Source organism: Chiloscyllium punctatum, chromosome 29 (assembly GCF_047496795.1).
Source record: "Chiloscyllium punctatum isolate Juve2018m chromosome 29, sChiPun1.3, whole genome shotgun sequence".
Taxonomy (NCBI): Eukaryota; Metazoa; Chordata; class Chondrichthyes; order Orectolobiformes; family Hemiscylliidae; genus Chiloscyllium; species Chiloscyllium punctatum.
In genome coordinates, this window is record NC_092767.1 from 71,786,844 (window position 1) to 72,075,201 (window position 288,358).

The window sequence follows — 288,358 nt, forward strand, 5'->3', positions numbered from 1 at the left end:
CAAATATAGGCTGCGGGATTGGGTCTGATTGGGTTACTCTTCGGAGGGTCGGTGTGGACTTGTTGGGCTAAAGAGCCTGTTTCCACTCTGTAGGGATTCTGCTTTTTGAATCTGGGTCAAGGCAGCATTTGTAAGACATTTTTTGTTTGATGAGGATGTCCTTCCGATCACAACCTCCAAACCCCTAGTATATAAGATGATGGCAAGGGCAGACACCAGCATAATGATCTTTCCACATAATTCAATGATATCTGAGCTTGCAAATGATCAATGAACACCTAAGTGGGAATGACTAGGACTAGGAGGAGGAAAATCTGCCAGTGTCAGTGCTCATGATCAGTGCTGAGTAAATGATACTGAAATTTGTGAAATGTATTAATATCAGATGAGGGAGGATCAAGGTTGACGTGTCCTGTATGATTTAATTGCTCGAAGCTGCATTCATAACACTAATGTTGACACCTCTTGTAGATTTCCATCTGTTTTGGAGTAACATGTGCGACTTTGCCTTATCTCTTGACAAAATTGGCCCCACTGTTTGCAGCCCATGCTATACGTTACCCTAGCCTCTGCATAATTTATTCATTTTCTTAACATCTGCCTTCCAGATCCCCATATCATTTGGGTTGAAGCTAGTATCTGCAATTTGAGATCAATGCAGATTGTTGTTTCTGCCCGTTGGAATGGAGGTGAGTCTAACAAATGCACATTATTAGTGAGCTGACTGCATGCTGCTACCTTTTTAAAATAAGAACATTAGAAATCTGAGCAGGAGCAGATCATTGAACCTGCTGTACCATTCAGTAAGGTCATGGCTGATTCATCTCAACTTAATTTCCTTTAATACTCTTGGTAGCTACCAATCTTATTGGTCTCTGTCTTAAATATACTCAACTGAGAGTCCACAGTTGTCTGTGTGGCAAATTCTAAGCATTTGTAATTTTTAACAGAAATGATTAAATACAAAACAGTGTGCAGTGGAGCCAATTGGGTAGTCTGAAATTGGAGTCAGATGTTATTCAGACCGCAGCTGGGAGTCAGGTTTCTTGCCCTAGAGGACGACTGTAAATCAGTTAGGACTTTCCAATGTAAATTCAATTCTGGTGTCAACCCACAGTTTTATTAAATTTGATCCCGCCACTGGCCACAGTGGGATTTGAGATTGCCAGTGAATAACACAGTCATTGCATTGTTGTGCACTTCCATGTCTGTGCAGCATGAGACTGGTAAGTAGTTCTAGGCAATCATGAATACAAAAGAACCTTAAATCACAAAGCTGCTCCTGTGCACTGAAATATACATAACATTTTCATGCTCCACAATATTACAGGTGCAAGCCGGTATTTACATTTTGTGGTTATGACTTCATATATACCACATTTTCTGCTTGGTCGCTCATTTGTGAAGCAGTGTGAAAAAAATAGATTTACTTCTGTTTATTACTGTTTGTTTGATTATGTGAAACTAGCTGCTTGGATTGTCCCAGGGTGGGGGGACATAGCCTGAAACTTAGAGCCAGGTCTTTCAAGAGTGAAATTAGACAGCATTTTGTGGTAGAAGTTTGAAGTTATCTTCCACAAATAGCAATTGATGATGAATAAAATGTTCGATTTAAAATCTAAGATTGAATAGATTTTTGTTAACCAAAGATGTCTAAGGATATGGAGCAAAGGAAGGTATGTGAGGTTAGGTGGAAGATCAGAGCTGAAAATGTGGTGCTGGAAAAACGCAGCAGGTCAGGCAGCATCCAAGGAACAGGAGAATTGACGTTTCGGGCATAAGCCCTTCTTCAGGCCCGAAATGTCGATTCTCCTGCTCCTTGGGTGCTGCCTGACCTGCTGCGCTTTTCCAGCAACACATTTTCAGCCCTGGTCTCCAGCATCTGCAGTCCTCACTTTCTCCTCCTAGGTGGAAGATCAGTCATTATCTCATTAAATGGCAAAGTTAGCTTGATCTCTTGTTCCTCTGGTCCTAGCATAGGTCTATAAGCGAGTATTTTGAACTGAGCTCACAAAATAAACGTGTATGGGTCTCTTCAGGCCGCGAGTGATTTTGTATAGATCCTCTAATGTAGAGTATCTGCCTTTCTCATCTAACTGGAAGTCTTGTTGGGTAACCTATCTGAGGTTTACTGCATTATTGCAACTATATACAGACCATGTGATCATGGCTTCTAGCAATCTCTATAGCACACTAATCCTAGGGCTGTCTCGTACAAGCTCCTTCTTTGCTCTCCACAGGAGCGATTGAGTACTCAAGGCCTGCACTCACTAGAGATTAGAAGAATGAGAGGAGATTTAATCGAGCTACATAATAGGCTAAAAGGGACTGACAAAGGAGACACTGAGGATGTTTCCCCTTATGAGACAATCCCAAGGTCAATTTCAGACACGTGGAGGAATTCTCGAAGGGTCAAGAATCTATGGAATTCAATACCCCATAGTATAGCGAATACTGAATTTAAGGTGGAGACGGATGTTTTTAATTAGTAATAGGTTACAGGGTGATGAGGAGCAGGCAGCAAAGTGGAATGGAAGCTGAGTTGAATTTGACTATGATAGTATTTAATTATAGAGTAGGCTCGAGGGGCTGAATGGCCAACTCCTGTTCCTAGTTCATATCACAGGGACTTGGACAGATCATATTACAATGGGTGGTACTTACTGCATGTCATGAAATATGAATTATTTCAGACCCATGTATGACATATGTTTCCATGAAGTTACATATGCTGCAAATGTCACTTAAATTTTGCATCACGTAATTAATAGCACAGAAGGTGAGTATTCAACCCAACCATAATTGTTCGGTGCCAAATTACATATTTGCACATCTTTCCAGGACTTTTAAAAAATTCCTTGTTAGACTCACTAGTAACACTAATATTTATAGCCTTTAATTTTGTACTTGAGATTTGTGGCGAATGAAGTACTCTGCCACAAATCATTCAAATCCAAAGTCCTAATTAAATTCAACCAGGCCAAGTTCAGTGAGTAAAGATTCAGAAAAGGCAGCAGACGTGTGAACAACACCACCAGCTGCAAGTTCCCCTTCAAATGGCACACCATCCTGACTTGGAAATACATGGGCCGTTTCTTTCACTGTCAGTGTTGAAATCTTGATACCCCCTTCACAGCAGTCCTATGGCTGGACCTACTCCATGTGAGGCTGCAGCAGTTCACAAGAATTCAGCTGGCCACCAGCTACTGAAGGGTAATTCAGGATGTGCTGCTACTCTTCCTCATTCGGGCCTGGGTGTCCCTGGAGAAGGAACACGCGGTATCCAACAACACCCTCGAGATTTTCAGGGAGAGGTGGGCACCACGGAGTTTTATTTCCCCCTCTGCCTCTAATTTTATTTAATCCCTGCCCTCCCTATCGCTTATTTTGATCACCCAGCATTGCCCTTGTTGAGAAGGGCACTGGCCACTCAGGTGTTTCCTTTCTTCCTGCTGGTGGAATATAAATAAAGATTTCTGCACTCGACTGTGTCCTTAAAAAAAAATGCTGGCCCTTGCCTTTCAAAACAAAATGCATAAGCATGTCTGGCAACAATTGTATCTTATGATCATTCATGCGTGGTTCCTGTTTTATAAACTTTACGAGAAAAGTCCACATCCTCAGGCCAGAAGAGGGTGCTGTTTTCTATTAGGAGAAAGTGAGGACTGCAGATGCTGGAGATCAGAGCTGAAAAATGTGTGGCTGGAAAAGCGCAGCCGGTCAGGCATCAAAGGAGCAGGAGAATCGACGTTTCGGGCCCTGAAGAAGGGCTTATGCCCGAAACGTCGATTCTCCTGCTCCTTTGCTGCCTGACCTGCTGTGCTTTTCCAGCAACACGTTTTTCAACTGTTTTCTATTGTCAGATATAAAAACACATACTTGACAAACAATCTTTAGTATTCCATCCTGAAAGTAAAAGTTCATTGCTGTGCAGTTTTGTAGTACTTCAGCATTATGTTGGAAGCATCTGTGGTGATCAGCCACATTTGCTTTCCTAGACAGCATTCTCAAATTTGAGTTTCTCCTAAACTTGCTCCAAGTTCCATTTACCACTAAAGCCTTATGCTTGCTGATCTAAAGTGAATCCTGGTAAAGCAACATCACAATTTGTTTGTTAATACAATGTTCATTTGAGTTCAATCAAAGAACTTTGTTGCCACAGAGGAGATCCTGACTTCAGGATGCAGTATATCTGCTATGGTTAGGCAGTGGTAAGAGTAAAAAGCTTGGTAAAAAAGCTTCTCATCTCTGTCCCTTAATTTTCCTGACTTTCTGCCGCAGTTGAGGAATTGATGCTAGAGGGCTCAGTATATAGTCATAGAGATGTACAGCATGGAAACAGACCCTTTGGTCCAACCCGTCCATGCCGACCAGATATCCCAACCCAATCTAGTCCCACCTGCCAGCACCCAGCCCATATCCCGCCAAACCTTTCCTATTCATATACTCATCCAAGTGCCTAACTTCGCCCAAGCAGGTTCCTCCAAGATTAGTTGTGAATTTCACTGTTAATTTTCCCAGACACATTCCAATGTCCAGCGATATATGAATTCAAACAGCAAAGGCAGTAACAGTGCAGGTTCTCTCTCTCTCTCTCTCTCTCTCTCTCTCTCTCTCTCTCCTGCACTGTCCTCACCATGTGCTTCCTTTGTCTGTTCTTCACCCTTTTAAAACTGCTGTTGTTTTGACTTTTTTTCCCCAAAGTTCCAAAACAATGCAACAGCGTGTAAGACAGTAATTGCTGCTCGTGGAATTTGAGGAAATCACCTCCAGCACCTAAAATACCTCAAAAAAGGAGCAGCTGTTACAGCCAGAAATTTTTCTCGTCCTCCGTTTTGGGATACCCGGAATCCTTTGCCTGAATACTCCTCCACATCCTACAACATCTTCCCTCAACGCTGCCTTTCCACATCTTGTTTCTATTATCTCTGAAGAGTAAATTACTGCAGATGCTGGAATAAAAAAACACTGGAGTTCACAGCAGGTCAGGCAGCATCCATGGAGAGAAAGCAAGCTGACATTTCGAGTTTAGATAACTATTCATCAGGGCTGAAGCAAAGTGTGCAGTAATGTCCTCCTGGCTGTCTCCAGATATGTAGTTAAACAAGTAGTTTAAGTGCCTACCTGCTGGGTTTAAGTAAGTGTTGGTAGATATGAGAGGAGGAGATAAGGTTCCCCTCCTACACAGTAGCAATCAGTTATAAATCACACACCAGGTTATAGTCCAACAGGTTTATTTGGAAGCACTAGCTTTCGGAGTGCTGCTCCTTCATCAGCTGGTTGCTTGTCCTGAAGTCCACCTTGGATGATGGTCACCTGAAGATCCGAAGCCAAATGTCCAGCATTGCTGGAGTGTTCCCCAACAGTCATGCCTGGTGATTGTTGAGAGGTGTCTATTCATCCGTTGTCGTAGCATCTGATCGGTCTCACCAATTAAGCAACAACGCAGAGTGGCCAAGCAGAAGCTGATAGCCAAGCTTGGTACCCATGGGAATGGCCTCAACGGGGACCTTGGGTTCATGTCACACTACAGGTGACCCCACTGTAGTATACACTCTCTCTCTCTCTCTCTCTCACACACACACACACAGACTCTGTGTCATTCACAAGCTCTCTCTCATACTCAACGTACTTACATGCCCCACTCTCACCCGTGCATACACCCTCTTACAGGCATATATCCCATCACACACACTTAACCAAGCTTGTGCACACGCATATGCATTCACACTCACACACATGCACACACTCATTCTGTCTCTCCTACATGTGCACGTGTATAAGTTTATGGGGTGAATTTGTTTTTGCAGAATTACATTTTATTTTGTTCAAAAACTGCATGAATCCACGTAGGACTCTAACTCCCACTTTAAAAATAGGACCAGTTTAACTCAAGACTGGAACACAGACAGACCTCACACCTTAACGCATTGTCTGAGCTGAGATGGCACCTATTGTTAGAAAATTTTTCAATGTATAATTTCAGTTACATCACACTGTAAATTTTTCCTATAAATTCTGTGTTACGATTGAGCCCTCCACTATCACCTGCTGAAGGAGCATCGCTCCGAAAGCTAGTGTGCTTCCAATTAAACCTGTTGGACTATAACCTGGTGTTGTGTGATTTTTAACATTGTTAGAAAAGCTAGAGATATCTTGAAAATGTAATTTAAAAGAAGTTCTGGAATTTACATATCAAAAACAGAAACCAACACATCCCAATCTAAAAGATGAAAAACTGATTCTAAAATTGTTTAGTTTCATTACACTTCCATGACACTGTGTCTATAAATTCTGTGCCTTATGGCCTTATTCTCCACAACCACCTGATGAAGGAGCAGCGTTTCGAAAGCTAGTGCTTCCAAATAAACCTGTTGGACTATAACCTGGTGTTGTGTGATTTTTAACTTTGTCTATCCCAGTCCAAAACCAGCACCTCCAAGTCAGTAGCAATCAGGACAGTTTTAAGTGAGCTGTCTATGCAAACCTCTTATCATTTCAACTTTCAGCTTTCCAACTGAACTCAGCTTATAAAAATGGATTTGCATTGATGTTTTCATCATGTCTGGAAATGTTAAATATTTCACATTAGTGACCATACTTCAAAAGGAATGTAGGAAATGGTACTTGCAAATCTGTGCACAAGCATAAATCCAAATAACTGTTGGTTATGAGTGCTGATTACAAAAATTGGAATAACTCTCCAACTCTTCTCTGATTTAAAAAAAAATTCCTGACTATCTGAGCTGGAATGCTTTTAACATCTCATCTAAAAGCCATCTCCAACAGTGCTGCACTCCCTTGGCACCTGACTGAGAGTGTCAGTCTAGATTTTGTGTTCAGTTCTCTGGGGTGGTACTTGAACCCACAACCTTTCAACTCTGAGTTAAGAGTGCCACTCAGTATGTCGATCTGTAGTCCCTCGGAACCAACTTTGACCTTCTGCGTGAAATAGCTGGGCTTAGTGGCCTTACAGTGCCAGAGACTTGAGTTCAATTCCACCATCAGATGATATGTAGGTTTCTTCCAGCTGCTCTGGTTTCCTCCCATAGTCTAACGATGTGCAGGTTAGGTAGATCGGCCTTACTAAATTGACCATTGTGTTCAGAGATGTGCAGGCTTGGTGGGTGAGCCATGGGAAATGCAAAGTTATGGGAATAGCATAGGGGGTTGGGTCAGGGTTGGATGCTCTTCAGGGGGTTGGTGTGGACTTGATAAACCGAATGGTCTGCTTCTACATTGTGGAGATTCTATGATTCTAGTGCAATAAAATATGCACTAGAAATACTACAGGATACAGCTCTCTCCACAGATGCTGCCAGACCTGCTGAGTTTCACCTGCATTTTCTGTGTTTGTTGCAGGGTTTAGCTTTAAGCCCTTTGATCTTTTGAACCAAAGGAATAATCCATGATGGTTAGTCAGCTGTAATCTAGGTTAAAGTACTGATCAAATTTATTGTCAGTAAGTAAATTTACAAAAGCAAAACAATTCATCATTTTTTAATTTAAAAAGTTAGCATTTAACTCTATGCTTTAAAATTTGACATTGAGCTGCAAAACATTAGGGCGGCTGACTCAAGATTTTTGTTGGAGAGTTGAGATTTTAAATAATTACGGATGATGCAATATAAGCAGAATAGCAACCCTACAGTTGCAGATAGGAGCCATTCAGCCCATCAAATCAGCACTGACCCTCCAAAAAGCTTCCCATCCTATTCCCATACTTAATCTGGTATACCACAGGGCAATTTAGCCTAGCATATCTTTGGACTGTGGGAGGAAACCGGAGCACACCCACACGGACAATGCAAACTCCGCACAGTCACCCGAGGCAGCAATCAAACCCACATTCCTGGTGCTGTGAGGCAGCAGTGCTAACCACTGAGCCACCCCTTAATGTTTGTCATTATCACAACATCTTTGCGTCAGAGCACACCATGCCAAACGTGCGTGTGGAAAATCCGCAGTCTTTTAAGGGACAGTGGGGTCTCAAAATTAGGTGCCGTGTAATTATTCCCTCAGGCTTCAAATACAATGCTTTTCCGTGGAGAGTTGCAGTTTGATTAAGTATGGCAAACTCAACACATAAAAAGGAGCCAGCTTGGGGCCACTTGAGTCTGCTCCAACATTCTAAATCATGGTTCCCTGGGACTACAGGTTGACACACTGAGTTACCTTGGAGTTGGAAATTTGAAAGACAAAATTTCTTATAGTGATAGTACATATGTCCTACAGATCATCTGGTTTAACTAAGAATGGGAGCAGACAAACCTGCTGTGCATTCTTTGTCATCCTGAGGGTAGCTGGTGTTTGCAAGTGACCATACTGGTCTTTCAGGAATAGCTGTTACATCTTTTGAATTTACTCAGCATAGCACTATAGAAAAAAACTTGGCGATTGATTCAACAACCTAATGTAAGTTATTGTTCTTGGGGGTTTTGATTACAACTGAGTTTGAGCAACTGGGTGGTGTCTCATTATTAGAATGAGAACCAGTCATTCTTGGAAGCTAGTTCTGAATCCTAGCCAAGATGGGATTGAAAGTCATTTTGGCTCCAGTGCGGGAGGAGGTGGCACTTGTACGAGAAAACATTGTCTTAAATCCAACCTTAAAGAGAACATATTCAACATTATTTGTTTTAAAAAAAGAACAATTATTACTCAGTGGTTCAATGCATCAGAATTGCGTGAATGTTTCTTCTCTTGAGACTGGATCTATTCCAGTGCTTTCCAGGTCAGCTTGTTACCTCTAAGTACCACTATTCTGAAATTCTACCACCTGTCCCTTATCCCGGACTATCCTTGTTAAATTACATTTCGCTTCATCCTCCAGCCTCTTAAGTTTTAAATTCTCAGCTTTGTGTTTGAAGTATCAAGTTGGTCATTCAACCCTTGTCCAGCCTGATTTGTCAATCAATTAATTTCTGTTCATATCACACTACAGGTGACCCCATTACACGATACACTCTCTCTCTCACACACATACACAAGCACACATACACACAACCTCTTACATACTCACACATTCACACAGACCCTCTCTCATACACATGCAGTAATTCTGGTCTCCTTCTTATCGGAAAGATGTTGTGAAACTTGAAAGGGTTCAGAAAAGATCGACAAGAATATTGCCAAGGTTGGAGGATTTGAGTTATAGGGAGAGGTTGAATAGGTTAGGGTTATTTTCCTTGGAGTGTTGGAGGCTGAGGGGTGACTCTACGACTCACAGATACACACACACACACACACACATACACCCCCCACACTTGCATCCACGCACGTACCCTCTCACAGGCTTATACTCCATCACACTCATGCACACACTCTACCAAGCATGGACACATGCAAACACACACTCTCCCACTCAAACACATGCAAACACTCACACTCTCCCTCACATACACCCACACACACGTATAAGTCTATGGGGTGAATTTGCATTTGCAGAATTGTACTTCCTATCTTGTTCAAAAAGAACACAATCTGCAGGCAATCAACACAAGCAGTTAATCCATGTAATATGTTATACATTCCTATTTTGGAAGCAGAACCAGTCTAGCTCAATATTGGGATACAAACAGACTCTAACCTCACACTTTAATTCACTGTATGAGCTGAGACGTCACCTTTCTTTATAAAACCTTAAGTTATCTTGGGAATGTGACTGGAAAGAAGTTTTGGGATTTACATATTCATGAACTGAAACCTGTAACCCATTCTAAAAGACGAAAGACAACCGCAGTCGAGGTTTGTTCAATGTATCATTTAAGTTGCATGACACTGAGATCTTTTCTGATAAATTCTGTGTCTTATATTCCTATTCCACAGCTACCTGATGAAGGAGCAGCGCTTTGTTACTTCCAAATAAACCTGTTGGACCATAACCTGGTGTTGTGTAATTTTTAACTGAAATCCTTCCATCTGCCTTTGATCCTTGATGCGCTGACCTTTTGTTTTCCCATTTCAGGTATTAAAAATTTTTAATTGACACTCTTTAAAGAGTGTGCCACACCGATACCACCTGTACCTGTTTCTTGTAGCTCTCCCAAGCAGCTCAGAATGCTGGGAAAGCAAACTGTTGAAGGTATTGAGTGGACTCACTAGTCATTAGATCCTGCTGTGGGTGGCATGATGGCTCAATGGTTACCACTGCTGCCTCATTAGTTCAATTCCATCCCCAGGTGACTATCTGTGTGGAGTTTGAACGTTCTCCCCACGTCTGTATGGGTTTCCTCCAGGTGCTCCGGTTTCCTTTCACAGTCCAAAGATGTGCAGGTTCAGGTGGATTGGCCATGGGAAATTGCCCATAGTGTGTAGAGATGTACAAGCTAGGTGGATTAGTCATGGAAAATGCAGGGTTACAGGGATAGGGTGGGGGCAGTGGTGGGTGTGGGTGGATTGCTCTTTGGAGGGTCAATGCAAACTCGATGGACAGAATGGCCTGTTTTCTAGGCATTCTATGAAAAGTAGGCGATTTGACCCATGACTCCACCTTTCAATGAGATTGTGGCTGACCTTAAAATCTTCAACTCCATTTTCCTGCCTTTGCCTCAGAACCTTTTACTTCCAAACATCTGTCTAACTCAGCCTTGAGTATCTTTACTAACACAGCCCCTACGCTCTTCTGTGCTGGAGAATTCTGTGCCCCAACCCTCATCAAGCCCCTGAATAATCTTGTAGTTTTCAATATTGTCACCTCTCGTTGCCGAATGAATATGAGCCCAGCGTCCTCAATTCCTCTTACAAGAAGATCCTCATTGGCTGGGATCAACCAAATGAACCTTCCCTGAGTCTAATGCTAGTCTATTATTTAAGCCAAGAAAAACTGCAGCACAAAAATACGTGGGAGAACTTGTTCACAAAACACAAACACAGGCGCAGCGAGTAATCAGGAAGGCTAATTGATGCCCGAAACGTCGATTTTCCTGCTTCTCGGATGCTGCCTGACCTTCAGTGCTTTTCCAGCACCACTCTCTAATCTTGACTCTTATCTCAAGCATCTGGGGTACCCACTTTCACTTAATGGAATATTGGCCTTTATTTCAAGCGGGTGAAGTATCCAGATAGGTAACTCTTACTGCAATTGTACAAGATGCTGGTGAGATCACCTCTGAAGGACTGTGAGCAGTTTTGGTCTCCTTATTTAAGGGAAGGTATTATTTCATTGGCCGTTCAGAGATGATTCACAGTACATCTCGATTATCTGAAGGACACGGGCAGGTTGGTCGAAGTCTGGATAATCAAATGCCACACTGGGACCTTGCAATCTTGCCGGATAATCTGATATTTGGATAATCCAAAGCCAGATAATTGAGGTTCCTCTGTATAGAGGGATTACTTTGTGAGCAAACCAAGGGAGGCAAAATTTGCTAACTAGAGATCAAACAGTCTAACATCAATTTTTGGAAGATTTGGAAAATCATAACCAAATCCAGCATGGCTTCATGAAAGGAAAACAATGTCGGACTAATATCTTAGTGCTCTTAAAGGAAGTTTCAACCAGTGTGGATAGAGGGGAACCAGTCGATGTACTGTATTTGGAGTTCCAGAAGGTGTTCAACAAGGTACCCCACAAAAGGTTAACTCATAAGATAAGCGACCATGGTGTTGGAGGTAGGATATTGGTAAGGATAGAGTATTAGCTCATGGGCAGGAAACAGCAAGTGGGGATAAACAGTTCTTTTTCAGCTTGGTGACTCTTGACCAGTGAGGTTTCTGGCCAGGGTCTGGGCCCTTGGGACCAGCCATCTCAGCCAAGCTCCCCTGAGCCAAGAGTAGAAGGCCTCCTAGGGGTCCCTTGGTTGTAGGGTCCTGATGTACACTTCTCCCCCCCCCCCCCCTGTCCTTGTCCTGGGCCCTGTAGCTGGAAGGAGAAATTATTTATTCATTCACGGGATGAGGGAGTCTTGGCTAGGCAGCATTTATTGCCCATCCCTAATTGCACCAGAGGCCAGTTAACAGTCAACCACATTGGTGTGGGTCTGGAGTCACATGTCAGCAAGACCAGGCAAGGATGGCAGTTTCCTTCCCTAAAGGGCATGAGCAGGCTTTTTTGACAATGGATTCATGGTCATCACTGGACTCTTAATGTCAGATTTTTTTTAATATTGAATCCAAATTTCACCATTGGCCCTGGCAGGATTTGAATCTGGGTCTCCAGAACATTATCTGGGTCTCTGGGTTAACAGTCCAGCGATAATACCACTGGGCCATTGCCTCCCCTTATGACCCTAAGATGCTGGGGAAGAGCTCCATCCACCAGTAACTGTTGAATACCTGACACTAAGAAATACTGGAAGCATTCAACAGGTCAGCCAGGATCTGCAGAGAGTTCAGCAAAGTTACCACTCCAGTTTTTGATTGGGATGGGGGATATTTTGGCCCCCACCGAAGTGAAAATGTCTCCCTGCTCATTGAATCCTCTTGTAGGATCTAACAGGTGACAACTCCCTCAGCTGCTTTCTTGTCACTCTTCATCTCTTGCTGTCTGTTTCTATCATTCTCTCTTGCTTCCTCCTCTCTCAATTTTCAGGAAGATAATCGATCAGCTTGCTGGGTAGTTCTTCGTGTGGGAGTTGAAACTGAGTATTCTCAAAATGGCCGTGAGCACCGCAAGCTTCCTCATTTCCCCTCCCCCCACACCCCACATTATACCAGTCCCAAACCTCCAAGTCGGCACTGCCCTCCGGACCCGTCCATCACTTACCCCCCCCCCGACCTATCACCCTCTCCCTCACCTTCATCCAACTATCGCTTTCCCAGCTACCTCCCTCCAACCCCACCCCTCTCCCATTTATCTCTCAGCACCCCCCCCCCACCCCAGTCCACAACCCTAATTCCTGATGAAGGACTTTTACCGGAAAAGTCGATTCTCCTGCTCCCTGGATGCTGCCTGACCTGCTGCGCTTTTCCAGCACCGCACTCACGACTCTGATCTCCAGCATCTGCCGTCCTCACTTTCTCCAAGGTATTAACTGGCCCATAGTCATTCACACACATGCCTGAAACTTGCTTTCAGCAGGGGTGTCTCTCGATGGTGAAGGGTCACAGGGATTGGCTTCAACCTTGGAACAGAACAGCTAACTGTTACCTCCAGCTGTGATCAGCTAACTCTGCATGTGTGCTTGGGATCGAGCCTGAAACACGCGCCACCTCATTTCGAATACCTGGGGGAGCACTGTAGTTTAAGTTGCATTTCCTGCCCAGCCTACAGCTCTCTCTCCTCCGCCTCACCAGATGAAGTGAACTTGCAATTCATCTGTCTCTAATCAAGAGATACCACTGTACTGACAGCACTTTCAGTTGCATAGGAAGACGTGTCCTTTCGGTCTTCAGCGAAATTGTGGGTGTTGAATTATGAAAGAAACGTGTGCAAATTACCCCAGATTGCAGGTGTGAAACAGCTTGTATCAGCGGGAGGACATTGTAAGAACATATAGAGGCTGAAATAGGGTGCGACCATTAAAAACGCCTCAATCATTTCCAGTTCATTTGAATCCCTGTTGGCCCACCATTATTATGGTTGCAATCTAACCCCATGATTGCGCTATGCAAATCAGAGTTCCCATCAAGCCATGAACAAAGACAGAAAGTGCTGGAGAAACCCAGCAGGTCTGGCGGCATCTGTGGAGAGAGAGGGGGAAAAAAAAGAGAGCATTTTGAGCCCAATATGACTCTTTTTTTTCAGAACTGAAGGGGGTTGGAAAGTTGTTGATTAAAAAGGGAGAGGAGGGGAAAATACAACAGAAAGTGAGGGTTCCTAGAGCACAAAGCTTAAGGGAAATTTTTTTGTAAGTATTTTTATTGAAAACCTTTTACAAAACATATATATATATATATATATATATATACACAAAAAAATACACCATCAAAACAGAAAAAAAAGGCAGTACATTAAATCCATAACACGGTACTATTGTTAATGAAAGATTTACTATTCTACCAGAACAAATATCTACTTAATTTAAACTAAACTACTTAAATAAATACTAAAGATATTCAAATAAATTAAATAATATCTCACTACTTTATTCTATCTCACTCATCACACCTTCACAGAGGCTCCCGTCCCTGGGAGCACCATCTACAGTACCCGTATTCATTTACCCCCCCAGTCCCCTCCTCCTGGGGCCCCACATTCACCCATACTGATTCCCACAGCTATACCACGGCCCTAATTAATATTGCTGATAAGTCAGCGTCGATATAATTTAAAAAGGGCCGCCACGTCTTGTAAAACTGCTCTGTTTTGTGGTGCACCATATTTGTGAGGTAATCTTGGGGGAGATGCACCATCACCAGCCTACAGCACCCCATAAGTCCTGGTGGGTTTTCTGACGTCCAATTCATTAAAATGTTCTTCCTCGCAAAGTGGATACGAATGTTACACAATCTCTTCCCGCGTTTCCCCAAATTTGGCAACCCCAAAAGAAGAATTACCGGATCCACGTTAATTTCAATCCCCAGGATGTCCTTTAGCTCCCTTACTATAACACTCCAGTATCTCTGCATCTTACAACATGACCAGTAGCAGCGTGTGAGAGTGCTTATACTGATGTTACATTGGGGACACCCTGATGACGCTCCTCTCTTGAACTTAGCTAGCCTCTCTGGCGCCATATGAACCCTGTATAAGATCTTTAATTGCATGGCCTGCGCTCTGTTCCATACTGAGATTTTTCCTTACATTCTCCCAGCTGTCTTCCCATACCTCTGATGAAATATCTTCTCCTAACTCTCCACATCCTATGGAGTGCTTAAGGGAATGTTAATGGAAGTGGAGGAAGGATAGTGCATAAAGAGTAGGTGTTAATAGCAGAAAATATTCAGTTCTGCTGAGAGCAAACCTTTGCAAATAGGACAGCCACCTTATGAAGGAGCAGCGCTCCGAAAGCTAGTGCTTCCAAGTAAAAGTGTTGGACTATACCCTGGTGTTGCATGATTTTTAACTTTGCAAACAAGATGCAGAGGTGGGAGTGAAGGGTTATAATTAAAATGGAGTGCAAAGTTCATGGTCTGAAGTTGTTGAACTCCAGTTTGCTTTGGGTTCTGCTGCAAATCTGTGGCAAGCCTTGGCTCTGAATGGACTGAAACGACAGCGTGGGAGCAAGATGGCGTATTGAAAGGGAGAGCTAATGAAAAATTAGGGTCATTCCACTGGACAGAGTTCTTTGGGCATCCACAATTTCTGTGCCACCCACTGGATATAAGTAATCTGTTGGAAGTCGAACTAGAATCCAGAACTGGCAAACCTTTCCACTCACTGGGACTGTGCAAAGCAGGATTCAAGTCCAGAAGTTGGAGCAAAGGGTCTGTTTCTGTGCTGTATGATGATATGATTGGGTGAGGAAGCCACTGCTGGATGAAATGTTCACTCTGTTCAGTTGTAAGTGTGTACCTCCAAGTATTATAATCTAATTGCAAACATCTAACAGCCAGTTTGTGAAGGAGGAGACCAGAAGTTAATTTTGACATGCTTTATTCACAAATGACATGTTTCAAGAGTACAGCTCCCAGCTCTACAGTCTTAGGTCAATAGATATCCCTTTATAATCTTTTAAGCTGATTAAACAAATTAACCAATAATCTACTTTTTAAGGACAACATTGCAAAAATAAAATAAAAACAGTAACTTACCAAATTAAAATGTTTATTACATTCATGAATAGCTAAACCAGCAAGCTGTTTGGACATGCCTGTCTGTGGGATATACAGACAAACTTGGCCTCACACCAGCACATTCCACATTACTGATTTGTACGATAGGCAGACTGTCTTCTGGTCTTGACAGCAGCATCCTGTTAGTGGCAAGCACCAGTCATGTTGCTACTGCACAGTAGCATCCTGAACCGGCCAGTTTCACTCGTTGCTCGAACGTTTGAGATATCTTACTCTTTCAGTGTGCAATGCCACAATGCAAATGTCTGTAGTTTCCTTCAGTGGCTAGGAGCATCAAAATAAGCGCACGGACACTGCATTGCTATTGACATGCAAGTCCTGTGTGGTCTTCAAAGCACTGTGTATGCGGAAAACAGACTGTAGCAATTATTTGGCAGTTCAAGTTATGCAGAACTTATTGTAGACCAGTTAAATAGGATGAAAGCTGTTTTGAGCAAGTTTTGCACAATACTTGCTCTATAAACTTGTATGTTCAAAGAATTAAAATTACTCCCAGTGATTTTCCACAATCAGCCCTCTATCTTGTAAGGTAAAGAGCACTGAAACTTGGCGTTCCTGGTTTCAAACATCTTATTTTTCAGAGTAAGAAGGCAGAGGTTCAATCCCACACCATGCGCTGTTCTCCGTCACCTCTGAGCTCACTCAACAACACTATCCCTTTGTATCTCCTACTGGTTTGGTCTGTCCCATTTCTTGGAAGATATGGAGAACCTGTGTGAAAGTGGCAGTGTTGCTGAGTCATAAAGGGTGTACGTGTGTATGTGTGTGTGTGTGTATGTACGTGTATGTGTGTGTGTACGTGTGTGTACGTGTATGTGTGTGTGTGTGCGTGTGTGTGTATGTACGTGTATGTGTGTGTGTACGTGTGTATGTGTGTATGTGTGTGTGTGCGTGTGTATGTGTGTGTGTGTGCATGTGTGTGTGTATGAAGTGTCTATTACAGTGTGTTTAATGTGAAACTGTTTTACAGACAGCCCTACGCAGGACAGCAAATGCCAAGTCAAGGTGGGAACAGGAGCGATAAAACTATCTAGTGGAAAATAGGGGTTTCTGAGAAGAGGTTTAAAAGATCGCAGGCGAATGGGAAGGTGAAGGGGTTTGAGAAGAGAATTGAAGAATGGCTGATACCTCAGTTGCTCATAAATGGTAAAGGGAGAGGCTGCACAAACTACCAGGAACTGGGGACTGGATGTCTGAGAATGTGGGGGTCATGAGTCTGGAAGAGGTTGCAAGTATAGAGTGAGAAAGTCTGAACGAGTACAGTCTTAAGGCTCTCCCATCCCTGGAAGTTTAGACTCTTTTCTGGAAATGGCAACATTGGACACAGTCAGCTTCTGACCTCTTACCCAACACTGGGTGACACCTCAGTTAGTCAAGACTGTGTGCTAATGATGAAGTTAAAAATCACGCATCACCAGGTTATAATCCACACATCATCAAGTAGCTGATGAAGGAGCAGCGCTCCAAACGCTAGTGCTTCCAACTAAACCTGTTGGACTATAACCCGGTGTTGTGTGATTTTTAACTTTGTCCACCCCAGTCCCAAAACCGGCTCCTCCACATCTGTGCGAACGATGGCATTCTCCTGAAAGTGGCTGGTTCATTCCTCACATGTAAGGTCCACTGAATTAATGTTGGCCCTCACCAGCATTGGAAGGGCATCCTCGAGCTCATTCAATATCATTGCATTCCTTTTCTAGTATGGGTGAATGGGTATGATCTGGGCATGATTCCCCCTGCCTTCCCTACTCCCCTCCACCCACTGTATTTTTGCTGCACGTATAATCCTGCTATTATTGGCTCAAAGAGTAGAGTGCAGAGACGGCGTTTTCTGTGGGCTGGATTGTTTGCTGTGAATCCTATTGTAAAATATGCCTCATATCCAAATCGAAAATGGAGTCGGCTTTTTGGGTATTGGAGTAAAAGAGCAGCAGCCCCACAGTGTTTTACACCACACTCTCAACAGCATGTTCCCCTCTCTACATATGGGACTGGTCAAAGTCTTACAGTACAATAATGCCCCCCTCCAATCCACTGCTGCCATATTCCATCTCCTTCCCAGTAGCTGGTTTCACTAACGTAGTTGCTGCTGAGCTTGTAACAATCAGAGTGCTCTCTCATCTGTCCAGTCCCCAATTCCTGGTAGTTTGTGCAGCCTCTCCCTTTACTATTTATGAGCAACTGAGGTATCATGGAGCTGTATGGTGCATGGAGCTGCACTATTTCTCCTATTATGTTGGTTTTGTCAACTGTAGCACTGTAACACAGAGCACTTGTCTCTGGGTTTAAAGATTCTATCTTTTGGGGTGGCACGGTGGCCCAGTGGTTAGCACTGCTGCCTCACAGCGCCAGGGACCTGGGTTCAATTCCTGCCTCGGGTGACTGTCTGTGTGGAGTTTGCACGTTCTCCCCGTGTCTGTGTGGGTTTGCTCCGGTTTCCTCCCACAATCCGAAGATGTGCAGGTCAGGTGAATTGGCCATGCTAACTTGTCCATGCATTAGTCAGGGGTAAATATAGGGTAGGGGAATGGGTCTGGGTGGATTACTCTTCAGAGGGTCAGTGTGGGCCGAAGGGCCTATTTCTGCACAGTAGGTAATCTAATTTAATCATGTACGAATCTCACTCCAGGATGTGGATACATAAAACAAGGCTGACGCTCCATTGGGTGCGGTAGTGAGGGAATGCTGTACTGTTGGGGGTCCCATCTTTTGGAGCAGATGTTAAATTGAGGCCTTGGTCTGCCCTCTCAGGTTGTTGTAAAAGATCCCAATGTTCTATATGAAAGAATGTAGACAGGGTGGTTAAAAAGGCACTTAGCTCACTTGCCTTCATTGCTCAGTCCTTTGAGTATAGGAGTTGGGATGTCATGTTGAGATTGTACAGGATGTTGGTGAGGGTTCCTCTGGAATACTGTGTCCAGTTCTGGTCGCCCTGATATGGGAAGGATATCATTAAGCTAAAGAGGGTTCAGGTGAGATTTACCAGGAGGTTGCCGTGTATGGAAGGTTTGAGTTATAAAGAAAAACTGGGTAGGCTGGGGCTTTTTTTGCTGGAGAGTAGGAGATTGATAGGTGACCTGATAGAGGCCGATAAAATCATGAGGGGTATAAACAGGGTCTTTTCCCCTAGGATGGGGGATTTCAAGACGAGGGGCCACATTGTTAAGGTGAGAGGAGAGAGAGTTTAAAAAGACATGAGGGACAACGTTTTTACACAGAAGGTGGTTCGTGTGTGGAATGAACTTCCAGAGGAAGTGTTGGATGCGGGTACAGTTACAACATTTAAAAGACACTTAGATAAGGCCATGAATAGGAAAGGTTTGGGGGGATATGGTGCAACCAGGTGGGACTAGTTTAGATTGGGATTATGTCTAGCACGGACTGGTCGGTCTGTTTTCATGCTGTAAGCCCTATAACTCCATAAGAGCTGGGAGCTTCCTCCAGCGTGCAGTCAATATTTATTCTTCGATTAACATTGCAGAAAAATATTTATCTGTTCATTCTCGCATTACTGTTTGTGAGAACTTGCTGTGAAAAAGCTGGCTGATCTACTCCCTACAATGACTGCACTTCAAGAAATTACCTTAATTGTCTGTAAAACACTGAAGTGTCTGGTAGTTGTGAAATGTGCTCCATAAACACACACCTTTTTATTAAGCATTGCCCTTGCTGTTTTTGGGAGCTTGCTGCCTACAAATGAAGCGCTGTGTTTCCAACATTACAATGTGCATTTTGTTTCGAAAAGTGACATAACTGACTGTCAGGCACTTGGAGGCATCTGGTGATCTCTGGGCTCTTTACAAAATGCATGTCTCTGTAAAGCATCTTGAAGTACCTGAAGGATTCTATATAAATGCAGACCTTTCTTGTTGCAACTGTCAGAAAATATTCTCGCATGAGCTTCCAAGAAGGCAGTTCCAGCTGCCTGCAGATCATCTCTGGTTGACATTTACCTGGAATGTAACTTAGCCAGTTCGTAAGGGTGAGAAACAGGAACTAGTTTGAGATAGCAAAGAATTGAGGATGTAATTGCGCCCAGAAATTCTGGTTTCTTGTGATGTTTTGCATCGAGAGACATCATTATTGCGTGTTTCTGAAGTGATGGGCTATGGTAGGAAATGCTTGTGAAAATCAAAAATTGTTACTCCCTTTTTTATTGTACTTCAAAGTAAATTTTCACCTCAACCATCCCTCTGGTTTATCCTCCTTACTGAGTATTGTACCTCAAATGGCTATCTCACCACCACCGCCACAGGGTAATTAGGGAAAGGCAATGAAAGCTGGCCAATAGCCAAAGATGTCCACATCTGAACTATTAAAGAGTTAAAAACAAAATACAAAAGGGACACATTCTGTATATGATCTGACAAGTTGAGTATTAGCAGGGAATTCATGATTGTTTCACATTATGCTTGATACTGTCCATATTCTGCATATATCCACCCACACTTTTGATAAGTGTTATCAGTCAATACAGACGATGGGGAATTCAATGTTGAAATTCTCTTGCCAAAGCCACAGGGACTAAATAGTGTTCCAATGCTCCATCTCGCCTGTTGGGTTAAGATAGCTTTCTCTAGGATGGGTGATGTAAGCCAGTGACTTCCTGTTCTACATGAGAGCTGGGGCTATTTTTCCTGGAGTGTCCAGAGAGTGAGGTGTGACCCTATGAAGCTTTCTAAAATCATCAGGGACATGGATAGGGTGAATAGTCAAGGTCTTTTCCCCAGGGTAGGGGAGTCCAAAACTAGAGGATATAGGTTTAAGGTGAGGGGAAAGATTTAAAAGGAGCAACTGTTTCACACAGAGGGCGGTGCATGTATGGAATGAGCTGCCAAAGGAAGTGGTGGAGGCTGGTACAATTACAGCATTTAAAAGGGATCTGGATGGGTATATGAATAGGAAGGGTTTGGAGGGATATGGACCAAGTGCTGGCAAATTGGACCAGATTAATTCAGGATATCTGGTCGGCATGGACGAGTTGGACCGAGGTGTTTCCTTGCTGTACACCTCTATGAGGACCTAATGGTATTATTGCTAGACTATTAATTCAGAGACCCAGTTAATGTCCTGGGGACCTTGGTTCAAATTGTGCCACGGTAGATGGTTTGGTTTGATTTATTAACGTCACATGTATAGTGAAAAGTGTTGTCTTACGTGCTGCGGGATTGTGTTCAAGTAACGACCGAAATTCGTGAGTGGCGAAAATACCCTCTTTATCCAGCAATCACAGTGCAAGGTCGAGACAGCAACAGAATCCCGAAATACAGTTCTTAGAAGAGCCCCTATATACAGAGCCCTTACATGTATTAAAATTCCATTACAATGGTGTATCTATAGTGCAGAAAGGTTTGAAGGACTTCTGTCCTGGGGGACAGGAGATGGGTTAAAACGTGCTAAATGATGGCTACCACCTACTGTGGGATTAAGATGTCTGTCTGGTCTGCTTGCACGATGAGGAGGTGTTAGGCCTTATGTATTTTAGATTGGTAAATGTTAGTAAAAATACTCAGCCTATATGCTCTAAAGAAGTGAGAATTTGTACCTGTACTTAATAAAAGAATAATGGATGTTAAACTGATTACTGCAGCTGGGTCGGGATATTTATTCACTACTTGGCAGAAGATGAGGCATTCTTCCTCCAGGTGTCGGGTAGTTAGGATTTAGCAATGGAGGAGGCCCAGGACATGCATGTCCTTGGCGGTGTGGGAGGGGGAGTTAGAGTGTTCGGCCACGGGGCGGTGGGGTTGTTTCATGTATGTGTTCCAAAGATTGATCACACTCTCAGCTATCTTTTCCCCCAGCCCCACCAAAGGGCAAATTGGTAGATTTTGAATTTGATAAAAATCTGGAATAAAGAGCCTAACAATGACCATGAGCCCATTGTCAATTGTTGGGAAAAAGCCATCTGATTCACACGTGTCCTTTAGGGAAGGAAACTGTCATCCTTACCCGGTCTGGCCTACATGTGACTCCAGACCCACAGCGATGTGGTTGACCCTTAAACTGCCACCTGGACAATTCAGGATGGCCCAGTCAGAAGTGCCCTGATCCCATGAACAAATAAGAAAATCAGTATGTGTCCAAGGCAACTCTATACGATACTTTACATGGGGACTATACAGCAAGGCATGTTGGGAACCTTGACCAATAAGACCACCCAACCCCCATCAGCTCCCCAATCCAGGGACTTAAGTGAATAGTTTTGAAGATGCTTCATCGCAGTGTTGAGAGAGTGCAGCTTTGCCAGAAGTGTCACCTTTTGGATGTGTTTTGGACTATAAGTGCTAAATTCAAATTATCTTGTTGAGGCGAATGGTGAAGATTTTACAGTACTATTCAATGAATGGTGTGGGTGGCTTTGTGCGTGGGAAATCATGTCTCACAAACTTGATTGAGTTTTTTTGAAGTAACAAAGAGGATTGATAAGGGCAGAATGGTAGTTGTGATCTATATGGACTTCATTAAGACGTTCAACAAGGTTCCCCATGGGAGACTAGTTAGCAAGGTTAAATCTCCTGGAATACAGGGAGAACTAGCCATCTAGATACAGAACTGGCTCAAAGATAGAAGACAGAGGGTGGTGGAGGAGGGTTGTTTTTCAGACTGGACTCCTATGACCAGTGGAGTGCCGCAAGGATCAGTGCTGGGTCCACTACTTTTCATCATTTATATAAATAATTTGGATGTGAGCATAAGAGGTCCAGTTAGTAAGTTTGCAGATGACACCAAAATCAGAGGTGTATTGGACAGCGAAGAGAGTTACCCCAGATTACAACAGCAGCGTAGGTTCACGAGGTCAATTCCTGGAATGGCAGGATTGCCTTACACTGAAAGATTGAAGCGACTGGGCTTGTATACCCTTGAGTTTAGAAGACTGAGAGGGGATCTGATTGAAACGTATAGGATTATGAAAGGATTGGACACTCTGGCAGGAGGAAACATATTTCCGCTGATGGGGGAGTGCCGAACCAGAGGACACAACTTAAAAATACGGGGTAGACCATTTAGGACAGAGATGAGGAGAAACTAATTCACCCAGAGAGTGGTGGCTGTGTGGAATGCTCTGCCCCAGAGGGCAGTGGATGCCCAGTCTCTGGATTCATTTAAGAAAGAATTGGATAGAGCTCTTAAAGATAGTGGAGTCAAGGGTTATGGAGATAAGGCTGGAACAGGATACTGATTGGGAATGATCAGCCATGATCATATTGAATGGCGGTGCAGGCTCGAAGAGCTGAATGGCCTACTCCTGCATCTATTGTCTATTGTCTATTATCTGGACCAGATGGGCCAATGGGCTGAGAAGGGGCAGATGGAGTTTATTTCAGATAAATGTGAGGTGCTGCATTTTGGGAAAACAAATCTTAGCAGGAATTATACACTTAATGGTAAGGTCCTAGGGAGTGTTGCTGAATAAAGAGACCTTGGAGTGCAGGTTCATAGCTCCTTGAAAGTGGAGTCGCAGGTAGATAGGATAGTGAAGAAGGCATTTGTTATGCTTTCCTTTATTGGTCAGAGTATTGAGTACTGGAGTTGGGAGGTCATGTTGTGGCTGTACAGGACATTGGTTAGGCCACTGTTGGAATATTGCATGTAATTCTGGTCTCCTACCTATTGGAAGGAGGTTGTGAAACTTGAAAATGTTCAGAAAAGATTTACAAGGATGTTGCCATTGTTGGAGGATTTGAGCTATAGGGAGAGGCTGAACAGACTGGGGCTGTTTTCCCTGGAGTGTCGGAGGCTGAAGGGTGACTGTATAGAGGTTTATAAAATCATGAGGGGCGTGGATAGGATAAATAGACAAAGTCTTTTCCCTGGGGTGGGGGAGTCCAGAACTAGAGGGCATAGGTTTAGGGTGAGAGGGGAAAGATATAAAAGAGACCTAAGGGGCAACTTTTTCACACAGAGGGTGGTACGTGTATGGAATGAGCTGCCAGAGGAAATGGTGGAGGAGTACAATTGCAACATTTAAGAGGCATTTGGATGGGTATACGAATAGGAAGGGTTTGGAGAGATATGGACCAGGTGCTGGCAGGTGGGACTAGATTGGGTTGGGATATCTGGTCGGCACGGACGGGTTGGACCGAAGGGTCTGTTTCCATGCTGTACATCTCTATGACTCTTAGTCTTCCTCAAATATGTTTCCTTTTGGAAACACAGCCTTCAAACAAAAGTGTTATTCTGACCTATTAATTTTCAGCGCGTGGATGCCCAATGTAACAGAATGTAAATCTGATAATCATTTTTTCAGTCAGCTTGTGAGGCAGAGAGGAAATAGCAGTGATGCATTGCCCACACAGTCTCATATCTGACCACTCTCAAGCAAGCCCAAAACCTCAAGAGAAAGTTCCATTTTCCTACCAAATTGTCTGCTAAATCATTCTTTGTTAAATGTCACTGCCTTTGTTCAAGAAAAAGTTGCATTTACACAGCATCCTATTAGCTTGCAGCCAATAGAGTTGACCTCATCGTTGATGAGTCAGCTACAGTTTGGTTGGTTTGGTGTGTTCGCCTCTGAGTCAGATGTTCTGGGTTTTCAGTGTCACTACATAAGCTTACAGTGGAGAGACTGACACACCCAGTATTATTCAGGGAGAGCCACACTCTCAGGCATGCTGCCTCTTTGGACGAGAAATTAGAAAGAGACTTTATTCACTGTCCCCGGTGGATGTAGAAGATTCCTTGGCAATTGGAGTCACACAGCCACGGAAACAGACCCTTGGGAACATGCCAACCAGGTTTCCCAAACTAAGCTAGTTCCCCTTACCTGCATTTGGCCTATACCCCTTTCCTATCCATGTACCTGTCCAAATATTTTTTTAAATGTTGCATCTGTCCTTGTAACTACCCCTTCCTCTGGCTGCTCATTCCATACACACGCCACCCTCTGCGTGAAAATGTTGCCCCTTAGGTCCCTTTTATATCTTTCCCCTCTCACTCTAAGCCTATGCCCTCTAGTTCTGGGCTACCCCATCCCAGGGAAAAGAGATTTGCTATTTACCTTACATAAGCCCCTCATGATTTTATAAACCTCGATAAGCTCACCTCTCAACCTCCAATGCTCAAGGGAGAAAGGTCCCAACCTATCCGGCCTCTCCTTATAACTCAAACCCTCTGGTCTTACCAGCTGTAAGCAGATGTCTAGCACCTTATGTCAGCACTGACTTTTCAAAAGAGGCCCTCACATCCTGGCTTTCCTCTCATAAACTGGCATATAGTTACTTTCAGGTAAATAACAACTTGCCTTTTTGAAAGCTTGTACAGAATTGAATTCCATTCACGCGGTGTGTTCTAACTTCAAACAACCATTTGTATGAAACAGATCCTCCTCAATTCCCTCTCACGCTTTCTTTATGAAGAGGTGGTCTGGTTAGCTGGATGGCTGATTTACAAAGCAGAGTGATGCCAACAGCGTGGGTTCAAATCCCACATCAGCTGAGGTCACCATGAAGGACTTTCCTTCTCAACATTGCCTGAGGCATGGTGACCCTCAGGGGAAACCACGATGAGTCTTTTTTTTCTCTTTCTCCCCCTCCCCCAGTGAGAGAGCAGTCCTATGGCCCACTTGGTCTATACTTCACAAACAGAGTTGCCAACTTTGACTAAATGGAGGAGTGTGGTCACACAACCTGCTACAAGAGCATGTGGCATTAACACAGTATTTAACAATCAATAATGAGATCGGAGTCATGAGTTGGAGATGTCGGTGTTGGACTGGGGTGAACAAAGTTAAACATCACACAACACCCGGTTGTAGTACAACAGGTTTAATTGGAAGCACTAGCTTTCGGAGTGCCGCTCCTTCATCAGGTGGTAGTGCTTCCAATTAAACCTGTTGGACTATAACCTAGTGTCATGTGATGTTTAATAATAAGATCAGTTGACATCTTGCCACACTTGCTTGTTGAAAAATGGATCGAGGCAATCTCAACATTGATTTGGGCCTTCTGTTTATTCATTCAAGGGATGAGGGCATTGATAGTCAGGCCAGCATTTTTTTGCCCATCCCTAATTGCCCAGGGGGCAGTTAAGATACAACCCCATTGCTGTGGGTCTGGAGTCTACATGTAGGCAGACCAGGTAAGGATGGCAGTTTCCTTCCTTATAATCCCCACAGTGTGGAAGCAAGCCGTTTGGCCCATCAAGTCCACACTGACCTTCTGAAGAGCATCCCTCCCAAACCCACCCCATTCCTGTAACCCTGCATTTCTCATGGTTAAACCACACTAACCTGCGCATCTTTGGATGGTTAATGGAAACTCACGCAGAGAATGTGCAAACTCCACACAGTTGCCTGAGGTTGGAATTGAATCTGGGTTTCTGTTGCTGTGAGGCAGCAGTGCAAACCACTGAGCCACCCTAAAGGACATTAGTGAACCAACTGGGTTTTTCCTGACTATCAATGCATGGTCATCATCAGACTCTTATCTTTCAGATTTTTATTGAATTCACATTCTACCATATGCCATGGCAGGATTTGAACTCAGGAACCCAACATCACCTGGGTCTCTGGTTTAACAGTCCAGCAACAATACCACTAGACCATCACCTCTCTGACTGAAGTGAGGCTTTCAAACCGGGTTAAAATGATCCTCAATGATCCGGGTTAAAAAGCTGACAAAGTGCAAAGGCTACAAAGCAACTTTACAGCGGGCTTGGAAGTCACTTGGTTTGTTCCAGTAAACAATATCAGAAGGGTATCGCTAAAGCAACATCCTGTGGGGTTATTGGTGCTTAGCAACAACTTTGATCCTGAAAGTTGGTCCTGGACAGACAGTCAGCGCTAATGTTACTTCTAGAACTGAAAACAATGCATTTCATCAAGGCAAGGTATCCTCGGCTCCTGAGCTGATATTTATAGAGTCATGGAGTCATAGAGCTTTTACAGCACGGAAACAGACCCTTCGATCCACTTGTCCGTGCCCAACCCAACCCATCCCAACCCAACCTAGTCCCACTTGCAAGCACCCTTCAAACCCTTCCTATTCATATACCAACCCAGACGCCTTTTAATGTTGTAATTGTACCCACCAACTTCCAGCCTCCACCACTTCCTCTGGCAGCTCATTCCATACACGCACCACCCTCTGCAGGAAAAAGTTTCCCCTTAGGTCTCTTTTATATCTTTCCCCTCTCACCCTCAAACTATGCCCTCTACTTCTGGACTCCCCCACCCCAAGAAAAGACCTTGTCTATTTACCCTATCTATGTCTCTCATGATTTTATAAACCTCTATAAGGTCACCCCTCAGACTCCGACGCTCCAAGGAAAACAGCCCCAGTCTATTCTGGGGCAGCACGGTGGCACAGTGGTTAGCAGTGCTGCCTCACAGTGCCAGAGACCTGGGTTCAATTCCCACCTCAGGCGACTGTCTGTGTGGAGTTTGCACATTCTCCCCGTGTCTGCGTGGGTTTCCTCCGGGTGCTCCGGTTTCCTCCCACAGTCCAAAGATGTGCAGGTCAGGTGAATTGGCCAATCTAAATTGCCCGTAGTGTTAGGTAAGGGGTAAATGTAGGGGTATGGGTGGGTTGCGCTTCGGCGGGGCGGTGTGGACTTGTAAGGGCCTGTTTCCACTCTGTAAGTAATCTAATCTATTCAACCTCTCCCTATAGCTCAAACCCTCCAACCCTGGCAACATCCTCGCAAATCTTTTCTGGACCCTTTCAAGTTTTTGAACATCCTTCCGATAGGAAGGAGACCAGAAGACTTCTCTCCTCCTGTAACAGGAATGAATGGAGGCCAGTTTGGTTGGGAAAATGGCCTCCTCCATTTCTTAAGCAAGATGGTAATCGTGTGCTGTTGTTGTGATTCCCAAAATTCCAGTCCTTTTTAATAATATCAGTCCTGTTGTAAGCAATGCTGTGATGGGTTTGCAACGAGAATGGAATATAAATTGCTTGAACGAGTTTTGAAAAGATTTGTAGCACAGATTGAGGTTCTGGATGTAGGCTTGCTCGCTGAGCTGGAAGGTTCTTTTCAGACATTTCATCACCATACTAGGTAACATCTTCAGTGAGCCTCCGGACGGATCATTGCTGATGCTTCCTGCTTTCTCTTTATATGTTTGGGTTTCTTTGGGTTGGTGATGTCATTTAAAAAAAAATACCATGCAAGAACTGTAACAAACATTATATTGGACAAACAGGCAGAAAACTAGCCACCATGAAACACGAACATCAATTAGCCACAAAACGGCATGTCCCTCCCTCACTAATATCCTTACATACAGATGAGGAAGGACACCACTTTGACTAGGACAACACATCCATCCTAGGACACGCCAAATAGAGACACGTATGAGAATTCCTAGAAGTATTCCAACCGGAACTCTATCAACAAACACATTGACTTGGACCCAATTTACCACCCCCTGAGAAAAAGAACAGGAAATGACATCACCATAGGAAATAATATCACCACAGGAAATAACATCACCAACCCAAAGAAACCCAAACATATGGGCGGCACGGTGGCACAGTGGTTAGCACTGCTGCCTCACAGCACCAGAGACCTGGGTTCAATTCCCACCTCAGGCGACTGACTGTGTGGAGTTTGCACGTTCTCCCTGTGTCTGTGTGGGTTTCCTCCAGGTGCTCTGGTTTCCTCCCACAGTCCAAAGATGCTAAATTGCCCCTAGTGTTAGGTAAGGGGTAGATGTAGGGTTATGGGTGGGTTGCGCTTCGGCAGGTCAGTGTGGACTTGTTGGGCCAAAGGGCCTGTTTCCACACTGTGAGTAATCTAATCTAAAAAAAAATCTGTTTGTATAAATAGAAAGCAGGAATCATTAGCAATGCTTCATCCAGAGGCTCACTGAAGATGTTACCTAGTATATTCATGAATCATCTGAAAATGAACCTTCCAGCTCAGTGAGCAAACCTACATCCAGAACTGTTTGAACCTCAGCATTGTTGAAGGAATCTCCTGCTTTCCCAGTCAAGATGGCCTTCCCACTGGTGTAATGTAAAAGTTATTCGTTGCTTGAGTGAAAGACGTTGATCTTGATTGGTTTAAAGTGGTTAAGAAGGTATTTAAAACGCTTGCCTTCATTGCTCATATCATTGAGTATGGGAGTTGGGACGTCATGTTGCGGTTGTACAGGATGTTGGTGAGACCACTTTGGGAGTACTGTGGATATTACTAAATTGGAGAGGGTTCAGAAAAGGTTTACCCAGGATTGCCGGGACTGGAGGTTCGGAGATTAGGACCCAGGCAGATAAAGGTATGTCCACCAATGATGGAGCAATTAAAACTGGGGATAGAAGAGGCCAAAATTTGATTAGTGTCAAAAGTTTGGAAGGTTCTGGGAAAAGGGTACAGTGAGGGGCAAGGCCATTAAAGGATTTGAAACAAGGTTAAGAAGTTTAAAATTGAGACACTATTTAACTGGGAGACAATGTCTTATTATTACCAGATCTTTTCCCATTGCAACACATTCCAGTTGATCTACTTCATTTCCCAGAACTAGATCCAGCACTGCCTTTCTGCTTTTTGGAGTCTATATTAGGCTAAACAAAATCTCCTCCAATTACTGCTGTGTTATTTTAACATTCCTCTGAAATGTTCAGATGGATTTGCTCTTTCATCTCTTTTTCATTACATGGTACACTGGTCCAACCCGTCCAAGCTGAACATAATCCCAAACTAAACTAGTCCCACCTGCCTGCTCTTGGCCCACATCCCTCCAAATCGTTCCGATTCATGTACCTATCCAAATGTCCTTTTAAACATTGTAACTGTACTCACATCCACCACTTCCTCTGGAAGTTCATTCCACACACAAACCTCTCTCTCTGTGTAAAAAGGTTGTCCTTTAAGTCCTTTGTAAATCTTTCTCCTCTGACCTTAAAAATATGCCCCCTAGTCTTGAAAAATCCCCCACCCTATGGCAAAGACACCCACCATTCACCCTATCCATGCCCCTCATGATTTTATAAATTTCTATAAGGTCACCCTTCAGCCTCCTATTCACCAGTGGAAAAAAAAAGGTCCCGGCCTATCCAGCCTATCCCTACCCTTTCCTAATAACTCCCATCTCCCATTCCTAGCAACATCCTGGTGAATTGTTTCTGAACCCTTTCCAGCCTAATAATATCCTTTCTAAAACATGGCGACCTTCTCGATATTTTTAAGTGACCTATTTAGATGTGGTTGGACCATGTAGGACTTGAACCTAGATCTGTCTAGGCTCAGAGGAAGGGGCACTACAACTGTGTCACAAGAACTCTTGATTTTGTTCTGTGTAGTCTGGTCAACCTTATTCCTCAATCAACATTACTGAAAAAAACCCACTAGATTGTCAGGCCAGGATGACTTGCTGTTCACAGACTGGTCGTCCTGTTTTCTGTGTTGCAACAGTGAGTGCCTCCCTGGAGAATTTAGAATCATAGCATCCTTACAGTGTTGAAAGAGGCAACTTGGCCCATCAAGTGACCTTCTGGAGGGTATCCTACCCAGCTCCACACCCTATCCCCATATTCCCAAGGCCAATCTGCCCCCTGGACACTTCAGACAACTTAACATGGCCAATCCATCCTAACCTACACATCCCTGGGCACTATAGGGCAATTTAGCATGGCCAATCCACCCTAACTTGCACATCCCTGGGCACTATGGGCAATTTAGCATGGCCAATCCACCCTAACCTGCACATCCCTGGGCTCTATGGGGCAATTTAGCATGGCCAATCCACCCTAACCTGCACATCCCTGGGCTCTATGGGGCAATTTAGCATGGCCAATCCACCCTAACCTGCACATCCCTGGGCTCTATGGGGCAATTTAGCATGGCCAATCCACCCTAACTTGCACATCCCTGGACACTATGGGGCAATTTAGCATGGCCAATCCACCCTAACCTGCACATCCCTGGGCACTATGGGGCAATTTAGCATGGCCAATCCACCCTAACCTGCACATCCCTGGGCACTATGGGGCAATTTAGCATGTCCAATCCACCCTAACCTACACATCCCTGGGCTCTATGGGGCAATTTAGCATGGCCAATCCACCCTAACTTGCACATCCCTGGACACTATGGGGCAATTTAGCATGGCCAATCCACCCTAACCTGCACATCCATGGGCACTATGGGGCAATTTAGCATGGCCAATCCACCCTAACCTGCACACCCCTGAACACTATGGGCAATTTAGTATGGCCAATTCACCCTAACCTACACATCCCTGGGCTCTATGGGGCAATTTAGCATGGCCAATCCACCCTAACCTGCACATCCATGGGCAATATGGAGCAATTTAGCACGGCCAATCCACCCTAACCTGCACACCCCTGAACACTATGGGCAATTTAGTATGGCCAATCCACCCTAACCTGCACATCCCTGGACACTGGGGCAACTTAGCATGGCCAATCCACCCTAACTTGCACATCCCTGAACACTATGGGACAATTTAGCATGGCCAATCCACCCTAACTTGCACATCCCTGAACACTATGGGACAATTTAGCATGGCCAATCCACCCTAACTTGCACATCCCTGAACACTAGGGGACAATTTAGCATGGCCAATTCATTCTAACCTGCACATCTTTGGATTGTGGGAGGAAACTGGAGCACCTGGTGGAAACCCACACAGGCACAGGGAGAATGTGCAAACGCCACAAAGGCAGTAGTCTGAGGTTGGAATCAAACCTGGGTCCCTGGCGCTGTGAGGCAGCAGTGCTAACCACTGAGCCATCATGCCGCCTGAGTAGGGCCACATGAGAAGGCAAATGGTTTAATGATTGACCTGAAGTATGGCACACCTGCTCCAATTGGAGGGCCCAGGCTAGCTCCTTCTCCTCAGATCTGAGGAGTCAGTCTTGGGGTTCTAACTTTCCAACTCAGAGGTGAGAGTGCTCCTGGCAGAGGCAGTGCTATGACTGGAATGGTCTAAATGCTTGGGGACAGGGATCACGGACTTGGAGAGAAACTTGGATTGAAGCAATGGAAAACTTTTGTTCAACGTGGGGTATCCTCCTGAACTCCACATTCAGGGATCTATATGTATTCAGTTCTTGGCATGGGCAAAGGGTAAAATGGGACAAATATATAGATTTTATAGAAGTTCAGAGTGTTCCAATATACTTTACAGTCAATTAAATTATGACCAGCATGGTGGCTCAGTGGTTAGCACTGCTGCCTCACAGCACCAGGGAGCCTGGTTGAATTTCTCTTCTCAGCTGACTGTCCATGTAGAGTTTGCACGTTCTCGCTGTGTCTGTGTAGGTTTCCTCTGGGTGTTCCAGTATCATAGAACATAGAACATAGAAGAATACAGCGCAGTACAGGCCCTTTGGCCCTCGATGTTGCATCGATCCAAGCCCACCTAACCTACGCTAGCCCACTATCCTCCATATGCCTATCTAATGCCCGTTTAAATGCCCATAAAGAGGGAGAGTCCACCACTGCTACTGGCAGGGCATTCCATGAACTCACGACTCGCTGAGTAAAGATCCTCCCAGGGATCCTCCCACAATCCAAAGTTGTGCAGGTTAGGGTGGATTGGCCATGCTAAATTACCCCATAGTGCCCAGGGATGTGCAGGTTAGGGTGGATTGGTCATGCTAAATTGCCCCTTAGTGTCTAGGGATGTGCAGGTTTAGGGTGGACTGGCCACACTAAATTGCCCATAATATTCAGGGCTGTGTGGGTTAGGTGCATTAGTCAGGGGTAAATGTAGAGTAGTAGGAGAATGGGTCTGGATAGGTTATTCTTTAGAGGGTCAGTGTGGACTTATTGGTCCGAAAGGCCTGTTTCCACACTGTAGGGATTCTATCACTCTATTCCATTCTCTACTTTATGGATTTGCGGAGGGGTTAGCTCTGGTTTTCTGGCCAATACGTGAAAATCAACATCAGAATAACACAATATCCAGCCATTACCACTTTGCTGGTTCAGGGAGCTTGCTGTGGACAAATTAGCTGCCACGTCTCCTGCATTTCTTACAGTAATATATTTCAAGAGTCCTGACATTGGCTGTGAAGCACTTTGGAGCGAGCTGTGATCGTAAAAGATGCAACCTAAAACATTTAAATTTAGAGACAAGAATGCTCTAACCCTCAGCCACCGCTAATACGAATCGACCGTTCACAAAGCTGGCGGGAAAACGAGCAGTTGTTGATCCTGCTTGGGACCAGCCTTATCAAAAGCAATTTGCATAAAAGGTCTGGATGCTTGAGGATGTTGGGTATTGCTGTCAATATCAGTAATGAAAGCTCAGCCAGTCAACCCTTTTACACCATTCAGTTTAAAAGAAATTATTCGACTGAGAAGTATTCACTGAAGTGTGTTAGCGAAGACTTCTCTCAGCACCCACCCGAAAAGGAAGTTGTACAATTTCATTTTTAACTTTAGTGCATCTCTTCTGTTCTTGTGTCCGTGCAAGTGTCATTGCGAGATTGTTTCAGTGCGAACAGCACACGCCGCTGGGACTCCACTAACCCTTTACCTTGCCTTTCACAGCTCAAGAAGTCACCGCATTCTTTTGGGGCTGTCTTGTTGTGAAAGCAACTTTCAGCCTGTTTGGCTGGCCCAGAAAAAGATTCGCCTTTCTCAGACGGGAAAATCGCGTCACTGCTTTTAAATATAAAACCTCGTTGCCACTGATCCTGGTCAACCCTCACTTTATTTCTGGTTGCAAATGGTGTCAAGTTAGCTTGGCTGACTGGGTGGCTGGTTTGTAATTTAAAGTGATGCCGACCGTGTGTTCAATTTTACAAAGAACCTTCCTTCCTGAGCTCAGCCCTTGCCTGAGGGACTCTTGTCTAATGGAGAGAGAGCAAGCTAATGTTTTGAGTCTCGATGACTCTTCATCAGAGCTCATATGAAGTCTGTTGTTTATTCATTACAAAAAGAACATTGCAGGTTGGACGGGATGGTGGTTCAGTGGTTAGCACTACTACGTTACAGCACTAGAGACCTTGGGTTTGATTCCACTCTCAGGCAGCTGTCTGTGTAGAGTTTGTACATTGTCTCTGTGTCTGTATGGGCTGCCTCCCATAGTTCAAGGATGTGTAGGTTAGGGTGGTTTGGTCATGCTAATTTGCCCTGTAGTGTCCAGGGATGTGTAGGTTAGGTGCATTAGTGAGGGGATGGATCTGGGTGGGATACTTTCTATAGGGTTGATTTGGGCTGAAGGACCTGTTTCCACACCCTAGAGAGTCTCTAAAGGGATAAAGGCTGTTTCAGAGACAGTAAATACATATATTTATTTATATTTACCTTGAATTATATCCTTGATTGTCTCAATGCAATCCTGGTGTCCTCTGCAAACTCTAGGTCATTCTCAACTCTGTTGCCTGTGTTGTAATTTGCCCTAAGTTCTGTTCACCCATCACCTCAGTGCTCACTGGAAGTAACTGTAATATAACACTCACAGGAGCCAATTCCAACACAGTAAGGTCCAGTGAATAGGGATTGTAACAATGACCAGAGTTTTATTGAACCTGTTATGGTTTTGAAGTAGCTGTTGGTCAGAACACTGGGGAGTCATAGAGTCATAGAATCATACACCATGGAAACAGACCCTTCAGTCCAACCCGTCCATGCCAACCAGATATCCCAACCCAATCTAGTCCCACCTGCCAGCACCCGGCCCATATCCCTCCAAACCATTCCTATTCATACACCCATGCCTCTTAAATGTTGCAATTGTACCAGCCTCCACCACATCCTCTGGCAGCGCATTCCATACACGTACCACCCTCTGCATGAAAACGTTGCCCCTTAGGTCTCTTTTATATCTTTCCCCTCTCACCCTAAACCTATGCCCTCTAGTTCTGGACTCCCCAACCCCAGGGAAAAGACTTTGCCTATTTATCCATCCATTCCCCTCATAATTTTGTAAACCTCTATAAGGTCACCCCTCAGCCTCCAAGGCTCCAGGGAAAACAGCCCCAGCCTGTTCAGCCTCTCCCCGTAGCTTAGATCCTCCAACATCCTTGTAAATCTTTTCTGAACCCTTTCAAGTTTCACACCATCTTTCTGATAAGAAGGAGACCAGAATTGCACGCAATATTCCAACAGAGGCCTAACCAATGTCCTGTACAGCCGCAACATGACCTCCCAACTCCTGTACTCAATACTCTGACCAATAAAGGAAAGCATACCAAACGTCTTCTTCACTATCCTATCTACCTGCGACTCCACTTTCAAGGAGCTATGAACCTGCACTCCAAGGTCTCTTTGTTCAGCATCACTCCATAGGACCTTACCATTAAGTATATACGTCATGCTAAGATTTGCTTTCACAAAATGCAGCACCTCGCATTAATCTGAATTAAACTCCATCTGCCACTTCTCAGCCCATTGGCCCATCTGGTCAAGATCCTGTTGAATCTGAGGTAACCCTCTTCGCTGTCCACAACACCTCCAATTTTGGTGTCATCTGCAAACTTACTTACTGTACCTCTTATGCTCGCATCCAAATCATTTATGTAAATGACAAAAAGTAGAGGGCCCAGCACCGATCCTTGTGGCACTCCACTGGTCACAGGCCTCCAGTCTGAAAAACAACCCTCCACCACCACCCTCTGTCCTCTACCTTTGAGCCAGTTCTGTATCCAAATGGCTAGTTCTCCCTGTATTCCATGAGATCTAACCTTGCTAATCAGTCTCCCATGGGGAACCTTGTCAAACTGAAGTCCATATAGATCACATCTACTGCTCTGCCCTCATCAATCCTCTTTATTACTTCATCAAAAAACTCAATCAAGTTTGTCAGACATGATTTCCCATGCACAAAGCCATCCCGAATCAGTTGACTATCCCAAATCAGTCCTTGCCTTTCCAAATACATGTACATCCTGTCCCTCAGGATTCCCTCCAACAACTTGCCCACCACCGAGGTCAGGCTCACTGGTCTATAGTTCCCTGGCTTGTCTTTACCACCCTTCTTAAACAGTGGCACCACGTTTGCCAACCTCCAGTCTTCCGGCACCTCACCTGTGACTATCGATGATACAAATATCTCAACAAGAGGCCCAGCAATCAGTTCTCTAGCTTCCCACAGAGTTCTCAGGTACACCTGATCAGGTCCTGGGGATTTATCCACCTTTAACCGTTTCAAAACATCCAGCACTTCCTCCTCTGTAATCTGGACATTTTGCAAGATGTCACCATCTATTTCCCTACAGTCTATATCTTCCATTCCTTTTCCACAGTAAATACTGATGCAAAATACTCTTTTAGTATCTCCCCCATTTTTTGTGGCTCCACACAAAGGCCGCCTTGCTGATCTTTGAGGGGTCCTATTCTCTTCCTAGTTACCCTTTTGTCCTTAATATATTTGTAAAAACCCTTTGGATGCTCCTTAATTCTATTTGCCAAAGCTATCTCATGTCCCCGTTTTGCCCTCCTGATTTCCCTCTTAAGTATACTCCTACTTTCTTTATACTCTTCTAAGGATTTACTCGATCTATCCTGTCTATACCTGACATATGCTTCCTTTTTTTTAACCAAACCCTCAATTTCTTTGGTCATCCAGCATTCCTTATACCTACCAGCCTTCCCTTTCACCCTGACAGGAATATACTTTCTCTGGATTCTTGTTATCTCATTTCTGAAGGCTTCCCATTTTCCAGCCATCCCTTTACCTGCGAACATCTGTCTCCAATCAGCTTTCGAAAGTTCTTGCTTAATACCGTCAAAATTGGCCTTTCTCCAATTTAGAACTTCAACTTTTAGATCTGGTCTATCCGTTTCCATCACTATTTTAAAACAAATAGAATTATGGTCGCTGGCCCCAAAGTGCTCCCCCACTGACACCTCAGTCACCTGCCCTGCCTTACTTCCCAAGAGTAGGTCAAGTTTTGCACCTTCTCTAGTAGGTACATACTGAACCAGAAAATTGTCTCGTACACACTTAAGAAATTCCTCTCCATCTAAACCTTTAACACCATGGCAGTCCCAGTTGATGTTTGGAAAGTTAAAATCCCCTACCATAACTACCCTATTATTCTTACAGATAGCTGAGATCTCCTTACAAGTTTGTTTCTCAATTTCCCTCTGACTATCAGGGGGTCTATAATACAATCCCAATAAGGTGATCAGCCCTTTCTTATTTCTCAGTTCCACCCAAATAACCCCTGGATGTATTTCCACGAATATCCTCCCTCAGCACATCTGTAATGCTATCCCTTATCAAAAATGCCACTCCCCCTCCTCTCTTTCTAGAGATTTCCTTTTTTAATTCAGTAGCACCATTCAATCCACTGACAGGGCAGGCAGGGTCTGAATTTGATGTCTCATTCATGAAAAAGAGTAATCATAAAATTATGTCGCTACAAGAGCAAGGAGAGGCTGGGAATTCTGTGACAAGTAACTCACCTGCACATTCCCCAAAACCTGTCCTTCATCTACAAGGCACAAGTCAGGAGTGTGATGGAATACTCCCTACTTGTCCTGGATGGGCGCAGCTCCAACAACACTCAAGAAGCTCGACACCATCCAGGACAAAGCAGGCCTCGCTTGATTGGCCCCACATCCACAAGCATCTATTCCCTTCACTGCCGATGCTCAGTAGCAGCAGTGTGTATCATCTACAAAATACACTGCAGCAACTCCCCAAGGCTTCTCTAACAGTGCCTTCCAAGCCCATGAGCACTTCCAACTAGAAGGACAAAGGCACAGATGCTTGGGAACACCAGTCATTGCAAGTTCCCATCCAAATCACTCACTATCTGGAATTGGAATGTCAGTTTTATACACTCATGGGATGTGAGTGTCACTGGCTGGGCCAGTATTTATTGGCTGTCTCTCGTTGTCCTTGAGATATTCGTGGTGAGCTGCCTTCTTGATCTGTTACAGTCTATGTGCTGTAGGTTGACCTTTGGGAGGGAGCTCCGGGACCATGAGCCAGTGATAGTGAAGGAACGGCAATATATTCCCAAGTTAGGGTGGTGAGTGGCTTGGAGGGGAACTTGCAGGGGGTGGTGTTCCATGTATCTGCTGCTCTTGTCCTTCTAGGTGGAAGTGGTCGTGGAATTGAAAGACACTGTCTGAGGATCTTTGGTGAAATGTTTGCAGTGCATTCGTAGATAGTGAGCTGCACCCATCCAGGCAAGTGGGGAGCATTCCACACTTTTGACTTGTGTCTTGTAGATGGTGGACAGGGTTTGGGGAGTCAGGAAGTGAGTTACTCGCTGCAGTATTCCTAGCCTCTGATCCAACTCTCATAGCCACTGTATTTATATAATGAGTGCAATTGAATTTTTGGTCAATGGTAACATTAAGGATTTTGAGAGTTGGGGATTTATCAGCAATGATAAAACCATTGAATATTAAGGGGCAGTGGTTAGAAGGTAGATGGTCACAGCCTGACAGTTTTGTGGTGTGAATGTTACTTGCCACTTGTCAGCCCAAGCCTGGATATTGTCCAGATCTTAGGCGAAAGTGAGGACTGCAGAGGCTGGAGATTAGAGTCGAGAGTGTGGCGCTGGAAAAGCACAGCAGGTCAGGCAGCATCCGAGGGGCAGGAACATCGATGTTTCGGGCAAAAGCCCTCCAGATCTTGTTGCGTTTGAACATGGGGTGCTTCAGTGTAGCCCGCTGTTCTCTCAGTGTCACTGGAACTGCCTCTCTCACAGCATTGTGGAGCTACCCCCAGCACACAGACTGTAGGGGATCAAGAAGGCAGCTCACCCCCCACCTTCTCCATGGGAAGTAGGGAATGGGCAACAGAACCAGTGATGCCCACAACCCCTGAATGAATTAAAATAAAAAGATGAGCACCAACGATCTGCCCTGTTCCACATTGACACTACGGCCAAGAAAGCACACCACTCCTTCCACATTCTCAGGAAGCAAAGGAAATTCAGCATGTCCACTAGGACTCTTACCAATTTTTACAGATGCACCATAGAAAGTATCCTATCGGGATGCATCATGGCCTGGTACGGCAACTGCTCTGTCCGGGGACAGTAAGAAACTCCAGAGAAACGTGAACACAGCCCAGTCCATCACCAGCCTCCCGTCCACTGACTCCGCCTACATTTCCCACTGCCTCAGGAAGGCAGCCAACATCATCATAGACCCCTCCCACCCCGGGTATACTCTCCTCCATCAGGCAGAAGAAATAAATGTTAGTGTACAAGTGCAAACAGATTCATGAACAGCTTCTGTTATCAGACTTTAGAATGTAGTACCTCCTCAGTGTTAATATGGATGTGTCTCTCTGCACTTTCTCGGAATCCTGCGCTCTGTTCTGTTACCCTGATGCACTTGTATGGTATGATCTGCCCGTAAACCATGTCAGACAACACTTTTCACTGTACCTCAGAACACGTGACAGTAATAGATCAAACCAAATCCAAAAGATGTCACTTTCAATTAGTGTTGATGCGGCATCTTTGTCTGAGTCAGGAGGTTGTGGCTTTAGGATGGCACGGTGGCACAGTGGTTAGCACTGCTGTCTCATAGCACCAGGGACCTGGTTTGATTCCACCCTCAGGCGACTGTCTGTATGGAGTTTGCACATTCTCCCTGTGCCTGTGTGGGTTTGCTCCAGTTTCCTCCCACAGTGCAAAGATGTGCAGGTTAATGTGGATTGCCCATAGTGTTCAGGCTAGGTGCATTAGTCACACAAAAGTGTAAGGGAATGGGTCTGGGTGGGTTTCTCTTTGGAGGGTCAGTCTGAACTTGTTGAGCTAAATGGCCTGTTTCCACACACTGTCGGGATACTATGAGGACGAAAATGTGACGCTCCCTCCCAATTTTCGTTCAAGCTCCGAGATCAGCACCAGCTTCCGGAAGCAAGAGCCAAAATATCAGCACACTCCATTCACAGAATTTCCCAGCAGCTTCATGACTGCACAGCTCAGCGGGAACGTTGCTCAAGTGCCATTCCAAAGGTTTCAGCATAAAATCAAGGTGGAGGAGCAGGTCTTGTGGGCGGCATGGTGGCACAGTGGTTAGCACTGCTGCCTCACAGCGCCAGAGACCAGGGTTCAATTCCTGCCTCAGGCGACTGACTGTGTGGAGTTTGTACATTCTCCCCGTGTCTGTGTGGGTTTCCTCCGGGTGCTCCGGTTTCCTCCCACACTCCAAAGATGTGCAGGTCAGGTGAATTGGCCATGCTAAATTGCCCGTAGTGTTAGGTAAGGGGTAGATGTAGGGGTATGGGTGGGTTGCGCTTTGGCGGGTCGGTGTGGACTTGTTGGGCCGAAGGGCCTGTTTCCACACTATAAGTAATCTGGTGTCACTACCTCTTGGCCAGAAGCTGGCCAACCAGGTTGAGTATCAATCCCTAAATCTCTCCAATACACTTGCTGTAGAATTATGGAATTGCTACAGTGAGGATAGAGGCCATTCAGCCCATCAGCTCAGCACTGAAACTTCGAAGAGCATCCTACCCCTGCACTATTACCATAACCCCACATTTACCTTGACTCACATCCCTGGACACTATGGGACAATTTAGCTTGGCCAATCTGTAATCTGCACATCTTTGGACTTATGGCAGGAGGTATGATTGGGAGACTTCCCCATTGACAGATTGTATTGTTGTGGAACGTATCAGCTTTGAAGTACATTTTCCCAGTGCCTCAGAAAGCTTTTGTTTGTTGAGATAAAAAAGGTATCTGAAATGTAGAGACTTATAATCCCTTGGGTGTAGGGGGATAAACCAAAGATTGAAAATTGAAAGGTGCAGCAGTGTGAACCGACTCATGCACAGTTCCAGCAGCTGGGTAAAGCCCGGGCCTCCACGCCTCTGGCAATTCACCCAGACTGTGCTGCTGTAGACAGGCAGGAGGCTGGGGGAACACAGCAAGGCAGGCAGCATCAGGAGGGACAGGCAGGAGGCTGGGGGAACACAGCAAGCCAGGCAGCATCAGGAGGGGGAGGAGTTGACATTTCAGGTGTAACCCTTCTTCAGTCATAGAGATGTACAGCGTGAAAACAGACCCTTCGGTCTAATTTGTCCGGGGCCACACCTGAAACGTGGACTTCTCCACTGTCTGATGCTGCCTGCCTTGCTGTGTTCTCCCAGCCTCCTGCCTGTCCCTCCTGATGCTGCCTGCCTTGCTGTGATCCCCCAACCTCCTGCCTGTCCCTCCTGATGCTGCCTGGCTTGCTGTGTTCCCCCAACCTCCTGCCTGTCCCTCCTGATGCTGCCTGCCTTGCTGTGTTCTCCAGCCTCCTGCCTGTCCCTCCTGATGCTGCCTGCCTTGCTGTGTTCTCCCAGCCTCCTACCTGTCCCTCCTGATGCTGCCTGCCTTGCTGTGTTCCCCCAGCCTCCTGCCCGTCCCTCCTGATGCTGCCTGCCTTGCTGTGTTCCCCCAGCCTCCTGCCTGTCCCTCCCGATGCTGCCTGGCTCGCTGTGTTCTTCCAGCCTCCCACTTGTCTACTTTGGATTCCAGCATCTGTAGCTTTTTTGTCTTAGACTATGCCCCTGGCAAGAACGTATGCTCGTCCCATCTAACCCACCAGCCAACTGCACTCCTGTGGTTCATTTCTTAACAATCCCGAGCCCCATACCTTGACAAAAAACCCAACTGGTTCCTTCTGGAGAGACCTCTTATTCCACCAGCTGTGTCAAACAAAAACTCCTCCAGCATTTCATTAGGTCATTAGAATGATACAGCGTAGAAGGAGGCCATTTGGCCCATTGTGACTCACCAGCTTTTTTTTATGCATTCACAAGATGAGGGTATCACTAGTTAGGCCAGCCCTAATTGCCTAAGGTGCAGTTAACTGCCAACCACATTGTTGTGGGTCTGGAGTCACATGTAGGCCAGACCAGGTAAGGATGGCAGTTTCATTCCCTCAAGAGTTCCCTCAGGATGGGATTTCCTGACAATCGACTCATGGTCATCATTAGACTCTTGAAGTCCAGATATTTATTGAATTCAAATTCCACCATAGTGGGATTTGAACCCAGGTTCCCAGAACGTTATCTGGGTCTCTGGATGAATAGTCCAGCAATAATACCATTAGTAGTCATTGCCTCCCCACATTTTGATTGAGCTATCGAATTAATTCTTTGTTCTTTCCCTGCAGCCCCTGCATTTTTCTTTTTCTTTACAGCATTGGGTTGGTTTATAACACAGCGTGATGCTAAGGGGGTGAGTTCAATTCTTGTATCTGCTGAGGTTACTTATCCAGAATCCTCAGGTGTAAACTGCTACCGATTGTCTCTCTGTAATGGGGGTTATGGTGACTTTCCTATCGTTTCAAAATTGAATTTGCATTTTTTTTTCTTGTTCCTTGATTCGTCACTCCCCCCTTTTGTGCTCAAATTCTGTGTACCACAGTGGACTGTAATGTGGATTAAATTTGTCCAAACATTTAATGATTTCAATGCCTCCATCTTCTTCCTCATACACCATCCAGTGATACACTGAAATCACGCTTGTAGCTGTCATAGAGTTATACAGCATGGAAACAGACCCCTTGGATGTATGTCTCCTCAATATGCTTCTTAAAATTGGCAATTTAAAACAGTGCGCGGTGCTTCCAATGTGATTTCAAACCTGGCGTGGACGTCTAAGTCAGAAGATAGCCTGTTCAACTCTCACTCCAGGGAGTAAGGAACAGTATCTAGGCTGGAATTCCATAGGACAGTACCCAGGGAATCATCTTCTGAATTAAATCAAAATTCCAAAGATCTGATGGAATTATTTTGAAAGCATGGAGGGGAGTTCTGCCTGGTCAATTCTATATCCCTCAACATGCAGTAAAATAACTGATCTGTTCATGATCATATTGCTGCTTGTGGGAACGTACTCTTGAGCAAACTGCCTACACTGTATACTACATTAAGGCAGTAACCACAGATTAGAAGTACTATTGGTTATGGAGCTCTTCAGAATGTCCTGAGATCATGACATTTACTGTTTCTTCTTTTCAGGCAGTGCCTCAGAATAGAGGATGACTCATTTCAGTGGGTTCTGAGATTGTAAATGAAGTTATTGCGCGACTGGAAGATTTGACCTCACATGGAGCAGGTGGAGTTGGAAGGGTTGGGTCAATGGTCGTTTGAAGGTTTGTGTGTTCCCTCCAGCATCTTGACTTCACCACTTGCGTGTCCCTGATGTGTCCTCAGTGCCTTCCCGAAAGGAAGCATAGATTCCCTACAGTGCGGAGGGAGGCTGTTCAGCTCACCGAGCAATAAGCCCAGACCCACCCTATCCTCTAACCCCACATTTCCCATGCCTAACTCACTGAGGCTGCCCATTCCTGGACACTATGGGGTAATTGAGCATCATCAGTCCACCCTGACCTGCACATCTTTGGACTGTGGGAGGAAACCGGAGCACACCCACGCAGTCACGGGGAGAATCTGCAAACTCCACACAGACAGTCACCCGAGGCTGGAATCGAACCCAGTTCCTTGGCGCTGTGAGGCAACAGTGCTGCCCTGTTCAGTTTCAGTCAGTTAGAAGCCAGGGTCTCCTCACCAAACGACAGGGATATCTGAACTCTTCAGGCAAGTTATGAGGAGACACCACTGTCCTCCTGGGAGTATCCAGGGATCTGGTTTCAGGCCAGTGGGTGACAGATCCCACCCAGCAGGACTGGTTTTGAATGGTTAATACCTCAATGCTGAGCCAATGGCTTGGGAACAGACTTAATGGTCCTTCTAATGGTTGGCCACACACAATCCATAGGACTCACTTTTATTTATGAATTAAAAGCACAATTAGTGACATCCAGGCTTCCTGTGTGGCTTCAAGTAACTTTTGTTTTCGCATAAACTGACCTACAATGAGGGCTCACGGTCAGTCCAAATTGATGATGAAAGCTGTTGAGGACAGCTAGTAATATTTTGATTTGATTTGATTTATTATTGTTGTGTCTATTTAGGTACAGCGAAAGGTTTTGTTTAGCATGCGGTATGGGCAGGTCATACCATACAAAGTGCATGACAGTGTTAGAACAGAGTGAGGAATACAATGGTACAGCTGCAGAGAAGGTGCACAAAGAGTGAGATCAACATTAAGTATAAAATTTGAGAGGTCCATTCAGAAATCTACTAACACCAGGGAAGAAGCTGTTCTTTAACCTGTCGGTACGTGTGTTTGAGCTTTTATACCTTTTGCCCAATGGAAGAGGGTGGAAGAGATTATAACCGGGGTGGGAGTTATCTTTGATGACTTTAGGAGAAGGTGAGGACTGCAGATGCTGGAGATCGGAGTTGAGAGTGTGCTGCTGGAAAAGCACAGCAGGTCGGGCAGCATCCGAGGAGCAGGAGAATCGACGTTTCGAGCATAAGCCCTTCATCAGCTCCACACTTTTGTCTTTGATGATGTTAGGTAACCTTCTGAGGCAACAAAAAGTCTAGATGGAGTCAACGGATGGAAGGCTGGCTTGTGTGATGGTCTGGGCTATGTTCACATCTCTCTGTAGTTTCTTACAGGTCCTGGGCAGAGCAGTTGCTGTACCACACTGTGACGCATCCAGATAGGATGCTTTCTATGGTGCGTCTATAAAAAATGGGAAGAGTCTTTATGGACACACCGAATTTCCTTAGCCTCCTGAGGAAGTAGAAGAGTTGTGCTTTCTTGACCTTCCCATCAACGTGGATGGACCAGAGCAGATTGCTGGTGATCACCACTCCTAGGAACTTGATGCTCTCCACCCTCTCCACCTCAGCACCATTGATGTAGACGGGGGCATGCCCTCTAGCTTGCTTCCTGAAGTCAATGACCAGCGCTATTACTGCTGAACTAGTCAATAGTGAGGTCAAGGGCTACAGTGCTGGGACCATGACTTCGAATCCCATCACTGCAGCGTGTGGAACTTACATTAACCATTCTGAAAGTAAAGGCTAGAGTTAGCAACTGTGACTGTGACAATAAGCATTCATTGTCGTTAAAAATTCCTCAAATATGAGGACATTACTGCGGATGAGGATCTGAAACAAAATTGCTGGAGAAACTCAGCAGGTCTGGCAGCATCTATGGAGCGAGAGTTAATGTTTGGAGTCCATTATGAAATGTCAGATGCTGCCAGCCCTGCTGGGTTTCTCCAGTTTCCTGAGTTAGAATATGGAACATTACAGCGCAGTACAGGCCCTTCGGCCCTCAATATTGCACCAACCTGTGGATCCAATCTGAAGCCCGTCTAACCTACACAATTCCATTATCATCCATACACTTATCCAATGACCATTTAAATGCCCTTAAAGTTGCCGAGTCTACTACTGTTGCAGGCAGGGCATTCCACACCCTTACTACTCTCTGAGTAAAGAACCTGCCTCTGACATCTGTCCTATATCTATCACCCCTCAGTTTAAAACAATGTCCCCTCTAGCTTTCTATGAATCACCATCAGTGGAAAAAGGCTCTCACTGTCCACCCTAATACAATCCTCTGATCATCTTATATGTCTCTATTAAGTAACCATTACGAAATTAAAAGCTATAGTTAGTTATGGTGACTGTGACAATAATCATTAATTGTTGTTAAAAAAAATCCTCAAATATAAGGAAATTACTGCTCTTCTCATGAAAACAGGCCCAAATCCCTCAGCCTTTCCTCATAAGGCCTTCTGTCCATACCTGGCAACATCCTGGTAAATCTCCTCTGCACCCTTTCCAATGCTTCCACATTCTTCCTTTAATGCGGTGACCAGAACTGCACTCAATACTCCAATTGCAGCCGCACCAGAGTTTTGTACAGCTGCAACATGACCTAGTGGCTCTGAAACTCAATCCCTCTACCAATCCCCAAACCAGAGTTTGGTTGTTTAAAAAAAAACGGTCTGGCTCAATAATACCCTCTAGAGAAGGAAATCCTTACTCAGTCTGGCCTACACGTGACTCCGGACCCACAGCAATGTGGTTGACCCTTAATTGCCCTGTCAAATGACCCCAAGTAGCCACTCAGTTCAGGGGACAATTAGGACTGAGTGACAATTGCTGGCTATGCCCCTATCCCAGGAAAGAACAAAAGGAAAAACACAATTAAAAACCGAAAGAAGTGCTGGAAATTAGTAACAAAACCAGAAATTGCTGGAAAAGCTCAGAATGTCTGGCAGCAAAGAAATCAGAGTGAACGTTTCAGGTCCATTGACCCCCCCTCCTCAGAAAGAAAATCAAAACCTACTCCCTGGTTTCTGCGGGAAAGGGGAGTTGCTTTGACACTAAAAGTTATCAAGTCAGAGGAACCATCCGCCGGATTAAAGACAGGTTTTGTTGTGTAGTTAGTTGGGAAAAGTCACAATCCCTGGTGTCTGAGGTCCGAGAGCTGAATGTTCACCCTCCAGCCCTCATTCGCGAGCAGAGTGTGTGGATCCTCCTCTTATTGGATACTAACAAAGTTTATGATTAGTTCCAGCGCTGCCTGTCAAACTCTGAGTCCCCTCCTTCTCCCTCCCTCGCCGCACAATAGACTAATAAGTTATTGAAGGAGTCAGCGAGGGTAGGGTGTTTCCTGTTTTTTTTGTATTTGACGCCATTTTGTGGGTTTAAACTATCAAAACAGAGTGAGTCTACTCATTGTTGGCATTGGAAGAAGTTTGTGTTGAGGCTACTGCTGGAGTTTTTGTTATTTTCGAAGGAATCTTTTGCTCTCTCTCTCTCTCCAGCACCACTTTCAATCTCTGTTGCCCCATCGCTCCCCTGCCTGTCTCCCTGAATCGCCTTGCACTGGAGGGGCAGGTGATGAGTTCTGTGTCTGTTGCCTGCCCCACTAGCCCAGCTCCTTGCCTGGGACAGGGGGTCGCTAGCCCTTGTCCGTCCGGCTGCGTGGGCACCTCGTTCATCATCCAGATAGGACTGACCCGGGAATCAGTCCTGCTCCCGACTAGTGGCGACAGCACCTTAGCGAGAGTCAAGGAACTTGCCTGTTCCATCGTGGACCAGAAGGTAAGAATCGAACGTGCAATTGCTACACATGAAACCAAACAGACCTCATCTAAGTGCAACTTTGGAAATTTACAAGAGAGATTTTGTTTTGTTTCATCTTGTGTGTGCCACTGACAATTTGAGTTTGATTACGGTTGTGGGATCTTGCTGTACCTCCGTCCAGTGTGGAAGCTGTCAACACGCCCCCCCCCCCCCCATCGTATTGTTTAGAAATATCTATCTGGTGATTTTCAATCGTTCGCTGTCTAGGAGCTAAACAAGCGTGTTACATTGAATACTTGTATCTCTTAATCGTTCCAAATATATTTTAAAGCAATATATTTTGCCCCCTGACTTGGTAGCTGGGTTTGATCATGTTTGTGCAAGTCTTTTGAGCGTGAAACAGGATTTGAGATGAGGTTGGGGGGGGATGTTTGTTCCAGCTGTTTCACGGTTGTGTATCTCGGTGAGAAACATCTGTCCTTAAGAAACCTGTTTATTCAGTTTATTTGGCCAATGCCTTTCACTCTCGGTTCGTCTCTTACATTTTCAGAGTGGGTTTTTGGATAGGAATGGCAGCTTTTTAAAAACCAAAATCAAAAACCTCTCGTTAAGTTAAATGTCGAGTTAAATGTCTGAATTGTCCGGAGGTGGGCCAGGTCAGAAGTAAGTGTTTTTTTTTGATGGATCCCCACCAGTTGAAGTCTGGAAGCTCAAGTTCCAGAGATGAAATTGATCAGTAGTCGGTTCCCGCCCATCTTGTAAAAACTCCAGCACACAGCCCTGTTCCTGGTACAGAAACTACACACTGAAACCCTGCTCTCAGAAAACTTCATGAACCAAAAAAAAAAGCAGAAAGGAAATGAGTTTTTCCACGCTGCCATTGATTAAACTCTGCCTGTGCAGACACGAGAAACGGATTCGTAGGAAATAGGAGCAGGTGAAGGTCATTCGGCCCCTCCAGCTTGCTTCCCCCCCCCATATAATATGATCATTGGCTGATCATCCAACTCAGCCCCCCTGCTCCCGCTTTCTCCCCCCCACCGCCCTTCAGCCCTCAGAACACTCCCTGTCCCCTTCTGGAAAACTTTCAATGTTCTGGTCTCAAACCCCTTCTGTGGTAGAGAATTACACAGGCTCCCCGGTCTATGGGTGGAGACACTTCTCCTCCCTCTCAGTCCCACTAACAGCTGCAAGGCAGATAGCCCGTTGATTATTTTTTGGTGCAGATGGTTTGAGGGGGAGGATTGATCTCTGGTTATAGAGAGAGAGCCAAAGAGAGGAAATTGGTGGTTTAACCTGAGGGTCCCCACACCTCCAAGGGGAGAGTTTGGAAGGAGACCTCATGGTGATGCAGGAATTGAACCCATGCTATTGGCATCACTTTGTGGTTAGAGTTAGCCAACTGAGCCAACCAACCCCCGGACCGTGCCTGGACATGGTGGTAGGGGGAGATCTTGGCCCCGTTCATAATTATCATCAGGAGTTTGAGGACAGTCACATGACAGAGCAGGTGAAGCCTCCTAAAAGCATCTTGTCTGAAACATGGCACATAGAGTCATAGAGATGTACAGCACGGAAACAGACCCTTCGGTCCAACCCGTCCTTGCCGACCAGACATCCCAACCCAATCTAGTCCCACCTGCCAGCACCTGGCCCATATCCCTCCCAACCCTTCCTATTCGTATGCCCATCCAAATGCCTCTTTAAATGTTGCAATTGTACCAGCCTCCACCACATTCTCTGGCAGCTCATTCTATACACGTACCACCCTCTGTGTGAAAAGGTTGCCCCTTAGGTCTGTTTTATATCTTTCCCCTCTCACCCTAAACCTATGCCCTCTAGTTCTGGACTCCCTGACCCCAGGGAAAAGAATTTGCCTATTTACACCTACTTTTTGTCATTTACATAAATGATTTGTATGCGAGCATAAGCGGTACAGTTAGTAAGTTTGCAGATGAAACCAAAATTGAGGTGTAGTGGACAGCGAAGAGGGTTACCTCCGATTACAACAGGATCTTGCCCAGATGGGCCAATGGGCTGAGAAGTGGCAGATGGAGTTTAATTCAGATAAATGCGAGGTGCTGCATTTTGGGAAAGCAAATCTTAGCAGGACTTATACACTTAATGGTAAGGTCCTGGGGAGTGTTGCTGAACAAAGAGACCTTGGAGGGCAGGTTCACAGCTCCTTGAAAGTGGAGTCGCAGGTAGATAGGATAGTGAAGAAGGCATTTGGTATGCTTTCCTTTATTGGTCAGAGTATTGAGCACAGGAGTTGGGGGGTCATGCTGTGGCTGTACAGGAAATTGGTTAGGCCACTGTTGGAATATTGCGTGCAATTCTGGTCTCCTTCCTATCGGAAAGATGGTGTGAAACTTGAAAGGGTTCAGAAAAGATTTACAAGGATGTTGCCAGGGTTGGAGGATCTGAGCTACGGGGAGAGGCTGAACAGGCTGGGGCTGTTTACCCTGGAGCATCAGTGCAGCACTCCTTCAGTATAGCACTCCAAGCTTTTTCTCGAGATTATATACTTGCAAAGTATTTGAGCCTCTAGAGTGGGGCTTGAACCGATGAACTTCTGACTGAGGCAAGTACACTCCTCATTGACCCATAGCTGGCACTCAAGGCTATCACAAGCACGAATCATAGAGCAGAATCCTTACAATTCAGAAAGGGGCTATTTGGCCCATCGAGCCTGCACTTATCCTCCAAAACGCATCCCACTGAGACCCAACCACCAGCCGCCCTCAACCTATCCCCACAACCCAACATTTCCCATGCCTAATCCACTGATCCTGCACACCGTTGGTCACAAAGGGGTAATTTAGCATGTCCAATCCACCCTAACCTGCACATCTTTGGACTGTGGGAGGAATTGGCTGGCCCTTAGAAGACAGATGGTGGTGGTAGATGGAAAGTATTCAGCTGGAGCTCGGTGACCAGTGGTGTTCGGTAGGGATTGGTTGTGGGACCTTTTGCTCTTTGACTTTTATAAATGACTTGGATGAGGAAGTGGATGGGTGAGTTAGTAAGTTTGCCAGTGACACAAAGGTGGTGGAGAGTGTGGAGAGCTGTTGTGGGTTGCAACGGGACATTGACAGGAGGCAGAGCTGGGCTGATAAGTGGCAGATGGAGTTCAACCTGGAAAAGTGTGAAGTGATTCACTTTGGAAGGTCGAATTTGAATGCAGAATACAAGGTTAAAGGCAGGATTCAGTGTGGAGGAACAGAGGGATCTTGGGGTCCGTGTCCATAGATCCCTCAAAGTTGTCACCCAAGTGGATAAGAAAGCGAAATATGTGTTGGCTTTCATTAGCAGGGGGATCGAATTGAGCTGCGAGGTTATGCTGCAGCCCTTGAGCTTTGGTTAGACCTCACTTGGAATACTGTGTTCAGTTCTGGTCGCCTCATTACAGAAAGGATGTGGAAGCTTTACAGAGGGTGCAGAGGAGGTTTACCAGGATACTGCCTGGATTGGAGGGCATGTCTTATGAAGGAAGGCTGAGGGAGCTAGGGTTTTTCTCATTGGAGTGAAGAAGGATGAGAGGTGACTTGATAGAGGTGTACAAGATGATGAGAAGCATAGATAGAGTGGATAGCCAGAGACTTTTTTCCAGGGCAGAAATGTCTATCCTGAGGGGACATAATTTTAAGGTGATTGGAGGAAGGTTTAGGGGAGATGTCAGAGGTTGGCTCTTTACACAGAGAGTGGTGTGTGTGTGGAATGCACTGCCAGTGGTGGGAGTAGAGTCAGAGACATTAGGGACGTTGAAGTGACTCTTGGATAGACACCTGGACGATAGTACAATGGAGGGTACGTAGGTTAGTCTGATCCGAGAGTAGGATAAAGGGTCGGCACAACATTGAAACTGGAACACCCTGGGAAAACATATGTGCAGACATGGGGAGAACATGGAATGTCCACACAGTCGGTGGCCCAAGGGTGGAATCGAACCCAGGTCCCTGGCACTGTGAGGGAGCATTGATAACCACTGAGCCATTGTGTTGGCCCTGTGTGTATCGTTATCCAACCTCAACTTCTTTTCTGTTAGTTCTCACACTGGATACCTATCAGGAGCATGGCCTGGGGGGAGCTAAAGATTGATTCTGCAGTGGCTGATCTTCCTGAACTTATCAGAGTTCTGATCTGGGACTTTCAGTCTGTTTCCGTTTCTTGAGTCATCCCTGCCAGGGAGGAAGACGAGAGCTTATTAAATGTGAGGTACGATAATTATAACCATCTCAGAGCTAGATTGTTGCTCAGGAGCAGCAATGCTCTGCTTTCACCGTCAGCTGTTAACCATTCTGTTCCATCTTTCAAACAAAGACGTGGTTCAAGTTCAAGAGGGTGTGGAGCAAGAAGAGGAGGGGGAATGAGCTCAAATCCCTCTACCAACCTGTCTGAGTCATCTGTAGTTGCAATTTTAAGATTTATTTTAAATGCCCCTTGAAATGATTTGGGGACGACAGTGGAGGAAGAGGAAAGTGGTTTTTTTTTGGAGTACTAGTGAAATTTGCATTGTGTTCTGGAAGATTTGTATCTTTATCCAGGTTATATGGTGCTGTGTAACCTTATGAAGTGGAGGTTGGACTGGGATGGACAAAGTTAAAAATCTCACAAAAGCAGATTATAGTCCAACAGGTTTATTTGGAAGCACTCACGTTCAGAGCGCTGCTTCTTCATCAGGGCAGTAGGGCAGGATCATATACTGAATGATTTAATTGCATGATGTTGAGAATTTATAGCAAAGGATCAGTATCATGCAATTAAATTGTTCAATGTATCGTTTTAACTGCATGACATTGTGAGGTTTTGCTATAAATTCTGTGTCTTGTGATCCTACTCCATGAGTTACCTGATGAAGGAGCAGCGCTCCGAAAGCTAGTGCTTCCAAATAAACCTGTTGGATTATAACCTGGGGTTGTGTGATTTTTAACTTTATCCTTTTATGAAGGAAGGAGAGCACAGCACTTGAATCAGTCTCACTGTTCCTAGAATTATTGGTAAACATGAAGAGATTTCATCAATTTATCGAAGGTTCCTCAGTTACCTGATTTCTAAACCCAGGTTAACAGAAAGTGCGCAGTAGGTTGCTGTAATTGACAATAAAACAGATATTTGTTGCAAATGGATAATTTGCAACAATTTGCAGAAAAGATGCACTAACTTAATTCTCTATAACCAAAACTCTACTTTGTAATTGGAAAAAAAACCCTATGTATAACACACCCATGAAGACAAGACAATATGCAAATACTCCAAGTGGGAAAAGAAGAAAAAAAGTCAGGTGGAGTAGAGTCCTGGCACCAGTTCCCGATTATTGGTGACAACGGCAATATTTTCCTGCGGTTCCCTCCCGGTTGTTGATTTGCTGGAGCACATGAAGTTGTAGAAGCATCAGTTCATTACGAGTTGAGGATTCATACTTTGTGCATCTGAAGATTTCTTTTTATTAGCTCTCACACCCTCTCACCTTTTGCAAATTCCCTTCTTAAAAGGACAATGAGGGAGTGTAACTTTCTGGGGGGGGGGTTCCACTCTCAAAAAGGAGGGAAACAGAGATGTTCTCTCCTTCATGGGTTGGATGTACCTGCTGTCATTTTCATATGCAGCAACGTAGCCTCTCACCCAGGAACCAATCAAGATGTTGTGCACAACGTCCGCACTAATATGATGGAGTCCTAAGACCAAAAGGTAAAGTAGCAGAATTAGGCCATTCAGACCATTGAGTCTGCTCCTCCATTTGATCGTGTGTTTCTCAACCCGGTTCTGCCTTCTCCCTGTAACCTTTGATCTGCTTACAAATCAAGAGCCTATCTATCTCTCTCTTCAATAGACTCAGTGACTTGGCCCCCACAGCCGTCTGCGGCAATAAGTTTCACAGATTCCCCATCCTCCGGCTGAAGAATTTCCTCCTCATCTCGGTTTGAAAGGGTCGTCCCTTCACTCTGAGGCTGTACCCTCTGGCCGTAATCTCCCCTACTGGTGAAAACTTCTTCCCCCTTGTCTGCTCTATCCAAGCCCCTCAGTATTCTGTAAGTTTCAATGAGGTCCCCTTTGTCCTTCTGAACTCCGTTGAGTTCAGACCCACTCTTCATATTGACAAGCCCTTCGTTGTTGGGATCGTTCTTGTAAACTTCTTCTGATTCCCCTCAACACTAGCATATCCCTTCTGTAGTTACGGGGCCCAAAACTGCTCACAATATTCCAAATGTAATCTGACCAAAGCCTTTTGCAGCCTCAGGTGTACATCTCTGCTCTTGTAATCTAACCTTGTTGAAATGATTGGTAACATTACATTTGCCTTCCTAACTGCCAACTGAACCTGCGTGTCAACTATGACTCCCAAGTCTCTTTGTGCTTCAGATTTCTGAAGTCTTACCCCATTTAGGATTTAGTCTAAGTTACTGCTTCCTAGGAAGGTGCATGTGCATAACCTCTCACCTACCCATGTTGTATTCCATTTCCTGCTACTTTGTCCACTCTCCTGGCCCCTCCAAGTCCTCCTGTAGCCTTCCTACGTCCTCAATGCTACCTGTCCCTCCACATATCTGCAAACACAGCAACAATGCCCTCAGTTCCTTCATGTAGATCATTAATGTCCCACATGAAGAGTTGTGGTCTCAACACTGATCTCTGTGGAACCCCATTAATCACAGGCTGCCATCCTGTTTATCCCTGTCTTCTGGCAGTCAGCCAATCCTCTATCCATGTCAGTACCTTGCTCCTAACACCATGGACTCTTCTCTTATTTAGCTGCCTCCTGTGCAGCTCCTTGGCAAAGGCCTTTTGGAAATGCAAATGGATTGCTTCCATTGGCTGTCTTTCATCTAACTTGTTATCACTTCAAAGGATTCTAACTGATTTGTCAGCCATGATCCTTGATGAAGCCGTGCTGACTCAACCCTATTTAACTTCCAAGTACTCTGCAATTTCATCCTTTTAAAATCTTCCCAACATCCGAGGGTCAGGCTAACCAGCCTACGGTTTCCTGTCTTCTGCCTCTCTCCTTTATTAAACAGGGGGGTTACATTAGCCATTTCCAGTCCTCTGGGACTCTCCCAGACTAGAGTGATTCCTGAAAATTCACCACCAATGACTCCTCATCTCTGTCTCGTGCTCTCTCGCCCCTGGGCTGTAGTCCATCCGGTTTGGGTAATTTATCCACCTTCAGACTTGTGACCTTCTCCTTAGTGGTGAGGCTCTGTCTTGGAGTTCTGGTATGCTGCTAGTGTCTTCCACTGTGAAAACTGATTCAAAGTACCTGTTCGTTTCCTCTGCCATCTCTTTGCTCCCCATTACTACATAGAATCATAGAGATGTACAGCATGGAAACAGACCCTTCGGTCCAACCCGTCCATGCCGACCAGATATCCCAACCCAATCTAGTCCCACCTGCCAGCACCTGGCCCATATCCCTCCAAACCCTTCCTATTCATATATACCCATCCAAGTGCCTCTTAAATGTTGCAATTGTACCAGCCTCCACCACATCCTCTGGCAGCTCATTCCATACACGTACCACCCTCTGCGTGAAAAAGTTGACCCTTTTATATCGTTGCCCTCTCACCCTAAACCGATGCCCTCTAGTTCTGGACTCCCCAACCCCAGGGAAAAGACTTTGCCTATTTATCTTATCCATGCCCCTCATAATTTTTGTAAACCTCTATAAAGTTACCCCTCAGCCTCTGACACTCCAGGGAAAACAGCCCCAGCCTGTTCAGCCTCTCCCTATAGCTCAAACTCTCTAACCCTGGCAACATCCTTGTAAATCTTTTCTGAACCCTTTCAAGTTTCACAACATCTTTCCGATAGGAAGGAGACCAGAATTGCACGCAATATTCCAACAGTGGGCCTGAACAATGTCCTGTACAGCAGCAACATGACCTCCCAACTCCTGTACTCAATACTCTGACCAATAAAAGAAAGAATACCAAATGCGGCCTTCACTATCCTATCTACCTGCAACTCCACTTTCAAGGAGCTATGAACCTGCACTCCAAGGTCTCTTTGTTCAGCAACACTCCCCAGGACCTTACCATTAAGTATATAGATCCATCTCCAGGCTCATTTTGCAATGCTGCAGTATGCACTCTTGTCCCTACCTTTTTTGTTAGATACATATCTAAAAGAATCTCTTGTAATAGTTTATATTGCTTGCTAGCTTCTACTCATATTTTATCCCCCCCTCCCCCCACTCCTTTATTGCTTTCTTTTGTTAGCCTCTGGTGGTTTTTAAAGGACTCCCACTAATCTTTACCATATTGTGTGCTTTTTCTCTTGCTTTTATGCTGTCCCTGACTTCTCTTGTCAGCCATGGTTGCCTCATGTTCCCCTTGATCCTGGTTGGAAAACCAATCGCAAGTCAAGTCACTGAGCAAAAGTGCACACCCGCCCACAGAGCAGAGGTGTCTAGCATCCTCCCACAATCACCACTTAAATGTGGGAACCTTGCAGAGTGTGACTTTACAACAAAGTCCTCGCCATACTTTTTTTTAAAAAAAAGACAAAAGCGCCACATCATCCTCTTTGATTGGAAGCTGTATGTTTTCCCATTTTTAAGCCTGTAACATAAAACTGGTCTGTGCAGAGCTCCCTCAACCTGCCTTAAAATATCTGTAAAACTTTCTGAAGTATTGTCAGCTTTTTGCAAAACGTTTCCTCATCGGGTGAAACTGGCTGGGCAAGACCGGGAATTTAAACTGAGAAACTCCCTGATCACAGCTGTAGCTCAGTTGGTAGTGCTCCTGCCTCTGGGTCAGGAGGCTACGAGACCGAGTTTCGTCCGAAGACTATTTAGCACATAATCTAGGCCAAAGCGGTACGGGCATAGAATGTGCTGTACTGTTGCCAATGCCAACTTTCTGATGAGATGTTGACCAGTCTTGTCAGAAAAACCAAAGAACTGTGGATACTGGAAATCAGAAACAAAGTTAGAAAAGCTCAACAGGTCGGGTGGCAGCTGTAGAGAGAGAAACAGAATTAATGTTTTGGGTCCAGTGACCCTTTGGACAGCATCCATGGAGAGAGAGAGCAAGCTAACCTTTTGAGTCTAGGTTAAAAATCACGCAACACCAGGTTCTAGTCCAACAGGTTTATTTGGAAGTACTAGCTTTTGGAGCGCCACTCCTTAATCAGGTAGCTAACTCTTTGTCAGAGCTGCAGTGAAGTGTGGAGGGAGCATTTCGGTTATAGTTTGGGGAGGTGGGGGTAGTGGGTGTAGGATGCCGTTGGAGAAAAGATGTTGATAGTTTAGATTAAGTGATTGGTGTGTGAGAATCCGAATTGTAAATGCTGTCCTTTGTTTTCAGTACAGACAGGGGCAGCACGGTGGCTCAGTGGTTAGCACTGCTGCCTCACAGCACCAGGGTCCCAGGTTCGATTCCAGCCTCGGGTGACTGTGTGGAGTTTGCATGTTCTCCCCATGTCTGCGTGGGTTTCATCCCACAGTCCAAAGATGTGCAGGCCAGGGTGGATTGACCGTGCTAAATTGCTCATCGTGTTAGATGCACTAGTTAGAGGGAAATGGGTCTGGGTGGGTTGCTCTTCAGAGGGTCAGTGTGGACTTGCTGGGCCGAAGGGCCTGTTTCCACACTGTAGGGAATCGAATCTAATCTAAGATCCTAGCATTTGCAGTAATTGGCTCCTCCTTCAGAGTGGTCTTGTCGGTCCCTTTGGATCTGTACAAGCAATCCCTGAATCTGTTTCTCTGGAATTCCCCAGCTGGGATTCATTAGCAACTGCCTTGTAATGACCCCACCTTGTCCCAACAACACCTTGCCCCACCCAACAAAAATGGAGAAACACCTTCTGCGCGTTGATCTGATTGAAGCCCCTGTCTGTAAGGGCATCTCTTGGCTGTTCAGAAGGCAATATTGGTCAGAGGGGGACCCTGCATACAGGTGCCCTTCCAGCCCTGAAAATTATTATCAATGTATTAAAACTGAAATTTTTAGCTCTTTTGGTGCTATTGGGTTTGATTGAAAATCACGAGTGCTAAGTAATGTCCATCCCCTCTCACTGCTACCAGTCTTTATGGGCATTTACACCTCAACCAGCATCACAGTGCCTTGTTGGATTCTTTTAACCCCAGGGAAGAGGAAGCTTGCTCATTGGGCGCCCAGGGGAGAGGAAGCTTGCTCATTGGGCGCCCATTGGATGTACCATGTTGATTGTGTGACTGAATCCAACTGAAACATAAATCCATCTTAAAGTAATTCCTCCATTGCTTAGTCCTTTTGAGTATAGGAGTTGGGCTGTCATATTGAGATTGAACAGGACATTGAGGGCTCTGCTAGAGCACTGTGTGTCCAGTTCTGGTCACCCTTTTACAAGAAGGACATTATTAAGCTGGAGAAGGTTCAGCAGAGATTTACCAGGATGTTGCAGGGGATGGAATGTTTGAGTTATAAAGAAAGGTTGGGTAGGCTGGGACTTTTTTGACTGGAGTGTAGGAGGTTGAGGGGTGACCTTTTATGGAGGTTTATAAAACCTTGAAGGGGTACGTACAGTGTAAGGTGAATGGCAGGTGTCTCTTTCCTAGGATGGGGGATTTCAAAACCAGGGGGCATATTTTTAAGGTGAGAGGAGAGAGATTTGAAAAAGACATGAGGGCCTTTTTTTTTTACGCACACGGGGTGGTTCACCTGTGGAATGAACTTCCTGAGGAAGTGTAGGGTGTGCGTGCAGTTCCAACATTGAAAAGATATTTAGATAAGTAAATGAATCGGAAAGATTTGGAGGGATATGGGCCAGGAGCAGGCAGGTGGGACTAGTTTAGTTTGGGATTATGGTCGGCATGGACTGGTTGGGCCAAAGGGGCTGTTTCTGTGCTGGATGACTTTATGACGATGACTCTTCCTAACTGAAAAGGTCAATATTGGGTCTGTTGGTTCACAATTGGCTTCTTTTACCAATTTCTATCTTGACAAGATAGCCTTGTCTGGCTATAACTGTAATATTTTGACTCAGTAGACCTGATCAATAACATCTAAACTCTTGCCTTAGACACTGCTAGGTGTCCACTCTGTCTCAGTGCGTAGCAGTGTTGCCTCTGAATGATAGCGGGTTCAAGTTTCGCACCAGACACTTAAGTGTACAATGTGGTCTTGGCGGTACCAGTGCAGTGTTAAGGGTGTGCTACACTGTCAGTCTCTCAGATGTAAAATTGCAAAAGAGGAAGCATTTGTTACTGCAACTTGCACAGCTCTATTTTGTAGGGTGTCAGGGAAGGTCCCTGAGATGTCATTTCTCAGCAAATATCATTAAAACATTTTATTCTTGCTGTAACACGTAAGGAAGCATGTCCTACCTGCACTGAGCCTATGATGTTACTGATGGTGATTTTCCAGGCAATTACTTGTATTAAACATAGAAAGTAAGAGCAGAAGTAGACCACTTGGCCCTTCAAGCCTGCTCCCCCATTTGTTGTAACCATGGGTGATCATCCGACTCAGTCCCCTGTGCCAGCTTCCTCCTATACCCTTTAACCCCAAGAACCATATTTATCTCTTTCTTAAATCATTCAGTGTTTTAAATTAAAGGCAGAAAAAAAACAACAATGTCCTGTCCTTTTTGATTTTGTTTTGAAGTGTGGTCGTTGTTGCAATGTGGAGAAGTATGAAGCCAACTTGCGCTCAGCAAGATCCCACAAACAGCAGTATGGTCATGACCAAATATTTCTGTTCTTTTGTGAATTTTGACAGAAGAGCAAACATTGACCGTGATACCATGCACCGAAACACGTTGTTGGGAAAGTTCCGAGGAAAGGTCACTCAACCTGAAATATCAACTTTGATTTCTCTCTACGGATGCTGTCAGACCTACTGAGCTTTTCCAGCAATTTGTGTTTTTGTTTCTGATTTACAGCATCTGCAGTTCTTTCCGTTTTTAACCAAAGAGAGCCAGAGTTATACAGCACGGAAACAGACCCTTTGGTCTAACTCATCCATGCCAACCAGATATCCTAACCTAATTGAGTCCCATTTGCCGTATCCCTTGGCCTATATCCCTCCAAACCCTTCCTGTTCATATACCCATCCAGATGCCTTTTAAATGTTGCAATTGTACCAGCCTCCACCACTTCCTCTGGCAGCTCATTCCATACACGCACCACCCTCTGTGTGAAAAAGTTGATTCTTGGGTCCCTTTTAAATCTTTCCCCTCTCTCCTTAAACCTATGCCCTCTACTTTTGGACTTCCCTACACGGTGCTATTTACCCTATCAGTGCCCCTCCATATGGTTTTATAAAGTCTTTGATGCTCCCGGGAAAACAGCCCCAGCCTATTCAGCCTCTCCCTATAGCTCAAACCCTCCAACCCTGGCAACATCCTTGTAAGTCTTTACTGAACCCTTTCAACTTTAATAACATCTTTTCTACAGCAAGGAGACCAGAATTGAACACGGTCTTCCAAACGCTCTTTAAGAGATCCCATGGCATTATGTCAGTCCAACTCAAAAGTGCAGCTGAGGCCCTGGTATCGGGGTACTGAAAGTACAGCATTCCATCAGGAATAGACTGAAAGGTCAGCATTGATGTCTATTGGTCAAGTCCTAAAGCAGAACTCGAACCTTAGAGATGAGGGTTCTTACCCACTGAGCCATAGTTAACTTGAGCTAAAGGTGCTTTGTAAATATAAGTCTTTGTTTTATTTATGGTTTTGTTTAGTGATGGTATGTTGATTTTAAAGCTGGGGTTTTAATGCTTTTCCCTTGCTCCTGTTGGTTTGCCAGCAGAAGTGAAGAGCAACACGTGGGAATAGTCACACAGGACTAATATCACCTCAGCGTAGACATCACACTCTCTCCTCTCAGTCAGAACTCTGTAGGTTCAAGTCTTTGAGTTCTTAATGTTGGATGGTGCTGGAGATCCTGGATGTTACATTGTTGCGAGTTTCAGTGGACCTCGAAGATTCTGATAACTCCCAAGTTTTACCAGTGTCTCCCCCGTGCTGTCACCCAGAACAGATCAATTCACTGGGATCTTGTTATGCAAAGACTTCACAGTCTTTCAAACCAATTGTGGCTGCAATTGATGAGTAATTTGGGGCCGAGAATCGAGAAGAAAAGAAGGTGATGTCTGTTTAGGACAGTGATGAGAGATCTCTTGTCTCAAACTTTTGGCTTTCTGTCCCTGAAAAGGGAAGCAAACATTGAGTCTAATGGAGACTGAGCTGGATCAAGGCTTGGACAAGAAAGGGAATGAAGGGGAAGCTGGGAAAACCGAGTTGAGACTTGTAGAGATGCCAGGCTACAGGAAAGAGTTCTGTTTGAAGTTTTCAAAGCTTGAATCGTTTGTGGTATGGTGTCTAGCTGCTTCTGAGCTAGGTCTCCGGGTTCAAGTCCCGCTCCAGGCCTGGATAGTTAAGGCAGCTGTGGTCATTATGCAGCCAATCTGAGGATTTCCTATCACATCGGATCTTTCCAGCACACGTCAGTAGCAGGCGGTAAAAGCGGGAGAGATTCCTAGCTGACCATGTGATGGAGACAACATTTGAGCTTCTCCCATCACCATCCCACGGCTCCAGCCTGCAACCTGATTGTAAAAACACACGCTACCATGGCAACCTGGGCTCCCTGATTGATCTGTAATGCAACACAATTGCTTCTGGTAACACCGGCTATAGAATTGGTGCAGAAGGGAACATTTCGGTCTATTGAGTCTGCACTGAAGAGCATCCTGTAACCCTGCATGACGTTTTTAAACCACGGCTAATCCTCCTAACCTGCGCATCACTGGACGCTACGGGGCAATGTTTAGCATAAGCTGCACATCTTTGGACGGCTGGAGGGAATTGGAGCACCCAGAGGAAACTCCTGCAGACGCAGGGAGAATGTGCAAACTCCACACAGACAGTTGCCTGAGGCTGGAATCGAACTTGGGTGCCTGGTGCTGTGAGGCAACTGTGCTACTAAAAGTGCAGTTGACCAAGGCATTAGCTGCACGTGTGGCTAATTGGGGGAAACCAGATGTTGATAACTGCATTCTTGGTTAGCAGATAAAGAAATGGGTGATGGACACCATCTTATCTCTAAAGAGTCTCCGTATTCTGCGAGTAGGCAGACATGAAAGATTTAATCACCACTTATGAGATTCTGCTCTGTGATTCTTGGTTGCACAGTGTATGCATGTGACCTTTAACCTCGTAGAATGTTTGTTGGTAAAATGATAAAACAAAGAAGGAGAGTGACTGATCATTCTGAGTGCTTTGCTGTTTTGATTAATGACTGGAGGTAAATGTTTGCAAAGTAAACATGGACGCGCAATTGTACTTTTACCTGTATTGTGTGTGTACGTAAACGCTTCTCGATTTAAAAAATTGGAACATGTGATTAAAATGGTGTGCCCGCAGAAGCCATTGATTTCTGTGGAACAGCACAGCCCTAATGTTACAAATATTTGTTAATCCTCATTCTGTTCAGAAATGTTGTAAAATGCGTCTGGAGCAGGTGGGACTTGGTGGTCAGAGTCATACAACATGAAAACAGACCCCTCTGTCCAACCAGTCCATGCCAACCATAATCTCAAACAAAATTAGTCCCATCTACCTGCTCCTGGCCCATATCCCTCCCAACATTTCTTCATTCAAGGACTTATTCAAATGTCTTTTTAAATAGTGTAATTGTTCCTGCATCTGTCACTTTCTCTGGAAGTTCATTCCGCACACAAACCACTCTGTGTGTAAAAAAAAAAAGTTGCCCTTCACGTGCTTCTTAAATCTTTCTTCTCTTACCTTTTAAAAATGTGCCCTGAGTCTTGAAGTCCCTTGCCTTTGGCAAAAGATATTTGCTGTTCACATTATCTATGCTCCTCTTGATGATGATATAAACCTCCTGACATCTCTCCTCTGCCTCCTACACTCCAGGGGAAAAAGGTCCCAGCTTATCTCCTCCAAACTTGAGCCCTCCGTTCCCAGCAGCATCCTGGTAAATCTCTTCTGAGCCCTCTCCAAATTAATAATATCCTTCCTATAACAACAGGGTGACTGGAGCTGGACACCGTATTCCATAAGAGGCCTCACCAATATCCTGTACAACCTCAATATGACATCCCAACTCCTAAACTCAAAAGTCAGGGCAATGAAAGCAAGTGTGCTAAATGCTGCCTAAACAACCCTATTTCTTTTTTTTGCAAACTTTGGTGGCCCAGTAGTTAGCACTGCTGCCTCACAGCGCAGGGATCCAGTTCAATCCCAGCCTCTGGCAACTGTCAGAAGGATATTATTAATTTGGAGAGGGTTCAGAAGAGATTTACTAGGATGCTGCCAGGAATGGAGGACTCAAGTCTGTCTGTGTGGAGTTTGCACATTCTCCCCGTGTCTGTGTGGGTTTCCTCCGGGTGCTCCGATTTCCTCCCACAGTCCAGAGATGTGCAGGTTAGGGTGAATTGGCCATAGCATTCAGGGATGTGTAGGTTAGATGCATGAGTAATGGGTTTGGGTGAGATACTCTTTGGAGGCTCGGTGCGGACTTGTTGGGCCGAAGGGCCTGTCTCCACACAGTAGGGATTCTAATGTGGAGCGGGAGAGACAGAGAAACAATCGCATTATTGTTAAAACAAACTGGTTCACCACTGCCGTTCAGGGAGGGAAATCTTACCCAATCCGGCCTATCTATGATTGCCTTCTGACGTGCCTTAGCAAGCCACTCACTTCCGGGGCAATTGGGGATGGGGGACAAGCACCACTCTTGCCCGGGATGCAGGAAGGAATCGACAAAAAAAAAACTCCCATGCCCTTGAAGATCAAGCTTTTTGTTAAAAACAAACCAGGGCTGGTGGGATGGCAGAAATTAGTTATGGATCTTTTTACAAAAGTGGTGCACCACAGAACAGACCATTTTTATAAGACATGGCAGCCCTACTTGAGTTATTTGGATATAGATTTGTCAGCTATCTTAATTAGCATGTTTGATTAACCAGGATGGTTAGGTTTGACGAGCCCTGGGCCTTGGAGGGGGGGTCTCCTGAGTCAATACGGGTATATATACAATGCACCCGTTCCTTTCTTTAGGAGCTTTGTACCGACCATAGCTGTTCTATATTCTGTGGGGTTTTTTTTTTTGCTTTTCTTTCTTTTTTTGATCTATTAGTGTTGCTTTGCACAGTGTTAGAGTTTGTTTTGTATTATAGGGTAGGTTGGTAGACAGTAGTTGTATTGTAACTTGTGTTTTTTATTTTACTGATATTTGTTATTGTATTTTTCAATAATTTTATATGTTTGTAAAGTTTAAAAAAAAATTGTTAATAAATATATTTAAAAAGAACAGACAAACAAGGGCAGAATTTGTACAATTAAAAGTAGGGCCATGGATAGTGTTGTAGAACAGAGACACCCAGGCATTCACATATGCAATTCTTCGAAGAGTGCATCACCTATAAGATAACGTGGTTTAGAGGGTGTAAAGCACATTTGCTTTCATTGCTCAGACCATTGTGTAGGTGTTGGGATATCATGTTGAGGTTGTACAGTGCATTGGTGAGGCCTCTTGTGGAGTACTGTGTCCAGTTCTGGTTGCCCTTCTACAGGAAAGATATTATTATTGAGCTAGGGAGGGTTCAGAAGAGATTTACCAGGGAATAGGGGAGCTTAAGTTCTAAGGAGAGGCTGGGTAGGCTGGGAATTTCCTCACTGGAGCGTAGGAGGTTGAGGGGTGAGCTTTTGTCAAGGTTTATAAAATCACGAGAAGTATAGGTATGGTGAATGGCGCAGGGGTGGGTGGGGGTACTGATGTGGCAACACACTCCTGTCGTCGGCTTCTGTTTTTTCCCGCCAGCAAGTCTCCAGGTGCTCCACGCCTTCCCAGATGCCCCTCCTCCACTGTGGATGGTCTCGGCACAGTGATTCCCAGGTGTCTGTGGGAAGGCCGCACTCGGCCCAGTGAGGCCTTGAAGGTATCCCTGAGGCGCTGGCCTGCGGTTTGGGAGCTGGGAGTAGAGCACCCACTCGGGGAGACTCGTGTCGGTCATGGGGACTTCTGACTAGTTCAGCATTCTCTCAGGTTACACAGCAGTTTTCATCTGGAAGTTATCTCGCCCTCTGAGCGGGATTTGAAATCACAGCCATCTGACTCGGGTCCATGTGCTACCAACTGTTATGACAATGTGTTGTTTAATTTGTATTTTTGCACAAGATCTCAAAGCTCTCCTTTTGACTTTGTCTTTGCGTTTTGGACGTGCATTCACCATTCTCTGTCTTGGTGCAAACTGTACTTTGAGACAGTGAGGTCTGCAGACGCTGGAGATCAGAGTTGAGAGTATGGTGCTGGAAAACACAGCAAGCCAGGCAGCATCCGAGGAGCAGGAAAATTGAAATTTCAGGCCGGAGTCCTTCATCAGGATTTCCTGGGCTGATTTTCCTGCAAACTGCACTTTGTTTAAATGCAAATACTCAAAATAAAAAAATCCTCACCAGATGCAAGCCGGACTTGTATATCCAAGCGAGAATTGCATTGTTGATGAAAGTGGGGTTTGAAGTGAATACTATTTGGAAAATTGCAAACCCAGCATTGTATTTGAATGATGTTGCATATACAGCATGGAATGTTTTAATTGGGAAATTTATCTCCCGTTACTAGGAAGACATTTAGAATCATAGAGATGTACAGCATGGAAACAGACCCTTCGGTCCAACCCTTCCATGCCGACCAGATATCCCAATTCAATCTAGTCCCACCTGCCAGCATCCGGCCCATATCCGTCCAAACCCTTCCTATTCACATACTCATCCAAATGCCTCTTTAAATGTTGCAATTGTACCAGCCTCCACCACATCCTCTGGCAGCTCATTCCATACACGTACCACCCTCTGAGTGAAAAAGTTGCCACTTAGGTCTCTTTTATATCTTTCCCCTCTCACCCTAAACCTATGCCCTCTAGTTCTGGACTCCCTGATCCCAGGGAAAAGACTTTGCCTATTTACCCTATCCATGCCCCTCATAATTTTATAAACCTCTATAATGTCACCCCTCAGCCTCCGACAGCTCCAGGGAAAACAGCCCCAGCCTGTTCAGCCTCTCCCTGTAGCTCAAACCCTCCAATGTTTGAGTGAAGATATTTGGATGTCGTTTGCTGTCCAAATAAGGAGGCAAAATGTTTCCCTGTGCCGAGCAGTTTATCTCCTGTTTCTGTTTGTTTTTTTTGAGGTTGTAGTATAGCTAGTCCAGATTGTTCTGCTATAACGCGACAGTGGTGTTCTTCTGTGAGATCACGCTGTAGGAGATTGCTATAAGTGTTCAGTAGAAAGTTCACTTTATCCAAACAACGTCCTCCACTCATCAATTGTGTTATAGCCAATTCAGAGCTGAAAAATGTGTTGCTGGAAAAGCGCAGCAAGTCAGGCAGCATCCAAGGAGCAGGAGAATCGACATTTTGGGCATAAGCAACACATTTTTCAGCTCTGATCTCCAGCATCTGCAGTTCTCACTTTCTCCTTATAGCCAATTCACACACATGAAGTGCATTATAGCAGAACACCCTTGCGACACTTGTTAGGGAGCAGATTAGACCCCTCAAAATATATTAAGGAGGGAGCATAGAGCCTAACCTTTCCTTATTTTAAAGATAAATGTCAGGTGCTGAGTTCCGGATGCAATTCAATTGGCCAAACTACTTGACGTTAGCAAAACCCAATTTATTCAAACACTGCAGTTAAAATGGAGCACAAGGAAGTGGAACTTGGAATAACTTAACTCTGTTGAAAAGCTTAGCGGCATAATAGATTATTCCCGCACAAAACAGTAACTGTTCCAATATAGAAATATCCCAGAAACACACCTGGGGCAAAAAGGCAAATTCGAGAACTGCAATGTGAGACAATCCAGGAGGAACAAACATCAAAAGACACTTCAGAGAGAAAACTCGGAGTGTAGCAGCCGGAAGGGATTCACTGCCTTCCAGCCCAGCAACAGCTGCTGAAAGCTAAACCCAAAATCCTTGGTTCAATAGGAGCTTGACCACACCTATTCAGGCTGCTTCTATTGTTGCAGCTTTGCAAAAAAATAAAAATCACTCTAGGCTTCACAAGTTGTTTATCTTCTCCTAGATTGCTCAGCACCAGTTCCCCTAATCTCATTCTCAAAGAAACCAGGCAAAACACATGTCTTACACCCATAGCATCATCACACACATCTTGGCTAAATCCCTGGGCACTGTTGAATTAGAATTTCAGAATTAGAATCCCCAGTGTGTTGGAAACAGGCCATTTGGCCCAACATGTCCACGCCAACCCTCCGAGTATCCCAACCAGACCTATTACTCTACATTTACATGGTCAATCCACCCCAACCTGCACATCTTTTGGATTATGGGAGAAAACCCACGCAGACACGGGGAGAACGTGCAAACTCCACACAAACAGACACCCGAGGCTGGCATCGAACCCTGGTCCCTGGCTCTGTGAGGCAGCAGAGCTAACCACTGAGCTACCGTGCCACCCACAGAGTAAGCCAATCCCAAAATCTCTTGAGACATGGTAGCAAGAAAAAGACTTTCAACCTGTCCCACCAGCTGCAATGTCCCATCACTGCTTTTTGGGATAAATATTGGTGAACAGAAGCACAGCAGCGATAGACTTCTCTGTTCCTTTTAGGGTTTTGCTTGACTGCCTTGGGTAATACTGAGGGAATACAGCACTGTCAGGATTAACAATTCCCAAATGGGTTGTTGAACCAAGACCCCATTGCCCTGTGTGGAGGTACAGGATCTCGTGTGCAATAGGAGGAGGTGTAGGGAAATTCCTCCCATTATCCTGCCATCAACAGCACTTTGTAAAATGACAGAGTCAATCTCTCCTTGCTGGGTAGGCTTACTCTGCCCATCGGCTTCTCTATGGCCACTAAAAATTCAAAAATGCTTTGGAAGGCTAGTGGTGCTGTATAAATGAAAAGTCTGCTTGCACGAGCAGATGTAAAGAAATTTGATGCCACTTGGGAGTCCAGTCTGTGGGAGGTTTTGGTTTTCAGACCTTTTTTTGTGTAGTTACAGAAATCTTAACTATCGATTGTTTGCTTGTTTTCAGAATGAGCTCCACCAGAAGGAATATGGTGGGGAACTAGTTTTATCGCTGTGGCTAAAAGTAAACGAACAAAGCCGAAGGTTGGCATGTAATTGCTGAGGAGAAAGTGATAACCGCAGATGCTGGAGATCAGAGTCGAGAGTGTGGTGCTGGAAAAACACAGCCGGTCAGGCAGCATCTGAGGAGCAGGAGAATCGACGTTTTGGGCATAAGGCCTTCATCAGGAAGCCTTTCCTGATGTAGAGCTTATGCCCAAAACGTTGATTCTCCTGCTCCTCGGATGCTGCCTGACTTGCTGTGCTTTTCCAACACCACACTCTCGACATATAGTTACTGAGACATTGTATGATCATCCTAGCTGTGGAGAGTTTACGGTCCAGTCTATCCTCTTGACATAGTTGCAACCTCTCCAATGCGTGTGTTCCTGTAGGGCTGACCCTGGATCCCCCAACTCCATCTACCTTGCCCTTATCCTCTGGTCCTGAACATATCCAGGGTCACCCAACCTCTCAGTGAGTGAACCACAGTCTCCTCTTTGCCCCATTGGTCAATTCTTTTCTTGTCTTGTCAGTCCACCTAACCGCTTCTCTTGTGGTTTCCAATATTTTTACAAATGGACTTGTTTCAAGAAAAATTCATAGAATCTCTAGAGTCACTCGGCCCATCGAGTCCATACTGACCCTCCTGAAGAGCATTCCCCCCCCCCCCCCCCCCCAAACCCTACATTTCCCATGGCTGACCCACATGGCCTGCCCATCTCTGTACACTACCACAGCCAATCCATTCTAACCTGTACATCTTTGGACTGTTGGAGGAAACCCACACAGACATGGGGGGAGAATGTTCAAAGTCCACACACATAGTTGCCTGAGGCTGGAATCGAACCTAGGTCCCTAACACTGTGAGGCATCAGTGTTAACCACTAAGCCACTTTTCTGCATTTAAGATTTTGTATTTTGTTGTAATCTCTGGATATTGCACTCACTCAGCAGTGACCTGCAGATGAAACTTCGATTTGTAGAATCTTGTAGCACAGAAGAGGCCCTTCAATCTATCAAGTCTGTACCAACACATTTTCGTTTGAGACTCCTGGCCAATCCTGGGGGTTCGTGGGGAGGGGGAATGCTAGTTGCAAATTTAATTGAGCGATTGGCGGTAGTTGCATGGAGAGAGGCAGTTGCCGTGGTCACTTTGTATTTTTGCCTCTGGCACGTACCTTTTTTAGTTTTGCCCTTTGGTTTTTTTTAAATTATGGAAAAACATGACCCAGAACTTGCCCTGGTATCCATTTCAGAGTAAATGTTCCGGATTTATTGTGTTCATTTAATTCCTCTTCCTGTTCGTTCCTTTTTTTAAAAATTTTTTGAATGCCTCTCTGCATTTCGAAATTCCTCTGATGAGGCTGTGGCAAGCCAGTGTTTACAAGGGAAGTGGAACATTATTGCAGGAGAAGATTTAAAAAAAAACAATTTCCAATGGTGGTAACCAAAGTGTATGGATTTAAAATGCGGGGCAGAGTATAGGAACCAGGAGAAGGCCATTCAGCCCCTTAAGCCTGCTGTAATGTTTAATATTATCAAGGTCCTAGGGAGTGTTGCTGAACAAACAGACCTTGGAGTGCAGGATTATAGCTCCTTGAAAGTGGAGTCGCAGGTAGATAGGATAGTGAAGAACGCGTTTGGTATGCTTTTGTTTATTGGTCAGAGTAGTGAGTACAGGAGTTGGGAGGTCATGGTGCGGCTGTACAGGACATTGGTTCGGCCACTGTTGGAATATTGCGTGCAATTCTGGTCTCCTTCCTATCGGAAAGATGGTGTGAAACTTGAAAGGGTTCAGAAAAGATTTACAAGGATGTTGCCAGGATTGCAGGGTTTGAGCTATAGGGAGAGGCTGAACAGGCTGGGGCTGTTTTCCCTGGAGCATCGGAGGCTGAGGGGTGACCTTATGGAAGTTTACAAAATTATGAGGGGCATGGATAGGATAAATAGGCAAAGTCTGTTCCCTGGTGGTGGGAAGTCCAGAACTAGAGGGCATAGGTTTTGGGTGAGAGGGGAAAGATATAAAAGAGACCTAAGGGGCAACTTTTTCACACAGAGGTTGGTACGTGTATGGAATGAGCTGCCAGACGAAGTGGTGGAGGCTGGTAGAATTACAACATTTTAAGAGGCATCTGGATGGGTATATGAATAGGAAGGGTTGGGAGGGATATGGGCCAAGTGCTGGCAGGTGGGACTAGATTGGGTTGGGATATCTGGTTGGCATGGACGGGTTGGACCGAAGGGTCTGTTTCCATGCTGTACATCTCTGACTCTGACTTGCCACAATTTCAACTCCACCTTCCTGCCCACTCCCCACAGCCCTTGAACTGTTACTAATTAAAAATCCTTCTCTTGTCCCTTTAAATTTAATTGGTGTCTTAGCATCCACCACTCTCTGTCTCTGTCTCTGGGGAAGTGAATTCCACAGATTTACAACTTTGAGAGAAGTAATCTCATTTAAATCCACGGCCTGTTATCCCAAAAATTTCCTCTCAATCTGGATATCCCCACAAGAGGGAACATCCTCTCTGCTAGGTGAAAGTGAGTACTGCAGATGCTGGAGTTCAGAGTCCAGATCGGTGTGGTGCTGGAAAAGCACAGCAGGTCAGGCAGCATCTGAGGAGCAGGAAAAATCGACATTGGGCAAAAGCCCTTCATCAGGAATGTGGGAGGTGGGCATCACTAGCCAGGCCTGTGTTTGTGCCAGTCCTTTTAATTGCCTAGCGGGGCAGTTAACCAGGAGACCTGGGTTCAAGTCTCACCTGCTCCAGAGGTGTGTAATAACAACTTTGGGCTAATTGATAAACAAAAGAAAAGGTAACCATTTCAGGGTGGCACGGTGGCTCAGTGGTTAGCCCTGCTGCTTCATGTCACCAGCAACTCTGGTTCGATCCCACCCTTGGGCGATTGTTTGTGTGGAGTTTGCATGTTCTCCCTGTGTCTGTGTGGGTTTCCTCCCACAGTCCAAGGATGTGCAGGGTAGGTAGATTAGCCATGGGAATGTGGGTTACTGGGATAGGTGAGGAAACGGTCTGGATGGGATGGTCTTTGGAGGGGTGGTTTGGACTCGATGGACTGAATGGCCTGCTTTCATGTTGTAGGATACAAATTCTACTTTAGACCATAAAGTCAACAGAAGGATAGGGAAGACCGATTCCTTTCCCTAAAGGACATTAGTGAATCAGATAGGTTTTCACAACAAGGTCCACACTAGGCTATTTTCTTTTAAATCCCAGAATTTGAATACAGGCTGTTTTGCTGTAACATGAGTTTTGTTAATGCGACTTTGCTCTAACATGTTTGGGGACAGTGTTTCTAAAGTGGAACTTTGAAAGCATGTATTGGTTATAACATTATTCTGGTCCCATTAGTTTAAATGGTGCTGCTATTACACCACTTTCTTATAACACGGGATTGCACGAGAATGTTATAGCAGAATTGACTGTTGAATTCAGAATTCATGATCGGCCATATTGGGATTTGAACCCATGACCCCAGAATATTAGCCTGGGATTCTGGCTTACTAATCGACATTACCCACTACACCCGCACCTCCTTTACAGACACACTGACCCTGGAGCAGGGCTTAAACTGGCAACTTTGAACAAAACTTACCTTCATCTCAGAAGTACCTCTGATTATGAGTGACTGCAAAGTTCCCCGACTCAATCTCTCGGCTGGGTCACTGATTCCCTAGAATGTTCAATTTGTCAAAGTCTCTTTGAAAATGGTAACTTTTGAAAGTGCCTTCATTGCTGGGGCTTTTTGTTGTATTCCATTTTAAGAGTGTAATTAAGACTGCTTGATGAGTTTTGGCTGCGCTCCCTTTACGTTCACATTATCCTCTTTGACAGGAGGTACTTATTATTTTATCGTTTGAAGCTAAAACACTTTGTTAAATGTTTAACTTCTGGGATTGCAAACATATACGTTCTATTCTTTTTGCTTTCTGCACCTGCCCCGAAAAAAAACCATGGCTGCTGAATTCAATTTCAACTTTTTATTTCAATCTATTTCCCCACTTGGCTTGTTCCCCAGCTATAAAGGCTCATTGTTAAGTTTACAGGTGTCAGGTGTATACACTTGTGGTACTCAGAATGCACACAATGGCAGCTATCACAGTTAGCCAGTTCCCATTGGCATGTGTTCCTGTAACCGTTTTGGTACTTGGAGTCAAAGAGCACCAAAACTAGCCCTTTGGCCCAACCCGTCCATGCTGACCAGGTTTCCTGGACTGAGCTAGTTCTATTCACCTGCCATTTTGATTTGATTTATTATACGCATATGTACCCAAGTACAGTGAAAAGCTTTGTTTTGCGAGCAGGCAGATCCTAGCCTTTAACCCATATCCCTCCAAACCTTTCCTATCCATATACAAATGTCTTTTTAAAATGTTGCAATTGTATCTATGGGGAAAAAGTCCATTACCCCCGCCTCCGAATACCTTTCGCACTCTCAGCTACCTCCCCCCACCCCACCCCCCTCTCATTTATCTCCCCAATCCCTTGGCTCACAAGCCTTATTCCTGATGAAGGGCTCTTGCCCAAAACGTCTATTCCCTGCTCTTCAGATGCTGCCTGACCAGCTGTGCTTTTCCAGCACCCCCCCCACTCTTAGCAATTGTCCTCATGTCTACCACTCCCTCTGGTGGCCCGTTCCATACACCCTCTGTGTGAAAACGTCCCTCAGATTCCTCTCACCATAAGTCTATGCCCTCTAGTTTTGGACTTCTCTACCCTGGGGAAAAGACATTGGCTATTCATCCATGTCCCTTGTGATTTTATAAATCTCTGCAAGGTCACCCCTCAGCCTCCGACGCTCCAGGCTATCCAGCCTTTCCCTTTGTAACTCAAACCTTCCAGTCTCCGTAACATCCTTGTAAATCCTTTTTGCACTCCAGTTCAACATCCTTCCTACAGCAGGGTGACTGGAATTGGACACTGTACTCCAAATGTGGCCATAGCAATGTCTTGTGCAGCTGTAGCTTGATGTCCAACTCCTATACTCAATGCTCTGTCCAATGAAGGCAAGTGTGCCAAATGCTGTCTTGTCTATCTGTGATGCCGTCTTCCAGGAACTATGTACATATACCCTAGTTCTTTCTGTTTGACAACCACTAACTGTGTAAGTCCTGCCCTGGTTTGTCTTCACAAAATCACTGTTAATCTCCATCTGCTATTCCTCAGCCCACTGGCCCTGTTGATCAAGACCTTTTGAGGGTATGGGAACAGATTAAACATCATTGGATCAATAGCCCACAGTGGAGAATGCTAACCTGGTGACGCATGTTCAGTTCCTGTTATGGGAATTTAAATTCAGTTAACTTAAACAAAACTGATAGTCAAACCATTGGCCATCCTGACATATCGTCATTCCTTCAGTGTCACTGGGTCAAAATCCTGGAATTCCCTCCCTAAAGGCATTTTGGGTCCAATTACAGCACACTGACTGTAGTGGATAAAAACAATGACTGCAGATGCTGGAAAACAAAGTCTCCAGATTAGAGTGGTGCTGGAAAAGCACAGCAGTTCAGGCAGCATCCGAGGAGCAGGAAAATTGACGCTTTGGGCAAAAGCCCTTCATCAGGAATACAGGCAATTCCTAATGAAGGGCTTTTGCCCGAAACGTCAATTTTCCTGCTCCTCGGATGCTGCCTGAACTGCTGTGCTTTTCCAGCACCACTCTAATCTAGACACTGACTGACTCTAGTGCGTCAAGAAGGCAGCTCACCCCCACTTTCTCAAGGGGCAGTTAGGGACGGACAATGAATGCTGGGCCCAGCCAGTGACACCCATGTCCCATGAATGAATTTTTGAAAAAAAGCAAGTTCTGACGAAGGGTCACTGGACTCAGAGTCATAGAGATGTACAGCACAGAAACAGACCCTTCGGTCCAGTTCGCCCATGCTGACCCGATATCCTAACCTAATCTAGTGCCATTTGCCAGCACCGGGCCCATATCCCTCTAAACCCTTCCATTCATATACCCATCCAGATGCTTTTTAAATGCTGTAGTTGTATCAGCCTCCACCACTTCCTCTGGCAGCTCATTCCACACTTGTACCACCCTCTTAGGTCACTTTTTATATCTTTCCCCTCTCACCCTAAACCTATGCCCTCTAGTTCTGGACTCCCCCACCCCAGGGAAAAGACCTTGTCCATTTACCCTTTTCATGCCCTTCATGATATTATAAACCTCTATAAGGTCACCCCTCAGCCTCCGACACTCCAAGGAAAACAGCCCCAGCCTGTTCGGCCTCTCCCTCTAGCTCAAACCTTCCAACCCTGGCAACATCCTTGTAAATGTTTTCTGATCCCTTTCAAGTTTCGCAACATCCTTCCGATAGGCGGGAGACCAGAATTGCACGCAATTTCCAAAAGAGGCTTAACCAATGTTCTTTTTATCTCTCTCCACCCCCGAGGCTCCCAGCTTCACTCCTGATGGAGGGCTCCTGTCCGAAACGTCGATTTTCCTGCTCTGTGGATGCTGCCTGACCTGCTGTGCTTTTCCAGCACCACTCTAATCTTGACTCAATGTCCTGTACAGCCGCAACATGTCCTCCCAACTCCTGTACTCCATGCTCAGACCAATAAAGGAAAGCATGCCAAATGCCGCCTTCACTATCCTATCTACCTGCGACTCCACTTTCAAGGAACTATGAATTATCAAGGTTAACTCTTTTTTTCTCTCTCTCTCTCTCTCTCTCTCCAGACCTGAGTTTCTACGACATTTTCTCCTTTTCATTTAGAGCAAGCACCATTTAAGGTTAACCATGAAGCTATCAGACTGTTTTTTTTTCCCCTGAAATGGATATGGGTTCCCTTTTTGGAAAAATAAATATGTTGTTCTTGCTGGTCTAACCAATCAGTAACTCCAGATCCACGTCAGTGTGGTTGACTCTCAGCTCCTTGTGAAGTGGCCTCAGGCATGTAACCCTGAATGATACTTGATAAATGATTAGTCTTACAAGTGGTGTTCATGTCCTGTGAATTTGGGTTTTTGCTCAGTCTCTTGAGAAACTGAAACAGCAGAGGCTTCGACAAGGAAGGCTATATTGGCCTGGAAGGGGAGTACAACATAGATTAACCAGAATAATGCCTGGACTTCAGACATTCCGTTATGAGGGGAGAGAATACAAATTTAGGCCTGTTTTCTCTAGAATTTAGAAGGTGATCTAATCTTCGATGTTAGCAGGAAAAGACAGGGTAGATAACGATACACTATTTCACTGCAGCCGAAACAAAGATTGTTGGAAAAGCTCAGCAGGTCTGGCAGCATCTGTGGAGAGAAATCAGAGTTAACCTTTCAGATCGAGTGACCCTTCCTCAGAACGTTAACTCTGATTTCTCTCCGCAGACACTGCCAGACCTGCTGAGCTTTTCCAGCAACTTCTGATTTTGTTTCCGATTTCCCTTTGGTTTTTATTCACTACGTCTGCTGATTGTCGAACGAGGGGACATAGTCCAAAACATAGGGCCTGACCATTCAAGAGAGATGTGAGGAAGCACGAAGAGTCGGAGAGGTTTGGAACTCACTTTCACATTGGTGAACGCTGGATCAGTTGTTAAATTTAAATTGATCTCTGATTTTAAAACTTTTTTGTGAAGCAAAAGCGTTTAAGGGATATGAGCCTTAGGCAGGTGTACGCAGTTAGGCCACAAATCAGCTATGATCTCATTGGAGGGCAGAATAGGCTTTAGGGGCTGAATGGCCTACACCTGTTCCTATAAAAGCATTAAAAGTGCAGCAGCTCTACAGCAGCACGGTGGCTTAGCGGTTAGCACTGCTGCCTCGCAGTGCCAGGGGCCCAGGTTCGATTCCAGCCTCAGGTGACTGTCTGTCTGTGTTGAGTTGTACATTCTCCCAGTGTCTGCATGGGTTTCCTCTGGGTGCTCCGGTTTCCTCCCACAGTTCAAAGATATGCAGGTTAGTGTGGACTGGCCATGCTAAATTGTCCCATGGTGTCCAGGGATGTATAGGTTGGGTGCATTGGCCAGGGGTAACTGTAGAGTAATAAGGTATGGGAATGGGTCTGGGTAAGTCCCTCTTTGGAGGGTCGGTGTGGACTTGTTGGGCTGAAGGGCCTGTTTCCAAACTGTAGGGGTTCTATCCTATTCTTTTTTAAAAAAAAAGCAAATGTTATGAAGTGGACGTGCAATTTCTATTAATGTCTCCTATGTGGCCTCAGCATGTCTCAGAATGCATTCGTTCTTAGAAGCTGGGGGTGGGTGTGGGAGGGGAAGAAAAATCCCATGGTGTAACCTCATTTTTTAAAAAAAGAAATGAGAGCTGTCCCTTTTTCATCCTGAACAGGGTGTCTCACCGCCCACATCATGAATGCTGATTATCTTGTCATTTTTATACCACTTCGGGGAGCATGGTGTTCCTTGCTTTGCAATAGTGATTACATTTTTCTTTTAAACGGGTAGATATTTTATAATCATCCTGTTCAGGCACCCCTCTGAAACAGGATGGATTTGAGCCCAGGCCTCCTGGTGCAGAGCTAGGGATACTACCACTGCACCATAAGAGCCCTGTTTTACGCAAGAGTACCTTTTGACTCAGGAGCTCTTTGTGATGTCCTAGAATCCCTAGTGTGGAAGAGCAGGCCATTTTGTCCATCGGGTCCACACCAACCCTCCGAACAACATCCCACCCGACCTCTAACTGCACACTTCGCTTGGCTAATCCACCCAGCCTGAACACTGTGGGCCAATTTGGCACAGCCAATCCACCCGAACCTGCACATATTGGGAAGGAAACCAGAGCACCCGGAGGAAACCCACGCAGACATGGGGAGAACATGCAAACTCCACACAGCCGCCCGAGGCTGGAATCGAACCTGGGTCCCTGGTGCTGTGAGGCAGCAGTGCTAACCACTGAGCCACTGTGCCGTCCAAGTGCATGGACCATCTTTTAAAACAAGTTGAAGAAAGGAAGATTTTTGTGAAAGGATATAGATACATTAAAGGTAGTTCAGAGAAGTTTCATTCGAGTGATCGCTGGAATGTGGGTTTAATTTTGTGTGGAAAATTTGGACAGGCTGGAGCTGAATTTAAAACATTGAGAGGTGATCTCACTGTGATGTACAAGATCTGGAGGGCACTTGACAGGATTAACTCCTAAGATGTTTCTCCTTGTGCGACCAACATTAATGGCACAGTCAGGGATGTATTGACTGAAGTTTCACAGAATGAGGGGGGTATATTGTAGAAACCTATAAAAGTCTCATGTCTAGGCAGGGTGACCACAGGATGAAGGTTCCTGATAACCAGGGCGTCTCTCTGTCTAAAGACACAGGGTAGGTCATTTAGGATTGAGGTGAGGCGAAATGTCTTCACCCAGAGAAAGCTGAAAATGTGTTGCTGGAAAAGCGCAGCAGGTCAGGCAGCATCCAAGGGGCAGGAGAATCGATGTTTCGGGCACAAGCCCTTCTTCAGGAATGAGGAGAGTGTGCCAAGCAGGCTAAGGTAAAAGGTAGGGAGGAGGGACTTGGGGAAGGGGCGTTGGTAATGCAATAGGTGGAAGGAGGTTAAGGTGATGGTGATAGGCTGGAGTGGGGGTGGGGGCGGAGAGGTCAGGAAGAAGATTGCAGGTTAGGAAGGTGGTGCTGAGTTCGAGGGTTGGGACTGAGACAAGGTGGGGGGGAGGGGAAATGAGGAAACTGGAGAAATCTGAATTCTTCCCTTGTGGTTGGAGGGTTCCTAGGCGGAAGTTGAGGCGCTCTTCCTCCAGCCGTCGTGTTGCTATGGTCAGGCAATGGAGGAGTCCAAGGACCTGCATGTCCTTAGTGGAGTGGGAGGGGGAGTTGAAATGTTGAACCACGGGGTGGTTGGGTTGGTTGGTCCGGGTGTCCCAGAGGTGTTCTTTGAAACGTTCTGCAAGTAGGTGGCCTGTCTCCCCAATATAGAGGAGGCCACATCGGATGCAGCGGATACAGTAAATGATGTGTGTGGAGGCGCAGGTGATTTTGTGGCGGATATGGAAGGATCCCTTGGTTCCTTGGAAGGAAGTAAGGGGGGAGGTATGGGCGCAGGTTTTGCATTTCTTGCAGTTGCAGGGGAAGGTGCTGGGAGTGGAGGTTGGGTTGGTGGGGGGTGTGGACCTGACAAGGGAGTCACGGAGGGAGTGGTCTTTTCGGAACGCTGATAGGGGAGGGGAGGGAAATATATCCCTGGTGGTGGGGTCCGTTTGGAGGTGGCGGAAATGACGACAGATGATATGATGTATGAGGAGGTTGGTGGGGTGGTAGGTGAGGACCAGTGGGGTTCTGTCCCGCCCCTCCAATTGCCACCAGGACAGAACCCCACTCCACCAAGGGCATGCAGATCCTTGGACTCCTCCATCGCCAGATCATAGCAACACGACGCCTGGAGGAAGAACGCCTCATCTTCCGCCTAGGAACCCTCCAACCACAAGGGATGAATGCAGGTTTCTCCAGTTTTCTCATTTCCCCTCCCCCCACCTTGTCTCAGTCCCAACCCTCGAACTCAGCACCACCTTCCTAACCTGCAATCTTCTTCCTGACCCCTCTGCCCCCACCCCACTCCGGCCTATCACCCTCACCTTAACCTCCTTCCACCTATCGCACTTCCAATGCCCCTCCCCCAAGTCCCTCCTCCCTACCTTTTATCTTAGCCTGCTTGGCACACTCTCCTCATTCCTGAAGAAGGGCTCATGCCCGAAACGTCGATTCTCCTGCTCCTTGGATGCTGCCTGACCTGCTGCGCTTTTCCAGCAACACATTTTCAGCTCTGATCTGCAGTCCTCACTTTCTTCTGGAAGATTTCACCTGGAGAGAGCCATGCAGCACGGAAACACACTTTTCATTTAACCCGCCTATGATAAACATAATCCCAAACTAATCCCACCTGCCTGCTCCCATTACAGCACTGAAACAGCTCGCCTGTGCTGACTGGCTATCCCAATTTGATCTAGTCCCATTGTCAACATTTGGCCCTGGAGCGCGGAGGCTGAGAGGTGACCTTACGGAGGTTTATAAAATCATGAGGGGGCATGGATAGGGTAAATAGTGTTTTGATTCTTGGTCAACGATGAGTAACATCCTGTCACTGTTCCCCCACTGTAAATTTTCTGTTTCATTACATTTCCAAATAAGTTCATCAAATTGTTTAAAAATCTGCTTCGCAGTCAGTACTGTGAGGGCTCCTCAAAGAGTGTTTGTCTTATTGGAAATGCACTCCAAATTGGAACAGAAATTGCTATGTTGTAGTTGTTGGCTGCTCCTGCCCCTCAATTTGGTGTTCCCTCTCTTTCTGACCTTAGTGTTCAAGTTAAAAAATCACACAACACCAAGTTATAGTGAAGGAGCGACGCTCCGAAAGCTAGTGTGCTTCCAATTAAAACTGTTGGACTATAACCTGGTGTTGTGATTTTTAACTTTGTACACCCCGTTCTGGATTAGTGGTGCTGGAAGAGCACAGCAGTTCAGGCAGCATCCAAGGAGCAGCGCAATCGACGTTTCGGGCAAAAGCCCTTCATCAGGAATAAAGGCAGCATCTGCAATCATTGTTTTTACTTCTTTGTACACCCCAGTCCAACACCGGCATCTCCAAATCACAAATTGGAACAGAAATTGCTATGTTGTAGTTCTTGGCTACTGCCCCTCAATTTGGTATCCCCTCTCTTTCTGACCTTGGATAGAGTTGTGCCTCAGCAAGTAGTGTTCACTGCTTCTGAATCAAAAGGTCAAGTGTTCAAGTCCCACTGCAAACACTCCAATACATGATGATACAAGGATGTTGCCAGGGGTTGGAGAATTTGAGCTACAGGGAAAGGTTGAATAGGCTGGGGCTGTTTTCCCTGGAGGCTGAGGGGTGACCTTATAAAGGTTTATAAAATCATGAGGGGGCATGAATAGGATAAATAGACCAGAATCTTTTCCCTGGGGTGGGGAGTCCAGAAGTAGAGGGCATTGGTTTAGGGTGAGAGGGGAAAGATATAAAAGAGACCTAAGGGGCACCTTTTTCACGCAGAGGGTAGTATGTGTATGGAATGAGCTGTCAGAGGAAGTGGTGGAGGCTGGTACAATTACAACATTTAAAAGGCATTTGGATGGGTATATGAATAGGAAGGGTTTGGAGGGAAATGGGCCAGGTGCTGGTAGGTGGGACGAGATTGGGTTGGGATATCTGGTCGGTATGGACAGGTTGGATCGAAGGGTCTGTTTCGGTGCTGTACATCTCTATGACTCTATTCATGTACCCATCCAGATGCACTGTACTCTGTGTGGAAAAGGTTGTACCTCAGGTCCCTTTATAAATCTTCTTCCCCTCTTTCCCCCCCCCCCCCCCCCCCCCCCCCCCCCCCACCACAAACACCACCTTAAACGTCTGCCCCAGTTTTGGGTTCCTCTAGCTTGCGGGAGGGGAGCCTGTAGGAATCTCTGCCACAGAAAGTGGTTGACACCAAAACGTGGAATATTTTTAAGGAGTTAGAGAGGAAGAGGTTCTGTAGGGCTAAAGGGATCAAAGGGTTTGGGGTGAAAGTGGGAATTAGATGACTCAGCCATAATTGGAGTGAATGGTGGGGCTGAATGGAAGGGCTCCAACTATTTTCTATGTTTCTCTGCCTAAAGTAAGGGGTCTCTCATTAAACGCGAGTATTTGGGTTCCTTAGCAAGTGCATCGTGTCTCGCTGTTGACGACCACAGTTGCATTCCTGAGACAGGACAGTGTTTATGGAGGTCATGTTCACAGAGGCTGTGTTTACAATAGGCTGCATTCCAGACTGGGTTGTTAACTCTCTCTTCAGAAAGCAGGAAAGTGAGCCAGGAATTTTCACTGGAATTACAAATGAGCTTTTATGAGAAACAGCTGAGATCCATGTTTTAATGGCTGAAGGGAGCAATTTTCAGTTTTTACTGCAAGCTTTTATTTCCCCTGCCGGCTTTAAATATGTAGCTTGCTCAGGAACTCCACTGTCTACTCCCATTGCTCGCAGATTTCTAACCAGATTTCTAACCATGTGGAGAACGGGCTGTTCTTGACTCTTCCCCCACTGAACTAGGAGAGCCCAGGCCCCAGCCTTCATGATAGCTGGCATCACCCTCACTACGCGCAGTCCTCCACTCCCTCCGCTCCAACCCCAACCTCACTATCAAATCGGCAGACAAAGGAGGCGCGGTGGTAGCTTGGCGTACCGATCTTTACATTGCTGAGGCTAAATGGCAGCTCGTGGACACCTCCTCCTACTACCCCTTGACCATGACCCCACCTCCCACCACCAAACCATCATCTCCCAGACCATCCATAACCCCATAACCTCATCACCTCAGGGGATCGCCGATCCACCACCACCAACCTCATAGTCCCACAACCCCGCACCGCCCGTTTCTACCTCCTGCCCAAAATCCACAAACCTGACTGCCCCGGTCGACCCATTGTCTCAGCCTGCTCCTGCCCCGTCGAACTCATCTCTGCATACCTCGACACGGTCCTGTTCCCCTTAGTCCAAAAACTCCCCACCTACGTTCGGGACACCACCCACGCCCTCCACCTCCTCCATGATTTTCGCTTCCCTGGCCCCCAACGCTTTATCTTCACCATGGACATCCAGTCCCTGTACACCTCCATCCCTCATCATGAAGGACTCAAAGCCCTCCGCTTCTTCCTTTCCCGCCAAACCAACCAGTACCCTTCCACCAACACCCTCCTTCGACTGACTGAACTGGTCCTCACTCTGAACAACTTCTCTTTCCAATCCTCCCACTTCCTCCAAACCAAAGGAGTAGCCATGGGCACCCCGCATGGGCCCCAGCTATGTCTGTCTCTTCATCGGATATGTGGAACAGTCCATCTTCTACAGCTACACTGGCACCACCCCCCACCTTTTCCTCCGCTACATCGATGACTGTATCGCCGCTGCCTCGTGCTCCCACGAGGAGGTTGAACAGTTCATCCACTTTACTAACACTTTCCACCCCAACCTCAAACTTACCTGGACTGTCTCAGACTCTTCCCTCCCCTTCCTAGACCTCTCCATTTCTGTCTCTGGCGACCGACTCAACACTGACGTTTGTTATAAACCGACCGACTCCCACAGCTACCTAGGCTACACCACCTCCCACCCTGCCCCCTGTCAAAACGCCATCCCATATTCCCAATTCCTTTGCCTCTGCTGTATCTGCTCCTAGGAGGACCAATTCCAATACCGAACAACTCAGATGGCCTCCTTCTTCAAAGACCGCAATTTCCCCTCAGATGTGGTTGAAGATGCCCTCCACCGCATCTCCTCCACTTCCCGCCCCTCCGCCCTTGAGCCCCGCCCCTCCAATCGCCACCAGGACAGAACCCCACTGGTTCTCACCTACCACCCCACCAACCTCCAGATACATCGTATCATCCTTCGTCATTTCCGCCACCTCCAAACGGACCCCACCACCAGGGATATATTTCCCTCCCCTTCCCTATCAGTGTTCCGGAAAGACCACTCCCTCCGTGACTCCCTTGTCAGGTCCACACCCCCCACCAACCCAACCTCCACTCCCGGCACCTTCCCCTGCAACCGCAAGAAATGCAAAACTTGCGCCCAAACCTGCCCCCCTCACTTCCCTCCAAGGCCTCATGGGATCCTTTCATATCCGTCACAAATTCACCTGCACCTCCACACACATCATTTACTGCACCCGATGTGGCCTCCTATACATCGGGGAGACAGGCCACCTAGTTGCGGAATGTTTCAGAGAACACCTCTGGGACACCCGGACCAACCAACCCAACCACCCTGTGGCTGAACACTTTAACTCCCCCTCCCACTCCGCCAAGGATACGCAGGTCCTTGGCCGCCTCCTTCGCCAGACCATAGCAGCACGACGGCCGGAGGAAGAGCGCCTCATCTTCCGCTTAGGAACCCTCCAACCACAAGGGATGAATGCAGATTTCTCCAGCTTTCTCATTTCCCCTCCCCACACCTTTTTTTCAGTCCCAACCCTCGGACTCAGCACCGCCTTCTTGACCTGCAATCATCTTCCCGACCTCTCTGCCCCCAACCCCTGTCCGGCCTATCGCCCTCACCTTAACCTCCGCATTCCCAACGCCCCTCCCCCAAGTCCCTCCTTCCCTACCTTTTATCTTAGCCTGCTTGGCACACCCTCTTCATTCCTGAAGAAGGGCTTATGCCCGAAACGTCGATTCTCCTGCTCCTTTGATGCTGCCTGACCTGCTGCGCTTTTCCAGCAACACATTTTTCAGCTCTTCATTGCAGATGCCACAATGGTTTCAGAGGCACGATTTGTCATGGGTTCCCATTTCCAATAGCGTGGCAAATGATGTGCTACTGAAATGAGGCTTTGAGAGGGGTTTGGCAGTGAGGGAGAGACTTGGTCGGGTGGCTGTGACACCCACTGTAGTCGCACAGGACTTCCACGGATGTTGAGGCTCACGACTGAGGAGTTTTTGGAAGTCTAAGAGTGTGGCGCTGGAAAAGCACAGCCGGTCAGGCAGCATCCGAGGAGCAGGAGACTCGACATTTCAGGCAAAAGCCCATTCCTGATGAAGAGCTTTTGCCCAAAACATCGACTCTCCTGCTCCCCAGATGACCTTTTCCAGCACCACACTCTTCGACTCTGATCTCCAGCATCTGCAGTCCTCACTTTCTCCGAGGAGCCTTTGGAAGGCCTTGCCCCAGGTTAACTATCCTTGACGATGGGTTGGAGAGAGGAAGAAATAAAGAATAAATTTGGGAGTGGCACAGTGGTTAGCACTGTTGCCTCATAGTTCCAGAGACCAGAATCCAGATCCCACCCTCGGGCGACTGTCTGTGTGGAGTTTGCGTGTTCTCCCCGTGTCAGCATGGGTTTCCTCCGGGTGCTCCGGTTTCCTCCCACAGATGTGCAGGTCAGGGTGATACATTGTCCATAGTGTTCAAGGATGTATAGGTTAGGTGCATGAGTCAGGGGTAAATGTAGGTCTGGCTGGGATACTGTTCGGAGGGTCGATGTGGCCTTGTTGGGCTGAAGGGCCTGTCTCCACACAGTAGGGAATTTTGAAGATGGGGGATAGGAGTAATTGGTTGACCTCTGATGATACTGTATATAAACTACAGGGTCTATTAAGGTAACATTCACTTCCTGACTGATCTCAGTAGAGATTTTACTGGTTGATGTCCTAAGGCAGTACAGCAAAAGGTGAAGTGGCCTTGTTACATTCTAAAACTTCCTGTTACAATCCCTGTGTCTGACTGTTACTCTGTTACTCAGTGGTAATTTTAGCTCTTCCTCAGCTATTCATCTGTGTGTATCGCTCTCGCTCTCTCGCTCTCCGTCTCTGTGTAAAATACTAATTTATTTGTTTTACCTTTGGCTGTGTTCCTGCCTGGGATGTGGTTTCTGTGGGAACCTCTCCCAAGTGCCTGTTGATGTTGGGACCAGTTCTTTTGGAACCCTGGTGGGAAGCTATTTGACTGTGGAAGGTGCCATTTATGGCCTGGGTTTATTTTCGGCCCCCATCAAAACAACTGTCCCTTCAGGCTTGTGTAGGGAGGCCTGAACTCTTCGACTAACATTGACAGAGTATTGAACCCCTATGTTCTGTCAGTGTGCGTGAGAGCTTTTCTGACTTCTGTTTTCGTACTGGGAATTTCTCAACTGATGTGGAGCACCTTTCAACTGAGCTTTACTTGTGAGCTCCTGGGTTAGGCAGGGTCTAGTTTCTGGTGTTGCCTGGAATGAGGCAGCTTTTCTGTTAACCTGTGTGATTAACCAGCGAGCGTCAACTATTATTTGAGAATTTCACTGAATCTAGACCATGGACATAAAAGATTCATGGGCAACTTGACAGGTTAGACGTAGAGAGGTTATTTCCTTTTATGGGAGAGTCCAGGATGGGTCAGAATAAGGACTTGCCTATTGAAGACCGAAATGAGGAAGAACATATACTAAAGCCACAGAGTTAAAACAACATGGGGACAGACCCTTCGATCCAACCATAATCCCAAACTAAACTAGTCCCATCTGCCTGCAGTTAGCCCGTATTCCTCCAAACATTTCCTATTCATCAACTTAAGCAAATGTCTTTTAAATGTTGTAGCTGTACCTGCATGGATCACTTTTTGTTTTGGCAATTTATTCCACACAAGAGCTGCTATGTGTTTTTTTTAGAAAATGCCCCTTGTGTTGTGAAGTCTTTCGCCTTTTTTTTGTCTTAAAAAAGAATGCTCCCTAGTTTTGAACCCTGGGCCCGCCCCAACCCCAACACAGGGTTGTTTAAATATATTCAAGATGTGGAGGTGCCGGTGTTGGACTAGGGTGGACAAAGTTAAAAATCACACAACACTAGGTTATAGTCCAACGGGTTTATTTGGAAGCACTAGCTTTTGAAGCGCTGCTCCTTCATCAGGTAACTAGTGGGGCAGGGTCATAAGACACAATTTACAGCAAAAGATCCCAGTGTCACGCCATTAAAACAATGTATTGAATGATTTAATTGCATGACACTGTGATCTTTTGCTATAAGTTCTGTATCTTATGATCCTGCTCCACAGCTACCTGATGAAGGAATAGTGCTCTGAAAGATAGTACTGCCAAATAAATTTGTTGGACTATAACCTGGTATTGTGATATTTAACTAAATATATTTCAGGTTGAGACAGATTTCTAATCATTCAGGCAATCAGGGGTTATGGGGAAATGAAAGGCAATGGAGTTGAGGATTATCAGCCATGATGGTTCGATGGGTTGAATGGCCTGATTCTGTTCCTCCAACTCATGGAGTCATTCCACTTGATCCAACCGTGGCACTATTTCATATGAGGCACCTCTGACTACAACTTCCCACCCTATCCCTTTTGATCCTCTCTCAACCTTGCTTTAACAACAACAACTTTGTCAAATATCCTGTGAACTCTTAGCACATGCTGTGTTTTCCCAAATAATTCAATCAAATTGCAGAGTCATGTGTTGTGTTGTGTTGTGGCTTTTGCAAGTTGGGTACAGTCATCGTCATAAGTTGTAAACAGCCAAGGGCTATTCAATGTGATCTGCCAGTCTTTGGGACATACAACCTGGCATCACACTGGCACTGAAATTCACAGATCACATTTCTCGGACTTTTGAGATATCTTACTACTGCCGGAGTGATCGGAGTTAGGCTGGGCATTTTTCAAGACCAAGACTACTATTTCAGCTCTGATTGACATCAGTATTAACACTTTTAGAGCCATGTGGTGCCTTTAATGCAGAAAATTGGTCTCCCCGATATAGGAAAGATGTTAAACTTGAAAGGGTTCAGAAAGGATTTACAAGGATGTTGCTTGGTTGGAGGGTTAGAAGGATGGAGAGGCTGAATAGGCTGGGGCTGTTTTCCCTGGAGCGTCAGAGGCTGAGGGGTGACCTTATAGAGGTTTATAAAATCATGAGGGGCATAGATAGGATAAATAGAGTCTTTTCCCTGAGGTGGGGGAGTCCAGAACTAGTGGACATAGGTTTAGGGTGAGAGGGGAAAGATTTAAAAGGGACCAAAGGGGCAACCTTTTCACACAGCGGGTAATATGTGTATGGAATGAGGAAGTATTGGAGCCTGGTACAATTACATTTTAAAAGGCATCTGGATGGATACATGAATAGGAAGGATTTAGAGGGACATAGGCCAAGTGCTGGCAAATGGGACTAGATTAGGTTAGGATAGCTGGTCGGCATTGGCGAGTTGGACCGAAGGGTCTGTATGTCTGTCTGACTCCAAGTTGTTTCACAATACTTAACAGGAGGGTGTTTGAGGAGGAAAGCATTGGGGCACTTGAGGAAGTGTTGGGACAGGTGACCAAGAATTTGCTCCAAGAGGTGGAGATTTTAATGAGTGGACAAGTTGGATTGAAGGGTCTGTTTCCATGCTGTACATCTCTATGACTCTATGACTCTGAGTGGAATTCCACTGCATAGAGCTCAGGCAGCTACTTCCAAAATATTGGATTTATGGAAATTGAGGATACGTGCGTGGCTATCATTTGGAGCAGTGTGTGGATTGAACAGTCTGGTTGATGTGTTCTAGTCCAGTGGAATAGAACACTTCAATACTGTGTGTTTCAAGCAAATTCAGCTTCTTGCCACTCCCTCAGTAATCATCTTATATTTAGGACCCCCTCACTTCAGTCTTGTCCATTAGCATCAATTGCCACATCCATTCATTTGCAACTCCTCAGATACTGAAGCAGTCCATGTTTAGGTAACAAGATCTGGGCAGTATCCAGCCTTGGACTGACAAGTGGCAATTTACATTCGCACCACACAAATGCCAGGCAATGACCAAGTCCAAAAAGATGCAATCTAACCACTACACTACTTGTTTTGACATTCTGTGGTTACTATCGCTGAATATCTCTCTATTAACATCATTGAGGTTACTGTTGACCAGAAACTCCTCTGGACTCTCCACACAAACACAGTGGCTCAAAGAGCAGGTCAGAGTTGAGGAGTACTGTGGTGAGTAACCCACCCCCTGACTCCCCAAAGCCTGTCCACCATCTACAAGGCACAAGTCAGGAGTGTGAGGGAATACTCCCCATTTGCCCTGAATGGAGGCAGCTCCAACAACACTCGAGAAGCTCGACACCATCCAGGACAAAGCAGCCCCCGCTTGATTGGCACCACATCCACTCCCTCCTTCACCAATGCTCTGTAGCAGCAGTGTGTACCATCTGCAGAAATTCACCAAAAATCCCTAGCCAGAAACTTTACAAACCCTTGGCCATTTCCACCTAAAAGGGGAAGCCGATACATGGGAACCTGCAGGTGATGGTCTTCCCCTGTGAAGCATGCTCTATACTGTTTTGGAAATATATCGTCGTTCCTTCAGTATCACTGGGTCAACATTCTGGCATTTCCTCCCCAAGGGTCAACACACAGCAAGTAGACTGTAGCGTTTCAAGAAGGCAGCTCACCCCACCTTCTCGAGGGCAATTAGGGACGGGCAATAAATATTGCCCCAGCCAGTGATGCCCATTTCCTGAGAGTGAATTTAAAAAAAACTCTTCTGTGATTTGTTAAGTTGCCATGGCAACATACATGTTTATGGTCTGGAACTAGGTATAGTGATGGCAGAGGTTTATGCCTGACCAGGAATCCTTCCTGTTCTTACTGCTCCTGGTGTGTGTTGGAAGGATTTGTAGATTAACCGACTTGTTTTGTTGTGAAAGTATCTTCCTTGGTCATCAAATCTAGAATGTGACTTGGACCAGCAGTTTCAAGCTCCGAGGCAGGGTTAATACCGACTGGCACTGGAGCCACCTATGTTGCCTCATTGTACCCCAACCTCTTCACTCAGAGACTGCTCGCTCTTCCCTGAATGTTGTATCCTCTCCGTTCTGAAGATGCATTGAGAAACCGCTTTGCTCTTATCATTCCGTATCCTCTTGTTGTAAGCCAATGCGAAATAGGAGCAGAATTGGACCATTCAGCCCAACAAGTCTGCTCTGACATTCATTCAAGGCTGATGCGTTCCTCAACCCCATTCTCCTGTCTTTTCCCCATAATCTTTGATTCCCATACTAATACAGGATCTCTGCCTTAAATAACTCAATGACTTTGCCACAGAGGGCTATGGAGGCCTTGAGTTCCACAGATTCCCAGCCCCCTGGCTTAAGAAATCCCTCCTCATCTCAGTTCTAAAGGGTCAACCCTTCACTCTGAGGCTGTGCCCTCAGGATCTTCTCCACATCCACGCTATCCACGCCTCTCTCTGTATTCTATAAGGTTCAATCAGAATTCTCCCTCCTCCTAACCTCCATTGAGTACGGACCCAGAGTCTTCAACCACTCCTCACGTGACAAGCCCTTCATCCCTGGGATTGTTCTCCTGTAGACCCCATCCAAGGCCAGCACATCCTTGCTTAGATACGGGGGACCTAGTATTCCAAATGCAGCCTGTAATGCATGGGCCAGGGTAGGGCTTTCTGTTCCAAGTAGGTTGCTCAAGCCGGAATTTTCCGTGGTGTCGTGAAGGATTAGTGAGCAAGTCTCAATATGGTGAAGAAAAATAGGTTTTGCTGCCTGGTCCTGGTTTTTCCCATTTGACTCTGTTTCTGCTGCATTTTCAGGACATAGGTGCACTCTCCTGACTCCAACTGAATGGTCATTCTCCACACGCTGCAGTCATAAAGGAGTAACAGGGCCCATCAACTAAGTGGGTCATTGCCCCAGAATCTGGTCCTGTTTTGGGGGGACAAAATGTCTTTGTGTTTTGTTTCTCATTTTACCCGTCCACTGCAAGGCTGTCCCTGCGCAGATCTATTTCTTTTCCTTTTCAATATTAGATTCCCTACAGTATGGAAACAGGCCATTTGGCCCAACACATCCACACCGACCCTCTGAAGAGTAACCCACCCAGCCCCATTCCCCTAACCTATACTTACCCCTGACTAATACACCTAACACTGTGGGGTAATTTAGCCTGGCCAGTTCATTTAACCTGCACTCCTTTGGACTGTGGGAGGAAACCGGAGCACCCGGAGGAAACCCACGCAGACACATGGAGAACATGCAAGCTCCACACAGTCGCCCAAGGCGGGAATCGAACCTGGGACTCTGGTGCTGTGAGGCAGCAGTGCTAACCACTGAGCCGCCCCTGTCTGTACTGAAGAAAAATGCTGGAGATTGCAGCAGGCTGAGCTACCGTGCCATCCCGATGTTTTGTGTCATAGTCCTGATGTTTTAGAATAGACAATAGACAATAGATGCAGGAGTAGGCCATTCAGCCCTTCGAGCCTGCACCGCCATTCAATATGATCATGGCTGATCATTCCTAATCATATCCTCTTCCTGCTTTATCTATGTAAATGATTACAGGTATCCTGCGCTTTTTGCAAGTTCGCTTTACGCCTCTTCGCTTTTACAAAAGACCTGCACTAACCAAAAGAAATCAGAAGAGGATTTTCGCTTTGACGAAAAATGGTAAAATTTTTCCCTTATCAATTAATGCTTCTTCCCTTTACGCCATCTTGGCTTATAAAGGGTTTCTTAGGAATGCTCTACTTGCAGATAGTGAAGGATATCTATGTTGTCAAAGCCTCAGGATTGGCAGAATCACTTGCGTTGTCAATTGGAATGGAACATTTCTTGTTGAACACCAAAAAAATGAACCCCGACTCATACATCGGCTAGTCCCAGCCCAGGGCAGACAGATTCTACAGATCCATCCCTGAGTCTTCTTTATATTATATCCAGAAGTGCTATCTCTCTTAACCAAACATTTTTTTTCCCTCGTCACCAAATCACCGTGACTTTTTTTTTTGTTTTTAACCTATAACCACCAGCAGTAAACCATCTGTGTGGCCAGTTGAATGAATATTTACGTGCAATTTCCTGTTAATGCAAACCATTAGCTGAGGGAGAGTGCGAAGGGACTAAATCAAAATGGAGTTGGAGGGGGAAATAAAGCACTGTTTCCCCCCCCCCCCGTGGTGTCCACATCTCCCTCACAGCATTGATAAACAATGCAATCTCCCTCTCCAAGGATATCCCGGCACAAACCTAACCGGGGAAGAGGGACAGACTGTTGGCAGAAATGAGTGGGTCTGCTTTATATTTCCTCTCCCTGTAATTACATATCTATTGGGCCACGGGGACTTTGAATAGCAATATTGCCAGCACACCACATGAGCCCTCTGGATCTGCTTTATTCCAATTTCTTTTTTTTTGAATTCAGATTCCATCATCTGTGTTGGTGGGATTTGAACCAGAATACTATCTGGGTCTCTGGATTAATAATCAAGTGATAATTCCACTACACTATCCCTGGGTCTGCTTTGTAATTCTAGCCTTGGATTCATTTGTAATAATCAATTTGGGGGGATAGTAAAGCCCCCCTTTTGTTAGTGCACTGAGAGTATAAGGTAAAAAAAATGACTGCAGATGCTGGAAACCAGATTCTGGATTAGTGGTGCTGGAAGAGCACAGCAGTTCAGGCAGCATCCAAGTAGCTTCGAAATCGACATTTCGGGCAAAAGCCCTTCATCAGGAATAAAGGCAGTGAGCCTGAAGCATGGAGAGATAAGCTAGAGGAGGGTGGAGGTGGGGAGAAAGTAGCATAGAGTACAATGGGTGAGTGAGGGAGGGGATGAAGGTGATAGGTCAAGGAGGAGAGGGTGGAGTGGATAGGTGGAAAAGAAGATAGGCAGGTAGGACAAGTCCGGGCAAGTCAAGGGGACAGTTACTGAGCTGGAAGTTTAGAACTAGGGTGAGGTGGGGGAAGGGGAAATGAGGAAACTGTTGAAGTCCACATTGATGCCCTGGGGTTGAAGTGTTCCGAGGCGGAAGATGAGGCGTTCTTCCTCCAGGCGTCTGGTGGTGAGGGAGCAGCGGTGAAGGAGGCCCACGACCTCCATGTCCTCAGCAGAATGGGAGGGGGAGTTGAAATGTTGGGCCACGGGGCGGTTTGGTTGATTGGTGCGGGTGTCCCAGAGATGTTCCCTAAAGCGCTCTGCTAGGAGGCGCCCAGTCTCCCCAATGTAGAGGAGACCGCATCGGGAGCAATGCACACTTCAGGAGCAATAGACACTTCAACCCCAGGGCATCAATGTGGACTTCAACAGTTTCCTCATTTCCCCTTCCCCCACCTCACCCTAGTTCTAAACTTCCAGCTCAGTAACTGTCCCCTTGACTTGTCCGGACTTGTCCTACCTGCCTATCTTCTTTTCCACCTATCCACTCCACCCTCTCCTCCTTGACCTATCACCTTCATCCCCTCCCCCACTCACCCACTGAGAGTATAAACCTAGATTGTGCATTTCAATCTTAAATGGGAATCGAACCCCTAACTATCTGATTTAGATTCTAGAGTGCTATGCACTGAGCCATAGCTAACAGTTGGCTATTTGAGTCTATCACTCTTGTAATGGAGAGGGGGGATCATTTACTGAATTACACTCAGGAAAGTAGGCCGTGGATTGTTAGTAGAGACCCCCACTGGCTTTGCTGAGGTGGAGGGTATTGAGAGAGGAATTTTGCAAAGCTAGCAACCAAATTCCCCACTTATTGCGAGGGCAAATGGAACGTTGACCTTCATCTGTGAAGAAGGGTCGCCTGACCCGAAATGTTAACTCCGCTTTCTCTCCATAGATGTTGCCAGACCTGCTGAGTTTTTTTTTAATCCCGCCCCCAGCAATTTCTGTTCTTGCTTTCTTTTCTGAGGGAATAGAGTATAAAAAGTAGGGAGGATTTTTATCAAACTGCAGCGCAATAGTCAGACCACACCTGGAATCTGAAGTATATTGCTCCCCTCATTTTTGTGGGAAAGATGTACTGACATTGGAGACAGTCCAGAGCAAGTTCACTAGGCTGATAGTGGGCATAGGGTACTGTCTCAGGAGGAGAGGTTGAGTAGATTTGAGCCTGGAGTGTAGAAGGGTGACAAGGTGTCCTTATTTAAACACACAAGATTCTTCGGACTTGACAGGGTGGAAGTGGAGTGATGGCTTCCTTTTTTTTATGGGAGAGTCTAGAACAAGAGGATGTAAACTCAAGGGTAAGGGGTTGCATTGGACAGAGGAATTTCATCTAGAATAGTAAAGCTGTGGAATTCTTTACCACAAAGGGCTATTAAGGCTTGGTCATTTAGGTGTGATCCAAGCTAAAGTAGACTTTTTTTTGACTAGTAAGAAAATCTAGGCTACTCTGGGGTGGGGGTGGGGGGGGGAAGGCAGGAAAGTGGAGTTGAGGATTATCAGATCAGCCATTGAATGGTGGGGCAGACTTGATGGGCTGAATGGCCTACTGCTGCTCTTACCAGAATCTTATGGACTCATTCGGCTGATTCCTGACAGAAACATTGGACATTAGAACATTACAGTGCAGTACAGGCCCTTCGGCTCTCACAGGTCAGCGCAACAATCTGAAGCCCGTTTAACCTACACTATTCTGTTATCATCCATAGGTTTATCCAATGACCATTTAAATGTCCTTAAAATTGGCGAGTCTACGACTGTTGCAGGCAGGGCGTTCCACACCCTTCTTTCTGAGTTTAAAAAAAAACTACCTCTGACATCTATCCTATATCTATCACCCCTCAGTTTAAAGCTATGTCCTCTCATGCTAGCCATCACCATCCAAGGAAAAAGGCTCTCACTGTCCACCCTATCTAATCCTCTGTGATCGTCTTGTATGCTTCTATTAAGTCTACTCTTACCTCCTCTCTAATGAAAACAGGCTCAAATCTCTCAGCCTTTCCTCATAAGAACCTTCCCTCCATACCAAGCAACATCGTAGTAAATCCCCTCTTAAACCTTTTCCAAAGCTTACACATCCTTCCTATAATACGGCGACCAGAATTGAATGCAATACTCTGAGAGCAGCCGCACCAGAGTTTTGTACAACTGCCACTTGACCTCATGGTTCCGAAACTCGATCCCTCTTCCAATAAAAGCTAACACACCATACACCACCTTAACCACCGTATTAACATGGGTGGCAACTTTCAGGGATCTATGCACACGGACACAAAGATCATCCAGACTACCAAGAATCTTACCATTAGCCCTCTGTATTCCTGTTACTTCTTCCAAAGTGAATCACCTCACACTTTTCCTCATTAAACTCCATTGGCCACCTCTCAGCCCAGCTCTGCACCTTTATCTATGTCCCTCTGTAATGAGGAAACATTGGGCCTACTCTCAGTGAACTTTGAGCAGTGATCTGTATTGAAACACACAAGATTCTGCTGAGCTTTGCCAGGGTAGACACTGACATGTAGTTTATTCTTGTGGATGTATCTAGAGCTAGGGGGCGCAATTTCAAAAATACAGTAAGGAGACTCCCAACTCAAGAATGAGATAAGGTATTTCTTTGGAGTGTCTTTGGAATTCTGTAACCCATTGAGTAGCAGAGTCCAGGCTTTTGAATGTATTCAAGGCCAACTTGAATAGATTTTTGATTAACAAGAGAGTCAAAGATTAAGGGAGGTGACGGGCAGGAAGTTGGAGTTGAGGGGCCACAGCCCAATCAACCCTGACTGAATGTGAATCTGACTCAATGACCTACTCCTACACCTATTTCTTAAATTCACCTTTGGTTCTGGGGGTACAAATCTGGCAAGTTTGAAACTGCTGAGATTGTTAATGGGCGGCACGGTGGCACAGTGGTTAGCACTGCTGCCTCACAGCGCCAGAGACCCGGGTTCAATTCCCGCCTCAGGCGACTGACTGTGTGGAGTTTTTGCACGTTCTCCCCATGTCTGCGTGGGCTTCCTCCGGGTGCTCCGGTTTCCTCCCACAGTCCAAAGATGTGCAGGTCAGGTGAATTGGACATGTTAAATTGCCCGAAGTGTTAGATAAGGGATAAATGTATGGGTGGGTTGCGGGTCGGTGTGGACTTGTTGGGCTGAAGGGCCTGTTTCCACACTGTAAGTAATCTAAATCTCACTACAAACACCAGTGTCTAGGCCAGGGATTCCAGTCCCAAAGAGGGTCCCATCAGAAAACCGCACCAGATTTGTGTGCAGCAAGTTCCCACAAAAATCCGTGAATTGGATGTGTCTTTTTTTAAAGGAATGTCTTGATCTTAATTTTCTCATTCTGAAGACTGAGTTGATGTGAATTCAGCTTCTCTTTCACCCATATTCCCTAACTCCCAAGCTTTCCCCATTTTTTTTAAACAAAAAGCTCTTAAAACTAGAACATGTAGGAGTAGAATTAGGCCATTCAGCCCATTAAATCTGCTCCGTCATTCAGTGATGGCTGATGTGTTTCTTGAGCCCATTCTCCTGCCTTCTCCCCATAATCCTTGATCCCTTTACTCGGCAAGGATCTATCTGTCTGTCTTAAATGTACTCAATGCCTTGGCCTTCCACGGCACTGAGTCCCACTGATTCACCACCCACTGGCTGACAGAATTCCCAAGAAATGTCCTATCTAGCCAGAAGTCTGCATTCAATGAGGCACGCCATGGTCTCCTAAGCCAAGGAAGTGGCTTTCGAAAGAAGATTGGAGAATTATGTAAGGAAAACTTTACATTTGCAATGGAGTGTGAGAACAGGCTTCTTGCAGGGGGTCAGTGGCACAGAAATGGCCACCTTCTGTGCTGTCAAGATTAGAATGGCGCTGGAAAAGCGCAGAAGGTCAGGCAGCATCCGAGGAGCAGGAAAATCGACATTTCAGGCAGGAGCCCATGATCCCTGATGAAGCTTTCCTGCACTAAACGTCGATTTTCCTGCTGCTCGGATGCTGCTTGACCTGCTGTGCTTTTCCAGCACCACTCTAATCTTGACTCTGATCTGCAGTCCCCACTTCTGCCTAGTTGATTTTAACCTTCTATGCTGTGTTCATTCTATGATTGTAACATCCAATGAACTGCATTTTCGTGAAACGCTGCGGAGAATGGGGAAGGAAGTTTTCCATGTACTCTGTGAACTGAACAACTCTGACTCCAAGTTTAAAAAGGACTCATCAGACATTAAGGAAACTCTCTAAAAGCTGTGCTTTATCTAACACAGAGAAGCACCCTCTGTTACTGTACATCTCTCTCTGCTTTTTGAGCTGCAAGTGTTTGTGCATCCCGCTGTTTACATTTAGCCCACCATTGATGCCTTTGCTGCCTTCATGTTGAGCTCTGGAATTCTCTGCATCTCTCTCTCTCTCTTTTTTTTTTCTCCCTCTTTTTTTTTCTCTTTTTTTTCTCTCTCTTGCTTTCTTGCTTTTTCTCTCTCTCACACACACACACGCGCACACACCATGCCCTTTTTAAGATGCTGTTTAAAATCTACTTTTGGAGTGTTTTGATTCTTGATCAACGATGAGTAACATCCTGTCACTGTTCCCCCACTGTAAATTTTCTGTTTCATTACATTTCCAAATATGTTCATCAAATTATTTAAAATTCTGCGCAGTCAGTACTGTGAGGGCTCCTCAGAGTGTTTGTCTTATTGGAAATGCACTCCAAATTGGAACAGAAATTGCTATGTTGCAGTTGTTGGCTGCCCCTGCGTCTCAATTTGGTATCCTCTCTCTTTCTGACTTAGATACAGTTGTGCCTCAGCTGGTAGTGCTCTCTGCTTCTGAATCCAATGGTCAAGGGTTCAAGTCCTACTGCAGACACTCCAATACATGATGATACAAGGGTGTTGCCAGGGTTGGAGGATTTGAGTTACACAGAGAGGCTGGATAAGCTGGGGCTGTTTTCCCTGGAGCGTCTGAGGCTGAGGGGTGACCTTATAGAGGTTTATAAAATCATGAGGGGCATGGATAGGGTCAATAGACAAAGTCTTTTCCCTGGGGTGGGAGAGTCCAGAATTAGAGAGCATAGGTTTAAGGTGAGAGGGGAAAGATATAAGAGAGATATAAGAGAGACCTAAGGGGCAACTTTTTCACGCAGAGCGTGGTACATTTATGGAATGAGCTGCCAGAGGAAGTGGTGGAGGCTGGTACAATTACAACATTTGAAAGGCATCTGGCTGGGTATATGAATAGAAAGAGTTTGGAGGGATATGGGCCAAGTGCTGGCAGGTGGGACTAGATTAGTTTGGGATATCTGGTTGGCATGGATGAGTTGGATTGAAGGGTCTGTTTCCGTGCTGTACAGCTCTATGACTGGGAAACCAAAACCTTTTGATGTGATTTATTGTAGCCACATGTACCTGAGTACAGTGAAAAGCTTTGTTTTGCAAGCAATACAGGCAGATCATAGCAACAAGGACATGCAGATCACAGGGTGCTTAGACAGAGTGAGGTGTCTAGATACTGGAAATCCGAAACGGAAACAGAAATTGCAGGAGAAACTCAGCAGATTTGGCAGTGTCTGTGGAGAGAAAGCAGAGTTAATGTTTCGGATCCAGTGACCCTTCTGAAGAGTCACATAATGAAAGGCAGCAATACTTGGTGTAATGGACAGCAGTGATGCTGTCGGATTAAACGGAAGCCCATTGGACGCAAAAGATCCCACTGAGCAGTATATTTGAAGCAGTGTAGAGGAGCATTTTTGTTTTGTTCATCAATAGGATGTGGATCAGGCCTCATTTATTGCCCATTGCCAATTTTCCACACTGATTCTGAAGCCACATGTGAGTCAGAGCAGGTTAGGATGACAGATTTCCATTCTGAAAGGACATTGGTGAACCAGATAGGCATTTTATTTTTCAGCAATTACTCATCGAGCACAGAAACAGATCCTTTGGCCCAACTCGTACATGCTGACCGCGTTTCCCAAACTAAACTAGTCCCATTTACCTACGTTCAGCTCATGTCCCTCCAAACCTTTCCTTTTCATACACCTGTCTAAATGGCTTTTAAATGTTGTAACTGTGCCTGCATTTACCACTTCCTCTGGCACTTCGTTCCACATAGGACCCACCCTCTGTGTGTGAAATAGGTTCCCCCTCATGTTCCTGTTTAAATCTTACACCTCAAGCCAAGGCCCTCCAGTTTTCCCTACCCTGGGGAAAACACTTTGGCTATTCACCCTATCCATGCCCTTCATGATTTTATAAACCTCTAAGGTCACCCCTCAACCTCCGATGTTCCAGGAAAAAAATGTTCCATCCTCTCCTTCTAACTCAAACCCTCCGTTACCAGCAACATCCTGGTAAATCCTTTCTGCACTTTTTTTTTCCAATTTAGATTACAACAGGATCTTGACCAGATGGGCCAATGGGCTGAGGAGTGGCAGATGGAGTTTAATTCAGATAAATACCCTTGAGTTTAGAAGACTGAGAGGGGATCTGATTGAAACGTATAGGATTATGAAAGGATTGGACACTCTGGCAGGAGGAAACATATTTCCGCTGATGTGGGAGTGCCAAACCAGAGGACACAACTTAAAAATACGGGGTAGACCATTTAGGACAGAGATGAGGAGAAACTAATTCACCCAGAGAGTGGTGGCTGTGTGGAATGCTCTGCCCCAGAGGGCAGTGGAGGCCCAGTCTCTGGATTCATTTAAGAAAGAATTGGATAGAGCTCTTAAAGATAGTGGAGTCAAGGGTTATGGAGATAAGGCTGGAACAGGATACTGATTGGGAATGATCAGCCATGATCATATTGAATGGCGGTGCAGGCTCGAAGGGCTGAATGGTCTACTCCTGCATCTATTGTCTATTGTCTATTGTCTAAATGCGAGGTGCTGCATTTTGGGAAAGCAAATCTTAGCAGGACTTGTACACCTTAATGGTAAGGTCCAAGGGAGTGTTGCTGAACAAAGAGACCTTGATGTGCAGGTTCATAGCTCCTTGAAAGTGGAGTCGCAGGTAGACAGGATAGTGAAGAAGGCATTTGATATGCTTTCCTTTATAGGTCAGAGTATTGAGTACAGGAGTTGGGAGGTCATGTTGCTGCTGTACAGGACATTGGTTAGGCCACTGTTGGAATATTGTTTGCAATTCTGGTCTCCTTCCTATTGGAAGGATGTTGTGAAACATGAAAGGATTCAGAAAAGATTTACAAGGATGTTGCCAGGGTTGGAGGATTTGAGCTATAGGAAGAGGTTGAATAGGCTGGGGCTGTTTTCCTTGGAGCGTCGGAGGCTGAGGGGTGACCTTATAGAGGTGTATGAAATCATCAGGGACGCGGATAGAATAAATAGACAGAGTCTTTTCCCTGGAGTCAGGGAGTCCAGAACTGGAGCATATAGGTTTAGGATGAGAGGGGAAAGATTTAAAAGGTACCTAAGGGGCACAGTACTCCAAATGTGAATAGTGGTTATATAGTTTTTATTTTAATCCAGATTTTTACTGAATTCCAGTTTCACAATTTACTGTGGTGGGATTCTAAATCATCTTGTTGGTGTTAAATTAACAACAATGTTGGCTGTTCTGTTTCTGAAAATTGTAGAACCCCATTACAGTATGGAAGCAGGCCATTTGGCCCATCGAATGCACCCCAACCCTCAGAGCATTCAGCTCCAGATCCAACCCCCAGCCCATCCCTGTAACCCTGTATCGCTCATGGCTAATCCACCTAGTCTGCAAATCCCTGGGCGCTATGGGGCAATTGAGCATGGCCAATCCACCCTAACCTGCACATCTTTACACTGTGTGTGGGAGGAAACCAGAGCAAACCCACGCAGACATAGGGAGAACAACGAAGAGTCACCTAGACTCAAAAGGTTAGCTTGCTCTCTCTTCGTGGATGCTGCCTGACCTGCTGTAGTCTCCAGCATTTGTTGTTTTCAGTACAGATTCCAGCATCTGCAGTAATTTGTTCCATACGGATGGTTGTCCGAGACTGGAATCAAACCCAGGTCCCTGGTGCCATTGTGTCACCCAAAGCAACACTTGCATAGGCCCCTCGTTTAAGTAAAACAAACTGAGTATGTGAAAGGCGCTATATAAATGCAAGCGTGGCTTCCTGCACATTGACTCAGCACACTGGCCAAAACCTCATGTTTCTAACCATCAGTCCTTCGGTCCTGGTCTGCTGTTCAATAACGACACACTGATCTGGATGTGGTCTGATCAGTGTCTGCAGTTTCCTTTTTGGAAACCATGTGAAGCCTTTAGAAAGGGCGCAGAAAAGATTCACCAGGATAATTTCCCAAAGGCCTGCCCCCTTTTTTTGGTTAGCCGGTCACAATGAAGAAGCTACAGGTGTTGTGCCCAGGACCAAGGTGGTCAGCGGTGTTGTAGGGTACGAGGAATTAGCAGAAAGCTGACCATCACATCTCACTGCAGTGTTAACTCATGCAGCCTCGTGGGTTTTGGGTTATCAGGGGGTTTGAGAGATTCTCTTGTTTTTTTCACTGTGCACCCGCACCAATGATGCATATCAATGGATTGTGAATGAGAGCAGGAAATCTGACTGACTGGTTTTAGTATCAGCTGAGTGGGCGCTGGGGGGGGGGGGGGTCTGTCTCTTCACACACCTCCACTTTCCTTTTTTCTTTCTCTCTCTCTGTCACACACTCACTCTCTCTCACACTCACTCTCATACTCTCTCCTACACACACTCTCACGCACTCTCTCTCTCACGCACTCTCTCTCTCACGCACGCACTCTCTCTCTCTCCACACTCTCTCTCTCTCTCTCACTCTCTCTCGCTCGCTCGCTCGCGCGCTCTCACTCACTCTCTCTCTCACACACACACTCCCACACACACTCCCTCTCTCCCACACTCTCCCTCTCTCCCTCCCACACACACACACTCTCTCTCTCTCTCTCTCTCTCTCGCGCACTCACTCTCTCTTCCCCCCCTCTCTCTCGCACTCTCTCTCTGCAACCTTCAACAGCTCCAAGTGCGACTCCTCTTTCCTCCCCCCCCCCCCCAAAAAAAAAGGGCTTTCTGATGCCCAGATTGAGCTGAGGGGGCACCTGCATGCTCAGATTTGTAGTCTGCAAGGAGCTGGAGCACATTTTAATCTCTCCTGACATTTTTCTTGGTAACAGCTAAGGTGTGGATGAACTGCAGCGGTTCAAGAATGCAACTCTGACTGACATTCTAGAGAGTGATTAAGGATATTGACCCAGCCAGAGACTCTCCTGTCTCACAGGCGATTGTTTTGGACAGATCCCGATGCCAGGGATTTGCCCCTTCGAGGTTAGGATGTTGTGCCGAGGTTGTACGGGACGTTGGCCAGGCCTCTTCGTGAATACTGACTCCAGTTCTGGTCATCCTGTTTATAGGGAGGATATTATTAAGCTGGAGATGGTCCAGAAGAGACTTAGCAGAATATTACCAGGAATGGAGGGTATGAGTTGTGGAGAGAGGCTGGGTAGGCTCAGACTTTGCTCACTGGAGCATAGGAGGTTGAAGGGTGACCTTTGTGGAAGTTTACAAAGTCATGAGGCGCATGGGTAGTGAATGACAGGTGTCATTTCCCACGGATGAGGAATCTCAAGATGAGGCAGCATAATTCTAAGGTGAGTGGAGGAAGATTTTAAAAAGACGTGAGCACTTTTGTTATTACTCAGTGATTCATGTGTGGAATGGATTTCCTGAGGAAGTGGTGAATGTGGGCCCAGTTACAACTTTGAAAAGCCATTTGGGTAGATACATGAAGAGGAAAGATTTGGAGGGATATGGGCCAGGAGCAGGCAAGTGGGACTCGTTTAGTTTGGGATTGTGATCGGCATGGGGTGGTTGGGCCGGAGCGTCTGTTCCCATGCTGGACAATTTACCGCACAGGTAAAGGGTTCCAGCTATCTGGGTGCGCCCAGTCTCTGATCATCCAGAGACTGGACAATTCAGGCATGGACTCCCTGAGTAGTGGACACAAACTCTCAACTGATGGAGGCTGACGCTGCGTCTGTGGGTGAGGGCTGTTAGCTGGGTGTTTGTGTTAACCACAGTCTCTCTCAAGTAGGCTGTCAGAGCACAGGAAGCACTTTTGTGTTGAGTCCTATTGTGCGTGGGTCTCTGAAGCAAAGACACCCTCCCACTCCAAGCTTTTCTGGCTTCCGGTTTAATTTCCCTAATGCCACGGTAATTTACTGCTTGGACTAGGGGCAATGATTGAGGGTGAGAGGGGAACGATATAAAAGGGACCTTAGGGGCAACTTTTCATGCAGAGGGTGGTGTGTGTATGGATTGAGCTGCCAGAGGAAGTAGTGGAGTCATAGTCATAGAACTGTACAGCATGGAAACAGATACTTCAGCCCAACTCGTCCATGCCAACCAGATATCCTAACCTAATCTGGTCCCATTTGCCAGCACTTGGCCCATATCCCCCTCAACCCTTCCTATTCGTATACCCATCCAGATGCATTTTAAATGCTGTAATTGTACCAGCCTCCACCACTTCCTCCAGCAGCTCATTCTATACACCACCCTCTGTGTGAAAAAGGTTGTCCCTTAGGTCTCTTTTATATCTTTCCTTTTTCACTTTGAACCTAAGGCATGTTTATGGGATGATGCGAGACTGGAACAGTTGGGAGAAAGTGAGGACTGCAGATGCTGAAGATCAGAGTCGGACTGCGCTAGAAAAGCACAGCGGGTTTGGCAGGAATGAGCTTATGCCCGAAATTACTTAGTGTGGAAACAGGCCCTTCGTCCCAACAAGTCCACACCGACCTCCCGAAGAGCAACCCACCCAGACCCATTCCCCTACATTTTACCCCTTCACCTAACACTATGGGCAATTTAGCATGGCCAATCCACCCCAACCTGCACATTTTTGGACTGTGGGAGGAAACTGGAGCACCCGGAGGAAACCCACGCAGACACTGGGAGAACGTGCAAACTCCAGACAGTCAGTCACCTGAGGTGGGAATTGAACCCAGGTCTCTGGCACTGTGAGGCAGCAGTGCTAACCACTGTGCCACCATGGTTTACTCTGATTCAATTACCCTCTGGGCAACTGGGGATGGCCAATGCACACTGGCCTAGCCAGTGATATCATGAATAATTATTTGAAAAACCCACAACATAAAACAGGAACAAATTGTTCCAATTGATATTGAGAATCCAGAGAAAGTATATTCCTGTCAGGGTGAGAGGAAAGGCAGGTAACTATAGGGAATGCTGGATGACTAAAGAAATTGAGGGTTTGGTTAAGAAAAAGAAGGAAGCATATGTCAGGTATAGACAGGATAGATCGAGTAAATCCTTAGAAGAGTATAAAGAAAGTAGGAGTATACTTAAGAGGGAAATCAGGAGGGCAAAAAGTGGACACAAGATAGCTTTGGCAAATAGAATTAAGGAGAATCCAAAGGGTTTTTACAAATATATTAAGGACCAAAGGGTAACTAGGGAGAGAATAGGGCCCCTCCAAAATCAGCAAGGTGGTCTTTGTGTGGAGCCGCAGAAAAGGGGGGAAGATACTAAATGAGTATTTTGCATCAGTATTTACTGTGTAAAAGGATATGGAAGATATAGACTGTAGGGAAACAGATGGTGACATCTTGCAAAATGTCCAGATTACAGAGGAGGAAGTGCTGGATGTCTTGAAACTGGTAAAGGTGATGATCAGGTGTACCCGAGAACTCTGTGGGAAGCTAGAGAAGTGATTGCTGGGCCTCTCGCTGAGATATTTGTATCATCGATAGTCACAGGTGAGGTGTTGGAAAACTGGAGGTTGGCAAACGTGGTGCCACTGTTTAAGAAGGGTGGTAAGGACAAGCCAGGGAACTATAGACCGGTGAGCCTGATCTCGGTGGTGGGCAAGCTGTTGGTGGGAATCCTGAGGGACAGGCTGTACATGTATTTGGAAAGGCAAGGACTGATTAGGGATAGTCAACATGGCTTTGTGTGTGGGAAATCATGTCTCACAAACTTGATTGAGTTTTTTGAAGTAGTAACAAAGAGGATTGATGAGGGCAGAGCAGTAGATGTGATCTATATGGACTTCAGTAAGATATTTGACAAGGTTCCCCATGGGAGACTGATTAGCCAGGTTAGATCTCATGGAATACAGGGAGAACTAGCCATTTGGATACAGAACTGGCTCAAAGGTAGAAGACAGAGGGTGGTGGTGGAGGGTTGTTTTTTGGACCTGAAGCCTGTGACCAGTGGAGTGTCACAAGCTTTGGTGCTGGGTCCTCTACTTTTTGTCATTTATATAAATGATTTGGATGCAAGCATAAGAGGTACAGTTAGTAAGTTTGCAGATTACATCAAAATTGGAGGTGTAGTGGACAGCGAAGAGGGTTACCTCAGATTACAACAGGATGTGGACCAGATGGGCCAATGGGCTGAGAAGTGGCAGATGGAGTTTAATTCAGATAAATGCGAGGTGCTGCATTTTGGGAAAGCAAATCTTAGCAGGACTTATACGCTTAATGGTAAGGTCCTAGGGAGTGATGCTGAACAAAGAGACCTTGGAGTGCAGGTTCATAGCTCCTTGAAAGTGGAGTCGCAGGTAGATAGGATAGTGAAGAAGGCGTTTGGTATGCTTTCCTTTATTGGTCAGAGTATTGAGTACAGGAGTCGGGAGGTCATGTTGTGGCTGAAAAGGACATTGGTTAGGCCACTGTTGGAATATTGCATGCAATTCAGGTCTCCTTCCTATTGGAAAGATGTTAGATTAGGTTATGTTTAAAGAGGTAATCTTTCATTAAATTAGATTACTTAGTGTGGAAACAGGCCCTTCTGTCCAACAAGTCCACACCGACCCTCCAAAGAGCAACCCACCCATTTACCCCTTCACCTAACACTAAGGGCAATTTGGCATGGCTAATTCACCTAACTTGCACATTTTTGGACTGTGGGAGGAAACCGGAGCACCCGGAGGAAACCCACGCAGACACGTGGAGAATGTGCAAACTCCACGCAGCAGTTGCCTGAGGTGGGAATTGAACCCGTGTCTCTGGTGCTGTGAGGCAGCAGTGCTAACCATTGTGCCACCGTGCCACCCATTGTTATGAAACTCGAAAGGGTTCAGAAAAGATTTACAAGGATGTTGCCGGGGTTGGAGGGTGTGAGCTGTAGGGAGAGGCTGAACAGGCTGGGGCTGTTTTCCCTGGAGCGTCGGAAGTTTACAAAATTGAGGGCTATGGATAGGGAATATAGGCAAAATCTTTTCCCTGGGATGGGAGAGTCCAGAACAAGAGCGCATAGGTTTAAAATGAGAGGGTAAAGATATAAAAGAGACCTAAGGGGCAACATTTTCATGCAGTGGCTGGTATGTGTATGGAATGAGCTTCCAGAGGAAGTGGTGGGAGGCTGGTACACTTACAACATTTAAGAGGCATTTGGATGGGTATATGAATAGGAAGGGTTCGGAGGGATATGGGCCGGGTGCTGGCAGGTGGGACTAGATTGGGTTGGGATATCTGGCCGGCATGGACAGGTTGGACCGAAGGGTCTGTTTCCATGCTGTACATCTCTAAGACTCTGTTTCTCCATACGAGATCTGGCGAGGAGGTCCCAAGAGTGTGCATAATTTTTATTTTTAATTCTTTCGTGGGCTGAGGGCCTCACTGACTAGGCCAGCCTTCATCACCTATGCCCAAGATAGTTATGAGTCAAATACATTGCTGTGGGTCTGGAGTCACGTGTAGGCCAGACCAGGTAAGGATAGCAGATTTCTTCCCCGACCATACATTTTGAGGAAGTGTCACTGGACCTGAAACTTTGTCTGATTTTTCTCTGCACGTGCAGCTAGACCTGCTGAGCTTTTCCAGCAATTTGTTTTGATTTTTGATTACCAGCATCCACGATTTTTTTTTTAAACAAATGGTCACCTTTTGATAATATTCAAGAGGAAAATTGACGACAGGTTTAGATTGAGGATCGGTGCAGGCTTGGAGGGCCGAAGGGCCTGCTCCTGTGCTGTAATGCTTTTTGTTCTTTAAGGATCTTCGTGAACCAGATGGGTTTTTCCAACAATCATCAATATTGACCTTTTCATTAAATGTTGCCTCTTTGACCAAACTTTAGCCCGAAGAGATAGACTTTATAAGGCGTGTCTTGAAGGTGGAAAGCTAAAGGTAGAACGTTTGGATCCTAATACCTTCCTGCTTTGGGACCCTTTACCTGGTCACTGGCGCCGTGTAAATGTAGGTGGTTTTTGAAACATGCAAGAAGTGGTTCACTGGGGCGGAGGCTTGTAATTTGGCATGGGTAAAGGGGACGTCACTGTGCACCTAATCTGCTCTGGAATCTAAACGGGGAGTACACGACCTTAACATTGAGCAAAAACCAGCTGTATCTTGGTTAATCTCAATTTAACACCAACTTCCTCTTGCTTTCTAGATCAGATTGACATGTGGAGCGCAAGCACTTGAACATGAACCTCCTGTTTATTCGGGGGGCGGGGGGAGGGGCACTGTGATTGTCAAAGGAACACTTTGCTGATGGAGCCATTTCTCAAAGAAAGTTTTTGCATGTCAGAGGGAGTTGCCACTCCCCAGTAATGCCAGTGCAACTTTCGATGTTACCACACCCATGGCTCCGGTCTGGCTCAACCTGAAGTCAATATTGATTCTTTACAGGTTCCTGAGCAGGTGCTGCTTGGTTCAGTGGGGAACTGAGGGATATGACAGGGGCACTTCGGACTGTGCTGAACTGGAGGCGTGGCTTAAAGAATTGGAAGGGCTTGCTTTTAATAGCACCCTTAGGGAGACCCCAGAGTGCTTCTGTACAACCTTCAAAAGTCTCGCAGTGTTGGAACGCTGACAGCCGAATGGAGCACAGCAAGATCCCGCAAACTGCAAACCAAAAAAAAGCCTGCCTTGCTGTATTGATGTCTGTTTTAGGGTCAATTGTTGGCTCAGTTTCCCACCCCCTGCCTCTGCTCCTATTTGGAATGTTGGGCACAGAGTCATACAGCACAGAAACAGACCCTTCAGTCCAACTCATCCATGCCGACCAGATATCCTAAACTAATAGAGTCCCATTTGCCAGCACTTGGCCCATATCCCTCAATCCCATCCTATTCATATACCCATCCAGATGCTTTTTAAATGTTGTAATTGTACCAGCCTCCAGCTCTTCCTCTGGCAGCTCATTCCATACACGCACAACCCTCTGTGTGAAAAAGTTGCCTCTTAGCTCCCTTTTAAATCCTTCCCCTCTCATGCTAAACCTGTGCCCTCTAGTTCTGGACTCCCCCCACCCCAGGGAAAAGACCTTGTCTATTTACCCTATCCATACCCCTCATGATTTTATAAACCTGTCAGGTCACTTATTTGTTCCTGCTTTGTTGTGGGTTTGTCAAAAAAATTTATTCATGATATCATTGGCTAGGTCAGTGTTTATTGGCCATTCCCAATTGTCTCCGCTCCAGGGAAAACAGCCCAAGTCTGTTCAGCCTCCAACACTGCCAACATCTTTTTATAAATAAAAGTTTGCGTACACGTACCAACAGGTTCAAGAACAGTTTCTTCCCTGCTGTTATTAGACTGGACCTTTCAAATTTTAAATTTAATGTTGATCTCACTTTGTGTGCACCTTCTCTGCAGCTGTCACATTGTATTCCTCGCCCTGTTCTGTTACCCTTTGTGTATGATCTGCCTGTACTGCACGCTGCACGAAATGTTTCACTGTACCTAGGTACGTGTGGCAATAATAAATCAAACCAAATCTTTTATGCACCCAGTTGGCTCAGAGTTTTCCACCTCTGCTCCTGTTTGGAATAGTTGACCACAGGGTCTTCTATCAAGTCCACCCCAAAAGGCAGCCGGTGCCTTGGTTTAACGTCCCCGAATCTCTGTCTAACCTGCACAGTTCCTCTCTTGTCTGTCGCAGTCAAGTGACGCTCAAACCCATCACCTCCTCACTCCGAGGGGATGTGCTGTCCTTTGAGACATGGCTGACCCTTTTCCCAGCAGGCCCTGGTCAGGAGCTTGGTTTGCCAGCCCTTCTCTTGGCATTGCCCACCCTGGCAGACACAACTTGGTGAACTTCAATCGATAATGTCTGTGCTGGCATTCTTGTCCCCTCATCAAAGTGGTAGTTCAGGTTACGATGCTCGAATTCTGTGGAGTATTTGGTGGAATGATTATTTTCCTCTGTGTTTTGGCATCTGGCTGGGAACTCCAAAGGCCACCATGTTTCCCAAAGGAATTTTTAACAACTACTTCACGGGATATGAGCATTACTGGCTGGACTCTTGAGGTTGGTGGTGAGACACTGCCTTGTAACTCCCAAACACTGTGGGATTTTGAGCCAGAGACCGGGAAGGAACTCTTACAGACATAGAATGCGACTAGGACATACCACAACCTAACTCTCACTTCTATAAAAGACATCTCCGAACTGACAGCCAGACTTCTCCGTGCACTGGGATTCATGACAGGCCATAAACCGACAGTTACGCTCAGACAACGGCTCACTAGACTAAAAGGCCCGATATCCATCGAGACTAATGTAATTTACAGGATTCCATGCAAAGACTGCATGAAACATTATATAAGAGCAAACAAGAAAGGGTGAGTGAGGGGATAGAAGGGAATTGGGGAATGGGAAGGGAGGTTATTTGAAATCTGAGAACTCCATGTTAAGTCCTCCGGGCTATAGGCTGCTGTGGAGCATTGAGTCCAGCAACACCCTGTATCCCATGAGTAAATGTTTGGGACAGCTGCACTGACCAACCCCACCGCCCTGTGGCTGAACACTTCAACTCCCCCTCCCACTCCACCAAGGACATGCTGGTCCTGGGTCTCCTCCATCACTAAACCCTAACCACCTGACGCCTGGAGGAAGAACACCTCATCTTCCACCTTGGGACCCTCCAACTACGCGGGATCAATGTGGATTTCACCAGTTTCCTAATTTCCCCTGCCCCCATCTTATCCCAGTCCCAAACTTCCAACTCGGCACCACCGTCTTGACCTGTGCGTCTTCCTTCCCACCTGTCTGCTCCACCTTCCCCACCAACCATTAACCCCCACCTTCATCTACCCATTGTATTTCCAGCTACCTTCCCCACCCGCCTCCCATTTATCTCTTAGCTCCCCTTCCTGGCCCACAAGCCTCATTCCTGACAAAGGGCATATGGCTCAAACGTCAATTCTCCTGTTCCTCTGTTGCCTGATCTGCTGTGCTTTTCCAGCAACATTTTTGACTCTGATTTCCAGCATCTGCAGTCCTCACATTCCCCCGTTGCAAAGATTAGCCAATTGGCTGAATTTTGTCAGCTGCAGGGGGTGGATTGGTAGTTGGCAGCTGGAGAATGGAAGAGTGTTTCTGCCCTTGGGTCAAGCCTCCTTTGTCTCAGGTAGAAACTTCCTCTTGCATTTCCGTCTCCAGAGATATTAGGTGCTTTTTGCATCTCAGGAACGTGAACTGCTTGATGATTTATTTGTACATCTAATGAATGAAACATTTTCTCCTTGTTTAAAAAGAAATCCACATTTTCTTTCTCTCTCTCTCTCTCTCTCTCTCTCTCTCTCTCTCTCTCTCTCTCTCTCTCTCTCTCTCTTCATGCGACAAGGTTTCTTAAGGATCTGTAGCCCAAGGGGTAGCATTGCCAACTCTGGGCTGATGAATAACCTCAGTAGGCGTGGTCTGATAAGACCAGCAGGTTAACGATCAATCCACGATGGCAGGCATTAAGAACACAGAGCTGTTCCTGGTCGCTCGAGCCCACATTAAGACTTTCTTGTCGACATGGTTGGCCACTTGTGACAAATGGTTTGTTAGTTCCATTCCCCTCCCCTGGCCCCCACTTCCTCCCCTCCCTCTTCCTCCCCCAAACACATGAACACACGTACACACATGAACACACGTACACACGCGCGAACACAAGATCACACTCTCAAAAACACACATGAAAACACACACGAAAATACACACGCACAAAAACACAAGTATTGATTCCCACTTTTAATCAGATTTCTTTTTCTGGAGATGTTGCTGTGCTGAAGATAAACTGCTATACTTTCAAGCCATTTAAATGAACATTAAGTCATTTCAAAAAGGTGAGATGACGTCTCCTTACACTTTCTTTCTCTCCATTCTCTTTCACTCTTTCTTTCTCTCTCTCACTTCCACACACTCATACTCTCTTTGTGTCTGTCTCTTGCTGTCTCTGTGTCTCACTTTCTCGCTTGCTCGCTTTCTCGCTCGCCTTTGCTTGCTCTCTCTTTGTCTTACGAAAAGAGAAAGTGCTGGAAAATCTCAGCAGGTCTGGCAGCATCTGTAAGGAGAGAAAAGAGCTGACATTTCGAGTCTCACTGACCCTTTGTCAAAGTTTTGACAAAGGGTCAGTGAGACTCGAAACGTCAGCTCTTTTCTCTCCTTACAGATGCTGCCAGACCTGCTGAGATTTTCCAGCATTTTCTCTCTTGGCTTCAGATTCCAGCATCCGCCGTAATTTGCTTTTATCTCTCTTTCTCTTGTTTGCTTGCTCTGCCTCGATCTCTCTTTTTCACTCGCGCTTATACCTCTTTAAAGCTATGTCTCTGGTTTTAGTGAGTGGAGCTCTTGTGAAAGAATTGTAATGCACTGGTAGTGTCCTTTTGCTCTGGGCCTGAAGAGACAGGTTCAAGTTTCTCCCGTCTCAGGTCTGTGCCTAGACCCCTGTCTGAGCGGGTTCATTTCGAAATTTAAAAGTAAAAGTTGCAGTCTTGTAAAAGTAGGTTCTGTTCTTTAAAAAGCATGCAAAATAATTTGATTTTTCTCCATTCTCTCCACCTGACTAATAGAGCTCAGCGAAGGAAATCTGCTACCCTTACCTGGTCTGGTTCTACATGTGACTCCAGACCCACAGCAATGTGGTTGACTCTTAACTGCCCTCTGGGGCAATTAGGGGTGGGCAATAAATGCTGGGCCCAGCCAGGGATGCTCACATTCCCGTGAGTGAATTTGGGGGAAAAAAGGGCTCAAATTTTCCTCCTGAAACAACCTCTAATCCCAGGGATCTGCTGAGTGAACTTAGAATTGTTTCCAAGGCAACTATAAACCATGTCCGCAATGGTCTAATCAGTAATGCTCACATCCCGTAGATTAGTAATTAATAGTCTGTGGTGAAGATAGTTTACAAGAATAGAAGAAAAAGGACCAGAATTAGGTTGTTCAGCCCATCAAGCCTGTTTTCCCCCCCATTGGCTCGAATCAAGGCTGGTTTGATTAGATCACTTAGTGTGGAAACAGGCCCTTCGGCCCAACAAATCCACACCGACCCACTGAAGCGCAACCCACCCAGACCCATTCCCCTACATTTACCCTTTCACCTAACACTACGGGCAATTTAGCATGGCCAATTCACCTAACCTGCACATTTTTGGATTGTGGGAGGAAACCGGAGCACCCGGAAGAAACCCCGGCAGACACGGGGAGAATGTGCAAACTCCACACAGACATTGCCCTGAGGTGGGAATTGAACCCGGGTCTCTGGCGCTGTGAGGCAGCAGTGCTACCCACTGAGCCACCGTGCCGCCCTTGATTGTGGCCTGAACTCAGTGTTTACTGGCTGCTAACCAACAATCCTCAAGTGGGTTTTTTTTCCACTGGAGATCAGAAGTGAGGGGGAGAATTTATTGAAGTATGTAAGGTCCTAAATAATCCTGGCAAGATGCACATGGAAAGGATATTTCCTCCTGCAGCTCAGTCTGCAGTTGGGCGGGACCAGTTTCACATTTGGGTTTAGGGGTGGAGGGGGGTCACTCGCAGTATAAAAAGATTTTTTTTTCAAAGGACTAGAACTCTCCACTTCAGAAGGAGCCAGAAGGAGGGTCATTGAATATTTGAAGGGGAGGCATGTAGATTTCTTGTTGGTCAAAGGAATCGAAGACTATTGGAGTGTTGGCATAAGGTTAACTATCTCTTCCCCGACATCAGCAAAATGAGAGGTGAATGTTGACTTCAGGAAGCAAGGTGGGGTGCACACCCCTATCGACATCAACGGTGGAGAGGGTCACTCCCAGGAACCTGACAATCACCAACTATCTGTCCCTGGTTCATCCACAAAGATCAAGAAAGCACAACTACATCTCTCAGGAGGCTAAGGAAATTCAGTGTGTCTGTAAAGACACTGAGCAATTTTTACAGATGCACCACAGAAAGCAACCTATCTGGATACATCACAGCTTGGTACGGCAGTTACTCTTCTCAATACTGTTAGAAACTACAGTAACGCAGTCGGTCTGTATTACTGCTGGGTGCACTCAGAGAAAACACTGCAGTGCTTCAGGTACACAACACAATCAGCTCCTAAACCTCTGTGTCCTTTTTCTGTAAAGATCTTTCAACAGGAGCTGATGTTTGAATGCGATTATGTGCTCAGGGAGTGGGACACAGATTAATCAAGTTCTTGGAATGAATTTAAGACTGAGCTGTGGAGGAATTTCTTCTGAGAGTTGAGTGTCTGTGGAACCCCTTGCCACAGAGAGCTGTGGGGGCAGAGTCCTTGTGTATATTTAAGGCTGAGAGAGATTCTCGATTGGTCGGGGAATCGAGGGTGAAGTGAAAGGGAAGGAAAGCGGACGTGAGTAATGTCAGATCGACCGTGATCCAATTTGAATGACAGAGCAGGCTGGAATGGGCCGAATGGCCTTCGCCTGTTCCTATTTCATATGGTCTTATAAAACGAGAATAACTTTAATACATATTTTAATTTTGAGTCCGGTTTTTGTGATGGAGTAACTTGTTCTCTTCCTCATGTTATTTACTTGAGTATCTCTTTTTTAAAAAAACTCCAGTTATGAACCGTAAATGAATTTCCCTGTGGAATGTTTAGTGTGGGTAATAAAAATAGTGAAAGGTCCATGTCTGCAAAGCCCCTTACCAATTTTACCATTGAAAAGATCCTATACATTTCAGCTTGGCATGGCAATCGCTCTGTGGCACGATGGCTCAGTGGTTAGCACTGCTGCCTCACAGCACCAGGGTCCCAGGTTTGATTCCTGCCTTGGGTGACTGTCATCTGTGTGGAGTTTGCACGTTCTCCCCGTGTCTGCATGGGTTTCCTCTAGGTGCTCCGGTTTCCTCCCACAGTCCAAAACTCTGCAGGTTAGGTGAATTGTACAGGCTAAATTATCCATAGTGTTGGATGGATCAGTCAGAGGGAAGTGGGTCTGGGTGGGTTACTCTTTAGAGGGTTGGTGTGGACTTGTTGGGCCGAAGGGCCTGTTTCCACACTGCAAAGAGCTGAATCCAACGCACAAACCAGCCTCCTATCCATTGAAACCATGAGAGAAAATGCTGGAAAATCTGAGCAGTTCTGGCAGCATCTGTAAGGAGAGAAAAGAGCTGACGTTTCGAGTCTAACTGATCCTTTGTCAAAGCTGTCAGTTAGACTCAAAATGTCAGCTCTTTTCTCTCTGTACAGATGCTGCAAGAGCTGCTGAGATTTTCCAGCATTTTCTCTTTTGGTTTCAGATTCCAGCATCCACAGTAATTTGCTTTCTCCCATCCATTGACTGTGTATACTTCCAGTCGCCTCAGGAAGGTACCCAACACTGTCCAAGACCCCTGCCACTCTAGTTATAATCTTCCAATATCGGGCAGAAGATACCAATGCTGAAACACATGTGCCAACAGATTCAAGAACAGCTCTTCCTCTGCTGTTGAATGGACCTCTCCAATTTTAAATTTAATGTTGAGCTCACTCTTTGCGCACCTTCTCTGCAGCTGAAACACTCTATACCCTGCCCTGTCCTATCGCCCAAACGCAAAACAGAATTTTTCACTGTACCTAGGTTCATGTGACAATAGTAAATCAAATGAAATCAAAAAGCTGGGATTGGAAATTGAAAAACAAACGCATGGTCTTACTGAATGGTGAAGCTGGGCCGAATGATCTTTGTCTGCTGCTATTTCAGATTAGACAAGCAGGAGGCTGAGAGAACTCAGCAAGGCAGGCAGCATCAGGAGGGAAAGGCAGGAGGCTGGGGGAACACAGCAAGGCAGGCAGCATCAGGGGGGACAGGCAGGAGGCTGGGGGAACATAGCAAGCCAGGCAGCATTAGGAGGGACAGGCAGGAGGCTGGGGGAACACAGCAAGGCAGGCAGCATCAGGGGGGACAGGCAGGAGGCTGGGGGAACATAGCAAGCCAGGCAGCATCAGGAGGGACAGGCAGGAGGCTGGGGGAACACAGCAAGCCAGGCAGCATCAGGAGGTGGAGAAGTCAATGTCTTGGGTTTCATGTGTCTGTCTGACTCTCCTGTGGACCTTAAATCTGTCTGGGTCAACCTTGGATGTGATCAAGGAGGCACCTTCCAAAAAAAACACTCTGGTGCAGGGAAGGGATCCTGTGATCTTGTGGATTTGTGGTTGTAAGATTTTAGACCATGAGACATTGCTCACCCGAAAAGTGGGGTCTAAGGGTTCAGAAAAAATAATTAGCAGGATGTTGCCGGAGTTGAAGGTTTTGCGTTATAAGGAGAGGCTGCATAGGCTGGGACTGTTTTCCCTGGAGCATGAGAGGCTGAGGGGTGACCTTACAGAGGTTTATAAAATCATGAGGGGCATGGATAGGGTGAATAGACAAGATCCTTTCCCTGGGGTGGGGGAATCCAGAGCTAGAGGGCATAGGTTTAGGGTGAGAGGGGAAAGATTTAAAAAGGACATAAGGGGCAACTTTTTCACCAAGGGTGGTGCGTGTATGGAATGAGCTGCCAGAGGGAAGTGGTGGAGGCTGGTACAATTACAATTAAAAGGCATCTGGATGGGTATATCAATAGGAAGGGTTTGGAGGGATTTGGGCTAAGTGCTGGCAAATGGGACTAGATTAATTTAGAATACCTGGCCTGCATAGACAAATAGGACCGAAGGGTACATCTCTGATTATGACTCTCAAGAATATTAGTAAACTAGATTGGCTGATTGCCTGAAACAACCTGCTATCGTTAGACTCTTGATTACAGATTTCTTTTTGTTAAAAATTGAACTCCAATTCCATCTGCTGTGGTGGGATTCAGACCTCACTCCCCAGACCATTAGTTGGGTTGGCAGATTAATAGTCCAGGAACAAAACCTCTATACCATGGTGATGCAGTGATGTTAGTGCAGAGGGGGCTATGCTCTGTACAGAACCCCCCTGAGTTCCTGAAAGTCTGATCTGTTGTGTCCTGGTTTCTGTCCAGTTCCCAGAATGCGGCTTCTATGGAATGTACGACAAAATCCTCCTCTTCAGACACAACCCGACCTCGGACAATATCCTGCAGCTGGTGAAATCTGGGCACGATATCCAGGAAGGAGACCTGATTGAAGTTGTGTTATCGGGTGAGAGCCAATGGCATCTGTGTCTCCGTCTCCGTCTGTGTGTGTGTGTGTGTGTGTGTGTGTGTGTGTGGGGCCCTCACTGTTTCCTCTTCCCTTCCCTTGTCCTCTCTCTCTCTCTTTTCTCTTTTCTCTTTTCTCTCTCTTTTCTCTTTTCTCTTTTTTCTCTCTTTTTCTCTCTCTTTTCTCTTTTCTCTTTTCTCTCTCTTTTCTCTCTCTTTTTCTCTTTTCTCTCTCTTTTTCTCTTTTCTCTCTCTTTTTCTCTTTTCTCTCTCTTTTCTCTTTTTTCTCTCTCTTCTCTTTTCTCTTTTCTCTCTCCTTTCTCTCCTCTCTCTCTTTTTTTCTCTCTCTCTCTCTCTCTCTCTCTTTTCTCTCTCTCTCTGCCTACCCTTCTCCACCCACCATTGTCCCCCTTCTCTCTCTTTCCCCAAATTTGCCCATCCTCGCTACTTTTCTCCCTCCTCTCCCCCCTTATCCCCCCTGTCCTCTCACTAGCCCATCTTTCCCTCTCCCATTATCCACTGCCCTGGCTCCTTGGAGTGTTTAATATCACTGGGTGTTTGAGATTGAGCTCATCAAGCCACTCCATCTAGAATGTTACCGCTGCGCTAAATCATTGCATTGTGTACCCAGGCATGACGTGTACACCTGGCAATTGCTGAAAACCGGGCTAATGCTCCAAATTAAATAAACCATGTTACCTCCCCTCAGTAATGGATTATCATTATTTATTGCTGTCATTCACATTATTCAAATAAATGGGGTAGCAGGGTGGCTTGGTGGTTAGCACTGGTGCCTCACAGCACCAGGAACCCAGGTTTGATTCCAGCCTTGGGTGACTGTCTGTGTGGAGTTTGCACATTCTCCCCCGTGTCTGCGTGGGTTTCCTCCGGGTGCTCCGGTTTCCTCCCACAGTCCAAAGCTGTGCAGGTCAGCTGATTTGGCCACGCTAAATTGCCCAAAGGGTTAGGTGCATTAGTTAAAGGGGAATGGGTCTGGGTGGGTTACTCTTCGGAGGGTTGACTTGTTGGGCCGAAGGGCCTGTTTCCACACTGTAGGAGATCTAAACCAATCTAATCTTAAAGCAGTCCTGCTCCGTCTCAATTATGCATCCCTCTACCAATGTCATGGTGATGGATGACCTCATTGCTGTTTGTGGCGTTCTGCTGTGGACAAACTGTCTACAGCAGTTCCGATGTTACAGCACTTCCTCATTGTTATCTGTATTGTTTATTGGGACGTCGAGATTCTGAAAGGAGCTGGTTCAAAAGTTGGTCGTGTTTGCGACGCATGAGCCTGGCTTTCATGTTATAGAACTCGAGATCCTTCGCTCGATAAGATTGTCTGATTGTGGCTGCTTTCCTGCTTTTACCTCTGCCCCTGATTACCCTTGCCACACTCCTGTCTCTATCAAAAAGAAACTCTGTCAATCAACCTTGAGTATTTTCAATGCTGCAGCCCCTGCTGCTCTCGGTGGGAGAGAATTGCAAATATTGATGATTCTTGGTAAGAAGGTTAACACTTCTTATGTTTGTCATAAACGAGTGGACCCTTGGATCTCCACCAACTATTTCTAGATTTCCTTTAAAAAAAGAAAGTGTTGTCTGCAACTTTTTGTCCGTTTGTAGAATCCCCACAGTGTGGAAACAAGCCCACACTCAAGAGTATCCCACCCAGACCCATTCCCATTACCCTATTTCTCTCCATTTACTCCTGACTAATGCACCTAACCTACACATCCCTGAACACTATGGGTAGTTCAGCCTAACCTGCACATCTTTGGACTGTGGGAGGAAACTGGAGCACCCGGAGGAAACCCACGCAGACACAGGGAGAACGTGAAAACGCCGCACAGACAGTCGCCTGAGGCTGGAATCGAACCCAGGTCCCTGGCACTGTGAGGCAGCAGGGCTAACCACTGAGCCACCATGCCGTCCCGTGTTGTTGAGCAAAAGCAGGCCCCTACGCAAATGTAGATTTTGTTTTTAATTGTGGACTGAAATCAGAAAAAAGCAGTTTTGCAAATCCAGCGTGACTGAACGATTGTATGTTTTGAAATAAGTAGTCTGGTGCTCATTGCAAGTGTTGCTTACACAGCTGCATGTTCGAGTAATAGTGGGTGTGTAGTTCCCAGTTTAGATCAGAGTGGTACTGGAAAAGCACAGCAGGTCAGGCAGCGTCTGAGGAGCAGGAAAATCAACGTTTCAGGCAAAAGCCCTTCATCAGGAATGGAAGCTGATGAAGGGCTTTTGCCCGAAATGTCAATTTTCCTGCTCAGATGCTGCCTGACCTGCTGTGCTTTTCCAGCACCACTGATCTAAACTCTGGTTTCCAGCATCTGCAGTCCTCACTTTTTGCCCAATGTAGTACCCAGGCAAACTGGAGTGGTTTTGTACAGATGGAGTCGTAGAGTTATGCAGTACGGCAACACTCTCTTTGGTCCAACTCAGCTCTGCCAACCAAATCTCTTAAATAAATCCAGTCCCATTTACCAGCACTTGGTACAAGAATCTTAGTAGATCTGGTGAACAGGAACCACAGAAATGTCTTCCTGGTCTTTACCTCCATCCATTTCTTTTCCCCAGTGGGGGAAATGTGTAAGAGAATTAAAGTTCTAATTAGCGAAGCTATATGCTGATGGTTCACAATGGTTTGCCTCTAATTAGAGTCTTTAACTACAAGAAACTTGCCCTTTCTGTCAACCGGGGCTGGAAAGCCAGCAAATTAGGGAATCCTTGCATGCTGTTTAAAGTCTGTCAGTTTTGTGATGATTCCAGAATACGTAAATTGTATCCTGGTTCTTATAGTTTTATTAGACCGGAATAGCTTTAATATATTATTTCAATTTCAAGTCAGGTTTCTGTGATGGAGTAACTTGTTCTTTCTCTCCTTATTTACTTGAGTATCTTTTTTTTTGAAAGAAAATAACCTCCAGATATGAACTATAAACGAATTTCCCTGTGGAATTTTTAGTGTGGGCAATAAAAATAGTGAAAAGTGCAAATGGGAAATGATTTGCAAGGATTAAGGCAGCATAGAGAGAGAGAGAGGGGACTGCAGAGATCAGAGTTGGAGTGTGGTGCTGGAAAAGCACAGCAGGTCAGGCAGCATCCGAGGAGCAGGAGAGTCAATATTTCAGGCATAAGCCCTTCACCAGGAATTCCTGGTGAAGAGAGAGAGAGAGAGAGAGAGATGGGCCAAGGCTTTGTCTGGAACATCTCCTGCATTCCCTGTTTGGGATACAAGAAGAGATTTACCTGGGGTGGTGATGGTTAGCACGAGGGGACATAGCTTTAAATTGAGGGGTGATAGATATAGGGCAGATCTCGGAGGTAAGTTCTTTACACAGAGAGCAGTAGGGACGTGGAACATACTGCTTGCAACAGTAGTAGAGTCGCCAACTTTAAATGGTCATTAGATAAACGTATGGATGATAATGGAACAGTGTAGGTTAGATGGGTTTCAGGTTGGTTCCACTGGTCAGTGCAACATTGAGAGCTGAAGCTGTGCTGTAATGCTCTGAGGGTGAAAATGGGTGCAGCAATTTGAGGTTAATGTAGACAGCTTCAAGTGAAAGTTTGATAGACACGAGGGAGACGGGGAGTGGAGGATGTGGTGTGGGAATTGTGGAGCAGATTGGCTTGTTCCTTCACCGTACGGTCTATTTAATTCTGACTGGGCTGGGAAGGGGGAGGTTTGTATTCAGCTGCAGATCGCTCGCTGTGCGGCAGGAAGTCGGTGCTTCCTCCACCTTGTGGTTTGTTTGCTGCTTACTCTGCAAGTTAGACTGCGCTCTTTCTGCTTAGGGCAATGCTCTGGGTGACAGCGGGGCTGTACACAGAGGAACTTGACGAAAAAGTCCCCCCCCACCCCCGGCCCAGAGCCACAGGATTGACCAACCGTGGCAGAGTAGGAAGGTACAGAAAAGTTTTACCAGGATGTTGCTGAGACTTGTGTTTGTGTTTGTGTTATAAGAAGATGCTGGGACTTTTTTCACTGGAGCGTCAGAGACCAAGGGGTGACCTTCTAGAGGTGAATACAATTATGAGGGGCATGGATAGGGTGAATAATCGATGTCTTTTCCCCAGGGTGGCGGAAGATTTAAAAGGGACCTGAGGGGCAACTTTTTCACGCAGAGGGTGGTGGGTGTGTGGAGCGAGCTACCAGGAGAAGTGGTGGAGGCTGCTACAATTACAATATTTAAAAGATATTTGCTCAGATACATGAATAAGAAAGGGTTAGAGGCCAAATGCAGGCAAATGGGACTAGTTCAGTTGGGAAATTTGGTCGGCATGGACAGGTTGGACCGAAGGGACTGTTACTGTGCTCTATGATCCTCTCGCCCAGTCTGGGCTATTTTAACTGGGTGGTGAAAGCAGTATTGTGGGCTATGCTGGAGTAAAACTGGGAGTAGGTGATGGAGAGGAGTAGGGATTGAAGGGGAATTCGGGCTAAAGCCCTTTTGAGTTCCAAAACACACCGATATCTTGCTGTCCAATATCATCGCTTTAAAGAATACTGGACTGACTGGGATCAGTGATGATGAAAAGTTTATATTTTACACTTTTCCAGACAAGAAAGCTCAGCTATCTTCCACCTGCTGTGGTCATGGCGTTGCTCAGGAATTAATCACAAAGATTTCTTTTTCAAAAAATATCTTTATGAAGTGGCAAGTCAGAAACTTGCATTTATATAGCAGCTTTTGCAACCTCTGAAAGGCTTTGTTCCAACACAGCCCTTTCTGATGCAGAGTTGCTGTGGTGATGCAGAAAATGCAGTAGCCAATTTTTTTGTTTTGACACACAGCTCCCTCCACTCAAAGCAATGTTATAAATTTCTTTTTGTTTGTTGAGCAATTTAGTGCTGGCTAAAACACAACCCTCCCTTGTTCCTTGTAGAACATCACTCCCACTCCTCCAAGGACTTGCAAATCCTGGGCCACATCCACCGCCAAATCCTAGCTACTCTGTAACTGGAGGAAGAACGCCTCATCTTCAACCTTGAGATACTCCAACCATACAGGATCAATGTCGATTTCACCTGTTGCCTCATTTTCCCAACACCCACCTCATCGAAGATCCAACTGTCCAACTCAGCGCTGCCCTCTTGAACGGTCTTACCTATCCATCTTCCTTCCCACCTATCCACTCCACCCTATCACCATCACACCCATCTTCATCAGTGCTAGCCACTGTGCTGCCCATCTCATTGCCTTCAACAATGTTACCTCGAAGTTGTTTGCGTGCTCTGTCTCTCGCGTTGTCTCTCTCTCATCACTTTAAAGACTCAAGGGAGTAAGAGGAACTGATCTCCGGTGATGTTTAAGCAGAGCCTGAACCTCTTGACGTGCTGGAGATGAATCCAATCACACTGGAGGGGAGAGCTGGCTGTGGCTTGTGCACGTCGTGGTGCTGCAAGTAGCAATGGAAATGTTCCTCCATCATCTTCCTATGGCAGCTAAGAGTGACATTTTAGTCAGAAAGTTCTTTTGAACTCTACTGTATCTAACCCTGTGCTGTCCCTGTCCTGGGAGTGTTTGATGGGGACAGTGTAGAGTGAGCTTTACTCTGTATCTAAGCCTGTGCTGTCCCTGTCCTGGGAGTGTTTGATGGGGGACAGTGTAGAGTGAGCTTTACTCTGTATCTAAGCCTGTGCTATACCTGTCCTGGAAGTGTTTGATGGGGACAGTGTAGAGGGAGCTTTACTCTGTATCTAAGCCTGTGCTGTATCTGTCCTGGGAGAGCTGCACAATAACAGTCTGTACTTGTGGAATAAAGAACCAGTTGTTCCATGTCCTCATGGAGTTAATTCAGAAACGATCTCTCTGTCTTTTGTCTGTGAGCTAATGACGCTGATTCCCAGATGGGCAGCACGTGCTAACTGCGCAGTGAGGAGCTCTGTTTACTCAGCGAGAGTTTGCAACAGACTGATGCCAAGTGGAATAAAAGAGCCTTTCTTCCTTTCACCTTCTCCTGTTCTCCTGCTGTGTCATTGCCAGGAGTGAGTTCATGTTCAGTGTTTTGTACTCATTGGGGTGATTTTTGGAATGCAGGCAATATCTCTCCAACCTCCTTCAACAGAGAGTTCACAAATCAATAAATGTTTCTTGTTCACACTGTCTGTCTGTCTGTCTCTGACTCCTTTTTATTATCCCCCTCACCCCTTCCAAAAAAAACCTTCAGTACCCTTTCTTTCCTCTCTCTCTTTTTTTTTGACATTTGTTCCTTAAAACATACTCTGACTGGGTGCCCCATGTAGAATGCTTTTATAAGTTTGGGTGCAGATGAGGAATAGTAGGAACAACAAGTTACCAATGGGAGTAGTTATGGGTCTCCAAATTGTTGCTTGGAGAAAGGTGGTCAAACAGCAGAGGAATAGGAAGATCCCAGGGAAGCCAATCTAACCTTACAGGCACTGGGCAAAGTAAGATTTCATACACTTGGACTAAATCTGTTTGCAACATTATTTACCCAGAATAGATGGGCCTAGGAATGACAGATGGAGTTTAATTTAGATAAGCTGCATTTGATGCTGCATTTTGGAGAGGCAAATCAGGGCAGGACTCACACACTTAATAGTAAGGTCTGGGGAGTGTTGCAGGACAAAGAGCTTGGAGTGCAGATTCATAGTTCCTCGAAGGTAGAGTCGCGCAGGTAGGTAGGACAGTAAAGAAAGCATTTGATCCACTTTATTGGTCAGTGCATTGAGTATGGGTCTTGGGAGGTCATGTTGCAGCTGTTCAGGACCTTGTTTAGACAACTTTTAGAATACTGTGTTCAGTTCTGGTCTCCTCACCATAGGGAGGATGTTAAACTTGAAAGGGTTCAGAAAAGGTTTACAAGGATGTTGTCAGGTTTGAGCTATAGGGAGAGGTTGAATAGGCTGGGGCTGTTTTCCCTGGAGTGTTGGAGATTGAGGGGTGACTTTATAGAGCTTTATAAAATCATGAGGGGTATGGGTAGGATGAATAGACAAGATCTTTTTTTTCTTCAAGGGTAGGGGAGTCCAAAACTAGAGGGCATAGGTTTAAGGTGAGAGGGGAAAGATTTTAAAGGGACCTGAGGGGCAACTATTTCACGCAGAGGGTGCATGTATGGAATGAGCTGCCAGAGGAAGTGGTGGAGGCTGGTACAATTGCAACACCTAAAGGACATCTGGATGGGTATATGAATAAGAGGGAATTAGAGGGATATGGGCCACATGCTGGCAAATGGGACTAGATTAACTTATGATATCTGGTCGGCATGGATGCATTGGACTGGAGTGTTTGTTTCTATGTTGAGATGTGTCTATATCTGATATTTTAAATTGTTACAAGTCCATGACTTTAAGTCATCCTGCCTGACTGCCAGTCTGTTAATGAGGTATAACTTATCCCACAAGATCGACCTGACCTGGGGTTCATTTACTCAGTTAGAACTTCTTAGGAGTGCGAGATTCCCCAGAATCCCCTTGCACATGTTTTGAGGTGTTGCCCATTTCTGAAGAACCACCGGGGCATTGCACAAAAGTAAGATCCCGGAAGATTTACTCGAGTGCATCTCGAGTTACAGATAAATCTTTTATGGATCTGAGGCTGTGGGGCAATAATGGAGCCCTGTGGAAACTGGTCATTTATGTTTAAGATAGACCAGGAAGTCACAGTTGTTAATACTGCGATCTGGTACAAAGACGACAAGAAGGCACTGGAGAGATCTCAAGAGGAAAACTATGAAAACCATGGACTTGAGATGACTCTATCTATAGGAAGCTCAGCGATCAAGTACTTCTGCTGAATGACCAGGGCCAGAGATGCATGGGGTTCAAATGAAATAACGGCTGTAAGAGCTTCCAAAAGGGTAGAAATCTTTGTTAAAGAGATGTCAAGATTTGTGTATTCCTGACATTGTTACAACTCAATTTTGAGTTTGAGATTCTTCTGTTAAGCAGGGATATTAAGGGATATATACCAAAGACAGGTATATGAAGTTAGGTCATAGATGATCTCATTGCATAGTAGGATCAGCCGCAAGGGGCCGAATGGCCTACTCCTGGTCCTATGTTCTTCAGCAACAGATGAAGTCTCAAATACTTGTTCAGCTTTTTGCTGGGGGGTGGCTGAATCTGAGGAGAAACTGAGGACTACAGATGCTGGAGAGTCAGAGTCAAGAGTGTGGTTGGGAGAAGCACAGCAGGTCAGGCAGCACCTGAGGAGCAGGAGAATCGACGTTTCGGGTATAAGCCATTCATCAGGAATGATGAACAGCTTATGTCCAGAACGTGGACTCTCCCGCTCCTCGGATGCTGCCTGACCTGCTGTGCTTTTCCAATGCCACACTCTTCGACTCTGATTGTATCCGAAGCCACCAGAATAAGACTTAAACGCAAAAGTGAGTCTTGGCATCGCAACATTTTATAAACTTTGTTTGCATAGCTTGGAGTTAATTGAGAAGTGTAGTTATGTTGTATTATTGTAGGCTGTTTTGATAATGTTATAAAACTTGAAAGGGTTCAGAAAAGATTTACAAGGATGTTGCTAGGGTTGGAGGATTTGAGCTAAAGGGAGAGGCTGAACAGGCTGGGGCTGTTTTCCCTGCAGTGCTGGAGGCTGAGGGGTGACCTTATCGAGGTTTACAAAATTATGAGGGGCATGGATAGGATAGATAGACAAAGTCTCTTCCCTGGGGTGGAGGAGTCCAGAACTAGACAGCATAGGTTTAGGGTGAGAGGGGAAAGATATAAAAGAGACCTAAGGGGCAACTTTTTCACACAGAGGGTGGTACGTGTATGGAATGAGCTGCCAGAGGAAGTGGTGGAGGCTGGTACAATTACAACATTTAAAAGGCATCTGGATGGGTATATGAATAGGAAGGGTTTGGAGGGATATGGGATATGTGCTGGCAGGTGGGACTAGTTTGGGTTGGGATATCTGGTCAGCGTAGACAAGTTTGACCAAAGGGTCTGTTTCCGTGCTGTACATCTCTATGACTCTATGTCTAGCATGTCAAAAGATGTAACTTTGGTAACACGTTCCCAGTTAACTAACCCAGTATGGCATCCAGTTGCATGATTGTCTGGCCCACAGTATCCAGTCTGGGTGTGTGGCAGAGTTACCAACTTGGTCAACAGTCTTCTGGTCCCAGGACAACATTGGCCTGAATAGAGGAAAGTGCAAACACCTACAGGCAGTGTCAAGACTCAGACGAGGGACTCACTTGCATGTGTTAAAATAGCCACAATGTAGGATAAAGTAGTCAAGAAGAAATCGATGCTTGTAGTGTGGAATCCAGCCATTTGGCCCATTGAATGCATGCCAACCCCCCCAAGAGCACCCTACTCCGCCCCATTCCCGTAGCCATGGCCAATCCACCCCAGCTTGTACATCATCAGACTGTGGGAGGAAACCGGAGCACTCGGAGGAATCTCCTGCAGACACTGGGCGAATGTGCAAACTCCACACAGTTGCCTGAGGCTGGAATCGAACCCGGATCCCTGGCACTTTGAGGCAGTAGTGCTAACCGCTGAGCCACCGTGCCACCCACATAGGAACAGCAATAATCTACATTAATAGAGGTGTATAAGATTGAGGAGCATAAGATTGAGGAGCATAGGCAGGCAGGATAGAAAACAGCTGTAAACCTTTGTTAAAGGTTTAATAATTGGGGGTGTAATTTTAAGGTGAAAGATAAGACTTTTAGAGGGTACTTAAGGAAATACTTCAACCAGAGGTGGGGGTCTGGAATGCACTGTCTGGAAACCCCACAACCTTTTAAAAAGTACTTGGAATGTCCTAACATCCAAGGCAGTGTGGGTTTAGTTATTTTTGACAGCGTTTAGAATGGGCCAAAGGGTAGATGGATTCTAGAGATGGGAGGTTGGCCTTTGTGATTGTCCGAGTTCACCAAACTCTGTCCTGCACCCTGATGTCTATACCAACACCAACCTTTTCCATTGTGAAGACTGACGCAAAGTACTTATTGGGGGACACACATTATCTCTATGGTTCCTAATGGAGCCTACATTTTTACCAACATACCTACCATGTACTTCTGCTGTATTCTCCTTCAGTACTTCTCATCCACAAGTTGGGTTTCATCTTTCCTCTTTTCACAGTGCCCCAGTAGATGTGATAATAATGAATCAAGTCAGATCAATGATTGGTTTGGATACAAAGAACAGCGTGGAGTGACCAAAGTTAATTAGGCAGGAAGAGTTAGATTCAAAGACATTCGCTAGGAGTGTAAATGGATAGCAAGGCATTTGAAAAGGCAAAGAGAAACTCCATGTTAGTCTACGAGAGAATGATTATAGGGAGTTAATAAGGAAGTAGGTGGATGAATAATCAACTATTTGCTTCCGCCTTCATTCTTGAGAATACAGAAGAATGCCAGAAATGGCCCTAAATCAAGAGTTGAAAGAGAGAGGGGAACTAAGTAAAATTTACAAGGGAAGTGGTGCTAACCAAACCAGATGTAGCTGGATTGACAAGCGTCTGGGTCTTAGTGGACTTCATCTGAGGGGTTTTGGAGAAAAAGAAGTGAGGTAATAGATGGTGTTAGTTTTCCAAAATTCCCCCGATTCAGGGAATGCTCTCATCGGACTGGGAAGAAGCAAACATGAGTCATCTACTCAAGAAGAGAGGGAGACAGACAAATACAATGGAGCAATTAGATTAACATCTGCTCGTGTGGAAGGTGTCAGATGTGTACTTTTTTTTTTGGAGATGTTGGAAGAGTCCACACATGGTTTTGCTAGAGGGGTATCGGGCTTAACCAATTTAATAGATCTCTTTGAATGAGGAGCAGAGGCTATGCATAAAGGGGAGTCTGTTGCCATGGTACACTCGAATTTTCAGAAGGTGTTCAATATGCTACCCCAGCGAAGGCTAATCCAAAAATCAAAGCTCATGGTGTAGGGGGTAATACATATTTGCAAGTCCTGAGGGATCTGTGCTGTAACATTGGAATTTTACAATTGACGTCAATGACTTGGAAGAGGGCAGTGAAGGGTATAGTAGCCAAATGCATAGATGACACCAAGAGAGATAGGAAAAAATGTTGTGAAGAAATCATGTGGACATTACTGACCAATACGAGAGGCTGAGTGAGCGAGCAGGGATACAGTGTGGGAAAATGTGAAGTTATCCATTTCATCAGGAAGAACAAAGTAGAGTATTACTTAAATGGAGAATGACTGTAGAATTCTGAGGTGCAAAGGGATTTAAGTGTTCTGGTGCCCAGATTATGAAAGGTTACTGTGCAAGAACATCGTGGGATGTTGTCCTTTATCACGAGAGGAGTTGAAAATAAATCGAAGCATGTTATGCAGGCGAGACCACGTCTTGAATATTCTGTGAGGTTTGTTGTCAAAGAGTTCCGACAGTGTGGGAACAGGCTGGAGCAGAGGATATTCAAAATGGAATAGGTGCATTCCTAATCGCAGTGAAGGTAGTTTGCAGAGTTCTGCCCTCCTAGGGTCCGCAGGTAGGTATTCTGACCTGGAATAGTCTGCAAAGCTGCTCTGCACTTGCCTTAGTGAATTAACGTTGATTTCCTCCTTTTGTCTTTTTAAGGTGCTGCAACTTTTGAGGATTTCCAGATTCGCCCACATGCCCTGAATGTGCACTCATACCGCGCACCAGCGTTCTGCGACCATTGTGGCGAGATGCTGTTCGGGCTGGTGAGACAGGGACTGAAGTGTGACGGTAAGAACACACTCGTTTCATTTCTGCAGCGCAGTTTCCTGACTTGCAGGCTAGGCTGAAGCTGTCCAATTGCGCTGGGTTTCTGCGTGTGCAGGTTAGGTGAATTGGCCATGCTAAATTGCCCATTGTGTGACAGGGTGAATGTAGGGGAATGGGTCTGGGTGGGTTGCTCTTCGGAGGGTCGGTGTGGACTTGTTGGGCCGAAGGGCCTGTTTCCACACTGCAAGTAATCTAATCTAATCTAATCTAAGCAAGCTTCTCAACTGGCTATTCAACAACGCTGGCATCATCCCTCTGATAGTTTCCTTCCACACAAATGGCACTTCCCTTCACCAGAACACAACATGCATGATCTAGGTTTAGAGACAGAGTAAAAATCCCTCTACACTGTCCCTGATAAAACACCCAGGAAAGGGATAGGGCATTGTTAGATACAGAGTAAAGCTCCCTCTGCACTGTCCTCCCATCAAACACTCCCAGGACAGGGACAGCACGGGGTTAGATACAGGGTAAAGCTCTCTCTACACTGTCCCCATCAAACACTCCCAGGACAGGGACAGCACGGGGTTAGATACAGGGTAAAGCTCACTCTACACTGTCCCCCATCAAACACTCCCAGGACAATGACAGCAAGGGGTTAGATGCAGAGTAAAGATCCCTCTACACTGTCCCCCATCAAACACTCCCAGGACAGGGACAGCACGTTTTTCTGTAATGTAGCTTTCTTTCTACAGAAGTTCAAACAATTGAAGGGGAAAGAGTTGGAAATCCTGAATATAGAGATGTACAGCACAGAAACAGACCCTTCGGTCCTACTCGTCTATGCTGGCCATATGTCCTAAATAAATCTCATCCATCTGCCGGCATTTGTCCCATATCCCTCTCAACCCTTCCTATTCACCTACCCATCCAGGTGCCCTTTAAATGTTGTAATTGTACCAGCCTCTACCACTTCCTCTGGCAGCTTGTGTTTTGGAGAACAAAGTTCATTGTTATCATTATGTGGAAACTTTGGTTCTGAAGTGAACAGGACTGCATATTTGATTTATTTCTATCCTCTGTGCTATGGAGGGAAGAGCAGTTTTACTTTCATTTTTGAGTTTTGAGTGTGGTACCATGTTGTGTGAGAATTTGTTGTCATGTAGCCTTTACGACCTATGAGGTCAATAGTTCTGTGCATTGAGTAACGAGTAGAGAAGATGAAAAATCTATTGCCATAATCTTAGGTAATATAATTATTTCTCGACCGGTCAGATCCCAGTCTGAAATCCAGCTGGACAGATCATGTTTTGAGTTAGTTTTAATGAGGTGGTCTCTCACTGGAACAAACTTATGCAATGTTACAGATTCTGTTTCAGCAATTAAATGAAAGTTTATAATCCAAAAAAAGATAAATTAGAATTACCTACAAGATTTTTTAAGTATAATCCCATTAATCCCAAAACATTTCCTTACAATTACCAAAAAAAACACCATTTGTACAGTACACTCACCAGAAGACAAACTAAATCACAGTAGCTCACAGCACCAGGGACCCAGGTTCAATTCCACCCATAGGCGACTGTACAAACTCCACGCAGACATTCTCCCTGTGTCTGTGTGGGTTTTCTCAGGGATGCTCCGGTTTCCTCCCACAATCCAAAGATGTGCAGGTTAGGGTGAAGTGGCCATGCTGAATTGCCCGTGGTGCATTAGTCAGGCATAAATGTAGAGTAACAGGGGAGAGGAATGGATCTGGATGAGTTCCTCTTCAGAGGGTCAGTGTGGACATGTTGGGCCAAAGGGCCTGTTTCCACACTGTAGGAATTCTATTCTATTAACATCTTGGTAATGATTTTAACTCCTAGATTGGGCATGCTGATAGCTCCTTCTGTGATCTAATGTACACCTGAACTTATTCAGCTTCAAGGCTTTATTCCCAACACTTCTGTTCGGGGGTTATCACCATTTCCTTACCCTGACAAAATCTTGTTTTATGATAATCCCCTCTTCTCAGGAGCACCACTCTATACAAGCAACACCCTCCAAGGCAAAGTAAACTTTAAAGAAAGTATCTCCCTCTGAACTGAATGTTTCCCCTAAGCTTTTTTTAAAAAAACACCCTAAATCTAGAAATATCTAACAAATTTAAAAGCAATGCAATTTACCTTGCTAAGTCATAAAACATCCTAAGGTCAGCAAAAGCCAATCAGTGCTCCCAAAGTGGATTTCAAACGACTTTAAAGTAAATCAACATGACTACAGATCTACTTACAAGTTAATCCAGTAAACTTTGTTTGAACTGACAATCTCGATAAACTGGCAAACAATATATACTCAAAGTACCAGAGGTTTACTGTTTTATTGCAATCTCTGCTATGTCAATGTGGTCAGTTGAGGGTGAACTTGAGAAGGCTTTCTGTTGGTAACTTTTATTTAAGGTAAAGTTGCATTATTATTAAAGTGATTTATGCTTTAAATAAAATCTAACAGCAATGTGTATACCCTCTCTATTATGTTTCCATTACTTAGTGTGTTTTTTACATTGATTAGCAGACCTTTTGATCAACCAGTGTACTCCTGGTCCCATAGGTGCTGGTTATTAAAACATTTGCTTTAATTAACTTCAAACACACACAACTCATAAGTCAGTAACCAAAACTTAAAACAAATCATATTAAAAATGCACTTGAATCTCACCGTTTACAGCACCATATTTCCATTGTGATATAAGATGCAGGGAAACAAAGACAGAGTCATCTAGAAGGTGAGGAGATGTATGCAAGCTCAGTCAGACCGCCAAAGTTCTGTTAGTTTGTAGTAACCTGCAAAACAGTCAGGATAGAAGCAATGATTTGGAGGTGATGGTGTTGGACTGGGGTGAACCGAGTTTAAAAGTTAATTTAATTAAGGGTAGAAGTAAAGAAGTCCTGAGTAGGAGAAAAGCTCTAGAAACAGATGACTATGGAAAAGGAGTTTCAGGAAGCTGTGGTAAGAAATAAGTGAGCGGTGTTAAAAGTTTCAGGATCTCCAGTAGAGGTGTTAACTAAAGAAATTGCATTATGTGATTGGAGGAGTTTGTTAAAGCAAACCAGTTACAGCCATATCCACTGAACAAGGAACCTTAATTTGTTCAATGACACTTGAGTATCTGTAAAGTCTTGCTGAGAGGAAAAGGGTTGAACCTTTATTTCTGATATTTGGAATAAGGTTATTTCATATAATTCTTGAATAGTGTAGTTCATGTTTCGTTTACTGTTGTGTGTAATTAATGTTGCGCTTTTGCCAAAAGTACATTGGTAGCCTCTTGTGAGTGTGCTCAGTGACTGACCGCCATAATAAACAAAGAGCAAACCAGGTTTGTCCAGTATTCCCACCAGCTGGGATTCCCTCTTCACTGTGTCCCATCAAAAACACTGAAGAGGTACTGCATGGATTCAGACACTGAGTGAAACTCCACGTTGTGTCTGATGGTAGAGGTTGTAGAAAAATGTTGCCAGGTTGGGATGGATCTTTTGAGAATGCTGGCGGCCTTTCTTTGGCAGTGGGCCCGGTCGATGGATTCTGTTGATAGTAGGTTGGCCTTTGGGATTGTCTGGGCTGAGTTGTTCACACTCTGTAACGGTCTCCAATCTTGAACAGTACAGTTGCCATACCAGGTAGTGACACATCCAGACAGAATGCTCTCGATGGCGCACCTATAAAAGTTGTTAAGGGTATTCGCCGTCATGCCAAATTTCCTCAGCTGCCTGAGGAAGAAGAGATGTTGGGCCTTTGTAACCAGTGCGGAGAAAGTGAGGACTGCAGATGCTGGAGATCAGAGCTGAAAAAGGGCTGATGCCTGAAAGGTCGATTCTCCTGCTCCTTTGATGCTGCCTGACCTGCTGCGCTTTTGTCCAGCAACACATTTTTCAGCTTTGTAACCAGTGCGTCCATATGAAGAGTCCAGGAATGTTTGTTGTGGATAACCACTCCCAGGAGCTTAACACTCCACTCATTCCACCTCTGTGCTGTTAATGTGTAGGGGGCATGAGTAACATCCCGCCGAAAGTCAAAAATGAGTTCCTTGGTTTTGCAGGCATTGAGAGCTAGGTTGTTCTCAGTGCACTATTTTTCCAGGTCTTCAACCTCCTGTCTGTAGTCTGTTTCGTCGCCATCTAAGATTCGACTGACTATGGTGGTGTTACCAGCGAACTTGTAAATGGCATTAGACTGGTATTTGGCAACGCAGTCACAGGTATACAGTGAGTACAGTAGGGGGCTGAGTATGCACCCCTGGGGGGCTCTAGTGCTGAGAGTTAGTGAGGATGAAATATTGTCCCCAATCTTCTCTGGTTGTGGCCTGTGGGTCAGGAAACTGAGTATCTGTGGGAGGATTACTTGCTTCGGAAGCAATTGAGAGATGGTTTGCTCAGCTGATTCCCAGGATGAAGGGTCAGGTCTTGAGGAAAGTTTGAGCGGGTTGGGCGCATGCGTGTCGGAGTTTGAAAGAATGTGAGGTGATTTAGCATTTAGAGTCGTACAGCACAGAAACAGACTCTTCGGTCCAACCAGCCCATGCCGAACATAATCCCAAACTAAACCAGTCCCATCTGCCCATCTTCCTCCAAACCTTTCCTGTTCATGTACTTCTCCAAATGTCTTTTAAATGACTTTTAAAGATTGCACAGCCACCTCATGAAGGAGCAGCGCTCAGAAAGCTAGTGCTTCCAAATAAACCTGTTGGACTATAACCTGGTGTCGTGTGATTTTTAACTTTGTCCATCCCCAGCCCAACACTAGCTCCCCCACATCATGAAGGTTCTAAGAGGCGTGGATGGGCGAGAGATTGGAAGGATGTTCCCTGTCATGAAGGAATCTAGAACTAGGGGGCATAGTTTCAAAATATGGGATCTCCCATTAAGAGGGCGATGAGGAAGAGTTTCTCGTGAGATGGTTGTGTTTGAAATTCTCTTTCCCTGAGAGTAGTGAGGGCTCCATCATCAGTTTATTCGATGGTTTATTGGATTATGATGTGGAAGAGCCGGTGTTGGACTGGGGTGGACAAAGTTAAAGGTCACACGACACCAGGTTATTGTCCAACAGCTTTATTTGGAAGCACTAGCTTTCGCAGCACCGCTCCTGCATTAGCTAGCTACCTGATGAAGGAGCAGCGCTCTGAAAGCTAGTGCTTCCAAATAAACTGCTCGACTGTAACCTGGTGTTGTGTGATTTTTTTTAACGTTGTATTGGATTCCACACAGTACGGTGGCTGAGTGGTTAGCACAGCTGACTCACAGCACTGGGGACCCAGGTTTGATTCCACCCTTAGGCAACTGTCTGTGTGGGGTCTGCACGTTCTCCCTGTGTCTGCGTGAGTTTCATCCCGCAATCCAAAGATGTGCAGGCTAGGATTGGCCAGGCTAAATTGGTCCATAGTGTCCAGGGATGTGCAGGTTAGGTAGGTTAGCCATGGGAAGTGCAGGGTTACGGAGATGGGGTAAAGGTGGGGAGGTGGATGGATCTGGATGGGGGGGTTGGTGTGGATTCGTTGGGCCGAATGTCCTCCTTCCACATTTTAGTGACTGTATGATAGTACACAGAATTTTGGTGTATAAGAGGGTCGGAGGTTATGGGGAGCAGGCAATACAGTGTTGTTAAGACCATGACCAGACTGCCATGGCAAGTCAGACTCAAGGGGCAGAATGGCCTACACATCCTCTCTGTAGTGATTTTATTTAGGTGACCTATCTGAATGCCTTCTGCCAGGCCAGTATCTGCTGGCTTGTACCATTGGATGATTCAACCTTGGTCTACCTTGCTTTCCCAGCCTTGTTTTATACATTTTATGCCATTCACTTGGACGATTGGGGTGGGGGTGTAGTGGTAATGTCACTGGACAAGCCCAGGTTAACCTTCTTGGAACGTGGGTTTGAATCAATCATGGCAGATGGTGAGACTTGAATTCAATAATAAGTTGGCCCAATGACAACCCAGTAACCACTATTGATTAATGTAAAAACCCATCGAGATCAGTAATATCCTTTGTGGAATATTGTATAAAGTTCTGATTGCCACAAGACCAGACGGATGTGGAGGCTTTGGAGACGGTGCAGAAACAGTTTAAGTTGCCTGGTATGGATTTTATTAGCTACGAGAGGAGTTTGGACAAACTCAGTTTGTTTTCCCTTAAATGTCGAAGGATGAAGGGTGACCTAATAGAAGCTTTCAAAAATAGATTCATAGAATCCCTGCAGTATGGATTCAGCAGGCCATTCAGCCCATCGAGTCCACACCAACCCATTGAAGAGCATCCCACCCTATTTCTACATTACTGAAAACTACAGGGCAATTTCCCAAGGCCAATGCACCCTAACCTGTACATCCCTGTACACTATGGGACAATTCCCCATGGTCCAATCCACCCTAACCTGCATATCGGTAGACTGAGGGAGGAAACACCCACAGACAATGTGCAAACTCCACACAAGACAGTCACCCAGGGGTGGAATTGGACCCAGATCCCCGGTGCCATGAGGCAGCAGTACTAACCACTGAGTCATCAATGGATAATTGGAGTCTTTTTTTCCAGGGTAGAAATTAATAGGAGACATAGGGTTAAGGTAAAAGGGGGTAAGTTTAAAGAAGATGTGAGAGGCAGTTTTTTTTTTCCCACACAGAAGGTGTTAAGTGCCTGTAATGCGCTGCCAGAGGACATCTTAGTGGAGGTAGGTGCAATAGCAATGTTTGAGAGGCATCTTGACAGATACATGAATGGGCAGGGAATAGAGGGATACAGACCATGTAGGGGCAAAAGGCTTTTAGTTTAGAAAGGCATCATGTGTTGGTACAGAAATGGATGGGCCAAAGGGCCTGTGCTGCACGTTCTCTGTTCTTTGGGAGGAAATTTATTTTTGCCTATATGTGACTCCAGACCCATAGCACTGGGATTGGCTCTTAACAAGGGCAATGAATGCTACCAGAGATGCCCACATTCTCACATGTGTGAATGTTTTTTAAAAACTCTCTCTTTTAAGTCTTTGCTGTTTAAAAAAAACCCCTCCCCATCACCTTGCCACTGATTAAAATTTGATTAGCAGTCTGTTCTTGAACCCCGAATTTGAATTCTCGCTCCCCCACCCCCGTACCCTGCCAAATCCATAAATGTAGGCCGCTCTCCTGTACCGGTTCCTCATAGCCCTCTTGGAATCTCAACTGGCCATTTTGGTTTTGTAATGCAGCCTTGGGCTCCACCTGTTGGCAGAGTGTTGTACAGCGGATTGATGAACTGAGTCAGAGTCGAGAGCGTGGTGCTGGAAAAGCGCAGCAGGTCAGGCAGCATCCGAGGAGCAGGAGAAATAACGTTTCAGGCAAAAGCCCTTCATCAGGAATGGGCTTTTGTCTGAAACATCGATTCTCCTGCTCCTCGGATGCTGCCGGACTGGCTGTGCTTTTCCATCACCACACTCTCGACTCTGATCTCCAGCATCAGCAGTCCTCACTTTCTCTGAGATGAACTGAGTCAGTCATTTCCCAGCACTACCTGGCACCTACCCCCAGCTTGCCCGATCCTGTCCTAACTTGTTTCTGCAGGATTCACCTTGTTTCCTTTTTGTGATTTTTCCCAGCCTCATCCTGGTTTCGTATCCTGTGCTGTCATCATTTAAGATGGAAAAGGCTTTTCTTGGCTTCCCTTTTTATTCCAAACTTGGAAAGAACAGGACAGAGGCCTCAGGACAACTGAATATTGGATAATTATCCGAGAAGGTTGGGGGGAGGTGGGGGAGAGGTGGCATTGGGTAACTATGGTAGAGGTATAGCACTGATGCAACAGGCCGAAAGGCCTCAGTGTCTTAACGATTCTATGATCTTTCTATAAGGCCTTGGTGTGACATTGCAAAGCACCGGCATTTACCTAATGCTTCCATGTCCCAGTAGTGCCGTGTATAATCTCTGCCCACATTCCCAAATTCCTGAGGCTTGGGATCTGTGCAGACAGATGTGGAACAAGCACAAAACAGCCAGGGCTCATTCCACTCGTGAACTCCTTTCCCATGCCACTAGATCAGAAGCCTTTCGCTCCATTCCAGAAGCTTGTGTGCAATATCTGGGCTGATGCTCCCGGTGTCAGGACTGCAGGAGTGCTGCCCCATTGGGAGACTCTCTCCTTTGGCTGAGATATTAATTAAAGACTCTGTTGGGTAAAGTATTCCATGGGACTATTTTGCTGAAGAGCTGGAGAATCCTTCCTGGTGCCAGGGAGTCATTTATGGCCCCAAGTAAGGCTATTTTTCCCGTCGAGTCTATGCTAACTCTCCATGGAGGTATCCCATCAGTCCCACTTGAACCTGCAGGTCATGACAACCCTTTGGTTCTCTTGCACCCCGCCCCCCACCCCCGTCACCCCCAGCTGTTTCAGTTTTGCCATGACCGGAACTTTGTGTCCAAACTCTGGTATTGTCAGCTGTGACTGGAATTGTGATCAGGAAATTTAAAACTGTGACAGACTCTTCCAGTGGCAGTCCCACCAGTGGGGTATCTGCCGGGGGAGATGGCTCAATGCATCTGCATTCACAACTTGGTCTCCTGGAAAGTATTCCAACATGTAATTATATGCATTTAGTATTTGAGCCCATCACTGAATTCGGCCTGAAGCTATGGGCCGCACTGCCTTGTCTTTAAGTAGACCTAGCAGGACTTTGTGGTCCATTAATATTACAAATTTGTATCCGTAAAGGTATTGGTGGAACTTCCTGACCCTAAATATGGCCGTAGACCCCATTTACCACCCCCTGAGAAAAAGAACAGGAAATGACATCACTAAATCAAAGGAACGCAAACATATAAATAGTAAGCAGGAATCAGCAACAGTGCTTCACCCAGAGGCCCACTGAAGATGTTTCCTAATAGGGTGACGAAACATCTGGAAAGGAACCTTCCAGCTCAGCGAGCAAACCTACATCGAAATATGACCCCCCCCCCCCCCCCCCAAACCTACCTTGTCTATCTGGGTGTATTTATGCACTGCGTTACCTAAACTCCTAAATGCTATTGGGCGTTCCTATCCCTTGGGCCACCTATGAGCTAATATTACCTCGATGCTGTGCAGGTAGGCATCGCATGTCAATACCAGATCTCGCTTCTCCAGCAGTGAAACATGGTTTACTGTTGGTTTAACAGGTGAACTGTCCCGTTAGGCTTCACAATCAGTACGCCCAGCGCTGCCCGTTCCACAAACTGGGCTGGCTTTGATGATTCCCTCACTTTCCAGCCTCCTGATTTAGAACATAGAACATTCCAGCACGGTACAAGCCCTTCGGCCCTCCGTGTTGGGCCAACCTGTGGAACCAATCTGAAGCCCATCTAGCCTACACTATTTCATTCTCATCCATATGTTTATCCAATGGCCATTTAAATGCCCTTAAAGTTGGCAAGTCTACTACTGTTGCAGGCAGTGCGTTCCAGACCCCTATTACTCTCTGAGTAAAGAATCTACCTCTGACGCCTGTCCTATATCTATCATCCCTCGATTTAAAGCTATGTCCCCTTGTGCTAGCCATCACCATCAGAGGAAAAAGGCTCTCACTGTCCACCCTATCTAACCCTCTGATTATCTTGCATGTCTCTATTAAGTCACCTCTCAACTTTCTTCTCTCCAACAAAAACAGTCTCAAGTCTCTCAGCCTTTCCTCATAAGACCCTCCCCTCCATACCAGCCAACATCCTAATAAATCTCCTCTGCATCCTTTCCAAAGCTTCCACATCCTTTCTATAATGCGGTGACCAGGACTGTATGCAATACTCCAGGTGGGGCCGCACCAGAGATTTGTAACAGCTACAGCATTTCTGCCCGTGAGGCAGGTGGCGCCGAGCAGGCCTTGCAGAATCGTGGAATTACTTCCTGGTCAACATGCCAGCTGACCTTGGCTCCTTTGATAGACCCTCGACCTTCCTGAAGAACCTTCCGGTATTTAATTAGGACGTCAATTAGGCAGCCATTCTCTAATCAAAAAAGGTCGAGCCAGTCAAAGTGAATCTTTCTCAACCAATTTCACCCCATCAAGCTTGGGCCCAAACCTTTTACCAGAATCAGTGGGAACTGAACCAGCTGTTTCTCATAAGAGACCGGAACCGAAGTTGTACCTTTTTAATCTGTAAATGTTCCTGGGTATAGGCTCTCAGTCTGACCGAGGTCTCGAGCAAACTAAAGGGTTGGAGTCCAGAGCGAATTTTGTTAAAGACTGGTTCTGCAATCACTGATAGAGCCGCACTGGTATCGTCCTCCATTAGAACCGGGTCACCATTTCATCAGAGGTTTATTTCGATTGGTTCAGATTTGGATGTTGCTCAGCAATGTAACTGTTCCAGACCAGATGTAGGTGGGCTTTCCAGGGTGTGCACTCTCCAGCCTATGAGCTCTCTTACTCAGTTGAGGTCTAGTTGGACTCTTTTGCTGTCTTAAGTCCACACACCGGCAGCAACTGCCCACCTGCACCCTGCAGGGAATTTGAACTGTTTGGTTTTGTTTTGGGGCTGACCTAGAGTCCCTCTGTCCAGGATAATGTCCTGAGTGAGGCTGTGCAATTGCCTTTCCCCCCAAGTGGTGTCCCCCAAGCTCAGTCATATTGGCGAGGGTGCCCACTTCCATCGGAATACCCTGCAACTCATACGCTCCACTTGCTGCATTTTCCAACGATAAAGCCAGGTGTAGTGCCTGGTTCAAGTCCAGTTGGGTTTCAGCTGGTAGACACTTTTGCAAGGTTACATCATTAATGCCACATCCCAAACCATCTCAGCATCTCATTAAGAGTTAAACCAAAGTCGCATGCCTCTGCCAGGTCACCTTAAGCTCATCAAAAATCCCAATGTGGATTCCCCTAGTTGTTGAATTACCGAGTAAAACCAATAGCGTCCCAGAATTAGAGGCTTGGGGTCATAATATTCCATAACTAAATCCATCAACACTTAGTCATAGAGATGTACAGCATGGAAACAGACCCTTCGGTCCAACCCATCCATGCCGACCAGCTATCCCAACCCAATCTAGTACCACCTGCCAGCACCCGGGCCATATCCCTCCAAACCCTTCCTATTCATATAACCATCCAGATGCCCCTTAAATGTTGCAATTGTACCAGCCTCCACCACTTCCTCTGGCAGCTCATTGAAAGGTTTTGGTATCTGGTGCCTCAGGGAACATTAGACTCCAAATAACTGAACTAGCTGTGGGTCCACAAGCTGCCAAGAGAACTACTCGTTGCTTGTCATTTGTAGAGAAAAAATAACATTCTTTCCCTGTACAAGGCCTTGTCTTTGGCAGGATCAAAGGAATCAAGCTTCCCAAATAACAGCATGATGCCAGAAATACCTATCAAACTCAAAAGACAACAGTTGCGTGTGAATTTCTTCAGGAATGTCTCATGGCCATTGCAATAACTCCACAGAGGCTGGTATCCCGTCTCCCTTCATTTACATGTGGAGACTTCTTGACGCTGATCCTGCTCCCTCAGAGCCAGCTCCCAGAGTGAACAGAACCCCTGACCCTCCTGTTTCTATCTGTCAGCCAGGGCTCCCTGATTGGACCAGGTTAACAGTCCCAGTCAGGGAACTCAGATTCTATGAGGACCACTTGACTGACCCCATTCTGGTCACTATATATCTCATCGCCCTTTTAAGATGCCTCTTAAAATCCACCTTGTTGAACAAACGTTTGGACAATCCACCCAGTAACTCATGATGTGAGTCTTCGAAGGTTGCGCTTTGTAAATTGCTCCAGTGAAGTGCCTGGGTTTGGAGGTGCAACAGCAATGCAAAGTATTAGTTATGGCCTTCTTGTACCAGGGTTGGCTGGAGGAGGTGGGAGTAGACTTGTGGGGGGGGACTGGGGGGGAAACCCTGTGTGTAATGTCCTCCATGTTCTGTTCTATTTTGGAAACAGGTTGCGGACTGAACTACCACAAGAGGTGTGCGTTTAGCATCCCGAATAACTGCAGTGGGGCCAGAAAGAGGCGACTGTCCAACACCTCGCTGACAGGATCCATCAGCTCGCGATTGTCAGTCTCTGAGCTGCTCCTCACTTCACCAAGTGACACCCAGGTGGTAAACTGCTGAGTTATTAACACCATCATATCAACCCTGATCCTGTTTAACAGCTTGTTCTCCAATCCCTGTTGTGTTGTGTTTTAATCCTGGGAAAACCCCAATGCAGTGCATTTTGATACAGTCACACAGCACAGTCACAGGCCCTTCAGCCCAACTCGTCCATGCTGACTCAATATCCAAAGTTAATCTAGTCCCACTTGCCAGCACTTGGCCCCTATCCCTCTAACCCCTTCCTATTCATATACCCACCCAGATGCCTTTTAAATGTTGTAATTGTACCAGCCTCCACCACTTCCTCTGGCAGCTCATTCCACACACGTACCACCCTCTGGGTGAAAAGGTTACCCCTTAGGTCTCTTTAAAATGGTTCCTGTCTCACCTCAAAACTTTGCCCTCTAGTTTTGGATTCCCATGCCCTGGGGTAAAGACCTTGGCTATTCATCTTAACCATGCCCCTCATGATTTTATAAACCTCTATAAATATATTGTGGGCGGCATGGTGGCACAGTGGTTAGCACTGCTGCCTCACAGCGTCAGAGACCCGGGTTCAGTTCCCGCCTCAGTCGACTGACTGTGTGGAGTTTGCACGTTCTCCCCGTGTCTGCATGGGTTTACCTCCGGGTGCTCCGGTTCCCTCCCACAGTCCAAAAGATGTGCAGGGTCAGGTGAATTGGCCATGCTAAATTGCCCGTAGTGTTAGGTAAGGGGTAAATGTAGGGGAATGGGTGGGCTGCGCTTCGGCGGGTCGGTGTAGACTTGTTGGGCCGAAGGGCCTGTTTCCACACTGTAAGTCTAATCTAAAAAATCTAATAACGTCACCCCTCCACTTCCTATGCTCTGGGAGAGAGAGTCCTCGCCTGTCATTAAAACTCAAACCCTCCAATCCCGGCAACAATCCTGACTGATTTGATTGTGCCTTCATCTCCACTTTCCATCCCTTTCCCCTATAAATGTCGATTCCCTGGTTGGGTAAACATCCATCTAACTCGGCTGTGAATGTATGCACTGTCCCTCTACCTCCAATGCTTTGGCGAATCACAAAGACTAATGTTCCTCTGATCAAACATTGAGCATAACTTGAACTTGGCCCCAAAGGAGGACCTCATGGCAGATTTGGAAATGATGTCCTTTAACCGTACTTAACATTTTTGGATAATTCATGGAATCCCTACAGCATGGAAAGAGGCCATTTGGCCCATTGAGTCTGTATCAACCCTCCAAAGGCTGTCTTGCATAGCCCCAGCCCCATACCCTCCAACACTGCGTTTTCCATGGCTAGCTCACCTAGTCTGCACATCCCTGGACACAATGGAGCCACATAGCATGTCCAGTCAACCCTAACTTGCACATCTTTGGACTGTGGGAGGAAACCGGAGCATCCGGAGGATATCCATGCAAACACAGGGAGAATGTGCAAACTCCACAAGACAGCCACCCAAGGGTGGGATCGAATCCGGGTCCCTCGCGCTGTGAGGCAACAGTGCTAAGCTACCCCAAACATTTCCCACAGACAGATTGCTTTGAAGACTGATTTTATATTAGAAAACACAGCTGTTTTATACACAGTAAGATCCCCTAAGGATGTCTGAACAGTTGGTTTCCACTCTCTTTAAGTGCTGCTTGTGAGGGTATTGACAAATTATTGGATGAGAGTCTTTGTTTGGTACCTTAATGAACAATTGTGATGTCCGAAAGTGTGTTCTAATGATTTGATGCATTTTGGAGTCTTGCATGGTCAGTATCAGCCGGTTTACACAAACCAAGGTGGGTCGAATGTCTACATGGTGTTTTTTTTTGGTGTTTGCTCGAGCTGCATATTTGCCAGGGGTTTGAGAAAAAACATCCTTCACCACATTTGCCTTTTTCATTCACGGGATAAGGGCATTGCTGGCTAGGCCAGCATTTATTGCCCACCCCTAATTACCCAGACGGGGTTAAGAGACAACAACGTTGCTGAGTCACGTGTAGGCCCAGACCAGGTAAGGATGGCAGTTTCCTTCCCTAAAGGGCATTAGTGAACCCGATGGGTTTTCCCAAAAATCGACAATGAATTCCTGGTCATCATGAGAGACTTAATTCCAGGTTTTTATTGAACTGAAATTGTACCATCTGCTGTGGCGGGATTTGAACCCAGGTCCCCAAACCTTACCTGGTTCTCTGCATGAGCAGTCCAGCGATAATACCACAAAGTTGTTGCTTCTCTTAAATTTTGGAGGCTTGAAATTTTGGATCTTTAATGTCTGACCTTTTAAAAACTTTTCTCTTCCCAATCTTTCTCTGTCCATCTCCCTCGCCCTCTCCCTCTGGCTCTGGCTTTCTTAAAGTACAGAAGAGCTTGGTGGAAACAGTGTCTCTGAAGGAAAAGCGTCTGAACCTGGGCATCTACACGGGACGGCCGATTGAGCTGGACAAAATCTTCCTGTCAAAGGTCAAGGTTCCCCACACGTTTGCTGTGCACTCCTACACCCGGCCCACAGTCTGCCAGTTCTGCAAGAAATTGCTGAAGGGGCTGTTCCGTCAGGGGCTACAGTGCAAAGGTCAGTGCGCATTTGGCAGCTGGGGGATGTCTTAGGGCTTGCAATTCAAACGTTCTCCAATGTACACCTGAGGAAAGACCACAGGAGGGGAAGAGATACTCAGGAGAGGTGCTGGAGGCGAGAGTGAGGTGAGAGACAGGGAGGAGAGGTTATTGGTGATGGAAGAGGAGGGAGAGAGAGAGAGAGAGAGCGCGCGCGCGCGCGCGCGAGTGTGACCACCACAAAAAAAAACCCAACGTTTTGTTACATCAACCATCCAAAAGGTGTAGAGTTTTGATGAAGAGTTCAAGTTAGTTTTTAGTCACTCACAGGATGAGGGGTCGCTACTAGGCCAGCATTTATTGCCCATTAGGTGAAAGTGGGTACTGCAGATGCTGGAGATTAGAGTTAAGATTAGTGGTACTAGAAAAGCACAGCAGGTCAGGCAGCCTCAGAGGAACAGGGAAAATTGACCTTTCAGGCAAAAGCCCTTCATCAGGAACCTGATGAAAGGCTTTTGCCTGAAACATCAATTTTCCTGCTCCTCGGGTGCTGCCTGACCTGCTGTATTTATTGCCCATTGCCCAGTTAAGAGTCAACCACGTTGCTGTGGGTCTGGAGTCACGTGTAGGCCCAGACCAGGTAACGATAGCAGTTTCCTTCCCTAAAGGGCATTAATGACCCTGATGGGTTTTTACAAGAATCGACAATGGATTCATGGTCGTCATTAGGTAGATTTTTGAAGAGTAAGGAATAGATAAAGTGAAATTAGAACCATTGCACATAACCTCAAAAATAAAAAGGCTGTTTCCACTAGGGGGATGAAACTAGAACTACGGGGCTTAGCCTCAAAATAAGGGGGAGTGGGTTTGGGACTGAGCTGAGGAGGAACTTCTTCCCCCAGAGGGTTGTGAATCTGTGGAATTCCCCGCCCAGGGAAGCAGCTGAGGCTTCCTTGTTGAATGATTTTAAGGCAGAGATAGATTTTTGAACAGTAAAGGGATTAAGGGTGATAGTGAGCGGGCGGGTAAGTGGAGCTGAGTCCATGATAAAGATCAGTCATGATCTTATTGAATGGTAGGACATGCTTGAGGGGCCAGAGGGCCTACTCCTGCTCCTGGTTCTTATGATCCTATGTTTCAAATTCCAGATTTTGTTTTAACTAAATTCAAATTCCATCATTTGGTGTGGGGATTCAAACCCAGAGTCCCCAGGCTATTATCTGGATTACCCGGCCAGCCACAGTTTAGTTTGGGATTATGGGTCGGCATGGCCTGGTTGGACCGAAGGGTCTGTTTCTGTGCTGTGTGACTCTATCACTCGGCTGTTGCCTCTCCATTTTAACAAAATGAAGTACAGTCCATGTGCGTGAGGGTTCTGTTTCTGAGAATCTCTGAGTGATGAAATTCGCGAGTGCGGAGCTCATTTGAAAATAGGTTACAAATCGCAGATATGTGAGTTTTGCCTGCAAGTGGTGAATTTTGCCAAGTTTTTTTTTGGGCCACTGATTGGCGAATTCACGAATCGTGAACTGGCGGGTACCGAGGATTTACTGCGCGGCCTCTTCGTTAGGGGGTTGTGGTCTGACCTTCCGTTTGTTGTGTTTTCTCCCCAACCCACAGACTGCAAGTTCAACTGCCACAAACGATGCTCCGAGAAAGTGCCCAACGACTGCTTAGGCGAATCAATCGTCAATGGGGGTGAGAAGTGACTGTACTCCGTGCTTTCTGTTTGACTGGCTTTATGTGTGGGAAATCGTGTCTCATGAACTTGACTGAGTTATTTGAAGAAGTAACGAAGAGGATTGATGAGGGCAAGGAGGTGGATGTGATCAATTTAGACTTTAGTCAGGCGTTTGACAAGGTTCCTCGTGGTAGACTGGTGAGCAAGGTTAGATCTTGTGGAATACAGGGAGGACTAGCCATTTGGATACAGACCTGACTCAAAGGCAGAAGACCGAGGGTGGTGGTGGTGGAGGGTTGCTTTTCAGACTGGAGGCCTGTGGCTGGTGGAATGCCATACGGTGCGTTATTGGGTTAATTGCTTTTTGTCATATAAATGATTTGGATGTGAACGTAGGAGGTATAATTAGTAAATTTGCAGATGACACCAAAATTGGAGATGTAGTGGACAGTGAAGAAGGTTACCTCAGATTACAATGGGATCTTGATCAGATGGGCCAGTGGATTGAGGAGTGGCAGATGGAGTTTAATTTAGATAAATGTGAGGTGCTGCATTTTGGAAAGGCAAATCAGAGCAGGACTAGATTAGATATCTGCTGACCAGATACCCTAATCTAGTCCCATTTACGAGCAATCCCTCTAAATCTTTCCTATTCATGTACCCATCCAGATGCCTTTTAAATGTTGTAATTATACCAGCTTCCACACTTCCTCTGGCAGCTCATTCCATACACGTACCACCCTCTGCGTGAAAAGGTTGCCCCTAAGGTCCATTTTAAATCTTTCCCCCTCACCCTAAATGTATGCCCTCTAGTTCTGGACTCCACCCCAGGGAAAAGACCTTTTCTTTTTATCCTATCCATGCCCCTCATGATTTTATAAACCTCTATATGGTCACCCCTCAGTCTCCGATTCTCCAGGGAAAACAGCTTCAGTCTATTCAGCCTCTCCCTGTACCTCAAATCCTCCAACCCTGGAAATAGCCATGCAAATCTTTTCTGAACCCTTTCAAGTTTAACAATATCTTTCCCACGGCAGAGAATTGAACACAGTATTCCAAACGTGGCCTCACCAATGTCCTGTACAGTCGCAACATGACCTCCCAACTCCTGTACTCCATGCACTGACCAATAAAGGAAAGCATACCAAACGCCGCCTTCACTATCCCATCTACCTGCGACTCCACTTTCAAGGAGCTATGAACCTGCACTCCAAGGTGTCTTTGTTCAGCAACACTCCCCAGGACCTTATCATTAAACGTATAAGTCCCACCCTGATTTTCCTTTCCAAAATATGGCTCACATTTATCTAAATTAAACTGCATCTGCCACTCCTCAGTACAACTGATCAAGGTCCCGTTGTACTCTGAGGTAAATGTCTTTGTTGTCCACAGCACCTCCAGGCACCATGGCCTGTTGGCCTTTCTCCTGAATGAGAATCCTGGTCCATTCAGATTTAAGTGGCTAATTGATTTGGAACTGTTGAGGAATTTTCTGCTTTGTGAGGTCCTGATTCTGACTCGGGCGGAAGTTTTGAATCTCCAGTCCCTTTCAGATGTGATGAGCCCTGGCATTGATGTGGACGTAAATATGGAGGATGTTACAGACGACGGCGACGGGGACAAAACCCTGACCATGGACGACTTTGACGAATCACCCACCACCCCCAGCCACCGCTCGGAGAACGGTTACCCCGGCGACGACGACAGCCCCAACAGAATGATGAGGTAAATTGGCCGATGTGCTTCAGACGGGAAAGGGTTGTGTTGCTGTGGCGCTTTTGGAGGACCATTGGTATCCCAAAATGCTGTAGTGCCGGTTTTTGAAGTTTAGCCAGGGCTGGGAGGTGCAGAGCAAGATCCCACCCAGCAACATGCGGCTGATTACAGGTGAAGTTTTTTTTGTATGATGTTGGTTCGGCCAAACAGTATTGGTTTGGACGTGAGAAGTAGCCCCGTTGTTGGAATAGTTTTATTTAATTGGCTCGCACGATGTGACACTGACTGGGCCTACCTTTATTGTTAATCCTTATTTGTCCCTGGATGCACGGGCTCTCTGGGCTGTTTCACAGGGCAATTAAAAGTGGGTCATGTTGCTGTGGGTCTAGAGTCACATGTAGGCTGCACCAGGCAAGGACAACAGATTCTTCTCCTGAAAGACATTAACCAACCAGATGGGTCTTTACAAGATCCAGCAGCAGTTTCACGGTCATCGTTAGACTTTTAATTCTAGTGTTTTTTTTCCCACTCAATTCAAATTCCACCATCTGACCTGATCCTTGGAATAGGATGTGGGTCTATGGATTACTTGGATGAGAGTCATACAGCTGGAAACAGGCCCCTTTAGTCTAGCTCATCCATACTGATAAAGTTTCCCAAACTGAACTAGTCCCACTTGCCTGCATTTGGTCCATAATCCTCTAAACCTTTCCTATCCATGTCCCTATCCAAATATCTTTTCAATGTTGTAACTGTACCTGAATCTATCACTTCCCTCTGGCAGTTCATTCCACATATGAGCCACCCTCTGTGTGAAAACATTGCCCCTCAGATACCTTTCTCCTCTCACATTGAGCCTATGCCCTCGAGGTTTGGTCTCCCCTACCCTAGATCTTTGCTATTCATGTGCCCCTCTTGATTTTATAAACCTCTGTATGGTCACCCTCAACTTCCTATGCTCCTGTGAAAGAAATCCCGGCCTATCCAGCCTGTCCCTATAACTCAAACCCTCTAGTCCCCAGTAACATCCTGGTAAATCTTTTCTGAACCCTCTCCAACTTAATAATATCCTTCCTATCGCTGGGCAACTGGAACAGCGCACAGTCCTTCAAAAGTGGCCTCCCCAACATCCAGTACAACTTCACGTCTCAACTCCTATACTCAATGCTGTGAAGGCAAGCGTGTTAAACACCTTCCACGTCCCTGTCTACCTGTGACGCACTCTTTCGAAGAATGGTTAGTGACAACAGCACAATACACTCCAAAACAGTGTGAAAATCCACCCAGACGGTTAGGTAGGGCCTCAGTGCAACGTAGACAGAAGTGGGGACTGCAGATGCTGGAAGTTAGAGGCAAGATTAGAGTGGTGCTGGAAAAGCACAGCAGGTCAGGCAGCATTCGAGGAGCAGGAGAATCGACATTTCAGGCAGGAGCCCTTCATCAGCCCTCAATATAATGTCACCTCCAACAGTGTGGCATCCTTCAGTGCCAGTCTCGATTATTGTATTCTCACCCTAAAGTGGGACTTGAGCTCCCCTTCTCTCCCCCCCCCCCCCCCCCCCCCCCACTGCCGCAGAACCTCTGGAATTCAGAAGCGAGTGTCTACTCAGTGAGTGAAGGAGGGTAGTCATGGCCTAGTAACAGAGTGTGTGTGTGTGTGTGTGTGTGTGTGTGTTTTGGGGGGGGAGGCGGTGGGAAATTTGAATTCGGTAAATCCGGTCACCTTTGAATGTTGCTGTGGGGTAAAGGCCATGGGAGCTGTTTCAAAACTCCGGCTGGATTGCTGTCAGCCCTACACGTGACTCCAGTCCCACACTGGGTAACTGACTGCTCACCAGCATCTCAAATGGCCTAGCAAGCCAGCCACTTGGGAAGATGGCCCTCACTACAGTGATTGGGCTACTCTGAATGGATCGCTCCCCTCTTTCCCCCCCATCTCCTTTGCAGAATTGGTTGCTTTAAAACGAGTACATCGATTCTTTCTCGTTTTGTTTGGGAGGTGACAGGAATGGGGAATCTCTCACCTCCGTGTCTTCTCTTCCAGTGATCCCATGGCCAGCAACATCCCCCTGATGCGTGTGGTACAGTCTGTCAAGCAGACCAAGCGGAAATCCAGCACCACCCTGAAAGAGGGTTGGGTGGTTCACTACAGTAACAGGGATGCGCTGGTAAAAGGAACCTAGTCTGTCATATCGCGACCCGCTTCCCCCCTCCCCGCACCTTTGCTGGTTTTTACGGGGGGTGGGGGGTTTCACCTCGCTTCCCTTGCGTATGCCCCCCCCTTCCTGCCATTGGCATTTCCAGTCCCTCCCATAACCTGTGGTCTGGGGCATCAGGGCCAGGTCCATTGGAATGTCATCCAAGGGGTGGGGTCATTGGAATTCTCCCCAATGTGGAGGCAGTGAATCCACTGGAATCATTTCCAATTGGAGCCAAGGGGGTGGGGTGGGGGGTGGGGTGTGAGTGTCTCTGTGGGCTCCCCACTGGGTTTTCCATGACGCTGGCCCCCTCTGCCCTTCCTCATTCAGGTGCCAGTCAATGCAGTTACATTGGACCTAGCCCTTGGCTCCAATTGGAAATGATTCCAGTGGATTCACTGCCTCCCCATTGGGTAGAATTCCAATGGCCCCACCCCTTCCCTTGGATGACCTTCCAATGGACCCGGCTCTTTCCTGTCAGACAGAATGCCAGAGGATCCACCTTCCCTTAGGTAGCATTTCATTGGAATACTTCCCAGTGGCTTCCCTTTTTCTTGCATGGCTTTCCAGTGGATCTGTTCCTTTTCCATTGGATGGAATTTTGGTGGATCCTCCATCCCTGAGATGGTATTCCAGTAGACCAATACCTTTCCCTTTGGATAGAAATTCCAGTGGTTTTCCCTTCCCTTGGGTGGCATTCCAGTGAATCCACCCATTTTCTGTTGGATGGGATTCCAGTGGATCCCCCATTCTTTGGATGGCATTCCAGTGGATCCATTCCTTTTCCATTGGATAAAAATTTGGTGGATCCTCCATTCCTGGGATCAAAATTCCAATGGGCCCACCCCATTTCCTACTTGACAGAATGGATCCACCCATTTTCCATTGGGATATTTTCTGTCGTTTCCTTGGATGATGTTCCAGTGGATCAATTCTGTTTCCATTGGACAGAATTCCAGTGGATCCTCTGTGCCTTGGATGGCATTCCAGTGTATCCACCCCTTTACGATTTGACAGACTTCCAGTGGATCCATCCCTCTTCCATTGGATAGAGGTTTCATGGATCCTCCATACCTTTGATGGCATTCCGGCCAATCTGCACCTTTTCTTCTCAAAGTCAGAGTCAAGTGGATCCACTCCCTTCCCAGGGGCCCATCCTTTTCTCAATGGGTATAACTGCAGTAAATCCACTCCCTGTTGGATGGAAGGATCCACCCCCTTCCCATTGGAACCGATCCGCATTGAGCAGACGTCCAATGGATCCTCTCCATTTTCTCCTGTTGAGTTTGAGTTTGATGGGTCATTCTGTCTGTTGTGTCTTGTCCAAGCGGCTATTGCTCAGTGACCCACAGTTGCCTTCTCTCCTGCCTTCTTGCAGCGGAAGCGGCATTACTGGAGACTGGACTGCAAGTGCATCACCCTGTTTCACAATGACACCGGGAATAAGTATTACAAGGTAAGGCTTTTGTGTGTGAACGACAGTCTGCTTCAGACATTATAGGCTGAGTACGCCCATCGAGATGCAACATCTTGACGCCACTGAAACCTGGAGGGTTTAAGCGAGATTTACTGGAGGGGTGGAATGTGGATGATTGTTTTGTTTGAATAGTACAAGAAATTCACCAAGGCTGCATCTTCCGAAACTACGACCACTTCCATCTAGAAGGACAAGGGCAGCAGATACATGGGAACGTGGAACAAGATGCCCCCCACTCCATCCTGACTTGGAAATATACTGTCTTTCCTTCAGTGGGGGAACTTTTTCATGCAGTGGGTGGTACGTGTATGGAATGAGCTGCCAGAGGAAGTGGTAGAGGCTGGTACGAGACATTTGGATGGGTATATGAATAGGAAGGGTTTGGAGGGATATGGGCTGGGTGCTGGCAGGTGGGACTAGATTGGCTTGGGATATCTGGTTGGCATGGACGAGTTGGACCGAAGGGTCTGTTTCTGTGCTGCACATCTCTGACTCTAATTCCCTCCATAAGGGCATTGTGGGTCAACCCACAGCAGGTGGACTGCAAGAACGCCGCTCCCAGCACGTTCTCCAGGGGCAACTAGGGATGGGGATAAATGTTGACCCGGCCGGTGATGCCCACATCCCACCAGTCTATTGAAGAGAAATTGGGGATGGGCAGGTAATGCTAACCTGGTCATTGACCACCCCCCCCCCCCCCCCCCCCCCCCCCGCCCCCAGCATTCCACCACTGATTTCACAGGACACTACAGCAACTCAGTGAGGCTCCTTGTGAAAGTAAGTTCCAGAGGGCGCCGGGTACAAGGTCTGAGCACATTTGCAAATTCGCCATCCAGGTCACGCACCGTTCTGACTCTGAAATGTCGTTTTCCCCGGTTAGATTAGATTACTTTACAGTGTGGAAACAGGCCCTTCGGCCCAACAAGTCCACACCGCACCCGCCGAAGTGCAACCCACCCATACCCCTTACTTAACACTACGGGCAATTTAGCATGGCCAATTCACCTGACCTGCACATCTTTGGAGTGTGGGAGGAAACCAGAGCACCCGGAGGAAACCCACGCAGACACGGGGAGAACGTGCAAACTCCACACAGTCAGTCACCTGAGACAGGAATTGAACCCGGATCTCTGGCGCTGTGAGGCAGCAGTGCTAACCACTGTGCCACCGTGCCGCCCATACTTGGACAAAATCCAGCCTTCAGGAAATTTGTCCACCATGCACATGATCCCAGAGGCTGACTCAGCCCCAAGTTGTTAAAGGGATGGTGGTGCTGGGGCAGGGGAAGGAAGTCAATCACATTGATGCAGGAGTGGCTGGCGCTCTGGGGTTAGAGCTGAGCCATTTGTAGGGATTAGGAGAGGGAGCTTTACCATCTCTAATCTGGGCTGTGTGTGTCCTGGGATGTTGGATAAGGATATTGTGGAGGCAACCTCACCGTCTGTTTCAGAGAGTAGAGGGAGCTTTACTCGGTTTCAGAGAATAGAGAGAGTTTTACCTATGTTGGTTTCAGAGTAGAGGGAGCTTAACGCTCTGGTTTCAGAAAGTAGAGGGAGCTTTACTGACGGTTTCGGAGAGTAGAGGGAGCTGTACACTGTGTCGGTTTCAGAAAGTAGGGGTTAGAGTCCAGACGTGTCTGATTTTGTTTTCTACTGTTTTCCCCCACGCCCTCTCTTCCCCCCCCCCCCCCCCCCCACGCCCTTCCCCCCCCCCCCCCCCCCCCCACGCCCTTCCCCCCCCCCCCCCCCCCCCCCCCCACATTGGTCCTCTCTGCCTGTCCAGGAGATCCCCCTCTCGGAGATCCTGGGGGTGGAACCTGCTGAGAACTCTGCGACCATCCCTCACTGCTTCGAGATCCGGACAGGCAACGTGGTGTACTTTGTGGGCGAGAATCCTGCCTCGCACCCACCTTCGGGATCCGGAGATCCGGGCAGCGTCTCCTGGGTGGAGGAGGCCAAGGCCTGGGAAGCGGCTATCCGGCAAGCACTGAAACCTGTCATCTTCCAGGACACTCAGGACCCCCAGGAGCAGACCCCACACAGTAAGAGCCTGAGCTTCTCCACCTTCCTGTTCACCGTCATGTCCTCTAGCTCTCTCTTGGCTTTCCAGAGGTTACTGTCAGAACAGCATTGGAGGAGGCCATTCAGCCCACTGTATATGTCCCCCCACTCTCTCTTGCCAGTGATCTGCAGAGTGACCCAGGGGACGCTAACTCACTCTTTCAGTTTCCTACTTCTCTTGCCTCTCCTTGTTTGATTTGATTGGGTCGCAAGTGCAAAATAGAGAGCACCTACTCCATTTTCCCCCCCCCCCCCTCTCTCGCTGCCTCCCCACATTGTCCCATGCTGGGGGGTAGTTGCAAATGGATACTTGAGGTTGGCTCTACAGCCACTCTGATGATCTTGATTTGTCAGGAATTCCATTTGCAGGCCTGCTAAGTAGCAGCACTGAGCTGATCACAAGAACTGGGAGTAGTAGTGGGCCATTCGGCCCATCCCAAGCCTGCTCCGCCATTTAATACAATCGTGGCTGTTCTCATCTCGGCCTCAACTCCACTTTCTGCCCACTCCCCATAACCCTTCACCAATTAAAAATCTGTCTATATCTCTTCCTTACATTTACTCAATGTCCCAGCATCCACCACACTCTGGGCTAGCAATTTCCACAGCTCTTACAACCCTTTGGAACCCAGTGTGGAAGCAGTCCATTCAGCCCATCGAGTCTGCCCTCACCCTCTGAAGAGCATCCCACCCAGATCCACTGCACACCCTATTCCTGCATTTTCCCACAGCTAACCCACCCAGCCTGCACACGTTAAAGATTAGATTCCCTACAATATGGAAACAAGCCCTTCGGCCCAACAAGTCCACACTAACCCTCCGAAGAGCAACCCGCCCAGACCTATTCCCCCACCCCACCCCACCCCACCCCACCCTACCCCACCCTTACCCCTGACTAATGCACTAATCACTATGGGTTATTTAGCACAACCAATCCACCCTAACCTGCACATCTTTGGATTGTGGGGGTAAACCGGAGCATCCAAAGGAAACCCACCCAGACACTGGGCGAATGTACAAACTCCACACAGTAGTCACCCAAGGCAGGGATTGAACCTGGTCCCCTGGCGCTGTGATGCAACAGTGCTAACCACTGAGCCACCATGCCGCCCCTGCAGGCAATTTCCTATGGCCTATCCACCGAACTGGCATACCTTTGGATTGTGGGAGGAAACCCATGCAGACACAGGAAGAACGTGCAAACTCCACACAGACAGTCACCTGAGGGTGGAATCGAACCCAGATCCCTAGTACTATGAGGTGACAGTGCTAACCACTGAGCCACCATGCTGCTCCCCCATATCCTATACCTACGACCTCTCAGATGAGAAAGCACCCTCTCCACATCTACTGTGTCAATCCCCTTTAGCATCTTCTATCCTTCACTTCGATCTCCTCTCATTTTTCTAAACTCTAGTGAGTATGGGCCTCTTAATTGCTCCATCTCTCCTCCAGGGATTAAGAATTTTGGCTCAGGAATACATCTAGTGAGCCCTCTGTATCCACATCAACGCTATCCTTTATCTCACGCGCTCTCTTTAAGTGATGGAAAAGGGTGCATTTACATAGCACCTTTTGCAATCGCATTACCCGGCAAAACCCCCACACGATCTGATCGCCGTTAATTAATCTGTTTTCGGTGATGGTTCCTGAGTGGCGAATATTGGCCAGGGTAGTGCTGTCCCTCGAGGACCCACAGTTGGTGGGGGCATCGACATGGGTGGGGAGCAGCAGTACCCTTGACGACGCGGCACTCCCTCAGGCGCTACACTTCGCCTAACGGGCTCAAGTGGGATTTGAACCCTCTATCCTCCGAACCGGAAGGCCAGCACCTTGCCCTTCAAAATGGGAGCTGACTCTATCGGCCTCGCCTTTGGCAGTGCCCAGGGTGGGTGTACCCCTGCCCACATGGCACACCAGTGGCCTGGTTCAGTACAGCTGACCCCTCACCCCATGGCCCCCACTCAAGGGGAGAGACGATGGGTTCCCTGCAGCGTCCCTGTAGATGACGCAAGTGGCCATTCCTGAATGGAGAGGTACTGGCAAACTGTTGGGCCCTGGGGGGATATCGCAGTCTTCCACTGTCTGTTGCCCCTGAATTGGTGGCTCAGGGACAAGAAGCCTGTTTACCCTCGGGTGTGGGAGGGGGCTATGGTTGCCTAAAGACAACTCTTACCCCCCCTGCCCAGATGGTAAGGCAGTGCCAATCTGAGCTCAGGCCAGCCGACCTGTCCCCGTGCCCATTCGCCGACTGTGTCACTGATCGGGATTTTTATTGCTTCACTTTGCAGGACAGGCCTCAGTCAATTTCTCCGTGCCCAACAGTCAGAGTCTGGAGAATGTGGTGAGTATCGCCACTGGGGAGCTGGGCAGACAACAGCACAAACTGCCAGAGGGGTGGCAGTGCCTCAGTCATGGGAGATCCAGTTTAATGTAGAAAACTCGGCGTAGAGGAAGCTTCACTTGGTATTTCACCCTATACTGTTACCTGCCTTAGGAGTGCTTGAGGTGGACAGTGTAGAGGAAGCTTTACTTTGTTTTCAGTTTTTAAAAAATGTAGAGGGAGCTTTACCCTGTAGCTAACTCCGTGCTGTCCCTGTCCTGGGACTATTTGATGGGCACAGTGTAGAGGGAGCTTTATTCTGTCTCTAACCCCGTGCCATCCCTGTCCTGGGAGTGTTTGATGGGGGACAGTGTAGAGGGAGCTTTACTCTGTATCTAACACTGTGCTGTCCCTGTCCCTGTCCCTGGGAGTGTTTGATGAGGGCAATGTAGAGGCAGTTTTACTCTGTACCTAACCTGTGCTGTCCCTGATTTGGAACAGTATAAAGTGATCTTTCTCCATCCCTGTCCTGCAGGGAAACTTCTGTAGAGTATCCCTCGGACTTCCCTCCCTGAGGTATTTGCATTCTGACTGCCTGTTCTCTCACTCTGCTTTCCTTCTACCAGGATATTGCGATTGTCTACCAGATCTTTGCAGACGAGGTGCTTGGATCAGGCCAGTTTGGGATTGTTTATGGAGGTGAGATTATCCAGACACTGTGGACTGGCATTAATGTGGCGCTATTTCCAGTCCTGGTTCTGTTCTTACACGTTGGCGTAGAGCAAAGCATCCAATCCCCCTCAGAACAATTCCCTTGTTCAACCGAGTGAGACAGTAGCATTGTGGCAGTGTCACTGTACTGGGACTCCAGATGCCCAAGTGAATGCTGTAAGACTCCATCCAGTGCCCTTTAGGAAGGGAAATCTACCCTCTGGACTACATGTGACTCCAGACCCACAGGGATGCGGTCAGCTCTTAGTGATAGGCAACAAATACTGGCCTAGCCATTAATGCCACGGCTGCATGAACAAATGTCAAACCCAACTCAGAGTTTGATGCCATATTTGCAGGCTTGCTCAGGGAGTAGGGGATGAGATACCAACTCCACCACAAGACCGTGGCTTTGGTACACACACACAGGTGGTCATGAAGATTGTTGACTTTGCAAAGATAGAAAATAAAGAAATTTAGTCCAGTTTTGTATTTAACAGGATCTGTAGCTTTTCTGTGTGCACGCGTGTGTGTGTGTCTGCGTGTCTGTCTATCTGACTGTCTGTGTGTGTGTGTGTGTGTGTGTGTGTGTGTGTGTATGTGTGTGTCTGTATGCGGGTCTGTCTGTTTGTGTGCGTCTGTTTGTCTCTCTGCGTGTGTGTCTTGTCAGCATGCCTGTCTGCGTGTGTTTCTGTCTGCGTGTGTGTGTGCGTTTGCGTGTGTGGGGCAGTGGGTTCATAGAGTCATACAGCATTGAAACAGACCCTTCAGCCCAACTCATTCTTGCTGACCAGGTTTCCTAAACTGAACCAATCCCATTTACTTCCATTTGACCCGTATCCCTCTCGACCTTTTCTATCCATGTACCTGTCCAAATCTCTTCAATGTTGGAATTGCACCCATCTCCACCACTTCTGCTAAAGAATACGTGTAGACAGAAACCTTGCACTCTGGGCCTGGTTTTTACCTGCCCTGGGCCTGGGTGGGGGGCATTGGATAAATATCTGGACAGGGAAAGCTCTAGAATTGACGCAACTCGGATTGGCGGCTGTTTCAAAGAGCTAGCATGGGTGCAGTGGGCTGATTGGCCTCCCCGCTGTGGTTCAAACACATTGACTGTTCCCTCGCACCCCTATCCCCTGCTCTTTGTTCCCAGGCAAGCACAGAGAGACCGGGCGGGACGTAGCAATCAAAGTCATTGACAAACTGCGCTTCCCAACCAAACAGGAGAGCCAGCTACGCAATGAGGTGGCCATCCTACAGGTAAGCTCGGGGCTGGGGGTGGTCACCCGTACGGCAGATTGGCCCCTGAATGGGAGGGGTTGCAGGGGGTGGTCTGTTTCTGCCCGTCTTTCCGGTGCTCTGTGGCATAGTGTTGATCTGACTGGCGAGAGGTTTCCTGCCAACTTTACTCCATTCAAACACTCAACTGAAGGCGACTGGGCCAGGAGGGATTCGGAGGACTGACCGACTTCCCAGAATTCACTGCCACCTTCCTGATGGACTTCCCAAGGAGCTGGATACTCCTGAACGGCTGACGTCTTTTATCTATCTTTTCCTGTATTGCCCCATTAAATGCCATCTCTGCTGCAGGTTGGCAGGACCTGTGTTTGCCCTCCCCCCCCACCCCGTTGCTGGGGTAACCACCTCCTGCCCTCATTCTCCCTCCTCTGTCCACAGGGCCTATCTCACCCTGGAGTGGTCAACCTGGAATGCATGTTCGAGACTCCCGAGAAGGTGTTTGTCGTCATGGAGAAGCTTCACAGCGACATGTTGGAAATGATCCTGTCCAGCGAGAGGGGCCGGCTACCGGAAAGGATCACCAAGTTCATGATCACACAGGTAACCGACTGGATCACACAGGTAACCAACTAGATCACACAGGTAACCGACTGGATCACATAGGTAACCAACTGCATTCCTTATCTGCTGCGTGTTCAGACTCAGGCAGCAGATAAGCATGCCATTTGGCCCATCGTATCTATTCCGATCAACAATCATCAAACAGCACTAATTCAATTCACTTGCACTTAAGGGTTGTATGATGGTTCAGTGGTTAGCACTGCTACCTCACAGCGCCAGGGTCCCAGGTTTGATTCCAGCCTCTGACAACTGTCTGTGTGGAGTTTGCACATTCTCCCCGTGTCTGTATTGGTTTCCTCCTACAGTCCAAAGATGTATTAGGATGAGTTGGCCATGTTAAGTTGACTCATAGTGTCCAGGGGATGTGCAGGCTAGATGGGTGGATGGGGGGGGAGTGGGAATGCTCTATGGAGGGTCAGTGTGGACTCTGGGCCAAATGGCCTTTTTCCACACTGTAGGGATTCAATTCTTTTGAGTCCCACAGGTCTACAGCGCAGAAAATGGCCCTTCAGCCCATCTAATCTGCTTTAGTCGAAAACAACCTTTTCAATCCCACTTTCCAACCCATAGCCCTGGTGTCACAAGTGCTCATCCAAATGCTTCCTAAATGTTTTAAGGGTTTCTAAAGAGTTTTTCCTGACATTCTCCTTTCAACTTCCTGCCCCTCACCTTAAACCCACCCCCCCACAACCCCCAGTCGTGATGGCTAAATGTTTCTTCAATGTCCCTCGTAATTAAATCCAACTCAGTCACATTGCCCCCTCAGTCTCCTCTACTCCTGTCCCATTTTCCCCAACTCCACCCCCCGCACCCCCCATTTGAACTGTTTCCATAATCTACAATTTCCACTCCCATCATTTGAAGGATTTGTATTTATATTTTAAAATAAATGAATCCATGGAGCAGCCAAATTAATTAGCTGCAGTATTGCTTTATCCCAGCAGGTGGTGCAGCTGAGACCTGTAGCTGTACATCGTCCCCAAGAGGAGCTTGGTTTTATTGCAACAGTTTGACTTCATTTAAAACAACTTTTAGATTTTGGTGACGCTGCTTGTGTATTCTCACAGAGAGAAGGGAGGGGAAAAGAGGCATTCAGCCCAACTAGTCTGTGCCAGTATTTATGCTCCACAGCATAATGGAGTGGCATTTATGGGTGGCACGGTGGCTCAGTGGTTAGCACTGCTGCCTCACCAGGGACCCAAGTTCGATTCCACCCTCGAGTGACTGTCTGTGTGGAGTTTGTACATTCTCCCCGTGTCTACGTGGGTTCCCTCCGGGTGCTCCGGTTTCCTCCCACGTTCCAAAGATGTGCAGGTTAGGATGAATTGGCCATGCTAAATTGCCCATAGTTAAGATGAGAGTGGTGCTGGAAAAGCACAGCAGGTCAGGCAGCATCCGAGGAGCAGGAAAATCGACGTTTCGGGCAAAAGCCCTTCAGTAGTCCTCACTTTTGCCTAAATTGCCCATTGCGTCCAGGGATGTGTAGGTTAGGTGCATTAGTCAGGGGTAAAAACAAAAGGGTAGGGGAGTAGGTTTTGGGTGTGTTACTCTTCGGAGGGTCGGTGTGGACTTGTTGGGCCGAAGGATCTGTTTCCACGCTGTAGGGATTCTAGTTCTAATTCAACACCATGAGTCATCAACACAATCCTTAGGGAACATCAGAGAGGAGGAGGGAGGGAATTATAGAGCTGAAACTGGAATCACCTGCACCATTAATGAAGTAAGGGTCTGCCAAAAAAAAACAGAATTGCAAGAGTGCAACGTTAAAACGTGGCGCACTGCAGCACAGGAACCGGCCCTTCGGCCCACTGTGTCTGTGCTAGCCACAATGCCATTTTAAACTAATCCCATCTATCTGCACCTGACCCGTATCCCTCTATTCCCAGCCTGTGTCTGTCTAAATGCCTCCTAAATGTGGCTGTTGTATCTCCCAGCTCCTCTGGCAGCATATTCCAGGGACCTACCACCCTCCATGTGAAAACAAGACTTGCTTCATTCATCTCCTTCAAATGTCTCCCCCTCTTGCCTCAAACCTGAGGCCCCTAGTTTTGACATTTCCACCGTGGGATAAGGTCTCCTGACTATCCGTGCCTCTCGTAGTTTTATAAACTTCTATCAGGTAGCTCCTTAGCCTCCGACGCTCGAGAAAAACCAATCCAAGTTTGTCCAGACTCTCTTCATAGCTCATACACTCCAATCCTGGCAAACCACACTTCTGCACCCTCTCCAAAGCCTCCACATCCTTCCTTATAGTGTGACACGCAATACTCCCAAGTGTGGCCTAACTAAAGTCTTGCCAACTTTTATATTCAGTGCCCTGACTGATGAAGGCAACTTATGCCGTATGCCGCCTTTACCATCTTATCCACTTGTGCTGCCACTTTCGGGGAACCATGATCCCAAGATCCCACCGTATATCAAAGCTGCTCAGGGTCCTGCCATTCATTGGACACTTCCCTCTTGCATTTAGAGTCATAGAGATGTACAGCATGGAAACAGACCCTTCAGTCCAACCCGTCCATGCTGACCAGATATCCCAACCTGCCAGCACCCGGCCCATATCCCTCCAAACCCTTCCTATTCATATACCCATCCAGATGCCTTTTAAATGTTGTAATTGTACCAGCCTCCACCACTTCCTCTGGCAGCTCATTCCATACACGTACCACCCTCTGTGTGAAAACGTTGCCCCTTAGGTCTCTTTTATATCTTTCCCCTCTCACCCTAAACCTATTCCCTCTAGTTCTGGACTCCCTGACCCCAGGGAGAAGACTTTGCCGATTTACCCACAATGCTCCACCTTGCCATTTCTTTGCCCAATCTTCCAATCTGTATCCCTTGACAATCCTCCTCATTTATCCACGGCTGCACCAATTTTCATGATGTTTGCAAACATACCCGTCTACACTTGCATCCAGATCTCAAGCGAGCTGGAGGGAATTGTTTTTATTCACTCCACTATATAGACCATTATTTATTGACCACCCCTAATTGCCAATGAGGGCAGTTAAGTTAGCCATATTGCTGTGGGTCTGGAGTCACATGTAGGCCCACACCAGGACAACAGTTTCCTTCCCTGAAGGATGGTGAACCAACTGGGTTTTTCCCAACAATTGGGGAAATTGGCAATGGTCACAATTAGATTCTTAATTCCAGATTTTGTTTGTTTAATTTAAGTTTGGGCAGGATTTCAACCTGCCTCCCCAGGGCATGGGCCCAGGTCTCTGGATTAACTATCCCATGATAATGCCACTAGGCCATTCCTGCCTCCTGTTACAACCTGAGCAAGAGACAGGGCCAGGGGGGAAACAGCACCAATCCACCACTGTTTTGGGGCACCAAATCCTGAATGGTCCAGGATAGAGTTTAGCTTTTCCACACTGCATTGTCTGCTGTATGTGGCTTTTCATTTGAGGCCAATCTTGCCCATTTGCATACAAATTGGAGAGTGATCAGAAAAAGGGGTGGGGGGGGACTGTGCCCTATTTGAATTAACATTCCAACCCCAGCCCCAGCCCATCCTTTAGTGTTTTTGAGTAAACCTGGATGTTGGAATATGGGTGTGTTATGTGTTAAATCTGAATGTCTAGGCCACAGTGGGACAGAAAGCAGTGATAAGCCACTTTGACTGACAAGATGGCACTGTTTATTGAGTTGTTTTCTTTCTGTTTCCATAGATCCTTGTTGCCCTCCGGCATCTACACTTCAAGAACATCGTGCACTGTGATCTCAAACCAGAAAATGTGCTGTTGGCGTCAGCTGAGCCCCTCCCTCAGGTGGGTGATCAAGATGGCCACCTTCCATCCCTGCATTCTCTGACCTTCTCAAGGTGGCTGCTTTCCATCCCCACGTTCTGTCCTGACCTTCCCAAGATGGTCACCTTTCATTCCCACATTTTCTCCTGACCTTCCCACGGTGCCTGCCTTCCACGCTCCCACGTTCCCCCTTGACCTTCCCAAAATGGCCACCTTGTATGATCCCTGCATTCGGTCCTTTCAAAACCACTCACACCTGTCTTGATCTGGAGCTGCCTCCTTTCCTGCACTCTGGGATTCCAGGGTTTGAGAATTTTGTCAAGGGGCAATTAGGCATGGCCAACATTTGCTGGCTGAACCTACGTTCCTACGTTCCGCTGAACAAATTGCAAGCACAGCAGGAGAACCCGAAGGAAGGGATTGGGCCTGACCTGGCCTGCACTTCTGGATTTGGCCATTGGGGGGGAGCACCCTGCCTTAACCCCCTCTGCTCAGTCCCAGGGTTACCTTGACTAATGGTGAACTGATAAGGGGAGGTGGTATTATTGCCGAGCTGTTAATCCAGCGACCCAGGTGGGTTCGAATCCCATCACAGCAGAATTCTAATTCAATTAAAAATCTGGGATTAAGAGTCTAATGATGACCATGAATCGATTGTTGGGGGAAAAAGCCATCTGGTTCACTAATACCCTTAAGGGAAGGAAACTGTTATCCTTACCTGGTCTGGCCTACACGTGACTCCAGGCCCACAGCGATGGGGTTGACTCTTAACTGCCCCATGGGCAGTAACTGCTGGGCTGGCCGTCGTGCCCTCAACCTGTGAATAAATTATTGTTTAAAAAGCCTCGTACCAGTTTGAGGGGGAAGAGCTGGATGCTATTCAAATGCCAAGTAAGACTTGGTTTGAATACAATTTTGAAATCGAGACGTCTCCAAGCGACGGGATATCTTCTGGGGATTGGGAAATAAAAGCAGGACCATGTGACTCCAGAAGAGGAGGTGTCAATAACTGTGGCCTGTTGTTGTAAACTCAGTCGATGAATAATCCATTCCTCTGAGCCCTGCCTTTGGCACCTTCTGTGACTCCCCTTTCTCCCCTTGATCCCAGGTGAAACTCTGTGACTTTGGCTTTGCCCGAATCATCGGCGAGAAATCCTTTCGCCGCTCGGTGGTGGGCACCCCGGCCTACCTGGCACCTGAGGTACTTCTGGACAAAGGCTACAACCGCTCCCTGGACATGTGGTCAGTGGGGGTGATCCTGTACGTCAGCCTCAGCGGCACCTTCCCCTTCAATGAGGACGAGGACATCAATGATCAGATCCAGAACGCTGCATTCATGTACCCACCCAATCCCTGGAAGGAGATCTCACAGGAAGGTGAGGCAGAAGATGGAAGGGGTTTGAGGGGTGGAGCTCTATATCTAACCCTGTGCTGTCCCTGACCTGGGAGTGTTTGATGGGGACAGTGTAGAGAGAGGTTTATTCTGTATCTAAACCCAGTGCTGTCCCTTCCTGGGAGTATTTGATGGGGAACAGTGTAGAGAGAGCTTTATTCTGTATCTAAACCCAGTGCTGTCCCTGTCCTGGGAGTATTTGATGGGGGGCTGTGCTGTATATATTGGATTGCAATCCAGTCTCTAACATCAGTTTGAGAACCCTCTAAGGAGGGGGGAGCGAATGATCAGCTGAAATCTCTCTCCTTTTAAAGGCATTGATCTGATCAACAACTTGCTCCAGGTGAAGATGAGGAAACGATACAGTGTGGACAAGTCTTTGAGTCACCCCTTCCTGCAGGTAACCTTTGGCTTCTGGGGGCTGGGGTTGGGGGTAGGTCGGTCAGTACCTCAGATTGTCCTGTGTTCGGCCCCAGTGCTGGAACTGATCTGGTGGCCCAGCACAGTACAGAGGGAGTGCCACACTGTCTGACAACCCCCCCACCCCAGGCCCCCTGCAGTTTGCTGCTTCAGTTTGGGGTTGAAGGTGCAACGTCACCTTTTCGGATGGGCTACAGGATCATCCCGAGGTGTCTTGGCTAAATCCCATCATGTTGCTAGCTACTTCGGCCATTTTGCATGGAATGAGACCATTAGGCCCATCTCTTCAGACGTGCCCAATGCCATTCTGTTCCAATTCTCCTCTCTGTGATTGCCGGATGAATCTTGGTGATGGTGACCGTGGGGCAACCATTGTCTTTTATCAAAACCTGTCTGGTTCACCGATGTCCTTCTGGAAATCTGTCCAGTCTTGCTTGGTCAGGCCTACATATGGCTCCTGACCCACAGCACTGGGGCTGTCTCTTCCATCTGAACTTACTGAACAAGCCACACTTTTCAAGCTGAATTAGGGATTGACCTTGCCAGCAATACCCATGTTTTGCCAAAGAATAAGTTGATGGAAACCTTCCTGTGAGATTGGTGCCATGCCAATGGCCCATCTGAGCCAGTTGGCGCAAGTGGCATTGTACACCAGAATCCCCCTTCCTTATTTCATTCCCGTGCCAAATAAAGGAAAGTGGGGGGAGGAGTGCAGAGGAACCTCGATTATCCGAACGAGATGGGCGGACACTATTTCGATCGGCTGGTTGATTATTTGGATAATCGATTTTACCTTAAACAAGGGAAGTCATGCTGATCTAACACTGGGAGAAAGCGAGGACTGCAGATGCTGGAGATCAGAGTCGAGAGTGCGGTGCTGGAAAAGCCCAGCAGGTCAGGCAGCATCCGAGGGGCAGGAGAATCGACATTTCGGGCATAAGCCCTTCATCGGGATCTAACGCTGTGCAGTAGCAGAGAATTTTTTAAAATCTATAATTTTAATGTATTGAGCACAAGAAGACACAGACTCCACAACAGGAACAAAATAAAGCAATGATAACATGAGAAAACTTTTTAAAAATGCAGCAGTAGTTAACATTCGGCATGCAGTGGCGAGGGGAGCATTTAACAAAGTCCTGAACGGCTTCAACGATCGCAAGAGCATTTCTCAGTTTGCGGGAGTTCAGTCTTGTGTTAGAAAGACAGAAGCACTGCCTCATGGATGGTTTTATGCTCTCTGCCTTTTTTTTTAATAAAATGAACGGCCCAGTAACATACTGTAAAACACTTCATTTTGCAAAGGGCTTTGCAGGACCTTGACATCATCTTCGGATCATCCGAAATTCGGATAATCGATATTCCTCTGCAGATCACAAAGGAGTAGGCCATTTGGTGCATCTAACTCTATCTGTACTATTCCCATATTCTTTAGTCTGGCCATGGATAGATTCTGGGGATAACTGTAGAAATTGGGGATGATTTGGGAAGGGGAGGTGTTTATTGAGGGTAACCTGGCTGTGGTGCACCAACTATCTGTTTCCCAACTGTGATGGTGACAGCCCTTTCAGTTTCACAAAGGAATAAGAGAACGGTCTTTTGAGTCCAATTTCTGACGACTCCACATTCCCTCCCCCCTATTCCCTCCCCCGATACAGGACCAGCAGACGTGGTTGGACCTGCGAGAGCTGGAATGCAAGATTGGAAAGCGGTACCTGACCCATGAGAGCGATGACCCACGCTGGGAGCAACGCAGCCAGGCACAACACCTACAGTACCTGCCCCACCTCACCAAACAGCCCCCTCCTGCTGCTAGCTCAGGCAGCAGAGATGTGCAGAGACTCAGCGAGAGAGTCAGCATCCTCTGAGCACACTCCTGGAGTTCAGGAAAGATGTCCATACCCCTTTAATACAAACTCAGTCTCCCACACACACTCTCACAACAGTCTTTCTCACTCTCTGTTTCTGTCTTTCTCTCGCATGTGCGCATATGTTCTTTCTCTCTGACTCTCTCTTGTGCTTTCATTTTCTCTCTCTGACTCTTACATGCTCTCTCTGTCTGATTCTCTCGCACATTGACTTTCACACACACTCTCTATCTGTTTCTCTCACACTGACTCTCTCGCGCACTTACTGTCTGTCTGACTCTCTCTCTCGCACAGTCTCTCTATCTGACTCTTCGCAAACTTTCAGTCTGACTCTTCACACACTCTGTTTCTCTCACTGACTTTCTCTCGCACACTCTATCTGACTGACTCTCTTGCACTCTCTCTCTCTCTCTCTGTCTGACTCTTTCTCACACATTCTGACTCACACACAGTCTGTCTGTTTCTCTCACACACTGACTTTCTGTCGCACACTCTGTCTCTCTCACACTCTCTGTCTGACTCTCTCACACAAACTTTCTTTCAGTCTTTCTATCTGTTTCTCTCTCACTGACCTTCGCACACACTCTCTGTCTGCCTGACTTTCTCTCACACACACACACACACACTCTCTTTCTCTCTCTCACTCTCAAACACTCAGTCTGTCTGTTTTTCTCTCACACTGCCTTTCTATCGCACACTCTCTCTCTGTCTCTCACACACTCACTCTGTCTGATTCTCTTGCACACACTCTGACTCGCAATCTCTGTCTGATTCTCTTGCACACTCTCTCTCTGTCTGTCTGTCTGTCTCTTGCACACTGTCTGACTTTCTGTCTCTCGCACACGCACACGCACACTCACACTCTCTCTCTCGCTCTCTCTCACACACACTGTCACGTATTAAAGGTTTCGGTTGGTGAGGGCTACATGGATTGAGACTTTAACCCCCTGACCGATCAGTCTTACTCCTGCAGTTTAAGAGGTCAGGATCTCACTCCGTGGGATGTGAGAATCTGGTTATTCATGGGGCTGCAGGAGAGGCTTGGTTCTGTACATTAAAAGCCTTCCAACCCAAACAGGGTACAGGGTGGTGGTACAGGAACATTCAGTCTGACTAACGAAGCTGCTGATCTGCCTGTTGATTAGGGTCAATATTTAGGAGGGGGGTAATTAAAAGGGGAAAGAAATTAATCCCCCCCCCTCTCAAAAAGAGGCAGTGAGCTATGGACATGTTTTAAGCGTATTTTATAATCACAGTACCTTTAGTATTTTTAAAGATAAGAACATTGTACTCCTTTAGCAATCCCTGCTCCTAAACTGGAATTCACCAGTTTGCTGACCCAGGGAATACCTTGTTTCCCAGATGAAGCCAGTGTTAACTATATTGCTACCTGCATTGGATTAGCCACATTGGTAGTACAGCGGCCAATATTCAAACTTTTCTTTCATCTACCTGTTCAGAGATGCTACTACACGCCCTCAGGAGCAGGAGGGACTTGAGCCCAGTCCTCCTGGCTCAGAGGCAGGGACACTGAGCCCTCGGGAGCTCAGGGAAATGGTGGGGAACGTTCCCAGTTGGGGCCGGTGACTCTGGGAGCACTGTCCAGGAATCGAGGCCTATAGAACCTCCCAGAGCCTGCCTCAAACTCCCAGCCTTGAGTCATTGAGGTGGGGAAGGGGCAGGAGGGAGTGGGGGCTGCCAGTTTGTATCAGTGTGGGACCCCCTACAGATAGGTCTGGGTGGAGGGGGGCTAAACCTTGCAAAAGGAGGTAAATCCTAGAAGGGTTCAGAAAGTTACAGCAAGGGAGCTCTCTTGCTTGAGTGAATGCTACCAGCATTCTCTGATGTGTTGTATGTTACTTATTTATATAAATATATATTGTACAGAAGCAGAGACTACAAACTGAGAACAAAAGTATATTAAGTATTCCCATGTCTCCGGGTTGTTGTGTGGTTGGGACTGTGGGTTTGTTTCTAATGTTACTCACTGCAACTGTCATTCCCTCTGCCCCTTGTGAACATCAGTGTGAGTTTGTGTGTTTTTTTTTAAAACTGTAGAAGGTTCCTGTAGTGCCTGAGATTATGTCTGTCTGTGTGTGTCTGTGTCTCTCCCACTCTTTTTTTTTGGTCTCTCCCAACTCTCAGCAAACCCATTCCCCCATTGTTGTGGTGTGTAATGTATATATTTTTAATAAAAATGTATTTCTCTGCACACTCTTCGGCTGTCGTTCAGTGGGATCAACGTGTTTGCCTCTGAGTCAGATGATTCCAGGTTCAAGTCCAACCCAGGAACCAAACTGAACATCTATAGGCTGGCATCCTTTACAGAGCTTGGAGTGCCGCACTGTGGGAGGGTCGGTGCTGAGGGAGTGCCGCACTGTGGGAGGGTCGGTGCTGAGGGAGTGCCGCACTGTGGGAGGGTCGGTGCTGAGGGAGTGCCGCACTGTGGGAGGGTCGGTGCTGAGGGAGTGCCGCACTGTGGGAGGGTCGGTGCTGAGGGAGTGCCGCACTGTGGGAGGGTCGGTGCTGAGGGAGTGCCGCACTGTGGGAGGGTCGGTGCTGAGGGAGTGCCGCACTGTGGGAGGGTCGGTGCTGAGGGAGCGCCGCACTGTGGGAGGGTCGGTGCTGAGGGAGCGCCGCACTGTGGGAGGGTCGGTGCTGAGGGAGCGCCGCACTGTCGGAGGGTCAGTGCTGTAGGAGCGCCGCACTGGCGGAGGGTCAGTGCTGTGGGAGAGCCGCACTGTCGGAGGGTCAGTGCTGTGGGAGCGCCGCACTATTGGAGGGTCAGTGCTGTGGGAGCGCCACACTGTGGGCGGGTCAGTGCTGAGGGAAGTGTTGTGGCGGCATGGTGGCACAGTGGTTAGCACTGCTGCCTCACAGCGCCAGAGACCCGGGTTCAATTCCCGTCTCAGGCGACTGACTGTGTGGAGTTTGCACGTTCTCCCCGTGTCTGCGTGGGTTTCCTCCGGGTGCTCCGGTTTCCTCCCACAGTCCAAAGATGTGCAGGTCAGGTGAATTGGCCATGCTAAATTGCCCGTAGTGTTAGGGGCAGGGGTAGATGTAGGTATGGGTGGGTTGCTCTTCGGGGCGGTATGGACTTGTTGGGCCGAAGGGCCTGTTTCCACACTGTAAGTAATCTAATCTAATCTAAAGTGTGTTGATTGATTGAACACAAATACCGCACCCTGGGAGGGTCAGTGCTGAGGCAGCATCGCACTGTTGGAGGGTTAGTGCTGAGAGAGTGGGGACTGTTGGAGGGCAGTGGATTCAAAACGGTAACTCTGTTTTTCTCTCTCTCTACATACCTGCTGAATATTTCCAACACTGCGTTTGTTTCAGATTTCCAGCATTTGCAGTTTTTTTGTTGTTGTTTGAGGCTTATCCATGCATCAGCCTCGTCAGTGAGGGTCACAAGCTATTCACCTATGGCAGGCATTGTAGTCTCTTGAGGTGATGCCGAGGATCGATGTCTGTGAGCATTCCACAATGCGATCACTCATGAGTGAGTGCGGCTGGTTTCTGCTGGGTCTTCAGCTGACTGATCACACTGGCCGCCTGTTCCTGGAAATATTCAGAGCCTAAAGTGGAGGTGGGAGGAGGGGAGTGAAGTTTGTCCACTTCAGTGGTAGCAATAAGATTGTGGTCTCACTATATTTAAAAATATTGCACAGAACGTTTGGTGTTTGTCCTTCATCTATGTGTGTGTTAGTCTGTCTGTGTGTCAGTGTCTGTCTCTCTGTGTGTGACTGTCTGACTCTGTGTCTGTATGTCTGCCTCTACCTCAGACTCTGTCTGAGTGCTTGTCTGTGTATGTGTGTCTTTGTGTCTGTGTGTGTGTGTGTGTCTGTCTGTCTGTGTCTGTATCTGTATGTGTGTGTATATAGGTTTATCTCTGCGTGTCAGTCTGTGTGTGTGTGTGTGTGTGTCTGTTTCTGTTTGTGTGTCTGTATCTGTGTGTGTGTACGTCTGCCTCTGTCTGTCTGTCTCTAAGTGTCTCTGTCTGTGCGTGTGTATGTGTTTGTCTGTCTCTGTTTATGCATGTTTGCGTATGTGTGCCACTCTGTGTGTCTGTGTGTGTGTGTGTGTGTGTGTGTGTCTTTTTGCCGTATGGCCGGTATCTACATATTTGACCTTTTTTTTTGTAGAAGAATTTATCAATTTGTTGTATAAAGACAATTAAACACCTATCCATCACTGTCGAGTGCTTTCTCTTCAGGAAAATCTCTAGTGTTCGATTCTGAGCTTAAACAAACCGACTGGGATTGCTGGATGGGATTGAGGGGATTGACCTCCCGATAGTTCATTTGTTCTCGCCAAAAGCATGCTGGCCTGTAATTCATTCAATCGGTGCTTGTGGGATCTTGCTATGTGTGAAATGGCTGTTGTCGTGGGCTGACTGAGCACCAGCATCATAGGTCAAAGGCCATTCAGATCCTTCAGACTGTTATAGAGTCATACAGTATGGAAACAGACCCTTCGGCCCAACCAGTCCATGCCGATCCATAATCCCAAATTAAACTAATCCCACCTGCCTGCTCCAGGTCATATCCCTCCAAACCTTTCCTATTCATGTACTTATCCAAAAGTCCTTTAAATATTGTAACTGTACTCACATCCACCACTTCCTCTGGAAGTTCATTCCACACAGTAATCACTTTGTGTAAAAAAACAAAAGTTTTCTCGTGTCCTTTTAAATGTAAACATGCCCCCTAGTCTCAAAATCCCCCACCCTAGAGAAACGATTCTTGTCACTCACCTTATCTATACCCTTTATGATTTTATAAACCTCTATAAGGTCACCCCTCAACATCCTACACTCCTGTGAAAAAAATTCCAAGTCTATCCAGTCTTTCTTTATAACTCAAACCTTCCATAATTGGCAAAATCTTGGCAAAAAATCTTCTGAACTTTCTCCAGCTTAATAATATCCTTCCTGTAACAGGGTGACCGGAACTGGACACTGTACTCCAGAAGAGGCCTCACCAATGTCCTGTACAACCTCAACATGACGTCCCAACTCCTATACTCAACAATGAAGGCAAGCGTGCTAAACGTCTTCTTTATTGCCCTGTCTTACTGTGACGCAAACTTCAAAGAATTATGTACCTGAACCCTGGGTCACTCTGTTCTACAACACTACTCAAGGCCCAATTTCTAATTGGCTAAGTCCTTTTTTTTATCAGAATGAAATACCTCACATTTATCCAAATTAAACTCCATCTGCCACTTCTCAGCCCAATGGCCCAATTGATCAAGGATCTCTTTATAATCTTAGATAGCCTTCTTCACTGTCCACTATACATACCCACCAACTTTGGCATCATTTTAGAGATGTTGTTATTCAGTATCTCCGTATCCCTTGATAATTTGACTCAAAACAAAGTGTGGCTCTTTACCTTGAAAGTTTTCAGTTGTAATCCTGTTGCCGTTTTGGACCAGGAGAGTTGCTCATTTATTTGTTCCATTTGTGTGGAGAATGTGAGTCCTGATTTCATTTAGAAACAGTCTAACTCTTAAAGATTAGGTGTGGGTTTGCTCGCTGAGCTAGAAGGTTCATTTTCAGATGTTTCGTCACCATAATAGGTAATATTTTCAGTGAGAGTCCGGATGAAGCCCGAAACTGCCCCTTTTGCTGTTCACTTGCCCCCACCAGAGGGATTAGAAAGCATCAAAAGTGTTCAATACTTTTGCACATCTCTGTTAAACCTCCGTTCTCTCAACTCTACAAAATGCAAGTTAAGTAGCTTCTCCTCACAATTTAATCCCTTTCAGCACTGCTCTCCTGAATCCAAGGTAGATAGGCAGGAGGCTGGAGGCATACAGTGGGACAGGCAGGAGGCTGGGGGAACACAGCAAGGCAGGCAGCATCAGGAGGGACAGGCAGGAGGCTGGGAGAACACAGCAAGGCAGGCAGCGTCAGGAGGGACAGGCAGGAGGCTGGGGGAACACAGCGAGGCAGGCAGCGTCAGGAGGGACAGGCAGGAGGCTGGGGGAACACAGCGAGGCAGGCAGCATCAGGAGGTGGAGAAGTCGACATTTTGGATGTAACCCTTCCTCAGGGCACATTGACTTGTCCTGATGGTGCCCAGTTTGCTGTGTCCTTCCAGCCTCCTGCTTGTCTACCTTGGATCCCAGCATCTGCAGGTTTTTTTTTCTGTCTCCTGAAACCATTAGCCCATGGGAGAGGGTCCCAAAAGCAGACTGTCTCCCCCTTCCCACCCAGCCCACTTTGTGAGGCCATTCCTAAATTCACTGACACTTGCATAGAATTTTTAGGTTATATTTCTGAAAATATATATTTGGGGTGGCACGGTGACTCAGCACTGCTGCCTCACAGCGCCAGAGACCCGGGTTCACTTCCCACCTCGGGCGACTGTCTGTGTGGAGTTTGCACATTCTCCCCGGGTCTGCGTGGGTTTCCTCCCACAGTCCAAAGATGTGCAGGTCAGGGTGGGTTGGCCATGGGAAATTGCCCCATAGTGTTAGGTGCATTAGTCAGAGGGAAATGAGGTTAGGGGAATGGGTCTGGCTGGGTTGCTCTTCGGAGGGCCGGCGTGGACTTGTTGGGCCGAAGGGCCTGTTTCCGCTCAGTAGGGATTCTAATCAATGATTCTTCTAATCGATATTTACGTTGGACACAGTTCCGAGAAAACTCACTCGGCTGATCCTTGAGGTCAGGCATTGTGTTATGAGGAAAACTTGAGTCTTGATTCTTTTATTTTCATTCATTTTCAAAATTCACTCACTGGGACGTGGGCATCTCTGGCAAACTAGCATTTGCTGCCCCTCCCATAATAGGTTGTGTTAAGGCTGTACAGGATACTTACGCAATTCCGTGTTCAGTTCTGGTCTCCCTGCTCTAGGACGGATGTTGTTAAACTTGAAAGGGTGTGGAAAAGAATTTACAAGGATGTTGCTGGGCCTTGAGGGTTTGAACTTTAGGGAGAAGCTGAACAGGCTGGGGCTGTTTTCCCTGGAACGTCGGAGGCTGAGGGGTGACCTTATAGAGGTTTATAAAATCACGAATGGATGGGGTGAATAGTCAAAGCTGGAGGGGCTAAAACAGAAATTGCTGGAAAAGCTCAGCGGGTCTGGCTGCATCTGTAGGGAGAAATCAGGGTTAACATTTCGGGGGCATAGATTTAAAGTGAGAGGGACCAGTTATAAGACGGACCCGAGAAGCAACTTCTTCACACAGAAGGTGATGCCCGTGTGGAATGAGCTGCCAAAGGAAGTGGTGGAGGCTGGTACAATTACAACATTTAAAAGGCATCTGGATGGGTATATGAATAGGAAGGGTTTGGAGGGATATGGGCCAAGCGCTGGCAAATGGGACTAGATTAGACTAGGATATCTGGTCAGCATGGACAAGTGGATAGAAGGGTCTGTTTCCATGCTCCACATCTCTATGACTCTATAACTCTAATAAAAAAGGCAGTTAAGGATCAACCACATCACTGTGGGTCTGGAGTCACATGTAGGCCAGACCAGGTAAGGATGGCAGATTTCCCTTCCTAAAGGGCATTAATGATCCAGATGGGGTTTTCCAACAACAGTTTCCACCAATTGAATTCAAATTTCATGGACATAAAAGATTTGGTGAGGGCTGAGATAGTGGATGAGGGAGTATTTGTCCCTTGTACTCAGGTGGTACAGATGAAATAGAAGGGGTCTCTCAGACTGAAATGAGGACAAGTTTAGTCCCAACAATTTTCTTTCATATTTTGCCTCATGATGGTGATTGTTTGAAGTGGGGAAGGGCAACACAGAATGAAATGTTATTGGGGGGTAGGTTAAAGTGTGGAGTCTAATGTTGGTCTGCAGATGCAGCAGGTAGTTAAAAAGGCAAATGGAATATTGTCCTTTGTTGGGAGAGGGATGGAATTTAAAAACAGGGAGGTTAGGCTGTAGCTGTACAGGGTGTTGGTAAGGCCACACCTGGAGTACTGTGTACAGTTTTGGTCTCCTTACTTGAGAAAGGATGTACTGGTCTTGGAGGGGCTGCAGAGGAGATATTGAGTAGGCTGGAACTATACTCATTGGAATTTAAAAGAATGAGAGGGAATCTGATTAAAACATTAAAATTATGGAGGGAATAGATAAGATAGAAGCAGGGAGGCTGTTTCCACAGGCAGATGAAACTAGAACCAGGGGGCATCGCCTCAAAATTGGGGGGAGCAGGTTTAAGACTAAGCTGAGGGGGAGCTTCTTCCCCCTAGAGGGTTGTGAATCTGTGGAATTCCCCGCCCAGGGAAGCAACTGAGGCTTCCTCATTGAATGTTTTTAGGGCAGAGAGATTTTTGAACAGTGAAGAGGTTAAGGGTTATGGTGAGCGGTCGGGTAAGTGGAGCTGAGTCCATGATAAAGATCAGCCATGATCAAGATCAGCCATGATCTTAATGGCAGAACAGGCTCGAGGGGTGAACTGAATTTTGTCTGGGGGGTCTTTAGTAGTTTGGCATTCTTTTCTACCCCCACAGTGAGCGGTGAGGGCGGAGTCACTGAATATATCCAGGGCTGACTGAGACCGTTTTCTTCAGATTGATGAGAGTCCGCGGTTGTGGGAGAGCAGGTATTGAGGTTGAACTCAGATCAGCCGTAGCATTAAGCGATGGCAGAGGAGGCTTGAGGGGCTGAATGGCCTGCTTCTCATAACCTCGCGAGATTGTCATGGCCAAACCGTTCCAGCACCTGGACACTGTCACCCCTCCAACTGGAGGCTGTGGTGTGATGGTAGAATGGAACCCAGAGTGATTATCAAACACACCCCTCTACCCCCAGGTCATCGCAGGTCAGAGATCACATGTGGGTTTGTCTTTTTATTCTGTTTGGTGTAATTTGCTGATCTACTGTGGGAACCCTCAATCTCAAGGGGCCTTTGGTAAATAGAGTAACAATGGGTTTGATGGATACGCACCAGAGGGCAGCAGAGTCTTTCCCTTAGAACAATCGTTTTGTGGCTGGGAATCATTTTGTAGCGTAGTTCGTTCCGTGGGACTGTGTGGTGTACGGGCTGTATCCTGGGACGTACACTGAGGCAAACATTGACTGCACCTGGAGGACCTTCAACTCAGTGAAAGATGCTCTTTGCTCTGCCTGAAACTTGCTGGTCTTCCAGAGCAAGGAGTTGACCCTGACCGAGTGTTGCAGACTGGCACATTCGAAGGTCCAGGACTAGGTGATGAAGGATGCACTGAAGCCTGGGGCAGCTGCCGCCCAGGGGCAGTGGGGAAAGACCACCGTCTGAGGTCTTCCTGCTGCAGTACAATGAGGGTTCACACAATTGATAGACCCACTTGCTGCCTCCAAATGAACCAAATGTGTCTTGCACAACTAGACATGTTCTTTTTGTTTTACAACTGTAGAGAATGACTGAGAAATATCAAAATTTCAACTTTTTTTGTTTATTTTCTCTCTGCAAAGATTGGATCGAGCTGATTTGGAACCTGTATACATATTTATAGATCATAAAATCATAGAACAGCCTACAATGTGGAAACAGGCCCTTCGGCCTAACAAGTTCACACCAACCCTCCAGAGAGTAAACTACCCAGACCCATTCCCCTCCCCTATTATCCTATACTGATCCCTGACTAATGCACCTAACCTACACATCCCTGAACACTATGGGCAATTTAGCATGGCCAAATCACCTAACATTTTTATGAATAAAGTATATGTTTAGAATTAAAAGCAAATTGTGCAGTTGAGAGTGTGATTTATGCCACACTGAAGACTGAATTTAAAGTATTGGGAAAGGTGTGTGCCAATATAATAGTTGCATTGTTTGTGCCATTTTGAATGTGTGAATAGAGTGAGAGGTCTCTGTTAACATTCGGGATCAAAATAAATCCAATGTCGATGCAGCAATGCCCAGCAGAGGGCACACTCAGTCAGAAAATGAATGGTTTCGGTCCCACTCTCAGCAAGTAATCCATGACCCTGCCAGTCCTGGGGGAAGAGCTGCATAGTCTGAGGAGCACAATCTTGATGGAGAATGGGGATGTCTCCCTGATGGAATGATGGTCCGTATGCAATGATTGGGAGATGCTGGTGTTGGACTGGGGTGTACAAAGTTGAAAATCTCTCAACACCAGGTTATAGTCCAACAGGTTTAGATTAGATTACTTACAGTGTGGAACAGGCCCTTCGGCCTGACAAGTCCACATTGGCCCTCTGAAGAGCATTTCCCCTACATCTACCCCTTCACCTAACACTACGGACAATCTAGCATGGCCAGTTCAACTAACCTGCGCATTTTTGGACTGTGGGAGGAAACCGGAGCACCCAGAGGAAACCCACGCAGACACGGGGAGAATGTGGAAGCTCCAGACAGACAGTTGCCTGAGGTGGGAGTTGAACCCAGGTCTCTGGCGCTATGAGGCAGTAGTGCTAACCACTGTGCCTATTTGGAAGCACTAGCTTTCAGAGCGCTGCTCCTTCCTCAGGTGGTTGTGGAGAATAAGATTGTAAGATACAGAATTTATAGCAAAAGTTTACAGTGTGATGTAATTGAAATTATAACAAACAATCCAGGTCGTTTTCAATATATAATTTCAGTTACATCACACTGTAAACTTTTGCTATAAATTCTGTATCTTACAATCTTATACTCCACAACCACCTGATGAAGGAACGGTACTCCGAAAGCTAGTGCTTCCAAATAAACCTTTTGGACTATAACCTGGTGTTGTGTGATTTTTCACTTTGATTGGGAGAGAATCTGTCATTACTGGCACAGCTCTCTGTCAGAACTTGCAGTACGCAAAAACGACTTCATTTCCCTTTTCAAAACAGTCACCACATTCCAATGATGCTTCAGCAGTAGCCAAAATTCCTATTTAAGTGTAAGTTTGTTTTAATGAGGAAGGAGCTTGGAGTTTTAAACAAAAAAGAGATTACATTGGGGCAGCACAGTGGGTCAGTGGTTAGTTCTGCTGCCTCACGGTAAGAAATGCTTCCAAATTACTCAACACAACTCAATCTTAATCAAAACCCATACAATACACCCCACAATAGAGTTGAAACCAGCCTGGTGGCTCAGTGGTTAGCACTGCTGCTTCTCATTGCCAGGAGCCTGGGTTTGATTCCCACCTCCAGTGATTGTCTGCGCGGCGTTTGCATGGTCTCCCTGTGTCTTGCGTGGGTTTCGTCTGGGTACCCTGTTTACTCCCAAAGCTTTGGGGAGGCAGGGTTATAGGTGGGTTGGGAGAAAGTGATGACTGTGGATGCTGGAGAGTCAGAGTTGAAAAGTGTGGCGCTGGAAAAGCACAGCATCCGAGTTGCGGGGAGGCGGTGTTTCGGGGATAAACCCTTCTCCGGGGTGGGGTGGGGGGGTTGGTGGATTGGCCATGGGTGGGAAATGCTGGGTTACAGGCAGTGGGTGCAATGCTGTTTAGAGGTTTGGTGTGGACTCGATGGGCCGAATAGCCTACGTCCACCTTGTAGGGATTCTAAATTCTCCTGCAAGAGGAAATATCCTCACCACGTGCAGCCTGTCAATAATCTTCAGGGACTTATATGTTTTAAGCCTCTTGCTTTTCTAAGCCCCCAGTGAGTCTATCCACCCTCGCCCCTAAAGCAGTGCACCCATTCCAGCTGAGAGTCTGGGAAAGCTACTCTCTAACTGTTTCTGATATATTTATAACCCTCCTTACAGCAGGATACTAAGAGCACACGAAATAGATTTACTAAAATATCACCAAAAAAATGAGGACCTGGATTGTTCTCCATTGAACAAGGGCGGTCACAAAACAATCAATAAAGGTGATGGCCTAGCGCTAGACTCTTAATTTACAGGCCCTTATTCATTGAAGTCTCAATATTGGATCACTCTGGATCAAGGAGGGGCCATGGCCCAGTGGTGATATCACTGGGCTATCCATCTGGAGAACCTTGTTATGCTCTGCGGACTCAAGTTCAAATCCTACTGATGTTGGTATTGTAGTGAAGAGTGTCGTTCTGGAAAAGCATGGCATCGAGGAGCAGGAGAGTTGACATTTTGGGCATAAGCTCTTTATCAGGAACCTAAAGGATTCCTAAAGGATTCGACTTTTGCTCGAAACGTCGACTCTCCTGCTCCTCGAATGCTGCCTGACCTGCTGTGTTTTTCCAGCACCACGCTCTTCAACATATACATGACTCCAGGCCCATAGCCCATGTGGTTGACTCTGGGCCAATGGGATGGGCAATAAATCAGGCTGAGCCATGTTCCACATCCTGTGAATAAATAATCTCAAAAGAGTCAATAATAAATAATGATGAGGGGTTCGAACAAAATAATCAGAGAGATGATTACCATTTCTCCCATGACAGCTGGCAGGTCTCTGGGTGCTGTTCCGGATTGGCCATGACAATTCCCCGATCGTGATAAGTAGGCCTTTCAGCCCATCGAATCTGCTATGCCATTGGACCCATTCTGTGGAGGTGTTGGTGTTAGATTGGGGTGGACAAAGTTAAAAATCACACAATACCAGGTTATAGTCCAACAGGAAGCACTAGCTTTCGGAGCGACACTCCACAACCACCTGATGAAGAAAGCTTCCACATAAACCTGTCGGACTATAACCTGGTTTTTCTGTGATTTTTAACCAAATAAACCTGTTGGACTAATTTGTGTGATTTTTAATATTCAATTCTTTATTCATTCACACAATGTTGGCATCACAGGCTAGGCCCAGCATTTATTTTATTGCCCCTCCCAGAGGGCAGTTAAGAGTCAACCACATTGCTGTGGGTCTGGAGTCATGTGTAGGCCAGAGCAGATAATGTCCTCAAGGGTATTAGTGAACCAGATGGGTTCCTCTATAGCAGAAAGTGGGGACTGCACGTGTGATGCTGGAAAAGCACACTAGGTCAGGCTGCATTCGAGGAGCAGGAGAGTCGACGTTTCGGGCAAGAGCCCTTCATCAGCAGTTCTTCGTCAGAAGGGTTCTTCCCCCAACTATCAATTCATTAGACTCATAAACCCAGATTGTTATTGAATTCAAATTCCAACATCTGCCCTGGTGAGATTCGAACCCAGGCCCCGAGAGAACATTACCTGCGCCTCTGTACTCTCTTGTCAATCGAAACAAAAACTATGTAACTCTGCCCTGAATATATTCACTGACCCAGCCTTCACTGCTCACTTGGGGAGGGGGGGTCAGTAACCAGAGGGACAAATACCTGGATTGAAAAAGAGAACGAGAGGGGAAAATTACAGTTTTATTTTAAATGACGGTGAGTCAGGCCCTGGGGTGCTGTGCCTGAGAGTTGCTGGTGAAAGCATGTTACAACACGGTGACTTTGTCTCACCTCGGTGAGTGGAGAGAAGCTAGTGGTGTTCATCAGGAAGTGAAAAAGTGCATTTGTGTTTGAACTTCAAGGATGTGGGTGTTGTATTACAGAACCCACACACGGCTTTAATTTGTCAGGATTTACAGGAAACCAGTAATACGACAATTATTATTAATTCAAGAGAAAACAGGGGAGCTGGGATAGATAAGAGGCAGATAAAGGATTGCACAACACCCAGGCAATAGTCAGTAACTGGCAGCTTCTATGTCAATAGTTTCTTGCAACACTATCTTGCCCTCTGCTACCCAAACCGGAGGGAACCTCAGTTACATATCGATCCAGTGGCACGTCTCTGTCCCAGATTGGCTTTCAGCGATTGTCTTTTCTTTCCCTTCCCCCCTCCCCTCACGTTTGCCTTTCCTGAGGTGGGAATGACAGACTGTCCCTGGCATGTGGCCTCTGTGAGCTGTGCCAAAAGCAAGGCGGTCCACAACCAATCACTTTCACGCGCGCACTCCAATGTCTATCACTGACACACTCGCTGTAAGCCACACAGTCGCTCGGACACACACACACAGATTCCCAGCCTCATTATAGAATGGTGACAGTGTGCAAAAGGTGGCCATTTGGTCCTTCATTCCGTTCCGGCCCTCTCAGGCCAAGGCCAGTGCCGAAAGAGGCCATTCAGCCTATCAAATCTGCACCAATCCTCTGAAGAGCATCCCACATGATCCCCATACCCCTGCAATAACCCACCTAACCTGCATGCTACAGATAATTTGCCATGACCAGTCCACCCTAACCTGCACATCTTTGGACTGTGGGAGGAAACCGGAGCACCCGGAGGAAACCCACGCAGACCCAGGGGAGAATGTGCTAGCCTGAGGCCGTGCTAACCACTGAGCCACTGTTTAACGTTGCACATTCCTTCTTTTTCAGGTAATGATCCAATTTACTCTCGAAAGCCTCGATTGAACCTGTGTCCACTATCCTCTCTGCTAGCACAGTCCCGCTCCCAGCCACTCGCTGAGTGAGAAAGCATTTCCTCATGTCAATGTAGCTTCATAGAGTCCTACAGCACGGAGACAGGCCATTCGGCCCAAATCTCTCCATGCTGACCAAAATGTCCGTCCACGCTAACCCCATTTCCCTGCATCCCTATCCATGTATTAGTCCGAATACCTTTTAAATATTGTTAATGTGCCCACCTCAACCACTTTCGCCAATCACCTCAGTTTCTCTCCATCTGGTCTACATAGAGCCCTTGTGAATTTCACAGAATCCCCACAGCGTGGATACAGGACATTCGGCCCATCGAGTCCATAATAACCCTCCAAAGACCATCCCACCCAGACACCCCCACCACCCCATCCCTGTAACCCCACATTTCTGATGGCTAACCATCGGCAGCACGGTGGCACAGTGGTTAGCACTGCTGCCTCACAGAGACGCCAGAGACCCGGGTTCAATTCCTGCCTCAGGCAACTGTCTGTATGGAGTTTGCACATTCTCCCCGTGTCTGTGTGGGTTTTCTCTGGGTACTCCAGTTTCCTCCCACAGTCCAAAAATGCACAGGCTAGGTGAATTGGCCATGCTAAATTGCCCGTAGTGTTAGGTGAAGAGGGGAATAGGTCTGGGTGGGTTGCTCTTCAGAGGGTCGGTGTGGACTTGTTGGGCCGCAGGGCCTGTTTCCACACTGTAAGCAAGTAATCTAATCTAACCCGTGGCCATTATGGGGCAATTTCCCCAGGGCCAATCCACCCTGACCTGCACATCTTTGGATTGTGGGAGGAGACCGGAGCACCTGGAGGAAACCCACATGGACATGGGGAGAATGTGTAAACTCCACACAGACAGTCATCCGAGGCTGGAATCGAACCCGGGTCCCTGGCGCTGTGAGGCAGCAGTGCTAACCATCGAGGCGCCTCAAACAAATCTCCTGTCAGCCTTCTCCTGTCCAAGGACAGCACTAGCTATGATCAACATTCCTCATCGTCTACCTTCCCTGTAATCATTGCTGCCATTGACTCCATGCCTGGTTGTGGCTCCCAGGACCTCAAGTCAATGCAATCGTCTTCTCTGAGTGGGAACACGGTTCATCACTGCAACTTCCTCGTGAAGTTTATTCCCACACTCACTAGCTCGCAAGCACAACTCTTAACGTGCAAATCACTGGACGGACACTTGGAATAGCAACCATGGCACAGTTTTCACCAACCTCCTGTTGTCGCCAATTGCCTGGAGTTCCATGCCGAGCCTCCAGACTGCGAATGGGCCTCTTGCGTCCTCCGGACGGTGGAGATCTACCAGCAGCCCCGTGACGTTGTGAGCGAAGGATCGGTGAGGTTGGCAATGCAGGGTGAGGTGTAACATGACGAGGGATCAGTAAACGCTGAAGTGAAGGGTTTTGATTCATGTCTCAAGGCTTTTTCCTCTTGTGGTTCAACTTAAGAAGATAAGAACCAGGAGCAGGAGTAGGGCATCTGGCCCCTTGAACCCACTCCCCCACTCAATAAGACCATGGCTGATCTTTATCATGGACTCAGCTCCACTTACCACCCCCCACCCCCCGCTCACTATCACCCTTCATCCCTTTACTGTTCAAAAATCTACCTTTGCCTTAAAATTATTCAATGAGGAAGCCTCAACTGCTTCACTGGGCGGGGAATTCCGCAGATTCCCAACCCTCTGGGGGAAGAAGTTCCTCCTCAGCTCAGTCCGAAATCTGCTCCCCCCTTATTTTGAGGCAATGCCCCTGGTTCTAGTTTCACCTTCCAGTGGAAACATCCTCCCTGCTTCCATCTTATCTACTCCCTTCATCATTTTATGTTGCTATAAGATCCCCCCTCCCCCCAATTATTCTAAATTCCAATGATTATATAGAGGAATGACGATTATCCAGCATTCGATTTACTCAATTTTGGATTATCCAAAAAAAGTTGCAAGGTCCCCACGTTTGTCTAACTATGTTATATGGCATTCAATTATTCGGAATTCGATTAACTGGGCGAAATACACCCCGCCCGTGTTCTTCAGGTAATCAAGGACTCCGTAGTCCTTCTCAGCCTCTCCTCATAAGCCAACCCTCTCAACTCCAGAACCAGCCTAGTGAACCTCCTCTGCAGCCCCTCCAGTGCCAGTACATCCATTCTCAAGTAAGGAGACCAAAACTGTACACAGTACTCCAGGTGTGGCCTCACTATCACCCTGTACAGCTGCAGAAAGAAACCTCCTCATGTTTAAACTCCATCCCTCTAGAAATGAAGGAACAATGTTCCATTTGCCATCTTAACTGCCTGCTGCACCTGCAAACCAACTTTTTGTGGTTCCTGCACAAGGATACCCAGATCCCTCTGCACAGCAGCACCCTGTACTTTTTCACCGTTTATATATTAGCCCAGTTTTGCTGTTATTCTTTCCCACATGGTGCGCCAAGGTGTAACAGATACACCTTGCTCAACTCAGCTGCATACTCTGGGCCAGTAACAACTCGATTGCACGCACAGACTTGTGCAGGCTTTTAATCTCATCCACCAAATTCTTGTGTATGTCAATCTTCGTGATGTTTCACCCTCATTCGCCTTATCTCTCGTTCGATGCGCAGAACAGGAGAGTCATTTGCAGTAAGTAGCTATTGGCAGGGGTTGGGGGGTGGGGAGTCACCTTTATTTAAATCCAGAAGGAGATTAACACTACTCTCGATTCATGGTTAGGCAGTTGCCAAAGTTGTGGTTAACATCAATCTCTGCCATTGTTGAAACTGGTTGTGGGTGCATGCCAGGGTTACAAGGGGAACATTAAATTCTGGAGCTGTTTCAGGTTAATCTCCTTCCCTGATCTGGGTGTTTCCCTCTCTGGCTCTTTCTCCCACCATCCAGGTGGGCCAAGTGCAGGGAAATGGCATTAGCATGTTGAAGTGGTTGTTACTGAACCAGTATTGGCTCGATTGTGACTGAAGGGCCACTTCCTGCACTGCAGATATCTACAACTCTACGACATCCCCATTTCCCTGCTGGGTTCCGGGGCACAGGGACCTGGGGGAGCCTTTGGTGAGGGGACATTGCTCAGTCATCTCCACCCACTCGCACCCCCCCCACCTGACCCAGCATGGCCCACATCAGCTGACATCCTGAGCTCCGACCAGATGAGTAAGGGCTTTACTGGAACTCGGGGAATTGGAGGGGGTGGGGAGGGTTGGAGGGGATGGGGATAATTGGAGGAGGTAGGGGATTTGAGGGGCTAGGGAGATTGAAGTGGTAGGGAGTATTGGAGGGGGTAGTGAGGATTGGAGGAGGTGGGGGAATTGGATGGATTGGGGAGGATTGGAGGGGATAGGGAGGTTTGGCGGGGGTGGGGGATTGGATCGGGTAGGGATGAATGATGAGGATCAAATAAGAGCTTTAATGGAATGGGGGGGCATTAGAAACTGTTCGGAAGATTGGAGGGGATGGGAGGTTTGATGGGGTTAGGGAGTTGGAGGGGGTGGGGGATTGGAGGGAGTAGGGAGGATTGGAGGGGATGGGGATAATTGGAGGAGATAGGGAGATTGGAGGAGCTAGGGAGATTGAAGTGGTAGGGAGTATTGGAGGTGGTAGGGAAGATTGGAGAGGGTAGGGAAGATTGGAGGAGGTGGGGGAATTAAATGGGGTGGGGAGAATTGGAGGGAGTGGAGAGGATTGAGGGGCTATGGGCATGAGAGGGAATGTAGGGATTGGTGGGGATGAGTAGGATTGGAGGAGTTGGGAGTATTGGAGGGTGGAAGGAGGGTTGGAGAGGTTATGGGGCTTGGTGGGGGTTGGGAAGGTTGAAGGGGTAAGGAAATTAAGATGGATTAAGGGTTACAGAGCCACCCACTGAGCGACTGAATGAACTGCCTGGCTAAGGGAGTGGAGAGGAACTGCTAACCCGTGAAACTAATATCCCAACGTGAGTCAGCACCTTCAGGATGGAATGTTTGATAAATAGTTTCCTGCCTGATGGAGTCAGAAGAGATAAATCTGTCAGGAACCACCCCTTACTGCCAATGGCTGACCAGGTGTGAAAGCGTTGGGTTTAGTTCTGTCTGTCACTCCTGTTGTGCAATACAACTGCAGGCAATGTCCAGTTAATAACAAAAAGCAGAAACTTATTGCTTGTTATGGATGGAGAGTGGTGACTAAAGGGTTTGTGTGATGCCCTATTGAGTCATACAGCGTGGAAACAGTCTCTTTGGTGCAATTAGTCCACGCCATACATGTCCCGAAACTAAACTAGTCCAATTTGCCTAAGCTTGGCCCATATCCCTCCAAATCTTCGCAATCCAAATGTCTTAAACATTCTAACTGTACCTGCATCCACCACTGTCTCTAGAGAGAAAAAGACTGCAGATACTGGAATCCAAAATAGCCAGAAAGGAGGCTGGAAGAACACAGCAAGCCAGGCAGCATCAGGAGGGACAGGCAGGAGGCTGGGGGAACACAGCAAGGCAGGCAGCATCAGGAGGGACAGGCAGGAGGCTGGGAGAACACAGCAAGGCAGGCAGCATCAGGAGGGACAGGCAGGAGGCTGGGAGAACACAGCAAGGCAGGCAGCATCAGGAGGGACAGGCAGGAGGCTGGGAGAACACAGCAAGGCAGGCAGCATCAGGAGGGACAGGCAGGAGGCTGGGGGAACACAGCAAGGCAGGCAGCATCAGAAGGGACAGGCAGGAGGCTGGGAGAACACAGCAAGCCAGGCAGCATCAGGAGGGACAGACAGGAGGCTGGGAGGACACAGCAAGGCAGGCAGCATCAGGAGGGACAGGCAGGAGGCTGGAGGAACACAGCAAGGCAGGCAGCATCAGGAGGGACAGGCAGGAGGCTGGGAGAACACAGCAAGGCAGGCAGCATCAGGAGGGACAGGCAGGAGGCTGGAGGAGCACAGCAAGGCAGGCAGCATCAGGAGGGACAGGCAGGAGGCTAGGAGAACACAGCAAGGTAGGGAGCATCAGGAGGGTCAGGCAGGAGGCTGGGAGAATACAGCAAGTCAGGCAGCATCAGGAGGGACAGGCAGGAGGTTGGAGGAGCACAGCAAGGCAGGCAGCATCAGGAGGGACAGGCAGGAGACTGGGAGAACACAACAAGGCAGGTAGCATCAGGAGGGACAGGCAGGAGGCTGGGAGAACACAGCAAGGCAGGTAGCATCAGGAGGGACAGGCAGGAGACTGGGAGAACACAACAAGGCAGGCAGCATCAGGAGGGACATGCAGGAGGCTGGGAGAACATAGCAAGGCAGGCAGCGTCAGGAGAGACAGGCAGGAAGCTGGGGGAACACAGCAAGGCAGGCAGCGTCAGGAGACACAGGCAGGAGGCTGGGGGAACACAGCAAGGCAGGCAGTGTCAGGAGGGACAGGCAGGAGGCTGGGGGAACACAGCAAGGCAGGCAGCATCAGGAGGGACAGGCAGGAGACTGGGGGAACCCAGCAAGGCAGGCAGCATCAGGAGGGACAGGCAGGAGACTGGGAGAACACAACAAGGCAGGTAGCATCAGGAGGGACAGGCAGGAGGCTGGGGGAACACAGCAAGGCAGGCAGCATCAGGAGGGACAGGCAGGAGGCTGGAGGAGCACAGCAAGGCAGGCAGCATCAGGAGGGACAGGCAGGAGGCTGGGAGAACACAACAAGGCAGGTAGCATCAGGAGGGACAGGCAGGAGGCTGGGAGAACACAGCAAGGCAGGCAGCATCAGGAGGGACAGGCAGGAGGCTGGGGGAACACAGCAAGGCAGGCAGCATCAGAAGGGACAGGCAGGAGGCTGGGAGAACACAGCAAGCCAGGCAGCATCAGGAGGGACAGACAGGAGGCTGGGAGGACACAGCAAGGCAGGCAGCATCAGGAGGGACAGGCAGGAGGCTGGAGGAACACAGCAAGGCAGGCAGCATCAGGAGGGACAGGCAGGAGGCTGGGAGAACACAGCAAGGCAGGCAGCATCAGGAGGGACAGGCAGGAGGCTGGAGGAGCACAGCAAGGCAGGCAGCATCAGGAGGGACAGGCAGGAGGCTAGGAGAACACAGCAAGGTAGGGAGCATCAGGAGGGTCAGGCAGGAGGCTGGGAGAATACAGCAAGTCAGGCAGCATCAGGAGGGACAGGCAGGAGGTTGGAGGAGCACAGCAAGGCAGGCAGCATCAGGAGGGACAGGCAGGAGACTGGGAGAACACAACAAGGCAGGTAGCATCAGGAGGGACAGGCAGGAGGCTGGGAGAACACAGCAAGGCAGGTAGCATCAGGAGGGACAGGCAGGAGACTGGGAGAACACAACAAGGCAGGCAGCATCAGGAGGGACATGCAGGAGGCTGGGAGAACATAGCAAGGTAGGCAGCGTCAGGAGAGACAGGCAGGAAGCTGGGGGAACACAGCAAGGCAGGCAGCGTCAGGAGACACAGGCAGGAGGCTGGGGGAACACAGCAAGGCAGGCAGTGTCAGGAGGGACAGGCAGGAGGCTGGGGGAACACAGCAAGGCAGGCAGCATCAGGAGGGACAGGCAGGAGACTGGGGGAACCCAGCAAGGCAGGCAGCATCAGGAGGGACAGGCAGGAGACTGGGAGAACACAACAAGGCAGGTAGCATCAGGAGGGACAGGCAGGAGGCTGGGGGAACACAGCAAGGCAGGCAGCATCAGGAGGGACAGGCAGGAGGCTGGAGGAGCACAGCAAGGCAGGCAGCATCAGGAGGGACAGGCAGGAGACTGGGAGAACACAACAAGGCAGGTAGCATCAGGAGGGACAGGCAGGAGGCTGGGAGAACACAGCAAGGCAGGCAGCATCAGGAGGGACAGGCAGGAGACTGGGAGAACACAACAAGGCAGGTAGCATCAGGAGGGACAGGTAGGAGGCTGCGAGAACACAGCAAGGCAGGCAGCATCAGGAGGGTCGGGCAGGAGGCTGGGGGAACACAGCAAGGCAGGCAGCATCAGGAGGGTCGGGCAGGAGGCTGGGGGAACACAGCAAGCCAGGCAGCATCAGGAGGGACAGGCAGGTGGCTGGGGGAACACAGCAATGTAGGCAGCATCAGGAGGGTCAGGCAGGAGGCTGGGAGAACACAGCAAGGCAGGCAGCATCAGGAGGGACAGGCAGGAGGCTGGGAGAACACAGCAAGGCAGGCAGCATCAGGAGGGACAGGCAGGAGGCTGGGGGAACACAGCAAGGCAGGCAGCATCAGGAGGGACAGGCAGGAGGCTGGGGGAACACAGCAAGGCAGGCAGCATCAGGAGGGACAGGCAGGAGGCTGGGAGAACACAGCAAGGCAGGCAGCATCAGGAGCTGGAGAAGTTAATGTTTCAGGTATAACCCTTCTTCAGGACTGGGAGTGGGTGTGGGGGGAGCTGCAGATAAAGGGGGTGATGGGGTAGGGAGGTGAAGTGAGGATAGGTGAAGACAGGTAGAGTTTGAAATATAAAAATAGTTTGAGAGACTGGGACTTTCTTCAATTGATTGCAGGAGATCGAGAGGGTAACCTTATTGAGATTTATAAAATCATGAGGTGCATAGATAAGGTGAATGACAAGGTCTTTTTCCTTGGTTGGGGGAGTTCAAAACCGGGGGGGGCATATTTTTAAGTTTAGATAAGACTGGTGCTGGAAAAGCACAGCAGGTCAGGCAGAATAGAGGAGCAGGAAAATCGACATTTTGGGCAAAAGCCCTTCCTCAGGAATAGAGGCAGGAGGTGTCCAGGGTGGAGAGATAAATTGGGGTGGGGGGAGTAAAAAGTAGCATAGAGTACAATAGGTGAATGGGGGTGGGGATGGAGGTGATAGGTCAGAGGGGAGGGTGGGGGAAGGTAGCAAAGAGTACAATGGGTGAATGGGGGTGGGGATGGAGGTGATAGGTCAGAGAGGAGGGTGGGGGAAGGTAGCAAAGAGTACAATGGGTGAATGGGGGTGGGGATGGAGGTGATAGGTCAGAGGGGAGGGTGGGGGAAGGTAGCAAAGAGTACAATAGGTGAATGGGGGTGGGGATGGAGGTGATAGGTCAGAGGGGAGGGTGGGGGAAGGTAGCAAAGAGTACAATGGGTGAATGGGGGTGGGGATGGAGGTGATAGGTCAGAGGGGAGGGTGGGGGAAGGTAGCAAAGAGTACAATGGGTGAATGGGGGTGGGGATGGAGGTGATAGGTCAGAGAGGAGGTTGGAGCAGAGAGGTGGGAAGGGAGATTGGCAGGTATATTTTTAAGATCTGAGGAGAAAGAATTAAAAAAGACATGAGGAGCAACTTTATTTACATGTAGTGGTAATGTCCCCAGGATCCAATCCCACCTCTGAATGGGCTGACTGTGCAGTTTTAGCATGAGCAAAGGTTAAACAGGTTGGAACACTGTTGTGGTTCTGTTCGCCGAGCTGGGAATTTGTGTTGTAGACGTTTCGTCCCCTGTCTAGGTGACATCTTCAGTGTTTGGCTGCCTCCTGTGAAGCGCTTCTGTGATGTTTCCTCTGGCATTTATAGTGGTTTGAATCTGCCGCTTCCAGTTGTCAGTTTGAGCTGTCCGCTGCAGGGGCCGGTATATTGGGTCCAGGTCGATGTGCTTATTGATTGAATCTGTGGATGAGTGCCATGCCTCTAGGAATTCCCTGGCTGTTCTCTGTTTGGCTTGTCCTATAATAGTAGTGTTGTCCCAGTTGAACTCATGTTGCTTGTCATCTGCGTGTGTGGCTACTAAGGATAGCTGGTTGTGTTGTTTCGTGGCTAGTTCGTACCAACACAAATTCCCAGCTCGGCGAACAGAACCACAACAACAAGCACCCGAGCTACAAATCTTCTCACAAACTTTGAGGTGGAACACTACTCACTGGCATTTAGAAAAATGAGAGGTGAGCTCCTCTAGGATTCGGAAGGGGCTTGACGTGGTAAATGCTGAGAGAATGTTTCCCCATCATGGGAGAGACCAGGACCAGAGGGCATAGTCTCGGAATACAGGGGCACCAATTTCAGACTGAGATGAGGGGGAATTTCTTCCCTCAGAGGGTTGTGAGTCTTTGGAACTCCTTACCACAGAGAGCTGTGGGGGACAGAATCCTTGTGTATATTTAAGGCTGAGATTGATTCTTGATCAGTCATAGAGTCATAGAGATGTACAGCACGGAAGCAAACCCTTCAGTCCAACTTGTCTGTGCTGACTAGATACCCTAACCTATCTTGTCCCATTTGCCAGCTCTTGGCCCATATCCCTCTAAACCCTTCCTATTCATATATCCATCCAGATGCCTTATAAATGCAGTAATTGTACCAGCCTCCACCATTTCCCCTGCCAGGTCATTCCATACATGCACCACCCTCTGTGTGAAAAGGTTGCCCCTTGGGTCCCTTTCCCCTCTCACCTTAAACCTATGCCCTCTAGATCTGGAGTCCCCCAACCCAGGGAAAACACCTTGCCTATTTACCCTATCCGTGCCTCTCATGATTTTATAAATCTCTTTAAGGTCACCCATCAGCCTCCGACGCTCCAGGGAAAACAGCCCCAGCCTATTCAGCCTCTCCCTATAGCTCAAATCCTCCAACCCTGGCAACATCTGTGTAAATCTTTTCTGAACCCTTTCAAGTTTCACAACATCTTTCTGATGGGAAGGAGACCAGAATTGAATGCAATATTCCAAAAGTGGCCTAACCAATGTCCTGTACAGCCGCAACATGACCTCCCAACTCCTGTACTCAATACTCTGACCAATAAAGGAAAGCATACCAAACGCCTTCTTCTCTATCCTATCCACCTGCGACTCCACTTTCAAGGAGCTGTGAACCTGCATTCCAAAGTCTCTTTGTTCAGCAACACTCCCGAGGACCTTACCATTAAGTGTATAAGTCCTGCTCTGATTTGCCTTTCCAAAATGCAGCACCTCACATTTATTTGAATTAAATTCCATCTGCCACTTCTCAGCCCATTGGCCCATCTGGTCAAGATCCCATTGTAATCCGAGATAACCTTCGCTGTCCACTACACCTCCAGTTTTGATGTAATTTGCAAACTTAGTAATTATATCCCCTATGTTCACATCCGAATCATTTATATAAATGATGAAAAGTAGAGAACCCAGCACCAAACCTTGTGGCACTCCACTGGTCACAGGCCTCCAGTCTGAAAAACAAACCTCCACCCACCACCCTCTATCTTCGACCTTCGAGCCAGTTCTATATCGAAATGGCTAGTTCTCCCTGTATTCCATGAGATCTAACCTTGATAACTAGCCAGGGAATCATAGAATCATGAATGGGATATGGCCCAAATGCAGGCAAATGGGAATAGTTTAGTTTGGGAAACTGCATTGTCATGGACGAGTTGGACCGAAGGGTCTGTTTCTGTGCTGTATGACTCCAAGACTGTGACTCCACGTTCAAATCGGTTGAATTAAGAATTTGAGAGAGGTAACCTTCATAAACTCTGTTACCTCAGGTGTTTCTCCCAATTCCTTGCTCATGGTTTCTCATGAATATATTGAACTAATGCATGCTCAGACAAAGTTAGGTAACACATTGTGTTTCCAGTGATAGAAGGTGCCAGACTTAAAAGATTTCAGTTAGCTAAAAATCACACAACACCATGTTATGGTCTAACAGGTTTATTTGGAAGCACTAGCTTTTGGAGCGCTGCTCCTTCATCTTCGACTTGTGTAGGTTTGTGATCCGTAATCCTTTTGGGATCTTTCCTGCTTTCTTGCATTTCTACAGAAATCTGTTATGTGTCTGTGTCGAAATGAGCGATCTTCTTGGAGATCCTCTCCACTTTGCGCTGGCAGTCAGTGGTGTTGATGGTATCCATGATGTGGAGGTGTTGGTGTTGGACTGGGGTGAACAATGTTAAAAATCACCCAACACCAGGTAATACTCCAACAGGTCTGTGTCAATATGTGTGATCTTCTTGGATGATGAGGGGAAAGATATAAAAGAGACCTCAGGAGCAACTTTTTCACGCAGAGGGTGATGTGTGTATGGAATGAGCTGCCAGAGGATGTGGTGGAGGCTGGTACAATTGCAATATTTAAGAGGCATTTGGATGGGTATGTCAATAGGAAGGGTTTGGAGGGATATGGGCCGGGTGCTGGCAGGTGGGACTAGATTGGGTTGGGATATCTGGTCGGCATGGACGGGTTGGACCGAAGGGTCTGCTTCCATGCTGTACATCTCTATGACTCTATGATGCAGCAGCACTCTGAAAGCTAGTGCTTCCAAAAAAACCTGTCGGACTATAACCTGGTGTTGTGTGATCTTTAACTTTGTCCACCCCAGTCCAACAGCGGCACTTCCACATCAAGACTTCATTTAGGCAGAGAGACTGGAGAAGCTGCAAGTCTTAACTCATAGCTAATCCTCCCCTCCAATCACTCCAGTATTTGCTGACCTACACTGGCGCCCAGTTAAGTAATAACTTAACTTTCAAACACTCAGCCGTGTTTCCAATCCGTCTCTGAAAACCCCTTCAGCCGCACATCCCTCGGAGATCCCTGCGTTTCTCCAATCCCGGCCTCTTGTGAACTCACCATTACAATCAATCAGACGTCATAGGAGTTCAGTTAGAGCAGAACATTGCCCCCTCAATCGACAACCCAAATAGCAGCTGAAGTAGGCCATTCGGTCCCTCAAGCCTGTTTTGCCAGTCAATAAGGTCATGGCTGAAACAAAAATAGAGATTGCTGGAAAAGCTCAGCCGGTCTGGTAGCTTCTGTGGAGAGAAATCAGAGTGAACTCAATCAGAATGAACTCTGATTTCTCTCCATGGATACTGCCAGACCTGCTGAGCTTTTCCAGCAATTTCTGTTTTTGTTTATGATTCCCAGCATCCAGGTTTCTTACAATGTTTGTTTAAGATCATGGCTGATCTGCTTGGATTTCAAATTCCACATTGGAACTAGAATTATATGTTATTGTCACATATACTCAAGTTTAGGAAAACTTGAGTACAGTTGGCAAAATTTCTAATCTCCACCGCCATCTTGGTTAAAAACCAGAATTTTAAAAAAAACAGAAACATTTTTTCAACACAACCAAAAGATAAGAAAATGTCCAGATCCAAAAGTCCAAAATTTTATCTCCATAAAGGTGTTTGGAATGCTCAGCCACTGATGTAGGCCCGGGCCTAGCCACATTCCCATCTCCTTCCAATCGCGCTCCACTCCCCTGCTGACCAAGAACCAACCCCAAACTAGGAGACACTGCTTTAAAATTAGGATGTCACCCTTTTAGCTCACAGGTAGAATCATTGAGATGTAAAGACCCTTCAGTCCAATTCGTCCATGCCGACCAGATACCCTAAATTCATCTAGTCCCATTTGCCAGTATTTGGCCCATATCCCTCTAAACCCTTCCTATTCATAGACCCATCCAGATGCCTTTTAAATGTTGTAATTGTACCAGCCTCCACCACTTCCTCTGGCAGCTCATTCCACACACACACCACCCTCTGTGTGAAAAAGTTGCCCCTCAAATCCCTTTTAAACCTTTCCCCCCTTACCACCATTTAGTTCTGGATTCTCCCACCATGGGAAGAGACCTTTGCTATTCACCTTTCTTATTCATGAACATGTCCAAATGTTTTTTAAACGGTGTAACTGTTCCTGCATTTGTCACTTCCTCTGGACGTTCATTTCACACACGAACCACTCTGTGTGTAAAAAACGTTGTCCCTCATGTCCTTTTTAATTCTTTCTCCCCACACCTTAAAATGATATCCCCTAGTTTTGAGCTCCCCCACCCCTAGTGAAAAGCCCTGAGCCATAAATTTGTCCATGCCCCTCATGGTTTTATAAAGCTCGATAAGGTCACCCCTCAGCCTCCGACGCTCCAGTGAAAAAAGTTCCAGTCTATTTTTATAACTCAAACACTCTATTCTCAGCAACATCCTGGTAAATTTTCTCTGAACCCTCTCCAGCTTAATAATAACCTTCTGATAACAGGGTTAAAAAAAAATAAGCTGTGAAAGAAGAGCATTTCGTAAAAGTGGATAGAGCAGATGAGTTCCAGGCAAGAGCACACACACACTATGTGCTGCTACTCTGCTGCCATCTTGACAACTCGATGCTTATGGAATCTTGCTGTGCACAAGTCGACCGCTGCTTTTCCCTACAATGCAGGGCGGACAAGAGTCATAGAGTCCTACTGCAAGGAGACAGGCTCTTCAGCCCAAACCAGTCTGTGCTGATCAAAATGTCCGTCAACATTAACCCCATAACCTTCTAAATCTTTCTTATCCATGTATTTGTCCAAATGCCTTTTAAAAGTTGTTAATGTACCCCCCTCAATCACTTCCGTGAGCAGCTCATTCCATATGCATACCACCCTCTGTGTAAAAACGTAGCCCCTCAGGTTCCCTTTTATTCTTTATCCTCTAACCTTAAACTGATGCCCTTTCGTCCTCGATTCCCCAACCCTGGGTAAAGGACTGAGTGCATTCAAGATCAGAGTGGGGCTGGAAATGCACAGCAGGTCAGGCAGCATCCGAAGAGCAGGAAAATCGATGTTTCGGGCGGGAGCCCTCCATCAGGTTGAAGGGCTTTTGCTCGAAACGTCATTTTTCCTGCCCTTCGGATTGCTGCCTGACCTGCTGTGCTTTTCCAGCACCACTCTAATCTTGACTCTAATCTCCAGCATCTGCAGTCCTCACTTTCGCCTGAGTGCATTCACCCTATCCATGATTTGGAGATGCCGGTGTTGGACTGGGGTGTACAAAGTTAAAAATCACACAACACCAGGTTATAGTCCAACAGGTTTAATTGGAAGCACACTAGCTTTCGGAGCGCTGCTCCTGACAACAACCACCTGATGAAGGAGCAACGCTCCGAAAGCTAGTGTGCTTCCAATTAAACCTGTTGGACTATAACCTGGTGTTGTGTGATTTTTAACTTTGTACACCCTATCCATGCCTCTCATGATCTTATACACCTCTATAAGATCCTCCCTCAGTCTCTTACACTGTAACGATAAAAACCCTAGCTTGTCCAATCTCTCGCTATAACTCAGGCCCTGGATATTTCTAAACCAACCTGCATCAGAGGTGATTTGGAGATGCCGATGTTGGGCTGGGGTGTACAAAGTTAAAAATCACACATCACCAGGTTATAGTCCAACAGGTTTAATTGGAAGCACTAGCTTTCGGAGCGCTGTTCCTGACGATAACCACCTGATGAAGGAGCAGTGCTCCGAAAGCTAGTGCTTCCAAATAAACCTGTTGGACTATAACCTGGTGATGTGTGATTTTTAACTTTGTATCAGAGATGTTATTGTACAATTCTGGGACTTTTTTTTTTAGATTAGATTCCCTTTGGTGTGGAAACAGGCCCTTTGGCCCAACAAGTCCACACCAACCCTCCAAAGAGTAACCCACCCAGCCCCATTTTTTTTCCCTCTGACTAATGCACCTAGCACTACGGACAATTTAGCACGGCCAATTCACCCTAGCCTGCACATCTTTGGCCTGTGGGAGGAAACTAGAGCACCCAGAGGAAACCCACGCAGACACGGGGAGAATGTGCAAACTCCACACAGTCGGTTGCCCAAGGCTGGAATCGAACCTGGGACCCAGGTGCTGTGAGGCAGCAGTGCTAACCACTGAGCCACTGTGCTGCCACTTGTACCCAGGCCTCCTGGTTCAGAGTGAGGGGGCACTACCCACTTGGTAAAACATCCCACTGAGTGCCTGAGGTGGTGAGAGGCGCTATAGGAATGCAGCTCTCTCTTCCATGAACAACAAGCACTTCAGGAAGTTGCTGCTCAAAGTAATTGGAGATGAGATAAAATGCCTTTTCTATTGTGTAACCTGGAAAAGTGTCACTCCTTGTCCTTGGGGTTTATTGCATTCAGAACTCCTCAGTGCAAATATTTGGATCGGTTTTCCCCCGTGTGAAGCTGTCAGTCACTGTCAGATCAGGGCTGTGCGTCTGAAGGGATTCCTGCCTTTTTACAAAGGGCGATCACTGATAAACTCTGCACTGATGTCACCCCGGCGAAACCTATCTCACACCATCTCACACGAGGCAGGAAGAGTCGAACTGTGCTGACAGATCCCTTACAGCCAAGGCTGTCAATGTTATAAATTATACACACTGTTCCTGGCAGGTTCTGCGTGAGTACAGCCTCTCGGCTCCCACTTACCTGCAGCCTTGCACTTTCTCTCCCCTGCGTCGCATCTCAGAAAGGCTGATTAATCTACCCTCACGTTCTCTGTTAACGAGACACCAGCAGCAGCAGAAAGGATTTGAGAACGTTCTTTTTGAAAACATGATTTGGAGATGTCGGTGTTGGACTGGGGTGGACAAAGTTAAAAATCACACAACACCAGGTTATAGTCCAACAGGTTTATTTGGAAGCACTAGCTTTCGGAGCGCTGCTCCTTCATCAGGTGATTGTGGAGTATAAGATTGTACAACACCAAATTTATAGTAAAAGTTTCCAGTGTGATGTAACTGAAATTATATATTGAAAAATACCCGAATTGTTTGGGTCTTGAATTGAAACAATTCAGGTATTTTTTAACGTATAGTATCAGTTACCTCACACTGTAAACTTTTGCTATAAATTCTGTATCTTACAATCTTATACTCCACAACCACCTGACGAAGGAGCAGCACTCCGAAAGCTAGTGCTTCCAAATAAACCTGTTGGACTATAACCTGGTGTTGTGTGATTTTTAACTTTTTAAAAACACAGCTTATTATTTTCTTGATAGAATTAAAAGGACTGACTCACATTCCTCCTCCCTGGCCGCTCTCTGTCTTGTTTAAGCCTCATTTTGCCTCTCTGTTGCCCCCATTAGCAACCCCTTTGTCTTTTGCACTGGGGCTCTCTACACAGGAGCCCTTGATTGTCCTCTGTTTAAGTTTATTTTAATTCCAATAGAGGCAGGAAGCCTCCAGGGTGGAGAGATAAATGGGGGAGGTGGGGCTGGGGAGAAGGTAGTAAAGAGTACAACAGATGAATGGGGGTGGGGGGTGGAAGTGATAGGTCAGGGAGGAGGGTGGAGTGGATAGGTGGGAAGGAAGAGGTGTTTCGCAGCAGCCTAACCTGACAGAGAAAAGAGACATAAGGACTTGCAAGTGGCCTTAGGAAGGTAAGGGGGGGTTTAGAGCAGAGTGGTGCTGGAAAAGCACAGCAGGTCAGGCAGCATCTGAGGAGCAGGAAAATCAATGTTTCGGGCAAAAGCCCTTCATCAGGAATAGAGGCAGGAAGCCTCCAGGGTGGAGAGATAAATGGGGGTAGGTGGGGCTGGGGAGAAGGTAGCCAAGAGTACAACAAGTGAATGGGGGTGGGGGGGGTGTGGAAGTGATAGGTCAGAGAGGAGGGTGGAGTGGATAGGTGGAAAAGAAGATAGGCAGGTAGGACAGGTCATGGGGATGGTGCTGAGCTGGAAGTTTGGAACTCGGGTGAGGTGGGGGAAGGGGAAATGAGGAAACTGGTGAAGTCCACATTGATGCCCTGGGGTTGAAGTGTTCTAAGGCGGAAGATGAGGTGTTCTTCCTCCAGGCGTTGGGTGGTGAGGGAGCGGCGGTGAAGGAGGCCCAGGACCTCCATGTCCTCAGCAGAGTGGGAGGGGGAGTTGAAATGTTGGGCCACAGGGCGGTGTGGTTGATTGGTGCGGGTGTCCCGGAGATGTTCCCTAAAGCGCTCTGCTAGGAGGCGCCCAGTCTCCCCAATGTAGAGGAGACCACATCGGGAGCAACGGATACAATAAATGATATTAGTGGATGTGCAGGTAAAACTTTGATGAATGTGGAAGGCTCCTTTGGGGCCTTGGATGGAGGTGAGGGAGGAGGTGTGGGCACAGGTTTTGCAATTCCTGCGGTGGCAGGGGAGGGTGCCAGGACGGGAGGGTGGGTTATAGGGGGGGCGTGGACTTGACCAGGTAGTCACGGAGGGAACGGTCTTTGCAGAAAGTGGAAAGTGGGGAGGGATCTGCTCAAAAAGATTCCACTGCTTACGGTCAGCGAAGTGGGGTCGGGACACCGAGGTGGGGTCACAGGTTGAAAGTTCAGGGTCACGAGCTCTGTGGCTACCGAGGAGGTCTGATCGAGTAACGAATTCTGATCTCCCTCCTACAGGAAGGATGTTGTGAAACTTGAAAGGGTTCAGAAAAGATTTACAAGGATGTTGTCAGGGTTGGAGGATCTGAGCTACAGGGAGAGGCTGAACAGGCTGGGGCTGTTTTCCCTGGAGCGTCGGAGGCTGAGGGGTGATCTTATAGAGGTTTATAAAATTGTGAGGGGAATGGATAGGGTAAATCGGCAAAGTCTTTTCCCTGGTGTTGGGGAGTCCAGAATTAGAGGGCTTGGTTTAGGGTGAGAGGGGAAAGATATAAAAGAGATCGAAGGGGCAACTTTTTCATGCAGAGGGTGGTACGTGTATGGAACGAGTTGACCGAGGTAGTGGTGGAGGCTGGAACAATTACAACATTTAAAAGGCATCTAGATGGGTGTTTGAATACGAAGGATTAGAGGGATATGGGCCAAGTGCTGGTAAATGGGACTAGATTAGGTTGGGATATCTGGTCGGCATGAACTGAAGGATTTGTTTCCATGCTGCACATCTCTATGACTATGACTGCTGTTTCCCACTCTAATACCCCTCTGTTCTAATAGCAGCTTTCCTGAGGGAGGGAAATCTGCAGTCCTCACTCGGTCTGGCCAACATGTGACTCCAGACCCATAGCAACGGGGTATACTCAAATAAGCCACTCTGACTTTTTAAAAAATTCAATTGGGGGATGTGGACAGCGCTGGTTGAGCCAGCACTTGTTTCACTGCCCGTCCCTAATTGCCCCTTGAGAAGGTGGAGGAGGGGTGGTAAGCTGCCTTCTTGAACCGCTGCAGTCCACCTGCTGTGGGTTGACCCACAATGCCCTTTAGGGAGGCAATTCCAGGATTTTGACCCTGAAGGAATGGTGCTACATTTCCAAGTCAGGATGGTGAATGGCTTGGTGGGGAACCTGCAGGGGGCAGTGTTCCATGTATGTGCTGCCCTTGTCCTTCCAGATGGAAGTGGTCGTGGGTTTGGAAGGTGCCGTCTGAGGATCTTTGGTGAATTTCTGCAGCGTATCTTGTAGATGGTATACACTGCTGCTACTGAGCGTCAGGGGTGGAGGGCAGCTGAAGGGTCGCTAGGGACAGGCACTAAATGTTGGCTTGGCAGTAACACCCACATCCCTTGAATAGAAGCTAGCCAAGTAATTGTGAGAGTGGGTCTCGGTGGGAGGTGTGAGTAGGAGCAGAGTGAGTGCGGATGTGAGGTATCGAAGAGGGTAAAGGGCGCAGTGGAGGAGCAGGGGAGGTGACTCCACAATGCTGAGTGTTTCTCCAGACAGCCACAGGGGATACCGGTGAATTCGGAGACATCCTGCTAAGCGGTGAGTCGCTCCGGGAATGGTGCATGTTTAGATAGGACCAGAATCGGTTGTGATGGATGCCATATGAATAGGATAATACGTTTGGCAAGATACTGTCAGAAATACTTCAAAATAACTCAACGCAACTCAGTCTTAGTCAAAACACATACATTTCACCACCACAGGTACATCAAGAGAGTTGTAACCAGAACGGTGGCTCCGTGGTTAGTACTGCTGCCTTCCAGCACCAAGAACTCAGGTTCAACTCCAGCCTCAGGCGACTCTCTGTGTGGAGTTTGCACATTCTCCCCACATCTGTGCAGGTTTCCTCCCACAGTCCAAAGATGTGCAGGTTAGGCTGAATTGGCTGTGCTAAGTTGCCAAGAGTCTTCAGGGACGTGTAGGTTAGGTGCATTAATCAGGATCAAATGTAGATTAATAGGGGAGGGGAATGAGTTTGGGTGGGTTACTCTTCAGAGGAGCAGTGTGGATTTGTTGGGCCAAAGGGCCTGTTTCCACACTGCAGGGTCTATTCTGCCAGACAAAGTTGCATAACCTCATATTTTTCTACACTGTGCTCTGTCTGCCAAGGTTTTTTTCATAGAATAGACCCTGCAGTGTGGAAGTAGGCCCTTCGGCCCAACAAATCCACACTGATCCTCTGAAGAGGAATCCACCCAAACTCATTTCCCAACCCTATTACTCTACATTTGACCCAGACTAATGAACCTAACCTAGGAGAAAGTGAGGACTGCAGATGCTGGAGATAAAAGCTTAAAAATGTGTTGCTGGAAAAGCACAGCAGGTCAGGCAGCATCAAAGGAACAGGAGAATCGACGTGCCGGGCATTAGCTAATGCACCTAACCTACACATCCTTGAACACTCTGGGCAATTTAGCATGGCCAATTCACCGTAACTTGCACATCTTTGGACTGTGGAAGGAAACCCACGCAGACACAGGGAGAATGTGCAAACTCCACACAGACAGTCGCCCGAGGCTGGAATTGAACCAGGATCCCTGGTGTCATGATGCAGCAGTGCTAACCACTGAGCCACCATGCCACACAAGACAGAGATGAAGAGGAATTTCTTCTCCCAGAGAGTAGTAATCTGTGGAATTCTTTACTGCAGTGGGCTGTCGAGTCTGGGTCATTAAGTATATTCAGGGCTGAGTTCAAGAGATTTTTAATCAGGAAGAGAATTAAGGTTATGGAGAAAGGCAGGAAAGTGGCATTAAGGATTATTAGATCGACCACGATCTCATTGAATGGTGGAGCAGGCTCGATGGGCTGAATGGCCTCCTATGTCTTTCACACACCCCACAGGGAGGGATAGATCTGAGGTTGGAGAAAAAAGCTCTAACCATGCAAATTGGCTTCCCGTCTGACAACAGCAGGATGTGAACATTCTCAAACTCTGTAGATAATCTTTCTATGCTATCACTCTCCCTCTCAGCTCAAGAACCCTCTAGGATCTCAAGTTTAGATCGTTCCGGGCTCTTGTGCATTTCCGATTTTAATGGCTCCATCATTGGTGTATCTTTGTGTAGCAGCGTGCTTCCTACGTTCTGGAATTCTGTCCAGCAACCCCTTGTTCTGTTCCTGTCCTCCCTCTCCCACTCTTTCTCTCCCCTTTTCCCTTAAGAAAACCTATGTTCTTGGCCTAACTTCTGCTCCCAACATCTCCTTACGTGGGCTTGGTGTCAAAGTTTGTTTGCTGTTGCACCTGGGAGGCACATTGGGACATTACCTGGAAGGCGCTATTTAAATGTAAAGTCACGGTTGTCAGCTCTCCACCAATCAACCCCACCGCCCTGTGGCCGAATATTTCAACACCCCCCTCCTGCTGCTGAGGACATGCAGGTCCTGGGCCTCCTTCACCGCCACTCCCTCACCACCCGACGTCTGGAGGAAGAACACCTCATCTTCCACCTCGGAACACTTCAATCCCATGGCATCAATGTGGGCTTCACCAGTTTCCTCATTTCCCCTCCCCACACCTTACCCCAGTTCCAAACTGCCAGCTCTGGACCATCCACATGACCTGTCCCACCTGTCAATCTCCCTTCCCACCTCTCCACTCCACCCTCCTCTCTGACCTATCACCATTACCCCCACCTCCATCCACCTATTGCTCTCTCAACTACCTTCTCCCCAGCCCCACAACCCTTCCCTATTTATCTCTTCACCTTGGAGGTTTCTAGTCTCATTCCTGATGAAGGGCTCTGGCCCGGAATGTTGACTTTCCTGTTCCTTGGATGCTGCCTGACCTGCTGTGCTTTTCCAGCACCACTCTAATCTTGACTCTCTGGATTGTCAAACCTCAGCTGGCTCATGTAATACAACATCCAAATGGTTCTGTTCGCACATTCTCTGTTGAAGCGTTTTCAATTAAATCTAGGAACAGGCTGCGGCCTGGAACCTGAGAGCGATCGCCGCGAGTAATCGTCCATGTTTAACATGGACCTCAGGGTCTCTAAGGGTTCTCTTGGATTTCTGAAATGAAATTGCTCCTGCACATTTCATGTTGAGTGTGAGCGTTTAAGGCCTTATTGATTACAGCAAGGGCACTCAGAGCAGTGATTGAGTAACCGCCTCTTGGGGCACCGGGCCCCAGAGGCTGAAAGGTTGTCAAACCTTGCTGTTCTCTCAGACAGTCAGCCTCAGGACCTTGGAGGCCACTGGGAGGGTGGGGAAGCGAAAATCTGAGGCTCCATCGCTAAAAGTATCTCAGGGACAGCAACAAAGGGCTATGTTGACTGTGATGGCCAAATTCATGATATTCACTGAAAGACTCACACTGCCACTTCCCACAATCGCTCCAAACATTTTCCAACCAAATTTTTTTAAAAGTGTGAACTGTTGTATACATAGGAGACATTGAATCGAATTGAATTTATTGTCAGGTGTACCGAGGCACAGTGAGAAGATTCGTCTGGGACTCAGCAAGATCCTATCAAACAAGCAATGAGATAATCACTGGAAGATCCCTTTATAAGGGACTGTGGACACAGGGATAAATTATTGGTCGGGACTCTCTTTGCTCTTGTTTGCAATGTAACTTGGCAGGACATTTCACGTACACCCAAGGGGGAAGACACAGTGTTGGTTTAAAGTCTCAACCAAATAGGATAGGAAGTTTGCACGGAGAGATACCCTGAACAGCAGATGAGGTTGAAACTCAATACGGTCCGGTAGCATTTCTTGCTTAAAGGCACACCACTCCAGCCCTGTCACCATGGGGCTGGAGGAGAATGGTGATGGAGATGCATGTTAAGTGTGTGGTGTCAGCTTTCACTCAGTTGACCTTGCTTCTCCGAACATCTCCTGCATCAAATGGTCTCTCGCCCAGATAATTGTGTGTTCGGCAGAAATGCGAAGCCAGTCTTGCAGCTTTATGTTTAACTTTCCACAGTGGGAGGGAGGGGTATCACCTTCTCCATGTGGATGGGATATGCAACTGTGAGAGGCATCACAGCGGTACCCAGGAAGGTGCCTCAGTGTAGCACACTGATACACAACATACCCCTCGCTGTAACACTCTGATACGCACAATACCCCTCACTGTAACACTCTGATATACACCACACCCCTCACTGTAACACTCTGATATACACCACACCCATCACTGTAACACTCTGATATACACAATACCCCTCACTGTAACACTCTGATATACACCACACCCCTCACTGTAACACACTGATACACACCATACCCCTCACTGTAACACACTGATACACACCATACCCCTCACTGTAACACTCTGATATACACCACACCCCTCCTGTATCACTCTGATACACACAATACCTCTCACTGTAACACACTGATACACACCATACCCCTCACTGTAACACTCTGATAAACACCACACCCCTCACTGAAACACTCTGATACACACAATACCTCTCACTGTAACACACTGATACACACCATACCCCTCACTGTAACACTCTGATATACACCACACCCCTCACTGTAACACACTGATACACACCATACCCCTCACTGTAACACTCTGATATACACCACACCCCTCACTGTAACACACTGATACACACCATACCCCTCACTGTAACACTCTGATACACAACATACCCCTCACTGTAACACTCTGATATACACCACACCCCTCACTGTAACACACTGATACACAACATACCCCTCACTGTAACACTCTGATATACACCACACCCCTCACTGTAACACTCTGATACACACAATACCTCTCACTGTAACACACTGATACACACCATACCCCTCACTGTAACACTCTGATATACACCACACCCCTCACTGTAACACTCTGATATACCCCACAGTGCTCACTGTAATTCTCTAATACACACCATACTCCTCACTGTAACACTCTGATATATGTCACACCCTTCATTGTAATACACTGATACACCTCACACCCCTCACTGTAACACACTGATACATACACCCTTCACTGGAACAGTCTGATATACCCCACACCTGTCACTGTAACATGCTGATATACCAAACACCCCTCACTGTAACACTCAAATATACACCATACCCCTCACTGTAACACACTGATACATAATATAACCCTCACTGTAACACTCTGATGCACACTATACCCCTAACTGCACCACACTGATACACACCATACCCCTCACTGTAACACTCTGTTATATCCCACACTGCTCACAGTAATACTCTGATATACCAAACACCCCTCACTGTAACACTCTATAATACCCCTCACTGTAACACTCTGACATACACCACACCCCTCACTGTAACACACTGATACACACCATACCCCTCACTGTAACACTCTGATATACACCACACCCCTCACTGTAACACACTGATACACACCATACCCCTCACTGTAACACTCTGATACACAACATACCCCTCACTGTAACACTCTGATATACACCACACCCCTCACTGTAACACACTGATACACAACATACCCCTCACTGTAACACTCTGATATACACCACACCCCTCACTGTAACACTCTGATACACACAATACCTCTCACTGTAACACACTGATACACACCATACCCCTCACTGTAACACTCTGATATACACCACACCCCTCACTGTAACACTCTGATATACCCCACAGTGCTCACTGTAATTCTCTAATACACACCATACTCCTCACTGTAACACTCTGATATATGTCACACCCTTCATTGTAATACACTGATACACCTCACACCCCTCACTGTAACACACTGATACATACACCCTTCACTGGAACAGTCTGATATACCCCACACCTGTCACTGTAACATGCTGATATACCAAACACCCCTCACTGTAACACTCAAATATACACCATACCCCTCACTGTAACACACTGATACATAATATAACCCTCACTGTAACACTCTGATGCACACTATACCCCTAACTGCACCACACTGATACACACCATACCCCTCACTGTAACACTCTGTTATATCCCACACTGCTCACAGTAATACTCTGATATACCAAACACCCCTCACTGTAACACTCTATAATACCCCTCACTGTAACACTCTGACATACACCACACCCCTCACTGTAACACTCTAATATACCCCACACCCCTCACTATAACACTCTGATATACTAAACACCCCTCACTGTAACACTCAAATATACACCATACCCCTCACTGTAACACACTAATACATACTATAACCCTCACTGTAACACTCTGATGCACACTATACCCCTAACTGCACCACACTGATACACACCATACCCCTCACTGTAACACTCTGATATACCAAACACCCCTCACTGTAACACTCTGATATACCAAACACCCCTCACTGTAACACTCTGATATACCGCACACTGTAACAATCCCTGATGTAGCCGACACCCCCTCTATAACTCACTGATTTATTCTCCAGCTCGCGTGCGATACTGGAATTGCAGGCTGCTGTGTGTTCAGGGTTAGTGATTGCCTGACCAGATGGACAGTTACCCGAACATCCTGTGTTTCTGACTCTTCCCCCCCCCCCACCCCCAACTCCATTGGCCTGTGTAGGGTATCACTGACATTACCTGGATTTGGGTTACACTGTGAAGAGTTGATACAAGCTCTGGCGAGGATCAGTTTCATTAAGTGAATCCATTTTGCAAAGCTGTGCTCACTCTCTGGGGAAAGTGTGTCTCTGAGGACCCTTTAATATTCATTCACAGCAACTGTACACCCCATTGCAATGACGAGGCCTGACATTCAGATTTGCATCCAAAGCTTTTGTATGACGACTGAGCTTAACATCGAAAGGTGCCTGTTATTTTAACCCCTTCTTGGATCACATGGAGCGATATGCTGAGGAAATAATATAAAGCCAGTTGGAAATTGTTTCAGCAACTGTGCAAGAAGGCCACCATTTTCCCCTTTGGTCAGAGGTCACACGACACCAGGTGCAACAGGTTTGTTTCAAATCACAAGCTTTCGGAGCACTGCCCCTTCAGCTTGTGAGGACACATCAGGTGCACACTGACCCTCCAAACAGCATAAGAACATAAGATTTAGGAGCAGGATTAGGCCATCTGGCTCCTCTAGTCTGTTCTGCCTTTCAATAAGATCATGGCTGGTCTTTATCATGGACCCAGCTCCACTTACCTGCCCTCTCACCATAACCCTTAATCCCTTTAACTGTTCAAAAAATTATCTATCTTAACATTAAAAACATTCACAGAGGAAGCCTCAACCACTTCCCTGGGCGGGGAATTGCACAGACTCACAACCCACTGGGGGAAGAAATTCCTTCTCAATTCAGTCCTAAATCTGCTCCCCCTAATCTTGAGGCTATGCCCTCTTGTCCTAGTCTCACCTGCCAGTGGAAGCATCCTCTCAACTTCTACCTTAGATATTCCCTTCAATAAGATCATGGCTGGATTTTATTGTGGACTCAGCTCCACTTACTCACCCTCTCATCATAACCCTTAACCCCTTTACGATGGCACAGTGGCACCTCACAGCACTAGGGTCCCAGGTTCAATTCTAGCCTCGGACGACTGTCTGTGTGGAGTTTGCACATTCTCCCCGTGTCTGCGTGGGTTTCCTCTGGGTGTTCTGGTTTCCTCCCACAGTCCAAAGATGTGCAGGTCAGGGTGAATTGGCCACGCTAAATTGCGCATAATATTAGGTGCATTAGTCAAAGGGAAATGGATCTGGGTGGGTTACTCTTCGGAGGGTTGTGTGGACTTGTTGGGCCGAAAGGCCTGTTTCCACACTGTAGGTAATCTAATCATAACTTTATATGTTTCTATAAAATCCTCCTCTCCTCATTCTTCTAAATTCCAATGAATATAATCCGAGTCTACTCAGCATCTCCTCATAAGCCAACCTCCTCAACCCTGGAATGAAACTAGTGAACCTCCACCATGCCCCACCCATCCCTGTAATTCTGCATTCCCATGTCTATCCCACATTGCCCACAGTGTGCAGGCTATTTCTCATGGTCACTCCACCCTAATCTTTAGACAGTGGGAGCAAACCCACACAGACACAGGGAGAACATGAAATCTCCACACAAGACAGTTGCCCGAGGGTGGAATCGAACCTGGGCCCCTGGTGCTGTGAGGCAGCAGTGCTAATCACTGAGCCAACGTGCCACCCTCCACTGCACATTCTTTTAGACTTTACCCCAAGGAGAGTGGGCAGCCTCACTAGGGAGTCAGTGAACTGATTCGTTCTCCAGATGGACTCTCGGACTCAAAACCCTTGGAGGCTGTTCAGAGGTTAATATCTGATTAAATAGCTGTCAGTTCAGATGCTCTTTTATTAATATTTAATAAACTCCTTCAATCAGAGATTTGGGAGTTGGAATGGGCCAAAGAAATGTCTTATTGATTTCCCTTATTTTAGATGTAACTAATACTTTAAGTAAATTTGTTTTGTTCACAGATTTTTCTTTTAAGTGCTAGCTATTCGGTACATCATTAGTAACGCTTGTTCCATTTAAAATGTGAAAGGAACACTCTGGTGTATTGAGCAGAGGGACAGCGACAGATTAACTCCTGGCCCAGCCCTGAGCTTCTCCTGAAGGACAGCCCCACAACCTGCAGGCAATGGGACGTACCACCTGCTGTAGGGGGACTCCCAGTTACCACAGAGCACAGAAAGCATTTATATAGCGCCACTTGCAACTTCTAAATTCCAATGAATATAATCCCAGTCTACTCAGCATCTCCTTATAAGCCAACCCCCCCAACTCCAGCATCCAACCAGTGAACGTCCACCACATCCGACCCACCCAATTTGCATGTCTATTCCACACAGCCTGCACACTGTGGGCAATGTCCCATGGCTAATCCGCCATGTCATGGCTCACCTTGTGGAAGGCAACTGCCTAGTGGTCTTATCGCTGGACTGTTAATCTAGTGAACCCAGTTATGTTCTGGAGACCCGGGTTCAAATCCTGCCCAAGTAGGTTGGAATTTGAATCCAATAAAAATCTAGAATTGTGAGTCTGGTGAGGACCACAAATCGATTGTTGGGAGAAGTCCATCTGGTTCACTCTTACCATTTATGGAAGGATATCTGCCGTCCTTACCTGGTCTGGCCTATACGTGACTGCAGACCCACAGCAATGGGGTTTACTCTTAATCACCCTCTGGGGCAATTAGGGATGGATAACAAATGCTGACCTGGCCAGTGATGCCCTCATCCTGTGAATGAATATAAAAAAAATATGGAGCCATTGAAATTTTGAAGTGCAGTCATTGTTGTAGTTTATTTTCTATTTTTGACCTTTTGTTTGATCATGGGATGTGACCAACATTGATTGCCCATCACTAATTGCACCAGAGGGCAGTAAGAGTCAACCATGGGAAGCACAGTCTCAGTGGTTAGCACTGTTGCCTCACAGCACTAGGGACCCTGGTTCGATTCCACCCTTGGGCAACTGTCTGTGTGGAGTTTGGTCATTCTCCCTGTGTTTGTGTGGGTTTCCTCCAGGTGCTCTGGTTTCCACCCACAGTCCAAAGATGTGCAGGTTAGGGCAGACTGGCCATGCTAAATTGCCCTGTAGTGACCAAGGATGTGCAGACTAGGTGGGGTTAGCCATGGGAAATGCAGGGTTGTTGGGATGGGTCTGGCTGGGATTCCTTTCGGACGGCTGGTGTGGACTCAATGGGCCAAATGGCCTGCTTCTACACTGTCGGGATTCCATAATCACATTGCTGTGAGTCTGAGGTCACATGTAGGCCAGACTAGGTAAGGACAGTGCTTTATTTCCCAAAAGGACATTAGAATTGTTTTTGCAACAATTGACAACATTTTGTCTCAGATTTTCAAAACTGAATTCAAATTTCACCATCTGCCAATGTGGGACTTGAACACATTAGAACATTAGCCCAAGCACTCTGGATGATAAACCCAGTGCCAGCACTGCAGTGCGCATTTCTGCCTGCTGCTGACTCTAAAAGGAAGGGAAGCTGTACTTTGAATCACACAATCCCGACAGTGTCATTTCAACCATTGGGTCTGCACTGTCCCTCCAAAGAGCATCACAATCAGACCCATTTTCCCCCTTCCTTATCCCTTTAAACCTGATTTACCCACCTAGCCTGCATATCCCAGGACATTACAAGCGATTGAGCATGGCCAATTCACCTGTGTAGCTTTGGACTGTGGGAGGCAACTAGTGCACCTGAAGCGAACCCACGCAGACACGGGGAGAATGTGCAAACTCCACACAGACAGTCACCCGAAGGTGGAATCGAACCTGGGTCCCTGGCGCTGTGAGGCAGCAGTGCCAACCACTGTGCCACTCAGTTCATTTCCACCAGGAATGGTGGTGGGATTTCAACCCACATCCCCAAAGCATTAGCCCAAGCCTCTGGGTAGCTGGTCCTGCGGCATTAACAATACGCCCAGCGCCGCCCCCCCCCCCCCCATTGTTGGCAATGGGGCAATCAGTTTGTGCACAACAAGATCCCACAAACAGTGAAACGAAATGAGGATTGGATCATCTGTTTTTTTTTTGTCATCGCCCTAGCCCTTCTTCAAGTCAATGCCCCAATGCTTTTACATCCACTTGAGAGGGCAGACAGGATCTCAGTGTAATGCCTTATCCAAAAGGCAGCAGCATTCCCGTCCTGCAATGGAGTGGAACTTGAGCCCTTCCCTTGCCCCGATCTTCCGTCAGTGGTGCAGGTCTCAAAATTAATACGCCATGATGCACATTAGTCTGTGTTCACCTTGCACTTCAGAGAGCTGGGTACATAACCTAGGCTGGCACTCGATTGCAGTACTGTGGGATGGCCACATTGTCAAAAAGTGTCACCTTTTGATTGAGATTTTAAACCAACACTTCATCTTGTCCACAACATTGCATTATGTTTGGGGAGTCAGGTGGACCATCACTCATTTTCATAGACTGCCGAGAGTGTGGAAACAGGCCCTACGGCCCAACAAATCCACACCGATCCTCTGAACAGTATCGCACACAGAACCATTTCCCTTACCTATGACTCTAGGTGCCCCTTCACATTCCTGAACACTGCAGGCAATTTAGCATGGCCAATCCACCCTAACCTGCCCATCTTTGAACCGTGGGAAGAAACCAGAGCAAACCCGCGCAGACACAGGGAGAATGTGCAAACACCATATTGACAGTCACTCAGGCTGGAATTGAACCTGGGACCCTGGCGCTGTGAGGCAGCAGTGCTAACCACTGAGCCACTCTGCCGCGCATGGGAGACACTGTTGAAGCTTTCTGTTGCAATTCTAAGTTGGTTTTCTTGCATTTCAATCCTGATGCATCTAAGATGACAAACGTTAAATTCATGTCCCCTTTTAGTGCTGTTTAAGTTCCAAAGTTCCAGAACCCAGATGTGCCACATTGTGCCTCCGTGAACCTTCGACTCTGTTAGGGGGCTATACGTGTGTAAATGATTGTTGTCAGTCCCACACCACCGCTTACCAAGGCTTGTCAATAAGACTGCCAGTGGAAAGGTCTCTGCCCATAGCATCGCTGAACCCATTGAAGAGGTGAGACATCGAATTGATGGAGACAAAATGATAAGCCGCAGTGTCACGGAATTCCATACCTTACTGAGAACCACGCTCAGAAAGAGGAATGTGTTTGTCTGTGCAGACGTGCCCTTTTGCAACGTGTCGAAATTGAGCTGCTTCTCATTTCACCGTTAATGGAGGCCAAGCCCCATTTGTCACTTTCCTGGTGCTGGGCCAGTCGCTGGAGGGGTGTTGGTTATAGTGAACTCTCTTGTCACACTGGGTTCGAACATGCTCCAAAGGCTGTGCTGGGAGAAAGGGAGATTCTCAAGTTACCTGCAGGTGGACCCAGGTCTGCTCGCAGCCACTTACAGTAGGCACTTTGCACACCTGAACTCCTGAAAGGTCCGGGGGATGTGGGGGTGGTGGGGTCGTGCTAATCAATAAATGTGCGACAGGATGGGTCTGCCGCTGACGTGCTCTTCGACAGTGCTGGCGTGGAAAGGGAAAAGACAGCACTGTTGTAGCCCCGATCACAAATCTCTGATATAAGTCAAACATAAGAACTAGGAGCAGGGGTAGACCATCTGGCCCCTCGAGCCTGCTCCGCCATTCAATAAGATCATGGCCCACTCACCATAACCCTAAATCCTCTTACTGTTCAAAAATCTACCTTTGCCTTAAAAACATTAAGCAAGGAAGTCTCAACTACTTCACTGGTTGGGGAATTCCACAGATTCACATGCCTTTGGGTGAAGGAAGTTCCTCCTCAGCTCAATCCAAAATCTGTTCCCCCTTATTTTGAGACTATGCCCCCCTGGTTCTAATTGAACCCGCCAGTGGAAACACCCTTCCTGGTTCTATCTACATTCCTCTTTCTGAGCATGGTTCTCAGTAAGGTATGGAATTCCGTGACACTGCGGCTTATCATTTTGTCTCCATCAATTCGATGTCCCACCTCTTCAGTGGGTTCAGCGATGCTATGGGTAGAGACCTTTCCACCGGCAGTCTTGTTGACAAGCCTTGGTAAGCGTTGGTGTGGGACCGACAACAATCATTTACACACGTATAGCCCCTCTAACAGAGTCAAAGGTTCACTGAGGCACAATGTGGCACATCTGGGTTCTGGAACTTTGGAACTTCAACAGCACTAAAAGGGGACATTTTAAGGAGACCAAAACTGCACACAGTACTCCAGATGTGGCCTCACCAACACCTTGTACAGCTGCAGCATAACCTCCCTGTTTTTAAATTCAATCCCTCCAGCAATGAAGGACAAAATTCCATTCACCTTCTTAACTACCTGCTGCACTTACAAACCAGCGTTTTGTGATTCCTGCACAAGGATATCCAGATCCCTCTGCACAGCCGCAGACTGCAATTTTTAGCCATTTAAGTAATAGTACATTTTGCCGTTCCTCCTACCAAAATGGATGACCTCACATTGTACCTCATTTGCCAGATGCTTGCCTGTGACGCCATTACAATAGGGATGTCAGAGAGGGCTAACTATCTTCGAAGTTTATCAGATTGCGGTGTTGAGATGCAACACAAATGTCGATAGAGTTTGAACAGTATGACCTCCCTCCTGTGAGAAGATTATTCTCATTTTAAATAAGTTAGCAAAAGTAAAGCCCTGCTCTCTTATTAGAGAGTGAAAACTTGTGGTGAGTTTAACCTGAGGGTCACTGTACCTCAGACGAGGGCCATGGTTGAGTAACCTCAGCAGATTACAGTAACCTCAGGTAGGGAGGGAAATGAACACATCATATTGGCTTCACTCTGATTTCAGAGACTAGCCATTAAGCTATGTGAATCCTAACATCCCCTCGAGCTTCAAATGTTGAGGGGTGACCTTACTGAAGTTTATAAAACCATGAGGGGCATGGATAAGGTGAATACTCAACGTATTTTCCCATGGGTAGGGGAGTCCAAAACTAGAGGGCATAGGTTTAACGTGAGAGGGAAAACATTTAAAAGGGACCTGAGGGGCAACTTTTTCACACAGAGGGTGGTGCGTGTATGGAACGAGCTGCCAGAGGAAGTGGTGGAGGCTGGTACAATTACAGCATTTAAAAAGCATCTGGATGGGTATATGAATAGGAAGGGTTAAGAGGGACATGGGCCAAATGCTGGCAAATGGGACTAGATTAATTTAGTATATCTGGTTGGCATGGACGAATTGGACTGAAAGGTCTGATTCCGTGCCTTATGACTCTGTGACCTATGCAAATGGCCTCCAGCAGTAGAAACAGCAACATTGGTTGCAGATTCTGAAGGGGTTTGACAGGGCTTTACTCTGTAGGAAAAAATGAAGACTGCAGATGCTGGAGATCAGAGTCGAGAGTGCGGTGCTGGAAAAACACAACAAGTCAGGCAGCATCCAAGGAGCAGGAGAATCACCATTTCAGACAAGGGCCCTTCATCAGGAGCGAGGCTGGGTGTGGCGGTCTTTCAGCCCAGCATGGCAGAGTCTCAACCGGCGTGGCAATCTCTCGGCCTGGCATGGTAGCCATACCACTAGTGCTTCATTCAGAGGCTCACTGAAGATGTTACCTAGTATGGTGACGAAACGTCTAAAAACGAACCTTCCAGCTCAGTGAGCAAACATCCATTGTATGCATTTAAAAAAAGTGTTTTCCCCATTAGAATATGTACTTAAGAAGCTGCATCTAGGTACATTGGTAGCAATTAAGTGGCAACTTGTAAACTTTTCACTGCACCCATTGGCATACCTGTGACAATAAAGCTAAGTCTAATTCTGTTCTAATGATGCAAAGTGCATTCCACTGCCCATTTTCTGACTCCAAGTGGCAGTTGGCCCCCCTGGACACAGTGTCACGGCTCATTCGTTTACAAAACACCACTTCAGGTACTTGAACTACAGGAAAGTAGCTTCAAGCAGACTGAACAAAGCAAGAGAGCTGGTGGAAGGAGGGGAGGAGCGAGGGTGGGGGCAGCAGATGTCAATGTTTAGTATACAAACACAGCAGCAAAGCTTTGCAAAGGAGCTTTGCAAACATTCTCCCATTCTGCCCTACGGTGTCAGGTTTCTCTGTCAGGTATGAGGTGTCTCAGATCCCCCTTTGTTGAATTTCCCTGTTACTTAGGCACCATTGCCTTGTAGGCTAGTTTGTGAGATTACACCATCTACGATGTATTGCTTTGACATGTCAAGCAGCCGGTCAGACATACAAGAAATCTTGCATTTACCTAGCACCTTTCATAACCTTGGGATATCTAAAACTTCTGTTTTTTAAAAAATTTATTCATAGTTAAAAATCACATAACACAGGTTTATTTGTGGACAACCACCTGACGAAGAAACAGCACTCCAAAAGCTAGCACTGCCAAATAAACCTGTTGGACTATAACCTGGTGTTGTGTGATTTTTTTTAAACTTAATACACTCCAGTTCAACACCAGCACCTTCATGTCATTATTTATTGATGTGTGGGATATAGATGTCACTTGCTGGCCAGCGTTCTTTTGCCTGTTCCTAGGTGAGAAGGTGGGGGTGAGCTGCCTTCTTGATCCACTGCATTCCACCTGCTGTGGGTTGACCCACAATGCCCTTAGGGAGGGAATCCCAGGATTTTGACCCAACGACACTGAAGGAACGGCGATATATTTCCAAGTCAGAATGGTGAGTGGCTCAGAGGGGAACTTGCAATTGGTGATGTTTCCATAAATCTACTGTCCTGGTCCTTCGAGATGGATGTGGTTGTGGGCTTGGAACGTACTGAGGATCATTGGTGAGTTTCTGCATTGTGTAGACAGTACAGAATGGTAGTGGAGGTAGTGGATGTGGTGCCAATCAAGCAGAGGCTGCTTTGTCCTGGATGGTGTTGAGCTGCTTGAGTGTTGTTGGAGCTGTACCCAACAAGTGAGGAGTATTCCATCATACTCTTGACTTGTGCCTTATAGGTGGCACTTGCCGCAATATTCAGAGCCTCTGACCTGCTTTTGTATCGTCAATTAAAAGCTTTTTTTGGGGGGGGGGTGTAGACATTGCTAGAATGAACACTGAAAGCTCCTACACTTTCCATTGTAGGTTATGTACAAACAAGCATGGCGTGTTTAGTCCCTCAAGTCAGTTCCAATATTCAATTCAACTCCAAAACTACTGAATTTAAAACCTATTTTGGCCCATCTTGCTTCTGATGGTTGCTACAGAAGTAAGTACTAATCTTGTTTCTTGCCCCTCCCCCATACCTTTGCTTAGGGCTCTTTATCAAATACTTATCCAGTACCCTTAAAGGTGATATTTTATACTCTTGAAGCAAAATATTATGACAACGCTATCACTTTAAGAGGTTATGTTGACCTGTTTCGTTTTGAACAGTTTGCCAGGCAGAGGCTTCAAGCTAGCTACTGAGAGCACTTGTGCAAACAGCTTGGTAGGCCTTGGGTTTTTTTTTGGAACAGCCTGAATCGTTTGGCCAGCTCTCACAGATCAGGATTTCGCAGTAGCATCTGAAGCCTTTGGGGTCTTAGCACAGTTGGTGGCTTCAGTGAACGTCTCCCGGCTGCAACTGTCTGAATTTTCTTGATGCTTTTTTCCCTCCTAAATTGGAGAACTACATGTGAGATTCTGCACCTGAATTTGCATTTTTTTGTCAAGGGGTGCACGCATGAGATGTTACGATATCGGAACAGTTAATTAATAATAGTTATGGCACCTTTCTTTCTGTTAAGTTTTCCAGAGTTACAGTAAGATATGAGTGTTTTGCTAAACACAGTAGTTTGACCAGTCACATTGCATCTGGGACAGATATTTTACATTTGCCATTGAAATAAGAATAACTGGTTTCTAGACTACCTCTGAGAGTATTTTGAGGGGGCCTGGTGTGGTCCATAACAATATACACAGTTTTATTAAGCACTGTACCTCGCTTCGTTTATGATGCTTTATAGGCTATTCGGGCTGCTCAAGGACACACCGACCCTCTGAAGAGCATCCCACCCAGATCCACCCCTGCATTGCCCATGGCTAATCCACCTAGTGTGCACATCCATGGACACAATAGGCAATTTAGCAAGGCTGATGCACCAAATCTGCATATCTTTGGACAGTGGGAGGAGACTGGGGCACTCAGCAGATGTGGATATAGGGAGAACCTGCAAACTCCACACAGACCGTCACCAGAGTGTGGAATGGAACCCAGGTCCCTGGCGCTGTGAGGCAGCAATGCCTTTGAGCCAAATGTTTGTGGTGTAAGTCTGATCCCAGGACTTGACTGCCAAGGAACATGTGTTCATAACATGGTCAAACAGGTGGACCTCACCCTTTGAATCTTTCCAACATGCACCAATGGCAGATGGTAACAGTAGGCAGTATTCTTGGTTCACCAGGCCTTGGGAAGGAGTCTCAACCATCCTACAGACATCACATCTGTCTGCCCTGGGATAATGACTGCCATCTGCCCTCAGGCTCACTGCCTTTATTCCTGATGAAGGGCTTTTGCCCGAAACGTCGATTTCGCTGCTCGTTGGATGCTGCCTGAACTGCTGTGCTCTTCCAGCACCACTAATCCAGTAAATGTCACTTCTGTCTTGCATACTGTCTGTAGATGCTGATTTGAGAGTGACAGGCCCTTTGACTGGCAGAGATGGATAGCACTGGGCTGAAGTTGACTGATGCTTTTCCTTCTGCATGGCCATCATTTCATCGGCCCTCTGTCTTAACAGGCCCTTCCTGTTTGTCCCCACTCACCCAAAACAGCAGCAAGCACCAGGACCAGAATACACCGCAGAAGGAGGCCATTTAGCCCATCGAGTTCAATGAGATAATGGCTGATCTTCAACTCCACTTGCTGGTATTCTTCCCATAACCCTTGACTCCATTACAGATTAAAAACTTATCTCAGACTCAAATATATTTATGGAGCCTGCCTCAACAGGCCTCTGTGGGAAAGAATCCCACAGATTCACTTCTCTCAGGAAAAAAAAAAGATTCCTCAGCTCTGGGTGGCCCCTTATTCGAACATTATGCCCAATGGTTCTAGATTCTCCAACAAGAGGAGGGAAGGGGACGAAACGTCTGCAACACAAATTCCCAGCTCAGCGAACAGAACCACAACAATGAGCACCCGAGCTACAAATCTTCTCCCAAACTTTGAAGGAAGCCTTTCCCCATCTACCCTGTCAAATCTCACAAAACTTTTATATATTTCAACAAGGTCACCTCTCATTCTTTTATTTTCTAATAAATACAGAAGGAATCTACTCAACCTCTCCTCCCAAGACAGTCCCTCCATAGCTGGTATCAACCTAGTCAATCTTCTCTGGACTGCCTCCACTATTCCTTAGATATGGGACCAAAAATGTTCACAGCATTCCAGTTTTGGTGTGAAAGTGCCTTTTACAGTCTTAGCAAAACCTCCCTTTTCGTTCACTTTGAAATAAATGACAAGATTCCATTTACCTTTCCAATCATCCAGTAAATTTGGTTGCTAGCCTTTTAAAGAGGGCAAATTCAAAGCATTCATTTCAAGAGGGCTAGAATTCAAGAGCAGAGACATATTGCTCAGGCTGTATAAGGCCACATCTGGAATATTGTGAGTAGTTACAGTCCCTGTATCTAAGGAAGGTTTGGAGTGGGTCCAGAGAAGGTTTACAAGAATGATCCCAGGGATGAAAGGCTTGTATGAGGAGTTTTGAGCATTCTGGATTTGTACTCAATGGAGGTTAGAAGGATGAGGAGTGATCTGATTGAAACTAAGCAATTGGACTGGATAGTGTAGGAATGGAGACATTCCCAGTCCTAAGAGAGACTAGGTCCCAAAGGCACAGCCACAGAGTGAAGGGATGACCTTTAGGACTGAGGAGGAGGACAAATGTCTTCAACTAGAGGGCAGTCAATCTGTGGACCTCATTGCCACAAACAGCTGTCGGGGCAAGTCATTGAACGGATTTAAGACAGAAATAGATAGGTTCTTGATTAGTAAGGGAATCAAGGATTATGGAGCGAAGGCAGGAAAATGGGGTGGAGAAACCTATCAGCCACGATTGAACAGTGAAGCAGACTCGATGGGCTGAATGATATAATTCTGCTAGGTCTTAGGATCTTTTTTGCAACTTATGGACAAGAACTCCCAAATCCCTCCAATCTGTAGCCTTTTGCAGTCTTGCCATGCATCAAATCCAATCCTGGTCAATTGGAGGTCTGGCTTGCAGGAATCCATATATCACCAATGTGGCGACCCTGTTGGACTTATGCTGACAGCTAGCTGGTCACGGAGCACTAGAGTCATAGAGGTGTACAGCATTGAAACAGACCCTTCGGTCCAACCCGTCCACAGGAACGTGACTGCCCATTCAGCTCATATCCCCCAGTCAAAGGATCCCACACAGTGATTTGCTTCCATGCTCTGTGTTGCCAGATTTGTTTGAAGCAGAGGAGGTGGAAGCTGATCAGCTACTTTTCTGGACTTGCACAAGTTGTCAATTGCTGCAAAGGAAGAGGCTGAGAACAGAAACTTGGTACACACTGAACTTTTCAGCTGTTTGCAGTTCAACTTTGACAGATTTGTTTGAAACAACATTATACTTTCATAATTATTCAAGCTGACTTAATAAAGTATGATTACAACTGAAAGTGAGTTTATCGCAGTGAACAAAAGCAGTATTTAAATCAGGGTCAATCCACAGTGTGAAGTAGTTTTTAAATGGCTGAAAATGGCAAGGACAGAACTTTTCACAAACTATATTGAGGTATAATTGGCTCACTAAGTTTTAAAAATATAATTAGAATTGTGAAAATACCACAAGGATTTGTCATATTTCAGTCATGGGACACTGGTAAGTACTCAATCTGCTTCTAGGTTACTAAAAATTAGGGTAACTTGCAGTGATGAATGCAAAATTCAGTAATCTGTTGCAACAATGGGACAAACTGCACCAAGTAAAAAGCAAATCAAGCAGGAACCTTAATAGTGCAGAGTATTTAAAGTCTTGCAATACATTGCAATTTTCAGTGTCTTTATTGCACTAATTGAGTCTCATGGAATGGGACTCATGATTGGCACTCCTGAGCAAGGCTAATGATCAGCCAAGCTACAGGTGACACCCTGTGTGGAATCCAGAACCATTCTAGCTACTATCCTGACAGGCCAATGTGGAAAGAATCTTGCCCCAGAGTGACAAGACAACCAATACCAATTGTGAAACAGGCAAGGCAGATTGGTTGCAGACCCACCTACTCTGTAATTACTGAGGCTTGATTTGGTCATGAACTGCTTTTCCCAAGCACCGCATTTTAAACCACCTTGATATAGGAGAGTAAAGTGGAAACTAATGCAATCAGCTTGTCTGAAGGAAGATCTAGTTGGTTGGTAGACAATTAACAAGGTCCCAACAAAACCAGGTGAAAGTGAGCAGCACATTTCAACAAACAATTCAGTGCACCAAACCAAAGTTAGATTGCATTATCGCTTGGCAACCCAGTTAAGGTGGGTACTGGGGTCTGGATATTCGTATCTGCGTTCAGGAAGCATCCACCTGCAGGATGCAAGATCAGTGCTGTCATGTTTACTCAATGCTTATGCAGTGAATAACTAATCATCACCATTTTAATGGCATTTTCCTGACTGTATAGACAATAACAAACTAATGTTTAAAATGGCACAATTCCAAGTACTTACATGCAAGAGATGTGCCAAGTGGTCCCAGAGCCAGACGCTGGGATTCAAAACATAGGGAAGAAGAACTGCTTCCGTATAGGCAATGATACTCGGTCATGCCTTATACATCACTTACAGCTACATGAAGTATTCTTAAAAAAGGGAGAGACATGCAGTGCCAGGCTGGTTCTGGTGCATTGATCAGATTGAAACAGCCATCCACCAGGACTCAAAGGAGTTGAGTTTCAAAAAGACCTGAGTCAATACCTGACAATTGAAATTCAGCTTAAGCTAAAGAAACAGTATGTACACAAAATGTATTTTATTACAAAGTAAAGTCCACAACAAAAACACAATGTCAGGGCCCGACTTAAGAAACAAAATAAAAGAACTAGGCTTGTTATTGGTTCAGAATCTCCCACTCAGTGTCATAAGTTACAATTATCACAAAAGCAGCCATTTCATTTGCCAGTAATCAATGGATTTCTAAGAACAACAATCACCGAATCCCCTCGGAGGAACATCTTGGAGATGTATCGGTCCTTGTTAACTGGTTTGGACTTCTTCTTGCCTTTCCCACTCTTGGGTACCTCGGTCCACATCTCTTTGACGTTTTCTAGCACCATGTTGCAATGTCTGGAACAGGAAACAGGTGAGAATTTGAGAGCTTTTCAGAACAGAAATTCTTTCCAATAACACACCTCGTCAATGCAACACAATTCAGGACTCCAATGGTACTGCAGATCATAATCACTCTCAGTGCATGTAGTGGAGATTCCCTGCAAGTGCTTCCCTTGCTCCACATGCCCTTTGACACATGTCATGCACCCAAAGGCAAACCAGGCTGCCCCTTCAGAACTTGCACGATCCATTGCGCCAAAGTTGGAATCATAAAGGCAAAATACTGCACTTACAGACAGTGATATAGATGCAGTCCACACAAAATACAGTGTCAGTGTTTCTTATCACAGGCCACCTACAGTAGCAAACATTGCTACCAGATCCATTACAAAAATACCCACTTGCAGATTTCACAGAAAACTTGGAAAGGGAATTGAAAATAAAAACCGTTGGTCTTTGAAGGAGGAAGAAGGAAGTAAGGCAAAAGACACAGTTGTACCTAAAAAGGCACAATGAACTGGTTGAAATCTGATTACCTTAGTGACAAGGTTGTAACAGATAACAAATAGGAGAGAGATGCATTTCCTGGCTTAAAAAGGGTCAAGTTATCACTGTTAGTTTTATCAGATGCTACATACAGCGAGAACATTAACATTGTGCTCAATACCCAGTGTAGACTGCAGGACATCAGTCAGAAACTACCCTGTCAAATACGACACCTTAACCATGTGATTTTTAAGGAACAGCAATGAGGATATATATTTTGACTTACTTCCTTGAGGTGGGGAGTGGGAAATTAAAATACTTCCCCACTTGTTGCAAATTCTTTAATCAGAAGCTCATCACATAAAGCAAGTGTACCTCCTGTCCAGACCAGTGACATTTCAGTTTCCTTTACCAACCTGGCACCTTGTCAGTGAATTTTAACAATTTAACACCAACCGTGGTCATTTTTATGCGAGGGCTCCAAAACCCACTAACAACTGGAGTGTAAGAGGCAGATATTCATTACAACTAGCCTTAACCAGTTGCACCAAACAGTAAACTCGACAGCCCAGCCCTCCTCTGCATCCTTGCAATTTACTTTTGCTTTCACGTACTCACCTAATTCTTTACTGAAAAGCTATCAGGTAGCTGATTCCAAAGCTTTAATACTCCCTGCGTAAAGATTTGCCACTTCCAGAGCTGCTACCAGTCACATCCATTCAACGTATTTTCGGTACTCACTTGCCAATCTATTGTAACTGCCTGAAATAAAGTTCACTGCCACGAAACGGGGTGAAAATCACATCCCTATCAGTCAGGACTGGAAGTCTGTCCAGGTTCCAGAGGTGGAGTGCTAGCCAAACTTTTATAGTACTGCCCTCACTGATGGACAGTGTTACAAAGATCAGTGACACAAAGCAGTAGAGAAATAAATTAAGTTAGTTTATTCTATTCTTCGTGAGCAGAGGATGATTCAGAAATCTGCACTGGCATCTCATCAACTCTGTTGTCAGATGCCTGTAGGAGTGTGCACGATCAGTGAGAGAGGATCTTAACCTGGAACTGGAACAGGTCATTTCAAAACCTGTTACTTTTTGAGTTAATGTTAGATCCAACCCAATCTCTTCCCCATTGCGGTGAGAGGAAATGATTAGATTAGATTAGATTAGATTCCCTACAGTGTGGAAACAGGCCCTTTGGCCCAACAAGTCCACACCGACCCTCCGAACAGTAACCCACCTAGATCCATTCCCCTATTCTATACTTACTCCTGACTAATGCAATTAACACTATGGGCAATTTAGCATGGCCAATTCACCAACCTGCACATCTTTGGACTGTGGGAGGAAACCGGAGCACCCGGAGGAAACCCATGCAGACAAAGGGAGAATGTGCAAACTCCACACAGACAGTTGCCTGAGGCTGGAATCAAACATGGGTCCCTGGTGCTGTGAGGCAGCAGTGCTAACCACTGAGCGACCGTGCCGCCCCGGTGTCAGTCCATATAGCTTCGTTCCAAAGTTTAAGGTGGAGCTGGAATAAGTCCAGTTGAGTAAGAGCTGTCAGTCATTCAACAGATCATAAGGGATACCACTGAATGGAAGTAATCAGACGCTAATCAGACATAGAGTGGTGGGATCTGCAGCGATAAAGTACCACAATTCAACCAGCTCGGATGCACAAATAGAACACTGACAAATGTTCGGTGGATTGGGTGAACAGAATGAGCTGCAACAGGAGATGGTGGAGGTAGGTACAATTACAGCATTTAAAAGGCATTTGGATAGGTACATGAACAGGGTTTAAAGGGATACAGGCCAAATGCTGGCAAATGGGACTAAATTAATTTATCTGGTTGGCATGGATGAGTTGGACCAAAGGGTCTGGTTCAGTACTCTACATCTCTAAGACTATTGAGTCGTAACACCACAACAAGTCTATTTGACACACAAGGCAAGACATAGAATCATAGCGATGTACAGCATGGAAACAGACCCTTTGGTCCATACCATCCATGCCAACCAAATATCCCAACCCAATCTAGTCCCACCTGCCAGCACCTGGCCCATATCGCTCCAAACCCTTCCTATTTGTCTTGACCTAAAGCCACAGGCTTCTCATTTACAATGCACTTGTGCTAAAAAACAACATGCAGAATTTTACCATGCAGGTAGAAAGCAGCAAACAAATATATTTCAATGCTGTCTCTACACTAAAGCTAAGGCCCAGACCTTCCCCACAGAGCAAGCTTCCAGCACCAGGCGCTCTGCATACCAGAACTTCACCAGTCCACAGGTAAAGCCCATTGTGACTCATGACTGCAGACAGACCACAAAGTTAATACTATTCCCGGAAAGGATGACAATGATAGATTAAATTCCTGACTTGTTCCTTGTTTGGTTTTTTAAAAAAGAAATGTCACTAGACCAGAATTTTATGTAATTTCAATACACCTGCAAACGCAGGACAATTGTAAAGTTCATTGCTAGGTGAAGGTGAAAGACTTATATGCAATCTATCACAGTAATGCTCTGTGATAGCAGCAATTTGATTAATGCTGCAGATAAATAGAAAACAAGAGCACAAGTAGGCCTGTAGCCTTTCAAGCCTGCTTTATGATTCAGCATGATCATAACTGATCCTCAACCTCAACACCACACTCCCACATTTTTCCCCCATATTCCTCAATATTTGTAGGAATATATAAAATAATATCAAGCTACTTGCCACTCTGCTGCATTTTGGTTGTGACAAAATGTCATAGATGTCACATGTTAAAACCTAGCGGTGAACATTCCTCCCATAACATACATTTTTGATTTTTTGGGGGGTGGGGAGCCTGCCAATATAGTTGGAAAGCAAGAGTAGACAGGCAAGCAGTGATCACAAAAAGCCTACCTGTCAAAGGCTTTGACTCTGCCAAGCAGCTTCTTGTTGTTGCGACAGTTGATAAGGACCTGCGTGTTGTTTTTCACGGACTGTGTCAGAACAGAGAGAGGTCCTGTGTTAAACTCTTCCTCCTCTCTCTTCTGGAGCTCCTCAGGAGTCATCTCACTCTTCGGCTTGTTTAGCAGACTCCTAGAAGGATTATTCCAAGTTATTTCAAAGATTCATCATTAAGGATCCAATAGTGGAGAGTCAAACATAATAAGAAGGCAGAGTGATTAATCGTTAGACCCTCTTTGATATAAGGACCTTCCAACTCTCAGCACAGCTTCAGAATGCTCTGAATAACCAACTCAAGACTTCTTTTGAAGCGAAATACTGCTGTTATGTAGACAAAAGCACAGCAAGACTGTGGAAATGGCGACTGAATGGCAAGATACTGCTGATTGGGTAACTGCTATGTGTAGTTTTGGTCTCTGCATTTACAAATGGATAGCTGCCTCTGAAGTCAATACAGAAAACATTCATTCAACTGGTCACCAAGATGAGAGGGTAGCCTACGCTAAAAGGCCAAGTAAAGTAGGTATATGCTCTCTGGATTTTGGAATAAACCAAGTTGGCCCATCCCAAAGTTGTCAGTGTAGTGTATCACATGGCACCAATGAACTAGTGGCATTCTCGCTGGACCATTAATCCAGAATACCAGGTAAGGTCCAGAGTTTGAATCCTGCTATGGTAGATGGCGGAATTTGAATTTAATAAAATATTCAAATAATATGGATCCCATCCCATCCCATCCACCGATACCTATTTGGGAAGGAAACTACCTTTCTTATTCAATCTGGCCTATATGTGACTCTGTACCCACAGCAATATGACTGATTCTTAACTATCCTTTGGGCAACTAGGGATGGGCAATAAATGCTGTCCTAACCAGCAGTGCCCACATCCCATGAATGAATCAAAAGAACTCCCCTGTGGAAAGCCCCAGTAAAGTCCTAGAGCAAGTCAGTCCTTGCTGTCCCCTCAACTAGGAAGATTGCGGTAGCAGAATCTTAATTAACTTGATTAATTCTGGAGGTTACAACAATCATTATAGCACATCATACTCCACATCAGAAAGCTCCAGTTGGGTTTCACAAAAGGCATGCCCCACATATAAACATGCAACAATCATCCATTATTAGCTGAGGGGCAGTTTCACTGAAATATTAAAAGACTCTGAAGGGGGTTGACAGGACAAATACAGGTAGCCCCTGCTATCAGAAAGTACAGCGTTTCCAGGAAACCTCTCGTAAGCAGAAAATGGCATAAAGCGAAGGTGCATGATTTATATGGGGAAAATGTTTCTCCAATTTTCATAAGAATGAAAATCCTCTCCAGATTTGCAAAAGCCGGTACTAATGTAGCTCTTTCGTAAAAGCCAAATTGCGTAAAGGGAATGCTCCAAAACTAGGTGAATCCTGAACGGAGATTGTGTTTTCCCCTCCCACTCAAGCTGGAGAATCTCAAAAATGGCACAGTCTCAGGAGAAGGACTGCACATTTCAGATTGAGGAGAAGACAAATTACTTCAAAGGGTTATGAATCTTTGGAATACTACCTCAGAAGGTTGCGAATGCTCCATTGTTGAAAATATACAAGGCTGGGATAGACAATGTTTTAGTCTCTCACAGAATCAGGGAAGATGGGCAATGGGTGGGAGGATGGATTTGAAGTCAAAAATCAGCCCCTGATTGGATTGAATTATGGACCAGGCCAATGGACTACACTTGCTTTTGTTTCTAGTGTTCTTAATGTTCAATCATGGCATGATGTGAACTGCCTGTTCTCCTCTGAACAAAGCCATGAAAAATTTGACACACCATTTTGACTTCTGTAGGTCTTCGACAATATCCCACATGGTAGACATGTTTGGTTCAGGTCAGATCACATGGGATCCAGTGAAAGCTAGCCAACTGGATACAATATTGGCTTGATGGTAGAAGGCAGAGGGCTATCATCCGGACTGGAGGCCTGTGATTAGTGATGCACTGCAAGAATTAGTTCTGGGTCCACGGCTGTTTGTCATCATATCAAAGATTTGGATGAAAATATAGTGGGTAGGGTTAATAAGTTTGCGGATGATACCAAAACTGGTGGTACTGTGGCCACCGAAGGTTATCGCAAAGTACGAGATCTTGATGAGGTGGGCCAATGGGCTGAGAAGTGGCAGACAGAGTTTAATTTCGATAAATGTGAGGTGTGCATTTTGATAAGGCAAACCAAGGCAGGAATTACACAGTTAACAGGACAGTGCTGGAGCATGTTGTTGAACAGAGGGACCTCAGGATGTGGGTTCGTAGTTCCTTGAAACTAGCATCACAGGTAGATATTGTGGTGAAGGTTGTATTTGGCATGCTTGCCTTCATTTGTCAGAGCACTGTGTACAGGAGCTGGAACAAGCTGGACAAGACATAGGTGAGGTTACTTTTATATTATTGCTTATAATTCTGTTACAGGAAAGATGTCGTTAAACTAGAAAGGATGCAGAAAAAATTGACAAGATGTTGCCGGGACTGGAATTGTAAGAGGTGGCTAGACAGCCTAGGACCTTTTTACCCTGGAATGTCAGAGGCTGAGGGGTGACCTTATAGAGGTTTATAAGGTCACGAGGGGCATAGATAAGGTGAATTGCTAAGGTCTTTTTTTTCCCAAGGGTCAGGGATAGGTTTAAGGTGAGAGGGTAATGATTTTAAAGGGACCCAATGGGCAATGCTTTCACACAGAGGGTGGCGTGTATATGGAATAAGCTGCCAGAGGAGACGGTAGAGGCCAGTACAATTACAGGATTTAACAGACATTTGGAAAGGTACATGAATTGGAAGGGTTTAGAGGTTTATGGCCAAATGTTGGCAAGTGGGACGAGTTCAGTTTGGAATACCTGGTCAGCATGGACAAATTGGACCAAAGCACTTGTTTCCATGCCGTATGACTCTATGAATGGTACCCCATTCAAATCAACCTTGTGAAACTTAACCCAGGCTCCTTAAAAATTAATCAGGAGCTTGAACCTACAACCAGAGCAGGATTATTCTGAACTGGGTCATGTTGATGCCACAAATTTTGCTCGGACAAAACCCAGGAAAGCAATTAAGTCCATCACATAGCAAAAGACTAACGTTAGAATGGCAAAGACAGAATCTATACAAATATAGTGAAGCCTGCCAGGCAACTACTTGAGTGAAAGGGATTATATACGCTGTATGTCGGAATGCTCCCAGTATTTATTTTAGAAAGTTCCCACCAACTCAACTAACATCCCAAAACACACACACTTTAAAAGAGCTCCATTATTTATAGATCTCCAAAGACTGAATTTATTCTTTTTAAAATGATACAGACTTTGGGATATTTTCACACAGGTTTACAGAAGCTCACAAAAACCAGAGATCACATATCTAAAAGGATGTTAGACGGTCCTTTCCACAGAGAACAGTAGATCATAATTATACCTCCCACCCCAAGGATATAGATCCTTAGCCTCCGATCATACACACAGACAGTTTTCACCTGTACAATGATGACATTCAGCTGAATCTTACGAACATCTCATTCACTGCTCCACTCCTTATTGTGCATTTGACATCCAATACTGGATCTGCAGAATTTCTTCCAGTTAAACATTAATTTTGAAGACAACATGTTCAGTTTTACTCCAAACTCTTCTCCCTTGCCAGTATCCACTCTCGCCATCTCCTGGCAACAATCCAAAATTAAACTAATTTGCTCAACTTGGTGATCTGTTTAATCCCGCAACAAGTATCCAATCACACATTAACGCCATCACTAATCTGTAACATCACCAGACATCGTGCCTGCCTCAACTAGACTGTCGTTGAATTATAACACAAAAGTTCAGCTTCTCCCATCATGAAAATAAGTTAATCAGGGTCTCAGTTAGGAAAGCTCAAGGTACAGGCCAGAACATGTAACACCCATTGGAACAGGACTCTGGTCAGACAGCTAATTCCAACTACTGTAATAAAGAAACTGAACAAATGCCTTCCCTTAACAGCACAGGAAACGATATGGAAAGGGTAACATAAATTGAGTAAGTTGAATGAGGTGACAAGAGGATAAAGTTGGGGGGGGGGGAGGAGGAAACGGTGAGGCAAGAGGGTCGGGGTGCAGCAGTGAGGGCCATAAGACCAAATGAAAGAACAGCACAATTTCCATCATTCAATAATGGCTGATACGTTCCTCAACCCGGACGAGGAACGGTCCCGGACGATTGGAAGATGGCTGTAGTAACCCCCTTGTTCAAGAAAGGATCAAGGCAAAAGATGGAAAATTATAGGCCAATCAGCTTAACCTCGGTTGTTGGTAAAATTCTAGAATCCATCATTAAGGATGAGGTTGCTAAATTCTTGGAAGAGCAGAGTCTGATTAGAACAAGTCAACATGGATTTAGTAAAGGGAGGTCATGCCTGACAAACCTGTTGGAATTTTTTGAAGAGGTAACAAGTAGGTTAGACCAGGGGAACCCAGTGGATGTGGTCTATCTGGACTTTCAAAAGGCCTTTGATAAGGTGCCACACGGGAGACTGCTGAGCAAGGTGAGGGCCCATGGTGTTCGAGGTGAGCTGCTGGGATGGATTGAGGATTGGCTATCTAACAGAAGGCAGAGAGTTGGGATAAAAGGTTCTTTTTCAGAATGGCAGCCGGTGACGAGCGGTGTCCCGCAGGGTTCGGTGCTGGGGCCACAGCTGTTCGCATTATATATTAATGATTTGGATGAGGGAACCGGGGGCATTCTAGCGAAGTTTGCCGATGATACAAAGTTAGGTAGACAGGCAGGTAGTACTGAGGAAGTGGGGAGGCTACAGAAGGATCTAGACAGGTTGGGAGAGTGGTCCAGGAAATGGCTGATGGAATTTAACGTGAGCAAGTGCGAGGTCTTGCACTTTGGCAAAAAGAATATAGGAATGGACTACTTTCTAAATGGTGAGAAACTTAATAAAGCCAAAGCACAAAGGGATCTGGGAGTGCTAGTCGAGGATTCTCTAAAGGTAAACATGCAGGTTGAGTCTGTGATTAAGAAAGCGAATGCAATGTTGTCTCTTATCTCAAGAGGGTTGGAATATAAAAGCAGAGATGTACTACTAAGACTTTATAAAGCTCTGGTTAGGCCCCATTTGGAGTACTGTGTCCAGTTTTGGTCCCCACACCTCAGGAAGGACATACTGGCACTGGAACGTGTCCAGCGGAGATTCACACGGATGATCCCTGGAATGACAGGTCTAGCATATGAGGAACGGCTGAGGATACTGGGGTTGTATTCGTTGGAGTTTAGAAGATTAAGGGGAGATCTAATAGAGACGTACAAAATAATACATGGCTTTGAAAAGGTGGATGCTAGAAAATTGTTTCTGTTAGGCGAGGAGACTAGGACCCGTGGACACAGCCTTAGAATTAGAGGGGGTCATTTCAGAACGGAAATGCGGAGACATTTCTTCAGCCAGAGAGTGGTGGGCCTGTGGAATTCATTGCCACGGAGTGCAGTGGAAGCCGGGACGCTAAATGTCTTCAAGGCCGAGATTGATAGGTTCTTGTTGTCTAGAGGAATTAAGGGCTACGGGGAGAACGCTGGCAAGTGGAGCTGAAATGCGCATCAGCCATGATTGAATGGCGGAGTGGACTCGATGGGCCGAATGGCCTTACTTCCACTCCTATGTCTTATGGTCTTAACCCCATCCTCCTGCCTTCTGCCCATAACCTTTGATTCCTCCTGTCAATCAACAAATCATCTATCTATCATAAATACACTCAATGACTTGGCCTCCACAACCCTCTGCAGTAATGAGTTCCACAGATTCATTACTGTGAATTCCTTCTCATCTCAGTTCTAAGGGTCACCCGTTCACTCTGACATTGCACTTTTGGGGGAAAGTGACGACTACAGGTGTTGGAAATCAGAGTCGAAGAGTATGGTGATGAAGACTTTATGCTCATCATGCCTCCTGATGCAGAGCTTATGCCCAAAATGTCAATTCTCCTGCTGCTCAGATGCTGCCTGACCTGCTGTGCCTTTCCAGCATCACACTCTTTGACACTATCTTTGAGTCCTAGTTTCTCCTACTATTGGAAATATTTTGTCCACATCCACTTTATCCAGACCCCTCAGCATTCTGTATGTTTCAATCAGAGGCCCCCTTATCCTTCTAAACTCCATCAAATAGAGACCCAGAGTTGTCAATCATTCCTCATATAACAAATTCTGGGATCATTCTTGTAAAACTCCTCTGGACCTGCTTGAAGCCAGCCTCAACCTTGTCACGAGTTTTGAGAAGATTTGTAGCTCAGGTTGAGGTTCTGCATGTAGGTTTGCTCGCTGAGCTGGAAGGTTAGTTTTCAGACATTTTGTCACCATGCTAGGTAACATCTTCAGTGAGCCTCCAAATGAAGTACATGTGGTGTAGCCCGCTTTCTACACCACCAGTGCTTCATTTGGAGGGTATTGAAGAAGAGGTTACCTAGCATGGCGACGAAACGTCTGCAAACGAACCTTCCAGCTCAGCAAGCAAACCTACATTGTCAACCTTCTTCCTTAGGTATGGGCCCATACTGCTCACAACATTCCAAATGCAGTTGACCAGAGCCTTATGAAGCTTCAGCAATACATCACTGCGTTTCTATTCTTGAAATGAATGCTAAGAGTGTTAGCCCTCTTGAAATGACTGCTAACACTGCATCTACCTTCCTAACTGCCAAGTGAACCTGCATGTTAACCCTAACAGAATGACTTGGATTCCCTTAAGAAAACGACTGGGAACTGTGCTGCTCGTGGACTACATAAATGATTTGAAGGAAAACGTAGCTGGTCTAATTAGTAAGTCTGTGGATGACACAAAGATTGGTGGAGTTGTGAATATTGAGGAAGATTGTCAGAGGATACAGCAGGATATAGATCAGTTGGAGGCATGGGCAGAAAATGGCAGATGGAGTTTAATCCAATCAAATAGAAAGGGTTTAGACATATGTGGGCCAAGTGCTGGCAAATGGGTCTAGATTAATTTGCAATATCTGGTTGGCATCGAGTTGGACTGAAGGTTCTGTTTCTGTGCTGTACATCTCTAAGACTCTAAATGTGCGGTGATGCATTTTGCAAGGTCCAGTACAGGTGGAAATTATACAGTACATGGCAGAACCCTTTGGAGGGTATTGATATGCAGAGGGATCAGGGTGTGCAGCCCCACAGGTCACTGAAGGTGGCAGCATAGGTAGAGAAGGTAGTAAAAAAGGCCTGTGGCATGCTCGCCTTCAATAGAAGTAGCATGGAGTATAAGGATAGGCAAGTTATGCTGCTGCTTTTTGGAACTTGAAATGTTGCGTACAGTTCTGGCCACAGCAGAAGGATGCGATACTTTGGAAAGGGTACAGAAAAGGTTCACCAGGTTTTTGCCTGGTATGGGAGATTTTAGCTATAAAGAAAGATTGGATAGACTGCATTCGATTTCACTGGAATGCAGGAGGTTGAGGGGCAACCGGTAGAGGTTTAAAAGATTGGGAATGGCATGGATAGAGTGGAAAGTAAGAGACGTTTTCTCAGGGTGGAGGGGTCACGTACTAGGAGACACAATGTCTGTCTGTCTGTGGGTGGTGTCTTAAAAGAGATGCACAAGGCAAGTTTTTCTCTCAAAAGATGGTGCGTGTGCCTGGAATGCGCCACTAGAGGTGGTGGAAGCAGACTCAATAGAAGTTTTCAAGAAGCACCTGGACGAATACATGAATAGGAAGGAAATAAAAGGATACGGATTCCTCTGTGAGTGAAGACATTTGTTTTATTATGGAAGGACAAAATGTGTCCGTGCAGGCTTAGACATCTGAAGGGCCTGTTCCTGTGCTATACTGTTCTTTTTTCCCAACTGCCTTTCTGCATCAGATTTCTGAATCCTTTCCCCATTTAGAAAATAGCTTAAGTCACTATTCTTTGTACTGAAGTGCATAACCTCACACTTTCCCAATTGTATGCCATCTGCCACTTCTTTGTCCACTCGTCTAGCCAAGCCCTACTGCAATCTCCCCGCTGCCTCGACACGACCTGCCCCTCCACCTACATTTGCATCATTTACAAACTTAGCAACAATGCTCTCAGTGCCTTCACCCAGATTGTTAATGAATAATATGAACAGTTATGGTCTCAACACTGACACCTGCAGAAACCACTAGTCATCAGCTACCATCCTGAAAAAGATCCCTTTGTCCCTCTATCCATAGTAGAGGAACTGGAAGAACACAGCAAGCCAAGCAACATCAAGAGGGCGAGAAGTCGACATTGGGGGTATAAACCTTCACCAGGAATCCTCTGTCCATGCCAGGTCCTTACCCCTAACACTATGGGCTCTCCTGTTATTTAGCAGCCACCTGGAAATCCAAATAGATCACATCAACTGGCTTTCCTTCGTCTAACGTGCCACGTTACCCCGTCAAAGAATTCTGAACAGGTTTGTCAGAGCCAAGAGGGACAGGAGAAGGGGGATTAGTCAAGAGGAGGGACAGGTGAGGGGAGGACTAGTGTCTGAGGAACCAGTGAAATGGGACAATGAGGCGAAAAGAGTGAGATAGAATCGGGTAAATATTGTCCCCTCTCCTTCCCCTCACACCACGGACGGGGTTAGGTACCGAGAATCTCTGTTTCCCCCCCCCCAATCACCGTCCCCCCCGGTGGGGAAAGGCTTCGGGCCTGCGCGGACTAGGCCTCAGGCCTTAGCAACGCCTTAAAAAGGCCCCTAATTACCGACAGGGGAGCGGGAAAACGGTGCCGCGGAGGAGAGAGGTGCGGCTCTTTTCTCCCCCATCATCATCGCCGCCCCTCTCTCTATCTCTCAATCAATCACTTCACCCCCTCCTCGACCTACTCACATGGCGCTCGATGTCCCCCTCGCCGCCGCTTCGCTCCTTCTGCCGCAACCGACCCGCGCTTCGCCTCTCTCCGGAAGAAGAGGTAGCACACTTCCGGTTGGAGCAATGGCCGCTGGGTGATGTCGTTTCCGCGTCGCACCCACCCGGTCCTGAAGATGGAGTTCGGGACTACACGCCGGAGGATTCTGGGTTTTGTAGTTCGTCAATGCAATTTTAACAACACAGAGGCGAGTCTGTCGACTACAGCTCCCAGCAGCTCCAGCGCGGCCACAGACTGCGACGAACAGCCAGGTGTTTTTTTAAAGGGACACTGATCTATAAAAATTGGTTAAGAGTCATAGAGATGTACAGCATGGAAACAGACCCTTCGGTCCAACCTATCCATGTCGACCAGATATCCCAACCCAAGCTAGTACCACCTGCCAGCACCCGGCCCATATCCTGCCAAACCCTTCCTATTCATATACCCATCCAAATGCCTCTTAAATGTTGCAATTGTACCAGCCTCCACCACATCCTCTGGCAGCTAGTTCCATACATGTACCACCCTCTGTGTGAAAAAGTTGCTCCTTAGGTCTCTTTTATATCTTTCCCCTCTCACCCTAAACCTATGCCCTCTAGTTCTGGACTCCCTGACCCCAGGAAAAAGACTTTGCCTATTTATCCTATCCATGCCCCTCATAATTTTGTAAACCTCTATAAGGTCACCCCTTAGCCTCCGACGCTCCAGGGAAAACAGCCCCAGCCTGTACAGCCTCTCCCTGTAGCTCAGATCCTCCAACCCTGGCAACATCCTTGTAAATCTTTTCTGAACGCTTTCAAGTTTCACAGCATCTTTCCGATAGGAAGGAGACCAGAATTGCACGCAGTATTCCAACAGTGGCCGAACCAAAGTCCTGTACAGCCGCAACATGACCTCCCAACTGCTGTACTCAATACTCTGACCAATAAAGGAAAGCATACCAAACGCCTTCTTCACTCTCCTATCTACCTGCAACTCCACTTTCAAGGAGCTATGAACCTGCACTCCAAGGTCTCTTTGTTCAGCAACACTCCCTGGGACCTTACCATTAAGTATGTAAAAGTCCTGCTAAGATTTGCTTTCCCAAAATGCAGCACCTCACATTTATCTGAATTAAACTCCATCTGCCACTTCTCAGCCCATTGGCCCATCTGGTCCAGATCCTGTTATAATCGGAGGTAACCCTCTTCGCTGTCCACTACACCTCCAATTTAGGTGTCACCTGCAAACTTACTAACTGTACATCTTATGCTCGCATCCAAATCATTTATGTAAATGACAAAAAGTAGAGGGCCCAGCACCGATCTTTGTGGCACTCCACTGGTCACAGGCCTCCAGTCTGAAAAATAACCCCCCACCACCACCCTCTGTCTTCTACCTTTGAGCCAGTTCTGTATCGAAATGGCTAGTTCTCCCTGTATTCCATGAGATCTAACCTTGCTAATCAGTCTCCCATGGGTAACCTTGTCTAACGCCTTACTGAATTCCATATAGATCACATCTACTGCTCTGCCCTCATCAATCTTCTTTGTTACTTCTTTAAAAAACTCAATCAAGTTTGTGAGACATGATTTCCCATGCACAAAGCCATGTTGACTGTCCCGAATCAGTCCTTGCCTTTTCAAGTACATGTACATCCTGTCCCTCAGGATTTCTTCCAACAATTTGCCCACCACCGAGGGCAGGCTCACTGGTCTATAGTTCCCTGGCTTGTCCTTACCACCCTTCTTAAACAGTGGCACCACGTTTGCCAACCTCCAGTTTTCCGGCACCTCACCTGTGACTATTGATGATACAAATATCTCAGCAAGAGGCCCAGCAATCACTTCTCTAGCTTCCCACAGAGTTCTCGGGTACACCTGATCAGGTCCTGGGGATTAATCCACCTTTAACCATTTCAAAACATCCAGCACTTCCTCCTCTGTAATCTGGACATTTTGCAAGATGTCACCATCTATTTCCGTACAATCTATATCTTCCATATCCTTTTCCACAGTAAATACTGATGCAAAATATTAATTAGCATCTCCCCCATTTTCTGTGGCTCCACACAAAGGCCGCCTTGCTGATCTTTGAGGAGACCTATTCTCTCCCTGGTTACCCTTTTGTCCTTAATGTATTTGTAAAAACCCTTTGGTTTCTCCTTAATTCTATTTGCCAAAGCTATCTCATGTCCCCATTTTGCCCTCCTGATTTCCCTCTTAAGTATACTCCTACTGCCTTTATACTCTACTAAGGATTCACTCGATCTATCCTGTCTATACCTGACATATGCTTCCTTCTTTTACTTAACCAAACCCTCAATTTCTTTAGTCATCCAGCATTCCCTATAGTTACCAACCTTTCCTTTCACCCTGACAGGAATATACTTTCTCTGGATTCTTGTTATCTCATTTCTGAAGGCTTCCCATTTTCCCGCCGTCCCTTTACCTGTGAACATCTGCCTCCAATCAGGTTTTGAAAGTTCTTGCCTAATACCGTCAAAATTGGCCTTTCTCCAATTTAGAACTTCAACTTTTAGATCTGGTCTATCCTTTTCCATCACTATTTTAAAATGAATAGAATTATGGCCACTGGCCCCAAAGTGCTTCCCCAGTGACACCTCAGTCACCTGCCCTGCCTTATTTCCCAAGAGGAGGTCAAGTTTTGCACCTTCTCTAGTAGGTACATCCATATACTGAATCAGAAAATTGTCTTGTACACACTTAAAAAATTCCTCTCCATCTAAACCTTTAACACTATGGTAATCCCAGTCGATGTTTGGAAAGTTAAAATCCCCTACCATAACCACCCTATTATTCTTACAGATAGCTGAGATCTCCTTACAAGTTTGTTTCTCAATTTCCCTCTGACTATTGGGGGGTCTATAATACAATCCCAATAAAGTGATCATCCCTTTCTTATTTCTCAGTTCCACCTAAATAACTTCCCTGGATGTATTTCCGGGAATATCCTCCCTCAGCACAGCTGTAATGGTATCCCTTATCAAAATTGCCACTCCCCCTCCTCTCTTGTCTCCCTTTCTATCCTTCCTATAGCATTTGTATCCTGGAATATTCAGCTGCCAGTTCTGCCCACCCCTGAGCCATGTTTCCAAAATTGCTATGATATCCCAGTCCCAAGTTCCTAACCATGCCCTGAGTTCATCTGCCTTCCCTCTTAGGCCCCTTGCATTGAAATAAATGCAGTTTAATATATTAGTCCTACCTTGTCCCTGACTGTTTGACTCACTTCTGTTCTCAGCTGTACCCGTCTCAGATTGATCTCTTTCCTCACTATCTCCCTGGGTCCCACCACCCCTCCCCCCCCGACCCCCACCCACCTTACTAAGTTAAATTCTTCCAAGCAGTTCTAGCAAATTTCCCTGTCAGTATATTAGTCCCCTTCCAATTTAGGTGCAATCCGTCCTTCTTGTACAGGTCACTTCTACCCCAAAAGAAATTCCAATGATCCAAAAACTGTTGTGGACTTGCCAAATTTCCTTAGCCTTCTATTTCATCTTTGTGACTGATGTTCTATCTTAACCCTATTTTTACACACCGTTCCTGTTGTCTTTAAGGATGTGGAATAGACTGATTAGCAACAATAGAGGGATATTGTGGTATCCCTTAGTGATATTATGGCTGGACCACCAAATCCCAGCCACTTGACAACTGGAGGAAGAACACCTCATCTTCCACCTTCGGACCCTTCAACCACACAGCAACCACATCAACTTCACCAGTTTCCAAATCTCCCCACCGCACCCCAGATCCAACCCTCCAACTCGCACCACCCTCTGGACCTGTCCTACCTATCCATCTTCCTTCCCACATATCCACTCCACCCTCCCCACTGACCTATCACAATTACCTCCCCCCCCCACCTGTATCTACCTATGTCCTTCCCAGCTACCTTCCCCCCAGCCCGACTCCCACCTCTCTATTAACCTCTCAGCCCCTCTCCCCTCCAAATTCCTGATGAAGGGCTTATGCCCAAAATGTTGACTCTCCTGTTGCTCAGATGCTGCATGACCTGCTGTGCTTTTCCAGCTCCACACTTTTCAACTTTGAAGCTCAAAGCCACACTGAAGCTTACCATGAAGTGCAAAAGCAATGGGGGTATTAATGACAGAGAGGAGCTCGCTGCCCAGCATTTAAAATGGTGCGTCACCCTTCATTCCATCATGAGACATGGCTGAAAAGGAAAGGTAGGAAATCATAAGAACAGCAATTAGGCCATTCAGCCCATCAAGTCTGCTCTGCCATTCAATCACGGCTGATAAATTTCTCAACCCCATTCTCCCGCTTTCTCCCCGTAACCCTTATTCAAGAACCTATCAATCTTAGACTTAAATATTCTCAATGACCTGGCCTCCACAGCTTTCGGTGGCAATGAATTCCATAGATTCACCACTCTCTAGCAAAAGAAGTTTCTCCTTATCTCTGTTCTAAAAGGTCTTCCCTTTATTCAAAGGCTGTGCCCTTGGGTCCTAGTCTCTCCTACCAATGGCAACATTTTCCCAACATCTTCTCTGTCCAGGCCATTCAGTATTCTGTATGTTTCAATTAGATCCCTCTTATCCTTCTAAACTCTATCAAGCATAGACCCAGAGTCCTCAAATGTTCCTCATATGTTAGCTTTTCATTCCTGGGACCATTCTTGTGAACCTCCTCTGAACACTCAAGCCATTACATCCTTTCTGAGATATTAGGCCCAAAGCTGCACACAATACTCCAAGTGTGGTCTGACCAGAGCCTTATAGAGCCTCAGCAGTACATCCCTGCTTTTATATTCAAGTCCTCGCAAAATAAATGACATCATTGCATTTGCCTCCTTAACTACTGACTCAACTTGCAAATTTACCTTGAGAGAATCATGGACTAGAACTCCCAAGTCTCTTTGCACTTCAGACTTCTGAATTTTCTCCTTTACACTCTGCATTCCACTACCTCATTGATCATCCTTTGAGGATGTGAGGATGGACAATCGGCCTGTTCAATCACATGGAGACCCTTGGTAGAAGCTCGCAATTCTGAGCGGACATCATCCCCAAATCGAGGGAGCACTGACAATGGCTTCAAGACTTCTTCTTTTCTTTGAAAGCGGTTTAGGTCACCATGAATCATGAAAGGTGCTATATAAATGCAATATGTTTCTTTTCCTTTAACCCTGAACAACTGGGGCACAAAGGGGTAAAGACAGAGTTAATGATAGTTGACTTTTCCCTCGGATGGGGAATTTCAAGACTAGGGGGCACACTTCTAAGTTGAGAGGAGAGAGATTTAAAAAAGACGCGAGGGACCAATTTTTTCCACAGAAGGTGGTCGCGTGTGGAATGAACTTTCTGAGGAAGCGATGGATACAGGTACAGTTGCATTTAAAAGACATTTGGATAAGTACATGAAAAGGAACGGTTTAGAGGGATATGGGCCAGGAGCAGGCAGGTGGGACTAGTTTAGTTTGGGATTATATTCGGCATGGACTGAGTGGACCGAAGGATCTGTCTCCATGCTGTATGACTCTATGTCTGTACAAATCAGTGAGTGGGTGTCCAAGCAACTAAGATTGTAGGGCTCAATGTACCCAGTTAGTTGGTCTCTGTCTGGGCTGCGAGCGTATTGCTGGAACAGCAGTGAGTGCATGTTTGCATGTGTACTGAGCAATCTCAATGTAATTTGTCAGTGATGTCTCCCCATTTTCAAACAGCCTGCAAACCCTCACTCTTTTGCTATGTACTTGGAAAAGTGAGGGCAGGGAGCTCAACTACATACAGTGCAAGTGGACACTCTTGGGGGGAAGGAGCATCAGGGAGTAAAGATTCAAAGTATCTAATAACACAATTTCCCTGTTGCACGGGTGGAACGATTATAGTGAGCATTATGCTGTATGTCAGAATGTTACAGCGAGGTGTTTAGACATGTACATTAAGACAAGGCAGAGTTAATTCAGAAGATAATGAACAAGGTCTAGACAAGATGATCTGAAGAGATGTGAGAAGTTGGGTCTTTGTAAAATGCTTTAACCTCGTAAACATAAAACGCTAGGAACCATGTCCATTGCAAGCAGATGATATTGGCTACAGTACACAGAAAGTCAGCCGCAGATATATTCTTCCCCTTACACATCCTGTGAGTTTATTGTCCTGTTCATGGCCAGAGGCACTTTCAAGGCTTCTGCAAGAAGGTGGTGCATGTATGGAATGACCTGCCAGAGGAAGTGGTGGAGGCTGGTACAATTCCAACATTTAAAAGGCATCTGGATGGGTGCATGAATAGGAAGGGGTTAGAGGGATACCGGCCAAGTGCTAGCAAACGAGGCTAGCTCAGATTGGGATGTCTGGTCGGTGCAGGTGTATTGAAACGAAGGGTCTGCTTCCATGCTTTATGACTCAATGAATCTATTTGCATCACAGTTCAAACCCATCTTGCATACATTTTGCTGTAACAGGCCACTCAGCCCATCTGTCTCACCTGTCTTTATCTCACCCTACCAAGATATTCTTCTATGGGGAGTCCTCATTTTAAGTCCTTCCATTTAAAGTTGCTTTTCACTTTAAAGTTGTTTCTGATTTATGTTCTCACGCCTCACTTTAAATTCCGTTTTATCACCCCTTGTTTTCTGTTATGTCTCACGTCATTGCATCATCAATGAGGCTGGTGGGGAGCATTCTCTGTAGATGGCCTTGTGATGATGAGCTTTCCTGTTGATCATGCCATTCCTACAAGGGAAGCAAGTGTGTATAAAAGGTGATCTCCAGTCTTTAAATCGCGAACATTGCATCAAGATAGGATAGTGAAGAAGGCATTTGGCACACTTGCCTTTATCGGTCAGTGTGTTGAGTAAAGGAGCTAGGAAGTCATGTTGTGGCTGTAATAGACATTGGTCATGCCACTTTTGGAATACCACATTCAATTCTGGAATTCTTGCTATAGGAAGGATGTTGTGAAATTGAAAAGAGCTCAGAAAAGATTTACAAGGATTTACAAGATTGCCAGAGTTGGAGGGTTTGAGCTATAGGGAGAGGCTGAATAGGCTGGGGCTGTTTTCCGTGGACAATCAGAGGCTGAGAAATTACCTTATAGAGTTTTATAAAATCAGGAGGGGCTTGGATAGGGTGAAAAGTCAAGATCTTATTTCTTGGGTAGGGGAGTGCAAAACTAGAGGGCATGGGCTGAAGGTGAGAGGGGAAAGATTCAAAAAGGACCTAAGGGGTAACTTTCACACAGAGGGTGATACATGTACGGAATGAGCTGCCAGAGGAAGTGGTGGAGGCTGGTACAATGGCAATATTTAAAAGGCATCTGGATTGATATATGAATAGGAAGGGCTTTGAGGGATATGGGCCAATGCTGGCAAATGGGACGAGATGAATTTGGGATATTTGGTTGGCATGGACGAATTGGACCGAAGGGTCTGTTTCCATGCTATATATCTCCATGACTCTCAGTGAAGTAGTTAAATGTAAGGCACTAACATGATATGATTGTTTCCAGGTCTACGTGAGACTGGGTGTGATGTTGAGACAGGCTGTGGCTCTGCTCTGCCTCAGGGAAAAGGATTTGATACCTGTATTTAAGTCAAGTTTGGCCACCTCTCCTTCATGCAATCAAAACAGTTTCACATCAGTCTGACATTCAGATGGTGACAACTACATTAAACCGATGTAACCTGATAAAGGTTTAAGGAACATTTGCTGGGCAAATTACCTGGCCGATGAATAAATAACACTTCAAAGCATTACTGTTTCCAAATGACCCCGATGTTCAAGGAGCAGATTCAAAGAGGTTGGGAGGCTTCCCACTCTGAGCTAGGGGAGGGACCCTGCCCTGGACATACCAAGCATCTGAACAGAGCTCAGCTGGGGACGAGGTAAAGAAGCAAACTTGCATTTATGTGGCGCCAAGATGTCTCACAAAGCATTTTTGCGTGCAGTGAATTTTCAGTCTTAACTAACACGCCACTCCGAAAGGGATCCATTTTCACAGTGTGTACTTATGGGATCTGGCTGTGTGCAGGTTGACATACGGGGGTCCCTGTAAGAATTGCCAGCTGAATAGTACCTTGTGGATCTTTTATCATTGAGCACAAAAGAGAGCCATTCAGCCACTTAGTTGCTGTGCTGTCCCATTTGGTAGAGTTTTCCAACCTGTCCCACATATTCACGGCGCAGTGGGTCAGTGGTTATTACAGCTGCCTCACAGCTCCAGGGACCTGGGTTTGATTCCACACTTGGGTGACACTCTGTGTGGTGTTTGCACATTCTCCCTGTGCCTGTGTGGGTTTCCTCTGGGCACTCCAGTTTCCTCCCACACTCTAAAGTTGGGAAGGTTAGGTGGATTGGGCTTGATACAGCGTGGCCCTGGAAAAAACACAGCAGTTCGGGCAGCATCTGAGGTGCAAGAGAGGTGACGTTACGGACTTATCCTTTCATTAGGACTAATATTTGATTCGGCTGAGCCGTCAACTCTCTTGCTGCCTGACCTGCTGTGCTTTTCCAGCACCACACTTTGCCAGCTCTGACTTCTCCAGCATCTGCATTCCTAACTATCTCTCCTGGGTTAGATGGATTGGCCATGCTAAATTGTCCCAAAGTGTGCAGGCAAGGTGGGTTAGACATGCGGAATGCATGGTTCCAGGGATGGGGTGGCTTGCCATTGGAGGGTTAGTGTGGACTCAATGGGCTGAATGGCCTGCTTCCCCACTGTAGGGATTCTCTTCAATCTTTTGCCACAGCCCTGTAAATCATTCCACTTCAATTATTTTCCCAATTCCCTTTTGAAAGTTCCAGTCGAATCTGCTTCCACGGCATTTACCGACATTCCCGTCTGGACCGCAACAAAACTCCACTTGGAACGGAAAACGGTTACATTGCCTCTGCTCCTTTCATTGATCTTGTTGTGTCTTTTCCGAGCTGACCCTTCTGTCACTGGACAACAGTGACTCTATAACAGCTCCTCTTCACTTATTCTATCAGTGACCTTTACAGTTTGCAGCTGCAAGCTAATTTTTATCCCTGAACTGACATCATTTAAAAAAAAAACACATGATCTGGGCATTATAACATATTTGTGGAAGTCTGACATGAACAAATGGACTGCTGTCTGTCATTCGCAGGATATGGGAATTACAACAAACTTTGTTTTAACCGGCACTTTGATGAGCCAGCACTCTCGATAAACCAGCAGAGAAAAAAATTCTCAAAGTTAAAAATCACACAATACTAGGTTATAGTCCAACAAGTTTAATTAAAAGCACTAGCTTTCGGAGCGCTGCTCCTTCATCAGGTGGTTGTGGAGAATAACATTGTAAGACACAGAATCGATAGCAAAAGTTTACAGTGTGATGTAACTGAAATTATATATTGAAAACGACCTGGATTGTTTGTTATATAATTTCAGTTACCTCACACTGTAAACTTTTGCTATAAATTCTGTGTCTTACAATCTTATACACCATAACCACCTGATGAAGGAGCAGCACTCCGAAAGCTAGTGCTTCCAAATAAACCTGTTGGACTATAACCTGGTGTTGTGTGCTTTTTAACTTTGTACACCCCTGTCCAACACTGGCATCTCCAAAAATCTCAAATACTGTGTTGTCTGAACATGCATACCAGCCACATTATCTTTCTATTACTTACTGTATTTTTTTTTGCATTGGCTTTAGGAGGTGTGCTGATGTACATTGATTTTTTTTTGGAGGGATATTGTCTAGAGGCTTCTCTTGGTCAGAGTTCACCGCAGTAATGCATACCTCTTGATTATCTAGAATATTTGATCAAGTGGCACACGCCCGCTCCCATAAGTGCTGGTTAATCAAAAGTTTGCTGAGCTTTTTGACCTCTAGAACTTGCCTGGATGAGTCTGGCTCCAGCAACACTCTCAAGAAGCTCGACAGCATCCAGGACAGAGCAGCCCCACTTGATTGCTCCCCGCCCCCCCCCCCCCCCCCCCACCTCCACCACCCATCCAGTGCTTAAACATTGATTCCTTTCATCACTGGTGCACAGTGGCAGTAGCATGTACGATCTACAAGCTTCACTACAACAAGGTTCCTTCAACGTCACCTTCCATTGTCCAACCTCTACTATCCTGACTTGGAAATTTATCACCACTCCGTCAGCGTTGCTGGATCAAGATCCTGGAACGTCCTCCCTAACGGCATTGTGGGTCTATATACAGCACATACATAGAATCCCTACAGTGTGGAAACAAGCTCTTTGGCCCAACAAGTCCACTCCAGCCGTCTAAGGAGTAACCCGCCCAGACCCATTCCCCTACCCTATATTTACCCCTGACTAATGCACCTAACACTATTGGACAATTTAGCATGGCCTTCCACCCTAGCCTCCACATCTTTGGACTGTGGGAAGAAACCGGAGCACCCGGAGGAAACCCACATGTCCACACAGACAGTTGCCCGAGGCTGGAATCAAAGCTGGGTGCCTGGTGCTGTGAGGCAGCAGTGCTAACCACTGAGCCACAGTGCCACCCCAAATGCAAGGGTGGCTCAGTGGTTAGCATTGCTGTCTCACAGCGCCAGGGACCTGGGTTTGATTCCAGCCTCAGACGATTGTTCTGCATGGCATTTGCACGTTCTCCCCCGTGTCTGTGCCGGTTTTGTCCGGGTGCTCTGGTTTCCTCCCACAGTCCAAAGCTGTCCTTGTCAGGTTGATAGGCCGTGCTAAATTGCCGTCAAGAGCGTGATGCTGGAAAAGCACAGCAGGTCAGGCAGCATCCGAGGATCATCAGGTTTTTGCTCAAACCGTCGACTCTCCTGCTCCTCGGATGCTGCCTGACCTGCTGTGCTTTTCCAGCACCACACTCTTGGCTTTAATCTCCAACATCTGCAGTCCTCACTCTTGCCATGCTAAATTGTCCCATAGCGTCCAGGCTAGGTGTATTAGCTATGGGAAATGCAGGGTTATTGGGACAGGTTAGGGGGATGGATCTAGATGAGATGCTGCTCAGAGGGTCAGTGTGGATTCAATAGGCCAAATACCCTGCTTCCACACTGTAGGGATTCTATGATTCTATAAAAACAGCTATAATTCAAGAAGATGTTTCACCACCACCTTCTCAAGGGGCAATGAACACTGGTCAGGCATCCCATGAATGAATACAAATTACAGTGATGGTGGTGACCTTCATTCTTGAATATGACTCAGAGGCTTATTTGGTGAAATACCCTCCCTCATAGCCAGTTTAATGGGTTGCAGGTGGAGGGTGGCATTTGGGGAACCCAGCAAGTGGCAGTAGGCTTGTGATGACTTTGCCTTCAACTGATACCCTTCAGTGGGCAATTGATTACCATTTGAGGGCCTTGTCCTGCTGCCACTGGGATTTACCCAGAGCTGGGGCAAGAATCTCATCAAGCGATACTCCTGTGGGGTCCATCAGAGACAGTGACCATGATAATGATGACCATGAAACTACTGTCAATTGTCATAAAAACCCCATCTGGTTCATCCTTATCCAGTCTGGTCTACATGGAACCCCAGGCCCATAGACATATGGTTTACTCTTAACTGTCTTCTTGGGCAATTAGGGATAGGACAATAAATGCTGGTAATTGACTTTGTGCATGGGAAATCATGTCTCACGAACTTAATTGAGTTTTCTGAAGAAGTAACGAAGAGGATTGATGAAGGCAGAGCAGTGGATGTGATGTATATGGACTTCAGTTCGACAAGGTTCCTCATGGTAGTCTGGTTAGCAAGATTAGATCACATGGAATACAGGGAGAATAGTCATTTAGATACAGAACTGACTCAAAGGTAGGAGATGGAGAATGGTGGTGGAGGGTTGCTTTTCAGACTGGAGGCCTGTGACCAGCGGTGTGCCACAAGAATTGGTGCTGTGTCCACTGCTTTTTGTCATTGATATTTGGATGTGAACATAGGAGGTATGGTTAGTAAATTTGCAGATGACACCAAAATTGGCAGTCCAGTGGACAGCGAAGAAGAGTTTAGAGGAATATGGGCCAAAAGCTGGCAAACGGGACTAGATTAATTTAGGATATCTGGTTGGCATAGACAAGTTGGACCAAAGGTTCTTTGCTGTACAGCTCTATGACTGTATGGTCTAATTCCACATCCGTGATGGAATTAAAGGCAGAATGCTATCGGACCATGGAGTTGCTCTCTAATTAGAGAGCGACCTAGTGGTATGTTTAGCCTGCTGGTCACCACACCTCAGGCAAGGGATAAGATTGACAAGGTGAAACATTTGTGGTAACCTTGGCTACTGTAGTAAATGAACCCACACTGTTGGTATCACTCTGTATTGCAAGCCATCATCCAGTCAACTGACCCTTGCCACTGTGACCATTCAGGTACGTATCCATGGTATCATTCTGGTAAAATGTTTTCCATGCCCTCTCCAAGACTTTAGCATCCTTCATAAGTTTGGCCAAAACTGCATACACTGTGCCATCAGAGACCTAACCAGTTATTAATAACTCATTAGCACAATTTCCTTTGTAACTACCTTCTTTGTATTTTTGATTTGATTTATTATTGTCACATGTACTTAGGTACAGTGAAAGGTTTAGTTTTGTGTGCATTATAGGCAGCTCATAACATACAAAGTGCATTAGGGCAATAGAACAGAGCGAGGAATACAGTGTTACAGCTGCAGAGAAGAGTGAGATCAACATTTCAATTTGAAAGGTCCATTCAGAAGCCTAATAACAGCGGGGAAGAAGCTGTTCTCAAATCTGTTAGTATGTGTATTTAGCCTTCTATATCTTCTGCCTGGTGGAAGAGGTTCAAGAGAATATAACCGGGTTGGGAGGGGCCTTGGATGTTAATTTGTCCTCCCGAGGTAGTGAGAAATGTAGATGGAGCCAATAGATGGAAGGTTGGCTTGTGTGATGGACTGGGCTGTGATCAGAACTCTCTGTAGTTTATTATAGTCCTGATGCGGAGGTGCTGCAGTTGGACTGGGGTAGACAAGATCAAAAGTCACATGACACCAAGTTATAGTCCAACAGATTTATTTGAAATCACAAGCTTTCGGAGTGTTGCCCCTTACTCAAGTGACTTCGAAAGCGCTCCGAGAGCGCGAGATTTCAAATAAACCTGTTGGACCATAACCTGCTATCATGTGACCTTTAATCCTACGGTCCTGGGCAGAGCAGTTGCGATAACAAGCCATGATGTATCCAGATAGAATTCGCTCTACGGTACACCTATAAAAACTGGTGCGAACATGCTGAATTTCCTTAGCCTCCTGAGGAGGTTGTTGTGCTTTATTGACCGTAACGTCAATGTATTTGACAGGCAGTGGCCCCGCAAGGGGTTAAATGTGGTCAGTTGTTCGAGGAAGCCTGGCAGTTCTTTCTTGCATGATTATTGACTGGGAATGGCCTGTGAGAGAAACATAAAGGAGGATGTTTACATGTGTTCCAGACAATGAGAAGGAGCAAACCTTTCACCACTACTGGCTCTGAGGATGATATCTCCCTTCTATATGTCAGCCCCATGTCAGTAGAGATCACAGCTCAGTTCAAATCCTTTGTTAGTCTCTTTGTGAAATCAAAGCTTCCCCCCCACCCACCCACCTTTCTTCTTGAGAGGCTGGTGTGCACTGGGCTACAGTTACACTGGCCCTCAAGCATTGTGTCTGAATTATTTAAATCCTCCCTTGAACCTGCGGACAACAACAACAGCGGCAAATTGCATTTACAAAGCGCCTTTGACAAAGCAGCATATCCCCAAGCCTCTGCACAGAGTGGCGCTATCGGACACTTAAGGTCGCTCTGGTGAGAACATTTTGAAAAGGACAAAATGTGACACTGAGCCACATACGGATTTATTGGATCAGATGAGAGGCAGGAGGTGTAGACAGGATCTGAGGAAAAACGTTTTCACCCAGAGAGTGGTGGGCCCTGGCATGAACTGACTGGGAGGGTTGATGAGACAGAACACCTCATAGAGTCATAGAGATGTACAGCACGGAAACAGACCCTTCGGTCCAACCCGTCCATTCTGACTAGATATCCCAACCCAATCTAGTCCCACCTGCCAGCACCTGGCCCATATCCCTCCAAACCCTTCCTATTCATATACCCATCCAGACATTGATTAGGCCACTGTTGGAATATTGCGTGCAGTTCTGGTCTCCTTCCTATTGGAAGGATGTTGTAAAACTTGAAAGCGTTCAGAAAAGACTTACAAGGATGTTGCCAGGGTTGGAGGATTTGAGCTATAGGGAGAGGTTGAATAGGCTAAGGCTGTTTTCCCGGGAGCGTCGGAGGCTGAGGGGTGACCTTATAGAGGCTTATAAAATCACGAGGGGAATGGAAAAGGTAAATAGATAAGGTTTTTCCCTGGGGTGTTGGAGTTCAGAACTAGAGGCATAGGTTTAAGGTGAGAGGGGAAAGATATAAACGGGACCTAAGGGGCAACATTTTCACACAGAGGGTGGTGCTTGTACGGCATGAGCTACCAGAGGAAGTGGTGGAGTCTGGTACAATTACAACATTTAAAAGGCATCTGGATGGGCATATGAATAGGAAGAGTTTAGGGAGATATGGGCCTATGCTGGCAGGTGGGATTAGATTGGATTGGGATATTTGGGGGGACATCTGCTCGGCATGGACGAGTTGGACCGAAGGGTCTGTTTCGTGCTGTACATCTCTATGACTCTGTGAGTCTATGAGTGTTCCCCCACACTCCCCCTCACTTTCCCGAGACTGCCTCGAGCTGCACTCTGAGTTTCCCTGTCACTCGGTGAGTTCTGTTATAGACAAAACCAGACACCCTCAAAATATTTTAAGAAGGCAACCTAGACATAGAACATAGAACATTACAGCGCAGTACAGGCCCTTCAGCCCTCGATATTGTGCCGACCTGTGAAACTAATCTGATGCCCATCTAACCTACACCATTTCCATTATTATCCATATGTATGTCCAATGCCCGTTTAAATGCCCTTAATATCAGCAAGTTGTAGGCAGGCCATTCCATGCCCTTACTACTCTCTGAGTAAAGGAACCACCCCTGATATCTGTCCTAAGTCTATCACCCCTCAATTTAAAGCTCTGTCCCCTCGTGTTAGCCTTCACCATCCAAGGAAAAAGGCTCTCCCTGTCCACCGTATCTAACCCTCTGATTACCTTATACGTCTCAATGAGGTCACCTCTCAACCTTCTTCTCTTCAATGAAAACAGCCTCAGTTCTCTCAGCCTTTCCAAGTAAGACCTTCCTTCCAAACCAGGAAACATCCTCGTAAATCTCCTCTGAACCCTTTCCAAAGCTTCCACATACTTCCTGTAATGTGGTGACCAGAACTGCACGCAATGGATTAGATTAGATTAGATTACTTACAGTGTGGAAACAGGCCCTTCGGCCCAACAAGTCCACACCGACCCGCCGAAACACAACGCACCCATGCCCCTACATTTACCCCTTCACCTAACACTACGGGCAATTCACCTAACCTGCACATCTTTGGACTGTGGGAGGAAACCGGAGCACTCGGAGGAAACCCACAAAGACACAGGGGAGAATGTGCAAACTCCACACAGTCAGTCGCCTGAGGTGGGAATTGAACCCGGGTCTCCAGGTGTGGTGTCGCCAGTGTGACCTCGTGGCTCCAAGACTCAAAATCCCTACCAATAAACGCCAACATGCCATATGCCTTCTTAACAAGGGGCTAGATTAGAGTGGTGCTGGAAAAGCACAGCAGGTCAGGCAGGATCCGAGGAGCAGGGTTCTTAACAACCCTATCAACCTGGGTGGCAACTTTCAGGGATTTATACACCTGGACACTGAGATCTCTCTGTTTATCTACACTGCCAAGAATTTTACCATTAGCCCAGTACTCTGCATTCCTGTTACTTCTTTTGAAGTGAACTACCTCACACTTTTCCGCATTAAACTCCATTTGCCACTTCTCAGCCCAGCTGTGCATCTTATCTATGTCCCTCTGTACCCCACAATATCTTTCAGCACTATCCACAACTCTGCCTACCTTAGTGTCATCTGCAAATTTACTAACCCATCCTTCTACACTCACCTCCAGATCATTTATAAAAACGACAAACAGCAATGGCCCCAAAACAGATCCTTGCGGCACACTACTGGGAACTGAGCTCCAAGATGAACATTTCCCATCAACAACCACCTTTCAGTCTTCTTTCAGCTACCCAATTTCTGATCCAAGCCGCTAAATTAACTTCAATCCCGAAACTCTGTATTTTTTAGAATAGACCTTAACTTTTTCTTATTTTGAAGGCAAGTGTAAAGCGATGTGTTCCAGATGCAATGTGACCAGTCAAAATACTCAATGTTAAGCAACACACAATTTATTCAAACAATATTGTTAAAATACAACAAAATAAAGAAGAACATAGAATAATTTAACTCTACAGGAAAATTAAACAGAATAATAGATACAGTAACTATTACTAAGTAACTGTTCCAATATAGTAACATCCCATAAACACACCCTTTGGCAAAATGATAGAGTCAGAAATGAATTGTCCCACATACAATCCAGCGGCAGAAAAAGAGAAAAAAAAAATGAGGGGGAGTAGCAGCCAGGAGGCATTTACTGCAACTTCTAACCCTACTGAGACCCCAGCAATAACTGCAGAACGCTAACTAAAAATCCTGGATCTGCAAGAGCTTGACAACACCCAGTCAGTCTGCTTCTAATGTTCCAACTTTTTTTTTAAAAAACCCAAGTCCTCACAAGTTGTTTATCTTCTTGTAGACTGCTCTCCACCTGCCACCCAGCCTCTCTATAAAAGATGTGTTGGTCTGAAGTGGACAAGGTCAGAACACCAGGTTATAGTCCAACAGGTTCATTTGAATCACAAGCTTTCAGAGCGCTACTCCTTTGTCACCTGATAAACCTGTTGGGCTGTAACCTGGTGTCATGTGACTTCTGACCTCTCTCTAAACGAAACCAGGATGAAGCACACCTCTTAAAGTCACAGTATCGTCACAGTTCAGAAATCGTAACCAGCCCTCATGTGACCAACTAAACAGTAAGCCAAGCCAGACCCAGATATCGAACTACTTACTGAGCTGGGCAACAGAGTTGAGGGAGGTGATACTATTCATTTGCAAAAAATATTCATAAATTGTTCATAAACTTCAGTTCTCAGGATAGATTGAAAAATTCGGGTCTGTTCAACTTGGAGAGAAAGAGACAAGAGGAGATTTGATAGGGGTTTTCAGAATTATGAACAGGCTGGATAGAGTAGAGAGGGGGAAACTGTTCCCACTCATAAATGATACAGAAATCAGAGGGATGTAGGTTTAAAGCGAAACCCAATCAGAAATTGACAGAAAAGCTCAGCAGGTCTGTGGAGAGAAATCAGAGGTAACGTTTTGGGTCCAGTGACCCTTCCTCAGAACGGATGTAGTTAGGAAAACGTCAGTTTTTATGCAAAAGATAGGCTGGCGGGAGGGGGTAAGGAGTAAGCAATAGGTGGAGATAGAGCCGAAACAAAGAGAAGAACAATTGGACAGACAAAGGAAATGGGTGATGGTCAGCCTGAGAGAAGTAACAGCTATTAATGGGGACCGTTAGTGACTAACAATGGGTCGTGGGGATAATAGCTGAAAATGTGTTGCTGGAAAAACGCAGGAGGTCAGGCAGCATCCAAGGAGCAGGAGAATCGATGTTTCGGGCATGAGCCCTTCTTCGGGCTCATGCCCGAAACGTCAATTCTCCTGCTCTTTGGATGCTGCCTGACCTGCTGCGCTTTTCCAGCAACACATTTTCAGCTCTGATCTCCAGCATCTGCAGTCCTCACTTTCTCCTAGTGGGGATAAGAGCAGGTCATGTGATAATGAGGAATGGAGGTTGGGGTAAGGACATGGGAGAAGGTGCCTAGAGCCCTAAAATCATTGAGTCCGATGTTGAGTCCAGAAAGCTGCAGGTTCCCTGAGGGGAAAATGAGGTGCTGTTCTTCCAGCTTGCGCTGAACTTCACTGGAGCACTGCAGCAAGCCTGAGACAGGGATGTTGGCCAGGGAGCAGGGTGGGGTGTTGAGGTGACAGGCAATTGGAAGCTCAGGGCGTTATTTTTGTCGACAGCACGTAGATGTTCTGCGAAGCAGTCGCCCGGTCGAAACGTTAGCTTGCCCTGTCTCCATGGACGCTGCAGTGATCTCCAACAGTTGTCGTCTTCACTCAGCCTACACTTCGTTCCCCAGCGTGGATTTTATAAAAGTGTGTAAAGGATGCTGTGAGAAAAAGCTTTCTTTCACTCAGTGAGTATTTAGGGCCTGGATTACACTGTCTGGAAATGCGGTGGAGGCAGCTTCAATTGAGGAATGCAAGAGAGAACTGGATGATTATTTGGATGGATATGACGTGCAGGGATACGGAGAGAATGACAGGGGGTTGACACCAGGAGAGGTGAAAGCACAATAGGCCAACTGGCTTCCTTCTGCACCCATTACCATTCTGTAATTCTGTGAAAACAGCTCGAGCCAGACATTACAGAAACCTCCTAGAAAACAGAAGTGGGCCTTTCAACCACTTGACACTGTTCCACCATTTTATGAGATAATGGCTGACCATCCACATCCTGGCCTTTCACCCATATCCCATAACACCATTGGGCTTATCAAAACTCTACTAATTTCAGGTTTCAAAAGTAACAAAACTAACAACAAATACGATAAGAATGCCACAGTGCGCTAAGCAAGGTGAGTTAGCTCGCTGAGCTGGAAGGTTTCGGTCACCATGACGAGGCAATATATCAGTGAGGCGAAAGTGAGGACTGCAGGTGCTGGGGATCAGAGTCGAGAGTGTGGTGCTGGAAAAGCACAGCAGGTCAGGCAGCCTCCGAGGAGCAGGAGTTCCTGCTGTGCTTTTCGAACATCATCAGTGAGATTCTCCGGTTAAGCGCTGGTGGTATGTCCCACCTCTCTATTTATAGGTCTTGGTTTCTTAAGGTGGGCGATATCATTTCCGGTTTTTTTTCAAGGGAAGGTCGATGGGATCTAAGTCGATGTGTTTATTGGTGGAGTTCCGGTTGGAATGCCATGTCTTTTCATGCGTGACTTAGTTTCACCTATCCTAGGCTGTGTGCTGTCCCAGTCAACACACAGCCTAGGACAGGCGAATTAAAGACACGCATGAGAATTCTTAGAGGCATGGCATTCTAACCAGAACTCCATCAATAAACACATCGACTTAGATCCTATCTACCTTCCCTTGAAAAAAAGAACTGGAAATGACATCAGCCACCTTAAGAAACCAAGACCTATAAATAGAGAGGTGGGACATACCACCAGCGCTTCACCGGAGACTCTCACTGATGATGTTACCCAGTCATGGTGACGAAACATCTGAAAGCAAATACTCCAGCTCAGCGAGCTAACTTACGAACTTATCATCAACCTGAGCTTCTCAAAACTTGCTACTATATTGCACTCTCAGGTGACAATATCTGAAATGTAAATTGGAACGTTAACTTTCAGTGTGGAAACCGGCCCTTCAGCCCAACAAGTCCACACTGACCCTCCAAAGAGCAACCCACCCAGACTCATTCCCCTACACCTGACACAACAGGCAACCTAGCATGGCTAATTCACCTAACCTGCATATTTTTGGACTGTGGGAGGAAGCCAGAGCATCCGGAGGAAACCCACACAGACACGGGGAGAATGTGCAAACTCCACACAGACAGTTGCCCGAGGGTGGAATTGAACCCAGGTCTCTGGTGCTGTGAGGCAGCACTGCTAACCACTGTGCCACCGTACCTCCCAGTACAAGCTCCGCGGGGATCTATACATTAGCAGCTCCTCACTACATTATGACAGAATGGTCTCAGATGGTGGTCTTCCTCCACTGCGTCTTGGCGGCAGCTGCCCCAGGATTTAGTGTGTCTCTCAGCACGTAGTCCTGGACCTTGGAATGGGCCAGTCTGCAATACTCAGTTGAAGGCAACTCCTTGCTCTGGAAGATCACAAGTTTCGGGCAGACCAAAGAGCTTCATTCACTGGGTTGATGGTCCTCTGGGTGCAGTCGATGTTTGTTTGAGTGCGCGTCTCAGGGAACAGACCCTGGAGCACGGATCCCACGTCACCGAGTTGCTTGGGACGAACCTCAATAAAACCCACTGAATCTTCCTCCAGACTTCCTTTGTAAAGGCACATTCCAGCAGAGATGTGCAACGGTCTGTATCCCCCCCCCCCCCCGCAGCCACTTCGAGGGCAGCATGCAGTGGTGCAGAGAGTCTGGGCGTACGTGAAAGATCTCACAGGTACCACCAACAGAGCGACATCTTGGTGCTTTTTGGAAAGTTCTAGTGATGGGGCCTTCAGCAAATAACTTTGACAGTCTGCTCCGGGAACCAACCAACAGGATCCACCCTCTCCTTTTCCTGTGGGGTCTTGAGGATGCTATGTACCAACCACTCCCTGATGGAGTCATAGAGTCATAGAGATGCACAGCATGGAAACAGACCCTTTGGTCCAACCCGTCCATACCGACCAGATATCCCAACACAACCTAGTCCCACCTGCCAGCACCTGGCCCATATCCCTCTAAACCCTTCCTATTCATATATCCATCTGGGTTCCTTTTAAATGTTGTCATTGTACCAGCCTCCACCACTTCCTCTGGCAGCTCATTCCACACACATACTACCCTGTGTGTGAAAATGTTGTCCCTTCAATCTCTTTTATATCTTTCCCCCCTCACCCTAAATCTCTGCCCTCTAGTTCTAGACTTCCCTACCCCAGGGAAAAGACCTTGTCTATTTAACCTATCCATGCCCTTCATGATTTTATAAACCTCTATAAGGTCACCCATCAGCTTCCGACACTCCAGGGAAAATAGCCCCAGCTTACTCAGCCTCTTCCTGTAGCTCAAATCCTCCAACCCTGGCAACTTCCTTGTAAATCTTCTCTGAACTCTTTCAAGTTTCACAACATCCTTCTGGTAGGAAGGAGACCAAGACTACATGCAATATTCCAACAGTGGCCTAACCAATGTCCTGTATAGCTGCAACTCCTATACTCAATGTTCTCTCCAATAAAGGAAAGCATACTAAATGCCTTCTTCACTATCCTATCTAACTGCAATTCCACTTTGTGGTCAAAGATGTTTTTATAGATAGTTAGATAGAATCATACAGCACAGAAACAGACCCTTCAGTCTAACCAGTCCATGCTAAGCATATTCCCAAACCAGACTGGTCCCACCCACCTGTGCTTAGCCCATGTCCCTCCAAACCTTCTTATTCATGAACTTATCTAAATGTCTTTTAAACATTGTAACTGTATCAGCATCCACCAGTTCCTTTGGAAGTTCGTTCCACACACAATCCACTCTCTCTGTGGAAAAAAATTGCCCCCTAGTCTTTGCAAATGTTTCTCGATCCATTTTTTTAAATTTCAAAAATATACTTTATTCATTAAAATATCTTAAGATGCATTCAGAGACCTTGAAACAATTCAGTTCTGTGCAGTAGCGTAATGAAGAAAGAAACAAACATTGGGACCCTGTCCAACAAACAAATGAAAGGCATTTCTTTCTTGTACAAGACTGTAGTTACATAGATTTGAGGCATAAGGTGGGTCTTTCCCCATGCTAGACTAGGACCTTAAGACTAGTTATATATAGGTGCCAATTCTGACACATAATGGGACTCAAACGTGCACCTCAGTGTGAGTTTGATGGACATTGTGAAACCATGATAAAGGAGAATAACCTCAAACTTACCTGTTGGGCTCTTTAGCAAAATTATGACTTCAATTTGCATGTGTTACATTATATGGATGTGACTGCAATTAGTTTCAGAGTTACAACCGCCTGTTGTTCATTACAATGATTTAGTACATGGTTCGAAGCCAATTGGTGTAGAGTTCTCCCCTTAGGCTCCCCACACTGGAAACACCTCATTCCGCAGGTATGATACATTGTGAATGCGGTTACTTTATTACTTTAATTCCTTTGAACAGAAAGAAATCAAACAAAAGGTCAAACTGCGTTCATGTTGCTCTCCCTCGTGATGTCAAAGAGTTTGGAGAATCTTTCTAAAAGACCTATGCTATGGCCATGAGTAGACAGTCAGTGTAGAGAATCATGGGAAATCATTCACCCTAATCAATAACAGAGCAAAGAGGGCTCTCCCTGAAGGTCATGACAATCAATGGGTAGGGTTCCAGCAGGTATCTCATTCGAATGGTCTTTCAGAGAGTGTCAATAGGACACTTTGGATGTAGGAGACGTCATCTCTGTTTTGAGTTAATTCCTCCCATTTCCCATTTTGTTTTGACATGACTGTCATTGAGATGAGCTCTAATTATAGACAATTAAGCAGATAGTGAGAATCATTGCTGGGTCCACTGCTTTTTGTCATTTATATAAACGATTTGGATATGAACGTAGGAGGCATGGTTAGTAATTTTGCAGATGACACCAAGATTGGAGATGTAGTGGACAGTGAAGAAGGTTAGCTCAGAGTACGACAGGATGGGCCAATTGGACAAGGTATGGCAGATCAGGTTTAATTTAGATAAATGTGAGGTGCTGCATTTTGGAAAGGCAAATCAGGGCAGGACTTAACGGTAAGGTCCTGGGGAGTGTTGCTGAACAAAGAGACCTTGGAGTGCAGGTTCATAGCTCCTTGAAAGCAGAGTCGCAGGTAGATAGGATAGTGAAGAAGGCATTTTGTATGCTTGCCTTTATTGGTCAGAGTATTGAGTATAGGAGTTGGGAGGTCATGTCTTGGCTGTACAGGACATTGGTTAGGCCACTTTTGTAATACTGCATTCTATTCTAGTCTCCCTGCTACAGGAAGGGATGTTGTGAAACTCGGAAGGGTTCAGAAGAGATGAACAAGGATGTTGCCAGGGTTCAGCTCTACATGTGACTCCAGACCCACAGCAATATGGCTGACTCTTAAGTCAATTAGAGATGGGCAGTAAATGCTGACCTGGCCAGACATGCCCTCATCCTGTGAATGAATTGAAAAATAAAATACAGGTCACTCCACACAAAAGCAAGGTCAACATTCGAGAGGTCCATTCATCAGTCTAATAACGGCAGGGAAGAAGTTGTTCTTGAACCTGTTTGTGTGGAAGCTTCTGTATCTTCTACCTGACAGAAGAGATTGGAAGAGAGCATTACCAGGGTGGGAGAGGTGTTTGATAATGTTGGTTGCCTTTATGCAACAACAAGAAGTGTGGATGGAGTCCATGGATGAGAGTCATAGAGTCATAGAGATGTATAGCATGGAACAGACCCTTCGGTCCAACCCGTCCATGCCAACCAGATATCCCAACCCAATCTAGTACCACCTGCCAGCACCCAGCCCATATCCCTCCAAATCCTTCCTATTCATATACCCATCCAAATTATAGGGGATTCTATAATTAGGGGGACAGATAGCAAGCCGGATCAGGAGTCTCGCATGGTGCGTTGCCTACCTGGTGCCAGGGTGCGGGACATCTCCGACCAGCTTGAAAGGATATTGGAGTGGGAGGGGGAGGATCCAGTTGTTGTGGTCCACGTTGGGACTAACAACCTAGGCAAAGCTAGGGTGGAGGACCTGTTTGGGGATTATCAAGCACTAGGAAGGAAATTGAAGTACAGGTCCTCAAGGGTCATAATCTCCGGATTACTGCCCGAGCCACGTGCTAATTGGCATAGGGATAAGAAAATTAGGGAAGTAAACACGTGGCTAAGGGATTGGTGTGGGAAAGAGGGATTCCACTTCATGGGGCATTGGCATCAGTTTTGGAAATGGGGGGATCTGTATCGTTGGGACGGTCTCCACCTGAACCGATCAGGTACCAATGATCTAGCGAAGAGGATAAATAGGGTGGTTGGTAGGACTTTAAACTTCTGAGTTGGGGGGAAGGGAAAGTGAAAGCAACAGGGAGCAATGGAAAGACAAGCAGCAGGATAGCATGTGTCCAGGCGGATTTAAAATTGAGGTAGACTGGGAATGCAGCAAAAAGGAAGGATAACTTAGGACTTCTTATGACTTCCAATATCCCTAATGATAAGAATGTTAGCATTAAGGCACTTTACCTGAATGCTCATAGCATTCATAACAAAGCAGACGAACTAATGGCACAGATCATCATGAATGATTATGATGTAGTAGGCATCACAGAGACGTGGTTACAGGGGGGGTCAGGACTGGCAGTTAAACATCCAAGGATTTTCAACTTATCGAAAAGACAGGGAGGTGGGCAGAGGGGGTGGGGTGGCCTTGTTAGTTAAGAACAAAATTAAATCTATGGCACTGAATGACATAGTGTCGGATGATGTGGAGTCTGTGTGGGTGGAATTGAGGAACCACAAAGGCAAAAAAACCATAATGGGAGTTATGTACAGATCTCCTAACAGTGGTCAGGACCAGGGACGCAACATGTACCGGGAAATAGAGAAGGCATGTCAGAAAGGCAAGGTCACGGTGATCATGGGGGACTTCACTATGCAGGTGGACTGGGTAAATAATGTTGCCAGTGGATCCAAAGAAAGGGAATTCGTGGAATGCTTACAGAATGGCTTTTTGGAACAGCTTGTCATGGAGCCCACAAGGGAGCAGGCTATTCTAGTGCTATGTAATGAACCAGACTTTATAAAAAATCTTAAAGTAAGGGAACACTTAGGAAGCAGCGATCATAATATGGTAGAGCTCAGTCTGCAGTTTAAAGAGAGAAGGCAAAATCGGATGTAATGGTGTTACAGTGAAACAAAGGTAATTATGAGGGCATGAGAGAGGACCTGACGAAAATAGACTGGAAGCAGAGCCTAGCAGGGAGCAAAAATGGCAGGAGTTTGTGGGTATAATTGAGGACACAGTACAGATGTTCATCCCCAAGAAAACAAAGATTATCCAGGGAGGGATTAGATAGCCATGGCTGACAAAGGAAGTCAGGAAATGTATCAAAGAAAAAGAGAAATCCTATAAAGTGGCCAAGAGCACTGGGAAATCAGAAGATTGGGAAGGCTACAAAAACAAACAGAGGATAACAAAGAGAGTAATAAGAAAGGAGAGGATCAAATATGAAGGTAGGCTAGCCAGTAATATTAGAAATGATAGTAAAAGTTTCTTTCAATGCATAAGAAACAAACGACAGGCAAAAGTAGACATTGGGCCACTTCAAACAGATGCTGGAAGCCTAGTGATGGGAGATAAGGAAATAGCTGGAGAACTTAATAAGTACTTTGCGTCAGTCTTCACAGTGGAAGACATGAGTAATATCCCAACAATTAAAGGGAGATGAGTTTAGTTTGGTTGTCATTACAAAAAAGAAAGTGCTAGAAAAGCTAAAAGGTCTTAAAATTGATAAATCTCCTGGCCCCGATGGGTTCCATCCTAGAGTTCTGAGGGAGGTGGCTGAGGAAATAGCGGAGGCATTGGTTGAGATCTTTCAAAAGTCACTGGAGTCAGGGAAAGTCCCGATGATTGGAAGATTGCTGTTGTAACCCCCTTGTTCAAGAAAGGATGAAGAAAAATGAAGGAAAATTATAGGCCAACTAGCCTAACTTCGGTTGTTGGTAAAATTCTAGAATCCATCGTTAAGGATGAGGTTCCTAAATTCTTGAAAGAGCAGGGTCGCATTAGAACAAGTCAACATGGATTTAGTAAGGGGAGGTCGTGCCTGACAAACCTGTTGGAATTCTTTGAAGAGGTGACAAGTAGGTTAGACCAGGGAAACCCAGTGGATGTGGTCTATCTAGACTTCCAAAAGGCCTTTGATAAGGTGCCACACGGGAGGCTGCTGAGCAAGGTGAGGGCCCATGGTGTTCGAGGTGAGCTACTGGTATGGATTGAGGATTGGCTGTCTGACAGAAGGCAGAGAGTTGGGATAAAAGGTTCTTTTTCGGAATGGCAGCTGGTGACAAGTGGTGTCCCACAGGGTTCAGTGTTGGGGCCGCAGCTGTTCACGTTATATATTAATGATCTGGATGAAGGGACTGGGGGCATTCTAGCGAAATTTGCCGATGATACGAAGTTAGATGGCCAGGCAGGTAGTACTGAGGAAGTGGGGAGGCTGCAGAAGGATCTAGACAGTTTGGGAGAGTGGTCCAGCAAATGGCTGATGAAGTTCAATGTGAGCAAATGTGAGGTCTTGCACTTTGGAAAAAAGAATACAAGCATGGACTACTTTCTAAACGGTGAGAAAATTCATAAAGCCAAAGTACAAAGGGATCTGGGAGTGCTAGTTGAGGATTCTCTAAAGGTCAACATGCAGGTTGAGTCCGTGATTAAGAAAGCGAATGCAATGTTGCCATTTATCTCAAGAGGATTGGAATATAAAAGCACCAATGTGCTACTGAGACTTTATAAAGCTCTGGTCAGTCCCCATTTGGAGTACTGTGTCCAGTTTTGGTCCCCACACCTCAGGAAGGACATACTGGCACTGGAGCGTGTCCAGCAGAGATTCACAAGGATGATCTCTGGAATGGTAGGTCTAACATACGAGGAACGGCTGAGGATCCTGGGATTGTATTCGTCGGAGTTTAGAAGATTAAGGGGAGATCTAATAGAAACTTATAAGATAATACATGGCTTGGAAAGGGTGGACGCTGAGAAATTGTTTCCGTTAGGCGGGGAGACTAGGACCCATGGGCACAGCCTTAAAATTAGAGGGGGTCAACTCGGAACAGAAATGCAGAGACATTTCTTCAGCTAGAGAGTGGTGGGCCTGTGGAATTCATTGCCGCGGAGTGCAGTGGAGGCTGGGACGCTAAGTGACTTCAAGGCAGAGATTAATAAATTCTTGATATCACAAGGAATTAAGGGCTACGGGGAGAATGCGGGTAAGTGGAGTTGAAATGCCCATCAGCCATGATTGAACGGCGGAGTGGACTCAATGGGCTGAATGGCCTTACTTCCACTCCTATGTCTTATGGTCTTAATGCCTCTTAAATGTTGTAATTGTACCAGCCTCCACCACTTCCTCTGGCAGCTCATTCCATACCCGTACCACCCTCTGTGTGAAAACGTTGCCCCTTAGGTCTCTTTTATAGGTTGGCTTCTGTGATGGTCTGGGCAGTGCACACCACCTTCTGAAGTTTCTTACAACTCTGGGCAGAGTTGTTGCTGTATCAACCCATTATGCACCCGGATAGAATGTTCTTGGGAACGTGGGTTCATAATACCACCGTGGAAGATCAAATAACTCTGGAGTTAAAAGCAATTCTCACAAGCTCTCATCAATTGTCATTAAAACCCCTAACTAATGAGAGAAATCATTAATCAATCAGCGTTCACTAATGCCCTTCACGAAAGGGAGTCCGCCATCTTTATCTGCCTAGGTTACACGTAACTCCAGACCTGAGCGATGTGGCTGATTCTTGATTGCCCACTGACATAGCTTGTTTAGTTCAAGATGCAATTAGGGATGGGGCGGGGGGTGATGCACACATGCCTTGGAAGATTTAAAACATTTTAAATATTCCCCATTCTCTCCGTACCTTCATTGGAAAGCTCCCAATTACAGCACTCTCCCTGTTCTGCAGATGTACCATGTACTGGTGTCTGATATTTCCATGTTGCATGTTATGATGTATGATGTGTTACAACCTGTCAAGCTGTTAGCTTTTACAATGAGAATAAACTTCAAGGCTGTATATGAATTTTGGCAGCGCTGTGTCATAAATCAACACAGAAACATAATTAATCTATCTTGAATAGGTCTGATACAATGTGTTGTCTGCCAAATTATGTTTTGCAACAAAGTTGGTATCAACTTCAAATCTAATGAACCTCAAGCAGTCAGCTTGTTGTTCCAATTCATTAAAACTGAAGTACCTTCAGTTGGAACATTATATTGCGTGCAATTCTGGTCTCCTTCCTATAGGAAAGATATTGTGAAACTTGAAAGGGTTCAGAAAAGATTTACAAGGATGTTGCCAGGGTTGGAGGATTTGAGCTACAGGGAGAGGCTGAACAGACTGGGGCTGTTTTCCCTGGAGCATCGGAGGCTGAGGGGTGACCTTATAGAGGTTTACAAAATTATGAGGGGCATGGATAGGATAAATAGGCAAAGTCTTTTCCCTGGGGTGGGGGAGTCCAGAACTAGAGGGCATGGTTTAGGGTGAGAGGGGAAAGATATAAAAGGGACCTAAGGGGCAACTTTTTCACACAGAGGTTGTTACGTGTATGGAATGAGCTGCCATAGGAAGTGGTGGAGGCTGGTACAATTGCAACATTTACGAGACATTTGGATGGGTATATGAATAGGAAGGGTTTGGAGGGATATGGGCCGGGTGCTGGCAGGTGAGACTAGATTGGGTTGGGATATCTGGTCAGCATGGATAGGTTGGACCGAAGGGTTTGTTTCTGTGCTGTACATCTCTATGACTCTATCTGCACAGCATGGTACAATGTCGCACTAATCTCAACCACAGTAGTACACAACGCAGGAATGCAAGGCTACGGACCAAGTGCTGGTAAATTGGATTAAACTAGTTATACAGTCCTAGAGATGTACAGCACAGAAACAGACCCTTCAGTCCAACTTGTCCATGCCGACCAGATATCCTAACCTAATCTAGTCCCACTTGGCCCATATCCCTCCAAACCCTTCCTTTTCTTATACCCATCCAGCTGCCTTTTAAATGCTGTAATTGTACCAGCCTCCCCAACCTCCTCTATCAGCTCATTCCAGACATGCACCACCCTCTGCATGAAAACGCTGCCTCTTTAAAATCTTTCTCCTCTCACCTTAAACCTATGCCCTCTAGTTTTGAACTCCTCTACCCTGGAGCAAAGACCTTGTCTATTTGCCCTATTTTTAAAAACTTCTATAACGTCATCTCTCAGCCTCCGACGCTCCAGGGAAAATAGCTCCAGCCTATTCAGCCTCTCCTTATAGCTCAAATCCTCTAACCTTAGCAACATTCTTGTAAAACTTTTCCGAACCTTTTCAAATTTCACAACAGCTTTCCTAAAGCAGGGAGGTTAGAGGTGTCACTTTAAAAGTCAGGAGTCAGGCCATCAGGTAATTTATTTTCTCCCAGTGTGTCATGAGACTCTAGAACTAAGAGTCATATAGCGCGGAAACAAACCCTTCGGTCCAAACAGTCCATGCTGAACATAATCCCAAACTAAGCAATCCCACCTGCCTGCTCCTAACCATATCCCTCCAAACCTTTCCTATTCATGTACTTATCTTTTTAGCACTGTAACTGTACCTTCATCCATCACTTTCTGAGGAAGTTCATTACACACGCGAACCACCCTTTGTGTAAAAAAGATTGTCCCTCATGTTTTTTTTAAATCTCTCTCCTCTCACCTTAAAAATATGCCCACGGTCTTGAATTTCCCCACCCTAGAATATTTTTAAGGCAGAGCGAGGTAGGATTTTGTGAAAAAAGGGGGTAAAGTATCACGAGGGGAAGATGGTAATCTAGAGTTGTGGTTACAGTCGGATCAGCCATGATCTTATTGAATGGTGGAGCTGTCTCAAGAGAGCTCTTATTTCGTAAGGTTCTATGTTCGGACAATGACCAGGCAGAGATGTACAGCAAAAGTGAAATGCAACAACTTCGGTCACTATCCATAGCGAATATTTGATTTGGTTTTATTTCTACAAGCTCCGAATGCTCATTTAGAATTCAAACCACTCACTTTATTTTAGAAAACGATTTAACACATTGCAAAAGGACAGCGGTTAATCGATAAATGGCACCTGTTTGTAAAACCATTGTAAATTATTATTTTTTTGCCTTTGTAAATGCATCAAGTTGTAGATGATCTGAATTGGAGACCATCAGTGGTCCTCAGGTAACTTACCCCTTTACCTTCCATCCTCCTCATTCTGCCATCCGTGCACCCAGACACAAACCAAGTGGGTATTTTAACACCAGGGAGTGGCTCTTTAGTTTATTCACTCGTGGGATGTGACTGTCACTGGCCAGGCCAGCATTCGGAGGGTTGGTGTGGACTCAGTGGGCTGAATGGTCTGCTTTCCACACCGTAGGGATTCTATGATGAGACCTTTAATTCCAGATTTTTAATTGAATTCAAATTCCACCATCTGCCGTGATGGGATTCGAACCCGTGTCTAGTGATAATACCCCTCTGCCATCACCTCTCCTCGAGATGGGGAATATCAAAATTACCGCTCATGATGCAATGACATAACTGTGCCAATGTGCTGGGTAATCGTGTACCCCCTAACTACCAATCCAATGAAAGAAAACAGCCCTCACTGTTTGTTGGTACCTGTAGTGCACCAAATCCTGTGACAGGTCAGTGAACATTCCTCAAATAAGATATCCATTGCCTGTAAAATGCTCTGGAGCACCTTGAGGTACTTTTAAAAAATTTCATTACCCCCACGCTACCGCCTAACTGCGGTAGTGCTTATTTTTTTCCCCCAGCCCCCATATTGTGTGTGTGCAGGTGTGAGACACAGTGAGAGACACAAGGTGTACGAATCTTTATTCGGTTTCCACCACCAGGAAGATAGGAAAACACCCGAGTAGCCAGTGTCAAGCCCTTCACATCAAAGGGCAATGCTGTGTGATCAAACAGTGAAAGGGAGGGCAGGGGTTAAATCAAAATAGAGTTGGAGGGGGAAATAATGTACTCCACTCCCTGCGGCGCCCACCTCTCCCTGAACAACTCCAGGGTGTTGGTGGACACCGCGTGCTCCTTCTCCAGAGAGACCCGGGCTCTAACATAACCGCCACGGCCTGCTACCACCTCGAGATGCTTCTTTTTTTTTTACCAATACACTAGAATTCCTCCCTATATATTCCGAGCAGGAATTCGCTGGGACAGTCTTGGAAGAAAGTCAAGCTTCCACTTGAACCGAACTGGACCCCGCCTTAGGATGCAAGAACCAATATCACTTAACAATGGCACTGAGTATTCCAATTTTTTAAAATTTAGTTTTTGCTAAAATAAAATCTCATAGGTCAAAGCTTTTAAATTTGCACTCATCCGCATGTTTTGAAGAATACCAATGTAAAGGAAAATCACATTTCATGAAGGTACAAACACACACGTTAGAAACTAAATAGGTCTTTCAAGCTTGCGTCACTATTCAGTAAGAACGTAGCTGCCTTGTTTGTGTGCAGAACCCTACTTTATACCTAACCATTTTATTCTGCATGTGAAGTGAGTGCTGATTGATTGGTAAGTGGATTGGTAGGGCTGTTTCCGTGGTGAATGCACCAGTTAAATGGTGAATGGAGTTAGCTACCAGAATTATTTATGTTTTTTTTTTCTTCTTTTTTTCTTTATGAAAAACACCCGAGTGGCCAGTGACAAGCACTGCCCTTCTCATCAAAGGTCAATGCTGTGTGATTATTTATGTTTTCTTTTTTTTTCTTTCTTTTTCTTACCAGGAAGATAGGGAAAACACCCGAGTGGCCAGTGACAAGCACTGCCCTTCACATCAAAGGGCAATGCTGTGTGATCAATTTCACCATTTTTATTTATTTTTTTCTTTTTTAAATTTAACCTCCACACTACTGCCTAACTGCGGTAGTGCTTATTTTTTCCCCAGCCCCCATATTGTGTGTGTGCAGGTGTGAGACATAGTGAGAGACACAAGGTGTACGAATCTTTATTCGGTTTCCACCACCAGGAAGATAGGAAAACACCCGAGTAGCCAGTGTCAAGCCCTTCACATCAAAGGGCAATGCTGTGTGATCAAACAGTGAAAGGGAGGGCAGGGGTTAAATCAAAATAGAGTTGGAGGGGGAAATAATGCACTCCACTCCCTGCGGCGCCCACCTCTCCCTGAACAACTCCAGGGTGTTGGTGGACACCGCGTGCTCCTTCTCCAAGGACACCCGGGCTCTAACATAACCGCCACGGCCTGCTACCACCTCGAGGTGCTATGCAAATACAGCTGTCTCATGGTTGGTCAGTTCGATATTGCCCACCTGCCTCCACGCGCTAAGGCAAATTTTAACACCTTCAGTGCCACACGTTTGTCTAACCAACTTCAGTAAACCCAGCAGAAGCACGTCAATAGACAGTGTTTCAATGCAGCAACCCTGAAAGGTCACCCATAGCCAGACCAACATTACAGAAGAGATTGAGAACTCTTTCACTGGAGTGTAGCCCAAAGGGTGACCATATAGAGGTTTATCATGTTAGACAGAGGTTGTACAGGACATTGGTGAGGCCTCTTCTGGAGTACTGACTTCTGGCCGCCTGTTACAGGAAGGATACTATTAAGCTGGAGAGGGTTCAGAAGAGATTTACCAGGAGGTTGCTGGGGATGGAGGGTTTGAGTTATGGGGAGAGGCTGGATAGATTAGATTAGATTCCCTACAGTGTAGAAACGGGCCCTTCGGCCCAACAAGTCCACACCGACCCTCCGAACAGCAACCCACCCAGACCCACCTCTGTCTGACTAATACACCTAACACTACGGGCAATTTATCATGGCCAATTCACCTAATCTGCACATCTTTGGACTGTGGGAGGAAACCAGAGCACCCAGAGGGGGGCCCACACAGACACGGGGAGAATGTGCAAACTCCACACAGACAGTTGCCCAAGGCTGGAATTGAACCTGGGACCCTGGTGCTGTGAGGCAGCAGCGCTAACCACTGAGCCACCGTGCCACCCCAGGCTGGGATGTTTTTCACTGGAACATTGGAGTTTGAGAGGGATCTTAAAGAGGGTTATAAAATCATGAAGAGTATCAGTAAGGTGAGTAGCAGGTGTCTTTTCCCTCAGAGATTGTAAAACAAGGGGCATATTTTTAAGGTGAGAGGAGAAAAATTTAAAAAAAGAGGGGCAACATCTTTACACAGACAGTGGTTCGTGTGTGGAATGAACTTCCAGAGGAAGTGGTGGACGTGGGTGAAGTTACGACATTTAAAAGACACTTAGATACCAGTAAGTACATGAATAAGAAATGTTTGGAGGGTCATGGGCCAAGTGCAGGCAGGTGAGACTAGTTTAGTTTGGGGTTATGGTCGGCATGGACTGGTCGGATCGATAGATCTGTTTCCGTGCTGTATGAGTCATGTGAGGCAGTAGCACAGGTGGATAGAATGGTCAAGAAGTTATATGGTATCAGACTGGGTATTGAGTATAAGAGCTGGCAGGTCATGTTAAAATTGTACAAGACTTTTATTCGGCCGCATTTAGAATACAGTGTTCAGTTCTGGTCGCCACATTACCAAAAGGATGTGGACACTTTGGAGAGGGTGCAGAGAAAGTTAACGAGGATGTTACCTGGTATGGAAGGTGCTAGCTATGAAGAGAGGTTAAGTAGGTTAGGATTGTTTTCATTAGAAAAAAGGAGATTGAGGGGGGACCTGATTGAGGTTTACAAAATCATGAAGGGTATGGACAGGGTGGATAGAGATAAGCTTTTTCCCAGGGTGAAGGATTCAGTAACAAGAGGTCATGCTTTCAAGGTGAGAGGTGGCAAGTTTAAGGGGGATACACACGGCAAGTACTTCACACAGAGAGTGGTGGACGTTTGGAACCTGTTGCCAGCAGAGGTGGTAGAGGCAGGCACGGTAGATTCATTTAAGGTGTGTCTGGACGGATGCATGAGTAGATGGGGAGCAGAGGGATACAATTGCTTAGGAATTGGGCGATCAGTTTAGCCAGTGGATCTGGATCGGCACAGGCTTGAGGGCTGAAGGGCCTGTTCCTGGGCTGTAAATTGTCTTGTTCTTTGTTCTTTGTTGTAGTAGTGTCCCTCCCTCTGAGTCAGGAGTGCCTTGGTTCAAGTCCTAGAGGTGTGCAACATTTTTAAAAAGAGCATTCAACTTTTTTTTCTATCTTAGGATTTTTAAAAAAATCTTCAAGAGAATACTATCCCTAATCATTCCCATCACTGTACGCCAAGCTGTGACCAGCTCCAAACACAGACAGAGTCAGTATTTTTTTAAAAATGGACATTTCCTGAGAGAAATGTTGCAGGGTTGTGAGTAATGCTATTTTGGGGAAAATATAAAGTTGACGGAAAAGAGAGTTGTGTAATAGACCCGCAGGTGAAAATGCCTTATAAAGACAGGCAAATATGGACAAGTATGTCTCAAAGTTCCTCCTTAGGTAATGTAGAACCCATTAAAAGTATCAAATTATATAGCTATCTTCAGGCAGTACATATTAAAAACAACTTTAACACCCAATTCTGAAGGAGCTAAATGTTAGCTTGAAATACATACTGCAGATGCTGGAAATCTGAAACAAAAGCAGAAATTGCTACAGAAATTCAGCGGGTCTGGCAGGACCTGTGGGGACAGAAACAGATAATGTTTTGGATCACAGGATCCATTTAGTGTGAAAGCAGGCCATTCACATTGACCTTCCAAAGAGCATCCCACCCAGACCCACCCCCTTAAACCTGTAACCCTGCATTTCCCTCGGCTGGCCCATCTAACCTGCTCATCCCTGGATAAAATGGGGACAATTTCCCATGGCCAGTCCACCCTGACCTGCACACCTTTGGACTGTGGGAGGAAGCCGGAGCAAACCCACGCAGACACGGGGAGAATGTACAAACTCCACACAGTCAGTCGCCCGAGGGTAGAATCAAATCCGGGTCCCAGGCGCTGTGACGCAGCAGTGCTAACCACTGACCCACTGCGTCACCCACTTTCAGAACTGGTTCAGAACTCCATTGCTCTCTCCACAGATGCGGCCAGACCTGCGGAGTTTCTCCAGCACTTTCTGTTTTCATTTCGGATTTCCAGCATCTGCAGTAGTTTGCTTTCAATACCCCAGCTGCTTTTGTTTACATAAGCATCAGAAAACTGAAGGGTAAGTGATGCCAGTTAAATTCCCCTCCTGTCTGCGACTTTTACTTAATCACTGCAGTGGTACCAACACTGCCACCTTCAGTGATAATCTTGAACTGCATGCTAGTGTCAGACTGGAGCCACTTGAACCTCAAGTTCACCTGAACCATCTCGGACACCTCCCTCCTGGATCCTCTCCAACTCCATTTCTGGTGACCGACTCAACACAGAATCAACACAGGATTCCTGAACAAGGGCTTATGCCCGAAACATCGATTCTCCTGCTCCTTTGATGCTGCCTGACCTGCTGTGCTTTTCTAGCAACACATTTTCGACTCAACACAGACATCTACTTCAAACGCATGATTCCCACAGCTACCTGGACTACACCTTATCCCACCTGGCCTCCGGCAAAAACGCTATCCCTTAATCCCAATTTCTCCGCCTCCACCACATCTGCTTCCAGGAGGACTAATTCCACTCCAGAACATCCCAGATGGCCTCCTACTTCAGGGACCGCAATTTCCCCTCCCATGCGGTCAACAATACCCTCCATCACATCTCCTCCACTTCCCGCCCTCTGCCCTTGAAACCCACCCCTCCAAATGCAACAAGGACAGAATCCCCCTGGTGTTCACCTTCCACCCCCACCAACCTCTGGATACAGCACATCATCCTCTGCCATTTCTGCCACCTACAATCAGACCCCACCATCAGAAATATATTTTCCTTCCCACCCTTATCAGCATTCCACAGAGACCATTTCCTCGGCAACTTCCTTGTTAGTTCCACACCTCCCCACCAACCCACCCTCCACTCCCAGCGCCTTCCCTTGCCAAGAGGTGTAAAACCTCACCTCCATCCAAGGCCCCTAAGGATCCTTCCACATCAGGCAGAGATTTTCCTGCATGTCCAAACACTTCATCTACTGTGTCCATTGCATCCAATGTGATCTCTTCTACATTGGGGAGACAGGATGCGAATCGGGGATGGTTTCAGAGAACATCTCCAGGACATACACACCAAACATTCCCACTGCCCTGTGGCCTAACACTTTAACTCCCCCTCCCACTCCCCCAAGGACATGCAAGTCCTGGGCCTGCTCTGCTGCCAAGTCCTAGCCACCTGACGCCTGGAGGAAGAACACATCATCTTGCGCCTTGGGACCCTCCAACCACAAAAGATTAATGTGAACTTTACCAGTTTCTTCATCTCCCCTCCCCCCACCTTATCTCAGATCCAACCTTCCAACTCGGCAGTGCCCTCATGAACGGTCCTACCTGTCCATCTTCCTTCCCACCTATCCGCTCCACCCTCCTCTCTGACCTATCACCACCACCCCCACCTTCATCTTCCTATCACATTCCCAGCTACCTCCCTCCATCCCCACCCCCCTCCCATTCATCTCTCAGTCCCTTTGGGCCCATGACCCCCTACATTCCTGATGAAGGGTTTATGCTCGAAACGTCGACTCTCCTGCTCCTCGGATGCTGCCTGACTGGCTGTGCTTTTCTAGCATCACATTTTTTGACCCCCACTTGTGCAGTATCCAGTGTTCCCAAATGTGAAAGCTGTATGCACCCGTATTACACTTGCTTCACTGAAATATTCAGCAGATTTTTAAGGTATTGATGGTGCAGTGAAATTCTCACTTAAATTCATAGAGTCCCAACAGTGTGGAAACAGGCCATTTGGGCCATCAGGTCCATACTGACCCTCAGAAGGGAATCCCACACAGACTTACCCCACTACACTATCCCTATAACCCTGCATTTCCTGTGGCAAATCCATTTAACCTGCACATCCCTGGACATTATGGGCAATTTAGCATGGCCAATCCACCCTGACCTGCACATCTTTGGATTTCGCAAAGTTAATTTGTGCTCCTCACCTCAATTAAGTTTTCCATATCAAACAAAAAAACATAATATTGTATCAGGTAGAATAAACTCTCAGATCCCTGGGTTCTGGTTTAGATATATCTAGCAGCAAGGCAATCCCTCCCTCTCTAAATAGCCCACACAAACAAAGGGCATGTCTTATGCAGTTAAAAGTCAGGCCCAGGGTAGTGTTGAAAATGTGTTGCTGGAAAAGCACAGCAGGTCAGGCAGCATCCAATGAGCAGGAGAATCGACGTTTCAGGCATGAGCCCTTCTTCAGGAACGCATTGATAGACATTCCTGAAGAAGGGCTCATGCCCGAAACGTTGATTCTCCTGTTCCTTGGATGCTGCCTGACCTGCTGCGTTTTGCCAGCAACACATTTTTCAGTTCTGATCTCCAGCATCTGCAGTCCTCACTTTCTTCCAGGGTAGCGTTGTAGAACAGAGAGACCTAGGAGTTCGGGTTCACAATTCGTTGAAGTTTGCATCACAGGTAGACAGGGCAGTTAAGAAGGCGTTTAGCTCACTTGCCTTCATTGCTCGGTCCTTTGAGTATAGGAGTTGGGATGTCATGTCGAGGTTGTACAGGATGTTGGTGAGTACTCTTTTGGAATATTGTATCCAGTTCTGGTCACCCAGTTATAGGAAGGATATTGTTGAGTTGGAGAGGATTCGGAAAAAGCTTTAGCAGGATGTTGCCAGGAACCGAAATTTTGAGTTACAGGGAGAGGTCGGATTGGCTGGGACTTTTTTCACTGGAGTGTAGGAGGTTTAGGGATGACCTTATAGAGGTTTATAACATCATGAGGGGCACAGATAGGGTTGAATGGTGGGTGTCTTTTCCCTATGGTGGGTGATTTCAAGATGAGGGGGCATATTTTTAAGGGGAGAGAAGAAAGGTTTTAAAAAGACTTGAAAGGCAACATTTTTATACAGACAGAGGTTCGTGTGTGGAATGAACTGCCAGAGGAAGTGGTGGAAGTGGGTACAGTTACAACATTTAAAAGATACGCTCATGATTAAGAAATGTTTGGAAAGATATGGGCCAAGTGCATTCAGGTGGGACTAGTTTAGTTTGGGAATATGGTCGGCATGGACTGGTTTGACCGAAGGTTCTGTTGCTGTGCTATATGATGCTATGACCACAAAATTCAAAAGTACAGTGAGTAGTGTTTGCACACACTCTAGGGGCTTGGTGTGCAGAAGTTGTTCAGTTTGGGTACAGCATGTGGTATTGTGGCTAAAAGTTCCTAGTGATAATGGGCCATCAATTCAGAGGCACAAGTTAATGCTTTGACAAGATCAGTTCAAATCTCACCACTTTGGTGAGACTTCAATTCTTCAGCAAAACTGGTATATAATGTAGAAATATAGAAGATAGGAACACAAGGAGGCCACTCGGCCCCTCGAACCTGCTCCACCATTCAATATGGTCATGACTGACCATCGAATTCAAGACTCTAATCCCATTGACCCCCCCCCCCCTCCCTAAACCCCTCCTTTAGCCACAAACACTCTGTCTACCTCTTTCTTGAAAACACATAATGTTTTGGCCCCAACCACTCTCCTTAGTAATGGATTCCACTGGCTCACACTTTCTGGGTGAACAAGTTTCACCTCATGTCTGTTCTAAAAGGTTTTCCTTAAACTATGACACCTGGTTCTGGACTCCTTCACCAGTGGGAACATCCTTCCTGCATCTAACCTGTCTTGTCTTGTTAGAGTTTAGTAGATTTCTATGAAACAGCCCTGTATTCTCCTAAACTCCAGTGAAAACAATCTCAATCTCTCCTCGTACCTCGATCCCAGGAATCAACCTTTGCCCTACTCCCTGTGCAGCAAGAATATTCTTCTCCAGGTAAACAGGCCAAAACTGAACTCTATATTCTAAAGCTAACGTAAATAATTTAAATCTAAAGGTGACTATGAAATGACAATCAATTGGAATGCAAGTTCATAGCTCCCTGAAAGTGGAGTCACAGGTAGATAGGATAGTGAAGAAGGCGTTTGGTATGCTTTCCTTTATTGGTCAGAGTATTGAGTACAGCAGTTGGGAGGTCATGTTGCGGCTGTACAGGACATTGGTTAGGCCACTATTGGAATATTGCATACAATTCTGGTCTTCTTCCTATCAGAATGATGTTGTGAAACTTGAAAGGGTTCAGAAAAGATTTACAAGGATGTTGCCAGGGTTGGAGATCTGAGCTACAGAGAGAGGCTGAACAGGCTGTGGTTGTTTTCCCTGGAGCGTTGGAGGCTGAGGGGTGACCTTATAGAGGTTTACAAAATTATGAGGGGCATGGATAGGGTCAAAAGGCAAAGTCTTTTCCTTGGGGTGGGGGGAGTCCAGAACTAGAGGGCATAGGTTTAGGGTGAGACGGGAAAGATATAAAAGAGACCCAAGGGGCAACTTTTTCACACAGAGGGTGGTATGTGTATGGAATGAGCTGCCAGAGGAAGTGGTGGAGGCTGATACAATTGCAACATTTACGAGGCATTTGGATGGGTATATGAATAGGAAGGGTTTGGAGGGACATGGGCCGGGTGCTGGCTGGTGGGACTAGCTTGGGTTGGGATATCTGGTCAGCATGGACAGGTTGGACCAAAGGGTCTGTTTCCATGCTGTACATTTCTATGGCTCTGTGTCATAAAACCTACCTGATCCCTTAATGCTCTCGAGGGATCGATAATCTATCATCCTTACCTGGTCTGACTTATGTGTTCATTTTAATTCGGCCACGGCACTTTACATCACTGGTTAGACCAAAATTTATTTCCCATATTAGAATCAACCACACTGTTGTGGGGTGTAGAGTCACATGCAAGCCAGACCAGGTAATGACAGCAGATTTCCCTCCCCTTAAAGGGCTCCAGTGAATCAGTTGACAGTTTGGTCACCTTAAGACCACTTGTTTTAAAATGCTGGATTTGTTATTGAATTTAGTACTTCACAATCTTGGTGGGATTTGAACTCACGTTCCCTTGGACGTTAGTCTGGGATGCAGAATTAGATTTACAAGGATGTTGCCAGGGTTGAAGGATTTGAGCTATGGGGAGAGGCTGAACAGGCTAGGGCTGTTTTCCCTGGAGCGTCGGAGACTGAGGGGTGACCTTTTAGAGGTTTATAAAATCATGAGGGACATGGATAGGATAAATAGGCAAAGTCCTTTCCCTGGGGTGAGGGAGTCCAGAGCTAGAGGGCATAGGTTTAGGCTGAGAGGGAAAAGATATAAAAGAGACCTAAGGGGCAACTTTTTCATGCAGAAGATGGTATGTGTATGGAATGAGCTGCCAGAGGAAGTGGTGGAGGCTGGTACAATTACAACATTTAAGAGGCATTTGGATGGGTATATGAATAGGAAGGGTTTGGAGGGATATGGGCCGGGTGCTGGCAGGTGGGACTAGATTGGGTTGGGATATCTGGTCAGCATGAACGAGTTGGACTGAAGGGTCTGTTTCCATGCTGTACATATCTATGACTCTATGACTCTCAGTGATATTCCCATTACCAACCACCTCCCCAGGCTGTGACTCCTGACCCATAGCATTGTAATTGACCTTTATTCTGCTCTCTGAAATTGCCCTAGCAAGGCACTCAGTTCAAGGGGCAGTTAGGGATGGGCCTGGCCCAGTGACACTCCCAACCCCATGAAACAACAAAGAAACAAGATGACAACATTTGCCCTGTATCTCCTAAAACGTACTGATCAGTGCATTGAGTACAGGAGGTGGGATGTAATATTGCGGCTGTACATGACATTGGTGAGGCAACTTTTGAAACACTGCGTTCAATTCCGGTCTCCCTGCTATAGGAAGGCTGTTGTTAAACTGGAAAGGCTGCAGAAACAATTTGCAAGGATGTTACCAGGGTTGGAGGGTTTCAGCGAGAGGTTGAATAGGCTGGGGCTGTATTCCCTGGAGCATTGGAGGCTGAGGGGTGGCCTTATAGAGATTTATAAAATCATGAGGGGCATGGATAGGGTAAACAGACAAGGATTTTTCCCTGGGGTGAGGGAGTCCAAAACTGGACAGCATAGGTTTAAGGTGAGAGGGGAAAGATTTAAAAGGGACCTGAGGGACAACCTTTTCACTCAGAGAGTGGGGCATGTGTGGAATGAGCTGCCAGAGGAAATGGTGGAGGCTGGTACAATGACAGTATTTAATATGGATCTGAATGGGCACATGAATGGAAAGGATTTGGAGGACTCTGGGCCTAATGCTGACAGATGGGACTACATTGATTTATGATATCTGGTTGGCATGGATGCGTTGGACTGTTTTCATACTGTACGTCTCTATGACTCCATCTTACCAAAGAATTACAGCCAGGAGTAGTAACTGCAGTATTTATTTCTCTATGCTTCCTGCAGTTATTATATCAACCCCCCCCAGAACATACTGTTCCATACATTTTGTTCACTATAATTCTTCCTGAGCCTTCATAGATGTGAACTATCATTAAACTCAGTGTTTCTGAGATCTCTTTCAAATGGGTTTGCTATTCAGACAGGAAGAACTTCACACCCATGTCGAATTCAATCTCTAACCTCAAGTCACCTACCCACTATGTATGAACTCTGCACTTGGGAAGTCGCAGAATAGGCCTCAGTTTCATGTTTGGATAATTTCCATCAACCAATTCCACCCAACACCACCAGCCCCACCTGTACCAAACAGCCACTACCAGCAGGGGGCACCACCAGTGGCTGCAGCTGAGGTCCACTTTAAAAGCATTGCTGTTTAAGAATTGAGTTATAGCCGACTGAATAAACAATGAGAAACCCCCACAAACATCAACGCTTATCTTGTTTAGTGAGTTCACTACTTCCTGGCCAATATTTACCCCTCAATTGACCTCATTAAAAACAGATTACTACATTGCTTTTGTAGAACATGTTGTTGGTGAATTGATTGTTGTTTCCTACATTTGAGCAGAAACTACATTTCAGAATTGGTAGTACTGGCTTTGGGGTGTTTCAGGGTAGTCACAGAGGTTACAAAAATAGAGTCATAGAGATATACAGCATGGAAACAGACTCTTCAGTCCAACTCATCCAGGCTGACCAGATTTTCTAACCTAATCTGTTCCCATTTGCCAGCACTTGGTCCATGTCCCTCTCAACCTTTCCTATCCATATACCCAGCCTTTTAAGTGCTGTAATTGGACCAGCCTCCACCACTTCCTCTGGCAGCTCATTCCAAAATGCAAGACTTTTGTTTTAACCCCTCAAGCAAGCATACCTACCTGTTGGCAGGACAAATGTCCTATCGACCCTTCATTGCCAACCCTGACACCATCGGACTGAGTTAGAGGGCAGGCAGCATTGTGGACAGACCTGATCTGGTCAAGTCAGCAGACCTGCAATTTGACAGAAACTGCACCTATGTACAAAATTAACAGTGGCTCCCTCACGCCAAGCAGTATGACTGGCATATGTCTCTGATCCTGCTAGACAAGACAGTGCAATCCAACAGCACAGAGGGAGGCTGTGCCCAAGCATTGTGCCCACACAGGGTCCCTGAATGAAAACGTTTAATTAGACCAGTCTCTCTCAAACTGCAAAATATTTTCCTTTTCAAGTGTTCATCCAACTGTCTTTCATTAGTTATGAGTCATACAGCACAGAAACAGACCCTTTGGTCCAACCAGTCCATGCCGACCATTATAAACTAAACTAGTCCCACCTCCCTGCACTGGCCTATATCCCTCCAAACATTTCTTATACATGTACTTATCCAAATGTCTTTTAAATGTTGTAACTGTACCCGCACCCACCACTTCCTCTGGAAGTTCATTCCACTCTCTGTAAAATAAAATTGCCCCTCATGTCTTTTTTTAAATCTTTCCCTCTCACCTTCAAAGCATGCCCCCTAAGTCTTGAAATCCCCCATCTTTCTTGTTTCCATCACCCTGAAGGCAGTGTGTTCTGAAAGGGCGTCTTCAACGTGGGAGATATGACAATACAAAAAATGGAAAGGCCTTACCAGATCCATGTGGGATTCAGAAAGTGACCCACAGACAGTAATGTACTGAAATGTGTGGAACATTCCCCCCCCAGTGCTGTTAATTCCTTACCATTATATAAAAGTGATTTTCAAATTAACCTCCTTAATGTGCAGTGGAATTTGAACTTCCGCTTGAGGTGGGGACGCTACGATTTCACGACATGAACCCCTCCATCCCACCCATTTGCAATCATATACACTTCACAGCCAAACATGTGTTTTGAAATGTGCACACCATTATAAAGATGGCAACACCACAAAAGTGCACACACAGCCATGTGACAATTTGCTGATTGAGGGACGAATATTGAACCAGAACACTTCTCCCAGTTCGAATCCCTCCAGTGTGGAAGCTGGCCATTCAGCCCATTGGGTCCAAACCAACCCTCCAAAATCATCCCGCTTTATCCCTGTAACCCTGCATTCCCCATGGCTAACCCACCTTAACCTGCACACCCCTGGACACTATGGGGTAATTTAGCATGGCCAATCCACCCTTACCTGCACACCATGGGGTAATTTAGCATGGCCAATCCACCCTAACCTGCATGTCTTTGAACTGTGGGAGGAAGCCCACATAGACAGGGGGAGAATGTGCAAACTCCACACAGTCACCCAAGGTTGAGATCGAACCTGGGTCCCTGGCACTGTGAGGCAGCAGTGCTAACCCACTGAGCCACCGTGCCGCCCCCCCCCCCCCCCCCCCGCATGCTTTGCGCTCTGGAGTTTAGAATTGACATGTTATTCCAAAATCGAGCGTGTGGTGCTGGAAAAGCACAGCAGGTCAGGTAGCCTCCGAGGAGCAGGAGATAAGGAGCAGGGCATAAGCTCTTCATCAGGAATGAGGCTTCATATTTTCCTTTTTTTTTGGTCATATCTCCCTATCTCCCACGTTAAAGACACCCTTTCAGAACACACAGCCTTCAGGGTGGTTGGAAACAAGCAAGGTGGGGGATTTCAAACCTCAATCCTGATGAAGGGCTCTTGCCTGAAATGTCGACTCTCCTGCTCCTCGGATGCTGCCTGACCTGCTGTGCTTTTCCAGCACCACACTTCTCGACTCCGATCTCCAGCATCTGCCGTCCTCACATTCTCCTATGTCATTCCAAAGCCGGCACTTCGGCCAGTGCTGCCCTCCTGCACCTGGACACTGGGAGGCGCAGCCTTGAGTTTTATTTGTCCTCAAATCCTATTGTGGGACTCAAACCCCAGAACTTAGTGACTCACAGATGAGCAACTGAGACAAGTCTAATACATTATCACTGACGCCAAAAAAATACTTTAAAAGTTGGAGTGTTCACAAACATTCTCACTAAGCCCAATATTTAATATCGCATTTTAATTCCAACATTAGAAAAGGTCACTGTAATTTCTTTTTTAAAAATTACAAACCTTGACACACAATCTTGTTCGAATGAGCTTCCACCTGAAAGTTTGACTAAAATATTAAAAGAGATTACATACCTCGTTCAGAGTGAACTTAAAAGTCCTTGAAATACTGATGAAATACAGATAAAGTGTCATTTTAAAAAATAATTTATTACCGCACGCTCCCAAACAAAACACGGGAGTAAATTACACCTTTAAATCTGCTATACATAAAATAAATAATTTCATCCCTATTCCATTGTAGGGAGTATTCTCTGCAGTTCAGATGAGCGCTTAAAAATGTGTTGCTGGAAAAACGCAGCAGGTCAGGCAGCATCCAAGGAGCAGGAGAATCGACGTTTCGGGCATAAGCCCTTCTTCAGGAATCTACAAAATTCCTGAAGAAGGGCTTATGCCCGAAACGTCGATTCTCCTGTTCCTTGGATGCTGCCTGACCTGCTGCGTTTTTCCAGCAACACATTTTTAAGCTCTGATCTCCAGCATCTGCAGTCCTCACTTTCTCCTAGTTCAGATGAGGGTCATATTGAACTGGAAATGTTAACAATTTCTCTCTATCTCCAAAGATGCTGCCAGGTCTATGAGTTTGTTCAGAACTTTGGTTTATTGTAATATATATTTCAGATTTCCAACAGTACTTCACTATTTAATTCAGTCCTTTACAGGTGACCTTGGATTAAGAAGCATTGACTCTGTTTCTCGCTCTCTCTCTCTCTCCACGGATGCTGCCAGACCTGCTGAGTTACTCCAGTATTTCCAGTTTTTAAACATATGTACACATTCCAGCTGGATCCCCAGCCTCCAACTGTACTTTTTGCTGTTAAATCCAATCCTTCACAGAATGCAGGGTGACCCCGGGGTTCTGGGTGGGGTAATAAGCCCCGGGGAAAGTAGCCCAAGGTCTCCGGAGATGGTCGCTCTTGGCTGGACCCAAGCCCCCCATCATTGGGGCGACCGGCGAGAAGTGGGAGAAGAGGTAACTGGTGTTACTGGTGACCAGGTTCAGGGCACAGGGCACGGGGCAAGGCAGGGGAGTGGTTAGGAACTGGGGGGCACTGTAGGAGACCACCTGAGGACCCCCGGGAGGGTGGGCGCTGCCCGGGGGCAGCACCGAGAGGTAAGGGGGGGGCGAAGGGAGGGCGGAGGGCAGCTCCAGGTAGGGCAGAGGGGGCGGTTGCCAGAGCGGGGTGGGCCAGTAGAGAGAGCTGGCCGGGCTCAGGTCGGTCCGGGTGCCCCTCTTGCATGCCAGCCTGGCCCGGGAGGGGGCAGATCTCCTCCTCAGTTTGCCCGTGGAGCCCCCGATGAAGACATCTCCGCTGGAGGGGTCGAGCATCCAGTAATTGCCCTTCCCCGGGTCGTCATAGTGTCTGGGCACCTTGACAAAGCACTTGTTGAGGCTGAGGTTATGGCGGATGGAGTTCTGCCAGCCCTGTTTGTTGTCCCTGTAGTAGGGGAAGTTCTGGATGATGAACTCATAGATGCCACTCAGGGTCAGTCTCTTCCCCGGGCTCTGCCGAATGGCCATCATGATCAGCGCGTTGTAACTGAACGGCGGTTTCTCCTGCTTTTCCTCCGGCCCCTGGTCCTTCCCGGAGCCGCCTGTCCCCTCACCCTGCCCCGGCCGCCCCTCGGGCAACAAGCTTTCGATACTGAAGGTGGTCTTCTTGGGAAACGGCCCCTCTTCCGAACTTGCCATGTCCAACATCGCAACTGACCTCCAAAACAAAAATACACACGTCCCTGAGGCTCCGAAAGCTAGTGCTTCCAATTAAACCTGTTGGACTTTAACCTGGTGGTGTGTGAGTTTTAACTTTGTCCACCCCAGTCCAACACCGACATCTCCAAATCAACACTTCCCTGAGCTCGGCTGCAGCTGACCCATTCAGAAATCTCCTCAAACAAATTGGAAAGAAATTGACATAAGACTCCGCCCACTCAAATCAAACCAATCAGCTCCCAACTCATGGCCACTGCATCCAATCAAATCTTGTCCTCTCCACAACCCCCCCCCCCCCCCATGCATATTTTTATTCCTCTGGTCCAGCCTCATGTTTGAATTTTTCAAAATGAAAATGAACAAAGTTCCCATATTCCACCCCCCTCTATTCCCACACCCCACTCCCACTGAATTTCCCTGTTTCCAGAGAGTTAATTGAGTTTTGAATAAACTGCACTTCACCCCGAATCCGTTCCCAGTTGGGCACACGATAAACATTGATATGAATATTAACTGTAACACAGCCGGAACTCACACAGGGCCACCAACAGTCAAACGTTCACACTTACACACACACAGACTCTAATATACAGGTAAATGTACAAAGACACGGTCAAACACACATACACAGACTCTAATATGAATATAGAGACCCAGTAAAACACACAGACTCTAATATAACTGTACACCCAGTCAAACACACAGAGACTAATATAAATGTACAGAGACACAGTCAAACACACGCAGACCATAATATAACTGTACTGAAACACAGTCAAACACACACAGAGACTCTAATATAACTGTACGGAGACAGTCAAACACACAGGCGGACTGTAATATAAATGTACAGAGACACAGTTAAACACACAAACACACAGAGACTGAAACACAGGCTCTAATACAAAAATATAGATACAGACTCAAACACACTTACAGACTGAAATACACACACAGACTCTGACACAAATAGACAGAGACAGACAAACACACCCGGACAATGTAACGCAGACTCCCACACACAGAAACTCTGACACAAATGTACAGACAGGGTCAAACATTCAAGTACAGATACAACTTCATACAGACTCAAACATACATATTTTGACGCATCTGCAAAGATAGACATAAAACATACAATTCCTGATGAAAGGCTTTTGCCCGATATGTCGATTCTCCTGCTCCTCCGATGCTGCCTGACCTGCTGTGCTTTCCCAGTTCCACTTTTTATCGAGTGACTTCCAGTATCTGCAGTCCGTACTATCTTCAGATATGTATATGTAGGCACACCCATAGAGATTAAAAAGTACAGAGACACACACAGGTACAAATTCGGATTCAAAACCTAAATGTACACAGACTCCAAACTTACAAAACTTAAGCATAAACATGGACTCAAATATAATCAAACAGACCCAAACCTTCACAAATTCAAGTTTAACCACTCTTTCAGATTCAAAACACATCAATTTTGACACACAAGTTCAGATGAATTCAAACACAGAGTGAAAGACATACATGCAAATGTAGCTCCAAAGAAATCAGGCAGATATACTGCGGGCGAATAGAAAGATTTATGTCCTGCGCTATATTAAAATGATCCATTGTGATTAGATTACTTACAGTGTGGAAACAGGCCCTTCGGCCCAACAAGTCCCTCCGAAGCGCAACCCACCCAGACTCATTCCCCTTCACCTAACACTACGGGCAATTTAGCATGGCCAATTCACCTCAGCTGCACATTTTAGTCTCAGACTTCCAGCACCCCGCCAGTTCATTGTTTTATAACAGTTTAGGTTTGGGGGATGGTTCACCCAGGAATTTAACGAAGGTGGAGTACCTGATTCATTTCAATTTTTGTTTCTTGACGACGGAAGAGCATTGTTTGTACTTGTATCTTTAAAGTTCATATTCCTCTATATCCTTATATGAATTGCAAAATCATAATATTAGTTCAAAATAAACTTCTCACTGCAGGTCCATCATTTTCCCATTAAAATTCCCAAATCTAATTGATCCCAATTTGAAAGAGTTTTTCGGTTCAGACCATCTACTGTTATTCGATAACATTTTAATGTTTCCTTTCGACCGTTTTATCTTGTCAAAGCAACCTGCTTATTTGGGGGGGGGGGGTTAACTTCTTAAAGGAAATTACTAATTTTAAACAAACGGCAGCAACAATGACCAACTGAGCCGCTGTAAAGTTTTACGTAAAGGAGTTAGAGAAATAACGTCGACTTTTGCGAAGCTGTGGAGTCCTAGGAACTGAGACAAACCAGTGGAGTGCTGGGGAAACTCAGCAGGTCTGTGGAGAGAGAAACAGAGTTTAACGTTTCCAGTCGAGTTGGCCCATCTTCTGAACAGTAATAAAACGGTGCAGGGATTATTTCAGAAAAATTGCTGGAAAAGCTCAGCGGGTCTGGCAGCATCTGTTCGAATTCCTGTTCCTTACCTAATGTCTACCCAGTTCTGAAGTGTCAACTCTGATTTCTCTCCACGGACGCTGCCAGACCCGCTGAGCTTTTCCAGCAATCTCTGAAATAATCCCCGCTTCGTTTGTTACGCTGTTGTTAGAGAACATTAAAGAACTGCACTGGAAACGTTAACTCTTGTTTCTCTCTCCACAGACCTGCTGAGTTTCTCCAGCACTCACTGGTTTGTCTCAGTTCCTCGGACTCCACAGCTTCGCAAAAGTCGATGATATTTCCTTAACCCTTGACGTAAAAATCTAAACATCCTGTTCCTAAACTAATTCCGGTCCAGTTCTGAAGTGTTAACTCTGATTTCTCTCCACGGACGCTGCCTGCGGAGAAATCAGAGTTGACACTTCAGAACTGGGTAGACATGAGATAAGGAACAGGAATTCGAACAGATGCTGAGCTTTTCCAGCAATTTCTGTTCTTGTTTCAGATGTACAGCATCCGCAGTTCTTTCGATTATTACTTTATGGATATATCCAATTAGACACTGCTGCTTCCCCCCCCTGGTTTCCTCTTGCAACTGAATCCGCTGCCCAGTTCCCCGCCAACAAAACAGAACAGAACTCGCCGGAGAAACTCAACAGAGAAAATCTAGAGTTAAGTTCTCGAGTCCAGTCACCCTTCTTCCGAATTTCTCCTGTTTTTATTTACGCAGTTCGGTGTTTATGTCTGTTTCAGGTCAGCTGTCAACACGTTGAGCATGTTTCAGACGCAATTATTTCAGTGCATGTTTTTAAATGCAGAAATGATAACCACGGGTTCACGGGGAAATTCACTGGTTATACCTGCTGTCCAGTCGTAACCGTTCGCTCCCAGGACAAAACTTCAACAATTAAACGAAACCTTAATGTTATAACTCCCCCAAACACACACACACACTTGTGTTACCCGTTCCATGTCTACAAACTAACAGCAGGAATAAATCTTGCCCCTTTAATCAGGAAGTGTCTATATTAGGTCAAAAGCTGCACTCCGATTGTCTTATAACCTCCGTTCCATTTAATCAAAAGACTTAAATCTCGATTATAAATCCCCGATTGAAATCAATTTCGTGGCTGGAATCAAATCTCTAATTGCCCTGCTCAGATTAATGTCGTGTGTTTTTTTTTAAAAAGAAACCAGTCCTCTGCAAAAAAAAACACACACGCCAGGTGTGCATTTACAAAACACATGCATTTTTCAAAATAAAACTTGCAAATATTTTCTCTCTGTTTCTTTCCAAAGCGAAATTACAGGCAGACTATTTCTGAAAATCTTTTACCTCCCTTAAAGGCAAATTACGAAACAGTCCAGTCTCCCACTCGTGCCTGGCTTTACTTAGTAAAAAGTGGGGAAATCTGGTGAAGAGTTTAGGCAGAAATAATAAAGGGTTTGTCGAGGTGCTAATATGTTCCTTTCCTAGTCAATCACTGAGCACAGCCGCCAGTTCAAGAATTTATGATTAATACCGTGGCTCGTTAGTTTTGTCTGTTCCATTTTAATAACAGATTTTAGAAACTTAGAAAATAGATAGTAGGCCGTTCGGCCCTTCAAACCTGTTCCCCCATTCAATATGATCACGGCTGATCTTCCAACTCAGTGCTTCGAAGAATGGTCACTGAGTTTGCAACCCTAACTCTGCTGTCTCGCCCCACAGATGTTGCCAGACCTGCTGAGTTTCCCTAACCATTTCGTTTTTATTTCGATTCCAACCTTCTTCACCCCTCCCCCACCCCACCCCCCATCCCTTTAGCCCGAAGAACTATATCTAATCCCCATTTCTAATCTAATTCGGCTCAGTGGTTAGCACTGCTGCCTCACAGCGCCAGGGTCCCAGGTTCGATTCCAGCCTTGGGCGACTGTCTGTGTGGAGTTTGCACATTCCCCGCCCCCCCCCCCCCCCCCCGTGTCTGTGTGGGTTTCCTCCGGGTGCTCTGGTTTCCTCCCACAGTCCAAAAATGTACAGGTTAGGGTGGATTGATCATGCTAGGTACATCAGTCAGAGGGAATGGGTCTGGGTGGGTTACTCTTCAGAGGGTCCATGTAGACTAGTTGGGCTGAAGGGCCTGTTTCCAACACTGTAGGGTGTCTAATCTAATCCCTATCCAGTCCTGGAGGGTCACTTGGCCTGAAACATTAACTCTGATTTCTCTCCACAGATTCAGAAATTTCTGTTTTCCTTTTTGGTTTACAGCATTCCAGGTTCTCTCAGTCTCTATGTCAAATTCCTTCTGGAGAACATTCAAATTCTGGCCTCAACCGCTTCCTGTGTCAGAGAATTCCACAAGTTCCCCCCACTCTCTGGGTGAAGACATTTCTCCTCATCTCAGTCCTACCCTGCTGTGACCCCCACTCCCATCCCCATCCCTGTTGTGGACTCCCTGGTCATTAGGAACATCCTTCCTGCTGTTACTCATTGTTAGGATTCCGTAAGCTTCCAAGAAATCCCCCCTTATTCTTCTAAACCCCAGTGAATACAATCCTAACCAATCCAGTCTCCCATCATACCTCAGTCCCACCATCCCGGGAATCTGTTTGATAAATCCAAGCTGTCCTCCCTCCATCACCAGAACATCATTCCTCAGATAAGGAGGCCAAACGTGCACACAATAATCCAGGATGCGGTCTCACCAAGGCCCTGTATAATTGCAGCAAGACATCCCTGCACCTGGACTCAATTCCTCTCATTACGGAGGCTAACAGAGTTCAATCATGTTTTAAAAACACCAAGCTATTTTATAAATAAATGTAACGGAGGTTATTACAGAGTCCCACAGCCACAGAGACAGGCCCTATGTCCCAAGCCGAGTAAAACGTCCATCCGCACTAACCCCATTTCCCTGCACTTGGCCCATATCCCTCTAAACCTTTCCTATCCATGCATTCATCCAAATGCCTTTTAAATGTTGTTAATATTACTTTTAAATTTCTCCCGCTTATCATCATGTAGAGGCTGGATAGACAGGGAGTTTTGTCCCTGGAGTGTAGGTTGAGGGAAGGGTGGTGAGGTGGTGGAAAGGCATTGAGAGGAACGAGAGTAGGCCACTCTGCCCTTCCAGCCTGCTACCCTATTCAATAAGATTGCGGACGCTCGGATTTGAACTTCAGCTCTACATTCCTGCACATCCCCCCCGATAATCTTTCCTCCCCTCGGTCATCGAGAATCCACCCCCCTCTGCCTTCAACACGGTTAAAGATTCTGCACCCTCTGCCTTTTGAGGAAGGGAATTCCAAAGACACTCAACCCTCAGAAATAAAACGCTTCCTCATCTCTGTTCTAAATTGCCGCTCCCTTATTTTAAACAGCGAATCTCTCGATCTAGATTCTCCCACAAAAGGAACCGTCCTTTCCACATCCACCCGGTCATGACCCCCTCAGGATTTTAGTTGTTTCAATTCAGTCACCTCTGCCTCTTCCAAATTCCAGAGGATACGGGCTCAGCCTTTCCTCAGAAGGCAGTCTGCTCATTCCAGGGATTAGTCTTTTCTGAATTGCTCCAACCACACTAACCAGTCCTGTACACGGTCTTCCAGATGTAGTAACACCAATACTCCGTATAACCGAAGCAAACCCTCCCTACTTTTCGGAAAGTAGAGATTGCACTGGAGTGGGTGTAGAGGAGATTGATCAGGATGTTACCCGGGATGGAGTGACTCAGTATTGAAAGGAGGCTGGAGTTGTTTACCACAGAGCGGGGGGGGGGGGGGGAACCTGACTGAGGTGTCTGAACTGGTGGAGGGACACAGACAGGGAGAAACGTCTGCCTTTAGATTAGATTCCCTACAGTGTGGGAACAGGCCCTTCCACACAGGCCCTTCGGAGGATCCAGACAGAGGGAGAATGTGCAAACTTCACACAGACAGTTGCCCGAGGTGGGAATTGAACCTGGTCCCCTGTGCACTGTGAGGCAGCAGGGCTAACCACTGTGCCACCGCGGGGTCAATGGAAGAGCTTTAAGTTGAGCTAAAGAATAGAATAGAATATCCTTTATTGTCACGTGTACTCCAGTAGGGAAGTAGTGAAAAGCTTTTACAATGGTTGTCTTCTAATGGCACCATCTTAAGTACATCGGTGCAAATCTTGGATTCAAAAAAATGGAAAAGTAGTAGTATTACTTACAGTGTCTAAAAAGATGTTAGAAGTAAGATAGTTATAATAGTTAAAGGATTGGCATTACAATCCAGTAAAGCATTTCAGATCAATATTACATTTCAGCATCTCAGCACATGGTCTGGCAGGTAGCCAGACTCCTGTCCAACAACAGTCCCCTTCCCCCACACACTCCACAGTCAGGCAGCATCTGAGGAGCAGGAGAGTCGCCCCTTCAGGACTTATACCCGACTCTCCTGCCCCTCGGATGCTGCCTGACCTGCTGTGCTTTTTCCAGCGCAGATCTCCAGCATCTGCAGACCTCACTTTCTCCCGATACCAAGATAAAGTGCGCTGCTTCAAGATTGGCTCCTCCTCTCCCGGATCTCCAGGACTCGTTTCCCCTCACGCTGTTTCAGGCAGGAGGCTCGGGGGGATTTGAGGAATTCCTCTTCACTCAGAGGATGGCGAGGAGCTGAAAGTCATTACCCGAGAGAGAGAGGCAGGAACCTTTAAGTCATATCGAGATGTGCACTTGAAAAAGCTGTGGGCTGGAAAATGGGATTCGAACAATTGGATATTGGACCATCAACACAGACAATGGGCAAAAGGATAACTGCTGTTTGAGCTATTTGCACATCTGTGGGTAAACCCTAACATTTCTATGCTGATCATACTCTAGTTCCTGTTTACCAAACCCCATCGAACCATAGTAGAACCCTGTGACTCAAATCTTCTTGCACTGAACAAACCATTGATTTTCCCAATTACTTGCTCTACCATTGCCTGGTGAATTGGGACATTCATATCCCTTTACACTTCTTAATATATCATCATTTTATGATGGCTATCTGAAATTTTTTTAAAATTTTGACATTTTAGGTCCAGATTTCAATTAAATTTCTCAACCTCCCTGGTGCCTTCAGGACCTAGGGTAGAATTTCAACTCAGTGAGTGATGAACATGGAAACAGCAAGTCTCCACGTTCGTCACTTGGCAGCACAGTGGCTAGCACTGTTGCCTCACAGCGCCAGGGACCCACATTCGATCCCACCCTTGGGCGACTGTGTGGAGTTTGCACATTCTCCCAGTGGCTGCCTAGATTTCCTCCGGGTGCTCTGGTTTCCTCCCAGAGTCCAAAGACATGCAGGTCTGGGTGGATTGGCAGTGGGAAATTGCCCCATAGCATTCAAGGATGTGCAGGCTAGGTGCATTAGTCAGGGATGGGGTCTGGGTGAGTTACTCTTTGGAGGGTAGGTGTGGAGTTGTTGGGCCAAAGGGCCTGTTTCCACACTGTAGGGATTCTGAAGTAACAATTTTCCAGAGCACAGCTTGATGTGGCATCTATAGAACATTGCTGCCCTCCAGTGGCCAGTGCAGGACTAGCAGTGAAGAGAGAACCTCAAGATCTCACTCACAGAAACTGGCTTCGCAACACCAAAGCCAGGAACATGGCCCAGTTGGTCCCTGTTAGGATTTACCCACACTCGAACAACATTTATCCCCCCTTTATCCCACATCCCACCAGCTTCTATCCAAACTAAGATGTGGAGGTGCCAGTGTTGGACTAGGGTGGACGAAGTTAAAAAATATCTTGTACTTTCAAATGAACCCTTTGGACTATAACCTGGAGTTGTGAGATTTTTAACTTTATCCAAACTAACGCCAACCCCAAACACTAACCTTAAAAATCAGGAGCAAATGACTGCAGATGCTGGAATCTGATGAAATGTTAGCTTGTTCTCTCTCCACCGATACTGCTTGACCTGCTGTGATCTCCAGCACTTTTAACCCTGGAAGTTAAATCCATTTGGCATCTCTACGCATGTGTCTGTTGTGTGGGATGTGGGGATCGCTGGCAATGGCCGAATTTGTTCCCTGTCCCTAACTGCCCTTGAACTGAGTGTCTTGGTTGTCCATTTCAGAGGGCAGTTTAGAGTCCAACCACATCGCTGTGGGTCTGGAGTCACATGGAGGCCAGACCAGGTAAGGATGGCAGATTTCCATCCCCAAAAGACATTAGTGAACCAGATGAGGTTTGTACAACAATTGCAGATAATTCCACAGCCACCATTTACAGAGATTGGATTTCAATTCCTGATTTTCTTTAATTAAATGAACAATTTGAATTTAACTTCCAACGTGGGGTTTGAACTTGCATCTCCTGCTATCAGTTGTGACACGAGCACCATCTCCCCTTAGAGGTGTACATTTCTGTAGCACTTCACAATGTCTTGGACAGCTTGGAGAAGCAAGGCCTCCAATTTGTGTTGCATAGCAAGATCCCACAACAGGCCATGAGATAAAGCTCAGAACAGGGCAGTGTTTATCACTCCCTCCCAATGGGCAGCCAAGGCTGCAGTGTTCGATCCTGACTGTAGGGGGCATAGCTCCTGTGCTCCATGGTACATTCTGGAAATGGGAATCATACAGCAATATGGGGCCAAGGCTCCTTGGTTTTACATCATGGAGCAGGGAGACAAGAGAAAGAGAATAAATGAGAGACAGGACGTTTCCTATTGACAGACTGAAAACAAGTGATAAAGAAATTCAGGGGAATCAAGATGGTGGTTTGAAGGATGTGGAAGTGGATTCATTGGAGCAGATGTGAAACTATGTTTAATGTTGATATTGCTGGGTGGGCAGGTAAGGAATTCAAAGTTAGACTGAGACTGGGCCTGGGCCATGCTACAATTAGGAGCTGCTGGCCAATAGCGTTGGCCTGGCTTTTATTCACAAGGGGAGTGTGCGCTGTCAGTAAGTACACCCAGCCGCAATGCTCACCGTCACACTCTCACTGTCTCTCGCATGCACACTCATACTGTCTCATTTAAGATGTATCTAGACAGATACATGAATGGGCAAGGAGCAGAGGGATACAGACCCTTAGAAAATAGGCAACAGGTTTACAAAGAGGATCTGAATCGATGCAGGCTTGGAGGGTCGAAGGGCCTATTTCTGTGCTGTAATGTTCTTTGTTTCTCACACACATATACTCACACCGTCACATTAACACTCACACTCACTGTTACACAAACACACTGTTTTATACAGACACACTTGCTGTTACTCAAACACACACACAGGCAGAGAGAGAGAGAGAGAAAAAAACAATACATACACACAGTGAGATTGACCAGCTGTAAGAGACAGATAGGCAGTCAGTGAGTCGGAGGAACAGACAGAAGGGAAAAAGTGTACAAACAGTCAGAGAGCCAGACTGAAGCATCCTGTGCCCCAATTGGAGAATATCTACACTGTGACCATATGTGTTACAGTCGGGGTAAAATATTCCTCTTTCTGTACAGTGGGGGGAGGGCAGATAATCTTTCTGACCATGTCCGTTGTCCCCCCGAAACCTCGCAGCGTTGCACCCATCTCTTTCCCAGTCATTACAAGCCCAGGTATTCTGCTAGGAACAAACTCAGGATCCTGCAGAGGTTCTCGATGGTCGGTGGGTGCAAATTCTCTGCCGTGTCCTCCATCGTGTGCCAGACCCGGGGAAACGGGGTGGAAATCAAGTGCAGGATCGGAACGCCTAGCAATGAAACACAGGAGGCATCAAAAAAAACAAACCAGACGGACCTCAAACATTCCAAAGGGCAGGGGTGGCAGTAAACGACATGCCCCTCTGCTATATTAAAAATGTAACATTTGTGCGCTTAATTCCCATGTCCACACATAGAATGGAAAATCCTATGTAAACATGTCATGGTGTAATTCTGCCCTCTCACCAGTGGCGGTGCTGCAGAGTCATTACAGGCAAGAAGCTGTGAGTATAGCACCTCCACCTGGAAGAAGGTGGAATCACCGGTAATGTTGTAGTTTCGATTACAAACACAGTACTTTCTAACCAATATATCAAGGTGAAGACAGTTCTCATTTAATTTGAACCTGCAATCTCAACTCATTAGAAGCGTAATCCTGCAGATTGATTGTTCAGAATGGCAGCATTTGGAAATGTAGAAGCAATTATCGACTTAGTATTTACCGTCTTGTATCGAGAAAAATAACAGTGAAATATGTTATGTTGGCAGAGTCGGCACCATTTGGAGTTACAGGAAGAATGAAGAGAAATTTCAGAAATAGAGTTCATCTTCTGTACAAGGTGTTCAAACCCAGCTCCAGGCATTCTGCAAGGGGACCCTACTCCAGGTGCAGCAACATCAAACACATCGAGAGTCCACACTTGGTCATCGCCACTGGCAACCAAACCACACCACTGCAGCTACCCCACAACGTCAGAAGGTGGAGGTAGAAAGAGGGAAGAGAGAAAAACGGGGAGAGAGAGCGCGAGAGAGCGAGAGCACGAGAGCACGAGAGCGCGAGAGAGCGAGAGAGAGCGTGAGAGAGCGCGAGAGAGCGCGAGAGAGCGAGAGCGCGAGAGAGCGCGAGAGAGCGCGAGAGAGCGCGAGAGAGCGCGAGAGAGCACGAGAGAGCACGAGAGAGCACGAGAGCGAGAGAGCGAGAGAGCGCGAGAGACAGAAAGCTAGAGAAAGAGAGAGCACAAGAGAGCATGAGATAGTGCAAGAGAAATAGAGTGAGAGAGCATGCAAGAGAAAGAGATAGATTAGATAGATACAGACAGACAGACACACAGAGTGTGAGAGTGAGAGGGGGATGTGGCCTGCCTGGAGCAGACAATCTCAGGAGCCTGAACACTTCCTGCTGAGTGGGTGCTGCAGTGGGAGGGTTCACCCCATTGTACCCGCACAGTTCACTGCGAGAGGGGTTACCTAAAGCTCACCCCACCTCACCATCTCCCCACCACCACCCCTGCCCAATCCCCAGCCATCACCCCCAGCAGCTGCAGGGGTTTAGTACCTTTCTGCAGGAACGGTACATGGTCATCCTCGATGGGGCCATAGTAGGTGTCTCCATTAAAGTACATTACCTCGATGGGATGGTGCTGCAGCAGGCCCAGCTTGTGTAGCCTCTTCTCTACAGAGAGAGAGAGAGAAACAGACAGGTTACACACTCACCAGGAGACAGACACACACAGGGACACACACACACACCCATTGACTCACACTGACGTAGACAGAGTGACACACACATGTACACCCCCAGACACACTTACACAGTGACCTACCTGCACACACAACCTGACATACACACCCCCATGACAGATATCCCAGACAGACACCCCTCCAGACAGACAGTCACACACACCCAGACAGATATGGACACTGCCACTGCCCCCAGACAGACACAGACACAGACACAAACACCCAGGCAGATATAGACATACACGCCTGAGACAGATAAATGCTCCCACAGACAGACCCAGACATACTTGCACCCTCCAGACAGACAGTCATACACCACACCCCCCTTGCTGTGATACCATCCACCCACTGTGTACACACACGCGTTTACTCCCAAACCCAGATGTACACACCCTAACCCCCAAACACACCACAACACCCTGTCCAGGTTCCCCATTCACTCCTGATTAGATTAAAAGGAAGGTTGCTGGTGGCAGGAATTGGGAGAGATTCAGGTTCAAGTCCCACCATCTCCAGAAGGTGGTTCTTACCAGGTCTGAACATGGCTGCTCGAAAACCACGAGAACCAGGGAGACCGATTTCAAACCTGGGCAAGTGACACAGGGGCGAAGGACAGGAGGAAGAAAAGGTTTGGACTGTGCAAGTGGTAGTGACTGGGGACTTGGAGAGAGTGTTGTGGATGTGGAAACGATGTAAAATTTCTAGAGGCCCCTGGAGGCAAGTGAAGTTGCAGGGTCACAGGGAGATGGGACTTATTCGATTGCTCTACAGAGGGCCAACATATATCCGATGGCCCGAATGGGCACTGTAAGGACTCATCCACAGCTGTGGGTGGAGGGAGGCAGCAGGCTAAGCCAGGCAGCGATGCCTCCCCAGTTGATCAGCCTGCCCATACTGACTACTTGGGGCTCAAGCACAACACTTGAGGGGGTTGAACATGCTGCTGAGCTCCCTTCAAAGAGGATCCCTCCCAATATAAGTGCCCCCCCCCCAGAGGACGGGAGGTGCTTACACTTGGAGGTGGGGCTGGGAAGACTGAAGGGAGCAGTGTCCTCCCAGTATCAGGGCCCCCCAGAGGACGGGAGGCTGCTTTGGATGACCAAAGGGAGCAGTGTCCTACCAATTCCAACCAAACGACTGAACCATCGGGCCGTGTGCTTGAAGTGATTCAGGATCTGGGGCTTGGCTTCACCGAGGAGGTCCAGGAGCACAAACATATCCTGAAACAGACAGAAAGACACATCAACAACTCAACAGCATCCCTGTGAGAAGGGGCAAGGAGACCCATCCCCACTATCAGACCAGAAGGCTCAGAGTCTGGGGTCCAACACCATCTCTCGTGTAACACCATTCCAGAGAGAAACAGAACAAACCTTACACACCCACTAACTCCAGCAATCACTCACTGAACAGGGGGGTCAGATACAGAGTAAAGCTCCCTCTACACTGTCCCCCATCAAACACTCCCAGGACAGGAACAGCAAGTGGATAGCACAGGGATAGCACAGTGTTACATAAGAGTAAAGCTCCCTCTACCCTACCCCCATCAAACACTCACCACTGAGTCGATCAGTGTGGTGCTATCAGTTGCCTGCGGGTGCTTGGTCCTGGCCATTCGTTCAGCCAGGTGACGGGAGCCATAGAGAGAGTCCGTGGGGCTCCAATTAACAAACGCCTCCTCACCGTCCAGGAACAGCAGCTGGAGAGTCAGGTCCAGACTCTGTACGAGAAAGGGAGAGAGTGAGGGAGAGAGTGAGGGAGAGAGTGAGGGAGAGAGTGAGGGAGAGAGTGAGGGAGAGAGTGAGGGAGAGAGTGAGGGAGAGAGTGAGGGAGAGAGTGAGGGAGAGAGTGAGGGAGAGAGAGAGTGGAAAGAGAGTGGAAAGAGTGAAAGAGAGAAAGAGAGCGAGAGAAAGAGAGAGAGAGAAAGAAAGAGAGAGAGAAAGAAAGAGAGAGAGAAAGAAAGAGAGAGAGAAAGAAAGAGAGAGAGAAAGAAAGAGAGAGAGAAAGAAAGAGAGAGAGAAAGAGAGAGAGAGAAAGAGAGAGAAAGAGAGAGAGAGAGAGAGAGACAGGGAGAGAGTGGGAGAGACGTGGGGGAGAGAGAGAGGGAGAGGGAGAGAGACAGGGAGAGAGAGAGAAAAAAAAAAGAGGGAGGTATGGGAGACAGAGAGACAGATGGGGAGAAAGAAAAAGAGCAAGAGAGAGACAGGAGGGAGAGCGAGAGAGCGAGAGAGAGCGAGCGAGAAACAGAGGGGAGAGAGAGAAGGGGAGAGAAGGAGAAGGTTTATGAGCAGAGCATGGATCATTGAACAACAATCTTGTCTCTGAGTTTGAAGGCTGTTGTTGAAACAGAAAATAGGAAGAGGCAACTATTCAACATGAACCAGGCTGACCGTCCAACTCAGTTCCCTGTTCCCACTTTCTCCCACATCCACTTCCTTTCATCCCTTTAGCCCGAACCTAACTCCCTCCTGAAAACACTTAACATTTTGACCTTACCTGCTTTTATTGTAGCCAACCGCACAGACTCCCCACTCTCTGGGTGAACTTCTCATTTCAGTCCTTGATCAGTCCACATAGCTTGAGACTCCCATTCAGTTCTGCAGTGTCACAGACTTGTGTGGAGTCACAGAGACAGAGTCATAGAGACGTACAGCACGGAAACAGACCCTTCCGTCCAACTCATCCATGCTGACCAGATATCCCAAATTAATTTAATCCCATTTGCCAGCACTTGGCCCATATCCCTCCAAACCCTTCCTATTCATATATCCATCCAGGTGCCTTTTAAATGCTATAATTGTATCAGCCTCCACCACTTCCTCCAGCAGCTCATTCTACACATGTACCACCCTGTGTGTAAAAAAGTTGCCCTATTTAAATCTTACCCCTCTCACCCTAAACCCCCTAATTCTGGACTCCCCTACCCTGGGGAAAAGACCAGCCAGTCCACCCTGAGCTGCCCACCTTTAGGCTGTGGGAGGAAACCCACACAGACACGGGGAGAATGTGCAAACTCCACACAGACAGTCGCCCGAGGCTAGAATTGAACCAGGTCCCTGGCGCTGTGAGGCAGCAGTGCTAACCATTGAGCCACCGTGCCGCCCTGGTTGGGCCGAAGGGTCTGTTTCCATTCTGCATGGCTCTACGACACAAGAGGGCAGCCTCCACCAGCATCTCGGAAGATGAATGCCTTCTCAATGAGTAGACAACAAAATGGAGACCTCCAGTTGCTAAACCAACCCCCGTGTCCCCTTCACTGGGCATTCACCTTGTCTTTGAGTTTGACCAGCTGCTTGTCTAGCGAGCGTGCCAGTTCCAGCATCATGGCACAAGGCACGGCCGAGTCAGTGGCACCCACATAAATGCGCCCCTGGTCGTCGCGTTGGAAATACTTGGAGTCATAGTGGCACGCCAGGACCAGGCGGCGCCTGGCAGAGGGGTCCAGCGTGGCCACGATGTTGGAGAACGTCCGCTTGCCGTGGGGGGTGCTGTCCTCAAACGTGTCCAGGTCCACGCTCCAGTGGGCAGACAGCGCCAACAGATGCCCCTTGATGTGCTGAGAATGAGATAAACACAGAGGGCGGCCAAGAGTCGAGAGTCAATTTAGATTCCAAACAGCCCTCGTTTCCAAAACAAAATGCTTAAAATCAAAAATATACTGTAAGCACTACTATAACGCAGGTTTCTTCAACACAAATTGGCTATAACGCAATTGAAGAGTTTAGACCCTTATTTGTAGAACGCCAACTCCCCCCCCCAACTGTATTGGCTATAATGTGATTCCAGCTGCATAAGTGTAGCTACTGCGCAATCTTCTTACAACGCGGGATCGCCCAAGAATGGAACTATTGCGTTATAGCAGAACCCACTGTACTGCGAATTGCAGGACATAAATAAGAATTTACTCAGGCCACATTGGGAGTGTTGTGCACAGTTCTGGTCACCACACTATAAGGAAGGATGTGGAGGCTTTGGAGAGGATGCAGAAAAGGTTTACCAGGATGCTGCCTGGTTTGGATTGTATTAGAGGTTGGACAAATTTGGGATTGTTTTCAATACAGCATCAGAAGCCGAGGGGTAACCTGATAGACGTTCATAAAATTAAGAGATTTACAAGGATGGTGCTAGGATTGGAGGATTTGAGCTACAGGGTGAGGCTGAACAGGCTGGGGCTGTTTTCCCTGGAGCAGCAGAGGCTGAGGGGTGACCTTATAGAGGTTTATACAATCATGAGGGGTATTGATAAGGTGAATAGACAAAATCCTTTCCCTATGGTGGGGGAGTCCAGAACTCGAGGGCATAGGTTTAGGGTGAGGGGGGAAAGATTTAACAGGGACCTAAGGGGCAACTTTTTCACACAGAGGGTGGTACGTGTATGGAATGAGCTGCCAGAGGAAGTGGTGGAGGCTGGTACAATTACAACATTTATAAAAGCACCTGGATGGGGATATGAATAGGAAGGGTTCGGAGGGATATGGGCCAAGTGCTGGCAAATGGGACTAGATTAGTTGAGGATATCTGGTCAGCATGGACGGGTTGGACCGAAGGGTCTGTTTCTATGCTGTACATCTCTATGACTCTACGAGGGGCATTGATAATGTGGTTAGTTGGAGTCTTCCTCCCCCAGGGTTTAAATATGAAGTATTAGGGAGCTCAGGTTTAAGCTGAGAGGGGGCAAGTTTAAAGAAGATGCGTTAGGAAAGTTTTTTTTAAAAACACAGAGGGTGGTAGGTGCCGAGAATAAGCTACCAGGGGAGCTGGTTGAAACAGATACAATAGTAAAGTTTAAGATGTATTTAGATAAATTCATAGACGAGGAATAGAGGGACACAGATCATGTGTAGGCAGATGGGATTAGTTTAGAATGGCATCGTGGCTAGCACAGATATGGTGGGCCAAAGGGCCTGTTCCTATGTACTGTTCTGTGTTCGAAAACAAATATTTGGCCAATTACCCAGTAAAACGTAAGTATCTGCAGATATAAAATTCATATAAAGTACAGACGATACTGAAGTATGGTTTTTAAAAAGCAAAAGCATTATCAACAAAGTAATCTTTAAAAGAAACTTTAATTTAAGAATGACACCTTTTTTTAAAGGCTCTTGACAATAAGACAGCTTGGAATAGCAGCTTGAGAATAATTTTTCATTTCGGTTCAGTTAGAAACAATTATGGTCTTCACCTTAAAAACCGGATTATCAAATAAGGGCATTACCTATAACTACAGTGTCGCTGCAGTGAACAGGTTTACTTAGCGAAGGATCAAAATAATCCTTTGAAACTAAAGCCAACACAGTAATTAGTTTTTATCTTCTCAAGTTGATCTGAGACAGAAAGGAATAGATGGTGATGATGGTAGA

General features: G+C 46.5%; 4 protein-coding genes across 6 annotated transcripts in view; 1 reads left to right on the forward strand and 3 right to left on the reverse strand.

The window, feature by feature from the left end:
- Positions 1–46,005: 46,005 nt before the first annotated feature.
- prkd2 (protein kinase D2) lies at positions 46,006–162,918 on the forward strand. 3 transcript variants are annotated; one of them, XM_072549377.1, is made up of 18 exons: positions 46,006–46,486; positions 112,848–112,986; positions 124,535–124,666; positions 136,563–136,720; positions 139,056–139,263; positions 140,865–140,942; positions 142,479–142,650; positions 144,686–144,809; positions 146,218–146,295; positions 148,099–148,357; positions 150,668–150,720; positions 151,326–151,398; positions 152,567–152,673; positions 153,091–153,252; positions 156,951–157,049; positions 158,137–158,404; positions 158,736–158,821; positions 160,497–162,918. In XM_072549377.1, the coding sequence occupies exons 1-18, from the start codon at positions 46,283–46,285 to the stop codon at positions 160,704–160,706; spliced, it is 2,610 nt and encodes an 869-aa protein (XP_072405478.1). In that variant the 5' UTR covers positions 46,006–46,282; the 3' UTR covers positions 160,707–162,918. The 3 variants fall into 3 exon arrangements, with proteins under 3 accessions (XP_072405478.1, XP_072405479.1, XP_072405480.1); XM_072549378.1 differs by having other exon boundaries at positions 140,865–140,921; XM_072549379.1 differs by lacking the exon at positions 112,848–112,986 and having other exon boundaries at positions 46,404–46,486.
- A 50,266-nt stretch (positions 162,919–213,184) lies between these two features.
- Positions 213,185–225,870, reverse strand: snrpd2 (small nuclear ribonucleoprotein D2 polypeptide). Its single transcript, XM_072549387.1, has 3 exons — positions 225,774–225,870; positions 216,883–217,062; positions 213,185–213,513 (listed from the first exon to the last, which is right to left on the reverse strand). Coding segments are annotated over exons 1-3 (357 nt in total). The 5' UTR covers positions 225,776–225,870; the 3' UTR covers positions 213,185–213,338.
- Positions 225,871–270,308: 44,438 nt separating this feature from the next.
- On the reverse strand, positions 270,309–271,591 carry LOC140454552 (forkhead box protein G1-like). Its single transcript, XM_072549386.1, has one exon. It carries the CDS (start codon positions 271,426–271,428, stop codon positions 270,544–270,546), a length of 885 nt encoding a protein of 294 aa, XP_072405487.1. The 5' UTR covers positions 271,429–271,591; the 3' UTR covers positions 270,309–270,543.
- A 6,280-nt stretch (positions 271,592–277,871) lies between these two features.
- Positions 277,872–288,358, reverse strand: part of LOC140454683 (F-box only protein 46-like) — a 57,994-nt gene continuing 47,507 nt past the window's right edge. Inside the window, exons 5-9 of the mRNA XM_072549611.1 lie at positions 286,267–286,554; positions 284,557–284,718; positions 284,119–284,218; positions 282,814–282,930; positions 277,872–281,527 (exon numbers count right to left, since the gene is read on the reverse strand). Coding sequence (XP_072405712.1) covers positions 281,382–281,527; positions 282,814–282,930; positions 284,119–284,218; positions 284,557–284,718; positions 286,267–286,554 — 813 coding nt within the window. The 3' untranslated portion in view covers positions 277,872–281,381. The remainder of the gene's footprint in view (positions 281,528–282,813; positions 282,931–284,118; positions 284,219–284,556; positions 284,719–286,266; positions 286,555–288,358) is intronic.

Coding starts and splice junctions, on each gene's coding strand:
- prkd2 (XM_072549377.1), top strand. CDS start 46,283: ATGAGTTCTGTGTCTGTTGCCTGCCCCACTAGCCCAGCTCCTTGCCTG. Junction 142,651..144,685: donor AGCCCCAACAGAATGATGAG/GTAAATTGGCCG, acceptor CTTCTCTTCCAG/TGATCCCATGGCCAGCAACA. Junction 151,399..152,566: donor GTTTGGGATTGTTTATGGAG/GTGAGATTATCC, acceptor CTTTGTTCCCAG/GCAAGCACAGAGAGACCGGG.
- snrpd2 (XM_072549387.1), bottom strand. Junction 213,514..216,882: donor AGAGTCAAAGCCTTTGACAG/GTAGGCTTTTTG, acceptor TTCCTGTTCCAG/ACATTGCAACATGGTGCTAG.
- LOC140454552 (XM_072549386.1), bottom strand. CDS start 271,428: ATGTTGGACATGGCAAGTTCGGAAGAGGGGCCGTTTCCCAAGAAGACC.